The sequence below is a fragment of the Ischnura elegans genome, chromosome 3, assembly GCF_921293095.1.
Source record: "Ischnura elegans chromosome 3, ioIscEleg1.1, whole genome shotgun sequence".
In the NCBI taxonomy this organism is placed as follows: Eukaryota; Metazoa; Arthropoda; class Insecta; order Odonata; family Coenagrionidae; genus Ischnura; species Ischnura elegans.
Window position 1 is genome coordinate 124,625,983 of NC_060248.1, and position 204,088 is coordinate 124,830,070.

The 204,088-nt window shown below is 39.7% G+C and overlaps 4 protein-coding genes and 2 long non-coding RNA genes across 9 annotated transcripts; 4 read left to right on the forward strand and 2 right to left on the reverse strand.

Moving 5' to 3' along the window:
* Positions 1 to 3,433: 3,433 nt before the first annotated feature.
* LOC124156511 (mediator of RNA polymerase II transcription subunit 21) lies at positions 3,434 to 6,616 on the forward strand. The gene is made up of 4 exons (XM_046531092.1): positions 3,434 to 3,674; positions 3,992 to 4,106; positions 6,034 to 6,134; positions 6,219 to 6,616. The coding sequence occupies exons 1-4, from the start codon at positions 3,633 to 3,635 to the stop codon at positions 6,390 to 6,392; spliced, it is 432 nt and encodes a 143-aa protein (XP_046387048.1). The 5' UTR covers positions 3,434 to 3,632; the 3' UTR covers positions 6,393 to 6,616.
* Positions 6,617 to 18,524: 11,908 nt separating this feature from the next.
* On the reverse strand, positions 18,525 to 50,648 carry LOC124156512 (histone-lysine N-methyltransferase SETD1B-A). Of its 3 annotated transcripts, none has more exons than XM_046531093.1 (14): positions 50,359 to 50,648; positions 49,809 to 50,065; positions 49,629 to 49,721; positions 49,246 to 49,423; positions 47,078 to 49,163; positions 45,496 to 45,625; positions 41,780 to 41,980; positions 32,182 to 32,295; positions 28,663 to 28,940; positions 27,096 to 28,060; positions 22,921 to 23,042; positions 21,869 to 22,072; positions 20,632 to 20,889; positions 18,525 to 19,204 (listed from the first exon to the last, which is right to left on the reverse strand). In XM_046531093.1, the coding sequence occupies exons 2-14, from the start codon at positions 50,061 to 50,063 to the stop codon at positions 19,031 to 19,033; spliced, it is 5,058 nt and encodes a 1,685-aa protein (XP_046387049.1). In that variant the 5' UTR covers positions 50,064 to 50,065; positions 50,359 to 50,648; the 3' UTR covers positions 18,525 to 19,030. The 3 variants fall into 3 exon arrangements, with proteins under 3 accessions (XP_046387049.1, XP_046387051.1, XP_046387050.1); XM_046531095.1 differs by lacking the exon at positions 50,359 to 50,648 and adding an exon at positions 50,275 to 50,357; XM_046531094.1 differs by lacking the exon at positions 50,359 to 50,648 and adding an exon at positions 50,200 to 50,290.
* Positions 50,649 to 50,849: 201 nt separating this feature from the next.
* Positions 50,850 to 51,650, forward strand: LOC124156516. Its single transcript, XR_006864340.1, has 3 exons — positions 50,850 to 50,926; positions 51,105 to 51,185; positions 51,268 to 51,650. It is a non-coding gene; the product is annotated as an uncharacterized LOC124156516 (long non-coding RNA).
* A 464-nt stretch (positions 51,651 to 52,114) lies between these two features.
* LOC124156514 (rabankyrin-5) lies at positions 52,115 to 193,114 on the reverse strand. 2 transcript variants are annotated; one of them, XM_046531096.1, is made up of 23 exons: positions 192,891 to 193,114; positions 192,560 to 192,749; positions 192,382 to 192,491; positions 190,210 to 190,354; positions 186,738 to 186,861; positions 182,788 to 182,937; positions 80,069 to 80,234; positions 77,690 to 77,978; positions 73,614 to 73,818; positions 71,428 to 71,541; positions 70,573 to 70,777; positions 69,116 to 69,247; positions 68,849 to 68,969; positions 68,177 to 68,350; positions 67,310 to 67,423; positions 63,729 to 63,885; positions 62,784 to 62,984; positions 61,299 to 61,516; positions 57,938 to 58,135; positions 56,052 to 56,230; positions 55,593 to 55,731; positions 52,496 to 52,594; positions 52,115 to 52,399 (listed from the first exon to the last, which is right to left on the reverse strand). In XM_046531096.1, exons 1-23 carry the CDS (start codon positions 192,907 to 192,909, stop codon positions 52,270 to 52,272), a joined length of 3,579 nt encoding a protein of 1,192 aa, XP_046387052.1. In that variant the 5' UTR covers positions 192,910 to 193,114; the 3' UTR covers positions 52,115 to 52,269. The 2 variants fall into 2 exon arrangements, with proteins under 2 accessions (XP_046387052.1, XP_046387053.1); XM_046531097.1 differs by lacking the exons at positions 182,788 to 182,937; positions 186,738 to 186,861; positions 190,210 to 190,354; ... (1 more) ...; positions 192,560 to 192,749; positions 192,891 to 193,114 and adding an exon at positions 164,261 to 164,380.
* On the forward strand, positions 81,456 to 181,526 carry LOC124156515. The gene is made up of 4 exons (XM_046531098.1): positions 81,456 to 81,877; positions 173,469 to 173,645; positions 179,430 to 179,847; positions 181,211 to 181,526. Exons 1-4 carry the CDS (start codon positions 81,751 to 81,753, stop codon positions 181,227 to 181,229), a joined length of 741 nt encoding a protein of 246 aa, XP_046387054.1. The 5' UTR covers positions 81,456 to 81,750; the 3' UTR covers positions 181,230 to 181,526.
* Positions 95,508 to 98,000, forward strand: LOC124156517. Its single transcript, XR_006864341.1, has 2 exons — positions 95,508 to 95,943; positions 96,609 to 98,000. It is a non-coding gene; the product is annotated as an uncharacterized LOC124156517 (long non-coding RNA).
* Positions 193,115 to 204,088: the final 10,974 nt, after the last annotated feature.

Consider the following 204,088-nt stretch of genomic DNA (forward strand, 5'->3'; position numbering starts at 1 on the left):
TATGTACTCAACTAGGCAGAATGATCTGCTGCATGTTTCTCATGCACACACAAAGAATGCAGGTGCAGGACCATATGCTGTGCTCTTATCAACTTTACGACAACGTCTCACCTGTGCTTAGAAGTCATAAATATGGATTCATTTGAGGGTAATCTTCTGAGCTATTTGAAATCGAAAATGTTTCACTCAATTGCTAAGTACCTTGATGCTTGATGTATGGCATATGTGCTGAGTCCATTACATACCAGATATAATCTTTATGATTATAGTATTTATTTTTATTCTTATATTTTGTATCCTCAAGTTTCTTACATCAGGTGACAAATAAAAACATATACTTGGGACAAATAAAACATTATTATTATCATCCAACTAAACAGACAACAGTTTATCTAAAAGGGGCGGATGAAGAAAGCGTACCGAGCAATCTCTAGAAGACTGCCCCACAAAAAATCTCGGGAAAAATGAGAGAAAACCTAGGGCAAGTTCTACTTTTCGTTCAGAACTTGCTGACATTTCATGGGGGTATGTAATACTGAGACTTTTCACAAGGGACTCGGAAAGTTGAAAAATCAACTTAATAGGGCTAATGCAAACATGATGTGAAGACATACGGCATGTTCCAAATCACTTGTGTATGTGGAGAAGTCAAAATTGGTGAGAAAAGTCGGATGATAGAGGGTGGAATCAAAGAACATGGGAGACGTATCAGACGATAGGCAAATCCAGAAAAGTCAGCAGCACAGAATTGCATCAACTGGACCATCCAAGACCAATGATTTAAATGAGGGCCAAAAATGAGAAGTAACATATGTGAATAAGAATCATCATAAAAGTTGTATCAGTCACACATTTTCTTTTCCAAGTATATTTGACAAATAAAATCATTAAGAATTAAAAGTGGTAAATCCAAATATCATTGATCTCTAGTAGATATGATTAACCATAGATCATGACAGGACAAGGAGAATATCGCCAATCAGAAACAGCCTGAACCAAGAAATGATCCATGCAGAATCTTAACCCGGCACTCAATGCCTTTATGATGATAAGCAATTACAGTAAAGACTCTTTACATCGTAATGGAGGGGACCGAAATTTGGGCAATTTGATGTATGGAGGTTCACTATAGAGAGGTTTTAGTGATAGGCGCCATTTTTTCATATCCATCGGAAATGAAAGGCAGTACTGTCTTTTAAACCATTATATTTATGTTTAACCAAGCATGCATGCATTAGTGAACATACATTTATTATTTAATAATCCCAGAAAGGGAGCGCTATCGCATGATTTTTACCATGATTCGAGAGGAAATTATGTGATCTCTCTCAATTCAACAGTCACTTAAAATGATTAGGATAGTGGGATTCCTCTTTTCTTATTTACTCTTAGGCATGCTTTCATATTGAACAAAATGGCCACAACTAATGATTTACGTGAAAATTACAGCATTTTAAAGGTATATGTATAAGAAAAAAAATGAAACGTTTATTACTGCAAATGTCATTCCATGTGCGTAATCACGGCTGCATTAATGGTCTCTTGTTGTCTTGGTACAATTTGCTGAGGTAGTTGGGCAGTCTTGGGGGTGTCTCCTTGGTATGATAAGTGGAGGTTTTACGATATAAAGAGGTTCACTACAAAGAGGTTTGCCTATAAATTTACACGTAAATCAGACGGGACTGTAGGGGTGGTATGAAGTATGGTGGTTTACGATGTAAAGAGGTTCACTACATAGAGGTTTTACTGTAAATTTTGGCTACGGCTGAAGACCTCACCAGGTGGAATACCTGAGAGCAATGCACCAAAATAATTACAAAGTCTATCAGTCCCAGAAACATCCAGCAAAGACTTCCCCTAAGGCTTTTGATATGCCTACACAGCCATGAATGGCCATCGTTCTCTTTGTCTTTCACCCATCCATCTCCATCGCACGATTTGGCTATGCTGCACTCCTTCCATGATTTGGTTTGAAGACAAGTCTATCATGACCCAAATACCTCAGCTATTTCTTTTCTTTGAGTGTGTGAAGAACTTTAGCATAATGGCAATGAATGTATGCAATAAGGAATTCAAAGCAAAAGGCTTATTGATGTTCAATACAATAACACTTTCAATGTGACTGTTTCTCTTCATTTTGTGGTTATAGCCCTTCAGCAAAATGAGAAGTTTAGGTCATAAAACTGGGTGTGTCTTACACATTGATGTTATCTATGTGGTGCAACTGAAAGATAGGAGTGGTCTATCTTGTGCGGGGGTCACATCACGCATAATAAAACTTGCTTCACTCAAGGGGCAGAGTGTGACCCACCAGGGCTAGGATGGATGGCACCACGTGAAAAAGTTGACCATCTGCAACTCAGTCCACCACTTAAGATCAGAGCAAACCATCTGTCAGTTATTTCATATACAATGCATGCATTCAGTACATTACTCAAAAACCACTGCTGTTAACGGAGTCAAAGACCTCAATGGAGCTAGACAATTAAAGCCTCAGTTTGACGCCCAGATGGTGGCATTTAAATTACAAATAAGCTGCACCGAGACCTGTTTGCCAACGGCTATTTGTATTCCCGTTCTAAAGGCAAAGTGCTGGGAGGGCTTCGCAATTAATCAGGATAGTCCCTAGATGTAATGGGCCCAATCGATAGCTGCCCCATGTTCATCCTATTACATTCCACTAGGTATAGCTAGCGGATTAATAAGTAGAATAATATCTTCATTTGTCCAACGATCTGGCACATTAATATTATACAAGATGTAAAGCATGTCAATATTAAATACAAGTATATGATCAATTATATCTGGGTAGTGATAAAATAAAATTATGATTATGACCTCACCCATTTTTGTCCGAAGATTGCCCCTATTATGAGAGATAAGACATAAGCCCCTATTATGACGGATTTGGCACGCAACCTGAATTCCTCTAAAGGTGGCATATTCTTTAGAAATAATAATAAATAAAATTGTGTACAAACGAAAAATGTAAATTAGCATCTCGTACAATGAATTAATAAAAATTACATGTGAATTCATAGCTACATAAATTCCACCAGTTACCAGTGAAATCTACTCGTTATTACCGTTTGCACCAGTACTTAGAAAATATTAATAAAAACTCAAGACTTTTTTGAAGGTAAAATGAAAAACTTTATCATTTTGAATCATTCGGCACTGACATTAGAACCCCAAATTGCATCTTGAACATCTAGATACGGATTTCTACCCAGTATTCGTCTCACTGGTGTTGAGCATATTATCCATACCTTTGGTCCGATACCCTTTCTGAACATACAGATAACATGAGTATGTCATGATCACATGTCACCTAGAGGATTTTACCAATTGCGATATAGGATATTCCTTGTCTTGCAAGCTCCACTTCGAAAATTCCATGTCGAATTTCGCCATTACTTTCGCGGTTTTCAGTTTTTTTTAGTCCTCTTTTGTCGAAGAAATGGGTGATCATGGGATATGATAGGAAAGCGAGGATGTCAACAGAACAGACGTATTTTTTATATTGAATCATACTTTAGGACGGATTGAAGAATATTGATGTCAAATTGGAGTCGTGACTGCTATAATCTTCAGAATATTCGTCAATTGTATCTCTTTAATTGTGTACCAAGATGGCAGATCGCCTCACTCAGCTTCAAGACACTGTTAATCAGGTAGGCAGCCGAGTCCTCAGGCATCAGAATAATAACTTATAAGAGGCATGCCTACGTGTGTAGAATTTGAGAATAATTCTTGTGTTCAGATCTCTTCGTCATATTTTCTCCGTTCTTGTACGCAATTTTGTCCCTTCACCGGGAAAATGAAATGTGTACCTCAAGAATGAAGTTACATAATGACCTGTTGAAATTCCCCAATGGATGTCATAATTTCATAGAAAGCGCTAATTACGCTGAGTGCAAAGTCTTGAAAATATCGTATAAAAATAAAGAGCACGATGGTGGTCTTTCTTAATGTATTTTTTTCCCATCAGCAAGCCGAGAACTTCTGCAACAGCATTGGTATTTTGCAGCAGTATTCGTCACCGAGTAGATTTCCAGGTTTTGACAGAAGTGGCTCTCAAACGCCCTCCCAACAGCAGCAAGATGGTAAAACTATTATTTTTAACTTATGAGATGAATTATACCTCGTCACCCGCGTGTATGATAATTTATGAAGCGTGTTTCATCATACCACAATGTTAGGCCTTAATGTATATATTGATTTTGGTAAAGCCACATGCAAACCCTCCCCAACATATTTAACTAAAAGACATTTTCATTATGACTCACAGACTGAATTCACAGTCTACCTGGCACAGGAATCCTGGGATAATGTTTATGATGCTTCTGATGGTGATAGTAAATTTAATGCTTTCTATAATGTTTTTGTAATGTACTTCAATTATGCATTTCCACCCAGAAAGACTAAGCAAAGGAAAACAGACCGTACTCTAAAAATTTACTCTCCAGAGGTCATAGCTATGTCCAATCATGTTCGTACGCTTCACTCTCATAGGAAATTGAATGATCCAGCCTCACACCAAACATATCTAAAAGTAAGAAAGGAATTCAAGACCCTACTCTCTGCTACCAGAAAATCTCTCTCTGCCTCTTTTGAGCTAGTTGATAACATCTTACTTGGCCTAAATGACAAACTCCTAACTGTAGGAATTTTCTTTGACTTAACTAAGGCCTTTGACCTAATTGATCATAGTATCCTAAAAAACAAGCTCATCACTCTTGGCATCACTGGTCCTGCCTTAAAATGGATTATGTCCTACTTAAGTGACAGACAACAAGTTGTTTGTTATCCATATGGATCCTCAACTATAAAATCTGGTCCCTTGAAACTAACCAGAGGTGTACCTCAAGGATCTCTCCTTGATCCCCTGCTTTTTTTACTTTTTATTAGTGACCTACCGAATCACTTGTCACATGGTAGAACCATTTTTTATGCAGATGACATCTCCACCATTGTCACAGCCAAAAGTGCTCAACATTTGGTGGACATCACTAATTTGACCATTAAGGAAATGCATCAGTGGTGTAAAAACAACAACCTCATTATTAATGAGGATAAAACTCTCTTCATACAATTCCTCATTAAAAGCTCTAACAAGAGAGTTCGTCTCCCTCATATTAATAATATTAATCACTCCACAAATGTAACTTCAACAAAGTTCCTGGGGTTCCTAATCTCAGATGGCCTCGATTGGTCTTCTCATATTCAGGCCATAATCAATAAAATTTCTGTGGGTACTTATATGATCTGGAAATTATCTCCTATTGTGTCATTTGAAACCCTGAAAATGGTTTATTATGCCAAAGTACATGCTCATATTTCCTATGGAATATTGCTTTGGGGAAATTCAACTGCTGCCAAAAAAAGCCTTTTCTGCTCAGAAAAAGGCAATTAAGACTATGCATCAAGTTCCTATCCGCACCCCTGGCAAGCCCCTCTTTGCTGCATCAAAAATCCTAACACTCCCTTCTCTCTATATCCTGACATGTGCCAACTTTATTAAAGCAAACCTTGATAAATTTCCTTCTAATGCCACCTTCCACCATCACCACACAAGATCAAGTAATAATATACACCACAAGCAGTACTCCAGCTCCCTCTGTTTAAAGGGTCCCAGGCATTCAGCCTCTGCTATATTTAACAAAATCCCTGACGAAATAAAAGATTGCACCTCAATTTATGTATTTAAGAACAAGCTGAAACTCCTCTCTAAAAAGTGCTATTACAGCATTTCCGAATATATGGAAGATAATTTGTAAATATGATAATCTCCATGATGCTAGTTGTGACATCTTATTTTGTCCATACTATTGTATTGTACTTATTTATTTCATCAATTCTTATGTATTTAGAAAAATTATTTTTATTGTTTCCATGTAAATTGTAAATCTTGATGACACATCATCATTGTATTTTTATTTGATATTTGTATTAGCTTTTTTATGACGTAGCCATGCAATTGTACTCTTGCCAATCGGTGAAATAAATTATTATTATTATCTTCCATTCTAGATTATGCTCATCTATTTGCCACTTTGATTGCCCGGTGTGCCAAAGACATAGATGTACTGATCGAATCTCTACCGAGTGAAGATTCATCCACAGAATTGCAGGTAAGCGAGCTTTGTTTCTTTCTCTATCTGAGCTCACAACAACCAGATTTTCGTGCACATAATATATATTTTTTGTCCCAACAGATTTCTAGTCTACGCCGCCTGGAACAAGAAAACCAGGAGGCAGGCGAAAGGTTGGAGGAGGTCGTTCAGCGAGGGGAAGCACTGCTGGCCCAAGTGCAGGCTGCTTTGGCCGACATTGCGCAAAGCCAACTGGAAATGCAGAGGATGCTCGATGGTCGAGCAGTTGTGTCGTGAAAGTTACATAAAGACAACATCATAGTTGGTTCATGGGAAAAAACATTTGATGTGGATGTGCTATTGATTAATAAGTTATCAAGAGTATCTTAAGCAAGTAAGAGCTCATCCTTCTGGTCTATGAACGGACCCTAATTTTTCAAACGGTGTGGTATGAATTCCTTATTCCCACTACCTCGGCTCCATTGTGAGTAAGGATTAATTAAAGAAATTCTTCCTCATAATTACGTTATTACTTTATTTAGCCATATAAGCCACTGGTAAAATTTATGATGTGTTATTATTTTCCTAAGTTTGAAAAAGGGGTGGAGAAAGGTGGATGTTTTGGGGGGGAAGGGTTCTACTGTGAGTTGGTGGCAGGGATGCCGACTCACAAAAAATATTGGGGGGGCCCAAACCGGGGATCTTGCCCTGGGAAATTTTATAAGTAGTGAGTTTTAAGTTTTTTAGCATTTTAGAAGAGTCAATAGATTAACATTAGAACCCTGATAACTATAATCTCGATATCTGGGCACTCCGGGGAAAATCAAAAAGCCTGACATTTTTTCCTCACAACCATAATGAATTTTTGAGGGGGCTTGGGCCCCATGGAGTCGGCGCCATTGGTTGGTGGTATGCAATACCTCTCTGTGATAATGTGTCTGAAGTCTGATATTTGTTGACAAGTGGCTTTTAAACTATCACCAATTAGTTCAAACATGCTAGTGAAATAGAAACTGTAATTACGGAAGGACTGCCATAGAGATGTCCTTCTCTTTTAGGGGGGCAGGTGCCCTCTCTGCAATCCACTGGGCCTCATGAATGATTTAGCATCTGGTTTGGCTGAATATGGTTTGTTATTGGCCACATTCTATTCTTATTAACTCCCCCTCCTTCACAGGCTTCATTTTTGTTCCTATAGCAGCATTGTTACCTCCTGAGTAACACAAGGTTGCGTTACGTTGATATTCTAGTTAGATGTTTGTAAAAGACAGGAAACTTATAATTTCCCATTTTAACTCCAGTTGAGATGTAGGATGACTATAGAATCCTGGAGGAGGAGAAACGGGCACTTCAAAATCACCATCTGAAGGGGTTGACGGCCACATCATGTTGCCCAGTCTCATTTGTATTGATGGGAGAGATATTACTTGGATCATATACACAAACAGATACACCCCATGTATACACTTCTCACCTTTGAGGCAGCCGGTACTAACATTAACCCAGGTCACTGACATCACGCTGTTCATATTAGAAACAAAGGACCCCATTTATGATATGATTTTCAGCGAATCACGACGAGTTGTGCATTTGTAGCAAGACTCATGAGGCATGTGATTTAGTGGGCCAAAGCAAGCTCCTGACTCCTTGTGAAAAATTTTTAATGCTGGAAACAATATATTGCCCAATAAACATATCCATTGTTCACTATTAGGTTTAAAGTTAACAAAACATTAGCTTGAAAAATGTTGCCCTGCATGCAAATATGACTAATTCCATCTAAGATATTGTGCCTTTCTTGGTTAATTTATTGTATAATTTATATTTTTTTATTCCTTGAAATATGCCAATAATTCGTGAGATATGATTTGAGAGCATTTTTACAATCCATGGTGTGATAGAGTTGAGCTACATTTTGGTATGTATTATCAAGACTTCGGCAAGAATGCTCATCCTCTAGCGTGGAGTTTTATATGGGTGCAATATTTATCTGGCCTCCCGTTAAAATAAGAAGTATAATTTTAAACCCTTCCAGAATATTATCTTTAAAGAAGACATTACATAGTTTTAGTACTCAGTTGTTTTCGTGGAAAGCTGAGGAACAGTATTATATCCACTCCAATATTTCAAGCAACCAATCTTAGCTAATCTATTTGCTTAACTTGCTTTATGAAGCTGAATGCACACCCAAGTGGAGCAGTAAACGGGCTTAAGGAGTATCATACATGATTTGTTGCATGATGATATGACCCAAATGTGGGTCACAAACTTCCTCCTTTCGCGACAGCAAATTTAATTGTCTTTCTTCATTTTGAAGCTGTCCCCACTCAGTGAAATGAGAAGTCAGAGACATAAGACTTAGTGTCTATACTATGGTTGGTTACCTATGTGGTGTAATCAGAAGTTATGTGTTGACCCATCATTGGATAACTATTGCCCGATTGGGTGGTGCCCCACTAAATTGCTGACCATCTGCAATTTGGCCTTCCACGTATACTCTAAGAAAACCTGTCTGTGTGCAATTTTATATGAAACACTTAAATTCCATGTGTTACACACAGGGATGCCGACTTACAAAAAATATTTGGGGGGCCCAAACCTAGGATCTAGCCCCAGGAAATTTTATAAGTAGTGAGTTTTAAGTTTTTTAAGCATTTTAGAAGAGTCATATGATTAACATTAGGACCCTGATAACTCGAATATCAATATCTTGACACTCTGGGGAAAATCGACAAGCCAGTCACACTTTTTTCCTCACACCCATAACGAATTTTTGAGGGGGCTTGGGCCCCCTCACACCCCATGGAGTCGGCGCTACTGGGTACACAACCCCACTCCCTGACATCTCTTCCGAATAGGGTAGTTTCCTTCATCAAAGAAAATGAAAGGCATTGATTGCCATTTTTTACCCACCATTAGTGAATTGATAATATACAAATTATTTGGTTTTAGAAACCCCAGTTTAGGCAAATGTTAATGATCAATTTTAACCTCATTTGAAAAAGGCCAGATAGGCACCCATGTGATGCCACTCCACGCGACGTCACAGGGACCTAGTTTCTATACGAGTAGATAGGAGTTTTACATCGTCTGAGATTACCAATGAATGCATGAAGCACGGAGCTCAGGAAAACATATCTTAATAATCACCTATTAAACTTGCCTATGGTCGGAAAGTTTCCTTTGTTTGATGGGGTATTAATAATCCTTATTTAAGTCAAGCGTTACGTGCTAGTAGCCTGCATCATAACGGCACCCACAGCCTCGCACCAAGGTAGCCCCATACAGCAGCAGCAGAATGACGATAACGGGCTTTTCCCAGCATTCATACTTGGCCGTCGAGTTTTTGCACGCTTGAAATTTTTCACTTTTCATTTAATCGCAAAAAATAGATATTGTCATTAAAAAATCTAAAAGTGTGAAATGCGTCCTCAAGGAGTAATAGGACCCACCCTATTGAGTTAAAAAGGTTAAGTTAAAAAAAAAAACAGTGGTGACTCCTGTGTGTTTGGTGGCTCTATCTGACATTGGCCTCTCTCAGGTTGCGAAAGCCGAGAAATTAGCTGTGCCAAGTCCCAGCAGAGGCCCTGTGTCACATTCATGAGGCACTGCAATGGAAGGGTCTCGGAATTAAGGGCCTCTAGTGGGCTGGAGTGATGGCTGCCACATGTACATGTGCCTCCCCTTTCCCACTCCCTATTGGTGGAAGGCCTCCGAGTGCGGTGCCAACTCTGGGCAGAGGCTAGAAGAGATGAACCCACCAGTGGGGCACACTTTGCTCAATGGAATGTACCCGTGACCCACCAATGGGTCCCATTGCAATCAGAAATTGGGAAGGGAGATTCAGCTCCACAGCGAACGTGTTAATATTGATGAAATTAGATTTTGTGCAATTTTCCACTTAACACGTTGCGTACCGGTGTAAGCTAATGTTTAGAACATAAATTTACCCAATCAAACATTATGATGCATCAATTCATTATGAATAACGAACAACAAATGAAAACATACTGATAAATACGTATTGTACACTTTAAATTTGTTTAGGTTGATGTGCCTAAGTGACGAGAATCTTCGTCATCCATCCGGAACGTTCAGGAAAAAAATGACGAGAATTCTCGCCATCCATATGCAACGTGATAATCACACACTTTCTACATAAGCACCCTGAGGATTTCATATGCTCCTGGAAAAATATGAGCCTGGGGAAATCCTAAACTGCCAGAGTATTACTACTATTTCTCCAGAAATGAAAACCATGTCCTATGCATTATTTACCACAAGGAATTACATGAAATTCATATTTGAGTCCCCAGCTTGAAGGAAATGGTGATTGGCAGCATCTGTTGAAATGGGTGGAATTTCAACAGACCTCCAGCCTCAGTGCTTAATCATGAGGACAACAGGGAGCTAAATGTTTATCTTCGTATCTGTGGTAAATTGGTGATACAGCACAATGAAATGGTTCAGAATTCATTTATTACTAATAAATACTGCCACTGTGAATATCCTTAATGAGCTCAATAAAATAATCACTCAGTTTAGAAGCATTTAATATAAGAATGCTACTGATTATCATTGCCTTCAATATTATGATTCCGGGAAACCAAGGCGTGGTACTTAACATTATTATTACTACTGTTACATATGTGGTAATTAATATCCCTTTCAGCACATCACATAGTTACTTTGGAGGCTTGAGCTATTGGTGAACTCCCTAATGAGCACATGGCACATGTTCAAATGCCCGTCTGCCACTGCATGCTCCAACTGTCCAACTCCATTTGATTCTTATTGAGAGGACAGTCTTTTAAACATTTCCCAGGTCTCAGCTAGACTGACCCTAGAGAGTGCAAGCATGAGTGGGGAAATCAGATGAGGCTGAACCAACATTTCAAGTACGATAAGCATGTCACTACGATGAAATTCCGTTTTTACTCTTTCATCATGGTGGGTCGTTGAGGTTAGGAGGACAATGAGTTTTTGATAGGGGAGGAAAGTTGTGGGTGGATGATGAATTAGAAGCTGTGATGGAAAGCATGGATGGTCCCAATTATTGCATCAAATAAATAGTACTGAAAAAAAAAGGCTGGTGGGGTCTCCTCAGCTTTGGGGGTATTTCAGTCTCCTCGGAACATTGGCTCTTCTACCAATGGTCCCTAATGCAGGGCCGCGCATTAGAAATCCATGTTATCTTTCATTTATTCTTTACCACCTAAATTGCTAGAAGTAATTACATTGTTTTCCCACCAATCCACACACAAGTCTCATCTGCCATATCCTTCTACATGCCTTTTACTGATTTCTGCCAAGGAATTTGCAGCACGAAGACACTTCTGCACTGGACTTGAATGTCGGCTCTTCTGACCCCAACTCCCATCTTACACTGGACCATGGGCAGTACTGCTTCTTACTTCTAATGGCATACTTAAAGTTTGCAACTACTACAATTTTTTTTATTACAGCCTATAAAGCTCCAAAAAAAAACTCCTTAGCGTCCGTCACGATCATCAGAATTTGGCCCTTAAAACCATGATGATATCAGTATCTTAACACTCTTAACCCTTTCCATCTGACCTCAAATATTAATATGCATGAAAACAGTACTGTAGATTCCGGTTAATTGGGACATATCGGGACTTGTGCAATTTGCCCCAATTAGGCGAACTATCCTGTATATGGTCATTAACAAACGTTGAAATGATAGAAAGAAGACTAAAGAATGTTTATAATGCAACATAAGTTTATTAAACTATTAATTTGATTAATAAATCAGCGAGTTTAGTTACTTAATTATCATTTTTAAGTTTTATAACAATGTAGTTAAAAATATTTTTCACAGCCTCGGGCGACGCTGAATGAATGTCTTTTACTAATTCCTATTAAAGAGTAGTCCTATCCACTTGCGGATAGTATAAAAACAAGAGCTTTTAAAATAGGGCAAGAATAGGAACATTTGTGAAAAATAAGAGTAAATCAAAGGAGGAAAATATATAAAAATAGTATTCTGAAAACAAAAATTTTACTTCGTTGCGAAATTGAATCTATGTCGTCGATTCATGGCCCAATAAAGTGGCATGCTGTCCCAATTAAGCGGAGAATACTCTGGGATATTCCTCTATTGGGTTCTGTTTTTCAAGATCTGCCCCAATTAAGCGGCTGCCCCAAGTAACCAGTGGACCCATTAAAAGGAATGTACTGTATCTATACACTCTTTTTAGACATATCATGCAGCATTTTCAATATAAATCTCACCCGAATTTTAAGTGTCTTGAGGTATCAAGTATAAGGCAATAGGAGAAAATAAACCAGATATTTTTAGCTTATCAGAAATATACTTTTCAAAGCTGATGAATTGGAAATTATTAGCATTATTCGAAAATAGCAATGAACAGGTTTGATAACGGAAAGCTTCATAGGAAGAAAAAAAACATAAGCTAAAGATCTAAATGTAATCAGACAACTGCAACAAATATGTATGTATTTAGTAAGGCCTGTCAAAAACCTACAGCTAATCTGTGGTGCTGAGAAACCATCGATGCAACCAAAATTGCAAATCCAGACGAGGGATAAATGCTAGCTTTATTCCGTTTAGTGTGAAAATTCTAGTAATTGCCGGCCTCGGTGGCGGTGGGGTAAAGTCCTCGCCTGCCAATCCGTAGGTCGTGGGTTCGAATCCCGCCTGGGTAGTTGATCCCTAACCAGGGCATGGATGTTTGTGTTGTGCTTTGTTAATGTTGAAAACTCGTTGTAAAGGCCACAATGTGCTGTTTACGGGGAAATTGGAAATAAATAAATTGGAAATAAATAAATAAAAAAAATCAACACCTACCATTTTGTAACAGAAGAGCACCCAAAATAAGTTTAAAATCTCTGAAATTCAGTAAAAGTAAAGAATAAGAATCATATTCACAAATGAAGCTACTGCTATCTCAAAAATTACACATTCCAATTGCACATGAAGCTACTTTTGTCTACCTGTGAGCTTTCCCAAGAAATCTGAAAACCGCTGTTCCTTTGGTAGGTAATGTTAGCACACCTGTATCCTGATAATGACAAATGCATACAACAATTGGCATTTATTAATTAATCAATCGAGTGTCAACCATTTTCAATAGAAATTATTTAATTTATACTTTTGCACGATGGACGGATAATTTATTACTCGATTTTTTTCTGCCCACAGTGTAGGCTTTAACTTACATACTTCATTAGTTATTACATTTTTGTTTGAGTGTGGCAATAGAGAATTAAATTTGACTGAAAAATTCATTGTGTAGCTGCTGAGTTATCAAAACTGGTTCATACTATTTTTTTTTGATTTTGAATATAAATTCTTCTCTAATGTATTTTAGTTCTTAATTTAAATTACTTTTAAAAATTACATTTCTGATAAAAAATACAAAAGAATAAAAAAACATGATTCAAGCACATGTATTTTCATTACTGCCCATCTCTGCACATAGCAACACTACAATCTAAGGGCAGGGAATACTCGAGATGGTATATCAGTGGTAAAATATTGAGGATAGGAACATGGAGAGATAGACTGCTTAGGAACTGCAGAAGCAAGGCAAAGATTGAACCTCAACGTGCAAGGAATAAGCAAATTGGGTGGCCAGAAGAGGAAGACTTTTGGATTGGAAGTTATAGGAACACCTATACATACAGGATCTCTAAATGGTGATGCTGGAGTTGGGATGATGTTGAGGAAGATCATTGGAATGCAGGTTATAAGCCTTCTACAGTGAAACCATAACTGCTATGAAGATACGCTTGGAAAATGTTAGGAGACATTGGAAGATTTCAAACTGACAACATCTTGGTGAAGCAGCGATTTAGAAACCGGGTGAAAGACTGCAAAAGCTACCTTGGACTAGCTACTGCAACCGTAATTTAGTGGTGATGCAATGTCAACTAAAATTCAAGAAAATGAAGAAACTGCACAGAAAATATGGCAGGTAGAAAAATTGAAGGAGGCTCAACAACAGCTAGCATTTCAAAAAGCAGTACAGAATAAAATGAAAGAGGATGTTATCAAAAAAAGTGGAAGAAAGCTCTAAATACGCTAGACATGGACACACAGGAGGAGGCAAAAATTCTTGGGAGAAGAAAATCTGACAAGAAAAATCCATCGATAATGGATAAAGTCATACGACTCAAGGAAGAAAGAAAAACTTACAAGAGATAAAACTCATTGAGGGTGACTTAACTGTAAGAATATGAGGAACGAATTAAGTGACAAAAGCTAAAGAAATGTGGAAAAGTATGTGTCTATAGGATAATGAGGAACTACTTTAAGGAGCAGAGAGATATATGCAATGGCATTAAGAGTAAGGTCTTCTTAATCTAACGACTAATGTGTCAAAGGTATTAACAAGAATTATCCACAGGAGCATAGAACATAAAGCAGATGAATTCCTTGATGAAGATGTATTCAAATTTAGGAAAAACAAGGGCACCAGGGAAGGCATTTGACCCTTTGGCTGCTCATAGACAAGGGAATGGAGAAGCACAAACCTACATTCAATGCATTTGTGGACTTCGAAAAGGCCTTTAACAACCTGATTAGAATGCACTGCTCATAATCTTTAAAGAATTTAAAAAACCCAGTAGCTGAGATTAAATTTGGATCTAGTTGCAAAAATGAAAGAATAAGTATAGTGGTGAGGTAAGGGTGTGCTCTGTCCCTCATTATTTTCAACGTGTTCACTGAGAAAGCAATTAATGAAATAAAAGAGGAGTGAAAATCCACGGTGAAAATATTTCAATGCCGCTATTTGCTGATGACCTAGCAGAGACAGAGAGATGTACCTGAAGAACGTTCCATTGACTACGAATAACATAATGACTAGATATAAACTGAAAATTCAAGATTGTTTTGTAAAGACTGGATTATTATCCACGAATTATATACAAAACAAGTAGCTTTGATTCAATCTGGATCCAGCTGCGAAGAAGCAAGAATAAAAGTAAGACAAGGGTGCACTCTGCCCCCTGAAATATTCTGTGTATTCATCGAGAAAGCAAACAATGAAATAAAAGAGAAAATGTCCGGCGTGAAAATCCAAAGTGACTAAAGTGGCATGCTGCAATTTGCCCATGACAAGGCATAGACAGAGATATGAAGACAATAGGGTGGTTTCCTATTATTTTTTTATTGCCTAAATCGAAAGATTATTACACCTGGAGTACGTATTTCACGCTTTTAGATTTTAAAATGACGATATCTATTTTTCGCGATTAAATGAAAAGTGAAAATTTTCAAGCGCGCGAAAACGCGACACGTATGTATGAATGCCGGGAAATCTCTCCGTGTGACGTATTTCTGGTTCCCGCTGCCGCCCTGTGAGGTGACCTTGAGGCGAGTTGAGCGCTGATACGACGCAGGCTGCTAGCGGGTAGCTGAGTACCCTGCTGGCTGGTAGCGCTTGTCTTAAATAAGGATTATTAATACCTTATCAAATGAAGAAAACTTTCCGACCTTAGCCAGTTTTAATAAGTGATTATTAAGACATGTTTCCCTGACCTCTGCGCCTCATGCATGCATTGGTAACCTCAGACGATGTAAAACTCCTATCCACTCGTATAGAAACTAGGTCCCTGTGACGTCACGTGGAGTGGCCTGGCATGGGTGCCAATCTGGCCATTTTCTGGCTCTTTTCAAATGAGGATAAAAATGGACCATTGCCATTAGTCAAAACCGCTATTTCCAAAACCAAATAATTTTCATATTATGAATACACTAATGGTGGGTAACGAATCGCAATCAATGCTTTTCGTTTTCGTTGATGAAGGAAACTACCCTATTCTATTAATTAAGGAAAACATAATGATAAGATAAAAGCCGAATGCTGATGAAAAAAAAACAAAGGCATTGGTCTGCAGTAGAAGAGAAGGGGCGAAGATCAAACCCGAACTAGGCAACCATGAACTGAGGAGATCTGCAACTTGGGTAGCTGAGCGAACAACGGTGGATGAAGCAAGGAGAATTAACAGTCAGTAGCAGAGCCCAAGCCAATCTTAGGATGGTGAAGGATATATATAAAGCGGAAGGATTATGTAGACGTGTTATAAGATTAGCCATGAGGAGAATTGATTGCAGAGCCAATCTTCGAATTGATGACTGTTAAATGATGAACATTAACTCAATAAATGATGACTTTAATGCTTTGTAAAGAAGAAGAGCGTTTAAAAAGCTTGAGTAAGTTTTGTGTCTGTGCCCAAAATCAGTTGCTGAAAATAGAGCGAGGAAGAGAGTCATTAGAAGCGGAAAATACTAATATATTTTCTAACCACTTTTGTTATTAACTGTATGTAAAGAATATTTAATACAGTAATATTGTGTCCTGTTTTGAATTGGAAGACATTCAAATAGATTGGATGGCAAAATATTTTATTTTTGCAGCACTTTTTTTAATTGGCAACTATGAATCAGCTTGTTTATGGAGATTTAGACAGGAAATGGGTTATCATGAGAAACCACAGTCAACTAAATGTGGAATGCAATGTGTAAGAAAACCGGTCTTTCTATGATAGTCCTAAGCATTATTCAAGTTGTACTGGATGAAACATCATGGCTTGTTTTAATCTGAAGGAAATTTTCTCTTTGGACTTTTTAATTACATGACTGTGAATTCAAACTAAAGTAACATCACTCCTAAAATTGGTTATATGTTGTTAATTTTTGGCAAGTACCTATATATTTGTTACGAGCAGTGGATGAAAAAATCAGGGGCTAAAAATTAATAGCTAGTTATTTAAAATATAATACCTATATGTACATATATGTTGGAATGTTTGTTTTTAAGGGCACTTCAAGGACTACGGCCACCTTCAGATACACATTCAACATATTTCTCTTCACAATCCTTCAATGAGTCTACCATTTCAATTCATGTATGTATATTGTCTTGAATCTATTGAAACTTCCAAGCCATAATCATTGATGAAAATTTTATGCTTTAATACATTATGCCCGTATTTTTTTCCCAAAATCCCATAGTTTGAAGTTTGCCAATTTGGTTTTGTTCAGGAATTACTTTGGCAGATCAAACCAGGGCATGGCAAGTTGATCAAAGCAGAATAGCAAAAAATTAGGAAAAGACAATTCATTATTACAATATCTGTATTGATCATTGCAGTATAAAAATTTACAAACGTGAATCTATTTTCCTCTAAATTCCTTTCTCACAGATTTCAAAATTCATTGGGGATTGTATATACACACACATTAACTATCCACCTATAAGTTTAAAATAAATTGAACATCTTCCACTCAGATAATAAAAATCCTATTTTCTATTAGGAACATTGGAAACATATAACTTTCAATTTAATCAAATTGGTTTCACTGGCATACTGTACAAGAATTTGAATGACAAATATACTAGATTTCACAAAGTTGTTACTCTCTTCTCATCCACACATTTGAAGCTGACTTAAACCTAAAGAGAAGGCTTTGAAGATAATTTGATAAAATTTTATATTGCACTAGACACATCGGTTAATTTTTTATATAAAACTGCAAATTATAAGGTAGCATAGGTCAGATCCGATGTATCAGATGGCTGATATGGTGCCATTCCCAATGCCAAGACTCCAACACGAGTTCTATTCCATGTCTAAAATACTTATCACAGTGACAACAGAGGAGCATTGGAATGCCTATTTGGACACAAGATACATTAAGATACTCCCATTTAGTACTACTAGATTTCAGACTTCAGGTAAACTGTTTTTATTTAAAATATACAATGATTTCCAAAGTATGTTTCATTTAATTACTAGAATTGCAATTCCAGGGAGGCACTGCAAAAACAACAATTGATAACAATCGAAACCCTACAGTCGAGCATCCAAAGACTATTCCAATCTGTGGGGCACAGTTTTGAGTCAATCAAGGCTATGGTTCAATACGACACCTATGGCTGACATCAAGTGTAGAATTTCACAGTGAAGTCGAGGAAGAAAAGAAACGTCAGAAAAAACACTAACTTTGAAATAAATCGAACAATTGATTTAAAAATTTCAATCACAACTCACAGGAGTCATATTAAAACTAAAATTTAAAACATTTCATGGAGAACTGCAAACAATTTCTACCAAAATAACTGTTAACTAATTATTCTATATTACACTAGCAAAAATGTATGTCATACTCTGAGTTAAAGGGATAAGTTAATATTTGGAAGAATTGATTTGAATACAATATAGAGCGATGACTAGTAAACAGGAAGTCTCGGTTTGCTAAGTACAGTAACTAGTAGGGGCGACACTGAATGAGAATTTATGATGCTGTAAATTTTCATTCAAAACAAGAGTGTAAAATATATCCAATGCATATTTTTGTTCTCTATTTCTCTTCGGTAAATAAAGCCCATGAAATGCGGATTCTCAAAGGTTTTCCAACACAAAGATAAACTCAAATGTTCATCATCTTCCCTTCATTTACTGTACACTTAGGATACAATTACAAAAGAGGCAGAAACACATGCACCATTATGATCTGCAGCTCACATGCCAAGCCCAAAAGAGGCTAATGACCGACCATCCATTCACGCGTGAGTTCTTGGTGCTCACCATCACACAAAACACACTCTTTATAAACTTTAAAGCACTCGCACACAAGCACACACAATTACACTGTCACACAACACATACGCACACTTTCTCACTCTTCAAATACTACCCAAAGAGAATGTTTTGGGGCTCATTGCCAGATTTCCTAAAACTCTTTATACACCACTTACTTGACATTTATGTTTCATCCGACAGTTAAAAATGTCAATTTACATGAATATTTTCCAAGGGCAAAATGGATGAAACGATTTTTTAGAGTCAAAGACTGACACAAATGTTCATGGCTCTCCCGAGTCCATTTCGAGAGGCACAGCCTACAATACAACGCTGTCACACTCATGAACAGCAGAACATTAATTGAGAGTTCCCCTGCACTGAGGAGCTTTGCAGAGGCAGGGTATCTTCTCATCTTCCAGGGGAAATTTGTAATCGTATGTAATTTCTTCATTGACATTTATCTGCTGCTTTGAGTATATCACTATTTTCTTCTGACTCTCAATGGTTATAATCTTTGCGTAGCAATTTGGCTGAAAAGAAAAAAATGGAATTTTAAGAAACCATTAAGATGTGGCTTTATTGTTAAATTTCCTATCAATATAAAAATAGCATAAGATGACTAGAAAACCAAAGGTAACCTTTGATATAAAGACTTACTAGAGATATACTAAATAAATGAAACAACAAAAAATTCAAGTTCACAAAAATTGCCTAAATAATTCCCTTTAAGGCCTGGTAACATGATACATTAACCAGTATGAGTTGCTGGGTGATGCATGTACAAAGTCAGCCGACTGGAACAGAATACGTAGGAATTCAAAATCAAAATTACAACAGGTTCTATTTATCTGTTCATGGATTCACACAAGTTGGATGGTTACACAGTGCAATTTGCTTGACTTTTCATGCATTTACATACTCATACTAATACAAGCTAATATACCATGTGACCAAGCCTTTAGAAACTTTGCAAACATTCCTTTTTCTTTCCCACTCCTGTCACTAGGAAGGTTCCACACAAGCACAGGAGATCAGTATGGAAGAAAAACAGCAAAGGAATAGGAGTACTTTAAATTTTCTATTGGACAGGTAAGCAATGAATAGCTATGTTTGACTGTCACCTTTTTGACAGGCATCTGGAGTGGATGGGAAAAAGGGAATGAGGAGCTATCTAAACAATTTTAAAACGGCTTTGCCAGAATGCGCAGAGCACTCCTAGAATGGGCCAGAATATAAAGGGTTAAGTAAGAGATAAGAAATAAGGTGGGGGAAAATAAAGATCCTCTGGTATAAAATTAAATAAATAGGTGTTACTAATGCATTGAATCATTACTAACCATTCCAAAAATTAATAATTGTATTTTGAGAACTTTTGCAAATAATTAATAACTTCCCACAGAAATAATTAAGTTCCTATAGTACAACATATACATTGAATGCTTATAATCAATCAATAATGCAATGTCCAGGTTATCAGAAGCTCAACCATAACTTTCTCTAGTTCATGGGCCCAAAACCTAAGAACCTGGATGTTGAAGTGATGTTACTACCAAAAAATTAGTGATATTATGATCAAAATGTTTGCTTGGCATCATTTCTTCACTAATATCTCAAGTAATACTCCATACAACAACAAGTTGCCATAAACTATAGGAGTAATTTCAGTCTCTTATTTTGTAAGTTAGAATCATTTGAACTGTGAGTAACTCCGTATGGGAGTATTAGAGGGGGAATGAAAATCATTTGCATGATCATTCAAATGACCTTGCAAAAGATCATTCATCATGTGAAACAGCTGCAGCTGCTGTAAAACAGATATGGCTGCAGTTATACTGCCAATGCCAATCATTAATGCCTATCCATTATTGTTTAATTCTGCAACATTGGTGTCCTCAAACATGATACAACAACTGCCTGATGAAAGCTCTGCATTTCATACGTCACAGAATATACTTACATTGCAACTGTGGTTAATAAACCTCGCCAAATTGCCGCACTTTGTGGCATCAATAATGGTATCCGTATCAATACGGAACAGGTACGATGAGCCAATTCCAGTCGCTTCATAATGGCGCTCCCTCAAGTCAGCAACGACAGGCCTTACAACCTGCCCAACATACTCAATGACCATTTCATCGGCTGCAATGGGCTCCATGGCAAACAAGCCCCAATCGTGAATGGATGACTTTGCAAACTTGAGCTGCTTCTTCCGGAACTGTAAGAAAAAGCAGAGTTGCATGGTTTTCTAGAGTCTTCTGCCCAATATTACCTCAACCTTTAAAATGACATTTTGGGACTATATTTTACACGGCATGACCCACCAAAAGCACAGCAACACACATTCAGATGCTCACTGAAAGGGTATCAAAAATAACAGGGACATTATAGGAAATTACAATGAGATAGCTTCATCTCCTATGGCACTAGCCAGCCTGTCTATTGGCTCGAGGAGTTAGTAAGCATCATTATCCTTCTATCACTAACCACTAGGCTTCACTTCGAGAACGATCTCTCTGAATGGAAGAAGGAAGATGGGAACCAGATACACTGGAGGGCTGCTGCTGCATATTCTTTGTGAGAAAGTTTTTGTCCTGTGAGAACCTCATCCATCGATCTGTATAATAAAGCACTTTTTGATACTGTTAGGACCCATAATTAGGTTAGGAAATTTGCAACATCAAAACATTTGTTATATTGTTTGTTTTAACATGCATTTGTCCATATTAAAGGAATTCTATTGTATTGCAAATGTCTAACAAATTTGGAGCTCTGGTACAGTTATAACATTAATAGCCACTACTTAAATGGAGAGGTACATTATGGAAAAGCATTGAGCTGAGCAAATACATCTAATAACATTTTATATTTATTTATATACTGAACAAAAGAAGTTTTTGAGTAAAGCAAACACTCAACCAATGACCATAGTGGAGAAACTGGGACATATATTGTGAATTCCTGCAAGCATTTCAGCTTTGACGCCAATATGAAGTGATGAGGGTAAGGAGCCTGAATTTCGTTACTAATTTAGACCCTTGATCACCACAGCAGGGGGCTGTTTAGAAAAAAAAGCTACAAGAGACTGGTGCAGAATCATAAAGCAAGGTTTCAGTAGCATAATATGTCTTCAGGAATGTACATGGAATCACTTCGACCAGCAATCATATCATCAACAAAATCCAAAAACACCTCACCTTAAGTTGGTTAAACTTGAGAAGGTCACTGTCAGTGACTTGGCCAAACGCAGTGAGAAGGCGCCGCTGGTTACTCCTTGCCTCCCTCGAGAGAGCTTGCATCTTGCCAGAGATAACCTTTGGTGCATCACTAGCATTCCCACCCGCACCTGGAAGCCCAAGTAATTCGGAGCTGGCTTGCTGAATCGTTTGGCCATAATGATGCTGAAATTGTGAAATGATACTCTGATTATTACACCTGATTAGATGATTCATCGAGGACAACAGACAAAATAAATATAGAACAAAATTGGAAAATTATTTAACTTATTATTTAACTAGGTCCTTCTATTATAAATCGTTTTACACACTCAACTATCAAATAATGAATGATGAACACTGATTCATACAAAGTTAACTGTATTTGCAATTATTTAAATTTTTGAAATGTTACTTGTAATGTTATACTTATGCTGGAAAATGTATTTTTCTTAACTGATGTTATATCGTAATTCTAATGCATGAGCACCAAACCATTCTTGTAAGGAAAACAAAGATCCAACATGCCTAAAAAGGATGGTTTACCCCCCCTCCACCTAACATCCTTGAGGAGGCACAATATTATGAAGATGCATGTAGACTATTTACAAATAATTACAGAAAGGCAGAATAAAGTACATGGAAGAGAAAAGGACACAAGGTGCCTGCAGAATGTTGCCCTTCTTATTAATTAAAAAAAAAGCACTTTTTGCCAAAATAGGCTGAATGCCAGTTCTTTCATCATTGACTAAATAATAATTGAATTCACTGAGTACTTTTTTCCCACTGAAAGAGAGAAAACATTTCTATCTTGAGAAAAGATATGGTTAATGCTCATAAATTTGAATTACAAAAACATGTGAAATGGTGCCCTTAATCAACAGAAAGCAATCTATAACATACGATTAGGACGTGGAACCAGGACGATCAGAAAGTTTCAAAGGCGACATCCAGCACAATCAAATGTGTATGCAAATAAACAAACACAAGACACAGATTGGAAAAGTAGTAGAAGGAGAAGAATGAGTACTTGCCTTATGCTTAGCCTTCTCTTTCACATCAATTTTGTAGTAGCCCTCAGTTCGAGCACAGCCCGTGGTGTGCACTCTATGCTCTTCTCTTCTCCTTTTCTTCGAGGGAGACGCTATGTCTGTAAGTGCACAGCGGTTAAGGACCACACACACACTCAATACTCGCCAGAGTAAATTTATTTTTAACATAAATGACCACAACATGGTGTTGCAATCCTCCTTGATGACGGGAGAAAACAGTGAGAGTCAAATAATGTTAAATGACAATTCTCTTTGACGATGCGAAAATAAAGAGGAAGGGAGTCACGTAATGGAAATAGTTCATGTTCAGTCGTATGAGTTATCATTCCCGATTTTACATCCTGAATAATGATCAATTGTGTTTGGGAATTGAATTAATTTGATATGTGAGGTAATGGTACGCGTCTTCACTCCAGAATTTTCTTGAGAAATTACCTAGGGCAATGCATTTGTAATGTGATTATTTCACTAGTGAACAAAAATGAAATTTTAACGGATTTTGTGGCCAAAAATACATATTAACAGCATAGCTTAGGCAATGCAGACATACATATCTTAGGCATGAAGTTTCATAGCAAGAAACCATCTGAATCAGTCTGCTATTCGACCCATCTCTAGTTTAAATTCACAGAAGTAAATTTATTATGTATAAAACCGATAATAATTTTTGGATTCAACTTATAAGCTATATTGCTAATTTAACAGCTTTGTTAATTCTAAATTAACAGAAAAACACTTTTCTGCCCAGTCCTATCAAGAATGGAAGAAATGAAAAAAATGCCTCCAGGAATGAAAAATAATTCTTGTTTCACTTGAGTGAACAGAAATTTAAAAAAAGCTATTATGCTCGCAACAAATCTAGATTCTATTATTATTAATCATTTGGTGCCATATCCTATCTAGATTCTATTAAATTCTAGATTAGAATATTCTATGATCCAACTTTACCACTTACTCCAAAAATACTATGATAGAGCATGATGAGCCTTGAGAGTACATCCATGGGAGTCATAACTGATTTATAATTATAAGGTCCTGGAAAAAGTATTTCTCTATTAACAAACAAAACTAGAAAATACCTAAATAATTTTATCCCCCCTGGGAGTGGTCTCGCTCGTTGCCCAGAGTTCTGAAACCAGAGTTGACCAAAACAACACTGACTGAGTTATAACGGATGGAAAAATGCTCATGCACCCCCAGAAGAACATGAAAGACTTCGCCCTCTCTCCGTCTACACCTCCAACCCTCCACCTCCAAATCCCCCACGTGTTTGTCGTTACACGCCTTGCCGAGGGGAGAGTTACAATAGGGAAGTACACTAGTGTTTCAAATGCACCAAAGACATTTTTTAAATTAGAGTTCAGGATAACATAATGTCGTAAAACCACAGTTTAAACCCTAATAGTGAATACTTGATTCGAGATGACCATCCGAAATATGGAAAAATTCAAAGGCCGCTAAAACGGGTGTCTATGTTGAATATTGGCCGTGACGTCACAAGGCAGTAGCAGAAGTCAGCTTCTACGCCATTTAGTTCTACCACTATTATTGCATAGAAAAATTACCGAATTTGAGGGAATCCGTTTTTTTCTGTCATAAAATATCTTTTGAATATATATGTGGCTGCTTCTCTTTTGAGTACATGGCTTCATCATTGCGTAATATATTAATATTCATTTACGTGTCAACTTCAAGTTTGGAAAGAGTAGTGCGAATAGCACATAGAATCTTTAATAAATAGATAATGGTATTTATTTTTCGATGGGTGTATTTTGGCACAATGCCGTTTATCATGCCAAAACTTTTTTGTAAGTACTGACTCAAACTAATAAACCTATTTCAGACGTTTGCTGCAAGACTTATTCGTTGCGTATGTATTCACGCCGGCCGGAACGTTCGCCCTTCGCAACTAGAATCATGGGATGTTAGCCTTATTTCCGTGCTGGCTGGTTGTTGCAATGGTTCGCTGTCCAGGATGGGTTCAAGAAAAGTTAATCTTGGTTGGGAGAAGGAAGATTCCAATGATTTATAAATGGTATACCAAACTTTGATGCATTTACGGTCACTGAATTTTTGAAAAAGGAGGACAGGTTCAATGCTCCATAGAAATGTGAGGCGTTTAGGCTAACAAGGGGAGACCACGTACTTTGCTCCGTCTTTTTCAATTAGGACCTTTGTTAGGCTGTAATTAATTAATTTTCATGCGTTACTTTTCACAAGTCATATATATAAATTTATAATATCTTCCATAAATCGTTGGGTCAGTTGGGGTAGTGGTAGCGTGTAAAATTCCCACCCGGAGGATCAGGGATCAAGACTTCGTCGTTGCATTATATTTTTTTGTCTTCATTGTGATCATACCGCGTCAAGTTTATCATTAATTTTAATTGCAGCAATCATTGACATGAGACAATTTTTTTATCATCATAATGGCGTTTAGGTATTTTAGCAGTGTCATTACAAACGCAGAGATACGACGACTCCAAGGGTTGGTGTGCGCTAAAATGTTAATTTTTTCTTTGCTTATACTGACCAACTTCCACATTAAAAATGAAAACCACTCTTGCAAGAGCACAAGCCATTAAAGGCTCGCGGCATGCAACAATATGCGTACAGACATAATTAATGAGAACACAAAACGAATATAAAATGCCATATATCTCGAACACTTGTAATTCACATTACTCCAAAGGGAGTTTACTTACTCAATACATACCTCAGTACCTTGTACTCGAAGTACCTACCAGTTTACCTCAGGGGCAGTGCTAAAAGAACCATTCCGAAATATAATTTCAATTAACAAATAGGATGAAATAAAAGTTGATAACCCTGGACCGGACGCGCTGGCGTATTAAATACGTCAAACTTTGAAAACCAAGGATTTCAACATTGTACGTACATTCTGGGCTAGAATGGTCTCGTGTATTCCTACAATGTACTTTGACTGCCTATATGGCGAGTTTTCAAAGTTCGACGCATTGCAGCTAATTTTTTTAGATCAGCAAGATGAACCCGTCACCAGTGGAGTATAAATTACGCCGCGCGACCTGCCGTTTACCTTTATATCTGTATCACCTATGAATGTACTAATTTCAACATATAAACATTAACTTTAACAAAAGTCGTTTGTTATCATATACGCACATATCATCGGCAAAGTACGCATTTTTCCCGGTCGTGTAAAATAACAGTCGCGCCATAATTCTTTAACCAAACTACTTTCAGTTTATAAATTACGTAGGTCTAGCGGAAGATGACTCAACACACTTTCTGATGTGACTGAGGTACCTATTAAGTATATTATTATAATATAAATATCAATTTGGTTTTACAATACCTTCAAATGATCTTCAAAACAGAATATCATCGATAGGTAATAGTCAGGAGCAGCCTTGAACCATTTATTCCGTATGGCTTGTGCTTAAGGCACGGGAATGAATATCTTCTCCAGGCTTTTGTTTCGACGTCGAGATAATATTTGGAACAAAAAATCATTTATAATTCTTTTTTGAAACCATGTTTTCCGTACTAGCCGACATTTTTAGAAAGCAAACTCCACCGATTCCCGGAAACTCTCGCCGCGCTAAAGGCGACGGAATACAGCGATACTCCACTGGTGACTACTGCCTTGTGACATCACTTCTCAATCAAGATGGAAGCACTGTGTTTCAGCGCAACATGAAAATTTCCGACTTTCAAAACGTTTGAAAGTGCATATCCCAGATGCAGGAAATAAAAGTGACTATACTTGTGTTTCTTTTTTAGGCTAAACTTTCAAATTCAGCAATAAAAAAAAATTAGTGCACTTCCCTATTCCAAGACCAAATACATATCAAGTCCCCATTCTAGTACTGAGTATACATTCTGATGATTCACAGCTTTATTCCCTGCAGACTTGAAGTTGTGGTGCGGGCTAATTTTTGGAGTGCGCAGCAACCGCCTCAAACAACAATTAGTCAATTCACACGCACTGTGAGTTTAGCAACCTAAGCTTTGAAATATGTCAGATGCTTTTCTAGATGTAAGAAAGGATAGGATAGTAAATATTTTAAATAGAGAGCCAAATAGAAATAAACATGGTGCATCAGGCGTACAAATAAGATAAGCTACTTTCTCCCAGTAAAAACCACAGCTATAAACTGAATGAAAAAGGATATCAGGATGGTCGACCCAATGGGTGTCATTCAGCCAGTAGCCTTGTGAGTCGTCCGACAGCATCATCTCATAGCTTAACTTCAGGAAGCGGATGTCTTCACTGTCAATTCCCTTGGTTAGGAACTCGTAGAGGATGGCCATCTCTGACATGATGTCTCTCTCCTTGAAGTCTGGCTGCACCACTTTGGGCTTTATGGGCTCCTCCTCCTTCACGGGCCCGTACCAGTCGTTCCACGCCTTTGCCTTCTTGCCCCGTGGCGTCAGGGGAAGGGGTAGGTCCCAGTTGGACTCTTTGAGGACTGCCTTCCGCGGAGATTCTAGTTGAGCAATTGGTTTCTTTGACTCATCCACCGATGCTTGATACGTGCGATCCAAGAGTGATGAGGAGTCTTCCGTGTCGCTTCTCTCGCCATCCTCGGGCACTGCCGGCGCTCGGCAGTAGCTGTGCTCGACGGCAATTTGTGGTGCGGGGGAGCCACCTTCTTCCTCCATCTCCCACGCCTCCATTGCCTCCTCCAGCCGCTCCCTCTCCCTGCGCACCAGCTCCATCACCTTGGCGTCGCGTGCCGACACCTCCCCATTCACCACGTGGGACGAGGGCTCCGATTCCTCCGGCTCTGGTGGCTTCTCCTTTGCCACTACCTCGGCAAGCTTCTTCTTCACCTCAACTGGTGATGCCGCTGCTTCCTCACCCTTCTGCTCCACTCCCCCAAGGGCCACGAGTGCCTCCGCCGCAGAGTCCTCTGAGATCAGTTCCGTCTTGGGCAGCGGGATGTCGTCCAAGCACACCTCTGGCAACGGCAGCTGCTCCTCTGCCTCTTCAGTCTTCTTGTCGCTTTCGGGGGGCAGGGGGGGTGGGGGTTTGGGAGGCTTGCTCTCGGCAGCCTCCTCCTCATCCTCCCACATCTCTGTGTCGCTCACAGGTTCCGTTGGGATAGGAGTCATCCTTCCCTCAGGCGTGGGTGGCCTGCGCAAATGAGGAATTGAAGATTAATTTGAGCAGGGGTAGCCTTGACATCATAGTTTTCTATTTCAAGGGAGCAACTTCTTCACTGCAATGTCTTGTAAAATGTTGAATATAAATAAAATGTAAATGAATATAAATAAAAAGAGTACAAAATTTGAAAGACAAAATATGCTTTGTCAGGCAATGGAATAAAATTGGTGCTCTAACTTACAAGCCTTTCCTTGACCGTTTTAAAAATTGATGGACAACCCTGTAGCAGGAAGTTCTAATTAAAAATAAATATATATTATTTTTTGAACGCTTTTAAAAAAATTAGGACGATTAAGGAAAATTCCAAAGGACCAATGAGAAAAATAAATTTTAGCGACTCAGTGCGCATCACCTCTCAGCTAGAACTGGAAGAAAATATTTCCAGCCGTCACATGACATCAATTAGTCGATGACTTCTTTATCCAAAGTTCCTTGCACCAAAATATTAAAGAATGCAGTGAATCAAGGAACAAAGCATGGGTTTTTCTAACATACTCAGTTGAATCTGTTAAAGAGGCACTGTCCGCTCTTCCTCGAGCCACGAGAGGATGGAGGTGAATAAAGCAACTTACCTTGCTTTCCTGAGCATATCCAATTCTGAGTCAGCCAGCTCTTCTCCCACTGTCCTTCTCTTGCGCCTTCCTTCCATGTCATCATCCTCCGCCTCACTGTCTGAACTCACGCAGCTCTCAGTGGCCGAAGAGGTGGCTGATGTTGACTCAGACGATGATGTCGATGAGACAGATGTTCGCGACCTGAATGATTCTTCATCATCTTCACCATCGCTGATGGAACTCAAATCAGAGCCATGATCCAGAGGATGCCGAAATACTGGGATTCTTGTGTCCGCCTGAGAAATATTTAAAATGAAACATCATGCGAGAGAATTGTAGACGTGTAGCATAAGTTTCTAAGCTTATCCACTGATAAACTACGCAAAAAATAAGGTAAATAAGCACATAAAGAAATATTACCTTAGCTAGGTTTAAATTTATTCTCTGACACTCTCTAAATGATAGTTTTTTTCTTACATAAATTGATTCCTAAAAATGATTTATCATTCATAAACTCCGCTAGCTATGAAATGGCATTCAAAGGGCGTAATCCAGTACACGCTCCCAATGCTCCCGAGTGCTCCCGCTTCAGACGCTACAGATTCGTGGTCCACTTTCGCTCCTATCGCTCCCAGTGCTAACCTACTGGATCACGGCTGGAGCGATTGTAGCATTTGTTAGTCGTTTGTTTTACTAGTATCGTCTGCTCGGATATTAGATCGTCTGAATTAGGGATTGTTATAGCCCCTTGTACTTTACTTAGCGTGTTAGAGAGGTCAGTAATATAAATGACAAAAAGAATATGACCATGGGGTACACCACAAGAAACCTATTTAATATTAGATCTTCATTGGATACCATGATCGGGCACCACAGCAGACCGATGCTTGTCCTGAAGATTTTACCCACTGGTTTGCAAATCCTCTAACAACAAGGTGATAAACTTAAACTATAAAGAGCAGATCATACGATACATATAAAAGAAGATAAGACCGATTAAATACCTTATTAGAGAAATTTCAATGAAACCAAAAATAAGCCTAATTAACTTAACTCACCTAAAAGCCTGCGTTTAAACGATACACGTACAAGTTAATGCCTGTTTGCGTGAATTATTTTTGTGGACCGAAACGGAACATGTACGAATGTTTGAACCTAGCTAAAATAGGTTAAATTTGCCGATCATGCATTTGCACAAGTTGAGTGGTTACACGTGTAACCACTTAACGTGCAACAACGCAACCGTACGGTACATTTCGTGTTCTTTCTCGCGTTCATACATTTAGACTTGTGCGGATTTATGTAGGTGTAAAAAGGCCTTAAGTGGAGTGTCCTTTATGCGATTTATCAATTGCACTCATGACATTGTATGACAGTCTCAAAAGCAGTCCTACACTTGAACCAATCTCGTCAACAACGAGACTTAAGCATAAATGCAATGCGTGTCAACCTGACCTTAAGAAAATTACATAAGTAAAATACAACCGAACATCAATAATTGATTAAACTTCAGTTGAAGATTAGAGGAAGATATCATCATTTAACAGAGAATAAAATCTTCATGGGGAAAGCTTGAAGAAAACCTAGGTTGGCCGCCAAAAAGCAACAAACGGAATGCTTTAACTAGAAGTTCACGTACCCTAACCTAAGAAGTCATATTCTATCTCAATTTCACGCAATATCAAGTTCAAATAACTAATAATTGATCTAAATAACAAATAAATCAATATAACTTACAAAATTAACATAATTCTTATGTAACGGACGGAATGCTTCGACCGGAAAGTTCACTCACTACATGTCTTATTAATTTCGAATAGCCATTTTCTATCTCCCCTTCTCGCTAGCTCAAGCTTAAACCACTAATAATTAAATAATATTATATATAATTAATTATCACAACAAATTTTATAAGATATCTTGGTCTTGCCGCTCAATTTCTTCCCCGATCTGGCCCGTGGCGACTCTGAATTGTGAAACCATTGAGTTACAGCCATTTGCCTCACCGTAATATCCCCCGAATAGTTCTTTAACCATTTGGTTTTAGCATTTACTATCCAGGCTATCTTAGCGACTTCTTCCATCAACTCCAAATGGTCATATTATTGCCGGCCAGGTCCACAATTGTTATGAACACCATTTTCTTTTGCCTTCCTTCCTGTTCAAATTCGCGCTGAAAACCGGTTCGCTCCAGCCGCCCTACCTATTTCTTGGGAGCGTTTGTAGCGAGAGAGAAGCGAATGTAGTGACGTCATGCGTGACGTACGAGAATGCTACGGGAGCTTCTGTAGCTTCTACTGGACCACGCAAAGACTCGCTCCCAGCGCTTCGGAGCACTGGTAGCTTGTACTGGACTACGCCCAAAGTAGCATTTGCCTGTCACTTCGATGAGCGACAAAAGGGCCTGGGTGACACAATAGTTGTTTTTAGACTGGTTTGAAAAATCGTCAACTGCCGGCAATGCATTACGAACCCCTGAGATAGCAGATGTTAGCCCACCCGCACGACAGGAGGGAATTTAAAAAGCACGTAAGAATTTTTTTTAACGTGAATAAAAGTCTTCAAATGCGTGCATACTATCTTTAAAAATGTTTTAAACTATAAAAATTTATATATACAATGTTTTCTAAGGCTATTTATGGGAATATATATGTTTTAGAGGAAATTCAATACCCAAGACCTATGCTACCAGGAACGCATCCCTATCTTCCCAATGTTAAAACGCTCTCGTACAACGCAAATTCGTATAGCGCAAAGACCCCAAGGAACGCAACCCTTGCGCTATACGAGACATGGGTGTACATAAAATCAAATATTGGAAGCTTTCCCCTTAATAGTGACCATCATTCCCATCACACAAGATGCAAACACGACATAACACTACACCAATAGAAGAACAAACTTTAACACACTTGGCCCTAGGGAAATGGAGATACGACTATACAACAAACTTTCTCCTGATATAAAAAATATTAAAAAATTTAATGCATTTGAAATGCAATTAAAAAGGTTCCTTCTCCTAGGTTCCTATTATTCTTTGGAGGAATACTTATGTGAGTAAAGGAAGGGCTTGATGAAATGTTTTACAATGTGTTTTTTTATTCTTTGTTTTGAATGTTAATTATGTGATATATGTGTAGACTGATTTTATGTTTTGTTAAGTAACTTATGTTTATGACTGACATGTCTTATACGCTGATAAATGTAACTTGGTCTTTGGGCAAATAAAACATATTATTATTATTATTATAACACAATCTGCATAAAATTTGAAAACAATAAGTCAGATGAAATTCATTAATCACATACAGCATGTATCTGTATATAGTTTCCCCTTTTTTTCCAAAAGTGCCCATGGTAAAAGTTAAGTGCAGACTATATTCAAATGCATTTTTCTAACTTTCCCTAAAACTAAGGCCTCAAAATTAGGGGGGAGGGACTGTATTAGGAGAAATACGGTAATTAGCATTATTACTAACAGCAAAGACGTAACGACTCCACTTAACCACACCGATCAGATGCATAGCATTCACTCACCTGTGTGTCAGAGTCAGATGGATGCACCATATCTTGATCACTTTCATCCTCAACCAACTCCTTCCTGGAGTCATCTTCATCCAAGGGAGGAGGAGACGGGACCTTGATTTTCCTCTGAGACAAAGAAACAAGAATTACATCAATACGGGGACACAAAAGTATTATTAAAGATACCACTTTTGAAAGACTAGCAGCAAGAAAGTCTTCCACTAGGTATGGTTTATACTTTATTCAAACGGAACAATTAACTACACTAATTGGTCAACCCTATCACTCCAAACAATAGACTTAACCGAAAAGGTCACGCCAAAGGTGTAGGTCACATACACCAACTAGGCCTGTTAGGCATGCACTCATAAAATATTTAATGTCAACCTGGAACAGCCTAAATTTCACAACAAAACATTAAAAAACTAATGTCATCAATAACATAATTAGAAGTGGGCAGATTTCCCAATCGCAACAGAAAGTAGGCCATAAAATCATTTATGAAAGACACTAGAAGAAAAAGTAAAATTCCTAACTGCCTCCTTAACCTTTTTTCAAAAATATGTAATTTTTTGGAGGGACTCAAAGAATTTTGCTGATAAATTGTTCTCCAAAAGCATTATTCTATTAAAGTAAAAAAACTTTTTTACACTGGTCGTGATAGACCAAGGCTTAAATTGAACTGGTGATCATGATGTAAGATGGCAAATTTGGCATGTAGCCTAACCTGTGCGATCCGTGAAATTCTTATCGACCTCAAAGAAAATCTTTTCTTTCTTAGTTTTTGCCAATATCATCACCATAAATGCTTGATCTAAATGACCTTTACCTAAAAGCCCTAAAAGACTAAAGCAGAGTGTCTTGAAAATGTCTTTCTTACTAACAAGGAGACATCGCCAAAGTGATGTTCGGGATCTGGATGCGGATGTTGTTTTCTAAAACTATATAGGCAAGATAGAAAATGTATCACGGCTTTCTTCCACATAGGCCCGGGTTCGAGAGATATTCGCATGTAAAGATTTTGCACAGCATGACGTCCCTTGAGTAAGCGCTCCCCTTCAACTATGGCCGTGAGGTCTTTGGTGAGGGCGTTAGTCCCCTAAACTATAGTTGGTATCCCGGGTTCAAGTCCCAGTGACGGCAATATTTTTTCTCTCTTCTAATTTTTGAAATCACTGTTACCTTTTATCCCCATTCGTTTTATTTAGTTACTTCGCGAATTTTTAAATTTAATACCAATTTATGGATTTTAAACGAAACTCCGAATTATGCCTTACCACGCGAATTAGAGGATGTGTATAATGGCTTACCCACAAATTTCCGGGGAATTTGATCATCCTCGCCCTAGCCACTGCTCTCACAGCCTCTTCGTGTATTCGTAATCTCAAGTCTTTCTTCTCAACAAATAAACACCATTGCCTATCCCCACATTCAGTCAGTGACCCTAGCCAGTTTCCACTCCTACCCATCCAGTACAATGATCCTGCTTTCCAGCAGCCTACTCAAGCCGTTTTCGAGGTCTTCTTTGTTTACCTTTCGCACCCGTTTTCACACAATTGGGCCTCAGCGCCTCATTCAGGGATTATCGAGGGTCAGCTGTGTACCGAGGGTTGTTGGGAGGGTTGTTGGGACGGAAGTCTTTGAAGGACGCTAGAAGGCAGGTCATTAGGGAGGCATGGTGAGTGGAAGGACATTCTGTTGTAAAGATCGAGATTTGTTGGGAAGACTGGGTGGGCTGTGAAGAAAATCTAATAGAGGGAATGCCTAGTGGAAATGATATTTTGAATAAAAAACGTTGAAGCCGGAAAATAGCGGTGCTTCAGAAATGGAAAAAAGACATTGAAAGTGGAGGCACACGCATCAAAAACCGCAGAACGATTCATGAATAGATGTACAATCAGTTAATTGATGCGAGGCAGAGGTGTGCATCGGTGCACATGATGGGTACATTACACGGAAATTCACGTGTAAGTAATTATTTACGTCCTGTAATTCGGGTGGTAAGACACAATTCGGAGTTTCGTTTAAAATCCATAAATAGATATTAAATTTAAAAATTTGCGAAGTAACTAAATAAAATGAATGGGGATAAAATGTAACAGTGATTTGAAAAATTAGAAGAGAGAAAAAATATTGCCGACACTGGGACTCGAAGCCAAGTTACCAACTACAGTTTAGGGGACTAACGCCCTAGACCGCACCGCCACGCCAGTAGTTGAAGGGGAGCGCTTACTCAAGGGACGTCATGCTGCGCGAAATCTTTACATGCGAATATCTCTCGAACCCGGGCCTATGTGGAAGAAAGCCATGACACTTTTTCTATCTTACCTATATAGTTTCAGAAAATAACATCCGCATCCAGATCCCAAACATCACTTTGGCGATGTCTCCTTGTAAGTGACAGTTATTCATCAACCAAATATGGCTGCGGACCTTGAATCATTGATCTAAACTTAAAGTTGATAGTTCCATTGTAAAGTCTACATCACCTGAAGTAAGCTAGAATAATAACCCAAATTGTTCAATTGGAAGAAGTGGATATCCCACAAGGGGGGTGAAAGGTATTGGTGGCAATAGAAAGTCCAACAACACGACTGACAAAATTAACAACCCAGCCATCCTCTGACCTTCAAGGCAAAATTCCCCAAATAGCAGTTCTTCTATTGAAAAAAGGACACCATCCCTAAAAGTAAATGAAAATCAGAAGACCAATGAGTAGGATGGGTGTTGAGTGAAGATCACTAGGAAGACGTGTTGGTTGTGAAGACCGAGGAAAAGTTGTGATGTTGACAGGTGTGTGATTACATACCCTGAAAAATGCCTCCTCAACCACTTTCTATGGGCAGCATTCAAGTATTATGGGACTAAATTGCTAAAGACAGAGATAATGTTCTTCTTGCAATGATAAATACTAGAGATGTGCGAATAGTATCCGCGAATACTCGAATACCTCGAATATCAGAAAGTATTCGATATTCGAGGTTTCGAATAGTTATGCGAAAAGTACCGCCTCGAATACCTCGAATACAGTGGAACTTGGTTAGTACGTTCCTCCTTAGTACGTTTTCCTCCTTAGTACGACGATTTCTCTCGGTCCCGGTACCATCGGAACAAAATACAGGTAAAAGTATTTGGTTAGTACGTTTGAAAAAATTGCGCTTTCCTGGTTAGTACGCTCAATTGCTAGCCGTGACGCAACCCGCAATTCGTTCTCCAGTATATTCTTAAGGGTCGTAAAGCTCCGAATTCATGATTTAATTTATTATTACTAGCCATTAAAATTCTTGCATTCATTCCACATATCTTTCTTTGACCGTGTTTTATCCAAATGCATTTTTCAATTGTTATGACGCGATGAATAATAAAATATGGCCATTTATCAGGAATGTCTGACTATGCAAAACTGCAGCCAATGAGAAGCCCCAATATTCCCCACCCCCAGCTTCTCACCTTCTGTTGCCTCTGGAGTGCCCACTGCGCACAAATTTAACGAGTGGGCAATTGTTGCTATTGCACGAGTTATCATGATGAAGAAATGAGTCTTATCCAATTCCCTCTTTATCTAAAGCAGTACTGCACGACGTCAATGCTACGTGGTACGTGCGTATTTGACTACTGCTGTGGGAGCAGACGATGCTCTGGATCTCCACGCGAAGCTTAGCTTAAAAATACTTGATCTCGGCACGAAAGCAGACGACATCAAACAAATTTTAAAAGTACATTTCAACTGTATAATATAAAATCTTGTAATTACCTCGTAATCTAATAATCTTGCGTGTTATTATTCGATATATCGATCGCTATAACAATCGATATGGCTTTATTCCAAAAGCGCGAATGTGTACGGCTGTTGCCGTAATTTAAGGTTAATATAATTTTGTCCAACTTTTATGATGTTTAAAAACAACCCGTTCACATACTCAGGGTTGTTTTTATATTCTCCGAGTATGCTGTGACAAAAAAGAAATGACTTATCTGTACTTGTCCTCTTTCTATAAATACATATAGGATAAATCACGGGAGAAAGATGCCGTTTTCATGTAATTGTCTTCGGGATATCTATGAAACATTGTGATTTTTTATTCACATGGTATTGTTTTTCAATGTAGTGCCCATTTTCTTTATTTTAATGGTGAAAAGAGTTCAGGAAGGCGATCCTACGAGAACTACCGATAGTAATTGTAATTATGACGACTTTTCCACAGATTGCAATAACCCCGACAGCTATTTTTTACTTTCCTCGTTAGCACGTTTTCCTGGTTAGTACGTTCATTTCTTGTGGTCCCTTCAGAAACGTACTAAACAGGTTCCACTGTACTTTGAATTGCGCGTCATACACTGTCGCACCCACGTCGTTGGTAGTTGGCTCGGAAAAATGCAGAGAACCGTAGTCATTTAGTGCTCGCAGCGCCGTTTTACGCAAGTTGACGAATTACATCAAATTCGTGGATTTTAGCGGCGAAAAGAGTTCGACGAGGGGAACCGAAAATGGTCAGGTGAAAAAATCCGAAAATCCCCGATTCCCCCCACCAGGAGAACCTCAGTACCGTGGGATAGCAACCTTAGGGCATTTCCCACGATCCGCTATCCCCCTCCATTCAGCACTCGCCTCACCCACTCTGACGCTTTCCTCTTCTCCTAAATCAAACAAAAGGTCCCAGCTCGCGCAGGGATCGCATTACGAAGACCCCTGCTTCGAAAAAAATATCGAGTTACGAGAACAATAAAAACGTGTTTCACGCCCTCCCCCCTTTTCTCACCCACTGACCTTTTTCTGGCTACCTGCTTCGAAGTTCCCCATTTCTGGAGGTCAGCTGCTGTGTGAGTACCGTGGGATACTTACATTAGCGCATTTCCCAAGATCCCGTATCCCTCTCCATACAGCACTAGCCCCCCCCTCTGAGGCTTTCCTCTTCTTCGAAATAAAAAAAAGGTCACAGCTCGCGCAGGGATCATATTACGAAGACCTTAGCTTCGAAAAAATACCAAGTTACACGAGAACAATAGAAACGTGTTTCCGGCCTTTCCTTTTCTCCCCCACTGACCTTTTTTTCCTACCAGCTTCGAAGTTCCCCATTTCTGTGGAGGTCAACCGCTGCATGAGTCATCTATTAGCACAAAAGGTGTCTAAGAATGACTTTCGTCAATTGATGTTACACCTTTATTGAATTGAAATATTAGTAATGTGCGCGTAATTTCAAAAAGAATAAGACCAAACACGACGTATTTCTGAGTTTATTTAAGCATTTTACGCAAAGAAATAAATGTCAAAATACGAGGGAGACTTAGCATTCTGGCGAAACTCGATATGAGCAGCAGAGCTTCTCGGAAGTTGATGCGGTATTTTTTTCCGAAAGCATATATCAAGTTACAATTAATGAGTGGTGCTATAAATCTTTATTGTTACAGTCCCAGACAAAGGGATATTTTCTCAGAATATTTGGTTTCTCCCTGATAGCAATTCCAATTCATCTTCTTATCTCGTGAGAACTCCCAAAGATGGACTGAAAATAAATGAAGAAAATCCGGTGGAAAAGAGCTTGTATTTTGCAAAATGCCTCAGATTGTCAGCTAGCACTTGGCAGCAGAAGTGGGGGTAAAGCGATGTTAGTTGAATTAATTATATGCCCAATTGTTTCCATAAAATTAAAATATTCATTAATCAGCTAAATTCCTGTTCGAATCATTTAAAGGAAATCAAAATTACTCCCCAAAATCTTGTGTTGCCTGCTGCATAGGCAACCGAGTCAAACATTCCAGCATTCATCATTTAGTATTCGAGGTATTCGAAATTCGAGGTATTCGAATATTCGAGCAATGATTTAATATTCGAATTCGATATTCGAATTCGAGAAATCTGCTATTCGACCCATCTCTAATAAATACAAAAAGATGGTCTATACTGCAAACAACTAGAATTGAATTTTTCACTTATCATTTAGGCATTGACCAAGGCATGAAAGATGAAGCTGAATCAAATGCTTGACAATCTGTCATTAAATTATCTGACCATGGGACTACCTAGGATGGCCCCTCTCAACAAATATCCTAGCCCGCTTCCCAATCTCCGTTGCCACCTTCCCCTCCCCACACCATCAGTGTGGCCAGCAGTGATCCCCTTTCTGCTTCAAAAGAGCATCCACTTGCTAGAACTGAAGTTCTAATGCAGCAGACAAAATAAATTGTGCACCTGAAACTGTCTTGCACCTCAGGTCTCCTGCCAGTCCACTCATCAATTAAAACCAGGACTACACACCTAAGTCAACCATAACCGCTGCCTTCCACTTTATCAATAAGATAATTTGGGGACTTTCTAATAAGATATTAACCATTGGAATTTTTTTGCTTAGCCAAAAGTATTTAATACTATATATGACAATCTACTTTATTCTTAACTAATGAAAATTGGGAACAATGGCAATACCTTATCTTGGATCATGTCTTATCTTTCAAATTACAAAAAAATGCTGCAAGTAGACTTCAAGCATAAATCAAATGTTTGTGCTTTTAGGTAGAAGTGTAGAATTTTTTGCCACTAAAGAGGTAAATTTCTAACAAAATAATATCTCTAAATATTATTGTTTGACTTTGTAGTCATCTGCTTGAAAAGTGATCCTAAGGAAAACATAATTTTTTGACTGTGTAGCTCTTGCCCTCTACACAAATTATTTGGTTTTAGAAATCCAAGTTTAGACGAACGTAAATGGTCAATTTTAACCTCATTTGAAAAAGGCCAGATCGGCGCCCATGCGATTCCACTCCACGTGACGTCACAGGGACCTAGTTTCTATACGAGAGGATAGGAGTTTTACATTGTCTGAGATTACCAATGCATGCATGAGGCACTGAGCTCAGGGAAACATCTCTTAATAATCACCTATTAAAATTGCCTAAGGTCAGAAAGTTTCCTACGTTAGATAGGGTATTAATAATCCTTATTTAAGCCAAGCGCTACCTGCTAGCAGCCTGCATCGCAGCCTCGATCCTAGGTGGCCTCACACGGTGGCAACCAGAATGACATCACACATGCTTTTCCCAGCATTCATACTTAGCCGTCACATTTTTCACACGCTTGAAAATTTTCACTTTTTATTGATATCGTCATTTAAAAATCTAAAAGCGTGAAATGCCTACTCCAGGAGTAATAACCCTTCCATTTAGGCAATAAAAAAAAGAAAACCACCCTATTATCACAAAAACAAATTACAGTAAAACCTCTCTTAAACGAAACTCAAGGGACTGAAATTTTGCCGTTTCGTTGATCGGGAGTTCGTTCCCCGCAGGTGATGCGCACGTTGCATCATTCCAGGGGCTCGGAAATTGAAGCAAGTCTGCATGCGTTATCTTCATTCTACCTTCGCATACTTCAAAACAGTGCTTATTTCTTCAGCTGCAATGCAAATCGCGGGCAATAGACCACATTTAGGAAGCCTCAGTTCGTATTATTCAATCACTTTGCGTGCTTTTTCATCGGTTTTCAAAAATGTATGCAAGGTATCGGTGAGCGCGAGGCCATCCCTTTATTCTCAATATTTGAAATAGAGTACAGGTATTCGCGAAGTTTACACTGAAAAATTAAGAATTCGATAGATTTGACCATTACTAATATAAAGTTAAAGTAACAGCGCCAATTATAGCTTCATCATGAAATTAAGATCGCTCTACCATAACGGCGCGAGTGCGACTTTCGTCAACCCATTAAAGCGCAGTGGGTGGCAGCATTCCTTTATAGCAGTCGAATCCAGAATACTCCATAGCAATACTTGCGGTTGCGGGTTTCGTAAATAATTCATTGTACTAGCATCATTTCCATCGCATTCCGGATAGACAACTGCCGATAAGAAAACATCTTGAAAGGCCTTATGCAGGAGTTCTCGAAGTAAAATACGTCACGATTTTGAAAAATGAGTTTTCGAGAAATTATATTCTGCAACCCTCAGTTCGCTGGCTTCGTGGATAACGAAATTTGAGTCTATTCTAGTGAATTCATCAAACGACCCTTCAATATTCATGACTTTTGAGAGTCCCTGCCAGGATTCACGGCTTTCGTCATCACTCTCCATCGCGTGGTCGCAGTTGACTGCAAACCGGATTGACAACTCCCGATAAGAAAACAGCTTGAAAGGCCTCATGCATGAGTTCTTGAAGTAAAATAAGTCACGATAATGATGCTGTTGACAGCAAACCCGGTTTTTGCAAAATAACTAAATATGGTGACAGGTGCGACACGCTTCCAAGCTTTGCAAAGCCGCTGCATTACCTGCAAAATGGTCCTCTTCAATTTCGCCGATCCCTTACATCCATTCGACAAACCAATAACTCCACAAAAATCCGACGGTAATGCCGCCTTGCTGCAGAAATGACCCCTCGGTCGAGAGGTCGCAACTTAGCTGTTGCAGTTGGGGGGAAGAAAATAACGCGCACATTTTTTATTGTTAGTCCTATGTATGGGCCCGTGCAGCGACCGAGGAAGAAATCTACTTTCCCCATGAGTGCATCAACTCCCGTCAACCACCGCTGAATTAATCCCGCTGCCATTCATGGATTTTTGCTGCTACCACAGGGGTGAGGCATCACTCTCACCAGTGGCCCAGTCTAAACATGGCATGTTTAGACTGTGTCGTCTTCTTCATGCAACAATTGACGGCCGTCGCAAACCTTTTTCTCAGGAGAAAATCAACACTGCTTCACATCACGTTAGGACATCGCTACAATCGCCGACAGACAGAGACTGACCTTTAGTATAAAGCACTCAATTCAAGTAACGTCTAGATCAATGGGAAATGTTGGCTTTTGTCTCTTAAGTGCGAATATTTTTTATCCAAGATTGTGGCAAATGCAAAAGTTTCTCCTATTTTTTAGATGATGTTGAAATAAACAATGTGAATGAAACAAGAGTAACTACCGAGTCATATATTAAAGATAATTAAGAGAGGCAAATTTTTGCTTTCATCTTCTAGCGCGCACATTGTATCCTCTGTAATTTAGTTAAATTTTAAAGAAGTTATCCAAGATGGCGGCAAGTGAAAAAAAATGCTTCTCGGAATTTACGTGTTGTAATTCTGTAAAGTATCTTAAACAACCGTCAAAAGAATGCGATCGAAGTACATAGCTCTAGATATCATAGCTTTGAGCGTGTAAATATTGGGACATTGAGTTATTTACGAAAGTCAGCATTAACATTTTTCGCAATTCGCCGCGAGCCGCGGTCGGCGGAAACACACGACGGAAGGCTATGGTTATGGTTAATAATGACGATTCTGATTGGCTTATTCAGTAGAAGTCTCTGATTTGCCCTCCTACGCTACGAATATTAAATTATTCATATGAAAATAAAAATTTAACCGGAAAAATTGGTTATTGGGAGGTGAATTTCACTCGATCGCGCCGAAATTTCATTTCGTTGATCGGGAGTTTTCGTAAAAGAGGAGTTCGTTCATCGGGGTTTTTCACTAATGTGTTTACATAGGCAATTGGCCGGACCAATAGCATTTGTTCGTTGAACGGAGTTCTTCGTTTAGCGGGAGTTCGTTAAGGTGAGGTTTTACTGTACATAAGATTCATAATATGTGAATGGATGCGATTTAAGGTAACATATAAGGTGACTCACTCGGAATGAGGGCATTTTAGGAATGGCAGCACGCAAGCCGAGGCCAAATCCAACAGTTTCCAAGCCCAAACTCTCACGTGCGCTGTCCAGCAACAACTGCTTTTCTGATGATTCAACAGGAGCAGGTATGCCAATTGCAGGTCCTGACACACTGCCCGGAAGACCAGCATCTGCCCCCTCTACTCCATTCGATCCTTGAGACTACAGAGAAGAAAGGAAATTAACACATGAATACAACAACAAGAGGGTTGACATGTAGTAGGGTTGAAAAGCGATTTCAGCAAAGTAGGTTGTTTATCAGTAAAAAGAGGAGGATAGGATGCTTATATAACTTAATGGGGACAATTCTAGGAAATATATTAGCTTATTAAATTTTATCCTCACCCAACATAAGAGAACTATACATTACGGAAAGCCAAACCAAATACCACTAAAGGGCAGTCACAAAGACATTATAAGGGGAAGTAAGAAAACATACTGGCAATGATATATAAAAAAATTAGGACCAATAACCACTGGAACTGTTAGATATCACTTCTTGAAATCTGACACAATCATACTTAGGCAATTTTCAATAGTTTCCACATATTTATATAAATCCATCATAGAGGGTTTTCCAGTAGGCTTTCAATCTACACTACTTCAGAAGGTGGTAGGAGAGACAGTTTTAAGCATTTTTTTTGTCCTATAAGCATGGGGTCGCAACTCCTTCGTTACTAAGCTATGGCAACACAAAACTTTTGGTGGATGCACCTTGCATGCATGCACCTAGCATGAAAATGCTGAATAACGCAATGTGCAGTGATGGACGGGATCTGAAACTTGTATTGATTGTGCTTGAGATGCATATTGTTCATTCTCTGCTATCCACAAAGAGAATGCTAGCATATTTTTACAATGGACTCTTTATAATCATACACATTTCAACTTTCAAAAGTGTATTATTCACAATTAAAGCTTTATTTTCAGAATAACACAAAAATTACCATAACTAATTTTAAGAAAAGTTATTTTATGAATTGCAGTCTCTCAAAAATCATATCTCTACCATTATTGGCACGGATGATATGGAAACTTAATTGATATCATGACCGTTATGCAGCATTCCTCAGACGTGGAGAGAGTTGTAATTTTCCCCAGCTACCGAGGCAATCAGCTACAACAATGGGAGCTTGACACAGGGGTGAGAAGAAGAATGAATTCACAGCGATACTCTGATTTCATTCAATCAAGGCGTCTGTCACCGCACAGAAACAAAAGCTTTGACCAAAAGTCTTAAGCAACTACAGCAAAGGGTGTCCAGCAAATCAAGGCAGAAAAATTCATGCATATTATTCCAGATTATCAATGGGAAATTTTACAAAATTCCAGGTTAATATCACGTGATTAGTGAGATAGATATGAATTTTAAAACACCTAATATTACTTAAATGCTTTTCAATAATTTTATACTTATGCATTACTTTACGTTCCAAATTTAAAGATTTACACTCAGTAACAGAAATTTTACAATTGATTTATAAGTGTCTCACTTGGCATTTCAAGATAATTGTCAATTAAATAATTTAATGTGTAAATAAATTGTACATTAATATATTACGACAAACACATTTTAGGCCAGACAATGAGTGTTGAACTGATAACATTTATGTGAAACGAATTTGAAATAAAAGATTTTGAAATTCCAGGTTGAAGCAAAAATTTGTGAATAATTTGAGGGGGGCTAAAAATTCATGTATAATTCCAATTCCACTCCTTGTTTTCCAAGTCACCTGAACTATTTGTTTGGAAAAGGGGGTTTTTTCCTATGTTTATGGACAGAAATATTTTTAATGTAACCCATGCCGTTTGGCATGGTTCATGGGTAATTTTAAATCGGAGTTCAGAAGGGAAGGAAAGCTGACGCAATATTGTGTGAGAGTGAGTGCGTAGTGAAGCGTGAATGGCCTCAAGTGTAAAGTGGTTCCCTCCCCCTTCGTCCACGATTCCCCCACTTCCCGATTTTGGGTTTTTTCCGCGTGCGTATGTGACCAGTGAAAGCGAACGAAGGGTGATGTAATCCGCAACCCCACCCTCCACAAACTGAAAGCATGCTTTGGCAAACCCCCTCCCGATGGTGAAGACTTAAAGAAAACCCGCCTCTTTCCAGGTTTACCCCACCTGCCCCAACCCCAGAAAACCAACCCTCTCTGGGTTATAAAACCTAGGCATATTCCAGCTCAAGAGAACATATCATTTCCGGCTTTGAATTGTTGCTGAAGGCTCTGCCCATCAGCTGAGACGCATCCTACTCATTGCGCGGGGGAGAGACAGAGAAAAGAACGAAACGCAGAGGTCAGGCAAAGAGGTGAAGAGCGGCAAAGTAGAGGAAACAGGAGAACAGATGGCAGATTGCCTGCACCCAGGGGAAGAAAGTCACCTCACGACATCCGGATTTAAATATTCCCTCAGCCCACGGTGAATGCAGACGCAGCGACCCTGACCGGAGCCAACCAAGGAGGTCATCTCCATCCATCACCCAGAGCCGATTCGTAAAACTGTCACCCACATTGCCTTCCACCCCCCCCCTCCCCCCGAATTAAGAAGATTCATAAAGAGATCCCCTTCTCCCCCATTCAAGAAGAGAAGACCCGTTGCCCCATAAGCATTGTCCCTTGCATTTTTATTACTTTCCATATTAAATTTGCCCTCCCGTTTTCCCTGTGAATGTGTGAATAATTTTAGTATTTACGACAGAGTGTTTAGAATTAGTAGGCGTTTTCATTGCATTTGTTTCTGTATACACACCAGATATTCACAAGAAGTGTAGGTTCATGTTTAATTTATTTATTATTGTTTGTTTTCGGTAGATCTGATTTATTTTTATTTTTTGTTTCACTGGCCAGTAGTGTTCTTCAAAGTAAATGGTTAATTTCATGTGTTTCAGTGTATTTTTCTTCGTTGACTTTTGCATTAAACGTTTTGTCGAATATGTAATTTGTGTAGCAAGCCTTCATTCTTTCGTGCACATCAGCAATCAGCAAAGAAACCTACCCCACACCCACTTTCCCCTTTCTTGCGCCTCTTTCTCCCCTCACCTTCCCTTTCTCCCAACCCACGACCCGTTCGTCTCGGACGGACCCTCCTAAAATTGGTGCCCAACACCCCAGAGCATTATATTCGTTAATAAAACCCACAAATATTCGGCCCGTAAATTTTGCAAAAGCAAAAGTTTACGGCTGTAATATTATCAATATATGGTACAATAAAACCACGAAAAATAATAACAGATTAGTTCAGAAGAGATAAAGTGCCCGTCGAAATATTAGGTAAAATGCTGCACCATTACACAAAAGTGGGCGAAACTAATGTTTAGTTCCCATCGAAATAAGATCTATGTTTTTCTTCCCATTCCATTTCACTCTAAGTATTTTAAATTACCAAATCATTCAGATAACTTCTCAAACCACAATATATTCCACTTATATATTAATGTACCACTACCTAAAGAGACACAAAAACTGAGTGAGCAAAGCATATAATAGGGAAATTTGAATGGGAAAAAATATCCACACTAGGTGAGTGTTACACTTGGCAAATAAAATTGAAGAGAGAATTACAAATTTACAGCATTAACATAAAAACAATATTGCCAATTTTTGGAGCAATATGCCTTTTACATATAAACTACATCCAGTAAGGCACTTATTGAAGTAAATCACTAGAATAGTGCTCACCTTGGCCTTCCTTTCCTGGTCATCCCACCATGTCTCAAAAGACTTGAAAGCAGTGTTCTCAATCATTTTCTTGTTGAAGTCTCGCTTCAAGATTTGCTTCAGCTCAGTGATAACTTGGTCAACAACACCACTGTGAGAAACAAGAAACAGCATTAAATTTTGAGCACAAGAATCACAAAATATTGATTGAAATGAGTTAGGGAATGATATTGTTGAACTTCAGTATGGTAAATTATAGACATAATGCATTCAAATAAAGTTCATCCCATTAATAATAGGGTAGCGGTAAAATACTATCTAGCATAAAATTGTACACCCTTCATACTTGAAGATGCACGTAATTTCCATAATGAAAAGACAAAAAAAAAATTACACAAAAAGAGAGAAAAACCTCAGATAAAGATTCATATTTAAGCATCTTGGGAGTAGCAAAATATATATTACTACTTTTATCATCTGCTGCCACCCTAAAAAATCAATGACAATTGTTTCACCCCAACACAATATTCCTGCTGCCTCTCAATTTACCGTTACATTTTTCCAGGAATATTTAAAAAAAGATCAAGTATATTTATAGGAGAATAAAAATATATACAATAATAACAAATTCTACAGAAGAAATAATACAAAATACTCAATTCAAAAAATAAATTAATTACTTTAAACAATAGAGTACTTACAACTGGTAAAATAGCAAAATTCTAATGAATGAAGGATGAACATAACACTTTGAAAAATAAAATTGAAACAAATCCAAGAATTCACCCCACATCAAGTTATAAATTCCAAAGCCAAGAAATTATACCAATAAACTACCATATTAAAACAAATGCATTATGAATATTCCTTAAGTATAGCTCTTAAGAAATAATAAAATGAATACAAAAATATTTCAATTGAAATGGATACGGAAATTTTCAAGTTTTCCTTTGGTAAAACACATCACGAGAGGAAAGTGCCTTGGACAACTTCAAAATTTGCAGATTTATTCTTTTGAACCATGATTTTTACCATAGAATTTCAATATACAACAACAAATGAAAAGTAGGAGGGGATGCTTTGTTATGTCAATTTTTTCCTTAAAATTGAATACATTTAAGATTTTGATTTCTCAGATTTTACCACAGGCATTAACATTGTTATCTACTTATGCTTTGATATGACAGGTCTTTATCACCTTCACAATTCTTCACTTTGAAGATCATAACAAATCCATGGCATGAAAAAAGTGCATTTTTCCCCACAAAATATTTTTAAAGTTATTTGAACCAGGTCCTTGATCATGGCCCTAAGTGCAGACACCATGGTTAGTTAAGTTATTTATTATTTTGAGTGGTAAAGTTACCAGTGTCCAGAATACTTAATTTTCAGAATTGATTTAACAAATTTCTACCAAGTACAGCTTCAGACGCTTCTACGGATCATAATGAATTATAACATGAAAATGTGAGGGCATTTTATCAAACTTACACACATCAAAAAATCTCAAAACCAAAGCTTATGCTAACCTTAGAAATAAGATGAATGAATTTTAGCATCAACCGATCCAGAAAAAAAAAAAGAAATAGTAGAAAAGCTATACCTAATTGTTGGAGCCTGAGGATCATCTGCTTCAAGGGACTGAGACACACTTGGAGGGAGCCGTGAGTGGAACCCTGGATACACATAGGGGACACTCGTTCCCCCAAGCCCCAGAGCACCAGGATACTGACCAGGGTACGACACCCCCACGCCACAGCCTGGGAGGCAGACAGGGGGGTAGGGGTGAGGGGGTGGCGGGTGTGGGTAGCCTGGGACCGGAGCCCTCCACGCATACGTGGCTGGATCGGGGGGAGGGTAGAGGTGGCCTGGATACAAGGGCCTTGGTGTGCCCGTGGGCAGGTAAGCGTATGGCTGAGGGTACCCTGGGATTGGCGGTGCATACGGTGGTGGGGGGAAGGATGCCACAGTCGTGGGCAGAGGGGTGGCACCAGGGGCTGGCCCAGGGGGCCCTGGTGCGCTCGCCGGCTCCTCCACTATCATCTTCTCGTCACCCGAGCTGAGGCTGGACAGACTCATGCAGTCATCATCTCGCCTCGAAGCCACGCCACACATTGGCCCCTTCTCTGTATTCTCGTCCTGCAGTGGCGTCGACCTCCTGCTGGGGCCTCCCAACGTCCCCAACGAATCCCCACTGCCCACTGGACTGTAGAATCGCTGCCCTGGCCTCTCATCCGCAAAACCACCGTCCCCAATCTTGTGCCCCTCACCCCCCCGATCTCCCAGTGTCCGCAACGCACTCTCCACACTCTTGAGCAGACCCGTGGTGCCCTGCCTCTCCTTCTCCCTGACACTGCGCGCACGCTCCAAACCTATCCTGTGCCAAAAGAGATACTGCTCTTCCGAAACGAACGGAGATGGAGGCATGGAGAGGGGGGCGTCAGGGTCCGAGTCCACTGCCTCCTCCTCGTCTTCATCATCCAGGGGGAGCAAGTTCTCGTCGAGGGGTGGGGGTGGAGGGATTTTCAGCTCAGGAAGGGGGGGCATTGCAGAGTCTGTCCGAGAACCAGATGACGAGATGGAAGTCCTAGAGAGACTCCCACTGTGCCTTCCGCCACTCAGTTTGTGCCTCGATCGAGGGGCCAAGAAATCATCATCGTCGTCATCATCGTCATCCAGGCATTCGTCAGGCTCCGACTCGCTGCTGATACCCAGCTGCAGAAAAGATGGCGCCACACCACCAGCTGCCTTCCCTTTCAAAAGCATTTCAATTCTGGTGTCCAGGTCCAACACCTTCCTGTGCTCAGGCGAGGGGCTCCGACTTTTGCGCAACTTGCCCTTTCTCTTGCTAGAGTCTTTTGAGGAGGAATACCCTGACACAGACGTGTCGCCAGGGGCAACTGGCCATGTGGGCGTTGATCCAGCAGGGGGGAGCGTGGTGACACGAGCTGGTGCGTGCACTGTGCCGTGCCGAGAGTTTGATGATGAGGAGCGACGGGGTGGGGCATCGACCCACTGGGCACTTGGGGGCGCAGCAGACGATGACACATCCCAGCTAGGAGGCCACTGGTGTGTGGGGGGAGGCGGAGGGTGGTGTATGGGTATTGGCGGCCGGTGCATGGGCGCCAACAAGTGATGCGGGGGCAGCGGAGGGGGCGGTATGCTGTGAGGGGGCAGGGCATATGGAGGGGCAAGCGCGGGGGGAGGGACGGTGGGCGTTGGGGGCGCTGTGAAGCTGGGTGGGGGAGCAGTAAATGGCGAGGGAGCACCAGACGGTGTGGGGGGAAAGTGGTTGAACTCGTAGCCCACAGGCGTGGAGTGTGCTGTGTGGTTCACCTGATAGGGGTAGTCTTTGTAAGGACGTTCGGAACCAGGGTAACTAGCTTCACTCTGTCCCGTCCCATATCCCTCACTCGCAGCTGACCCTGGAGTTGGGTAATCATGCCGATTTATTCTAATGTCCACCTCCCCCCTGTGATTGGCCCCGACAAAATCCGTTCGCAAATCTGTCTCTTTTTTGACAATTTCATCTTTCTCTTTCCACCTCTCTTTATCCTCTGGTTCCCTGTCTGATGAAACAGCCAATGACTTGATTGCTTTGGGTTTTTTATCATCTTTTTCACAATCCTCCTCTGCATCAGGCTTTTTCTCACGTGTCTGTTCAGCAAATAATTGGCGACATTCTTCCCCTGAAATGAATTACATATACAATAACGCAATACATAATTTCAGAGGTACAAGGATTGCAAATAAAAAGCAAATACTCCTTACCAAAGGCATCCAAGAAAACTCTCAGAACCTTCCCCATCACAGATGTATTATTCAATTTTTCCACACAGGAGCGGGCTGCTTTCACACAATCAAAAACAACTCGAGCTAGTCCCAAGTGCTTGTTAGTGACAGGATGAAAATAAATAAAAAGCTCCTCCACAGCACCAAATTTCTGTACCTACACATTGGAAAATTTCACAAAAAATAACTTTTAGGAGTACAAAGTTATTATACGTAAATATATACACTCAAGCACTGTGACAAATGAAATAGTTTGCATCGTCATGGAATGGAAAACAATGTAATTGACCGATGTATACTAATTAAAAATACCTCACAAAAAGTGTAAACAAATACCAACATTTCGATAATTAAATACATACCATTTCACTCAAAAATGCCTTGTCAATATTGTCATTGAGGTTACAAATAGTAACTTCCAGGGGTGGTGGTTCGCCGACATAATTACCATCAATCTGCCAAAATAGCATAAAGATGACGTATGTTAATCATGAAACTTAGATACAAAAGAAAATTTGCTCGTGATATGGCAATATACACACCTTAAAGCGAGGTACAGGTATGTCTAAAGTTTCGAGCCTTTTCCAGATCCTAGTAAGATGGGAACGCGGATCTCTAACTTGTACCGTAGGTATCGTAGGGTCATTCGGTACATTTCCATCGTAACGATATAGCTTTGTAGCTCCTTTGACAAGAAATGGATCCACTACCAGCTTGTAATTCCTTGCTTTGTGGTGGTGATGCTGATGAGCATTTGGCCGGTTGCCTTCATGAGATTGCTCCATCATACCATTCATTCCTAAAAATAAGGTAAATAAATCATTAACTCCCAACTAGTTTATAGTACCCAGCAGAAATACATCGAAAATCTTTGAAAAACAATCATCAAAATGGAATGATGGAAGTGGCACAATTTACAACGAAAGCACTAACATTTGATTCTAGATTTAACTAAGGCTGCTGAAGAAAACATTAACAAAAAACATGAAAAATGCATAAATGAATTACGCCTTTGGATAACTCTTCATTCATAACTATGTCACATCTTGTAAACAACGGTAGACAACAACTCCACAACCCCTCGATGCTCACTTTTTATGAACACAGCAAGCGGTGGTTAAGCGAAATAGCGGTCCTTTCTGAGGAGACCAAGGGATATCTTGATCGTAGAAGCCTTCTTTCAACTCCCAGAAAGCTTTTTTTGGTCTCCTCTCTTAATTTTGCAGACTCCGGCATGATTTCATTTCTTCATTTTCCAGTTATTACAAAGACCACGAGTATCTCCATTCCACTATTTCTACGACTCTACCTACATAAATGCCCGCTGCTGGAGCTACTTGCGACGTCCACCAGAGTACGGTCGATGGGTTTTTATGGATTCATCAAAAGAGAAATCTTATTTTTCAGTGGAATATTTAAGAGTGAGAGCCTTTGATCATCACTAAAATGAAATTACTCGCAATTTCATCTTGAAGTCAATAGGAAAGAGGACCGTCACCACGATTACCACCATTACAGATGAATTTTGTAAACAGACATTCTATTGGATAATCCTATAGACCACCAACCTATGACGACAGGTTTTAGTAATTTGCCTTTTCTCTCGGCGAAGGAAGTGTTGGTCGTGCTTTTCGTATCCCTTGGAAGAATAGATAAATAGGTGAGGTATTTTTTAGAAGTTTGATTCATCGGATCAAGAACATTAAAAGTTTATGTACTAAGTTCCTTTCCATGGATACGAATTTGCGTTAGATACTGATGCCTTTACGGACTTAATTTTCCTTTCTCTTACCGCAGTTCACTTAATGCATATTTTGCAATTCTGCCTTACTTTTCAGACGATGGCCCAGAAAGCTTTTCCATCAGTTAAAGCTCAGGAGGAAGAGGAGGACTTGGTCGACCCACAACAAACTCTTCGGGTACGGTTAAGCATATTATTATGTGGTAAATTTGGCATGTTTTTTCGTGGACTGACCAATTTACGTTCATCGCTCTTTTCAGGATGAATGTGCGACCCAAAAGAAGTGCGCCAGTTTGCAAGAGAAGCTCACCGAGTGCAACGACCGGGTAAATTCTCGATCTCGCACTGCTGAAATCTGCAACGAAGAATTGTTCGATTATCTGCACTGCGTTGATGAGTGTGTTAGTAAACGATTATTCTCATTTCTTAAGTAATTCTAAATTGATATGAAGTGGGCTTAGACTAATAGAGTTGCTGATTTGTGAATGTGCTAGACCAAGTAATACGTTGGCAATGTGTTCCATCTCCTAGGAGTGAGCTATCGGTTGGATTGAAAATAATTGGTCTATGACGAGCTGTATATTATGTTAATAATGGGTATGTCACGTTAAGGTATACATAGAAATAAATTGTTTTCAAAGTCTTTGTGGTCATATTGCTGCTTTTCTAAAATCTTCCAAGTTAATCTGAGGGGCTCTTGCAAGTGCATGCCGCGAAGAACTAATTCTTGTTTGTAATGCCTTGCGTCCTCCTTGAGACATTTGGGACCTGGGACTTCGTTTTGTGGGTCTTATCCTACCCTCTAATAAAACTCAGTCAGAGGACGCCTTCAAGTGAATCCCTGGGGTGAAATATCTCATTTCACCCAAAATGGGGGACCCTGCTAGCTCTTGCAAGAATCCTGGCTATTTACATGTAGATCTCCCAAGTCCTCCACCTGGATATGCACACACACATGCTACTGTGACGATGGCTTGGTAGTTGCGATGCACCAACTCTTTATACTTTGCAAGTATGATGTATAATGTCAAAGGAATGAAAGCCAAATTTATCTGTACAGATCTTTTACTTAAGAATATACAAATACAGGTATTTTTTTTTATAAAATAATGATTGCTATTTCAGAAGCAATCACCCAATAATCATATAAAATTTGGAATGCAAAGTAACAATTCATCTCAATCAATAATCATTATTTACAATGGATAATTAACAATTTGTATTGCATGAAATACACTTATTCCTAAATAAATATCCATTAATCACGCTACTCCCAGCTGTAAAACATCAAAGCAGACTCCACACACCCGAACCGGTTTGTTCAGTCCAAACTTGAGGATTGGCACATCCCGGTCTGAACACTTGTTGCACAAGATTCGTCCACAGTGTCGGCTGGGGAAGAGATTTAAAAGAAAGCTCAATTTGATACAGCACTTCATTATTAAATAGCAAGGTAGGGGAAAGTATTTCTACTGAACTATCACTCACCAGTGATGCTTTCTGATAGTGATGCCAAACTTAGCTCCACATTCTAAACATATATCTCCTTCTTCCCAAGGTGGTTCTTGAGATAAAAGATCAAGGAGCCTGTAAAAATAAAATTAATATTTTTGAGATAAATGAGATTTTATTCAATAGACATTGAAAGTAAATATCATTGTTGCATAGGTTTTTCCAACAATTTGAATGCCGCAGGATGGCTTTTGAAACCATTGTCAATACTAAACACTTAACTCAGAAGGACCCGAAATTTCTCAATCATTATCATAAATGAAATCCTAAACTATGCTGGGTGTTCACAGCATTTTTTAAGGGGTATTGTTCAATGATGTTTTTCGTCCAGTATTCATAAATTGATATAAAACTATCATTGAGGGCAATTGTGCCCATTCTGCCGTAATTAGGGATGGACAATGATTCCCATGGTGCATTGATTACAGTCAATTAGATCATTGCATGACAACTTCTGAAGGAAATCATGGGTACGACAAGCACAAATGTGCAGTTTTTGTGTCTTGGTATATTAGTAATTCCACCATTTTTTCAGTTATTTCATTATTCATAAGCCTCATTGGTTTCACCAGCAGTCAATAAAGAGTGAATCATGAATATGTGTAAACAGATCTCAAAAAGACTCCGGAAATGCAAACAAAGTTGAATTTGGAGATCGTTTTTACGAGAGCTCAGTTAAGGGAGAAAGTTCCGTTCCCTTGGCCATCTCGTCCTTTAAGTTTTTTTGATTAAGAATGTTCAATGGCTTTCCACAAAATTTGAGCCTTTGACCCTTGAATGATTAGCCAAGCCTTCTATCCACTGCCACCATGCTCTCCAAATGAAAAAATACAAATAAACAATCATAGGTTAGAGGTGAAAGTTACTAGGTAAGAATGTGTAAGGCAATAAAAATATTTTGCTTCATATTATTTATTTTTCCATGAAATTAAATCAAAGCAGTTAATGATTTCATTTCACCATACTTTTCTGGCAGCAAAGATTCTTACCAACCAAAAAGAATCACACGCAAACGAGCCACTATCTACACAGCGGTCGCCTCCATGGTACGCAATGAAGTGATTTGCCCACAGCCCATGTTCCCCACTCCCCTGTCCCTTCTGCAAGAGATGAAACATATTACATCCCAGCTATCCACAATCAATTACAGGTTTGAAAATACATACTGGGACAATTCTAATAATTACACACAAATGGTTTTGGATTCTGCCAAGGGATAAACACAAAAATGCTGTCTGCGGATGAAAGGACAACTTCAGAAAACTTTGTTACTCGACTCAGTAAAGAAAATGGGGAGCTGTGAATACTGGCCTCTATGGCAGTGGGGTGAAGTCCTTGCTTCTCAAACGGAAGGTCGCGGGTTCGAGTCCTGACTAGGTAAGTAGCCCCTACCACGGCATGGGCATTATTGACCATCCTACATACGTAGTTTTTTGTTATATTCCTCCCACTATAAAGGCCTCGCATGCACTGTCTTCAGGGCGGTGAAGTTAAATGAAAACCCACCATTATATTTGTGAGTCAAAACGTCTCCCTCCGCGGGCTTCTCATTTTGACTGGCAGGGAATAAGGCCCTCGCTTGACACAGAGAGTGTGTTGTTCTTTGAAGAGGGAAGCGAATCAGTGTCAATGCCAATGCAGTGTCAATTTAGGACTCAGAAATTTTTCAGCTCCTGGGCAGTATCATTTTTCAGTCCAGTGCATTCTCTTTGTGAAGAAGACATGGTGGCTAGGAGAAAGTGTGAAATAAAGTGAATATGGGGAAAACTCGGTCCTCATTTTTAAGCATGAACTACTTATATTCCCTTCAGACTACAATATCTTTGTCACATTTATAAAAGTGAAAGAATTGTTAACTGATTCTTACTTTTCTTCCGTAATGCAAGGTGAATTAAAGTTATTTGTGGCCGAGAGTATTTTTCCACATGAAGGACTAATGATTAAGCTGGATTTAGAAAAAGCATGTAGAGAAGTAAGAGTATTGGATGAGAAGAGGTCTATAGATAACTTCCAATTAACCATGAGTGGATTATTCCCTTTACCGATTATCTGTGCACGAGTTAAACCTCCTCGTATATTTACCACAATCTCTATGAAAATTGAATGCAAAAACACCAGGATAATCGTATTTTAATAACAGGCAACAAGGCTTATTACTTCTATTAGAATTCACTCATAAAGCGTAATTTTATCATAAACTTGATGACTCTGAACATTTCAAGTTTACTTGAGATGCCTGCCTTAGTATAGCACAAGGCAATGAGTGGCAGGGATTATGAGGATAAATAATAATATATTGTTTGATTAACAAACATTATGATATATAAAAGTGAGATTTTGGATTATCCATGTTTTCTGTTTATTTACCCCCACCATAATTAGCCCAGATAATTAAAAGTTAACAGTAATTTTTTGATGAGGCCAAGGTTGAGAAAGTAGGGTAGATTGATGAGTTTAATTTATACCTGAAAATTTCATTCATTTAAATGAGCCATTTCCATCTAAAAACTCTTGAATCAAAAAATCAACTCTTGGAAACATTAGAGTTGAATTCACATTACATGCCTCACTTGTTTTCCTTACCCCTTCTACCACCATTTTTTTAATATGGCATGATAAAATCAAACAATATTTTTCATTCAACGAAAATGCATCAGTTCTGCCACTGTAGCTAACCATGTTAATTTACGCAGCTCAGTACAGTAAGAATTCAGTCACTCAGGGTGACAACAAAGCAATGGAAAGCTTACTGAACTGCTCAGCTAGTCTTTTCTTTGAATTTCTCCTCAGACCTCCCTCTTCAGAGATCGCCAAGATGACATTTATGAATCACATATTAAAAGCGGTCCCTGACCATCCTTCAGCTATGGAAGACCAAGGTAACCCCCACAAAAACAACTATGAATCTGGCCTTAATTCTAATCTACTAAAGAATAACCATTTGAGGAGATTTTTGCATTTGCAAATGAATTCACAAAAATCCATAGGACAAGTTAGGCCATGTACTACACAAAACTATTTCCATCACTTGATGTAATACTAGTGAGCAATAAAAAACAAAAAAGGAGTGCACCTTGATAGGAGTTGCTTAGTGGCAACCTGGTAGTTGAAAACAGTTATTCCATCCTTGTTCATGCAAGCCAATCTCGCTCCAGCCTTAACAAGAGCCCGGCATAGACTTCCATTGCCTTTCATGTATGCCAATAGGAGAGCTGGAAAGAACATAAACACAAGTATTAATCACACACATAGTATGTTTCTCTTTGAGTAATGATGAGAAAATTTCACACTTGAACCGAATATTTTACATCACTCGGCTACTGCTAATAGTAACATAACCATTGACCCCATAACAGTGAAGCTAACTCTTTGCAAATCGTTTGTTCTGATTTTTTTCTACACCTGCCTTGAGCTTGTGAGAACCTAAGGAATGGATGGTGAATCTTAGTACCTATAGATATGTGAATAAAGGTTATAAAAGGTGTACCACATAATTTTGGGAGGTTAATATGTAGTCCTGTCAAATGCGCACCTGTGTTTCCATCCAAATCTGGCTTATCCAAGGGGTATTTTGGCATGCACTCAAGGAACAAGTTCAGGATAGCTGGGGCGGCCATGCTGCCCTTGTCGTCAATACTCCCATTCCCTGGGGTTGACACGCCAGGCATTGGAGGAGCATGATGAGCCAGGAGATGCAGAGGAGTCCTGCCTCTGAAAATATAGCACCACCAAAATTGAGATAACAGAATTAAACAATGAATAATATATTTGGATTGTTTTTATAAAGAGAGTGTAAATCATTCAACAAGTTTATACATACATGCCTATGCTATACAAATTCAGGTGCATAATAACACAGCCACATGTCCAAATTATTCTGCCTTTTGCTTGATTAACAAGATCAGCTAAGAATCATATTACCTTTATGCACTGGATTAAATTTCAGCCATTCAGTTTAGTAAATTAATTAAAAATATTTTCTTGTTACAAAACAATACAGCTGAAAAAAAATACATCCAAAAAATCATACAAAAATACTGCATAGACCAAAAGGTTATTTGGACAAATTTCATAAAAGATTCAGAAATTAATATATTATAAAAAACTACAATTATTAAAATATGATACTAAAAAAGAAATCAGACAATAAACGTTATCACATTGAAAGAAGCCTTTTTGAAATTGAAAAAATTCTCTCAATTTGATGAAAGTGCATATTTTGGTATAGGGCCAATCAAAATTTTCGCTTGCATGGACATCATCTGGATCTTGAAGGAATGCCGCACAGAATAATCAAAAGTGCCATGCTTTCAATGCACCTTCTTCCTGTATTGACTTTTTTACAAAAATACAAATGTTGGTAAATAGTCAACAGAATGGTCTATAAGGATAATTACGATGCACACTCGTTACATGAACACCTCGTGCAGCATTCTTTGGCCTATTACTTCTAGTTTGTCTGAGATAAAATACTTGTTAAGCTTTAACTTCCTCTCCACTACGTCAGGCCTTTGACTAATAATGTTTTCTTAGCCAAAGGTGTTGACTATGATCTTGGGTAAGTTATATATGCTCCTAGTTACACGCTTAATGTTGGCTACTAAGGTTTTCTCCCACCTTGCAGCCTTTGACCCAATGAGAATTGAGCTCCATGATACAAATTGCAATTCCTATTTTTCAGGCATACATGTAGCTATACCCTCCTTGGTCAACCTGTCTCAATACTTTTCCTCTTCTGCAGTTTAATCTCTACAGTAGACCTTATATGTACTCTCGCCTTCGCACATCTTGCAGTATTTCCTACAATATGATTGAAAATCTCAAGGATCCTCCGGGAATACTAAACTATTTATTCAGTTTTGGCTGTTAAGTCTTTGGATCAGTTGCTCGAGTAAGTTCATACCCTTGGAGTGGTATGGTTTCGTTGAAATGAATAAGACACAAAAGACATCCTCCACAAAAGTTGCTGTAGAATCCTTTACGTAGACAGGGGAAAAACATCAAGGGAGGATACAAGGAAAATGAACTAAACGCGAGAGATAGGACAATGGAATGACCAGGCAGTATGACTTTTAGAAATCCTCTACATCATAAATTAATAATGCTTATTTATTTAAGTACATAGACTTTTTTCATTAGCAACACTTATTTTTTTTCCTGATGAAGGGCAGAATAATTAAGATGAGATTTTAATTGGCAAAACTGTAGTGTGTCTGAATACAAGATATTGGAGAGATTAATTTTTTTCAATTATAATTTGAATTTTTTCGATGAATTTAATTTTAAAACATCACTTACCCATAGGTGCGCCATTCTTCATTTACTTGCTACCTAATGAATTTCAACTTGAAATCTCATCAGAGACTAACCCAGCAATTGTTGATCAAGTTTAAACGTCAGCATGAATCCAAAACTCACCGGAGATTGGTGGCCTCTGCATTCACGCTCGATTCGACGAGAAGGGTGCGAGTCACCTCCACGTGAGCACCTCGAGCAGCCAGGTGGAGCGCATTGTTGAGATCATCATCCGTGGCATCGCAATCCGCACCATTGGTCACCAGTGCCTGGACAGCGCCAGCGTGGCCATTCATTGCAGCCACATGGAGGGCTGTCCGCCTGCAACACAATATTGTACACATGTCATCATTTGGTTTCATCTGTAAGAATGCTGATCAAATTTCAGGAGCCCAAATGAATGTGATTAAACACATATGTGAACTTTATGCAGCAAAATTTTTTAACTTGTTGGCATTACAACTATCTTCTATCACAATTAATGCCTATTTTTAGCCAAATAAAAAAAAAATTATTTCATCAAAAGGCAGTAAAACATTTTTTCAAGTACGTAATCTAAACTAATGTTAATATTTGAACACATGGGTATTCTTGTGTTTTTATATTTTTTTAGGCACACTTAATTCATGTAGTTTATATTTCAATTTTTTTTATAATGACATTGTCCATAAACCTCTTAATTAATAAATCTATTTTATTTTCAGTTACTTTCACACATTTACATCAAATAAATACAATAGAAAAATTGAGGATTTTTACAGTACAACCTGGTGAACAATCAGGAGTGCATGTTGGATATGTGCAGCGATATTGATAGATTAAGACAGACCCACACTTCATTTCTAGCATCATAACAGTGAATCAGACACAGACACCTCTCATACATGTGGAAACAGGTAAACAAATGAACATAACCTTTTATTACAATTTTCTGCAGTCACTTTTCTGAATGAATAGACCTAATATTGAAATTACCTACTTGAAACAACACTGCTTTAAAATGATATCAGCCACGGTATAACTAACCAGCCATTTTACTATTCAATCACACTACATATTCCAGAATGTATTATTTTATAAATTTTTGATCAAAATTTTGTACTTTCATTATAATATCATAATTATAAAACTATATATTGATATTTGAAAACCATCTCTTCTTAGCCATCAGCCTTCAGGAAAACCAAAATACTAGGGTAGTTTTTTTTTCAACTTCAATGTGTCACGATACAAGATACAGTGATTCATAAAAAATCATTTCATTGCTGAATAGTGAGCATACTTGTGGTTACTCTTCAGCATAATTACCTTGGTGATTAAGGCGAAAGGTGATTGCCCCACTAAACAATTTTCCTAATTGGAGTGATGAGTACGATAATATAGATGTGAAACCTTCGCTAATACCTATACAACAGTCACTTCATTTTTTTTGTCTAGCTCATCTAAATTGACATTAATTAGAAATTGTACGTTTTACATGTATTAATTAATTGCATAGACATTGACACCTCGGTTAGCGAATGCCTCTGATAACGAACCGATGTGTAGCGGCCATGTTTTGTACGGTGCTGTGCAATTCAAAATGGATACAAAGTAATACAACATCTACAATAGTAAGTCTACAAGTAATACAATTTAATACAATACATATATACCCAGTAACTTTCATGTAATAGCGAGTCAATAGTAGCTAGGAACCAATTATTCCTATTACTTTTATTTCTATTGGGGAAAATTGTTTCGAATAGCAAACATTTCGGATAACAACCAGCTTTCTGGAAGGTATTGCGGTCGTTATCCGAGGTTCTACTGTATTATTTTTGGCAAAAAACAGTCACAACTAAAGAATTCCAGCTCAGGTAATAGTCCAATGCGACATATAAAGCCAAGAAATATGCATGTGTAAAGTAATAAATCAAATAATAATAATGACAAAAACACAACCCATTGGAGGGCGTCACCAGCGGAAGGTGGGACTGTGAAAGCATGGGAGAGTAAGGGCCATGGTGGGGATGGTTAGTCTTTTCTGGGTGTCTGGGAACTCTGCCTTCCCAGCAGCGAGGCACTGGAGGGAAATACAGACGGGAGCAACGGACGAGCGTGTAAGATCATGAAGTTTTGTGGTCTTTCATCCAAGGCTGAAACGTGTGCGCTAAGTGATTTGTGCAGATTGAGTTTCCAGTCTGTCTCTTCTTATTTGGGTCTAATGCTAATAACACAGTCATGCATTTTTATGTTACTACCATGTTTTCAAGTTCCGTTGATGGAGTACCATATATTTTTGTGCGCTGAACCCGAAAACTGTCTTATTTTTACTAGATCGAGTCAGAACTTTTTTTAAACTTCGCAATCTGTCAATTTTTAATCTGCCATATACGGAAGAAAATCAAAAATATAAGAAGCACAATCCTATATGACTACTAACCAGTAAAATATAACGTAATGCGGACATCCAATTTTTCTAATTACTGCATGTAATCCTTATTACTTTCATCATTGGATATACATCAGTGGGAATTATATTATTACCATTATGCTAATTCAAGCAACATTTTGCTGTTGCCGTGAAAACTTCTCATCGCTTTTTGGGTGTGATTTAATATAGGAACTATGTAGTGTTTTGTTGATAAATCGATAAATAAAAGTGATGGAACCATGACTAACAAAGTTAAATTATGTCAGAAATGCAGCATATATGGACTCATTCTCTATTATATTTGGTGTAAATTCCTATTCTGAAATCATACGGAGGTAAAACACTAATTGCGGAAAGTTATTAGTTTCCACCAAAGAACACAGTACATATGTGACTCATGCTATTAGCGTGTTTCAAAAATCGTGGACCTGGGAGGCAGGCCGCGTGAAAAGAGGGGAGCTCGCAAGAAGGAGAGGGGGAGAAGCTATCCTAAATAAACCACTTCCCAATGTTCTCAAGTAACTTGAAACTTTTACTCAACCTCGGGGAAATTTTCTCTGACTATAGAACTCCAGGCTCTATTCATGCCGACTCCCTTTCCCATTCCACTTCCATTTATAATTTTTCACAGGGAAACTACCTCCATACTTAAAATGCTTAAAAAATGTTAAAAATACACAATGTTTGGTGCCATTTTCTTTTGAACTTTGTGCACAATACGAATATTTCAATCCGATCAAGATGCCTCATCATTTGCTGAATGTCATGGTTAGACACTTTTGGGTCCAATATGTGACTCATTTTTTTGGCCTCTAGAAACTGAGAGTTTTGAAGAAGGTTGGCTGAAAAGGGTCCATTGTTCTCTTGTAACTTGATATTTTATTTCAGAAGATTTACTGTCTTTGTAACATGAAGCCTGAGGAAGCAAAGATCTGTGGTGCCAGAGGCTTGTTGGGGGGCAATGGAGGGGAGGGAAACGTTGGAGGAGTGGACTGAGGACTGGACGGTGGAGGGTGGGGGATAGTGGATCTGTAATTGAATTTATATGGACATGAAAATGTTCCTTACCTGTGGGCATCCCTTTCATCAGGCCGTGCACCAGCGAGCAAGAGATTTCGAATGGCCAGCTCCAAGCCACGCTCAGCAGCCAAATGCAGGGGAGTGGATTGACTGGCGTCACGCACCCTCGATCCCAAATCAACACCAACAGACATTAGGAACAAGAATGCCTCCAAGTCTCCTTTCTCCAAGGCCAAGTGTAGGAAGTTGCGCCCCCTCTTGTCATACTAGTCAGCAAGAAGGGGAGATAAATTAAATTACAACACAACTCTTTAAATCCCTTCACTTTAAAAAGTAAATGAAAAAATTAAGTGATCTCAGACCAAGCATCAAGGCACTGACACAACTCCCACTATGACTGTCAAGACAATACACTTGCAATGTAACAAAGTATGATCGTATGATGACATACGCAAAAGCTAGCGTGCAGGGGAATTGTTAAGAGGTGGCTCATATAATTTGTTACAATACTCGCCTTGTCTCGGGCACCTGGACAGTTATTTTGAATTATGTAAATGCAGACTTGCAGAGACGTCGAAAACAATGTTTTAATACTCAACAGAGCAGCTTATCCTCAAGAAATAGGCTGATAACACAAAGGGCAAAATCAACATAGTCATCAGGAAAAGTATAGAGGGTGAGATAGCAAGAAAATAGTTGGAGAGTTAGATGTAGATAGGCTCTATCTCATAAATGGTCTCAACCCAAGTAGAGTGGGATGGGGTAATATCTAGCTTAGTTACACTGTGAAATAAGGTCAAGCAGCAGTAGAATAAAGTAAAATAGTGGCAAGTCTGCACTACCCTATGGCACACAGCCACGGGGGCAACAAAGCACCAACCTCACCCAGCACTAACGTACCAATGCTCTGCATATTCAACCATATTTTCATCTTTTTTCTAAACCTTTGGAGTTTGAACCTTCACCTGATTTTCCTGAATTCCAGTTCAGACTTGTATTTCCCAAACACTTCCATGACCTCTATGAATGTTGCCAGCACAAAAAAAAAAACAAAATGAAAGAACGAGGCAGAGAGCAGACCTATAAAATCACCCAAGGACCGAGAACCAAATTAAGGCACTAGGGCAGAAAGTGAGAGGGTTTACCGCTAAACTGGAGAACTGAAGTCCTTGGGCAAGAAGGTGGGTGACTTCTTCCTTGAACACTCTGTTTGGAAAAGAGGTCGCAAACTGCACGTAGCAACCAGTAAAACTTACTGGGATGGGTAGAATCAGGAAAGGAGGGGCAGAGGTGAAGGGACAACAGGTGTAGGCTGCTCTGCAAGTCCTTTGCGAGTAGCAGACGGAAGGCTCCAACAAGAATTCCCTACACTGTGTGAACTATGTGAATTAAAAATATCTATACAGACTATTCGTGAGCTGATGAAAGACCGTTACAACATGCATCCAAATATCCTCCTCTATTTTCAACCTTTTGGAACCATTTCACCATTATTCACTAATAACAGATAGCAAAATAATAGCAATGTCTTGCCTGTTCGGCTGCTGTTGGCATTTTGTCGAGAATGGCCCGGGCAGCCCGATCATTTTTGCACGCCATTGCAGCAGCAAAAGGTGTCAGTCCACTCTTGTCCCTCACCGAGAGGTCAATGCCAGGGTGGTAGAGCATCAGGGACGTGATCGAATGGTGGCCGTTCTCAATTGCAACATGCAACGGAGTCTTGCCTTCAGCATCCTGGAAGAAAAAGAGATTACCAGTTACAGCACCTTACAAATTTGTTAGCATTTATGATGACATTGATATTTACAGGTAATGCTTGAGGGTGGTTGTTTCTACTTTTAAATTGTCTATCCCATTTTCTCCAAAATTTTGCTATCTTGTGATTAAAAGTGAACATTCTGGGGTAAATAGAGAGTACAGTAGAGGACCTCAAATCCCAAGACCCGGAAAACCCGAAATCCAGAACATTTGAAGATTCCTCTGCGTAGTGTTTTGACTTGCCACCTCGTGGCACCACTCTTGTTCTGAGATGAATAGGAAGTTAACACATACTATGGACATACGCTAAGAACCTTGTCAGGGACACATAAGGATATCAAATATCAAGTACAAGAGCATGAGCACATGTATAAATTAATTAATTTACTAAATATACTATGAAGACCAGAAATCCAGAAAAAACAGAAATCCAGAAGGCCTTCGGTCCCAAGCTTTCTGGATTTGAGCTCCTCAACTGTATGTACTGACAAATATTTTTGGCAGAAAAATAGTCTGAAAGCCTTAAACAGACACAGTTTGAACCTAACTCTTCAAAGAAATTACAGGTTTTATCCCTGTGAACCTCTTTTTATATCCTGAACGTATACCAGATACCCGACTCAAGTTCAACACTAATATCATGCCACTGATTGCAAGAGCTGACTCCACTATAGCACTCTATCACAAGCATGCCCTCCTCGAAATGGGGAGATGAGAGACCTTGGCATTGATGGCCGCTCCATGCTCCACCAGGGTCCTCACAACATCTTCCAAGCCCCACTGGCAGCACAGGTGCAGGGGGCTCGCTTGGTCCCTTGCCTCGTCCCCCCCTTGGCCTCCTGGCCCCGGCCTCCGAGACGCATTCAGATCACAGCCACTGCAACACACGCACCACAATCAATTCAAAAATTCAAGGCTTCATGTGTTCAAAGCTAAACGCATAAACATGCACAAGGGAATGAAGAAGAGTAGATCGGCAAAGGATTGGGTAGGAGGATAGGGCAGTGAACAGCCACAAGTACTCTTGTGATAATAATGATAGCAATATGTATTAATTTTTCCAAGGGTCATATGAGTGCAGCACTGCATACCTATAAGACATTAAAATTTTAATAACTATAACAATAATAAAAATAAGTTATACCAACCCAGCGATCATTATAAAAATGATATAGGACAAGTCAACCAAAAAAACTAACAAAAATAAAAAAATCAACCATAAATGAATTTACTGACACTGTGGTACATTTAGTCCAGTAGAAGATGTGTAATCCTCTCCATAAAAACTGAGCCATTTCCTATGCATATTATATTATCTGGTAAGGCATTGAAAAATCTGTGACCCATAGGTATGTATCTCAATACAAATATGTATCACAATACTCCATGTTAATGATAAACAAGGAAGATTAATAATTATAAAGAAATTTAAAAAATGATATAAAGTAAAACAGAAAACACATATACAAAATTGGGGGAGCTGCTGTTTAGATGAAATTAGGAGTGTATCTCCTAAAGCCAATTAAAATAGTCGAATTAGTATCTCCGTCATTGGTGTTTTGGTTGGCCAGGCAACCATCATCAAAGAGGAGAAAGCATCTTAATCAGTCTGAGGACATGGTACAAGACTACTCTCACCACGACTAAATTTCACCCCCAAATACAGGTGTGATACAGGTTTCACAATAAATACATAGACATTAATAAAAAAGAAAGACAATTTTCCACAAAGTTTAATAATGCAAATGGTTTCAATACAGTTCAACCAACAATGGCAATTGATGACAACTGTATAGAAACAGATTATGTTATTAAACTTTGAGTGTAAAATTGCAAATATTTTTAATTAATATGCCAGATATCCACCAGATAAAGCCTGAAAACACTATACAACAAAACATATAAATTAAATTACCATTTAGATGATTCAATTATCATTTAGATATTTTATTAGGTACACAATCACAGTATGTGCTTACTCAATATAAATCCTTAAAATGCTATTATGCATATTTAATGTTTGTAAGTGATAATTATAATGACTCAAGCAGGGATTTTTTAGTCCAGTGAGGTTGAGCGAAAATTTAAAAAAAATCTTGAACCTCAAGTAAGATCCAAGCTCGAAATTCAAAATTTTGTCATTAATTAGTGGTATCATCATTACATCAATAGTTTTACTAATAAGAATTAGTTTAAAAAATTAAAGGGTATGAAATATATTTGAGTGTATCAACTTTCACGAGTACAATGTTACACGGATTACGTAATAAATTTAACTACATCCCAGACAGCACAAGATTTGTAATACAACTGCATTACCATCACAATACGATCATATTACAAAATGGAACTCTTAGTATTCAAAGTATGGATTTGTATTCCTATCATATTACAGTGTCAAATGTCCTCTAATACAATTGTATTACAGGGAAAAATACAAAACTTATACAAATTGTATTTCTCCTGTAATACCTTAGTATTACATAGAAAAAACGAAACTATTACAAATTTCTTCTGTATTATCTTCGTATTACGGAGAAAATACGAAACTTATACAAATTGTACTACTTCTGTAATACCTTCGTATTACCAAGAAAATACAAAACTATGTATTACAAATTGTATTTCTTCCGTATTATCTTTGTATTACAGAGAAAATACAAAACTTATACCAATTGTATTTATTAATTTCAACAACATTGACGATAAGAAAATCTTTTCTCTATGTCAATGATCCTTTGCATAACTTTCACTAGGGCGGAGAAAGGAACACGAAAACTAAATGAGAGGAAGGTACAGGTTTTTGCATGTCATTTTTGGGAATTCACGCAAGTGAACCAATACTTCACACACGTTGAGAAATGTCTCTTGTAGGAAAACAATCAATGTGGATAATAAGGTTTCTCTCTTTACTTCTCCGATAATGGAAGATGTTTCTCCTGTCGTTTGCTGGTTGGAACCTTGCTCCTGTCAGCATATAAGAAGAGAGACATACTATATGAACATAGCACTCCACACCCGGTATGAAGATTATGGTCCTGATGAAGAATAAAGTCTTTCATAGCAACGTCTGCAAAGATGATGGAGCACAGTAGAAGGACGGAGAACTCAAACAGAATTTACTTCAAATATTCGCCAGAAGATAATCATATCCTACGTAATTTATGATCGTAACTGAATCTCAATGAAAATAACTAATTGAAAAGATAGCACATTCAGCTGAAAATACGGAGTAACTCAAAGTATTAACTTACGAAGGTTATTTTGGAAACGGGTTAAGGCCCTCGTTATTCTTTTTTTTCTCATCACTGAGCGATAGGGGGCGACATAAATGGCGGTTAGGCCCTAAGAGTATGGTTAGGCCGGCTGCCGCTAATATTTCCGTGGTTGCTGGAAACAAATACATATCTATCTTACGCTTACTTAATAGTTTCTATTCGCTCCTAACCACAAATTGATAAAATTAAATTCTTATAATAAACTTTGAAATTCATTATTTGATTACGTTTTCTAAACTGGTCGGGAATTTCTTAAGTGATCGTTGATATTGAAGTATGTATATTGTACAAGAAATCGGAAATTTATGGTGGTATAATTATTTAACGATCTTTCACAGCATAAATCGATAATAAAAAGCCTTTTCTAAGAATTCTACCATGAATAACCACCGAAAACATTTAAATAAGGCCACTCAAGACAAAGAAGGGCAGAAGAAACAAAAGCGAACATTTTTTCGTGACTTATGAAAAAGGTTTGAAATTACGAAACTCGATTTTACGAAGTGCCAATTTCCCGGTCCCACTGACTTCGTATAATCGAGAGTTTACTGTATAATCTATCCTAGAATAGATGGATATACATCAGTGGTGTAACTAGGAATATGCTTTGAGAGGGATGAGGGGGGTAGGTAGGGGCTACACCCCCAAAAAACGGGGAAATAATTTTGAAAAATAACATGCCTGATAATGCATTTTACATTGTTTTGGCACTTCAAATTTAACATTAAGCAAATGCAGTTATTATACATCAAATCCAGAAAAGATTTTTAAATAATTTTTTGATTTCTTTGAGGCTTTGGGGGGGGGAGGGGTGTACACATCCCCTCATCCTCCCCCATTAGTTATGCCAATGATATACATAATACTAAATGGTAGGAAATTAAATATTTTAGATCCCTTGGCCAAGGGCCTTTTTTATGTTAATTATTATTTGTAAATGAAAGGTGACATGTACATGGCAGCGAGATCTTGCAAGGTGCCTGTGTTTGTCCACTAACTGAATCATTCATTCAACACTCTCACCTCTGAATCAGGAAGCAAGCCACAGACTGGTTATTTTCATCAATGGCTTTGTGCAGGAGAGTTTGATAGCATCCTTCTGGTCCCTCGCCCCAGCAATCCGTGTCCACTCCATGCCTGTGACAGATAAACGATGCTTGAAGCATTATTATACACAAACTCACCACAATCCCCATCCCGTCCCTAGTTTACATTTATTTACTCCAATGCTCAACAAGTTTAACTTGACTTCACTCCTAAAATCAGAAGTAATGCCAGAGGCAGATCCAATATTCCCCTTCCCACCACAGATTAGCATAAGACGTAGGTACGCATCAAATTGGGCATTTCCAGCTTGTGGGTGCACCTTTGATTGCACAGGTCAGGGGGGATGTAAAGGTAAGAGCCAGAAAGGAACGGAGGCCATGGCAGGCAGAATGGTCAACATAGAATTTCTGCATAGGAATAGAAAATTCTGAGCCACAAAAAGCTGTACTCGACTCCTATAGGAGCATGGATCATACGGTTTGGTCCATACTTCAAAGCTGGAGCAATTAGCTGGAGGTATTCACATTCATTGGAAGCAAAAGACTTATTTACTTACTACACAACCTCCACGGAATAAATAATATTATTCTAATTTTAAAGTTGGCCATGGTAATCATAAATAAGGCCCTGCCAAATGTATCCTTTCACTCATGACAGCCTGCTTTTAGGAAATGAATTCTTCCAGGCCGATAGATTATCGCCCAATTTGCAGCTTTCAGAACGTCTGTATGAAAATTAAGAGTCAGTGAACCCAATAGGCTCGCACAACTTCATCTCCACCCAGTGGTCAACGGTGACAGTTTTAATGAAGTAACGCTTGGCAGAGGGCATCAGAATGCTGACCTGACCAAAGTGGAGGCAATGTCTTCATCACCAGAATCGAGTGCCAACCAGAGGGGAGGATTCCCCGAGGTGTCTGGAACGGACATATCCACGCCTTTCCGGCACAGGGCCTCCACCACTTCTGCCAAACTGTTTTTGATAGATAACTGGAGGACAGTCTCATTATCCGGAGTTCTACAAAGTAATGAAGAAAATTTTGAGGCATTATTATTGACCAGCAGATTGAACATAGATGATTAAAATAGGTAACAGAAAATTTTATACGATTTAAAAAAGTAAAACATGTCTTAAATAGCCATATATAAGATCAAAACAATGCGGACACTCAAGAAGGTGGTTGCTGTAAGAAGGGGAAGATAGTTCTGATGGGAAAATGGTAAATGCATAGTAACGGGTAAAAAATTCCCACCCATGGACTTATGACTTATGAATGAATGGAGGTGGCTGTTAAGGAGAGTTTTACCATACTACATATTTTACAAGCATTTACTAGCATCAAGAATTACTTCTTTCTAAAAAAATAATCCTTATTTCAATTATGATTCATAATTCATGGATAAAATCATCAAAAAATAGTATCTTGAGCTAAGCAAGATAATTTCCTCTGGTATAGATAGTTGGACAACTAAAAAAAATAGCTAAACTTCTTATGTAATACACTAATTTTCTTACAGAGCATTCATATCAGCACCATGGTGTAGCAAAAATATAGCAGATTCAGCATCCATTTTGAGAACGGCTTGGTGTAGAAGGGTTAAACCACTTCCCGTTCGCACATTAATATCACCTCCCCCTGCAGAAAACAAATCAAATACACAATCAAACAATGTCACACGTTAAATTAGACACAGCTCTCTGACCCAAGGAAATTCATAAGCCTTACATGACCATGGACCAAAATTGAATCAAAAGATATTAAAATTCAAAGCTGGCATTTACCTTTTATGAGATCTGGGACTATTTCTTGGAAACCGCATGAGAGGGCACAAGAGAGAGGAGTCTGACCCAACGAATCTTTCAAATTCACATTCGGTGCAATCAATTTAGGATTCTCTGCCTCCTTTTCATGATCTGGAAAAAAATTCATTTAAATTTTGAATAAAAGCTAGAAAATATTTACATGCATGGACATGAAAATTAATTTCTTCAATCAATTGTGTGCTCAGCACAGATCATTTAGAAAAGGAAAGTAGATAACCATTACAACAAATCTGAAAAACCCTGGTAAATCTTTTGTTATAAAGTGAACTCTTATTCTGCTAGTTTCTATCAAAAATTGCCACTATTTCCCGTTATTATGGCAGAAAAAGCAGAAAATTTGGGTTATTTAGACATTTACATTTATCCAGATGTAAATTAACCAATATTAAATGTTTATTTAAATAATAATTATGTTAGACTAATAAGTATAGCTGATATCTAGCAAAAATTATATCACTAGTCAGTGACAAGGGTGTGAAAAAACTCAGATTTATTTGCAATGATATTGATCGATATATCAATAACAGTCAGCAACACTGAAAAAAAAAATTTCATGAAAGAACATTGAGTATTCTAAATGTATATTTACCTCCTGAATTCGGGTAGAACACTTGTATTTTCGAAAAAAGTTTTTTGTGATTGAAAATTTGTTGCATGGGACAATAAATCAGAAAATTCATTAAAATTCCAATGTCGATTCACCATCTTGGAGCATAGGCCTTGAAGTCATTTACACATTTCAAGACCAATACTTCAAGACACTGAATTAACATTAAACATAGAGATCAAGAGAAGGAAGAAATACTCAATTTATACAATTCAAATATTAACCTTAAAAAATAACCCATGCTATAGGCCGACCATGCTATAACTGATTTATACCACATAAAAAAATACACAGATTGACAAAATGATGGAGAGTTTCAAAATTATTTAGATCATGTATGAGTATGCACAAATGTCCACAGCAAAATCATATTTTAGAAATATTGTGAAAGTCTGTCATTAGTCATCAGCTTCACCCCGCAAAATATTTAGCGGTTAGCAGGCATGATCTTTGGGTCTGGGGATGCATATCAATCTCACTGAATTATTTTATAAACACAGGAAGGAATTATTTTATAAACACACAACACGGTTTTGACTGGCATATTAAGCTTTAAGCTGTGAACTAATTGACTTCAAAAGAAAGCAAAGGAAGCAAGAATCAAATAAAGCCAAGGTACACAGCTTCTCAGTTTTCTTATTAGTACGTAAAAGTGACTTAAAAAAGTTTAGTTATTAGATTTACAATGAGAGAGCCCTGAAGATTGAGTGGTGTGGGACCACAGGTCACAAGAGAAATTACAAGTTCCATTTTCTCAGGGTTTGGTGGCACCATTCTGGAGAACAAACACTGTTTTGCAAGCACTTACCCTTGAATTCAAGAATAGCTAGCACAGCAGGTTTGCACTTATTCAAGACAGCAACGTGAAGAGGAGAGAGACGATAGGGGACGAAATCTTCGGAGAGAGGAGACGTCATTGCAGTCTGAAGGTTGGCATTGGCACCACTCTTCAAGAGGGCCCTCACCAATTTATCCATTCCTTTGGCACAAGCCACATGAAGAGACGATTCACCCTGCATCAACAAATTTACATACTTTAACCTCAAATCCTGCTGCTTTCAGGGAACTCAACTACACAGGCACAGCACCATCAATCAAGCATTATGATGCTCCCTCTAGACCCATCTTTAAAACTTTGAAGATCCTCCCATTACCATGTGTCTATTTATTATCTCTGCTAATATTTATGCATAAAAATCTGGACATGTTTGAAATTAACTCCAGTTTTCATAATTATGAAACCAGAAATAGGCAAAGCCTTCACTATAATACAGTGAGGACAAATAGAACTAAATTGGGTCCAAGAGAAATGGGACTCAGAACATACATTAAATTCCTCCACCATTTAAAAAATCAATGTGAGTCATTGGTATCTTTTAAAAGGAAGTTGAAGGCATTCCTGCTTGAAAAGAACTATTATTAAGAATTATTAAGAATTACTTTATTTTTTTAGGTTTATCTGAATGAGTCAAATACACATTATAAACATAACAGTTGAAAATCTTTTGAAATGTTCGTGATAAATGAAGAAAAAAATAGACTCATTGGGTCACAAACCCGTAACCTTTTGAGAGTTTGGTATGCAAATCACTAGGCTGATTACGTAACAATGGCATGAGTAGGTTTGGATAGTAAGCACTGCATAGTAATGACCACCACTAACCTTTTGGTTCACATGATTTGGATTAGCTCCATTGGAACACAGGAAGAGGCCAGCAGCCTCTAATCCCTCTCTTATGATTAAGTGCAACAAAGAATCACCAGAACTGGTATATTGCTGAAAGAAATGTTAAAAATTATGAGAGTTATAGATGAACAAAACCCTTTGTTTCAAAAGAAACAGCATGGGCACATAAAACAAGGGAATTGCATTTTATCAAGCGTCAAAATAAAAATTATTCACATACATAGGGTGGCAATGGCTACCAACGATAGGGTCAAATGAATAGCTTAGAAAAGGATATACAAAATCAATAAAAACCCTCCGATATCACAAAACCTCCCCATATTCCAGACGCTTAGAAACTTTCCACATTTGAAATACATTAATGGCAAAATTAAGAGGCTGATTTATGACGATGAAAGTTACCTCATTATCAGGAATTATTTATTTAAGGCTCTCATTGCACAATACATATAAACAATTATTGCACAATGATGTATTGTGAGAACAATTACATTAGCAAAACTACATCAGATGAAAGTAGAAATTTTCTAATTTTCTTGAGTGACTCTATGAACAGCTGTGCAGTATATGCGATTTTTTATAAATGCATTTAGAAAATCATATAACTTTGCTGAGTTTTTTTATTACAACAGAAACTTCAAGCCTGGAAAACACTAATATTAAGCTCCTGAATCATCTATTCATGGTAATACTATCATGCAGATACTGTAACTGACGTATTACATAATATTTATTAGGTAATACATCAGTTAAAGTATCCGCATCCATTGCTTCTGCTGTTGCCCAATTTACATATGAATAATGAAGCTTTTATGTCCACATCTTGGCTGCATCTCATGATCTCAACATCACCTTTTGGACCGCATCATTACACGTAATAACTTATGTAGTCTATATAACGAAAAGCTGAAAGCTTTAGTTAAATTAATAGTTACCAATGAATGCTTGATTTCTTGGAAGTTTCAATCAATTAAAGCCGTAACATCCATTGAAATTTGTAATTTTAATAACGTGCACATTGTAAAAAGATATTTAGACCATGAGAAAGACCTCATATACCATGAACCTCAGATAGGATAATTTTTTATGACCAACATAAAAAATATGGATTTCCCTGAGGGAAATTAACAAATTATTACAACACCATTAGCTTCCAATGATGGTAATATGGACAAGCAAAAAAATTGAAACTTCACAAGCGTCAGAAAAATTTATCTGCCTTTCAGGCAGGTTGCCAGAAAGGCCAGCGTGCCCATAAGGGCACACACCCTCAAGTAAAAACTAACAAACAGAAGAGGGTAGTTTCCTTCATCAAAGAAAACGAAATGCAATGATTGCTACTCGTTACCCACCACTAGTGTATTCATAATATACAAATTAATTGGTTTTAGAAATCCCAGTTTAGACCATTGGCAATGGTCAATTTTAACCTCATTTGAAAAAGGCCACATTGGCACCCATGTGATTCCACTCCACGTGACGTCACAGGGACCTAGTTTCTACACGAGAGGATAGGAGTTTTACATTGTCTGAGATTACCAATGCATGCATGAGGCACAGAGCTCAGGGAAACATCTCTTATTAATCACCCATTAAAATTACCTAAGTTCGGAAAGTTTCCTTTGTTTGATAGGATATTAATAATCTTTATTTAAGCCAAGCGCTACCTGCTAGCAGTCTGTGTCATATCAGCGCTCAAGCCTCGCCTCAAGGTCACCTCAAAGGGTGTCAGCGGGAACCAGAAATACGTCACACAGACTTTTCTCATTATTCCTACTTAGCTGTGGCGTTTTCGTGCGATTGAAAATTTTCACTTTTCGTTTGATCGTGAAAAATAGATATCGTCATATGAAAATCTAAGAGCGTGAAATGCGTACTCCAGGAGTAATAATCTTTCGATTTAGGCAGTAAAAAAATAATAGGAAACCACCCTATTTCAAAAGCTAGTTTGTTTTCCATAGTCCTTAGGCAATAAAGGAAGACCCCTGAACAGGAAAACAAATATTAAACGCAAAAATTAACTCCACTTTTATGAAGAAAAGGAAATGTACGGTTTTCCGTATAAACTAAATATCCATGCAGGCAACCCGCATGCCACCCCAGCTCTGCCTGAAGTGAATTTCTGGCTGCACGCCAGACTGTGTGCGAACAAAATCACTCACCACATCTGTGGATGCTCCGTGGTTGATGAGGAGGGAGGCAAATCCGTCTTGGGTGGCATAGGTATCCGCTGGATGGAGCACCAGCGCAAACCACAGCGCAACATGTCCCTCATGAGTGCGCAAGTTGGGGTCAATACCTGGGGTGGCGAGCAGGAGCTTCAGCATGTCCAGGTTGCGTGCCATCACGCACAAGTGCAATGGCGTGCTGCAGGAGGAAAGATGATAAGACGCAGGCATTCAATGGACTCAGACACCCAATTTAACGTCATTGTCATTTGCGATAGAGTTTGGAAAATAAAGACTGTCAGTTTTTCAACCCACCACCTACTTCGCATTACATTTTCATTAAAAATGGACATCTTTCCCACAGATGAGTTGAAGATGTCACATGAGGAACAGGCCTATAGTCCTTGGCCTCATATGGTTGGCTATTATTTAAACTATTTTGAGCAATACCTTTCCTCAATGAGCAGTGCTCTCACGCCCAATGAACAAGTGAATGAGGTGAAACTCCACTGATGTCACAATGCTGATGCTCAAATGCTGAAAATCCAATGAGTAAGAGATGGGAAGTGGGTGGCTGGTACACTAACACATTTTTCCCTTCATTTTAAACTTTTGATAGCGTGGCTGAATGAAGAGGATTCTTTTTCATCCCAGCTTATCTTTCCCTTCCATTCACCAAATTCGTCAAACCAATTCTGCATTTCTGGGTTTGAGTAAAACATCTCATTCCAAGGGCAGGCGATATGCACACAACGGGGCAAAAACATAAAGCAAATATTATCACACTATCGGGAATGCTTGAATAAAAACATTGAAAGCATCTTAACACATTCAATGCGGATGATATTTTCGCCGTAACCTCCAATGACGGATGGGTGATTTTCCTTCATAACAGTGGTGTTGGAAGTAATACAACAGAATTTGCAATTTTTTTGTTTCTATTTCTCGCAATTTGTAAAAAACGTTAATGACATACATGTATGCCACCCGTCACCAGTAATTGACAATTCACGCAACCCGCATCACACACATGCAATTTTACTTGTATGAAGGAGTAAACTTTTCATATTTCTGTTTGGAATACTTCTTCTACCGTTAATGCCTTAGGTTAATGACGAAAATATCTTGGAATTAGTCTTTACGTGTAATTGTTTTGTTTCAAAGGCCTGTAGATTTAATTTTTTCAAGTCACAGAGGTAGAACACACAATGAACGGCAAGAAAAATATAAATTTAAGGAATAAACATTTTTTTAATCAAAGCAAAACTATGTTACCTCAGAGCTACTGCAAAATTGAAACATTTCAATAAAAATTCTTACAAATTTTTATGATATATTTGAAAGCAAGGCCTTAGACAGAGCCCGGGTTGACCTTCACATTCTGGGCAAATTGTAGTCATTGTCCTATGGATGCCTTCACGGTTAGCGGAGAAATGAAGAGCCTGCATCATACCTAAAAACCTATCACGGCACATTTTCTCCCCCATTTATTGGTACTCCCACTAACTCTGACCTCCTCCAATCGTTAGAAATCATGTTAACCCTAATTGCGCTCATGTGGAGAAGAAGGCCCAGCCAAGTTTCCAGTTATCCCTGCCCAACAGTCCAACCCATTATGCCCTTAGTGAAGGCCCTTGATGAAGCATTTCAGAAGAAAATGCTTTTTGCATTTTTCTCCGTCTACGAGAGGATTATTTCAAAGAAAATATCATTTGCAAGTTGAAATAATCCCTGAGTGTGCCGCTGGTAGAGAGGGACCCCAACCTTGAGCCTTAAAAATTATCCAGGAAAATAGTACAATTTGTGTAATGGAGTGTTGCATATGTGATTAATATGTTAGTTTTAATGAAAATTAAGACTGTATCTGTACCTAACACTAGAATGTATTAATGACCTACAAAATGAAAACACCATAATGAATAGAGGACAAGTAATTGATGTGGAGCAATGACTGAGAAATTATATCGTAAAATTAGGAAAAAAACCCAGAATATGTAAAAAAAAAATGTAATTTGCAATGATGATTTAAAAAATTATTAATAAAGTATAAAATACGACCTTGTGGACCGCATGGAAACATTTTGAAATAAAATAGTGAGTTTTGAGACGGGAATACACGTTATTAACAAAAAATAAGTCTGATCATAATTCTTGTGGTTGAACATAAGATATGAATAAATTAAAAAATAAGATAAAAATACTATTTCAAGGGAATAAATAATGGTTAAATGCCGTAATGCTTAAAATGCCACTTAGTTTATCTATTCATTTCCGCAATTTCGTTTACAAAGCTAAGGAAATAAAAACACGAGTAAAAAAATACAGACCATTACTGTACATAATGTAGTGCAGTGTTGCATACGCGATTAATATGTTATTTTTTTATGGAAAGGAAGAAAATCTGCAACTAACCCCAACACGTATGAATAACTCATAAAATGAAATAAAATCGAAATGCATACAGGATTGGTAATTGACCTGGAGAAACGAATGAGAAAATATGCCGTAAAAGTAGGAAAAAGACCCAAAAATATCACCCAGGATAAACGTAATTTGCAATAATAAAAAAAGTTCCTAGAAAACGAAATTCAAATATAACATAATTAACTGAAGCACCGCACTAAGATCATTTTTTTATAATGTAGTGAGTATGAAACGGAGATAAATATCTTTAATAAAAAGTTAGTCTAATCATAACTTTTGTGATAGCACATAAAATATGAATAAATTAAAAAGGAAGGTAAAAAAAGCAAATTTAAAAAAATAATCCATTTGTAAGACATGATGGGATATTTACGATAAGAATGATGAAAAAGAGACGAAGGAAATGAAAAGAAAAATCTCAACCTGCCAAAATTGTTCTAAAAATAGCACTAAAGTTAACAAAAAAAAACAATAAAAATGAAGGAACACGTAGAACTAGAAACGGACCCTTCCGCAATGGTGTAAGGTCACTCCCGAACTGCGGGAGGGTGAAAAAGTAACGCTAGGCGCGCTCAGAGCACCCTAGTGACCAATGGAAAAACGAACTCCCGAAGACATACATTTATGTCTTCCGCCTGAGTGGAAATGCCTTCATGGCATATATATATGTCATCTGCACTGAAAGTGTTAAGTTCTTTTCATCTTGAAATTTGCCATACATTTTTCATGGGACTCCGTTGATTCTGAAGCCCAGGGAACAGCTAATTGACCAAGGTTGGAGGTTCAGAGATTATCAGAGATCCAATTGTCTCCAACAAGTAGCCATGTACAAACATTGGCCTAAAAAAAAACACGGTATTTCTGATAAATACCCTTCATTATGAACATTAAGTTCATTGCCACTGCGACTAGACATAGCTGTCCTTGTTGGTTATACATCAAATAGAACATAAAGATTTTAAGCAAGCAACCCCACAACTAGAAAACATCCAATTGGAAAAATATTTAGCTAACTTTTACAAATTATTGTAGTATTTTTGCAATTAAACATGAACATAAAGATTACGAAATTCTGTAACATTTTCAGGAATGGAACATCCAAAAAATTATATGCATTCTTTTATGTTCACAAATAAGAATTGCATAGTTATGTATAAACCCAGGAAGCCATTTGAAAGGATCCCTGACCACTTGAGAGTGTGTGTGTTTCGAAAGGCTTTCTGACTGAGAGGCTTTGTCCGGTCACAGTCCCTTAATTGGCCCCAATCCTGCAAACCAACACATTGATTCGATTTGATCAATTGATGAGTGCTAACTGATCAATTGATGATTGGTGATCAGGACAGCGACCTTCTTCAGTGTGCATGAAGCCCTTGCAAATGGGCCATTGCAGCCCTCATGTCGTCAATAGTTATAAATATATATACCCCATGTTACATTTACACCATGTACTTTCCAGCTCAAATCAACACCCCAAAAGCCCATTTGGCAGAATTAAGACACGAGTAAGACCCACCATTAGCTTATTTTCAGATTTCACATCATAGCATCATCTACACCACCAATGTATCAACCAAAAAGTAAAATATTCAATGATGTACATCAATGTTATACAGTGGAAAATTTCAAAACTAATTTGTACTCACTAGCCCTGACTGTTCTGGATATTGGGGTCCAACCCCTTTTCTAGCAGCAACTTGCCAACGTTGGCCATTGCCTTCACCACTTCAGGTGAGTTCTGAGAAGCAGCCTTGTCTTGATTTTCCTGTCCATTGGTGGAGGGCCGATCGTCCTCAAAGAAGAGGTACTCATCAGGGGCCACTTCGTGTGGGCTGAAAGAGGCAGCCAGGTGCAGGGCTGTGTCCCCTCTCGCTGGGATCGTGGTGAACACAGAGGCTCCATTGCTCACCAGAAATGTAGCCGAGTACTCATCCCCTACGAAAGATAGCAAATTACAAAAGAAACTTCAAATGGCAACAGGCTCACAAGGGCGACATTTATCTCATACCATTTTTATATTGATATAATTCCAAACCATGACTCTCACACTTTGAGAGCCATGGAAATAATCATTGAAGGACAGGATGATTCAAAGCCTAACTTTAGTAATACATAATTATAAACCAAGTGTATTCACTCAGACAGTGGTACTTTATCCTTTTTTTTACACTGGAACTGCACTTCATAGCAAGATACCTAAATCTTGCAGGGCATAGCACACACAGTATTATTTCCTTGCTTGTGGAGCTTGACCATTTGTGATATTTTGGGTAAAAACCCTTAGTTGAGTCCATAAATACTCTATACAGGATTCTCCACTCCCAAAGTTCCACTGATTCCCACTGGTCGCAATAAATAGCAGTGCTCCAGTCATTAGGGTACATGTCAACATACGTATTAGCCCACAAGAGAGATGCTACATGGAAAATGTAATCGTTTATTGCTAAAAACTTAAGCTCAATTAATTGATACTAAGCTCAATTGCATATCTAATAGTTAAAAAATGCATTTAAAAATTTACAAGTAACATAGTCCCTTCAAAACGATAAGTAAGTACTTGTTACTGCAGTCCAGTGGTTACAATGCTGGAATACCTTACTGAAGTTTCATGTCGTATTTGGTTTCCTTTTATGTGGCAATATGATATTGTGGACTTATTCATGTCCAGTTTTTGAATCTGATTTTGTTATCAGTTAAACTTTTAACACCCTGCAGAGTAGGAAAAAACATAACCAGAAAAGCTAAATTCTTTGATGATTAAAATTGATATTTCTCTTAATGGAAAAAGCAAAATTTACCAACAAGACGCTTCTCCGGAGCCTCTTATTAAATGAGTGACCGCTCACTGAAAAGATGGTTGACCACTCCACTTATGGAGGAAGAAGCCATTTCCTCCCTGGCTCACTCTCTCCGGATTTCAGCGGTTCTTTTCCAATGATTCGAAAACTAGGCTTGAATTGCAAGTGCCCACAATACTGCATAGCAATATAAAAAGAAACCAAGTATGTATACGGGTATCTTAAAAATGCATCGCATTACGACAAGGAAATAAAATAATTCAAAAAGAAAAATTGGAAAAACATCACATGCCGCATGAGCACAGAAAAATCCTCAAACAGAAAAAGTGGAAATTTCAGTGAAAATCATGAAAATAATTGTGAAAAGCAGGCTTCTGTAAAAGGTAAAGTAGAAAGAAACATTGAAAAAAGTACTGTAGATGAGACTCTAACTTAGAACCTCAGCGTGGGAGTCAACCATGGTAGCTACTGGGCTATGACAGTATTTGTTTCTTATGGAGTTCTGAAGAGAATTCAAAGCAAAATACATTGACAGCCACCGATCCTCGTGCCACTACTGACTAAAGTTGGACTGTGAATTAATGCGAGGAAACCGGTTTCACAATAATGCGGCAACTATTACCTAGTGGAGCATCCTATATTAATATAAGCTCTACGGCTGAGTCAATTAGAGCACAAACACATTGTTGTGCACAACTAACCCAGTCAGGGATAAGGAGCTGGCTACCATACTAGGTTAATGAGATATATGGATGTGTTGTTACTGATAAAAGAGAAACTTGCATTGAAAGGACATAAGGTTAGTGTCAAGAGGGTTCCATCACATCTGAATGCATTGCATCTCACCACTCTTTTAAATAAAAATATGGGATTGATTGTTTGAGGCATAACTTTGTGAAAGCGATTCATTATTAAAATTAAAAAGAAGAACTTGTGCTTTCACCTGAATACTTATTCACACGAATATCTATTCATATATTTTGGTGTGAATGCGTGAATAAATATTCATGTGAAAGCACAAAGTTCTTCTTCTTCTTAACTTTAATAAAAATATGGGTTTAGAATCAGCATGTAAGAAGAATTAGAGAGTTGACCCATACTAGTAGAAAATTACTTACAAAAATATTTTGGAATAAACTTGCATGAATTTTTAGTAAAAAGGGTGAAGATCACAAGAAAAGTAGAGCATATCATAAGAAGATAGACCTAAGATAAATAGCTACATGCCTCTCTCCACTGCACGGTGAAGCAAAGTGAAGCCCTTATCGTCTCGAGCATTGACATCAGCACCGTGTTGCACCAGGGTTTTAGCGATGCTGCCAAGTCTTGACTTGAGGGCCAAGTCTAAGGGCAAATCACCACGAGCATCTGGTCTATCCAGTGACCTCGGGACCTTAAAAACATGGCAGAAATGGATGAAATTACTATTGGAGAGAAAATTGATAAGAAAATAACACTGGTATTTTAATGGCAACACAAGGACCCCAGCAGACAAACGGTTGACACCCAAAATGTGCCCAGAATCCAAATTAAATCTGATAATTCAGGGGCAGCAAGGAAAAATACCAAATGTAATTGGATGCGGAATACCAAAATCTATTAGCAACCACAGTTCACAGATACACTTGCATTTTATTCACTAAATAAACATCAATAACCATCACCCAAGACCATAAACTTAAGATTAACTATTACCAATTATCCATAGCATCAAGTGCAAAACATCAATGCCTTTATACTTAAGCCCATCATATTTATCTACCGGATAGTTAAATAACCAATCATATTTCAAAATTACAAATAAATGCTCTACAATTTTAGAAAACTTTCTCCCACACTTAGTAACAACTTCTTAGATAAATGCGTAGATTTCTGAACTTTAAAAATATGGCCAAGTATTTATGAACACCTTGAAGAACTTACTCATCAGCAAGTGGATGCGGGTATGAATAGAGGGTATGGAGATGGAAGACAGGGTTAAATTTGCCTTTCCAAAATCCCAGAAAATTGTGCTTTTGCTAAGGCAAGGAATTTAACAATTTGAAACCAAGCGTTACCTAATGATAATTATAGAATTCATCATCTCAACATTTTTCCAACAAGAGGCGATGCATCATAGAGGAAAAGTAAAACCGAACAAATAGAAAACAAACTTTATTATCAAGAGTTTGCACCTGAAACTCAGCACACAAAACTGAAAGAAAGAGCCAAATGCAAGAAATTGATTCGAAGGCAAGGTCGCTCTCTGTCGTAGTGTAAATTTGTCCATTGGCCGCAATACATTTGCCAAGAGTTTAACAGATTAATAAAAAAAATAACCGAGTTTTCTAGAGCTTAAAATTTTCCACATTATTCTCGCTTTAATTCCGGGTAGCCGGACACCCTGTTGTTCAAAAAGTATTGGAAATTGAACCTAGGTATCGCCCCGGAGGTCTGTTTGCTCGATAAAAGCTGGTAATTGAGCAGAGCATGCGATGCGGCGGATTTGCTTTGCGCGCCGCGCGTCGTCTCTAGTAAGGCGGATGGCGGGCAGGTGGAGGCAGCGTCGGGCGGAAGGAGGGAAGGGGAGGGGAATGGGTGAGGAGGGGGGGGGGGGAGCAGGGCGGGAAGTTCGGCTCCCAGTAGCGAAGACAAACCGCTTCGCCGACGACCTCAGCAGTAACATCCACCGCTGCACGCCACTCACTTCACGCCGGCACTCACTCACGGTGGTCAGGCGGTGCGACGACTGAACGGAAGAAAGGAGTCGAGGTGTCATGTGGATGGATGAGCAAGAGGTGGTGATAGGTGCGCGAGTGCGATGAAAGTCCCCCACAACCAAGTGCTGCTGCTGCTATCCCTCTCCTCATAGTCGAAGCAAAAGAGAAGTGTGAAGTGCATGTCCCGCAGGAGAAGAGAGGATTACATATATGCGCGCACGCACGCCTTTCTCCCTTTCAGCTGTCCAAATTAACGGGTGCATTAGGAGCAACATGACGACGACGGCGGCGATGCGAGTTTGGACATTCGTCGGGACGTTCCTCGCGTTCAACTCAGGTCAGAGCAAAACTGTTTAACTGCTGGTGGTGGGCTTTATCCCTCATGGCGCTGATCTAAACCATTCACATCCACCGCACTACACACGTGCATCACTAAACTCACCCCCAACCCTAGACTCATTAAGAATAGAATCATGATTCTCTGATGCGAGCCAACTCCATACCCTTGAATGTCTCGAGAAAATGAGTGGTGCGAGTCACGAGGGGGGTAAAAACTCCCAATCATTTGCCTTGACCTGGACTCGAATCGTGATCCTCGCCACGAGTGTTCTAAACCACTTAAGCTTATGTAGCCTGGTTCGGGAAAAAGGCCAATGACTTTTCCGCACTTAAGGAATTTCATCACTTCGGATGAATAAATAAAGGCTTATTTTTCGCAAATACAGCTTAGCGAAATAGCGCAATTGCAAACTTCACGCTTACTTTAATGCTAATAACGACCCGTGTATCGGCGGCTACGTGACATTTTCTCGGAGTAGGTTCCAGGGGAAAATGATACTGAGCTTTCGAAACCCGAGTCAATTAACGTTAAAATACGCGCGGAGTTTACAATGGTGTATCATTATGATGTTTACAAACTCCCACAAAGAAGTATCGCCAGATATGAAAACAAACGCAATGGTGGTCGGTCGTTTCTTTACAATTCTACGTGTGCTCCTTTGGCGACGGAGATGACCGGGGAATCGCCGGCGCCGATAGACGTAGCAGGTGGGCTTAGAGATCGCATTCAAAGGTTCGCGGGGCGGTCGCTCCGATGCCCCAGGCAACTGGATCGAGAATATGCGACCGGCATTCGCTCTCGCTGAGAGCACCTCACTCGAGTCACCACAGGAGAATGATTTTAAACGCCAATTCGAGCACTCATTACAAAATCAAGAATATTTCATATTGAATGAAAATTAAACTATGTTTTTCCACATAAAATATTTATTAGATCACTACCATAGCTTCAAAGCACTGCTTCATCCTCAGGCCATTGGTTGAAACTTAAAAAAAAAAAAAAAAAATTTTACGTGGAAAAACATAGTTCAACTTTCATTCAATATGAATAAATTCCACATAGTAACGCCTCCAACCATCAACTTCAAAAGAATATTTCATTTATTTGACTACTCATAGTAATACAGTACGAAAAATCGCACATACACATTTTTAAACAGCTTCCTGCACTTGATTGCTAATAAATTTCATGGCCACATCACTGACCTTAAATTCGTATTCGACGAGGAACTAGGAAATATGGGAGCAACATAAAGGGAGTAAATAACCAAGTCCAAAAAGTTAAGATAGCAGACAATTATAAATTGAAACTTATAATGCAGTTCACGACTGTGTCTAAACAGCCTAGTACAGCATCGATAGTAATGAGAAAACTTGAAGAGAGGGCGGACAAGTTCCTATCTGTTTAACAGATAGCTAATGTTTCCTCCGAGTTGAGACCATACACTTTTGGAGGAACATTCGAAGCAGGAAATGGTACGAAGAGAAGAAAGAGGGGACGAGGAGTAATGTTTTCGCGCCTCAATCTGAGGCTGATCTTGAGCGGCGGAGGCGATTGGGCGATGCGAAGTTTCTTCCGCCACGCGTCTGAGGAGTAATTACCACGAGAAAAAATCAAATGGACCAGGAATCGAACCAAATCCTTAGCATCTGTAAAATTAGCATCTAGAGGGTCTGCACCACCAGGCAAAATGATTTTGAAACGGTAAAGGTTTGCGCAATGGGCCGTCGCGGGGATGAAATTTTCACGGGTTGACCACCAGGTGAGGCGATTGACTCCTGCTAAAGTTTCGAGGTCCATCTTCACACTGACGACGAGTAAGACCTTGAAAGATCCTTCATAACGTCGGTTGACAACCAATGAAAATTCCAGCCGGTTAGTTAAGCGAGAGATTTCCATTCAATGTTGGGTGGTTTGATTCTCCGTTCAGAGAATTTCCTCTTGGAAAACGGCGAATTTCGTCGCTGTTTACGCGGCACATTAGAGATTTCAAAGTACGCTTCAAAGAAGACGGCAGAATCAGCATGTGCCAACCATGCATTAAGTCGATACTTGCCTCGTCGCGCCGGTCGCACTCATCATCAGCGACATCGCTTCCTCCGCAATGTCTGTATCGCCTTCGCATGCACACAAGACATCGCCGTTTTACACGGGGCACGTACTTGCACAATCTGACGTGTGTACGAAGGTGCAGTCAAAATTGCGTCGTGTAAAGCGGTGAATTGCGAGAACACATGCGAGAATGCGTGGACGTGTGATGGCAAAATACCCCCTGTTCTAATTTCGTTCATGCATTCGCGCAATTCCACGGAATTTTAGAAATTAATGCAGTTCTAACCTGCGCAATTCCGTGCCCCGTGTAAAACGGCCTTAAGAACCGCAGAATATTTCCAGGTCCGAGGGAAAAGATAAAGTGAGAGATATACTTGCCAACGGATGGATATAGGATTTGATTTTTCCCGCAGGCAATAAAAGCCTTATTATTTTCGAGAGTTCATTGCGACTAAAAACCAATTACTCCGGTAAGCACAGCAAGAGGGAGTTATAACGGGAAGGGTGGACCATGCAAGTGACCTTTTTCGGGGCACATTGGGTCTTAGTTAAGCCAGATGATTTTCTTTTGGCGGAAGGGGGAAGCCATGCCCCCCTCCCCCCCTCACACCGTGCCGGGTGAATGGAATCAACATCCCGTTACCGTGACCACGAAAAGTACGCCCCCATTCTGGGACGACTCTTTTCTCCATCGAAGGAGGGCGCTGCTCCACGGCTCCTCGCTCACACCGACAGACACGCCAATCGACAGCCCAGACATCCAAGAACGGAAATAGTGTTTCAATGATATACATATCACAGAATAATTGTGGAAGAAAGACTACTGGAAGTGTGCTTGAGCGCTTACGGAAGAAATACATAGCTCAATCTTTGTCAAGTTTGACTCTTACATTTTTCGTAACTTCCTTCGTAAGCCTAACCCATCCTTTATTTTTGCCTATAGAGCTATATTTTCAAATAGATATACGTTAAGCAATTTTTTATGTTCGGAGAGGGGTTATAATTAGCAGGCCTCGGATGTAATGTAATGAATAGATTATGAAAGATGCAAAGGAGGAGAAATGCGTAAATACGAAATGGTTAGCCGAGAGAATGATTAGTCGATATCAGGGGACAGGTACTCCAAACCATTCTGAGATTGTTGACGGGTTTATATTTATTTTTTTACTCATTTACGTCTTTTGACAAGAAGACGCCATTAGTGAGGGGTTGGGAGCCAGGCCTCTCCCCAAATAAGGAAAATGGAGTACAAAAATTAAGCAACGCGGTCTGAATTCGTTACAGTGAATCATGAGGGTATGTCCTCTGCTCTAAGTGATACTTCTTCAGATATGATATTATTAAGACAAAAGACAGTTTCCGGCGTAATTCGATGGAAATATTTGATATTAACATAATGAAAGCTTTTGTCGAATTCCACACTTATCTATATCAACCAACCCAGGTTTCAGCAAGTAATGCCTTGAAAATGGCATAATGTGCCGAAACCTTGGTCATTTGAAAGAACGAAGTGTGGAAATATACAAGTACTTTCATTATGTTAATTGCGTTATATAATTTTATTTGTATTATAAGGGAGTGGGCGTGAGTCCACCTCATTCCAAATGAGTATCGATACACGCCACTGTACACCATAATGGTGAGGATAAATGAGCTGTCAATACATAAATTCAGAAATCGTAGCCTTACTAATACAATATTACGAATGAAGCGAAAATCTTTTGAAGGAGTGGGCCTCAAGATCAACGACCCACTCAAGTCCCTCAGCCACGCACCTTAGGAGTGAGTCGCCCGCGGAGAAACAAAACACGGTCGACGAGGAAGGATATGGAGAGGCGAGGAGTGGGCCGAAGATAACAGTACACACACACACATCCGAATGCAGCCAGCCTCCCTCCCGGAATGGAGAAACGCCCTCCCCTCTGATGCACTCCACGACACCCACCCGAATCGACGCAAATGGATGGACGCATGCATGCACAGTATCTGCAGTGGATGCAAGCCATAGTTCCAACCAGGGGCGCAGCTAGGAATCAAGGCTGGGGGGAGGGGGGGGGGGGGAGCTTTAGGTGTAACTAACACCGGGGTGTGTAACACCGAGATTAATATATTGCGGAATTTTAAAGATAAATGGTTCAAAACTGTGAGTTTAACGGCTTTCTGATGGATATTTTATTAATCCTAACACTATTATATAAGTAATATCAATCCAATTAAGTAAAATGGATGTTAAACTTAAAAATTTCTCTGAGCTCTCTGGGGGGTTTTTAACCCCAAACACCCCCCCCCCCCCCCCCCCCCAGCTGCGCCACTGGTTCCAACAGTCTCTCCGCCTTCGAATGCACGGAGAGGAAAAGAGAGAAGTGCACGCCTACGTTATGCCCAGAGGGTGTTCGGCAGGGGGTCAGTCATCACCAGCCTAGAGTTCAATACACCAGTGGTGCAGCGAGATAAAGACTAGTGGGTTAAAGACTATAAGATTAGTGGGTTTTTGAGGGATAAAACCACCCCCCAGAGCTCAGAAGTTTTTTTTTAGTTTAATCCATTTTACTTAATTTGATTAATATTACTTAAAGAATAGTGTAAGTATTAATAAAATATCCCTCCGAAAGCCGTAACACTCACCATTTTGAACTATTTATCTTGAAATTTTTCTGGAGTGCCCCCGCACCTCCCGCTTACCCTGGCGGGTATTCCACACCCCCAGACACCCCAGTATCAGTTGTGCCTAAAACCCCCCTAAACAACAAAAACTCATATTATTATTATTATTATTATTATTATATTCAACCGGTTAAGGCAGGTTTAAGTGGAGTGCATATTTTGCCGATCACCCCGGCCTGTCTCCCCTCACAACTTGGACTTCCCTCTTCAACTCACAATAAGGTCTACTCCCATTCATTCCATCTAAACATCCTATTCTCTTCCTGCCTCTCCCTCGTTCACCCAACATTCTACTCTCCAACACTGTTCATAACATTCACTCTCTGCTCAGTACTCCATTCATCCAAATCTTCTGTCTCATCCGAATCTCATCTAGATGCTAAACTCTCATATAAAGAGCTAACACTAGTTTATGGATCATAATTAAAGCACGTTAATCAATGCAAGGTTGGTACCGAATACATGATTCAACGCGAGGACATGACGGACAAAAAATTAAAAAAAAAGCGAAAAGGCATAAAAGGAAAAACACTGAGTCAGCCCTCATGGCGGTTGCAGCCGTTCATTTAATGGTGGGGCTTTTTTTCATTCCGTCATGTCTTCCTCCAAGATTCACGATTAGACCTAATAAAACACGGATTAAAGCGCATTCAAAAAATCACTACGACACAGAGCGTTCCGAAGTTTTACGCTACTTTTGACAAAAAAATGACCAAACAAACCCCTTCGCGGTAGAGTAGTTTCCTTCATCAAAGAAAACGAAAGGCATTGATTGCGATTCGTTACCAACCATTACTGTATTCATAACATACAAATTATTTGGTTTTAGAAATCCCAATTCAGACGAATGGCAATGGTGAATTTTAACCGCATTTGAAAAAGGCCACATTGGCGCCCATGCGATGCCACTCCACGTGACGTCACAGGGACCTAAATACTATACGAGTAGATAGGAGTTTTACATCGTCTGAGATTACCAATGCATGCATGAGGCACAGACTTCAGCGAAATATCTCTTGATTATCACCTATTAAAACCGCCTAAAGTCGGAAAGTTTCCTTCGTTTGATAAGGTATTAATAATCGTTATTTAAGCCAAGCTCTACCAGCTAGCATGGTACTCAGCTACCTGCTAGCATACTGCGCCGTATCAGCGCTAAAAGCCTCGCCCCAAGGTCACCTCACTTGCGGCAGCGGGACCCAGAACGACGTCATACGGAGTTTTTCCCGGCATTCATACTTTGCCGTCGCGTTTTCGCGCGCTTGAAATTTTTCGCTTATCATTTAATAGCGAAAAATAGATATCATCACTTAAAAATCTAAAAGCGTGAAATACGTACTCTAATAATCTTTCGATTTAGGCAATAAAAAATAATAGGAAACCACCCTATTGTTCCTCCGGCGAAGAGAAGCCAAACCACTCCTCAAGACAGATTTTTAAATGCCACCAATTATAATGAAAATTGCAACAACGATAAAATAATGCAACATATGATTCCAAAGTCCCAAAAAGTACCCACACAAACGCACATAATTTTTCGATCTTTATTCTCATAATTATTAATTTTATTATCACCAAATAGAATTGACAATCGCAGAAATTTGAATCATACACTTCACGCTGGATATTTGACCGGTTAAATGACTACTAATGTTGAGTGCTATCGGGATTGACATGTTACATTACAACGTGTAATTTCAGGATCAACTGATCTTTGAAAAGGCGGTTATCCAAGCGCCTGCATAAGAAAAGTTTACTTCACTCATGTGCCCTGCTCCACTGCTGACCGTGATTGGCTCGGACGATGCAGATTCTATTTATATATCCATGTACGCCTTCCTCCTCCACCCCTCCCCCCCCCCTTGCACCCTCTCCGCGACGTCAATCTCTACGCGCCCACACTTCCTCCCTCGTTCTTTGTCCCGTTTCTTCCCTCTTGCTGGCCGCTGCAGATTCGCTCCCTTTCTTTTTTTGCCATCGGGTGGAAGTTGTGCGGACGAGCGACCCGCCGCTGCAGTCGCGCATGCATCATCCTCCTCGCCTTTCGAATAGAGTTTCGCAACATCGTGCGCGCCTCGTGAAATCACTCGCCATGTCTCATCGAGTGCGAGTGGGTGTCGTTTCCTCCCACGCACCTCATCATTCCACGAATATCGGAGCGTGTTCGTCGATACACATAAATTGCCACCACGAGAAAAAAATTCTACTCGACCGGGAATCGAACCACGAACCTTTTGTTTTTAGACTCCATCATCTCCTATTCCCTCCGCAAAGATTTAGTTATATCATCGAATCAGTAAAGTAGATATTTTTGGCAAGGGATTATAATTTAAAAACAGATAATCACAGTTACAGACGAAGTAGTGAGTCATCCGATTTCTGAAGTGTGTAGTATTAGCTAAAGCCATTCTTTCAAATATTAGATCATAGAAACGTAGACTATCTCGGCTGACTGCCATTCAGTGAAGACTTCGACCCTTCCATCAATCGGGAAACCATGAGTTGTAGTATTCACTACATACAAACAAAATTATTTAAACTCTCTGTTGTCTACAACCTTGCTGAACCAAAAAATTCAACAATCACGAAAACGATCTTGCATTAAAAATAGTATACGAAGAAAACATTTGCTGGAACTAAACTAAAAGCGATAAAATATTTATTTCCGGCCCGAAACCCTTGTGATGTTCAAATCAAAGTGTCGAGTACGAAAATTTAAACTATTATAAGTAAAAAGCTTCAGGATTGAAGAAATACATAAAATTCAGTTTCAATTAATACAGCCATCAAGAAGCATTTATCTAACCTCGGTTCCAAATTTTATGCATTGCAGAGTATTTCCAAACATAGGCATTTCTATATACAAGACGGTTCGCGGTTGGTCCGGCAATTCTCGGAAAGTATTATGCTTTGAAGGAGGAGAGCGCGGGACATTAAGGAGGGAGAAGGAAACGAAAAGGGAAGTTGTCAACGATGCAAACCAATGGCGATGCGCGGAGGAACACCATTCAGTCCGAAACCGAAGAGAACCAAAATGTTCACTCACTCAGTAGGAAAGGGACGAAGCCATTTTTCTAACGGAAAGGATCGAGGCAGCCGAAGCCTCAAGTGCTACCGTATAAGGCGCGTGAATGCCGTAGAATGGGAAAAAGAAGTCTTCCTGCGAAACATAGCATCCTCAATCATGCAAGGACGAATAGAAATATCTCTTGTTAGAAAAATAGCATGGTATGATAAGCGCAGCTTGAGAAAGTGTATAACGGTCAAAACGGACTGGATATTTAACTACGCCGTGGCTCACAGATTGTTTTTTTTTGCTAGTGGCACATATTCATGGCTGTTTGGGGAGAGAATGGAGTCGATTTAAGTCGAATGTGCAATCGCTCGGAAAACGTATATTTGTTGATGTTCGGACTAACGTCTATAAATACAGACCACAGCCATGACAAGTGCCAACGTCTCATACGACACCAAAAGTTGATTCGTTTGCGATGAGCTTCTTAAGCGACGGAATAGGATAGTTGCCTTCATCAAAGAAAACGATAACCATTGATTGCGATTCGTTACCCACCATTAGTGCATTCATAATATACAAATTATTTGGCTTTAGAAATACCTGTTTAGACGAATGGCAATGGTAAATTTTATCCTCATTTGAAACAAGCCAGATTGGCGCCCATTCCGCGATTCCACTCCACGCGACGTCACACGGACCTAGTTTCTATACGGGTAGATAGGAGTTTTACATCGTCTGAGGTTACCAATGCATGCATGAGGTACAGAGCTCAGGGAAACATGTCTTAATAGTCACCTATTAAAACTGGCCAAGGTCGGAAAGTTTTCTTCGTTTGATAAGGTATTAATAATGCTTAATTAAGCCAAGCGCTACCTGCTAGCATCCTACGTCGTATCAGCGCTCAAAGCCTCGCCCCAAGGTCACCTCACTTGCAGCAGCGGGAACCAGAAATACATCACACGGGGTTTTCCCAGCATTCATACTTAGCCGTCGCGTTTTAGCGCGCTTGAAAATTTCACTTTTCAGTTGATCGCGAAAAATAGATATCGTCATTTAAAAATCTAAAAGCGTGAAATACGTACTCCAGGAGTAATAATCTTTCGATTTAGGCAATAAAAAATAATAAGAAACCACCCTATAGTTCGACACCAAAATGTATACCACATCACCGACGATGAAACAATGAGAAAAATTTTCCGCTCGTCATTCAATTCGACGGCAGTATTAACTGGGTGGCAGGGCAATCGCGAGAAAGTACCTAACCGATTCTAAATTGGCAGCTCTCGCATCTGGCCGACCGCAGCAACCGAGGAGAGGCGTGATCTGATTGCACTATGCGCCAGCCGCTGCGACAATCGCACTCCACGAGTCGCATTCTCAACAATCCGCGGCCATAGAAACGCACACTCCCCACATATTTTAAGCGAGCGATTTTCAACATCTCCACGGTTTGCGCTAAATGAAATACCGAGGCAGCGGAAGTAAGTCTCCCCATCGTCACCAATCACGAAGATGCAGCCGAACAACGAACTCCACGGATGTTCATTTAACATTTTAAAAAATCTGTATTTTAGGATCATCATCAACAGTCCAAAATCCAAAGACAGGTTTGACTCAGCATTCCACTCTACCCTCTTATTGGTTGATGTTTTAAAACTAACAAAATTCTCCTGTTTTACGTCATTCACTTCGATCGTGTAAAGAGCAAATGCGTCACTATGGCAACATATTGGTCCCATACCGTGAAAGTGTGCATTTGTAAGAGTAAACGATGGAATCGATCCCGGTCCATTAATCTCACTTTTCTCCGCCGCTCTCCCCTTCCACGAATGTCTCCATGTCTCATGATTTGACCGACCAAGGAGTTTCGTCATCCTCTCTAGGCTTTCAAAAGAATTCTATCTTCCTCTTCTCAAGACCTCCGCACATCAAAATATCAAGTGAATTACATTCATGGAGAAAGCATTGTTTTCTACCACAAAAATCTATTACAATGTGATAGCGAAAAAATGAACATGACAAAACGACAAGAATATGACCAAGCGGATGCAAGTGATTTGAACGCCAATTTTGAAAATGCAACGACGAGGCACGTTGCTAACGAAATACTTGAATTCCTCAGACGCTAAAATAACAATCGCATCGGGAGATGAGAAGAGAGGATGTAAAGAAGATGGAGAGAGAGAGAGAAGGATGCACATATGTCGAGGAAGGGAATGCGGCAAACTGATGAATCACGCACAAAAAAAGAATGTACTAAAAAAAACATCAACAGAGTGTGATGAGTAGCTTCTTTTTCTGATCACAACGCTTCAAGTTCAAATTTTACACGCGATTCCATCCATAGGAGCCGTCGATTTCGCACCCTTAGAATGCGTGAAAAAACCTTCACAACCTTCGGAAATCGAGGGATAATAGCAATGATTCGATTCATTCAGACTGTCCACCAGAGGCTCAAATTTAATGAAAGGTCCTTTAAATTCTCCAAGTTCAGCTCTCGACGCATCCAGCATTCATCGAACGCAACGTTTTAAATTTTATAAAAAAAGCAACTTTGTTTTTTTTATTCGGGTCAAACTCATTTTGATAACTCCACATGGCACTCTCAAGTGGCGATAAAGAAAAACGGCTGGTAAGTGAATGCGAGCGCCTCTGCCGGAAGGGGCAACCCATTAAATGGCCAGTCGTACCCAAGAAATATGATTTCAAATATGAGTCCGAACACAATCGTGTTTTTCAGCGACCCCTTTCGATGTCGTCCTCACGACTTATTCAAGGCACAGCGATCACGTGATTTATGAAGTAAATATGACAGAAGAAATGCCGAAAGTAGCCAATAAATTAACCACAAGAGTAGGGTACAAAAAGTTATTTTTTAAACACGTTTTCTGAACACCACAAATTACGCAGCAAATGACAGTTTCCGGCACACAGCTGCGCTGGAATATTTCCGGATTTCACACCCGCATGACATTTCTGCCGTGGCTGTCGTTTCGAAGCACGAGTATTCCTCCACCGTGAGGGGCAATGACGGTGGACTACGGCTCGTAACATCGGTGGCAAAATATTGCAACCCGGTTGACCCCAGAATTATCTTTTATAACCGCAATATAACCTGCCACTCTTTCCGAAACATGAAGTGACGTTCATGCGAGGAAAAATAAGAAGAGTAAAAAAATCCGTTCCGTAAAGACGAGTTATTGCCGTATAAACAATATTTGAGAATTAAAAAAAAATGTTCCTCTCAAGCGGTTAAGATTTTTTAATCTAATAATGAGGCTCTAATTAATTACTGAAACTATAGGGTATTCCAACTTTTTGCATTCTATCGCCAATCAATATGAAGTGGCACGAAAGAGCAAAAGTAAAAATAATGTATTATTTGACATTCAGCAAGTTACACGCAACGGTCGTCGTCATGTGCAGTAAAAATAAATAAGAAAATAATAAAGGGAAAAATAATATCTTAGCGTGCTGTAGTGATTCGTACCTAGCTGGATGGCGTGCGGTGGCTTTAACGACGAGGAATCAGCAAACGGAGATTTTTTCAGAATAAAAATATTGAAGAAAGAACTGTACTCTGCGCATTATGTATAATGACTAGCAAATTGAAATCCTTAGACTCAGTGGCGTAACTAGGAATATGGTTTGGGGATGATGAGGGTGACTGGGGTAGCGACCCCTTTGGGCAACAGGGGATCCGGGGTATATTTTTGAAAAATGGCATGCCTGGAAAAACTTTTTACACCAATATTAAATTATCTTTAAGTTAAAGCGGATGCAGATATTATACGTCTAAACTAGGCAAATTTTTTTTTATTTCTCTGAGGCTTTGGGGGGATCTATCCCCCTCATCCCCCCCATAGTTACGCCACTGCTAAGAATGACATACAATTATTAATATATTAGAATCTTAGAATTATATCGATTGTTAATATGATGGGTATTATACTCCAGCCCCTTATATCCTCCGGAGACAATCAGGCACCAAAACAACGCCATTTGCCTCTCCCAGTGAACAGATACAAGGATTGTTCTCGGAGTGGAGACCAGTGAGTAGTGGGCAAGACGCTTGTGGGTGCAGGGAAACTGCTTTTCTTCGCACCAACCCGAGATGAATGACACGGCCGACGACGAGGACAGGGGAGGTAGTCACCCCCATCACAATGGGGGTGGATTGAGGGGATGGAGGTGGATTCACCCCCCACACCATCGTCGCCTTGACCGTGAGGGGTGCTCGCCCGGGGAAAATTAAATCACCGTGGGGGAAGGGGTGCATACTGATGCATAGAGCGTGAGCGCCACTCGCGGTGCGGGGCCGAATCATCAATCAGATCGCGTGAGGTTCTTGACCGCGTTAACAACTTCGGTACGATTGGCACTTACCGAAAAATTAGGCGCTCATTTTTTTAAAACTCGGCGATGACCGCTAAATGTCTCCTCCGCAGGAGGTTGATACATAATTCGTCATTTGATATGGCTGTCCTCCGTCATCAAGCGAACTCGAAATCAACTCCGCTTCATTATCGGCACTTTCGAAAGACCACGCATTAATTGATGCGCCGCAGGCTTGTTCCCGATGTACTGGTGAACCAGTTCACCCTAACCAGCCAGTTGACATTAGATTGGTTTTGTGCGCAATTGTTTATGTTGTTGGGGTAGTGTTCTGTTTGTGTGAGCAGAAACTTATAACTATTAAATGAGTAATTTAAAAATAACATTTTTTTCATTTAATACATTGACAAATATATTTGGGTACATATATTAATAGGCTTGGGTTACATTGAAATATGTGTTAAATTTACAATTTTGTTATAATATTAATGATAAATAAATGTATTTTTTCCCTCTTATTCATTATTAATTTCTTTGAATAATATATTTTTTGATGATTATGTACCTATATATATTTGTTATTGATTGATTTTATTTATATTTTTTTTTTGGGGTTGATATAATTTTTTATTGTCATTATTTCTTTTTTTTCATTTAGTATTTTTTCATTTACTTTCGAAAGAGCCCAAAGTATTTCTTTTGGTTAAATATTAAAAATGATCCAGATGGAGCATTGTAAACGAAAATTCTCCACCCAAAGAGAGCGAGGCGTCCTGGCGAGACGATCCTCACGAGGGAAGCGGTCATCGTCTTTCTGCTCTCATCCTCCAAATTGCGGCCAATTAAATCCTTCGCTCATCGGAGCCATTGTCGGGGGGTGGGCCTGTTCGCGGGTAACCTTCAAGCAGGCGGTCACGGCCAGCGATGCGCTCCGAAAGGCACGCGTGCAGTTCCAGTCGGAGGGAGTCGGATATCCTCATGATCAAATTCAACTCGCCTCCTTGGCGCGCGTCCACTCCGCGTGTCTCGGCGTTAGCCTCCCACCCCTCCAGTGGGCCCCAAACGAAAAAGCTGACCTTAACTAATGACGTCCTTATGCTTACCAACTTAGCAACGAAAATGGAAGTTTTCCCAAGTTTTTGATCGCCTTAATCTGATTTTCAATTTTTTTCACTACACTAACTCTTCATTTTAACACCGATCGGAGTATCTGTTCCCTCAATTTTTAGAAAATCTGTCGATAGAAGTCGCCAGGACTGACGAGGACTAGCTATAAATATGGGACTTAAAATATTATAATTTTTAGCAAACAGATAACTTAATATTGGCGCAAAGCTATGGCAGAACTAGGGGCATGCAATTGATGGGGTTCGATCCCGCGACCCTCAGCATAATCGGCGAGTTACTTATCTAGCAAGACTACTATAATTTTTGCTTCCTAGTGTTCGATGAATTCGTGGGCTGGTAAGAGAGATACTCGGTGGTGAAGGGTGAACTGAGTCGAACACGCACGCGCTTAGAAAGCCATTAAACAAATTTCGTCTCAACGGAATTCACACGGAGAAAACAACTTTGGGTGTTACAACTAAACGCTATCCAGTCCGCCCCCTCTATGGCAATTATTGGACACTCTGTCACGTAATCCGAGGTATTTTGGTAGATTGTCTAAACGCTTTGCGCTGCCCCTCTAGCTTAGTTTAGTCACATCGCCCAGAGTATCTCCAACAAATAACATGGAACGCGTCTAGTCAACCCTGTTCAGAAGTCATCACTACTCATCTTCTGTCGGTATGCTTGAAGCTCTACGTACATAGTTACCGAAGCTCTGCCAGTTAGTGCTTAATAGCAGGGCGCGTGTGGTGCGCACTTTCAACCTCAGTCTCGTTTAATTCAACTTCGTTTCTCGCAGCCGGCGGACTTCCTTCAGTAATGGACTCAGAAGTTGAAAACATTTTAAAGAAATGGGGGTTTTCTCACCTCATCGCACTTTTCAAAGGTTAGTGTAGCATTTTTCTTTAAATCATGACGTTTCTTGTGCTGTGGTTCTACTTACGTAAGATCGCACAGCGTACACGGAAAATAAGATTTGATTGAAACGAACAAACTTGTGTGATAGGGAGTATTTTTGTTAAATATACTTAAAGCTTGGAGTAAATTATTAAGCACTTGATTTATTTTATCAAACGCTTTTGATAGATTTCATCGAACTTTTTGATATTTCATAATTTAGTCAATTGTTACAGTTAACCCATATTGATAGGAAAAAGCCTGCAAATTAAGTTTTATTACGCATTACGTTTGATATTGATATATAACTACGTAATGTAACTGTGTGCATTTAGTAATCCTCTTAAACTTACAAATGGAGACTGTAGTCACATTTTATTCACATTTCAAAACAAAGATTCGTTATTTACAATAATAATATATTGCGACGTTTTTGTAAATATTTATTATGGTAACCGATTTAGACTAGTTGTTAGAGACCGTTGTTACAACGCGGGGGGGCCACGTTCAATCCTTCTTGCAGGCGTATTTTTCTCCTCTTTATTGTATTTGTTTTGCAGAAACTTACATTTAACACCTAATTTATGGTTTTAATTCAATTTTAATTTGATTTAAATTTAATTATCAAGTTTTAACCATTGTACTTCTTTGAAGGAGCAGAAATCGACAAAGTAGCCTTTCAGCTACTAGATGAGATACTCTACAAAGATTACTGACGCCAGGCCAGTTTCTGAAATTTTGCAAGGCATTCCGTGCTAACATCGACTCTGTGCGAGACGAGCCTCCTTTGAACAAGAAGACAAGGAAAGACTGTTAGTCCTAATTAGTTATGTTAGGTAATTGTCGTATTATTATTTCTTGATGATCATGAAATTGGAATTTGTTTTAGGCTCTCATAGTGGACTATACAAACTAGGAACAGTTTATCTGTATTGTCCATGTCTCCCCTCTGAATTTATGTCTAGTTTAGAGTTCTGACTATGTTTTTCCATTCTAATTACTGGAAGCCCGATAATCCTTTTTTTGATTCTTCAAGAAACCATATTATTTCTGGTAAGTTCATTGAAGGGTTAAATTTTCTTAGTTATCAAGGTATTTTTGTTGTGACAGAGCATGGAAATGTTCAAGTGTATTTTGCATTGGGATCGATTATTGGTGACAATCTTGGTTTTAATTGTATTCTTGGATTTATAGAGAGCTTTAGTGCTACTTATATCTGTCAAATTTTTAAACTTACTAAATCTGAGTCCTGCTCATGCGCTGGAGAAAAAAAGGAACTATTGAGAACTGTTGAAACCTACAATGCTGATGTTGAAGTGCGTAACTGTTCTCTTACTGGAATGATGGAAACATGTATATGGAATAAGGTAGAAGGGTTCAACGTACTAGAAGGGGGAAGCCTCGACTTGAGGCATGATATATTAGAAGTCGTCATAGTCATAGTTTTAGTTAGTTATGTTAGTCAGAGTTTGTAGCCAAATATGGCCTTATAAATATTATGCCAGACTTAATTTCCAAGAAATGTTGCACCTTAGATCAGCTTAGCTTTAGAATTATTATTTTTAAATATGGAGATACGGTTTCTAATAAACCTGTCGCTATTGCTGAAGAGGAACTATGTAGTGGGTCTATTAGAATATCAGCCAGTGAAATGATCAATTTCGTTTTGTGCGTTGCCCCTATGATAGGAAATTTAGTACCTGAAGACGACCCATCTAGGAGACTTTTCTTAATGTTACGTGATATTGTTGAAATCCTGTGTTGTACATCAATTCAAGTTGAGTTAATCGATCAGTTTCATTACCTTATTGTTCAACATCATTCTCTATACATACTATATTAGGTTATTTGGTAATTCCTTTAAACCCAAGTTTCGCTTCATGATTCATTACTGCTGTGTTCTAACTGCGGACCACTAATTCATACGTGGTGTATGCGCTTTGAAAGAAGGCATAGAATGTTACAACGAAATGCTACTGTTATTTCTAGTCGTATCGACACTCCAATGTCTATTTGTATTAAAACTTGGTTAAGTTTAGCCTACCGCTTTCTATCTCAAAAAGGATTTCATAAAAGGATAACTTTCAGTTCAAACTGCAATGTCATTCAAGCAGATAAAATGCATTGTTTTCCTATAGTTAAAAGTAAGATGCCAAATTTTTTCCAAGGTTGGTGTAGAGCATCCACAAATGTCATTTTAAACGGTATCAAATTTAAAGACAGTTCTTGTACTGTGGTGGGTGCCAATGAGTTAGGATCTCCCAATTTTGGAAATGTAAAATTAAATTATAGTCAATACTTCTAATGAAGTCTCCTTTTTTATTCTCAACTTACTACAATATCATGGAGTTATCATCTGTCATCATTTTGTGTTGATTTAACTGAAAATGTTTCATGCTTTGAATGCAAAATGTTAAGCTGTCCGTTTTCACGAATACTTGAGAATGAACAAAATATTGTTGTATATACTAAAGATATTTAATAAATAAACTTCATGCGAAAAAAAGGTCCAGTTATTGTCTATCTTATTTATGGGGAGATAAATTAATCAAAATACCAGCTTGTACGTTAACTTTTAAACCAACCGCAAGGGGGTTAAAAAAAGATAAATTAGTAAAGCATTTGACCAATTTAATTAAAAAATTTCAAACAGGCTAATTAAACAATTTAGTCAAATTAATCAAATTCTGTAAAGGCAGTGCCTATTCTTTTATTATCAAGGTGACTAAACCCTCTATCAATATCCTTGGTTTTACCCAAACTCCATCACAGATGGTAGTTGAGATTATGGATCTGGTCGTGTTTGACTAATAGCACTGACTCAATTCAGACATTATGATGAAGTTTCATTTAGTCATACTATTTAGATTGTTCCTGTGCAACAATTGCATCATTTTGTCACCCGCAGGAAAGAATTTGGTGGGAGTATCTAAACTGGTGTGACTGGACTTTTCTGTTGAATTCACTGAAAAGTTCAGTCAGCCCCATACCGATTAAAGTATTTGGTCGTGAGGGCCGAACGTTTAGGCGTACCGCCTGAACATTTTTCTCTGTGCAGAGAGGACGCTGCAGACGCATCCTCGACCGATTTTTGCCTCGCTACGCAATCATCTTGGCATTTTGAGGGCATACTGCCAACACTTGCGGGCACACATCTGCATTTGCTTCCTCGCGGCTAAGGAATCAATTTAGTTCCAAGTTTAAGGGAAGGCACCTCTACCGAAGACTACATTATTATTTTTTCCTTTTTTTCATTCTGTATTGCGTGTTCTAAAATTAAGGAATCGTCCCCACACCTCCGGGAAGTTTAGACTATACTCCTGTCAACATTTTCATGTATCTCAAGTATGGAAATAACCTAACCTAAGAGAAATACTAGAGGGGTTAAATTTGCATGCTCGAGACTTGGGCAAATGCTGACAAGAGTCTACTCGAGAAAAAAATTAAAATCAAAGATGGAATCACAAGCATTAAACTAGAAATACGGCAGCAAATTCCGATCGGGAGTGATGCGTTGGAGCTGCCAGTGCAGTCGCTGCGGGGAGAAAAGAAAAACAAAGGAACGTAGAGGAGCGAGGTCCGAACACGTGAGAGGAAATTTAGCGTGCATCGCGCGCCTGTCTTCAATTCCCTCCTTCACTTAGGCCTGAATCACACGATCATTTTCTTTCGTCGCGAAAAGTGATCGCTCTAGTGATCATTTTTCTGAATCATACGGTCACTCCCGCCGTCGGCTTTCGCATCGCTTTCGATATCACAGCTCGTTGTCATAGGACCCGCATCACGAAAATATATATAGCGTGTTTGTTTAACTATATCGTTCCCACGATTGTCAAACGTTGCGCTGCAATCGCTCCATACGGGCATGCGTTCCGATTGGCTGACATGGGGTTTTAGGGACGGTTTTAGCGACGGAAAAAGCGACGGGTGATGAAAAACAGTAATAGGAATCCTTATCGCGATTGTGATCGCGAAAAACAATTGACAGCGACGATCATTTGCGACTGATCACTCTATTGAACGCGATAGTGATCACTAGGAAATGACGGATAAAATGATCGAGTGATACACAGGAAAAGTAACACTGGTCCCTTGACACTTGTTTGTGCCAATTGACTCCCCTCCCGCGTATTCTGATGCACGACCGCTGGAGAGGATTTTTCACCGGCAGCGCCTGGACTACCCGCTTTATAAGCGCTGCAAAATTTAGGACAAAATATCATAAAATATGTAAAAACGTTAATCTTTCCATTACCAATGTGAAATCAACAATGTTCTCAATTTAGTATATAAGCTTCAGCTATCACAAACGAAACACTACACATGCAACACAAACAGATGCGCACAATAATATTGCAATGTAGGTGAACTGGCTGGTTGTGGTGAACTTGGTTTACCGGTACTGCTGAAACGCGCTAAATAATGTGAGTCTCGCAGATTGTCGTCGCCGTCGCACACGTGAGCAAGCGATTGAAAGATGGAGAGAAGCAGACGAGGGAGTGCCTAGCACATTATTCTTAGCCAGAAATCACTACACTAGTCATGAACCTGACCGACGAATGTGAGATATGGCTGGCCATGCAAAAGTCTTAGAATTAGCAAGATCACTCGTGCATAAAAAACGCAAACTTTACCGCATCTACTCAATTTTGTTGACGTCATCCGAGGGTAAATTCATTTGGAGGTTGCGCGCTAGGCCTAGATAGCTTCACCAGTTGATAATGAATATTGTTAAGGCCGTTTTACACGGGGCACGGAATTGCGCAGGTTAGAGCTGCATTAATTTCTAATATGGCGTGGAACTGCGCGAATGTATGAACGAAATTAGAACAGGGGCGATTTTGCCGTCTCGCATCCACGCATTTCGCATGTGCTCTAGCAATTCACCGCTTTACACGACGCAAATTTGATTGCGCCTTCGCACGTACGTCAGATTGCGCAATTTCGTGTACCGTGTAAAACGGCCTTTAAGAGCGACACGAAGAACATGATATTAGAACCCCACTACATACCCATGTCCGATCGACACGATAAATTAAGAGAGATGTTATGCCTAAAGGATATGTATAGGAATTCGTTTTCCCCCCGAACTATAAAGGGTTTACATAAATGCTGGGCTAGAACTTCGCCAGAGGATTTCATTTTTATGTTGTAGCGGCTGGTGTCCAAATATATGGAGGCGACTTGCGGGGTAGTACGGAAATGTAAATTACCCAGGACTCTCCTCGTCACATAGATAGGGAAAATTTGAGGCGAATTACGGAAATTTTGTCAATAGAAATATTAAGTAAAGCAGGGAGCTCGGAGGGAATGGAATTTCCCTCTTTTGGGGGGCAGTTCGGGGGCACAGACGATGGGGACTACATAGACGAGTCCGTCCCGCATAAACCCTGATTTATGCGCTTCTCACTTTGGGCGTCAGAGCAAAGGTGTCCCTTGAGGATCCATACTTCCTCTGACCTCATTTAAGTCATTCGTAAATGATCTTCCTTTCATTTCCGGCACAGAGACATTACTACACACTGACGATACCACCTTCACAGCGTTCAAACCCCCAAACAACAGCAGAGCTACTATAACGACAATATGACACATACTAATATTGGGCCGATACTTGACAATTAACTGCAAGCCCCAAGAAATGTGTTCTCGTGACATTTTTCCGCAGACATGGGCACTCCAATTGTCTGCGGAAATATAAAGATCCCGCGAGCAGAGAAGAAAACATTCATCGGCGTCATTCTAGACGAGAAATTGAGCTGGAAGCAGCACATTCACATGACGACTACAAAATCCAAAGCCCCTGCTGCGTTACTATGGCCGTTACTACGCAAGAAATACAAACTTTCTCTGAAAACAAAAGTGACGCAGAACAAATTTACGTTAAAAGCTGTTTTAAGATATGCTTCACCTGTATGGTTTATGGCAGCAAAGACTGACCTCCAAAAGATGAAAAGTTACATAATTGGAGTGAAAATTAACGCCCACGTAATTCTTCTGCTTAACGTCCTTCCAAAATCTGCTCTATGCATCTCATGCCTGACCTACATGTGCAATTCTCCCCTCCCAACTGTCCTTCAACGATAATTTACACACTAGACCATCGTGTCTCATGATTTAACCGATTGAGTCGTCCCGTCTCCCATCTTAGGTTTACAAAAATCTTCTCTCTCTCGAATTACGATAATAACGATAAAAGTTGCGACTTCCAAGAACCCGAAAAGTTCCTGCGTACGAGTACGAATAATGGAGAAATAAAAAAAGAGAAGGAAAACACCGCTAGAGGGTTTCATTGCCGTTCCATGGTCTATGAGCAGCACATATCTCAGCTCTCTCTCTCTCTCTTTCCAATCTCATGCCAAGGACTGGAAAACTTTAAAAGAGTCGTAAACGTAGGTACTCTCTCCAACCGTCATACACGTACGCAGGCAAATGAGGTCAATGCCTAAGTAATATTTAACCATAGATTGGGTATTCCAAGTGAAAAAAGCTGCTGATTATTCTCCCATGAGTGCTCCAGAAAATCAGTGACAAATAGAAAGTATTCTCGTACCAACGTACTTGTTTCTCACACAGGAGATTTTTTGGTCATTATTTTAATGGCTGGGCATTGCTAAAACCATTCACTCCCCCAAACCAGCGGCTTAATTGCAGGGTTGAGGGGGATAGAACCCGCAGAACAACAAGAATAAAAAAATCATCATATTACAGCAATCTAACCAGTTTGAAATGCAGTTATTAAGTGTTTTAGCTTTTTCAAAATGGCATCACCATATAACTAAATTAATAATTCAATAGCACAATTGACGAATCCTGGCTGTTTACTTTAATTAATGCAACCATATAGGAACTCATTCAAAACATAAGTTCTCATCTTGAAAATTTCTAGGCGTACAGAATACATCTTTCTCAATATTTTTCCGTCACTCAATTTTAAAATTCCGTCTCATAGCTTATTTATCAAAATCGATACAATATAAAGTAAATCTTGGAGATAAAATTTTTCATACCATGAAAAATATCGAGAATAGGTAGCCAGTTTGGGCGGTTAAAAAAATCATTCTTTGTCAAAGTTTTGGAATTGAATGGATTCGATCTTCGGGGCTACGTGGAAAGAATCGTAAGAGGGTACACCACCTACATCTAAGGAACAGTTTTAATCGGGATAGTTACCTTGGAATTTGTTATTCAAGTACATCGTTATTGCTACTTCGCAGGTTAAGTTAAATAAATATGACGACAGAACTTAAAAAAGCAGCATGAAGGTTCTAAGAACCACTAAAAGAGACCTCTATTAGTCTAACATGTGCTTTTGCAACATGAAAACGACATTCAATTGTTTGCATGACAACAGGGCAGCTGGATGTCGGTGTAAACAATTATAAACACATATTTAAATGCTTAAAAACATAACAAAACGTAAATATACAGAAATGTACACCCGAATGAATACATATCTACCAGTATTAGGTAATTTTAGCACTTACTTTGAGTGCTGGAGGATTAATCCAATTATGAAATAACAATGGCGATGCACGTAACAAATTCTAAGGTAACTGTTCCCCTAGGTGTTGGATTTAGTTGAATTGACAATTATATGTAAGTTTTGTACCCCATATGATTTATATGTGGCCCTGAATATGGCATTCATTAAATAAGGTAACGTTTGCAAAGAGTAATTTTTAAAATCATCCTAACTGACGACCTACTTATCATATGTTTCTACTGCATACAATTGGAGATGGTAACGAAAGTCGTAATCGATTCAAACGGAAGGAAATAAAATGCGACCGGTGGAGTTGTTCCATCCACCTCTCCTCACGGCTCTCTGTTGCCGAGGCGATCATCCACGACCAACACCCTCGCCTGTGAGTCTCACCAGTATTTCAGGGAATGGGGGTGAGAGGGTAAGGGAGAGATGGGATGACTTAAGAGAGACTAGCCAATGATATATGTAACCTCTGAAATTCAACGGAGAGGGGGAAGAGGAAACATGAAGGGATATTATTCATTTTGATTAATGTATTTTAAACACTGCCGGCATGAATGTAGTTGAAGATGGTTTTAAAATGCTTTTCAAATTGCTTTGCATTCACATTTACGCTACGGCTAATTTCAATTGTTGAAATGATGGGGGACTTGATACATTTGGATATAAAAATGCAATTATCCCCAGAATACAAAGCATTTAGAAAAAAATGAAGGAATAACGGAAATACAGTATCTATTTTCCCCGCAATTATGAGAATTTCCACTAAATATCTCGAATGGAAGTATTATCAAAATGCATACGTAAAAACCAGAGTAGAGAAATCAATGATTTTCTGTTGGGAGTCAATACTCCCTCATTAATGGATTTAAAACAACCAAAAATATTGTTTCTCGCAAAAATCCTTATTTAGTGCACCTGACACGAGGAATATATCCTGAAAATGCCATTACTGTATCTTCAGTGGTTCGGACTGTGCGTGGGTTAGTAAGTGAAATAGTCAGAACATGCTGCTTGATGCAAGAGATAAATACTATATTGGGGTGATTCAACTTCATAACCCAAACGTGTCCGCAATCGCGCTACTCGCGAAGCACTCGACTAATACGGTCCGAACGACTTCCGCCTCTCCGCAAGGGACACAAGTGATCCCTAATGAGCGTGGACGCCACAGGCGGCGTAACAAACGAATTAAATGATTATGCGCGGGGCGAATTTTGCTCGAAGAGGAGCTTGAATACACGTCATTGTTGCCGTTGCCATAGTGTCGGAGCGGAAACCTTGGCCTCGTGGCTCTCTTGTTCTCTGTGCCCTAATAACTCTCTCAAACACCTGTGACTTAGTTCGGGGTGACCTCTAGCTCTGATAATTCAGATCAACATACGGATTAGAATGTGACAAAGAAACTGGTGATTTCCCCCACATTAGTTTTCATTGAGCTTTCAAGTCGATGAAACTCATAGAAACTCGCCTAGCAAGAAAATACAAGAGAATCGATACGAGCAAAATCGCGAGGGATATTTCAGGACCCACACAAAATGAGAGTCGTACGCGTAAGTCCTCTTATTCGACTCAGAAATAATAAAACCTTGAGTTCACACACTAGTAGTTGCTCGAGAGTAAACACAGGCACACCGAGAGGAGTGGGGTCAGGACCCTGGTCCAGTCACTATCAACTGATGTAGTAATAAGCGAGAAATCAATCACGGCTTTCAACGCATCTTATCAGTACGGAACCGAATATTTTCCACCGTTTCGAGGGGTCAAGTGGGAAGTGGACGCATAAACAACCTTGATATATGTTACCATTAGTACTTCCACAATCGATTCCAATCCGACTTTGAAAATTAAAACGTTGACAAGATTAGAACTTATTTTTACTTCATCCACAGATACAACAAGGACGAGAAATAAATCAATAAATAAACAAATAAAACACTCGTAAGAATCTGGTTGCTATGAAGAAATACATACGAAACACTCAAATGTAATAATTTTGGGCTATGGTCGGGTTTTATCGATTGTTTAATTATCCACCGATCTTCACCCAATTTAGGATTAATTACTTATTTAACATTATAAACAATCTTAGCCATGGAAAAAAGCGCTAGCACAACTATTTAAATATGATAAATACGGTACATATCTTGATAAGGAAGTGGCTACTTTCAAAACATGTATTCATCAGTTAGAATAATAACGCAACTAAAGAAACTGGAAAATAAAGCAGAAAAAAACGAGAACCAATGGATGCAGGTACGGAGATAATTCCTTCGAAACGAAGAGAATGGTTTCGCTTTAAGGCTTTAAGTCCAGATAGGAGCAGCAGCCAGCCAGCCACGACACAATGGACACATGAGAGACACTTAGGACGTGAGAGCCATAAGGGCAAGGTCATCGGCTCCATGGACCACTCAACGTCTCTATAGCAACGTCAACAATGATGTCACTCACCATCGTATCGCAAGGGCGCATGAGGCCCTCGCCCAACTGTATGAGTTACGATTCGCAGAGCAATCGGAAGGGGTGGCCAAGTCAACCTCGCCACTCATTTTCCCTTAATATCCAATAGGGTGGTTTCCTATTATTTTTATTGCCTAAATCGAAAGATTACTACTCATGGAATACGTATTTCACGCTTTTAGATTTTTAAATGACGATATCTATTTTTCGCGATTAAATGAAAAGGGAAAATTTTCAAGCGCGCGAAAACGCGACGGCTAAGTATGAATGCTGTGAAAACTCCGTGTGACGTCGTTCTGGTTCCTGCTGCCGCAAGAGAGGTGACCTTGGGGCGAGGCTTCGAGCGCTGATACGACGCAGGATGCTAGCAGGTAGCAGAGTGCCCTGCTAGCAGGTAGCGCTGGGCTTAAAAAACTATTACTAATACCTTATCAAACGAAGGAAACTTTCCGCCCTTACCCAGTTTTAATAGGTGATTATTAAGGCATGTTTCCCTGAGCTCCCTACTACCCTATTCGTCTTCTCCTATCAGGAAATCCGTTTCTATTAGCAAGTTCATTTTTTTGTTAATTAACTAGACGGAAAATGCGAATAATGAGGATTAATAAGAATGAAAATCCCATCATCCGAGTGATTAATAAAATACTAAATCCACAATCATTCATGATACTACATAAAACTTTGACCGCAAACATAACATGGCGACCGGAAAACACATCAACTCACTGAAAAAAATCGTTTAGCAAAGATACAAATGATGTCGGCCTTAAAGATTTGTTTTGGTAATGGAAGCTGCTCAACAATGATAAATATACGTGCGAGAGACACTATCAAACCATATTATCATCACTCGACTAGATAAATTAGCGTAGTTAAGTACTTAATGAAAGCGACACCAAAAAAGATAAAAAAGAGAGAAAACAAATTATATCAATAAATTTCATCGGAAAAAATTTTTACTTTAAATTTTTATTTTATTTTATATTTTTCGGCACACACTCTAGGTAGGGACGAGTGAAGCCACACTTTCTAATCAATTAAGTAAGCAATGCGTTACCATAGTGTGAAAGATAAACCGTCCACAACGTGGAATGTTCTTTAGCAACTTCCATTTAATCGAAAAAAAAATGAATGCCAGTAATTGTAACAGCATTGTCAGTCAAACATCCATCCGAAATTCTCCGTTACATTTTAGGGTAATCCATTCCTTCAATCCCTAAATTCTAACTTGAAGAGGGATGGTATCGTCATTACAATTGCAACTTGGAAAGGAAGGTATGAATATTATAATGTTTCTAGGTCAATGTTTCTTTTTTTAATTAGATGAAAATTGATTGAGTACAACTAATTATGAAGCGAGAGTGAAGGCCCGCCACCTGAAGGGGACAAACATCAAAGAAGGCACACATTGCGATCACGAGAAGCACGCACGCCCTTCGACACGACGAAGACGAACACAATGGAGCGGAGCGTGCGTACGTTTCCAATCACGCGTGCGTTTAATCATCCAAGGGCGACAAACCCCTCCTCCTTTGACCATCATCACGCATCGACATGCGCGATTACTCACGCACATTGAATCGACCCAAGGCGTCCAAAACAATATCTTCGCAAGAAAGAGAACGAGAAAAATTCACTTACAAATGCTGAACGAATTAAGCCGAGGAAATTTATTATTTTATCCACAATTTTTAACGCCAGCTACGCTAAATGTGTTTAATACTATTGGCTATCATAAATTTGTGGAAAAAAAACCTTTCATAATTTCCGACAAATATATTTTCATTTTTCCACAATTTTTACAGCCACAAGAAATGCTATTAGTAAATGTGGAGCAACAACGTTCGTTGAAAAGTGTTAAAATAGCGTCAAATTTCACAATTGATATTAGACCTGAATCTGATTATTTTATGTGGCACTCTTCCGTGAGAGCTTCGCGCTAAACTTGCAAAATTTCCATAACATACACTAAGCGATTTAATTAATCTGACACAGGTCTTAATGGTAAAAATATAGAACACATGTTATGAATATAATAATTTTATAAAAAATTCTGTTTGGCACAAATGGTAACAAAAACACACCACGCAAACCTTAAACGATTATAGCAAATGCTATTTCACGGCCGATAACAAGTTAACTTAATGCATAACACAAACTTGATGCGCTCACATTAGATGAGATTTCTCTAAATATGATGGGTGAACTGCTATTTCTTAAAGCGGGTGATAAATTGCGGATTTCCTATGAGACTCCTAACAGGAGTAGGTCAAACGTAGGAAATAGACGACGTCGATCTGTTCACGCCCAAATACAGCACAAGACGAAAGCACACTTACCACATGGCCACAAAACGATAGCAACAACAACAAAAAGTGCGTGGTTTATGGTAGTTCACCTCAAAAGTCGTAAAAAAAGAGCTCTTTTTTTACGGTTGTTGAGGTGAGCGCAATTTGCTGCTAGAAGTCCATGTCGACTGCTCTGGGTTAGATTTGAAAATATTCCCGTTACGCCATCACCTTGGCCGGGCTTCGCCAACACTTAACCAGATCCCAAGAACAAAAACTTCACCCCCGAGAAAATACGTATTGTGGTTGAATTTTCATATTCGAGACACAGACAAATGATGGCAAGGTTTTTCATTGCCTCATCTGAAAATTTGATAGATGACATATCGAGCCAAATTGAAAAAAAATAATTCGTTTCGAAAGGTGTAGAGTGGGTGTGATACGTCGTCAGAGCATCGAACGCCGTCACCACCAATGCATGCACTTCGAAATGTCAGCTCCACCGCTGACAAAATACCGCAATACTGACGGAGACTATGCCTGCTGGAGGTCCAATTCGTTTACTCTAATATCTGAAAATATGGTCGAAAATGACCAGAGACAGTGCTATACAAAGGCTTTTCGTACGAGCAGCAGCAATATACGAAATGATGGTTTCAAAAGCGGTTCCGCTGAATTCCGCGTAGCAGCAGCATGGCGATCGTAGGCTTGCAGCAGCGTCTGGTGATCTTCCCATCATTCCTGCGTCCATGGTCACTCCACTTGGACCGAAGGCCTCGCTCGGAAGCGATCGACCGGCCGTGAATCGAACCCGATTCTAGTCGCGTCCTGCCGTGACGCAACAATGGGAGTAACAATGGAGGAGGAAAGTAGACGATTGTTACGAAATACGACAACCGGATCAGCCCCGAGCACTCTATAATAATGAGGATACGGAGCGCTCCACTGAGCGGGGGGGGGGGGGGCGTTCCTCCCCTAATTCCCCCACCCCCTTCCTAAACCTCCCGGGGAACTTAGAACCGCTTGCCTCCATTCATGCCAACCTCCTTTCCAACACCTTTCCAACAGGAGACTGGAATTTTTCGATAGAGCGAAGGAATACGGAACATAGGAAACGTCCTTTCAACAGTGCGGCCTTCTCTGAATGACTGAATGTCCAGGAATTTTCATCCTACCTGAAAACGCCTTGGTAAATTGTGACTGTGACTCGTCTGTTGTTAACATGTCTCATGTATATGCTGGTTGAAAATTAAAACAACCCCGAAAGAGCAACTTCAAAGCAAAATTAAAGTCATTTCACTCTTCTCTATTTAGTTTCTATAAAAGATATCGGTGCGAAACGAAGGTACTCCTCAGCCGTAGCCCTAGATGAATTTCGAGCAGAAATTTAGTTTACGATACGAAGCAAATACGGATTCGCTTGAGCCTTTATTAAACGCAATTACAGGCATAGTGCAAAAGAAAACTCGATTTTGGTAGACTCACACCGGGCACATGAAAATTTTCAAATAAAAAAATGAAATATTAAATATCCAGATCTTTGTGCCGACCGTAGTGCTTTGTTCGCTTGACTTACGTGATTTGAAGTGAATGGGGAACATGCACAATTTTTTAAATGTACTCTAATAAGAAGGTCCTTACCTCAAATGTACTCGCCGAAAATCTGGCGGATGAATAATATTTTTTAGCCAGTCTTTAAAAATTAATCTTCATCGACTGCTTGAAAACACGGCGTCATCGGAGCGTGACGTCACGGTACAGTATCCACTGATGACAGACTGAGGAAGTGGATAGAAAATCGGTCTATACAGGGTCTCAAGCGAAACTTTGGCGAAAATAATTGCTACTTTTACTTCGATATGTATATTGCATTCAAGGCTCTACGGCTCTACTCTCTTAGCGAGGTGAATGGTGTACCGTCCGATGACGTCAGAAGGCGTTTCAGGTCACGCAACTTCAAGCGATATTCTAGCACTTTTAATTAGCATTTAATGACGTTTGTGGAATACTAGGAGAGTTTTGGCTTATATATTTGGACTCGTGAGAAAATTGTCTATTCAGCGAGACTTACTAGTATGATGAACAAATTTCATACATGTTCCCCATTACTGCACTTAATTGCTAATTAATTTATACGTAGATAATACTTTCATGAGAATGCGCTTTATTTTCATGGCTTTTCTTAAGTTAATACAAAGTCGCCAGTTTTTCGTCACAATGTTTACACTCTCGTTTTAATATTTTTTTCAAATGCTGGTACCAGCATCTTTGCACGAGATTTTGTAATAATGCTGACATCAAAATACAATTTCCAGAAAATATATGATATTTCATACAAAATTTTACTCGTCAAATCAACAAATAGAGTAAGAAGTACGTATTTTGGAATTGTCACGAAATTGACAAAGTTTCTCGGCGTTAAGCTTCTCTAGCGTCACTTCATCGTGACCAGCGGCCACTTCATCGTGAATGCCTGCCTCTATCTGTGCCGAGGGCACGCAAATCCACCCACACGTACGGACCATTCTTCTCCTCGCTACGGCAATGAGTGCACGTGGCGATATTGGTGACGACGACGACGCCTCAACTGGATGACGAGGGATGGAATTGGTGGTGCTTGTCGTGAGGTCGCTCGGGTCGCGGGACAAACACATTCAGTCCTATCGCCGGGGGGGACGAGACAATATTGATTCGTGCCAAGATCAAGACCAGATTCTGGCAACTCACTCACCAACACGAAAACACCGATCCATTTGTAAGGCATCTGATCCGTCAACAATAGGTCAATACGTAAATCATTTAAGGTGGTCCCATCCCGACTGCATGATTCAAGACAAATGTTTAAGTTTCATAGTGTACCGGTTTTTTCCACACACCCCGAAAATTGTTCACAGGCATCTACAGCAACGATACCAACACTTAACAGCTGTAAAATAACGATAGAAGCCCTAGATAGAGGTAACGGGTGAGGATTTTACCCCGCCGCCACCGGGGCCTCCAACCATTCGAAGTCATTCTCGAATATAGATTTGTAGAACTTGCTTATTTACTGGATTCAATGGCATTTAAAATGAACATTATCAGATTTTTGACGTTCCATTAGCGATGAGCGGGAATGATGGGTCCTCTTTACGGAGGGCCTCTGGGAAATACCAAAAATATCACACACTCAAAAAGAGGACGTTGGAATTTTTTAAGAATCTGGGAAATATTTCTCTCAAGGCGGAATAACCGACTTTTGAAAATCCAAAACGAGGTCGATGAACTTCCCAAAAGACCAGACCAGACCCCGTTTCCACGACAACGTGTTTGCCAAGCAAGACGCGTCCTAGAACTTCCAACGCGACTCATAACGTGCAAACAAATGACTTGCGCGACCCACGGTACGTAATTCGGTACGAGGCGCTATCACCAAGTAGGTGTATACAAAAATCTTGAGTTCAGGGAGGCAAATGCGTTATTTTAGTTCGTTGCACAAGCGCAAGAGGGGAACTTGACACTGAACGTTGGCCGAGGAATGTTTACACACACACGCTGCTAGACACGAGCTCATCCAGTTGCATCACACATGCTCTCGTAAGAAATGTATACATGTTTACGAAGAGATTAGAACAACGGATGCTAGTTATACAGTGACATTTACTTTCGGTTTCACGCGTTCGTTCCCTATTACGTCGCTTTGGCCTTTAATCACTAAAAGAAATATCCTCGGAAAGTACAAAGCAAACTAATTATTAAAAATTAAAGTCTAAAATGACTTAATTGAGCGCTATAAATACTTTGAGCCAACTAAACGCGCAAACTAGATTCACACGACGATTAGACGCCAAGTTCACACTCAGACTTAATACGTAGGTGACAAGACAGACTTCGCCGACTCATACAAAAACTTTATTGAAATGACGCAGGTTTAAGTTGGAAGAGAGGTAGCAAAATTACTAGAGAGAGCTTCACATCCTTATTAACCGCGATCACCATACCCAAAAAGCATGTAAAAATTACCACACAGTTAATCACAGATTCTGGACATCCAAGAGATACATAATCCATGCTTCGGATTAAAACGTTTACCAAAATTAGAGCTATTAATTGCCTACTTCCGTGTGATTTCGAAGGCGCGACGCAGTGATGTTAGCATTGGTGCGAAAATGCAGATGGCAGCCATTTTATAATTCTCAGTTAACGCGAAAAAATACCCGCAAACTTCAAACGGGACATAAATGTCTTACTTCATGCCTAAATTATATTACCAGGAACTAAAATTTTATCCAAAGAAACTACATAAATAAACAGCAATACTTGCTGGAAAAGTAGAAAATTTTAATAAATTGTGACGAATTGAAATCGCATGAAGACGCTGCGGAGTCTCAGAGAATAATTCTGGAAAAATAAGGGGCTGAAGAGAGGAAACACTTTGTGTGAGAGGCTCCAAAAATAATGGGAATTTCCCACAACTGAATAACTGCAGCCTTATTGAATAGGATTCACCAGCGACCAAGGAATCACGTCGATGTTTTCGTGTATCATCTTCAGCTCCATCGTCAACAGATGATATGCAAAATATCGAAACCAAGGACGTGGTGAAATCCTTGAAAAAAACTTATACTGCGATGAATAGCTCCAACCTTCAACTTCCTCATCTCAATTACTTGGCATTTATTAAACTCCCTAAAGTCAGCAATGGTCACATACGAGTCTGTAAAACTTCAAGGATGTACGTTTAAAAAGTGGCAGACAATTTTGAAGTTTGTTTATTTTCATCACCATGGTAGTCAGAAAAAATACTACAAGCACGTTGCCGGCCACGGTGGGGTAAGGCCCTCGCTTGCCAAACCGAAGGTCGCGAGTTCGAGTCTCGCCTGCGTAAAGCCCATGGATGCTTTTGTTCGTCCAACGTAGTTATTCGTTAGATTTATCCCGTTGTAAAAGCCTTAACGGCGTTTTTATTTGGGAGCGGCGAAGATAAAATAGCAGACCTCGCCCATGGCTTTCACAAAGCACACTGAACCTTTATTAAAGTCCTCTCTAGTCATGAGTTGGAAAGCCAAGTCGACAACAAAAATGTTATTACGCAATCGTTTTCTTCAGTAGAGGCACCACCAATTCGGATCGCACTGTTGGGTGCGGTCAAAGAAATGGCAGTGACCTCCACACAGCCACCAAAGCAACCGTCGGCGACGCCTATCTATAATGGGAAGGCCGGCACGAAGGCCGCTCCAAAAATAAAGAGCCTGCCCTCAGGAGGCGAGGACAGAGGCGAGCCAGAAGAAATAGTCCGTGAGAGGAAGGGAATTCAAGGGACGTCTTTGAGGGATCGTAAGCGAGGAAGATCAGCCGAAAGGAGCAGCGGACGATGTTCCAATACTAACTCATTTATCTCACTTAATGGAGCACGGAGAACAAAAGACGATCGACGCGACTTGGGCGATCGACGATTCAGCATTTTCGAATACAGTTTAATGCAAACTCTTAAGGCCTGGTTACACGGTACAATAACACGTACAAGTTAATGTACGTTTGCGTGATGATTTTGGTGGACCGGAACGGAACATGTACGAATGCATGAACCAAATTAGAACATGTTCTATTTTCTATGCATACATTCGCAGGGGCGCAGCTAGTAATTAAGGCTGGTTAAGGTGCAACTGAATCCGGGGTGTGTGGGGGTACGGAATACCCACCAGGATAAGCGGTAAGTGCGAGATTAGTAAAATGCGGAATTTTAAGATAAATGGTTCAAAATGGTGAGTTTTACGGCTTTCCGAGGGATATTTTATAAATCCTTACACTATTCTATTAGAATATAAGTCAAATTAAGTAAAATGGATAAAACTTAAAAATTTCTCTGATCTCTGGGGGGGGAGGGGGGGGTTTATCCCCCAAACTCCCCCTCGCTGCGCCACTGTGCATTCGCACAAGTTGGGTGGTTACACGGTGCATTTTGGCGTTCATACATTTAGACAAAAACCCGTGCGTGTTAATTTAAAGTGCAACCAGGCCTTAAGTCCCGTGGCCATGTAAACCCAAGATAGTTTTTGAATTCGCCAACGACCCGCCTCCTCTCTTCTCTCTCTCTCTCTTCCCTCATTGCTCTAAGTCTCCTTATACCCTCTTCAGTATTTGGCCACTCCAACGCAGTCTTGGTCTGCCTTTGAGTCTACCATAGAAAACCTGTTTTATCATGCCAGTGTTGCCCCTCCTCAATATGTGGCCCAGCCATTTCAAAAGTTTGTTCTCTATTCTCTCAATTATATCCCGCTCACTTTAAATCCCTCACAGTTTTCTATTTTTGCTGATTCTTCAAGCTCCCGATTAATAAATGGGACCACATATTTTCCTTAGTACTTTGTTTTCAAGACGGTAGAGCATGAGATTCTTGAATACGCTTTGATAATCGAAGAAAATTAAAAAAAAAAGTAATATTCCATTGTCTAAGTGGATAAACTGATTCGCAAAATTTCACTTTTAGAACTTTTTGCAAACATTTTCAAGTCCGACAGGGCACGAATTATTACTGCTATTCGATATCATTACTAAAATAAAAAAGTTGTTTAAAAGAAAGGCTTTATAAATTGAGACCACGTAATAAAAATTTGATGTCCATGCACGCCTGGATCAAAAACCGAAGATCACGCTAGTGTGTGTTGCATATTCAAAAAAAAAAACAGAAAATAAAAAGCAGAAATTTTCCAAAATAGTGAATCCAAGTAATTATTATAGATACAGGAATTATTGACCCATTGAAATGAAACATTTTCATCAATTCAAAAATTAATCTGTTCATCGGTTTCCCAAAAATTTGAATGTGTCGTTAATATGTTGTAATATTTTAAAGCTACGCTCACCCAAAAAAACGACTCAAAATACGGATTTTTAATCGACTCAGAAATAATTACATTTTCCGACAACTTTTCCAATGCAAATTCAGTGCTGTGCGACGTCTTGCACAAAAGTGGAAACGCGCTACAGCAGCTGGAGCCGACTTCGGACTGAAAGAATCCGCCAGTGCGGTCGCACGGCCTTAGCTCCGAGGGTGTTGACTGGGCCGCGTGACCCAACGCCATTGGCTGCCGCGGGTGCCTCTCGGAGCGGTAAATACACACCTCGAGACACGTGGGCCAACCATCGTCCCGTATCTGTAATTGCACACCCTGTTCTATAAAAACAATCGTGCCACGCGGGTCTGACGGCGGATGAGTGTAAGCAAACAGGGAATTGGCACCTCACATCAATTTCTGCGACGGAATTGTGATGGGGAGACGATTTTCGGAATTCATACACGTACATTTGGTTGCTGAGAACGATTCCGAGGTTTTTTCAACGACATCCCTCGCTGAGACACCATTATTTCGTGAAAACATCAACAAAAATCTTGATTTTTCGAAGTCGATCGATCAATCAAGATTTATTTCATTTTTTTTCTGAAAAATATTTTAGGTGGCCATCACAAATATAAAATATCATTTTTATAGAGCAGCTAGCATGTCGTAAAAAATATTACTGCCCAGGATTCGATCGTTTAGTTTAAAAGTTGACTCGCACGAGAGCCAACATACCGAACACAATTTGTGAGCACCATTAGTCTGATATTTTTAAATGCTTACTTGAACATTAATAAAACGCTGATCTTGATTTTTCAGCATCACCACACCAAATTACACACTGGATTGACCGCGCTACATTTATAAAGAATACAAAAAGAAGTGTTGAATGACACAGGACGTATGGGTGAGACGACGGCAAACGAAGATCATCTAATATATGTATAGAATCGTATTTTGCTCTTTACATTTGCGTACAACTGCTTTAAAACTTACTCCAAAAACCTCCTAACTATATGGGTGTACGCCCGTCCCAAAATTTACCTTTACGTCAAATATGAATATTTCCCTCGGAGAAAATACGGAAGACAGATTTGCATATACGAGTCAGAGGCAAATGTAGAAAAGGGTGAATTTTAAGAGGGGATTTATAAAGGTGGTCATAAACTTCGAAACATGTAAGTAATATGAAAGAAAAAACAGCCAAGTGGGAGCGTGAGCGACGCATTTTCTAAAAAAGGCGGTTCTCGTATAGGTGGGCAGGCGAGAGATGATCGGATGAGGAATGCTCAGGAGGCCTCTCCATGCACGGAGGGGGGAGAGAAATAACGGGGAGTAGCGGTCCACGAGCACTGCCCCAAATAAACGAGCAGCTGAGAAGAGCACCACTGCCTCAAGAGCGACGGAACGGCATATGCAAGAAAGAGTTCAAAGCACTCCACCACGACCACCTCCTCTAAAGGCCGTTTTACAAGGTACACGGAATTGCGCAATCTGACGTACGTGCGAAGGCGCAATCAAAATTGCGTCGTGTAAAGCGGTGTATTGGCTAGAACACATGCGAGAATGCGTGGATGCGAGACGGCAAAATAGCCCCTGTTCTCATTTCGTTCATGCATTCGCGCAATTCCACGCCATTTTAGAAATTAATGCAGCTCTAACCTGCGCAAGTCCGTGCCCCGTGTAAAACGGCCTTAATACGTTCCAATGATAATCGTGTACCTTTTAATCAAGTAAAATTATCACCTACATCAGGGGAGGAGGAGAAGGGGCCAACTCTCCCAATGCCTCATCTACATCTGCCTATGGCAACAGAACCAATTAAGCAGGTGATAGGCGCATTACTCCAAATCGACAGGATATTTACGCCAAAGGCGGCTTGCCCATAAGGACTCTCGGACGCCGCCCATCCCAAAGATTTGAAAAAGGAAAAGAAAATAAATACACATTCAATTGTAATTATACATCTATTAACCAAGGTTTTTTTCAATCGCACACATGGAAAATGTAGGAAAAACACGCAAAAATAGCGCGAGAAGTTCGCATTTATAGCCCCAGGGCGCTGGCCAGAACTTCCCAATCCATCACCATGCAGTTATATGAAGAGTGGTAGAGGTGGGGGCTGCTGGTGCTATGACGCATCTATGCTTGTGCGGCTTGTACCTTATGGAATGGGCTTGTGTCTTGGGACGCCGCCCGAGCATGCGCAGAGCGACGTATCTAGTGAGTTGACATCGCCGCGACGCCCGGCGGCCGTATAATCTTGGTGTAGCAGTGTTGCAGAATACCTCGTTGGGTGACCAGTTGACTTATTATGTTTTTGTAATTATTAATGTAAATAGGCCTATTGTAGTTGAGTTAATCGAGTTAGTGATCGTTAGTGTTTTAGTGTTAGTGATTGTTTTGTGTATTAGTGGTCTCTAGATTGCCCGAAAAACTCACTAAAATACACAAAATAATCAAAAATGTTGACCCCCCCGGTGGAGTGTTCCCCTCCCAGCATTTGACTCACGAGCCGCCACCGGTTTGCGCGTTAGAAATTTCAGTTATCATCTCGAAATAGTCAGCGTGAGCGGAGCAGAGCCTTGTCAAAATTCACCCGCATCTCTAATATTCAAACTTTACCTGGAAGAAAATACAGAGTTCAAATCCTCTTAAAAAGTCGAATGCTGAAAAGTGTAGGTGCTCTGTAAAAATTTTGTCAATTCTTTATCGACTGACATTCACCGCATTTCTTTACTCCCCAGTCAGATCTTAGTCACGACGACACCTTCGAGGAATAGAGCGAGAATTTAGCGGAATTACACTTAATTGGACCTCACAGACCGAGCTGAGGTTGGGAAGTGTGCCAAGATTATATTTCACAAACTCATTTTCCCACGGCCTTCTCGTAATTACCTACCACGAGTAGTTAAATGTTTTAACGGCTTCCAGTGCACGAGGTCAGATAACAAGAGAGAAGAGCGAAGAACACGTCAATTCGATAGTAAGTTAAGCACGCATCAAACTAAAAACGATCATCTCGGCTGAATTCAAGTAATTACATTACGCTCGTTTCCTAACCTACCTGCCTGTGTTTACCTTCACTCCGTAATTAGACAAGGCATGATGTCAAAAACGCCACCTTGAGCACCTGATTGAATGATGACTTATAACGTGCCTGCAACCAAAAATCTTACACGATTGTGAAGAGAGAGAACACTGTTAAGGCCGTATCACACTAGCGACTGCGACCGCCGCTGCGACCGCGACTGCGGCTGCGACTACACCCCATCACACATTGCGGCCGACGCCACGATCGCGCATGCGCACGTATGAACGTTTCTGCTTGTGGCTTGTTTGTTTACGAAAGCCCAAAGAATAGATAGAGAGCAGCAATTGTTGAAAATGTTCCTAAAATATGTTAAAACGTACTTCATTTTCATTCACCTGTGTACTCGGGTGCAATATCCAATATACTGGGCTTCCATCTTCACTTTAAAAATCCGAAATTATCTCAGCGTTATCTTATAACCTTCTTGAACTTCCCTCGCTACGGTAACCAAAACAAACAAACACGTCTGCCGCAAACGCGCGAGATTGAAATGGAGCTCTCTGATTGGCTGCGACTGCGACTGCGACTCTGAAGAATAGCCGGTCGGCTATTCTTCGGAGTCGCAGTCGCAGCGTCGACTGCCTCGCTCTGATTGGCCGACGGGCCAGTCGCAGCCGCAGTCGCGGTCGCAGCGGCGGCCGCAGTCGCTAGTGTGATACGGCCTTTAGGCATGTTGCGAAACAATCTGAAGCGATCACAGCCGCGGGTGAACAATCCTGACATTGGTTCCCCGCTCTCATATTTGCTATCCCCTGGTCAAGTCGACGCAATCTCCACCCGAGCACACTTCACAATTTGCTGCATGGATCCCATAAAAGGCCATTCTTCCCTTCCACTTGCCCATGGACCATTACCTCCATCCAAAGCATCATTCCTCATGATACGACCATTGAGCTGTCCCGTCTTCTTCACACCATCATCACTGGGCAACAATAATCACATTGCCTAGACCTACACTCAATTATCTGCTGATCTCTTCACACCTGCGTACTTCTTCTCTTCCACATCCTTCTCTACCTGTTCCACATCCTTATATCTAAGGTCTCCTCGTCCCTTCTAGCCTCTATTCTTTCTTACTTGTCCCTCTCCGATTGCCTTCATCAGACCATCATGCCTGGTGTTATATAGTGGGTTAAGTTGTTCCGCCTTCTTATTGAGGTTTACACGAGGATTCTCTCGTCTCCCACTCTTGTTAGGACTCCCTCATTACTTACTTGGTCGATCCATTTTATTTTCATAATTCCTCTGCTGCACCACATTTCGAGTGCCTCCACACTTGATTTCTCCACTGCTGTCATTGTTCATGCCTCACTTCCGTGCAGATGTATACTCCAAATGTAAGTCTTGATAATTGTTTCCAATCTTGTACGATCCCTCTTCTCAGGGTTTTCGAAAGACTTCCCTCGCTGCTCACCCTCATGCTTACTAGTGGGGGGGTAAACAGTGACTTATGCTCTCGGTTATAGCGCAATCGTCCCGAGCACATCACCTGAGCAAACAAATCCTCACCCGAGTCTACTGGATACCACGGCCCTTTCACTGTTAGTGAGCGACAGACAGGAAATCGTGAATTAGGGGAGAACAGCGATCAAAGTTAACAGTCAAGAGAGGAGCAAAAAATGCTGCCAAGAAATGCAAGGTCCATCGTGAGGACGGCTTTCAGCAGAATCAGCAGCAGACCCTAAAATATTTTCCATGAAATATGAAACCTTTGCAATTCCCTTTCATTACTTATCCTCTGCCATACATCCTGTTGTTGGCTCGCAGTGAATTATGTAAATGTAGATTACACTGAACTTCAGTTCTTTTAGTAAACCACGTCATGACTGCAACAATTATATAGCGTGAAATAATATATTATTAGCAATTTTAGACAATCCTTAATTAAGAAAATTGATATACCATAGTAAATAAACATTAACTTTCATTAGTAGATTACTCCCCAAGACCAGAAAAAAGATCACCACGGAAAAATAATTTTTGAAGCATCTTTTTAAACTACAGAAGTACAAACGCATTCGTAACAAGAAAAGGAGATTTTATAAACGAATAATGATCAACGCGGATTACAGAGGAATCTGAGCTAAATGCACGAGAGAGTCACATGCGCATGCATAATTCCATTTCGCTTACCTTTTAAGCAAGAATTTATTAGTGAAGTATATATCGTTCTCTCTAAGCCAAGGCAGATGCACATCGCATTCCTCATCATTTTTAAATAAGCCAATTTCACGATCCTTTGAACAGTATAGAGCGAGGTTCATTTCCTGTTGCGGTGCAATTAGTTTCGATTTTTCGCTCAAGTTACCCCCTGCAGTTGTAATATGACACCCTGCCCTATTAATAACAGTTTATTATTTATTGGGCTACACGTATGTACAAAAAATTAATGAGAAGGAGAATTTGCTGACATGATGCCGCAGGGTGAGTATAAAATGAAAAATTGATCGCTTCTAAATAATATAAATTCCATTTATATATTTTTTCCTCGTCGAAACCGCCAGATCCCTTGAATACTTAAACGCTTAGTTTCATTCTAGCGAACGCGACAAACGACTGCATCTAGTCATTCACGGCCCACGCAAACTGCGAGATTAGGAGGGAAAAATGAAATACGCCACGCCCCCCCCCCCCCCCCTAAACGAATGCCAAGAAGAAGAAGAAAAAAACGGCCGCTGCTGTATCCAGGAAGTCTTCAGACGGCCGCGAGAAGATGATATATCAGCACTTGTCAAGGACATTAGAATTTTTCCGAAAGAAACAAAAAGGGAAATAATTCTCGTGAAGTGTGAGTCCGAGTGAGACTCCAACGTACACGATTCCTAACGGAACACTGGGATGAGTATTCAAAGAGAGAGCTTGCATTGCGTGTCCGATAAGAAACTAAACACAGTTGCAGAACCTCTGTATTTATACTCAAGTAAAATTTCAGCGGAAATCTGAAATTTTCGAACTTTTTCGTGTTAATGTTCTCAACAGTGAAAGTTTGATTTTACTCACAGATTAAGGCAACTCCATAGCAACAGATATTCTCGCCCACTGGCTTACACACATAGATTGCACTTACCTGAAAAGAGAAAATATATAAATTACTCCATGGTATTGAAATTAACAAATTCAAATTTGGTAAATCGATGATGAATATTTGAGGAGCGCATGTAATACCAAGGAGAGGGGGGTAAAGCAACGATTTTTGGAAATGTTATTATATTCTTATTTTAATTTTATAACAAGGTTGCCAATTTAAAGTGCATTCATAAAAATGAAAACAAAAGAAGCTAATAAAATTACAAGTTAAATCGAAATAATAAAATACAAACCGAAATGGTGGATTCGCCTAAATGTCGTTTGAAATAGTTTTCATAATTATTATGGCTTATAGTCGCTTCACGATATTTCCACAGCAACATTTTGAGAGAGAACAAAACCAAATTGGAAGAGGGGTTCGTGGCTCATAAGAATGGAGTGCGACAGAGTAAAAAGAGGAATATTCAATCAATTCAAACTCAACGGGATAAACCAATCGCAATGAGGACAAGGGTGCCATTAAGAAAGCGCCTTGCTTCCACCCGACCATCAACATTCCCTATTTTGCTTTGCCCAGACACGCCTTACTTACGCTTTATTTAAACGTACGCATCGCATGCAAACATGGAATCGTCAACACTTGACTCAAACATAAAAACTTCATCCATCTGTTTAAAACTTTATGCAATTAGTCTCAATTTTTCGCTTAGGGTACAGTCTGCCGATGTAATATGACACCCTGCCCTATCAGCAAAATGTTTATTATTTATTTGGCTAAATGTATGTGCAAAAATTTAATGAGAAAGATAATTTGCTGGCATGATGCCACAGGGAGAGTTTAAAATGAAAAATTGATATCTTCTAAAGAATATAAATTGCATAGATATATTTTTACCTCGTGAAAAACGCCAGTTGTATGTCATCTTCATTAAAATATGTACAAGTTTGAGGCACATATGATCAATGAAATGGGTTCATACTAAGAAAAATGCACTCGATGGCAGTGTTTAGTTTCCGACATACATCACATCGAGATAAAGTTTAATTGAAAGATTATAACAATTAAGAAGTGAAATTCATCCATATCAGAATAGTAGGGTGGTATTTCCCACAGCATAACTGCAAATTCGAACTGGGTTTCAGCTTGGAGACCTCATCGTAACGATGATGGTGTGACGATGTAGTGATGCCAATAAATAAGGGATCTAGATGAATAAACACGATGTGGTAAAACACCAAAGTGTAAAAACGCAAAAAAGACATGGCCTACAAAACCATAGTTCGCTCAATTGTAAAGAGAGAGAGTGCTGCAATGGTATGAGAGCCAAATAAGGGAGAGAAGATGCCGGGGCTAAGGAAAGCGGCGAGTTATGTGCTGAGGTCATAAAAAAGAGAGAAAACAAAGTGTGCGTGACTTAGGCACGAGGAAGGGATGGCTTAAAGCAGAAGGAGCAAACTATCGTCGGATACACATCCAATAGCCAGCGATGGGAAAGAAGTTTGGACACATAGCTAGGGAAGAAAATAATCACCAGTCCAGAATAAGGCCACATGGGACCAATATAAAATTGTATTCCCGAATTAAAAGACCAACGCTTTACTGTAACGATTCAACAGAAAAAAATCTTCGACTCATTCCCATAAAAATGAAAATTTCAAAATATCAGGGATTTATTCAGGAAATTAGTGTGTTTTTATGGCATATTTTCTGCAACTGGGCACCATCTGCCCCCCCCCCCCCTAGTAACTATGATTCAATAATAAACAGAAATCTGGTGAGAGCTTTCAGCTATTTTTGTGTGAATTACACCTTGTTATATGTTATACCTCCAATACGTGAAGAAATCAGACCGGTTGTACGGGAACGGGAAACTGTCCTTCCATGGAGAAAACAAGTGAAGCGGAAAGAGCGAAAGAAAGAATGCGGAGGGAGGGGGGGGGTGGGGCGTGATCGTAAGTACATCCCAACGCACGCGCAATGCGATCTGGAAAGCAGAGCACGCGCTTCTTGCGGAGCGAAGAAAGCACGCTGAGAAGCAACAACGCACCACGTCAAACTTACGACCGTGATACAATACACCCCGATTGCAAGGGAAATTCGCAGCATGTATGGTCACTATTCCTGGTATTTAGAGGAGGCAACTGAGAGCATAAGGTCATGTCCGTCCCGAGGGAAGGGCAGGGAAGGAATTGAATTTAATTGAATATTTCTATTAAGCTCTAGGTAAAACCTATGAGAGAAAAAAATAGAAAATACAGGAAATGTTCTACTCTTAATAAAAGGCATTTCGACAAAAATAAGGTATTATGGAGATTATTGCTAGGCTAACAAGTAGTAGATATTTATACAGTAGATTCCAGTTAATGGGGACATATGGGGACTAGTGCACTTTGCCCCAATTAAGCGGCTGCCGCAATTAGGCGAACTATCCAATATGGGCATAAACAAACGCTGAAATTATAGAAAGAAGACTAAAGAAAGTTTATTATGCAACATAAGTTTATTAAACTATTAAATTGATAAATAAAGCAGTGAGTTTAGTTAATTTATTATCATTTTTAAGAGTTATAACAAATTAGTTTACAATATTTTTCACAGCCTCCGGCGACGCTGAATGAATGTCTTTTACTGAGTCCTATTAAAGAAAAGTCCTATCCTCTTGTAGATAGTATAACAACAAGAGCTTTCAAAATAGGGCAAGAATGGGAACATTTGTGAGAAATAAGAGTGAATCATAGGAGGAAAATATAAAAAATTGTATTCTGAAAACAAAAAAAATTAATTTCGTCGCGAGTATAGAGACTATGTCGCCGACTCATGGCCCAATAAAGCGGTATGCTGTCCCAATTAAGCGGAGATTACTCTGGGATATTCCTCTATTGGGTTCTGTTCTTCTAGATCTGCCCCAATCAAGTGGCTGCCCCAAGTAACCGGTGGACCCATTAAACGAAATCTACTGTACAAAAAATGTAAAATATTCAATACTAATAACACAAAAATATAAGTTTTAACTTAGACAGTAATGAACACACACATACATATACACATTTATGCAGAGAGTTTTGATAACATCACAACTTTAAGATGATAACTCTAATGAGTTGAGGAGACTGAATTAAGCCCCGGACTTCAAATAGGAGTACAGCCCTCTTTTAAACGACTGAAGTGATTGTGACGTCTTTATATTTGGCGGAAGAGAGTTCCAGAATCTAGACGCAGTTGGATGAAAATATTTGAAATATATATTGGCGCGGGCTTGAGGAATTTGAAGGTCAGAAACACGGGTGGGTGGAGAGAAACCCGGCGTCGACATTAACATACTCTTAATGCCAAAGCGACAACGGAATCTCGCCTCATCCGACGGACGGAGTGCTGAACTAGTACAGCAATCAAGTAAGGATCGGGCATTCAGTGAAAAATCTCCTCCACCTCCAGGAATTGAACCAACGCCCCTAAAGTAAACTTACTATACTTTAAGTGGCGTTGACTGAACCCGGACCCACATGGTCGGAAACCATAACCATGCCAATCCGCTCCCCACCAACGATTCCGTCCACTAAACCTGCCATGGTAAAATGCAAAGCCTGGTTGGTAGACTCAAGGGTGTGGTAACAGGCAACACACAATGTGAAACTCCATATTTTTGAAACACGAAATTAAATCAGCTTTGATATATCCCCGAACGTATTGAATGTACGCAGCAAAGTCGAAAACCGTGAAGGTGACGAAAATGATGTTTTTCATTGCTCATTTTCCTTTAGAAGGCTTTAAATGTAAGGCCACAATTAATTCGCATTGAACGACATTCAATGATCCAGCATAGCCACCATCACAAGATCATAAAAACTGGAGCGAACTCGAGACATGGGTCGGTGTCGCCCGCGAAACGCAAATGAGTCGAGAAAAACGTACTATCAAAACATTCCCCACATTACTCATCGCAAATGTCTTCTCTCGTTACGTCTTCTTGTTTGACTGAAAATGCAACATGTGCTTTCAAGGAAATCTAATGAAAACGTTTACAATGCAACGTCGGTAGCAGTTTTCGCTAGAAGGCGAGAGAAATAGGGTGGCGGAAACGCAGGCACGCAGCCAACTGGTGACATTTGGTGAGGCGGGGCCACGCACGGGTGGTTTGCGGGTTGCTCACGCCGATATTTTGATGTCAATCCGCACGCATCGGAATACCATTAAAGTCATTCTATTATTTCTATTCATTTCATTCTATTCAACTAGCTATTTAATTCGTTCGCAGAATGCTGAAAGTCGTCAGTCATGCACATATTTCTGTACATTTAAGTTTTATTGTTATTTAAGGATTTCTATCGGTGTTTATGATTGTCTGTGCCGCCATTCAGTTAACCTTTTTTTCAAGTTCTATCATTATATTTATTTATTCTAACCTAAGAGTTGGAGGATTCATCCAAATACCAAGTAGCAACAACGATGTACTCAAATAACAAATTCTAAGGCAACCATCCCGATAAAAATTGTCCCTGGGATGTAGGTGTTGTACCCTCATACGATTCTTTCTACGAAGCCCCGAGGATGGAATTCATTCAATTCCGAAACTTTGACAAATAATGATATTTTAAACGCCCACACTGATGACCTACACTCGATATTTTCAATGGATGTAGTTAAAGTCCTCGTCGGTTGTTGACAGACGAGATTATGAAATGTAATTTGTACTCAGAGAAATGGAGTGAGAGAAAAAAGGTGCCCTTGGTCTACTGTCGTCGTCAAAATGATGTGCCGCTGTAATTTGCAAATTTATATCAGGACATCAGTGCATGCCATAATTATATGTAATACGTTATTTTACAGTAAATTTTATTCTCAATTCTTTTAAATTTTTCGTTTTATGAAAAATTCAAAAATGTAGACACGCCGGTGCAATAAATGACTCCGCGCACCATAAAATTAGCCGTTTTGTCAACTTCATGAGCTTTGTAACTCAACTTAAGGAAAACTACTACGTCTACAACATTCATCTTCTACAAAAAGTTGCAACCATTAATGTACATTAATAAAATGGCTTTTGCCCATTTTTATAACGCATATTTTGTTTCAAAAGAACGAAAATGTTTAAATACTATCTAGTCCTACAGTTTACCCCGAAAGAAAAAATAAAATTGATAGAAACACTTCTTAATTTATTTGAAAATTTTCTATGATCCATAATCTATAAAAATATTTATATTTGTAAATTTCAATAACTTTTACTAATGTCGTGTTGCCAAACGGGGCCCCGCCAGGCCATTGCTGGTTACTAGGAAGTAAAGTTTAGCGCGCAAGACGTGGCAATGCAGCATTCGTTCGCTCCTGCGTATTTTTTTAATGCCCATACCTAATCTATACTACATAAAAATCATGTATTTTCGGATCATAGAAAAATTGCAAATAAAGTCAGACGTGTTTCTATTAGTTTTGTTTTTTCTTTCGGGGCAAACTGTAGGACTAGATAATGTTTAAACATTTTCGTTATTTTACAACAAAATATGCGTTTTAAAAATACGAAAAGGCCACTTTATTAATCTACATTAATGTTTGAAACTTTTTGTGGAAGATGAATGTTGTAGACGTTGCAGTTTTCCCTAGGCAGAGTTACAAAGTTCACGAAGTTGACAAAACGGCTGATTTTACGGTGTGCGGAGTCATTTATTACACTCGCGTGTCCACATTTTTAAATTTTTCATAAAATAAAAAATAAATTAGAATTGAGAATAAAATTTCTTTTAAAGTGACATATTATTCATTAGTATAGCATGCACTGAAGTCCAGATATAAATTTGCTAAGTACAGCGGCACATCATTTTGACGCCGACAGTAGTGGTGGTCTACTCAGCAGATGTATCCCGATAACTATCTTATTCTCTTCGCCATTATTGTGCCTGGTGTGTGGGTAAAAATGGAAAGGGGACAATAACAGACCTTGAGATTGTTCGCTTCATTGGGGCGCGCGTATTACACGACCACACAGACAGGGTTTTCCATACGTGAGTTGGCGCAAAAAGGTACACGAATGCAAGACTATTACAGGGTTCATTAACATATTCCCCAAATCTCCCACTCTTTCTACGCAAATAGAAGAATTTTCTTCAGTCTTACACCACTTTGTTCACGGTAAATTCAGACTGAAATTCCTATCTTGTTTGAAATCCCGTCAAGTCCCTGTAAGCCAGGAGTAATAGCACTTAATGGATGAGCATTGACAGTGTAGAAGCAATGAGCCAAGCAGAAGGCGCTCCGTAACTCAGAGAGAGAAAACTGGCCGTGCCGATGCAATGACCAGGGATTTTCAGGGAAAACAAACGAAAATTCCCCGAGTTTCCTGGGAATTAAAATTTCACTTCCAGACTGTATTCACGTCTTCCAGGTCGCCAGAGAACAAGTATTATTTCGGAGGGCTCTTGATACCAATCAGGCATCTAGAATATAGATTTGCTATAACTATGTCAGAGAGCCAAGATCAGTGCAATTTTAGATCAAGCAATTTTAAATAAGGAAACACCATGCTATTCCATATTAAAAATGTTAGAGACGCAAAAACAGATGGCAGTACGATAATTATGATAGACGGATATGAATTACCACGATAGGCCAAAGCGGCGGGCGGTGGAAAGAAAGAAAGAAATAGGAATTTTCCTCATTTCGGAGGGGCGGGGGACAGGCATTTCTTCATCCCCCTACACACTTCCGAAGTACTATGGGTAGTTAAAAAAAAAGTTTCCCAACATATGGATTGGCGCCACTTACGCTTGACGACGATTTGCAATTTCCTCTCCTGCTGTATATTACTCCAAGGCCACCCAAAGAAAGATCGAAATTCTTATGCCACAATATCTTACACTCTTAACCGTGATCACTGACGCCAAGCGCTTAAGGACAAGCAAATTTAAACTAAAATTTAAATGAAAATTAAATAATCACCCTCAGCACCCTATGATTGGAGTGGAAAACAAAGAAATACATGTGTTACTATGTCAACGTGCAACCTAAACAAAGTTGATGAAAACCTATCGTGGGATGATCATAGGTGAGCAGGAGCGGGGACTTTGGCGGCAAACAAACGGCTTCATCCTTTCATTTCATTTAAATGAAATGGCTTCATCCTGCACGAGATTCGGCAAGTCGATTCACTAACGTGATCCTTCCGTGAAATCATTCACGCGCGTTACTGTGTCACAGTTTCGTCGTCGCAACGAGACCTAGAGAATAGAATATATGTACTGCGAGAGATGAAGATGGGCTTTCAACGAAAGCGAATGAGACGCCACTCCTTCGGCAGAGAAACTTAGAATCCATGGTACCTACTGGCTCGTCCACGCACACAAGAAACGTTTCAACCCCCAAAACTCTTTTCATCAGCTAAAAAAGAGATGCCCGCGTCATCGTGGAGTTTTTGACCCAGATACGTGCGGGGTCCATGAACTCTGTCCAGGAGGGGATTACGCTGGGCCGCTAGTGGCTGGTGGGTGGGATGGGGGAAAAATAACGTTATGTAATCGGAACCAAGGCCTCGGACATCGCCTTTCACAGAAGGTGGCAGCCCAAGGAAGAACGAGACGACGAGGCGAGAAGAGTCAAGAAAAAAAATACCACACACTCTCCGTGCGGGTGACCCGATCTGGAGACAACTCATTTGTCCGAAGCACCCTCGATACACGATGGAATCATCGGTGCGGAATATCCTCTTGCACGCAAGGGAATTCAACAACTGCCACAAAACAATTTTCATGCTTTACGTAACACTGGTAGAAGCTGGCAAGTATATATTTCTGTACACAACTTTTTAAGCATCTTCTTGCCAGTAATACATGGAAAAACACGCAAATTGGTAGACGAAATAAAACTACACACACAGACCTACAAATAGCTTCTCATTCATGGCATTCAATCTCTCATGGCTTTTCAAAAACACTCAACACAGTTCAAAAGCAAGTGGGATTATTTTTCGAATTCATAAACACTACGTTTTTAAATAAAAACCCTGTTTTAATCTACCGCACTTGCCTCATAATTACACACTTCTCATCCATAAACGGGATAATGAAGGATTTCAAATGCCTTTCTTCTAAAATAAGACTTTTTCAACAAACATCTTTACACCCTAAAATGTAAGTTGCTCACTATACCATAATTAGAAAAGTTGTGTCATCATTATCTCAGTTGTATATTGTGTTTGTACGTTGTTACTTTTTCAAAAGCGGCAATTGTTTTCTCAGAACGATCAAATCATGTACCTGTCTTGTTTTACATGGCTCGTCAAATAAAATCTATCAATCATGTATTCAAACTTTCATGGTGATCGTTGAAACGGTGTTTTAAGTCTACCGAATATCCAAGCATTTTTTAGATACGTACTTAGAAATAATAAAATTAAGTTGATCAAAGATTGTATTATAATATTCCGACAAAATGTAAAATGAAGCGTAAATTCGGTTCTAAAGTGTGGTTTTAAAAATACAAATACACCTACTGGCGAGAATCGAAGATGGTGATTTATTTACCGTTGCCATGGCTCCAAACGGTTTCCCCCTCGTCCCTACTCACCCCCGACTGAAAGCGCTGACGAAAAAAAGATCGCCTGTCGCGAGATTTCCCTCGAACCAAATTTTTGGCTTTCCCGGAAGCTTAGGGAATTTGAATGAATACTTCTTGAATTTGTCACTAATAACGGTCCTCTAACCGACAGAATAATTTCCAAACATTAGGGGGAACCCACATTGAATTTTGAACTATAAATTCTGCTTTTCTTAGGTTATAAAATAAAGGCAGGGGTGCAGTGAAATTTCAATGATGGCAATATTTATGTTTCCTGCTGCTAATAAAAGTCATATTACTTAAAATATTCAATCGAAAAAGAAATATAGCTAATTCTCGATATCAAAATATTTGTTTCAAATGTGGACCACAGGGAAAAAATGTGTTTATATTTCTGATTAGCAGATAATGATGGCTTTTTCTAACAGTAAAATATTAAAGGTAAACGCTCAATGAAACAAATAATGTTATTGAATAGATGTTGATTCTGATAAAATCCGTTAAAATGACATACAAAAGGTCCAACTTAAAAATTCGTTTAAAAAACAGGAGAGCAGTCACTCATCTCGTGAAAGACACCGTATTTCAGGGAACTGAAGCAACAAAAGAAAATTACCACAGCTAGTTGCACATGGAATGTCGATAAATAAGCTGAAAAAAATGAAAAAAATTGTCTTAATTTCGGCGTCGCCGGCGGACGCAGATCATCTTTTCGGATCACACTCCGCAGGCTTCGTTATACATGTGGTGTGACTATCTCGAGGTGAATCGGAGACCCTTTCATACAATATTAATCTTCCCCACCCCGAAAACAGCGCATTTAAGGCCTTAATGACGGGGGAATGTAACGAATCACAACGTTGGACGATCATAATCACTCATGTCCTGAACAGGGGCAACTTACTCAGGCGGGACTCGAACCCCCGACCTTCGATTTGGAGGGCGAGGACTTAACGCTATCGCCACCGAGGCCGACAATGAAATTTTATGTTATACTAAATAAACGCAAAAATATCCAAGAAAAACATTTCCATTTAGAGCCGTATCGGTTACTAACACAACACCTAAGTCGTGAAAGCAAAACGTGGGAGAATATTCATACGGCCACTTGGGCATCTTGATTTTCTAAGTCGTAAATGTTGATGAGATTAAACTGCAACAAACAATTTAATAACATTGAGAATTTTTGGTATCATAAAAAATTACAAAATGTGTAACATTAGTTTTAATGTGCTGACTTACGGACAATTCAAAATCGGAAATTTTTGCGATATTAGTTCAACTTTGAGGCCATGCATTTTGCTAAAAAAAGCAACCTATGAAAAACGTCATTCGTCAAAACATGCACTAATGTATTGACAACAACTGCAAATTTTCAACTTCCATGCTCCAAAAAAAATTGAGGTTTCGGTTCGATTTCAGAACACAGCGACGTTTCGAGACAGAAATGAAGGAAACACATCTACAGACAAACTCCTGATGCACAAACCACTACACTGGGAGAGCCTCAGGCCATACAAGCCACGGCGTAGTCGCTTTAACGAAATTGATTAAAATAAATTAGCCTAAAAAGTTCAGCGCCGAATTTTTCGTCACCTTGCGAAATATTCGTGCATTTCCTAAACCGGTCGCCTAAGTAGCCAAACGAGGAGATATGGGGAGGAGTGGCAATGGAAGCGGGCAACACTTCCGCATTTGCCCGAAGATAAAATAAGAACAGACGAGGCCCAACAGATCGAGAGGGGGAGGGTATGACGGGGGAGGGAGGAGAGCCTCATTACTAAGCACCAACGCACGCACTCGAGTATAATCGCCCTCCTCCGGAAACACTTACAAATCATACTCTTATATATACTGACCCTAAATTTAACGGATGCCTTCCAAAACTGATGGGCCTCCCACGTTCTATCTGCTTCATTAACACATTCAATGCGGGTGTCTTGAATTCAAGGCAACATTTCCAGATGCTTCTTGGTCAACCGTCTGCCGAAGTATTCGCTGCTAGATCTGGTGATTGTGCCTAATGTCTAAAAATGTCTTCAGTAGGAAGAATAGAAAGCTGCAATTTCCTTGTTGCAAATATATACTGATCCGCCCATTACCTTTTTACAAATTATCACAGATCTCATCTTTTTACTGCTCCACAAAAATATTGTCTTGTCTAATGGTTCCTTTTAAAAATAGTTTGGCTTTGACTGTGTTAATAAATTCAATTTTGCGAAATTTGGGGAAGTCGATTTGTTAGCGAGTGGCGACGTATAAATGGACCACCATTCTACAGATGAGACGACTGTTGACGCACTAAGGAACCGGGCTCTCCTGCACGCAAACATAAACAATGCATTGGGAATATGGACACGGGATTATCAGGGATTTCATCGTTTTCGTACATGCGGGAGTTTTGGAAGGTTGCTCATAAATCATACGTTTACGAGTAGTTTAATGGCTTCATTTTACGCACTTGTGCTTCTTCTTAATGAATTGAAGTGACGCACAAAACATTTTGAGAGCTGTGTATAATTTACTCACTCCAAGAATGGAGCATCAAATTATTCGAGAGACATGTCCTGCTGGGAGACATGGGCTGATGCCATTTGAGAGACATGGGCTACTAAAGCAAAGACTAAGAGATAGAGTGAAATAAAACAATCTAGCACATTTCGATTCATCAGCGAGTCAAAATGCTCTGACACTGAAAGATTTGAAATAATTAAACCCACGCATGATTAGTCTTCTAATCGTATAAATACGAGCGAATTGCTCCTCTTATTATGATATCAATTACAGCAATGATCAATTTATGGAGATTTACAAAAGGAGTCATTTTAGTTGAGTAAAAAATTTGAAAATTTTGAGGAAAACTTGATAAAAAATGAAGAAGTATTAGCTGCATATGATGCACATCAAAATTTTAATAATACTTATTTCGTTCCCAAATTTTTAAAAATAACGTTTCACTAAATTTTACACGAAAATCCGAGTTTTGTGCCTGTACGGAGATGATGACAAACATTTACACTGATGCATACATAGACTGTCCGATGAAATAGTCAAGAATACGTTGACGTCTTAATTTGCTATTTGGAATCGCTCAAGATTAACCTTTTCGGGCTTCATAAAACAGGTTTAAATAGGGAAGCCGAGATTGAAGCAGAAATTGAAGTCCGTTATGACCAACGCACGATAGAGTAAAGATGTAATTCTAACAGACACTTAATGATAAAGCTGCGGTAACGAAAGAATTGGGAGTAGCCATAGCCGATCCAATCGCAAGACACGCGTGGCGACTCTCTCTCTATCTTGGAGTAAATTGCTCGCACGCCTACGCTTCGCCTCAAGACCCAGACGAATTTACCGAAGATACACCTCAGTCCTTGACGAAATTGAAAATACGCATTTGCCGAGCAATACCTCCACTCCGGCGTGGTAGCAGTAGCCTTATCTAATGAGACTCGCTTCCGCGTCGATTAAAAAGGCGATTATAATAACAAACAGCCGAAGATAACCAAAGGCCTCCACATTCCAAGAACATATATGGCGGCAAAAAAGGCATGCTGAGGCGACTGCGACGGAGTCATCAGCAAGGCATAGAGAGTAGTAAAACTAGAGGAGTCCATCGAATATTTTTCGCAGCCATATCTCTTACGGAATATAGCTCGCCATATCTGCAATAAAATATTTGGGGAAGAGAAATTGAAATGAATAATTAAGAGATAATGCATTCATAATCTTCTACTTTGGGATAATTTTCTGAAAAAGTCTATGATTACTCATCCCGTCCAGTGGAACTGTTCGGTGGAGACAGTTCGCAAGCGAAAATTAGAATACTAAAAATACACCGATAAGAGGTATTTTTTTATTCTATTTCTTGGTAGTACACAATTAAACAATATTTTCTCATGACATCTTATTTTCCAATGACATAGCAGCAAAAACCATACTGCCTTGCATATATGTTTATTTAGGCATAGGATCGAACTGTGGAAAAATAAGGGATAACTTTAAATATTGCTAACACAAGAATGCAGCGTTTCGATTTATGCACATAAAGGAAAAACTCAATGTCTAAAATATCAAAACTCAATGAAAAAATCACATCCGAGTTTTTCACTTCAGAAAAACTGTCCAGTCTGCAAAAATGTACACATTTGAGGGTGAAATTTCAACCTTTGTCGTCAAGTGAAAAGCAGAGACTATTCTTCGGATAATGAATCCTGCTATTTGGATGCACCGGTCATAAACAATGAAATAAAGTAAAGGATATGGGCGTACTGAGTGAGTCCCACCTACCATTTATTTGAGTCCTTCATTATTCGGGGAAAAAAGTAAATCCTATACATACCCGCACGGCAAAATATCTCTCTGAATTCATCGCTTCTGTCGGACCTGAAAATATAGTGGGCTTCTATCATGATATTCCCCGTATCGCTCTGAAAAGTATCCATTCTTAATTGATCAAGCGCGCAGCCTCCGAATCTCTAACGGCTCCCATACTTATTCGTTTAGAATCCGTGTAACGCTTTCTGTACGCCCGTAGCACGTTTTATTTCACGAGCCGCACAGTCTCCCTTTGTTTTTCATTGAGTTTACGGATTAAAAGTCTTCCTGGGCTGGATACCTTTCCCTCTTTACGTATTCAAGGCGTTGACGATTACGAGAACATATTACGAAACTTTCTGTAAAATGGAATTAGCTTCATTTCTCGGTGGGACCTCGATAAGTGTCCGGGAGAAGGTTAAATAAACGCTGCAACCGGCTCGCGGATAACTCGGGATAAACCAGCCAATTTTCAGTCAGAATCAATGACGCCACGAACGCCAACTGGGTGGGGCGGATGAGGACCTTATTTCCCATTCATCGACAGGAGGAAAAGACGCGTGCGAGAGCAGGAATGAATTGCGAGAGATTGAGATATTGCGGAATGCAAAATGGACGCGTCGATAAGGAGGAGACGCCTGCCGGGAGCACTTGAACGAACGAATCAGCCAAATTAAAGAGACTATCCAACCAACCAAAGATGGCTCAAGCAACAATAAATATAAAATGGGAATGTGGTCCTCTTAACATTTTTTTATCAAGGGGAGCCCTTCAGGGATACAACACACCGGGGTCGGGAACCAAGTTAGAGACGCCCGATCACCCGGGGAGGGGCTGGAGAGGAAGGAAAAAGGAAAGACGCGCCGCACAGTGGGCTGAAATCGAAAAAAAGCTGGACAAAACCTCGAAAATGGTTTTTTTGATTATGGAAGTTGAAACTTTGCACAGTTGTTGCCAACACATTAGTGCATTTTTTGACGCAAAATTTTTTTCTTAGGCTAATTTTTTATATAAAATACATAGCCTCAAAGTTGAACAAATTTGGCGGAAATTGCCCGCTTTGAATTTTTTTCGAAATTCAGCATGTTTAAACTAATGTCACACCTTTAGTAGTAATTCAATAGCAACAAAAACATATAAATTTGTTAAACGGTTTGTTATCATCGATTACCATCAACTTTCACGACTTAGTTGTTGTATTTGTGACCAATACGATACAAAATGGCGGACCCTGTTTTTCGTCGAATTTTTGTGTTTATGTAGGATTTTAAAAAAAGGATCACCGAGTTACCTCGAGATATTTACACCACATATACAAAAAAGTATATAGATTATGATAATCGGAAGTACAGCTGCGACCACCTGCGACGCCGAAATTAAGATCGATTTTTCGAACGTGCGGCACCGCCCGGAGCTGGCTGCTGGCCACGGGAATTGCCGTACTCGACGGATGTTGGATAGTGAATCATTTTAAATAAATTTATTGAATAAAAGCTATGATATATTATTACTACATTTATTTTCCTTTTGTTGTAACCCGATTTATTTACTGTCTTGTCATATTTATCACCGATGCAGTACAAAATGGCGGACGCTAATTTCAGTAACATTTTTGCCCGTGTGTGGCTGTATAAAAAGGAGGACACCGAGTTGCTCTCAGATATTTACATCGTAATTGCATCAAGCCTTTTAGAGTCTTCATCCACGGAAATAATCTGCGACCGTTGGAAACAAACTAAATAAAATCGATGTTTTTACCGTGCCGCGCAGTCCGCGGCTGCTCCGCGTCTGCGCGGATTGTCGTGACGCAGCGTACATTATAAAGCGCTATGAATGCAAAGCCTTTGCTGAGGATGTATTTAATGTTATTATTAACTGTATAGGCTTTTAGGCTTCTTTCTCAGTCCTTCCATTTTTGATAAAAGGTTATCAATGAATATTTAAATGAACCCCATGTACATGTAATAGCATCACTCCGAGTCGGTTGATGAACTGTCGCTTTCACTTCGAGGCTACAGGATTTCTGGGTCATCGTCATTTAGTAACAGTAAATTCCTCACTTATATCGGCATTCTTCGGGATTTCTTTGTAATTAGGGGTGCGGCGTTGGATATTACTGAATCTGAGGTCAGGAGGAGCCGACGAAATAAGTCATCGTTGGTAGATATATTCTAGAGTGCTTCCTGCTAAAGCTTTCTCGATATATTCTGCTATCTTTATTGCGTGCTTCAATTGCTTCTTCACATAATATCCCTAGAGGAAGAATCATCTCTGTAGCTATACCTGCTCCGTGTATTAGGACCTTATGAACGGTTTGGGGCAACATAGAACTCCTACCTACAAATATTCCTCCGACCTAGGCTCTTGTTGCCAAACTTGATTATACTGCGAATGCCCATAACTGCCGTCGAAACCATATTTACAAATCAGAGTGCACTTCAATTCACTTCTGGCATCAGGAACAGTTGCCACGCAAGCTAGAATCGGTGAGGCAGTGTGCGACAGGTGAGTTTGTTGATTGACTTCGCACGATATTTCTATAATCTCTATGCCATCCGGGTACGTAGTATTTTTAGCAAACCTCACTCTTTCATAGTTCGGGTATAATTTATGACCATGGCTTTCAGCTATTTTCCGAAGACACTTGTAGTGGTTTTTTGTCAGGTGCATCGATATGATAACAGAAAGAGGACATCATGGAGGAACCTGAGATGGGTGTCTTCCATTTAGCTAGGACTCTCCTTGCTCTGCTTGGAATGGTCGTTGTAATGTCCTTCACTAATTTGGAGGCCGCCTCATCTCCTTCCTCTCCAATTGTCATCGATGCTGCGAATGATAAAGTTGCCGCCGAGTGAGAAGATCTAAGACTTTCAGTCTTCCTCCTCTTAGTTCTTTCGCTAACTTTGTCATTTTTTTCCGGGCGTCCACCAGATTATAATGGGATCAAAGTGAGTAAAAAATCGCCCTTAAATCCATTGAGATAATGCAACAACTCAGGTCACTTATTAATCGCATATACTTTTTTTTATTTTATTTTATTTATTTTATTTTATTCTAAAACCACCGGATACAGCTCTCATTGGCCATTTTACACCGGGGTGTTCAACATATGTAACAGTAAACGTACACAAGCAACCATGCCCTGGACCGGGGAAACCTACCCAGGCGGGACTCGAACCCGCGACCTCTTGTTTGGCAGGCGAAGACGTTACCCCGCCGCCACCGAGGCCGCCAAAGAATTAGAAGCTCTTGTCAATTCTAGAACGTTTTCTGGTACATATATAGGTGCTTTCAGCCGCTCAATATTTCTCCTCAAAAATCTTTCATTGTTTCTACTGCAGGCTTCCCATTTCCTTTGGTAGCGAATCAAAAAATATCGTGTAAGAAAGTCACTAAGGCCCTTCGTAGCTTCAATATTACCTTGCGCGTGAAATTTTTTCGTCAGATATTAGGTACATTAAAAATTCATATCTCTCTGCAAAGGATTTACATCCGGATTTGACAACCTTTTTATGAATCAATAGACGAATTACGACGAGACCAGACATTTTTAAAATGCTCCAAATTTGTTGTTCAATTCAACACTGGTTCTATTTCAGGCGAACGAGTTTCCAATACCAAGTAACATACATGAAAATTAAAGAAAGGGTCAATTCTATAGGCGTTAATGTTAAATAAAAAAAGGGAAATTGCTTATAGCACGAGGCAAATATAAAGAACTACAAATGAAAATCTCTTACCAGTTCGGATGATAGATGCCTGGTGAATGAGTGATTGACACCGCCAATGCAGTTAAAGCAGAAAACCGATGATATTCCGCGGAGTTCTCAATATCTAAAGCGCGTGTATCCAAGTGCATCAAAAATCACCACAGCAAAACTAACCTCTTTCACTGTATATTCAAAACTAAATTCATATATGAATTTCTTTCTGGAAACGGAATTTCCGAAAAAAGGTAAAAGGGACCGCACACGAGCAACGTGGGGTCATAAAAAGACCCTTTTCGCGACTACCGCATGGGGTGGACGGGAAAATACCAACCAGCTGCAGGCTGGTCGCCTGGTTGTAAAATCTATTTTGTCTTTGAGGTTAGAAGCAGGCTAATAGAGCCGTTTTACCCATCCAAGGGGTAAAATGCACGAGCGGAATTGTTAGAATTTCAAGTCAGCTAGTTTGTTTTCGGGAATTTGCTAAATAGTCACTAGTCAGTAAAAATGGATAGAGGAATGAATTCATTTACCTAAAGTGACAACAAACCAACTTGAAATGAAATGGTAATAATTATGTTGGAATAAAACATAACCACAGCAAAGATTTCATAGCGCTTTATGATGTACGCTGTGTCACGACAATCCATGAGCCCAGGGAGCAGCCGCGGACTGCGCGGCACGGTAAAAACATCGATTTTATTTAGTTTGTTTCCAACGGTCGCAGATTATTTCCGTGGATGAAGACTCTAAAAGGCTTGATGCAATTACGATGTAAATATCTGAGAGCAACTCGGTGTCCTCCTTTTTATTCAGCCACACACGGGCAAAAATGTTACTGAAATTAGCGTCCGCCATTTTGTACTGCATCGGTGATAAATATGACAAGACAGTAAATAAATCGGGTTACAACAAAAGGAAAATAAATGTAGTAATAATATATCATAGCTTTTATTCAATAAATTTATTTAAAATGATTCACTATCCAACATCCGTCGAGTACGGCAATTCCCGTGGCCAGCAGCCAGCTCCGGGCGGTGCCGCACGTTCGAAAAATCGATCTTAATTTCGGCGTCGCAGGTGGTCGCAGCTGTACTTCCGATTATCATAATCTATATACTTTTTTGTATATGTGGTGTAAATATCTCGAGGTAACTCGGTGATCCTTTTTTTAAAATCCTACATAAATACAAAAATTCGACGAAAAACAGGGTCCGCCATTTTGTATCGTATTGGTCACAAATACAACAACTAAGTCGTGAAAGTTGATGGTAATCGATGATAACAAACCGTTTAACAAATTTATATGTTTTTGTTGCTATTGAATTACTACTAAAGGTGTGACATTAGTTTAATCATGCTGAATTTCGAAAAAAATTCAAAGCGGGCAATTTCCGCCAAATTTGTTCAACTTTGAGGCTATGTATTTTATATAAAAAATTAGCCTAAGAAAAAAATTTTGCGTCAAAAAATGCACTAATGTGTTGGCAACAACTGTGCAAAGTTTCAACTTCCATAATCAAAAAAACCATTTTCGAGGTTTTGTCCAGCTTTTTTCGATTTCAGCCCACTGTGCGCCGCCGCGATTTGATCCCGTCGACGCCTCTGGGGTAGGATAGGTTCGGAAGGGATGGGACGGGGAAAAACACCTGAACGCTATAGAAGCGAGAAGGGCCCAACTAAATAGCGAAACCAGGCGAAGCCATTAATGTTCCAGCGATTTTAGAGGATTATCCCATGAGGAAGAATATAATCCAACGATCAAATCGTTAGATTTTTTTATCAGTCAAAAGCACTGAAATTACGTTTTTAAAAAGAAACCATGAGGCATGAGGCAGTGATTCTCGTTTTCCTTTAGCCCGGGTCTTCTCTTCGCCACGGCAACTCGAAGCGAGACGAAAATTTTCTCCGCGATTAAACTCGTTGTTTTCGCCCCGCCTATCACTTCAGTTAAGGCCGTTTTACACGGTACACGGAATTGCGCAATCTGACGTGCGTGCGAAGGCGCAATCAAAATTGCGTCGTTTAAAGCGGTGAATTGCTAGAACACTGCGAGAATGCGTGGCTACGAGACGGCAAAATAGCCCGTTCTAATTTCGTTCATGCATTCGCGCAGTACCATGCCATTTTAGAAATTAATGCAGCTCTAACCAGCGCAATGCCGTGCCACGTGTAAAACGGCCTTTAGGGTAACTTCGTTCTCTTGGCGAAATACTGGGATATAAGCAATGACGAATTACCCATAAGTCAATGGGCACAAGATAATTTCAGCGGTCAACGCACTGCCTCTGCAGTCCGAAACAACTGAAGAGCGCGAGGAGGAACCTTAGGAGAGACATGCTTCCACTTCACATTGCTCGTCCGCCGCAAATCGAGACGCTTGGCTCGAGGTCTCTGACCGTCAAAATTACGCCGAGGCAATTGTCCTCGAGCCGCAGGTAGAATCCCGGAAGACTAATATCCAAGGTTGTTCTCCACATCGCGTCGACGAAGAAATAGCCGATCAATTTAAAAAGGAAGAATCCCAAGGACAAAAAATTCCTCTCATTTGCATGCATATCGCCGACACTGCGGTTTAAATTACGTTACCGCCTCTGTAGCAGAGTCCCACACCAATGCGTAAACAACCTGGACTTGAGCGACAAGGTGGAGTGGTCTTAATTTACAGAACCACCTGGAAACAAGACGAAATCCAGAGAAAATAAAGGAGTGTACTCTCCTTGTTACAAGCAATGCCTTGGGTAAACACGACACTTAAGATAAATCATTGAGCCAATCAAACAAAACTCCAGTTCGGATAGCGAGAGATTCGAATCAAATTAATAACCACATTTTATCCCATTACTAATAATAATATGTAAACAAAATCGATTTTATAGCATTATTTTAAGCAATAGAGCCAATTTATTCCGTACTTTCACAGATGAAATATAAATTTCACCTTCTTGCGAAAAACGACGTCTTCACCCGTGATGACAAGTATTGCGTCCCGACTAGTAGGACGAAAAATAACGTCATAGCAATCGCCTATCCACGCCTGACGATTCACTTAGGTTAACCTTACACAAAACATAACATTTCTACATCTTCAGCAGTTAAAGGAATTCAAATAAACAATTTGGTTCGTGAGCATTTACGAGGGCACTACTTAAAATGGCATAGTTGGCCAAAAATCATGAATATCCATCATTCCACAATTAAGCTTTGGGAAAAGACGCGCACTCAATAACTACAACAACTTTGTGTACTCTCACTTATCTAGTATGATTTGTGTCACGATGTGATGGAAGTTATAAATATTTTTTAAATTATACACTGCAATATTTCCACAGAATGTATTTTCGCACGAGGCGATTGGTTGTTGCATTCTCAAGGGCATCATAAGAAATTGGCTGCACACGATTCACTTGAAAATGTTGTTTTGACTACGAAACGCGTCATGCGATAATAAATTCAGCGGCAATATTACAATTTATTTACCTAATTAATACTTTACAACTTAACTAACTTATTTAACTAATACCCTCACTTACGCTTTCGAGACAAATTTCAGAGGATCAGACTCCTTCAGAAATAGCATGGAAGGTCAAATGGATGAAGTCACGCCGTTTACTAATTACGGCATAATCGCGAACTCAGATAACAATGGATAATTCCTGCGTACGCCGAGTCTCTGTACAGGCGATGTAGCACCAATGGCGCGATGAAATTACACCTTAATCTCCACCAATTGTGAAGCTGGCCACAATTTAACGCTCCAATCCGGAAGAGTGTCCTCTTGGACTAAAATCGACATAACATCATCTGTAATCTACGCCGCAATCTACTTGGTGCTAATGTGAACAAATTTTTGGCTGAGAGCATTTCACGTTTCGTCTTCAATCTAACCTTTCTAAAAAAATCGCACGGGAGGAGAGTTGAGCAACTCAAAGAAAGGTCGAACAGGATGATACTTCCTGAAAAGTAAAGCCAAAATTCTTAAAAATTCCGTCGATAGGAGAGAAAAATAATAATTTTCTTTCTAACCGCCTTAGGTAGTCAATTCATCGGTCGGCTCACTCGATAAAGAGTTTTAATCTAAGAAACCTGACAATAGTACAAACCACATTCTCGTTAGAAAAAATGAAGCTGTTACAAATGGAACTTCGATGATTTTCAAGAAGTGGAGTATAACTTGCAGAGTCCAAGTTGATCTCGACGTTTCTCATTGAGTAAAGAAAAACACGTATAGCGAACAATTCGTCACTAACGTTAACATTACCTTATCAGCTCCTTTCCTTTTCACCTCTTCGAATTTCCTCCTAATTTATCTAATTATACTTGAAGCACCTCATTGCAACTTAACTCATACTTTCACTGCGGTCATTTGCGTTTCTTCCACATCGCAACACTTCTCCGTAATACATAAATCAATCGATTGACATAAACTTAGACATATTTTCAATGTCAAACTATTCAAAATTGTGAATACACAATATTTTTTATCAAAATTGAAATATGGATAATTCCAAAGGCGATATGTGCATTATGTATAGATTTGAAAAATATTATAAATTCATTGCGCTATAATTATAAAGAAAATCCGGAAGATTAATAAGAAGAATCAAAGAGGAAATGGAGGTGGAATAACTACTTAAAAATGGCCCATAAATGTTTTTACTGACGCGAAACATTTCACTCGGTGAATGGGTGCCAAACCACGGACCTCCTCGACACCTTAGGACTTCACTTCCTTGCTTTCACTAATATCCGAAATATCATCGAATTGACGATTGATCGATGTGACGATTTCTGACCGTGGCCGACGATTATTCGTCAAAAGGTTTCCTGGATGCACCAGCCGTCCGAATTTTAAAAAGCATTGACTGCTATTCACTAAATATCGTCACTTCCGCATTCCATTGGTTAAAAAATAAACCCCAAAAGTGGTCAACGCCGACTTATCGCAACGGAACGTTTAAAATATTTTCTGCAATCCCTATTTATGCAATTTTCTGCAAAGGCTTCAGTGGCGCTGCGACACCCATAGACTATTTCAGCGCGTCGCTTTCAGACCCCAAGGAACATCCTGAAACCGTTGTTACAACATAACGATGTGGTCCACGGCCCAGATGGGTGGATCCTGTACTCTTGTGTCATCAACGCAATGAGGAATCGATGCTGACATAGTGAGTAAACAATTCAAATTACACACAACACCTCGAACCTTATGTGAATTTTCCTCCCACCTCTCCCATCCAGTCCACACTGATCATGTCTGTTCTCCCACTCTAATGCTCCAAGACAAATGTCACTGGATATACACTAAGCCCACTGATTTTCTCCATTTTATCTTAAAAAAAAACACTATCATTAACTAACCGCCACGCAAGCCTGTTTGAGGCGGTAAGCTGTCTCGACAAGTTTTAACAATCCTATGTATTGGGGATATTGAGATTTGGTCGATTAATTAAAAATACTTGATTGTCTGATGGATTGGTTTAAACCCTCCCAAAATCTTGAGCTAATTTTACATCCATGACGGGGACAAATAAATTTTGGGAGACGTAGACTATGAAACATTTGTTTTACTTTAAATCTGAGAGTCAAGAACATCGCCACCTTGGATTATGTTTTCGAGACAAAACTGAGACGTTCCACAGCAAATTGCTCTGCTAAGCATGGAAGTGAAATTGAAGAGCCAATATAATAAAGAACTGCAAAGAACATTGATATTAAAATGAATGGAAGCGAGCGATACAGGGAGTTGCTGCTTCAAAACTGCAGTTTTAGCATCAGAATCACGCACCTTTATCATACTTCAGCGATATATCTCTTACTAAGTAATAACGGATTTAGAATTTTCGAATGCAAACTTTTGCAATTGTTATAACTGCGAAAGCGGAAATGGCCGCGAGGGCCCACGTCCTCGAGACCCATACCATGCATATACCTCACTAAGAAGACAAAGAATGTAGCAACATCTTCCTAGATGCTGATTTTTGCATTTTTCTCTTATCTTAGGCGGCAATATTAAGACGAACTTAAAGCATAATTCCTGATAAAGCGGAGAGATATAAAAATATCTCTTCAATCATCATACACTTAAGATAGAAAACTACCTGTAGGTAACTTTAATATCATTCGCGCATTTAAGTACGGACGAGGAGACGCTAGTACCAGAAAAGAAACAAATGGCAGCCAAGACCCGCGGCATCGCAGCGCCAAAATGCGAGAAATTCACACGCTCGTAGCTCAATCAGTGGCGGATACAGAAAAAACTCAAGGGGGGGGGCGCAACATATCTTGAGTTGTCTTTACTTTTATCGTAATAAAAGATGATCAAGTCAAAGGCAAAGTATATGAAAATTTTATTTAAAGTGATTATAAACATGTAAAAGACAATGCCATCTTATGATATAAAAAGTTACAGTTGTGGTTTTGCAATGTTCGGCAATACAGGCAGACCCGCAAGGGGGGGGCGCGCGCCCCCTGCGCCCCCCATCTGTATCCGCCACTGAGCTCAATACTACGAGAGATCCACTCCAATCAAATGTAAACCGAACACAGCGATGAAACACTGCTCGAGGAATTAGAGAGAGAGAGAGAGAGAACGATGGTGTTATGCTGGGGACGGGAGGACTTTCCCTTAAAATATATTTATGAATGAATTTCAGGATGAATGACACCGATTCTTCTCACGGATTTTTCCATTTCCGTGGCGTGGAGAACAGCAGAACTGGCATTTCATTTGACCCGCATTGAAGGAAATGAAAGGGCGAAAAGATCGAGAGTATTTAAAAGGAGAGTCGTGGAGGGGAGGAGAGCGGGAAAATAGATTGGAGAGAGGCCACGAGGCAGATACGCCTGCAGATATCGGAGTGCAGCGAATTGAGCGGCAAAGGGCACCTCACCTCTGAGCCCCGGGCACCCGGAACGATGAAAAGCGCGCTCATAATTCCCGAGAGGGGTCGAGCGGATTACAGATCAACACGTTGGAGATTTGATGTTTTCCGAATGCGATTTCAAAACGAGGGAAGCGAGATCAAAACAGAGTCACCACACGAAAAACAGCAGACATTTTGAGTGCGAAAGGAAAAACCAAAAACCACAAAGGGCGATGGGCTGGAACCCAGACGGCGAGAATTTCAATACGATGCGCGTGAACGGCGATTCGAAAACACCGTTTACTTGAAGACAAAAAAATCAAGGCACCATAGACACCAAATGGTAAAAGGAAAACCTCGAAACAAAATATCCATTTTCCAATACGATTCCTTGGACAAGCATGGCGTTCTGACAGAAGGGAATATTTTCCGTTCAAATGAAAGAGGATCAATTACGGAAAAGTCACTTTCAGATGTCGAATTTCTTGAGACACGCTTCTGAAAAAAAAAATAGAATCAACGTCATACGTTATGGCACAAATAATTTGGGTGTGGTGCAGTGGCTTAACTATGGGGGGGATGAGGGGATAGATATCCCCCACAAAGCATCAGAGAAATAAAGAAGTTATTTAAAAATATTGCCTAGTTTTGAAATATAAGAACTGCATCTGCTAAAATTTAAATTTAGAGTTCCAAAATTATGTAAAATGTAAATTCAGGCATGTCATTTTTCAAAAATTTTCCCGCCCCAGGCCATGTCATCCCCACACAGGCAAACTCATACCCCCCGAAAGCATATTCCTAGTTACGCCACTGGTGTGGCGCGAACACTTCAATGACCTTCGCCCTCCCTCACACAACTTCTCCGCTAGGGCTGTCTGCACGACTTCTGCTCGTGGGATTTCCATTCGCTGAAATCTACCCTACTCGTAACAACCCCCCATGCAAGGGGATTCCGGAGAGCCTTGCTCTGCATTTACATTCAGTGGTCACGATAATTTGTTATCCAACAGACTGTCATGATAATACGTTGACTGAGGACTAAAGCCTGACTCTTCTGATCGGATGGTCCTGGGATCAAATCCCGGGTAAAACCTTCAATGACCGCCAATTAATAATCCTCGAATTGCGAGGTGGTCTCGGGGAAAGGCACTGGATCCCCTACCTTGCATGTGTGATATTCACACACCTGCGGCCCAGTCTGTTGTGAGCTCTACCCTCACCTACCTAAACCAACCTTCGGGCTGAACCACTGAGAGAGTGTTTATGACTGAACTCAAAATAAGGAATCACTGAACGGAAAATCAGAAACTGGTGAATCGAGAAAATTGGAAAATCGATAGGCTATTTTACCATGGATTTATAGTGACGTGAAATAGATGATAAAAGGATGTTATGTGAGCATAGCTTTGATATATGTATATTAATCTCCATTTGATAAAATTCTATGATTATTTATGGAACAAAGGTATGATGCCCTTGGTGCTTACCGAGTGAAAAATAGAGATGAGGCCTGAAATGATAACAAGTAGTACAGAGTACATAATCCCAATCGACTTTTCTTTAACTTCGTAAATCGACCGCTAATCATACAAAACACAATTAATGACGGCCAAACGACTATACAATCTCAATTAGGAGCACAAAATCCGTAATTAATTGGCTGCAAGAACACTTGCCCAACGATGAAATTATTATTAATAGGGGATTCCACAATAGCATTAATAAATCAGAACAAATATTGAAAAATAGAAGACAGAATTAAAAACAACATATCAATAAGTACAGCAAAGAAAAAAACTTAATGGTGAGAATGGAGAAAGGGAAAAAAGAGGAAAAAACATAAATAAATAACAATCGAGGCTTTAAAGAACATAATCAAGGGAGAAATTTCAAGAAAAAGAAATAAGACAATGCGGCGGAGAAACTGGAACGGCACTCTCGTTGTTGTTGTTGTTGTCGGTGAATAAACTAAACTGCCACTGCCACGAAAGACTGCCACGAACAGAATAAAGTGGCAGAGAAGAGAAAGGGAGAAGAGCTTGAGAGATACCATCGATATTCGGATGCATAACACGAGGAGTCATCCAAAAATAGAAAAAGCAGCAAATAAACAGGAGAAGTGATGAAGAAACTTAGCACAACATTGCGCATAAGCAGAACTTTGACTAATGAGGGGGAATGTTTTCTGCTCAGCTGGAAACACTGCTCAGTAATAAAGAAACCAATTAGACGCGGGTCGAACTGAAATAAGGGCTTGGACTTTGGCAACTCAGCAGTGAAGTGAACTACCAGAGTTCGCGGGCTGTGTAATCAATTACAGATAACATTACAAACTTAAAATGTATCAGAAAACCTTTTCAAAATCATTTTCATTATTATTGCCAAAATAAACATTTCACTCATCGAATAAATTCTTCTCAATCTTTTTCCGCATGGTTAAGACGGTGTGGATATGACCCGAGACCCGAAGAAATTCCGCACATCCCAGAGTAAAGGAGCACAACCTCAAAAAGATGGCCACTAATCAAAACAATGAAGATCCTCGGATAATATTTTGAGCACGTAACAAGGTGGCGGGATGTTCCAAGAAACCAATGCCATAATTAGGGGTGGGCATCCATAACCTGCATCATTACAAAAATTGAGTAGGTACTCGCAAGAAACTTGGACGGCGCGAGAAAAAAGCAAGAGCTCCTTTCAACTGGCGCCAAACTATTACAATTTAGTGGATTTTAATTTTTCAAAGCAACGTCGATCCCAAAAGTACCTTAATTATTTATAAAAAATTTAAAATCGATTGTTTTATCAATAAGTTTGATGGTAAAACAAATATTTGGGGTGAAAACTTTACTGATCATTGGACATTTAATTTACAAAAGGTTAAAAATATAAATGCTACGAATTTCCACCATGAAATTTCTGTTGATGGTCAGTGGGGATATAATCTAATAAATTGAGAGAAAAGCACCTGCCATTCAGAGCCATTCCGATTCCTGCTAGGGATTTTTTATTCGACGTATGCGCAAAATTTGGCCACATTAACTCGCTCTGTTTGCGATGGGTCGGCCGAGGACCAGGATATATCGGCTCAAGCGAGGGCTGAAATAGAATTAAGGATCATAACCGCTCGCAGCATCTCATAACCTATTATCGGCGTCCACCTGGTCGCAATCCTATCAAGCAGATTGTGGAGGCACGGCGCGGCGTGACGAACGTCCTGGACAAAGCGATTCCACCTGTTGTTTGACATGCGGTCGCCAGGCGCCTGCTCCTTGGATGGACATCCACGAAAAATAGTGGCTGACCTTGCGGTGACCCGTTTCGAAGAGAAAGACACACGCCCCGAGAACAAGAGTGGGCACCAGCAGGGAAAGAGGTCACACAGCGACGACACGTAACATATTCAATATTTCCACATTTCAGTAAGGAAAGCCATAAAAAAAATACAGATTTAGCCGGCTGCATTCTTGGACGTTACAAAATCAAATCTAAACCGCATGGCATGATGATTATTAAATCAATCCGCGTCTCAATTAACACTTTTTAAATCCAATTGAGTCGAATGCGATACCATTTTCAGGCAAAGAACGTATTTTAACAACAATTTCAACAATGATTTGCAAGTATCTCAGAGATGAGTGTCCCGAGGGGAATAAAATTAATCATTATAACGATTGGTGAATAACTATCCATCAGTTATTGACAAAATGAAATATATTCTTTGGTTGCATCGAAATCATTTTATCTCTCACAGGCTAGCATAGAAACAAGACTTAGTGCAAGTACCATAGTACGGAAAATATAGATTTTTTAAATAAATAGGTTGAGCTGAAAGATGAGAAGTATACTAATTGAAAATTTTATTTACTGTTTTTAAATTATTTTAAATTTACTGTTATTTTGTTAAATCTGTTAGTCTATTTTCAAGCGTAGATGATATTGAAATAAATCGCTGACAGAGCTAAAGGCTATCCAAAAGATCGAGTTTGAGAATTGTTTCGAGGATTGGAAGAAGCACCGGCACAAGTGCACAAGATTCTAATTGGGAATATTTTAAAGGCGACACTTTTAATGCAGACGGATAAATAAATATTTTTATTCAAAGAACTAAAACTCCACTTCACCCTCTCAGCAATTTTCGTCGAAATAACCAACTCAAACTTAATTTTGAAAACAATAAATATAAACACGTAAAACGTACCTTAAGTGCTTAGCATTTTGTTAGCAGCTACGGGCACTTGCACCTCGAAGGAAGGGTACAGAGAAATCCGGATTCGGTATTAACACACTCTTAATGAAAGGTGCCAAGGATACCACGGCTCCACAGCTCATCCGACGGACGGAGTGCTGTATTTCAATTATCCTCCACACCAGGGTCGCAGCCAGGAATTAAGGCTGGGGGGGTTTAGGTGCAACTAATACCGGGGTGTGTGGGGGTATAGTATACCCACCAGGATAAGCGGTAGGTGCGAGATTAATAAATTGCGGAATTTTAAGATAAACTGTTCAAAATGGTGAGTTTCACGGCTTTCTGAGGGAGATTTTATTTAACCTTACACTATTCTATTAGTAATATCACTGCAATGTAAGTAAAATGGATTTAACTTAAATATTTCCCTGAGCTCTGGGGGGGGGGGGGGGTTTAACCCTCCCCCCCCCTCGCTGCGCCACTGCTCCACACAACACTGAAGCAGAGATTGCGTGACATCTGAAAATTCTGTCACATCTGAGATTTGAACCGGGGCTAAATGCTTGCACAAAAAAGCAATTATTTCATAATGCAAACCTCAAAAATTCCATCTTAATGAGGAGATTGCTAGAAAAAATGTCACGGGCACAATTTAGCGAACAAGTAAACCCGTCAAATCTGAAAACGTGGCCCGTTTTTGGCGGGAAGAGGCAAAGTTCTCCTCAGCATCCAATGATGAAGAAAGCGCGATGGTGAGAGACTTTCGAGGCTCAGTGTAGAGGGGGGGGGGGGGGAGGGGGCGAGAACGGCAATTGCCTCGCAACAGTGGAAATCGCACGCACACCTTTCCCGCCCCGGCGTGCCCTTTTCCCGACTCATGCAGAGGGCGCCGCCGTCGCTCCCGATCGGAGAGCCGTCGACCGTGACCCATAATGCAATGTGGCAGAGAGAAGGGGGTGACCCGCATGCAGGCCCCTGATACCCACGCACACATCACACAAGGAGCCTCCTCCCTCGCAAGAGTTTCATATGCCTCAAGTGGGCTGCACATCGCCTGGCGGTCATATCTATATTCAAAGCCCCACATAAAAAAAATATGGACAATCAACCAATTTAGGATCAAGTTCAACCGATTCCGAATGATACCGATCCAGGCTTTGAATGAGTTGCAGTAATTACGAAGGCCCATGATGTAACTTCTCCAGCACCAATGAAATCTGGGAAGGCGTCATAAAAAAATCACTAAAATTAACGAAGTTGACTAATTTTCATTTTTCATTTGTTTAACATTTTCTCATCTTATTTTCTTTTTCCATTGGCTTGACTTATTTTTTGATTTTTCACTGACTTACAACAGTATCTATGTAAGGGGAGGGTCAAAACATAAAATTATAACAGCTGTTATATACCTCCCACATCCCGTAACATAGCATTGGAAGTATATTACATCGCAACCAAACGTTAACAATTCAGCAATACAGCGCCAATCACCACAAATTAAAAAAAAAAACTAATTAATTGCTTATAATATAGAACCATAAAATTCAAAGAAAAAACTTCAAAATTCTCCACTTTCTGTGGAGGACAACGTAATGCCGGAGACAGCGTCACCATACAAAATATGGCGCATGAACTGCTTTACGTACAATAATTCACTCATAATCGAAAAGGTCTAGATACTACAGTCACCCTCAGAGCAATCGTAGGTGAAAGCGACAGTATTCTGCCATTGCTTCTTTCCAAAGGGAATCACGCCCACTGATGACCACAGGCAGAGCAGAGCCACGAAATCTTTGCACAACCGTTCCCGAGAAATGACGAGAAACGATGGAATAATTATTTTCAATGAGGTATCCCACGACAAAAAATGTCTTAATTTGCAAAAAAAATAATCGCTTCATTTTCCATTAGAATTCTGAATTTCAAATGATCTTGATGCTTGCAAATGCACGAAAAAATCTAGGATATAATCGTCTGCACATATCCTGTTTTTTCCGGATTCGTGGGATCGACTGATAGCAAAGAAACATCTCCCATCATTAAGAGCGCAATTAATCCTCCTGAATCCCAAAATGAATCGACGAAAAAAAAATCAATTGTGTACAGCCTCTGACGGAGCGCATTGAACTACTTGACACACTATCAAGCACTCAGCGGAATGCAACATGAGGAGAAGACAAATGCATATCGTTGAGAATAGTAATAGCTAATGCGCGTCTACTTCACTCTGAATCGATCCGCCATGACCGGAGAGCCCGAAGACGAATCGCTGGCCTCTTTGCCAATCGATCGACCAATCGATAGGTCGATCCCAAGAGATTGAGATGGAAGAGGGGACAGCGAAGAGACAGCGACCGAGTAGTGGTAGTAGTATTTTGTTTTTAGGGTGCCTCGACAACTAAGGTCATTTGTACCACCGACAAATCTATAAAATCAAAATTTTAAAAGATGCATTAAAAAGGTATTTAAACATTCATAAAAATAAAAAGGGGTGGTCAGATGATAAAAAGGTTGGAATTTAGACACTATTAATTAGCCCGGTCTCTATTAAAAACTTGATGACTCGGCTGATACTATCAGGGTCGTCTCCTAGGATGTGCCCTAGGTCTCCTCCGATGTTCAGCCGATGGCGCACAGTACGGTATTTCTCACACACTGTCAGGTGATGTCTCACAGTAACGGGAGAGTCGCAAACATCATATAGGGGTGGAATTCTCTCTTCAGTGAAGAGGTACGAGTGGGTGAGAGCGCAGTGCCCAATTCTCAATCGTGCGATTGCGACCGTGTTGGCACGAGAGGGCCCGGGTTCGACAGCCGGGAGGGTCACCGTTTCTCGGGAGAACTGAGTACCTACATCGTCTATATTTGCATCTCCATTGGCACCCCCTCGACTGCTTCTCGTGTCGCATGTATAACCATATGATTCCACATCCTAAAGTATCGCGTTCAATATTTGAAAGACAGCTTTTACTTCAGTAACTGGATACCACGTAAACGTTTTTAATCAGCACAACAAGAAGTAGAATCAGTACGGCAAGAGTACTCATGATGGATGAAAATTGAACTTTGTTTTTCCAAATAAATATTTATTTAATCACGACCGCGGTTTCGCAGCACTGCGTCATCCTCAGGCGAGGAGTACAATGAAAGATCGTCTTAAATACCTGACCATATAAACCAGAAGTAGAGGGGGGGAATCAAGAGGTAGGGGGAGGTTGGGAGGGAGGAGGGGGAGGGGTTAGGTTAGGTCAGATTATATGGTCAGGTATTTAAGACGATCTTTCATTGTACTCCTCGCCTGATGATGACGCAGTGCGTCGAAACCGCGGTCGTGATTAAATAAATATTTATGTGGAAAAACAAAGTTCATTTTCATTCATCATGAGTAAATTCCACAAAGTGACGCCTCAAACAACCAACTTCAAGAGTACACACGATCAACCTAACCATTTTTGAGATGAAGTATCGTTCGAAGGAGAGGGATTATCGACGAGCTAGAAATTCCTCAAACGTATCAATGAACTATAATTCAGAGTTTCAACAGCTAAACTCAAATATTCAACTCTCCATAATTTTACCTGACGATTAGGGAGGTTACCTGAAGGAATGTCGACATTGTGGCAACAAAAAATACACTTAATTCCACTCCGAAGAATATCTTGGGACGCAACCGGATTCAATCATTAATGTTAAAATATTTTCAATAAATCAATTAAAATCAATTTTAAAATAAATATTTTCAACCGTAGTCTCTAAATGTTCCTTTTCCACTTCGACCATCGTATTCATCATAGGGATTCTTTCTCAATCCTGATTCAAATCGCTCAACTATGGAATACTCTTGATAATAACCAAAACTGCTTGGAATCAGTCGAGTCTAAGCTTAAAGTGTTGTGAAGTAAACCAAATATATCAATGCAGATATATTCACGATTAATCTCGCAGTGTTCAAGTCCATCGGGAGGTCGACCACGAGTTTACAGGCGAAATAAAACGATGCAAAAATTACCTGCGATAAAATTGAAACAGAACAGCACACGAGTCGTTGTCTACCCATTAATTTAATTTCTAAAAGCCAGCTTTACTTGAGGAACGTGACGTAATGCATGCACGAACGTGCATTTCAAAACGCAACGTGTACTAATTGAACGCATTTGCAAGGGAATGAGCCCAAAGTAGCATATATCTCCCGCTCTAATTCTCAAAGGATTGTACGACCGATTGAGAAAAAAATGCATCTAGAAGATATGCAGATTGGTCGCCCGTGACAAACGGCTACACACCGCTGTCGGTGAATGGAAAAGTGATCCACGGCGAGTGATGACAATAAAAAGACGATATTATTGTGTTCGGATCGATACTGTCATTTGTTCCTTGTATGCCGCCAACCCCTGGCCTCTGAACTAGCACTTCATATTTTAGCATACTCAATTAAATCAATAATTGAAAATATTGAACACATACACGGATAAATTTAAATTACACTGAAGAACATAGAGGTAGAGAGAATAAAGAACATACGACTTACGACAACCTTCTAATGGAGCACAAAAAAAACTAATATAATGTGTCAAAAGATTTGCGGGAACAACCAAAGGATGTTTTTCGTCATATCATTATGGGAAAAAAACACAGCAGGAAAACACTCACAAGAAAAGGGGTTCTGTGAAAAACTGCGAAAACCTACCGAGAAAGGGCGAATGTGTTCGCGGATACATACAAAAAAACGAAAACACCCAGTGCCAGAAACGGAAACATTACAACAGGCGGTATTCAAGGAATACGGCCGAGATTTAAAAGTTCACGCTGTTGCGCTTCGAGAAGTGTTGTTTACAAAGAAATCACGTGTGGACGTCGCGTGATCGACGCCCTGATTCACGCCGACTTCGTGCTGCAGATAGAGGGAGATATCGGCCGGCCGGCCGTCATTAGGGGAGACGCACTCACACTCAGCGACGACGACGCATTTGGCACCATTGGCCGGATTCCATGGAAGGCAGAGGAATCGACAGAACAGCAACCACTGCATCGACCGGCACAACGGGTTTCAAGTATAAACAGCCACTCCCCTCTCGCATAAAGCCTCTTAATGCCAAATGGCCTTTTTTAAAATCGAAGAAAATTACACACGATTTATCCAACTAGCTAAAGTCACGTTTCCCTCCGGCCTTGAATAACCAGTTGACATAATCTAATAACTGGTGACAGAAAACTTCCTCCCTTCAACACTCGCGCCCCCTTAAGAGCGCCCTGCGATAAGATCCAGTCTGGAACATTTGAGAGAACATTTTAAATGTTGTACAATATCTTTTATCTCCTACTACTGATCATTGTGGTCACTCTGCATACTTTGTGGGCATTTTGTCCTTAAAACCCGTTCTCTTCCCAACATGCTTCGTCGTTCTAACACCGTTTCCAGAATCGATTAATACAGGCCTTAACACAATACTATATCCGCACATTGACTCCTCTTCATCTTCTATAACAGCTCACTCTCCTAAACCACCATATTTAGTACCGCCTCTGACCTATTACAAACTATCGAAATACTTCTGTCTATCCAATCACACCAGCCTTGTACAAGCGGTCACAGCTGCAATTATCCTTACGAGGATAGTATCCTCGGAGCGAATGAGAAGTATGAACCACCATTAAACAGGAGGAATTTTTTTTTAACTTTTACTGTGTTAATATTTTCATATGGTTTAACTTTTAAGCATAATGTTTATTAAAAAAAATTACAAACTCTTGATTAAGATTGTGGTATTCCATTTTAAGTTTTCCTGGATATCACACAATTTCTTATTCCAATTATTTTTCACATAGCGGCAAAAAATAAGTGGTATAAATAATTGTGGGATATCCAGGAAAACTTATAATGTTTATACTTTAACGTTTACGCTGTGCGACTACTGTTTAAATATTAAGCAGTAATCTACTCGCGGCGAGAAATTTAAACATATAAGGACAAAATTAATCAGAACCTACATTTGAAAGTGAGGTATGCACAATGAGAGCAGCGGTAAAATCAAGGGTGGGGGTTCTCGAAACGTAGTGCCACAGATGGATGATGAGGATCAAATGGACCGAGTGAGAAACGAGGAAGTCCTGAGAAGAGTAGCAGACCACAGAAGCCTCGTAAAAAAACTCACAATAAGAAGGCGGAACAATTTAATCGGCCATAACTTGAGGCCTAATGAAGACAATACTCGAGGGACGAGTAGGTAAGAGTAAAGACAAGAGCGTAAATGGAAGACATTGAATAAAATATGCGTAACAGGTAAAGGAGGATGTGAAAGAGAATGAATAAGTAAGTGCGAAAAGATTAGCAGATGGGAATTGGAATTAAGTGGAGGTCAAGCCAACTTTAGGATTGTTGACAGGTGATAATTGTTCAAGAACTATTTTCACGGGTGGATAACCAACATGGTTAACACGGCAGAAAAATTGAATGTTTACGTAACTTGCGCCTGATCAGATCACATAAATTAATGTCTCAAGCGCACGAAGAAGGTGTGCACGCACGTGGGGCAAGGACGGTTGGGAATCAACGTGAAAGCACTTCACGAGACAAACAATAATTATAATAATTTGTTTCTTTGCTGGGGATGAGAGGGGTTAGAGTGGGAATTCCAATCCGCAAGGACAAACTCACGACATCGGCACGGCCGCGCTCGCAGGAAGCAACTGCAGCGAACCCGTTTTCCTATTCCTGGTATTGGCCGGTGCCTCGCATTTGATGACACATCGCTCCCCACGGAATATTTTCATCGAACTCGAAGCGAGCGCCGCATACACAGATAAATGGTCCGTACTGAAAATGAGGCGATGCATTCCCTAGAATACTAGCAATACCACTAGGCATTCTAAACACTTAATCTTAGTTGTGCACTCCATAATACTTAGACTTTCAATCTTTAGTGGCTAATTGGCGCCGTGGAAACCGACGGCGCCATCGAATTATTACTAGCGGCGCGAAATCGAACACACCCCTACGACGCCAATCAAATATGAGGTAACAATGAAATATATATTGGCCAACATAGCCAACTTTCAATTATGAAATGAGTGTACTAAAAATATAAAAAAAGCAAAAAGTATTTCGTTAGTTACAGAAAAGTATCAACTTCATAAAAAATTAATTACTTGCGTTAGCTATAATTTTTATTATTATTCAATTATTCTATCGCTCAAGAAAGGTTTAAATAGAGCAATTTGCCCATCACCCTGGCCTTCCAACTTGGAGATCCCTCTTCACAATGACGACCACCCGTTCCCTTTCATTCAATCCAAAAATCCCATTATTTTCCTTCCTCTCCCTCGCTTCCCCAGCAGTCTTCCCTCCGACACCGTCTTCAACATCCCCTCCCGCTAACTGTAAGTACTCGCTCCATCCATACCGTCTGTCTCCTCCGTATCTCAACTAGAAACTACCTCTACTCATCCACAGCACTTCGTCTTTCCTCTTCCTCTCCGTCCACTTCACCTTCTTCATTCTTCTCCACACCCACATCTGTCTTTCCCCATCCTACTTCCTAAGTGTCCATGTTTCCGCACCACATCGCGCTAAACTGAAGATTAGATTCTTCAATAGCCATTTCTTAAAAATCTTTAATTTTTACATTTTAATATTAAATATCATGTCGCAATATAATTTCTCATGTTATAAAATACTGATTACTTGAGTCAGAGGGTTAGTTGCGATAATTGAGGATAGAAATCACCCAGGAAGCAGCACGAGGGCTTAGCAGAGGCGCCCAACGGCAGGTGAATGATACACATTGAGGAATTCCTTCCCCAGTGGACCCTATCGCACTCGAAGGATTTATTCCTTAATGAAAGTTATCACCGTCAAAAAATCACATCATTGAATCAAGTTCCAAAGTCCTCAGAGGAGCCAAAGAGCGAGATCCGTATATTTCACGGAGGAGGGAGATTTGATGGATTCATAGCTCACGTATTAATTCCGACAATTATAAATTATAATGACAGACGCGGAAAACTAAGGATAAGTCACAGAATATACTGAAGTCACCTAACCCTCTATGTATGCAAAGGGAGCAATTGAAATCACCTTTGGGTACATTTCAGTCAGATTTACGATTTTATCTAAAGATCTTAAACCAGATTAATTGAGGCTAACTAACTCATAGAAAGATCGATAGCGCCTTTCAAAAAGTAATTAATACGAAGTGTTTGGGAAAAAAATGATCCCAGAATTTCCTCCCAGGGAAAGTTAACACAAAATACTAATATTAGCAAAAATAACCTCATAAATAATCAATTTCCTCCCAGAGAGAGTTCACACAAAGTACTAGGATGTGAACGAGTAGGGAGCTGCGAATTATAAATAAGCAAATCTGTGATTCCACTGTAGCCGAAACAAAATTGACTCGGATAGGCAGGCATTTCCGCGTCTTCCGATTCTGGGTTCATTGATATGAGTGGAAGGCGGGAATGAGTGCAACACACGGCACTCGACGAATCGTGTTGGGATCGTGCGATTGGCACGCGTGAGCACTCGTGTCTCCGGGAGAGCGGCTTTCACCAAATCGACACCGAACGCGGTGTGAATGAGGAAATTGAATCAACAAATAATGCAACGCAATCGGTGCCCTATAAGACATACACACGATTGCAAAACGCACAAGGATGTGCCGCAGGCGACAATAGGAAGAAACAATCGTCACTTCCGCGAGCGGCACACCCATGAAATGGCAAAGGTCTAGACTCCGGATCACATTCTTCCATACAATCATCGGATACGAAAATAAACGTCTACTCACAGCGAGACATTTCAAATCATTTAAATATCAAACGATCAGGAGGCAGAATTTGCGTGGCAGGTCTGAGGCAAATAAAAAATTACAATATTTTAAGGGAAACGCGAAAAGCTAATGATCGGATCCTAGAAAAAACATAGTAGAGATCGATCCTTAAGATTCCGAAACACCTCTCATCCCTTGAAGTAATCTCTCCAGCCGGAAAAGCACCACATACGAATTCGCCATCGAAACTATGATTTGGAAACATCATGACGACGACAGAAATTCTACTAACACCCTGTGCAGCCATCCACGAATAAGCACACGACCTTCGTGAAAACGACTAAGTCATTGGTCGTGGAGCGTAGCGCAGGGCAAGGCGGTGGGGCGGATAAGACGCCGGAGGGAGGATTGCTGTTGCAGACCATTGGTGCTCCACAATCCCTATCCCAACCAAATACAAACACCACCAGACGAGTCCCTTATAGAAATGGTGCCGAAACAGCGGAAGGAGTGGTAACTAAGAACAGGGGCAGATTAAAAATACACCCAACCCCACCGTACTTCATCATTACCGAAGAAATAGAAGAAAAAAGGTAATCATAACGGTGCACCTACAACCATTGACGGTTGCTGCGTTGACGCATTTTTCTCTCACAATACAAAACTCGTAAGTTTCATCCGATTCCCCATTTTGTACACAGCCAATAGATGCTCTCTCCAAGGAAGTAACAGAACCGCAGACAACTTAAACATCCAACCCTCGGCCAAAGAAACTTAAAGATTACGACATTCAAATATTTTTTCACTGAAAAGGCGATGTATCCGCCGAAAGATTCTCCGAAACTTATACGGCACAAGATGTCATACTTAAGAATAAAACGAGGGAAAGAAAATATGCAATACTATAACTCCCACCGAATTTGGATACTTCTGGCACATTGATCGGAGCACTTGCTGAGCCCATGTCTGCGGTTTCATTCCTGATTCATTCAGCAGAATTTCCTAACTGCGAATAGCTACTTCGGGGGTCTTTCAACAATCGGCAACACGTACACAGCGCCGTGTTCCCATGGTTATTTGGATAGCGTCCCTGCGTCACTTGGAAGCGTCCCTTCGTCACCTGGGACGTCGCGCGTACAAGTCTCCACTGCTTCGCTCACTCAAGAGGAGCGAAAGTGGATTGGAGTGATTTCCAACGGAGTTATGTCCTTTGTATCCTAAATTAATGGCATATGTGCTATTAATCATTGCTAAAAACAAATTTTAAGATTTGATATTCATATCAACCTCTTCTAACTGCAGGAATCCACACTGGAAAAGAACGGCGATGACGATTATTTATTTATAAAAGAAATACGATTATAATGCCGCAGGAGATGAAATCCCTAACATGCTCAAACTTTATAAGAGGAATACGCATAAAATAAAATGACAGTAAATGAAATTCCACAAAATATACCAGCTGTTTTATACTCTTGGGCGCAAAAATATTTTACTTTAGCATTTGAAACTGACCAAAGTTAACGCTACGAAGAAAATACAAATAACCTTAACGTGATAAGACTTCCTAAAACAGAAAATTCACAACCTAATGCTAATTAAAAAAAAAACGCGTGAAAATATTCTGAAATTAAGTTGTGCAGGAGCGAGATAACGAAAAATATGTATAGTAATGTAACGGGTAGAGTAATCTGTAATAGCGCTGACGGAGATCAACTTCCATTTGAATGTTCGCAGGGAGGAGGGAAAAGAATTTCTAAACAATTCCTACGCCCTCATCAGGAAATATTTGGAATTATTATCCCCGCTACGGATGTCGGTGTGCCCAGCCTCGTTAACGAAGGATTTACATAAAATCTTTCACTGCTTACGCGAAAAATCTTTTCTCTCATTAGAAGGCACAATGTTTATGAAAAGCTTGACCGCGACAAGAGCAAACAGCTTAAACGAGGCAATTGGAAGTGTACCATTTTCGGTGGTTCCGATCTCGCGAGGCCTTGAAACGGAGGCAAATAGCATGCTGACTGCGGGCATTCTCCAAGGTCGACACCTAAATATTTTACACTCCTTTCGCGTCCAAACCACAAAACGTTCACTTTCGATTCCGACATCCAGATGGCCAACTAATCACCCAACGTGACCTTGGAGAGAGAGAGAGACGGAGAGCTAGAGAATTTTCTTCAGACCTCGCACGGCTAAACAGCGCGTCGCCTATTCCACATACCGCGACAGCCCAAAAGGGACGTAACAGAGGCCAAACATGTCTAATAACCTACGCACTCACACCGTCTAATGATTCGCCCACATTCGCCAAATATTTTTTAATTACTCTGTCTCTCTCTCTCTCTCAGGGTGTCAACAGAAGTTAAATCACCAAATAGAAGCAATAATTAAAGGTTTGAACATTAACATTTTCACATGCTATAATATCGCAGTATTTAAACAATCCAAAGTATTTTTTTATTTTACATTACCATGGATTAATGTAATAATCTATAAAATATAAATTAGTGATAAAACTATTTCATAAACAAGTAATTTATTTGGTATTAAATTATAGAAAGACTAAGATAAGACCTTCTTTTCTCACAATTCATTCTAATACGTGTAAATTTATCAACTAGTGACTAAGGATTATGTCTTATGGTTTTCGAAGTTCTTTCCACGCACAAAAAATTAAAACACGATTTTTTAATTTAAAGTATTGATTAAAAAAAACCGACTCTAACCCGAAATTAAGGACTAATCCGCCAAAATTTCGATATAATAAAAATATACAGATAATTCCCGATTTTAAAATGATTTTTCAATACACGGGCAATGCCAACCACACTAAAAACCGAATAAACAATATACAAGGCAATAGTGTGAAAATATGACGCCTTAGAGATTCGATGTGGCATTAAGAAATAAAGCCAAACACCGTTTGAGGAGGCTGGCCATGTATCATGTAGATGGGAAGGATCGACAAATTCACAATGGATATGGTTTGAAGATTACTTGGATATTATACAAGTCCTCGCCGTCAAATGCGCACAATAGAGAGGGTGAAATGTGTTCGGGAAGAATAGATGGTGGGAAACCGATCAGACAACAAAGTGACCATGAATGAGAGCGCCTCAGATTATAGAAGGAAATTCTCAGCCTCACTTTTAGAGCACGATCAGACTCCAAATGGAGTCATACCATACACCTCTCGGCGGCTAATATCTAGCTGAAGGAACTCAAATTTATGTAAAGCACGAATGAATGAATGAAAGTTCATTAATGCTTTGGGTATCCCCATAATAGACATAAATAATAAAATACACCCGGCACAATTCTATTTGCAACCAAAATAAATAAAAAAAATACACCGAAGCAAAATTTACGCATCCACACAGCACCACAAGCATTCGCGAGATTGAATCCACTTTGAATTGGGAGGAGAGAGGTAGACTTTAATAACGCTCGATCTCCCGTCCTCCGTAGAATATTCTCGGGGGGAAACAAAGAGGAACTGCTATCAAAAATGCCCCTGGATCGGGAATCGAACCACGGACCTTTGACTTTCCGGGCCACTGCGCAGACCACTACGCTAACCAAGTTCCTCAATTCTCATGATAATTGTACCGAGGCTCACGGTTCTCGTTATTTAAGTCCTTGCGGCCATTCGAAGATGGCAACTCGAGGGAGAAAGGACTTCCACGAAGCCACAACACGAGCAAGAAAACCAAAGGTCCGCGGTTCGATTCCAAGTCCTGGGGCGGAATTCTGTACACCGTACCGACGATTGTCGGTGTCGGTAAGCCGGTCCTACCGATAAGTCTCGGTACGAGCGATTCAGGAGACACGTTTTACCGACGATTGTCGTTATCCCACCGACAGTTGTCGGTAAACCCGTCGGTACATACCGACGATTTCAAAACGCTCGGTAGGACCTACCGACAAATTTTTAGCAACATGGCGGACTTTTGTTTACACTTTTCGGCCTAAGCTGACGATTTTAAATCATAATCTACGACGCTAGATCCGTGGAAGCACTCTAATTGTATGTTATTTATAATAAAAATGATTGATTAAACACTTGAAACGTAAAATTTACATAGTGGGAGCAGTATTTAACTTTATCAATGTTACACGTATATTACATTATGCGTTCCAATAGCGTAAGGTATTTTACATTATAAATATTCCGTAATTTTAAGTATGTAACGTATTGCTTTGCTTTTAAATTACTCACAACAAGGCACGATAGGTATCTATTGTTGATTCGTAAAGTTTGGATCCGAAATTAATTTATATTTTCAATAAAAACGAATGCCTATTGATGCACTTTCAATGAAATATATACGTGGACATTTCGTTCACTTTCATATTACCTTCAATACCCTATGTGAGCATCTGAGAATGGGGTTTATAATGAAAATAACTCTCCTACCTTCGTAAGTACTCTTGAGAGCATCATACAGCAACGACGAAATAGAAAAAGCATATTGCTACTATATTTTAGAAGAATATAAATGGCATCACTTGACTCCTCTCACTCTTTGACGTCGCGACGCGTCGTTACCGGTGCACAAAACTTCCCGTAAAATTAATGCTGAATTTACTTCACCATACTAACCAAACACCGTACGGGACTTCAAGATAGATTTTCATTATTACTATAAGAGCACTGAGTAGGTACGTACCGTGTATTCCATCGGTAGAAAGGGGCAAATAAAAAGAATGATTGCACGAAACAAGGAAACATTTAATGAATTATTCATCATAAAACTACAAAAATTTCATTTCAACACGAGAAAACCTTCATACTTTCAACGGTATATCACAAATTAACACTGATCAAGCGTATTTAGTCAAAGTCATATCAACGCAAAGTTTGAAATAACACACAAATGGTATCAAAATGCAAAAGTTAACACTTCCAAATAGATAGCGAAAAGTATGTCACTCAAGTTCACAATCACAACACTTGACGCGATGATACTGATGATACCTTCCGTGACATCCGCGGAATCTCGGTGTTTTTCTCAACGAATGTATTTTAAATAGCCCAAAATGTGAATTCAAGCGACAAAAATGTTTTCTAATTAAATAATTACCCTCGTGGAAGTATCGGACTTACGGCGAACAATGAGGCCAGCGATGTAAACAAGCCGTGGCTCAAGATGAAGGTACATTGTTACAATACTAATAAAAATAATTTCGTCACTGCTAATCGCAAGAATACGATTATGATAAGCGTAGGTGAACAATTACGTAGCAGACAAAGTCCTCTTCAAGACAATTATACTTGAAAATTCCAATACATTGAGCACCTAATGTTGCCGGTGTTCTTCTATCAACGACCGTTGAATCCTTGAATATAAAGGCTTTTTTACTTGGGCTAGAAAAAATCCGATGGTAAATACAGCAAAATCTCGGAATACAAGCCACATCGCACCAACGGGAGTAAGAAATTGTGTTCGCAGAGTGATTAAACATCGTAAATATCTCACAAAGCAGTGATCAACTCTTTTTAACTTCTTCGCGGGCTGACGAATAACAAATGGCGTTTTCGGAGCCTCATTTGTTTAATGCAAATAAAGGAGAAATATGATTGGTCGAGGCGCCTAGCCTCGCGTGCGGGTGCCACTTTCGTACCGACAAAAGCAATACGTCACGAATTTGTCGGTTGCACCGACAATCTGTCGGTAGCGGCGCTTTGTGAATCACATTTCTATCGGTGCTACCGACGATCGTCGGTAGCTACCGACACCGACGATCGTCGGTATCCGTGTACAGAATTCCGCCCCAGGAGAAGTTTTCCTCATGGCGATTCATGCGAATTTCTCCGCTGTTCACGCGGAGGGATTGAAATATTACACAAAAGAGGTGACCTTATGGAAAGCAAAATCCTACAGTTTCCGGCAGCTTATTGAGGACATCCAACTGTTTATGGGCCCTCATGGGCCATTCCAGAGGGCCCATTTCGGGTGATTCAAAAGGCATTCGCAATTCGCGCAAGGTGAACACGCACTTTCCTTTTCGTCCGAGCGAATTTCCCCGCAGTAGCATTTTTAAGCGAAAACATGAGGCCCGTGACTCAACTCGGTCAAACGGAAAAGGCAATCACCCGGCGCTGCGCATGTGTCGTCATCAGACTCCTTATCATCACTCCTAATCGCTCCATTTCTAAAAAACCCTGATGAATAAACATGAAGAAAAGAGGGACGACTTGTGACCTAAATTGAAATACCAAAATCTGTGATGGATTTCGACAATGTTAGCTTCTGTTCAAATTTTATTTCGAAATTCATTTTTTAGGTAATTTAATTTGGCACATTAATTTATCAGGGAAAACGTAGCTTCCACTACGTACGATTTATTTCTTACGCCAATTTATAAGAAAATACCTCAAAGGACACTTCGCAGACGGCATCCACCAATGATACTCCTCCAGTTGACACAAATTGACGATACGATGAGCCTGCTTAGCATTTCCTCATTTTTTTAATTACTCCGAGAATATAGATTTATTTCTTATGTAATTCCAACAATTCCTCACTCAAAACAGTATTTAGAACATAATCACGAATATTAAATAGCGATGAAATTTTGTAAATGATACTCCGATTTTCTTGGTTTTTCCTGGTGTGATTTCAAAAGAAAAACACGGGTTCCGTCGTATCAAAATAGATTCGCATAGTTCTTTCAGAGGAAGCTCATCTCCAGACATTCTAATTAATAAAAAACACTAACTTGAGTTAAAGACGTCGTCGAGTATTCCGCCTCATTGCATCCTGTCGAGTCGTCGTTTTCTCTCGCGCGAAACACAACAGTAAAATCCCAACACTTCCGTGCCATATATTGAGAGGTCCATAAGTAAACTGTTGCTATGTCGCCCAATAATCATATAGTAACGGCTTGTTTATACTTTTGACTTTACGTGATTGTTGCGCATTTGTTGCTTTCACTAAACGAATAAAACCGTAGGTACAAATGCTTTGAGATCTACTTTTCATTTACTCTGATATCGACCACCAAATTTCACAATAGCGATTCAATGAAGACGAGATTATCTAAATAGAGTCACCAGATGTAAGGCTACGCAACATTCCCCATCTTCGGTCACAGTTACGAATTTCCACATCCATTTACGTCGTGTCAGAAATAACAGTTTCTACGAACTCTAGCCATGGCTAACTTGGGATTTCCACCCTCCCGCTCCAAAGCAAAACTGTTCCACGAAAGCGGTGAAGGGAGGAAATGATACAGGGCGGCTGACCTCTCAATCCTTGCCGGAGAATGGCCTCGCCTCCGCAGAGTTTCCTCTCCTTACGGGTATGCCACCCGTTTTGCATTAAAAGTCGGACAGTAGATAACGCAAGTATTCACATTATAAAACCTAGTTGATACTAATTCACATTCACTAAGAAAATCTAATTTATTAAAATATAAAAAGGATAAAGTCCTTCAAAAACACAATAAACTACAAACAGATAACTTTGGAAGGATAGGTATAGGCAGTCACTTATTTTTCGTCCGGTAAAGCATATGGAAAGTGCAACAGAACCTGGTAACTAATTCCCTTACATTATATATAAGCAAACAATACTCGGTTCGATGCACTTGAACACATTAGCGCATACTCTGAAATTTCCTCCTGAACACGAAATGATACAATGTCGGCTGGATTTCGTGCCTCGAATAGCAAAGAATATAATTTCTTAGTAAAGGTAAAAATGCTGACATTTAATAAGTCGTTCGAAATTTAAGATCATATTGATTGAGGAGCAAAATTCAATTAATGAGGGAACGAATAAAAATCGAAAATCACGCACAAATTCACCCATCGCCTACCGGGATCCCACGACTTTAACTCGATAACTGGTGATAATGATAAATATGATATTGTCCACAATTTATAAACCGAGTACTACACGTGTTTCAATTGTTATACAATCATCCTCAGGTACTTATAGAAACTAACTGGTGATCGCCACTGCTGATATTGCAATTTAATGCTTCAGCTGTTTCTAAGATGTTAATTGCTGTTGTTATATTTCTTATTTTACTAAATAAAGCGGAAAGCTCAATAATTGAATCGCAGTATAAGTTATTTTTTATCCTGAAGTCCATAAATTCTACAGCCACATGCAAGCCAACACCACTCCCCAATGTCAGGTTATTCGTGGAACACGCTGGGTACAATGAGGAAGATGTGCCTCGAGGAGGGTGATTTTAAATGCCCCCTTCCCTTTAAACGCCGCGCCGGGCGAGCGCGTCTTCGTCGTCATCCTTCGACCGTTATTCACACACATACACACGGCGCGCGTCGACAGCCTCTCTCGGCGGCAACGATCTCGGATCAGGTGGCGGCGAACACGCAACGGTAAAAGACTATTGCGGAGGGATTGCTACGGGAGAAGAGAGGCGCTCCTTCGAAAGGGTAGACGTCCAAGAGGAACTAAACAGAGCGGCAATCACCATGGCCACGGGTGCCAGGACATCGCGACGGCGCAACAATTGAAACGCGCGAAATGGGACATTTGATCATTCACGGATATTTGGTGCGTTGCTGAGGAACACAAAAACATTGGTTCCAGCGTCACACCCGTTTCCAGAGAAGATTTAGAGAATCTTGTACGTCATATCATATCTGACAGGTCCAGCAATCCTACATACACATGCATGAATTATTCGCGACGATACCTAGCATTCTTCCACAGGATGTTTTGGGACATTGATACTTCCATGAAATGACGCAAAGTTAGTGTGAAAATATACATAAAAACAAAGTCGTCGACTATAGAAGAAATAAAAGAGGTAGAGAGAACGCGAGACTGTGGGAGTGATCCAATCGATGGTATATCCCTGACGGGTGACTCCTCTGGAGTGACAGCATTCCGAGAGACATCTTTGAATCGCTGAACAACAAAGTGAAATTCTTTGAAGTAAGGAAATTTGCATAATTATTTACAGTCCAGAGCAACGAACTAGGAAAGCCCATAAACATGTGTGTCAACATACACACTACATTGGTTTTACAATCCCACAGAAACACGAGTCAAAGTTGAAACTATCAGGGTAGTAGAGTGACAGGCACTTCAAAGAAGAGTCAATGTCTTCCAAATGAATACGATACCTTACGCAATTACAACACAAATTCTGCGACGCTACCCTATGACAATATTGAAATTAAAAGTGACATGGGAGTAAGGGTGATGTGGTATGCCGGCAGCAGCAATTTTATCATACTTTTCCGGTAGATTAGAAGGACGGAGGGAGTACACAAGACGGAACGCCGGAAAGGCCTTTAGGAGAGGCGCCTGTGAAAGATGGAGGGCAATGGGCGTCTGTCAATGCGAGGGATGGGAAGGAGGGACAGAGAGCGACCTTGGCCGTGAATCGCACGCACGGCAGTGTCACGCAGCCCATGATGAATGAACGGTGATCAAGGAGACTCTTGTCGACGTAGGACAACATATAGGAATATCTATTTTTCATCTATCTAGAACGGTGGAGACATCACGCTGTCATCGTCGAATTTAAAAAAAATGAGCAGCGAATTTTCAATAGTGCCCATAGTTAACACTGCGAAAACCGGTAGATATATATTTCGCTGAAGGTAGCTCGCGAAAAAATAATCGTATGAGATGGTTGTACTGAGTTATCCAGTGAACTCGGACTCAACTCCAATTGACTGTCGTAAAAGGCCTAAAAGTTATGTCGCCCACCGCGCATTGCATTGCATTGGGTTTCCTGAGGCCGTCACTCGCGACGCTGATGGTAGATCGAGCCGAATTTCGTCATGGGGAAATAATTAGGACTGAGGACAGAAATTTCTATTCGAGATGATATATATAAAATTTTAAAAATAGATCAATAAAATCCGTGCCTCATCCCTCGGAAACACTCGAATACAAAAATCCTCGAAAGTGGAAACACACAAATACAACAATTTGTTCCCAATGGATCGCTCTGAACTCAACGCCACGCTGCGGACATTTTAGAAAACACAAACCCTGCGGCGAGACGCGCACACGATTGTTTTAATGCCGACATCCAGTATGTCTTCCATTCGCTCGGTGATTGCGAAGATGAAGATTGCACAGCGCATACACTTGGCACTTCAACACCGACGAGACGAGGTATTCTCTCGCAACGAAAGTAGCGAGTAGGCAAGCGAAAATAAAAATAAAGGCACACTCGCAGAATTCAAGAATTCGAAATTAAAAGTACCCGGAACCCTCAAATTTGCCTTCCCATTCTCCAGAACACATTTCCATTTTTGAAGAGTATTGAAGTTGTTGCATTCACTTTCAATAAGTTAAGTTGTCTGTGGAGTAAAAATACACAAATTAGCTGGGAAAATTGTTCCGACGCCGTCGCCCAAAACCATAGTTAACCTGAGCGAAGGCAAATCTCACGTAAAGTGAGAAGTATAAATTCTCTACAACAAGGTTCTATTCTTTTACTAAATTCTTTCTCACTAAATGCTTTTTATTGTGTCCCCATTGATTTTCGAACGAAGACATTCATTGCGCGTTTTCGAACGAGTGTCGAGGAATCGCACGCAGAATTCGAGGATTCCAAGTAGAGAACTGATGACATGCCATAAATAATGAAAATAAGTTTTGCGATCGGCACTCGAGAATTTGATACAGATTACAGAAGTCATAAATTTAAAACAAATTTTTTCTTGAGGTACCATTAGCAAATGCTGCAAACGTTATTAGCCGACATCTTCATCACGACATTCGTCGAGTGATAATGACCCCACCTCTAATTACCAGTAAGAACTACGTATCTTTTAATATCCGATTAGAAAATCTATTTGAACCAATAGAACAGGCGCTTTCAAGGCTTGACTGATCAGCAACATTCCACAAGAATGATATGGGCAATGAAGGCCATCTAAAATGGGGCATCGCCTCACCATGACATCACATCACGTCAGAGGATGAGTGCAGACGCGTTGACATTTGGAGGTGGCTGCTCACGAAGGGCAGGCGGACCCATGGGGGGATTCCACCCACAGCCACTCCAGAAACAAAAAACACACTTTTTCTTCTGTTGTCCATGTCATATCAATCCCTCTTTCATATTTTCAGTTATGCCTTCAGTTGATGATGACCTTAGAAGCATCAAATCATTTGTAACGTATAATTTTCGTTGATATATTTGATTTTGTACGGCTGAAGTCTTATCAGCAGGAGGTGGCGACGCATGTTTGATGGCTGCTAACACGATGTATGCGTAGAGGCATTTTTCAACTAGCCAAAATAATGATAGATTCCCGTTAAGGAGGTAAGAGAGGAATTGTCGAAAGAGCTCTCCATGACCACGGAAAATACTTTTTACACAGAAAATTCTATGAATGAAGGAGAAATACGTAAGATGAAAGCTATTCACGCAAAAAAGATGACGAGGCGTCAGAATGGAATTCAAGCGTTGTATATTCGTCATTCGCATGCAATAGTTGGAGATGGAGGAGAGAGCCTCAACAACTAGAGGAAATCTAGTAGACTAGAAGGCTGCATGAATTGAATAAATACATGAGATCTTCTCCACCACAAGCTGAATGACACTATGAATACAACACGAGTCTAGGTATTTCGCGACTAAAATCACTCGAGATACCCAGCAACAGCCCCAAGCCATCGACCAGTACGTTCAAGTTCATGACCTCTGTAAACGGCGAGAGAGATGGAGAGGTCGGTGGAAGCACGACGCCAGAGAGCATCATCCGAGTGATAGCCGAGGAGAGGAGGGGGACGGTGCATCATATTGCAGGCGAGAGGGAGGAGGATGCTTGGCAACGTGGTCCACAGCGGGGAAGCTGAGAGAGAGAGAGAAGCGGAGGAGATGGAGACTTCAACGCTCGAAGAGCACACGACGGAGACTTAAACGCCCGCTCGAGGGGAGATTCCGCAATTAACCAACCACTCCACTCGACACTAAGGAATGCCGGTCGCTGCGCACGGGAGCAGTCGAAGCCAGGCTGAAGCGTACCGAACATAGCCGAATCCCATGCATTGTTATAGATGGGAAAATGTGAAATGATCCTTAGAAAGGATAGAGCATTTACAGGTGGAAATATTATCGTCTACGGTCCAAGTAATTTATCTTTCAAATCGCAACCTCATCTGAATCATATGATCAAAGGAAAAAAAGGTTAACTTTGCGCGATTTTCCAAATATCTGAAAGGAGCGCAATTCTAGGGGCCCTGCTCGAGAAGGCTGGCTAGGGAGCTACACAGAATTCAGTGCAATAAAAATGAGCGCTTGATCCATGCTTGAGCAATTAAAGAAATCAGAGAGCAACTAGTGGAATTAGAATAACACATGTTGAAGTGGAAATTTAAAAGGATGGCAAACGAGCGTTTTCCCGAAACCCACAGAATTTGAGAAATAATGGAATCAGAACAAAATCAGATTGAGAGAATAAAATAAAAGCAAAGAGGAGGGTACGTACGGCCATATCCAGCATATGGATACGGAATCACGAATCCTTCGACGGTTCCCAGTCGCGTATGAGAAATGAGGAGGGTGTAGGAATAGATGGAAAGGTCATTCATCATCTTAAACAGTCATCGAACCTAAAATTGGTTTTCCGCAACTCTCCACTCAACTCTACCGAAAGCTGATCTTTATAAACCTACATCATCCTATCGCATGAAATACTCCGTCACATTTTCTTGGTGCCTATGAAGAAGAAAAGCTTCAAAGACAGTAGAGGGAATGACCGCGAACAGGGGAATTTGGGGATTCGAAAACTTCATGGAGCATTCAAAAACTCATAATGATGATGAAAATTCTGATGAAATATTCACAGTAAATAATCCACCGATACGACTCCAACAATGCCACTGATGGAATCAGATAAATCAAATGTCACCAAAGGTTGGCTGGGTGGGATGGTGTTCACGGATGCTATTGATCGCGTGGGCAGAATCGCTCGTTCCTTCTAATTACAACCCCGCAATACCCACGGCCGAGTCGGGGCGGGAGGGAAGACTCGCGGAGAGGGCACATGCATCGGAGTGCAAGAACAGTTATATGAGTGGAGGGCGAGTGATGCTCTCGTGGCGGGCGGTCGCCCTGGGGCACATTGAGGGCAAGGCGAGCACTGGAATGTCGCGTGGAGCGCCCTCCAGATGGAAGCACGTCTCCCCAGCACATCCCACAAGTACCACCTCCCGGCGTATTGAGCTGCAGAACTCATCCGCCCACGAAAAACTTTCAACGCCGAACACAGAAACACAAATGACGATAGATTTTTACAGGATAAAAAGCACTCCATTAGCCCCTGAGTGGAATTCTGAAACTCGGAGAAAAGTGCTTCGGCTTTCTCCCAGAATTCATTTTCTGTTAACTCGTGGCGGTATTCTGTAACTCAACGGAAATTCTCTTTAATAGCTAACGCCTCAATCTCTTTCTCGTGTAATAAAGAATTCCGTCTAGAGGAAGGAGCTCCACGAAGAGCTTTTCTCCGGCGCTTTAAGTTACAGAGTACCACCCCTGAGACAAGTCCCTTCGAGCAACAAGATGGGTACGCCTCAGAGGGGAATCGAGAAAACCACATTCTAAGTTTTAGGGAATCCCTAAAAACCTTGTGACGCAGTTGCGATTTTCCAGCAATGGCCACGCTTCAATAAACTCTGATGTCTGTTACGAAGGGCATATTCTATCTATCCTCGACATTGAAGTTGCTTCAAGATAACAGTATGCGGTGCGCATCTGATCATCCGACTGCGTCGAACTGTTTCGGAATGTTTCACAGAAATCCCAAACAGACAGCTACAAATCGTTCAGGTTATTCAATATCATGTCACAAAAACCCCTATGAGAAATATGACCTATGTTGACATGTTTATAATAAAAAAGAGAAACCTCACAATTTATTTTTCTATAATATTATTATCTGTATCTTATTTGCATTTAACAGCAAAGTTGATTTCTTCATACAACTTCTATTGTGGTCTGAAAAATCCCAACATTCGATCGGAAGTCATCAACCCTAGTCACTGGTAATTCAATTCGGGGCGGCTGGTATTTTGCCGGTATGTCCTGTAGAATGCTCTCCAAATTGAAACTTCAGCTGAATGCTCAATTCAGGGTTTTGATAGCATCATATTATTAAGAAATTTAATCTTCCAGAGTGAATGTGTTCTTAATACTCCATAACGTCAGCGATAACAATTTTCAAAACGTAAAAAGATCCGAACAAGGGAAGGGAAGCTGAAGTTTCGATTTGGAGAGCATTCGGCACGACATACCGACAAAATACGAGCCGCCCTGAATTGAATCCCGCTGCACCATCCTCCCCCTCTTAAAGCCTATCACTTCTATATTACGAAGCGAGAGAGACTAATGATAGGGCGATCGCCATTTCGACGGATGCTATTCCCCGCATCCTCCCCTATCGGAGGAACACTCATGAGGGTGAGAGCCCCTTCCCCCCAAAAAAGCGCGCTGCGAACAGGAAAATGAACGGCAAGCACACAAATTGCCGGCCTCGGTGGTTAAGTATTCGCCCGCCAAACCGAGGGTCGCGGTTTCAAGTCCCACCGAGGTAGGTCTCCCCTATCCATGGCATGGATGATCGTGTGCGTTTAATTGTTAAGTAAGTTGAAAACTCGATATAAAAGATCAATGGTGCTGTTTCCGGTGGTACAGGAATAAATAAATAAATACATAAAGGACACCCTCTCAGGATCCTAAGAATTTCAAGAGTCAAGTTTTTTTTAATAAAAATTACATAAACCAGAATTTAGACATTTCTTTAAAAAGATTCCGGGGCGAAAGAATCTAATCACTAGTTTAAATGCAACTAAAAATTACCACAATGCAAATCGCCTCAAAGGGCGAGTGGCGGTGGGTGTTAGGACAACAAGAGCCGTTTACACCAATAAAACGGAAATGCTCAAACGTAGTTTTCCGCCTCGCATTTATTGAAGTAATTTATTGTTCTGGGGAAAAACTAATGCCTACATACCACATACCTATCCGTTCGGCAAAATGTCTCTCTTAATTTCTCCACCAGACCAGCTACCAGAGTGTAATTAATCCAACCACCTCTTCAGCGTGGTTAACAGTGCGTTTAAACGCACTGCGGGGACAAATGGCACAACAAATGAATACTGTTTAAGGATCAGACTAACCTTTCCTGCGTAAGAGACGGAGAAGGGTAAGACGGGCAACTAGTTAGCGTAAGTCACACTAAAATTGGAAAAACTAAACCTAACCGACGACAAAACAGTTTGATCACACAGAATCATATTTTTTCCTTTAATTTTCTAGATTATGCAGTTTTTGCTGCATTTTAAGTTGTCTTATCATTTTTTGTTCGATTTTACATTTTTTTTAACAGTTTCCTCATTTTTTTCTTCAGCAATTACATTATTGTTTTCTTTTTGGTTTTACCTTTTTTTTCCAAAAATTAGATTGTCTGCAGTGGCTGAAGGCTAGCTGCAAGGACAATAACTCAGATCATTGCATGCAAACAATAATTTTAGGAATCAAAGATAGGAAAAAAATTGGAAATACCGAATTAATATTTCTTGTGGAAGTGATGTAGCTCATGAAGTGTTGATGATGGACTACGTAATACAATAAGTTATCTTTAAAAGTGCCTTTTTTAAACCTCTAATTATACCTGTGCAGTCAAACTCTTTCTGTCCTTCTCCCTTCCCTCCGCAAAGCGGTATAAATAAAGGTTTAAAAGAGGATAATTGTACTTTGATAATGACACAAAATGTCAAAACCGGTGTAGGTCAACATTACAATTGCATGGAATTTTATTACCGTCTATCATTCTCACCCCATGAAAATTATAGTATTCTTGTGAATGTGCCGTAATCGAAGTTTAGATCAGATGCATGAGTGATTCATTGTGGATTGCCCGTTCCAGAGAACTCCTCATAGTATGGTGGCTGACTTTTCGTCTTTTGTTTTCTTACAGCGGCTAGCGGTTTGATGTGCTACAAGTGCAGCGAGATGGCGCGCCCGCCCAGCAACCGCACGGAGACGACGCCGCCCTGCTCGAGGTTCGATCCCTACGCCCCCGAGTTCCAGGTCGAGTGCGCAGACTCAACCTTCTGCATGAAGAAGACCTTTGAGCTCGTGCTGCAAAACGGACGTGAGTAACAACACTACGATAACGGCAAAGACAGAGGATGATTGTCCAGTTGGGTGGGGCGTAGTAACGAGTGCTTACGGGACTCAACAAATTGGCTCCTTAAATCTAACCTCTAATCCAAGTTTTATTTGAATTCATAACAATATCAATGAAATCGAAATTATCAATTACCAACCCCAGCTTGAAACCAACCTCCTCCTAACCCCCACATTAACAAACATAGTATATATAAACCTTCCCCCACGATACATTGTTTTGTATTTCATATTGGTGTATTAGCCGAAAGCGGTAATCAAATAGAAAAAAAATTATAAATTTGTGGAAGAAACAAAGCGTCTTTCATCATTGACAATATTGATTGTTGTAAACAGGTATTTCTCTTATTGGACCGATTTTTTTCTGTCCTTCGTAACGTGATGACAAGCCATGAATGTTACAATAAAGAGAATTCACTGATGCATTGTCACGCACTGCGTATTCAAATGGGTTTACAGCAGTCACCACTTGCGTCGCTGATAATCACAGCGATCCGAATTACTCGGGCGCACAAAGTGGCAACATAAATCAAGTTCCCTAGGGATGGACAGGATCCTCCACACAGACACCACCACAATAGTAGATTAAACGATAGGCCGCTCGTTCCCGATCATTTCGATATTTTTATTGCTCTTTGTGGTGTTCGCTTCAAGTGATCTAATAATGCATACTACTCATTTCTTTGTGGGTTGCATGAATTTAAATATTTTTTGTTAGATTTAATCGATGACTTCTCATCATTTTCCATTATTTCAATTATCAAGAATTGCCAACTGCTAAATATGTAATTATCAACTTTTCCGGGCAAAAAATGAGGAAGATTACATCATACTCGCCATTACATTACAAGTAACAGTTCAACCACATTGATCTAACTCTACCTTAACTCATACAATTACCAAGGACTATAGAGAAATTAATGCAACGGACGTCAGAAATACAATACTACAATAGTAAATTAAAAGCTAATGGAAAATTTTCTCAAATAATTCAATTTCACTTTCAATATTTAGTGGCTAGATTCAAGAAAATATTTAGCAAAGGAGGAGCTTGGATTCTCTGAAACGCTGACTTAATCCAACCTGTTCTCTAATTGGTCCAAAAATTTGTTCTACTACTGGTCTGCTAATAATATGTTACACAAGCGCCAGATTAAGCCTGAAAAAAAATCTGTAATACGATTATAACTTACTTCCGGATCAGAAGTTCATAGAAAACCCTGAGCACTGCTCAAATCCATATCTTCAAAAGGAAAAAGAAAATTCCCGAGGGTGTAGCGTAGAAAGATTTGCAGATGGAAGGTCATACGAATGTCCGAGTTAACTTCTCTCCGCTCAAGGTCTCCAATATCGACCAATTAATAATAGGGCCCAAGTAATCGAGCGACGCACCGCGACGATTAAGCAGGCAGACCAGAGGTGCATTAGAGGCTAATGGGAGGGGGGCTACTAGTTCATCATACGAAGAGAATCTAAAAATTCCACGCTTAATTCTCAGAGAGGCAAGTGTGACAGTCAATTCAGCGAGAGCCAAGAGAAGTCAATTGTGGAAGCATTCGAAATGTGGTGCTACCGAAGAATGAAGAAGATAAAATGGATCGATCGAGTAAGCCATGAGAAGTGCGAAGAAAGGTGGGAGAAAAGAGAAGCCTCCTAAAATAATTAAGGACAAGACGGGACAACTCGGCCACGTAATGAGACATGATGGCCTGATGAAAACAATCGAAGGAGGACAAGTGGAAGGGAAGAAGGGTAAGGGACGGCCCCGAAGGTGTTGCAGATTATAATGGATGTAAAAGAGAAGACATAGGTCGCTATGAAAAGGCAAGTGGATATGGCAGAGCGGAATGGAGAGCTGCGTCAAACCAATCTTAGGATTGTTGACTTATGATGATGAATTCATAGTAAAACGAAGAAACATTCGACGAGCGTACAATAGAACACGGAGGAATCGACAGAACTTGAACTAATCAAACCAAGAGGGAACGGATGGATTCCAAATATTTAGATGATGCCGTGTGGCACCTAATTAAAAATAGATGCATGACCAGGCGTTGATAGCATATCTAGCTTTTTTTGAGTTGCGTAAAATAAAGATGAATATAAGCCAATATTATCAATTATGCTCACGAGATTACGTTAAGATTTCCACTGATAAAAATATACGGTTTGTTGGCCACTTTAAACACATATATTAGCACCTAACCATACCAAATACAATGGTGACACCAATATCATTAAGCGGTTCGAAAAATTGTGTCAACACTACCAAAACCATATTTGATAGTTGTAAATTACAAGATATCTAAGTTCTCCACATTAACATTCATGACAAGGAAAAGGATCGACTCATTGCATTTATTCAACTTGCATTTTTATTAGATCATAAAAAAAATTTAAATGTATTCTACACATGATAAGAACCCTACAGCAAAGCCACTGTTGTACGCTCAACTTTCCTTCAATCTGATGTCTGTGATTAATTTAAGAAGAGTGATTTAATATGCGGAACGGGGAACCACGTTAAGGTGACGTGAGATGACGTCAAGTGACGAATGAGAGACGAGGTCGAACACAGTTTCACACAAGATCATTGAAGATATAATTAACTGATTTAAAAGTAAGAAAAAGTATTTTTTTTGCTACACCGAATGAGGCCTGTGACAAGATAAAACATCAACACGGCAAGAAAAAAAATTCACCGCGATAACGATAAAACAAGTAGCTACAAGTAAAGAGACATAATTGCGTAGCTAGACATCCGCATTTAATGTTCACATTCCAGTATTCTTCTCAGGACTTCAATGCCTTTGGAATATGTAACACATACATCTTTCTAAGAATATTTTCCCTCAAGGCAAAAAAATTATTAGCTATCACCTGTAAATAGAGTGAATTTGTTTTAATAAACGCAAAACTTATAGATAATACTTTTAAGTCCAGACTTATCGTTCGCAAAAACAGTCGCACAAAACAGTCACTCCTAAATCAATTGCTTAGACGTTGGTCTCAAAGAAAAGTTGCGAATTACCCCTCCATTATACTGAACGTCAAAATTAATAACCAACGTGAAAAACATTAGTTCCGGTGAGTTCCGGTGGAGTTCGGTAGAGAGGCTTACTGTCCGCACATAAACTATGGAGACTCAAGTTTGAACGCTTATAAAAACCAAACCCTTGAAGATATTTTTTTAATATTGGTACCATGATAATCACAGGATTTCGCTCATAAAAGCAAAAAAAAAAAACTATTGGTTGCTTACCACGAAAAAGCAAAGTAAATCGTAAATAACCACTTCTTCAGATTGATGAGGGGGGAGGCGGGTGGTGGATAACGTGACATTCTCCCCATGCTCAGAAGCCGATAGCTAGCTCTATTTCTTCTGAGCAGGGATGGCAAGTGAAACGAAACGAAAATGATTCATTTCGACCCGGAGCGAAACGAAAATACGAGGCCTAGGTTTAGTTTCGTTCACGCACGAAATTTAAATCACCAAGAAGTTTAGTTTCGACCCGGGACGAAACTTTACTCCCGGGAATTAAACTAAATTAATCGAAACTCCACTACTCATACTTATGTTTCGATCCCAGAAGTTGAGTGGAGGGGAATAACAGCGAATAGTTTCCACTCATCACGTTTGACATACGTGTAGAGTGGTAAAAACATTGGGCTTAAAAATCGAATGGCCACTTTGCGTTGACCGTTCTCCTATTTAGTGGTTAAAAATATGAGTCACCCTTGCATCTAATGGCGGTAGGCCGTACATCTACTGCATTCAACCATACTTCGTACTCGGTGTGCGGGTCGAAACTAAACTGTTCGAAGGTGAAGAACGTGGTCCCTCCGGTGCGAAATATAATCTGTGTTTCTTTTCGTCCCACAGTTTTAGTTAAGTTTCGACGTTTCGTTCAGTAGTTTTGACTTCGATTTCGTTTTGACCCTGAGGTTAACTCCCGACCGACAGTAGAGGAATTTCAACAGCTGTCAAAATTCTGGAGCAAGGGAAACGCAGACCTTAGCGCATAAGACCGGTGTCATTCATTTTACCGCAAATTCGTCCCACTAATTCAGATTTTCTTCGAATCTTGAAAAACCAAAATAAGTAACAATCCAATCAAACAAGAGCATCATAAATACACACATAAATAGATGGAAGGCGTAAAAACTCTTTCGAACGGATAGTCGAGCGACCAAGAGATAACAACGTATGCTGATATGAACAAAGCGAGCTCCATGAGTTTCCCCTTCGAATACAACTCGGAGAAACAGGGAAAATTATCGAAAAACGGGGTACTGAGTAGAGGGTTTTAAACTAATATTAACACTTTTCATAATCGAAAAAACTTTATTTATCTGAGCAATCTACTGTGAACTCATGATTTTTCATTACTATGTTTTCTTTTATGAAGGAAAGTAAATGTATTTTTATACTTGGGGGAGGGGGAGGTCCTGACCCCCTCCCGGACCTCCCACCTTTCTACGCCACTGTTAGAGGCCTTAGGTGTACCCGCTACAAATGCCCCCACTTTACATTACCGCCCTCCCCAAAAGGGGAAGCCTTTTCCTGCCTAAGGCCTTATAGTTGAATGTATAGAGGGAGAGCACAGATCAGCTCAAACTGGCTGAAACAGTTTCCCCAAAGAATAAAGACTGATTGCAAATGACAGACTAAATGCGGGAAAAAAAGGAGTAAGACACCAAGATCGGCTGGTTTTAATTGTCTCACTCTGACGAAAGAAAACAAAACAATCATGCAAACCAAATTACAAAGGCAAAAAATAAGCCATGCTACTTTTTGAGAATAATCACTGCTTCACAAACAAACCAAGTCAAAGCATTGACATCAATGAAAGAGAATGGATACATGGATGCTTCAAAATAAATGAAGATTCCTGATTGATTATTTCCTGTCCACCTCAAACAAGGCAATGCAGCAAGGCAATATGTGCAATTGCCACGAGTAAACATTAATTGTGTACAGCCAATTTTGAATTGAACTCATGAATAGCATAGTGTTACCAGTAAAAGGAAATATCTTTTGACGGTGTTTCCGCATAGAAATTTTGCCAATGCATATACAGTAGATTCGGTTTAATGGGTCCACCAGTTACCTGGGGCAGCCGCTTAATTGGGGCAGATGCTGAAGAACAGAACCCAATAGAGGAATATGCCAGAGTATTCTCCGCTTAATTGGGACAGCATGCCGCTTTATTGGGCCATGAGTAGGCGACATAGACTCTATACTCGCGACGAAATTAAAATTTTTTTGTTTTCAGAAAACTATTTTTTATATTTTCCTCCTTTGATTTACTCTTATTTTTCACAAATGTTCCTATTATTGCCCTATTTTGAAAGTTCTTGTTGTTATACTATCTGCAAGAGGATAGGACTTTTCGTAATTAGGACTCAGTAAAAGACATTCACTCAGCGTTGCCCGAGGCTGTGAAAAATATTTTAACAAAAATGCTATAATTCTTAAAAATGATAATAAATTAACTGAACTCAATGATTTATTAATTACAATAATAGTTTCATAAACTTTTGATGCATTATAAACGTTCCTTAGTCTTCTTTCTACCATTTCAAAGTTTGTTATGCCCATATACAAGAGAGTTCGCCTAATTGGGGCAAAGTGCCCAAGTCCCGATATGTCCCAATTAACCGGAATCTACTGTACTTGGATGAGCTTCACGCTTTAACTCTGCTCTCTTGCTTCCCTCCTTATGCTTCCTGCATTACTGGTATTCAGAGACCGTGAAGGGGGAGAGCCGAGGGTGTGCGCCACAGAGCTACAACTACCACTCGTATTCAGAGGGCGTGGGATGGACAGTGAAGACAGCAGTGGAGGAAACGGCCTACGAAGACGGCTGCACCCGCGACACAGCCAACCCATCGGGAGTCAAGGCACCCTCCACAGAGCACTGCTACTGCGCCCGACACCTCTGCAACTCGGCCGCATCGACGGTGGCACGGAGGGGGGGAGGCAGTGGAAGTAGCAAAGCGCAGCCGTCGAGTGGGGGAGGGGAGGGCCTGGGGGGCAGGGTGGTCGAGGCGGGGCGGAGGGCAGGGGAGGTGGTGGGGCAGACCGTGGCGGCAGCGGCACACCACACCGACGCCATGGCCGTCATCATCGTCTTCAACGCAGTCAAGTACATTCGCAGTCTACGGTGAGTTTGGCAAGAGGCCCATTTCAATGACAAGCGCTTCTTGTCTTGGCTACTTCTGACATTTGTAACATGGATGTGCTCTTAATTTTATTTTGAATAAATCAGCAATTCGTAACTTTTCAATCTCATCGTACATCTCTATGCCAGTAAAGTTAAACATCTACCGTACTCATTTACAAGAAAATACATAATTAGAGTGTTTAAATAAAAGAAAGGGAACAGACATACTGGCTGAGATAGTTTTATTTTAAAATATAATCTGCTTCAAGGCCCTTGCCTGCTTTATCATATGATTGAATAAAAGAAAAAAAAACAATAACTGAATCAAAATATAGCATTCAAAGTTAATTAAAAGGCTTCACTGGATTAAGGAGGAGATTTCTGGCCTAGAATATAACTCCAAATTAAGAATACACCATCGATTAGGCACACCAAACGATGTATAATCATGGTTTTTTTCATCTCAGAAAACCATATCTTGTCTAAATTATCATGTAATGAAGTGGGTTTTCACAATCCCTGCAATATTTTACGTTATCGATGCCAAATCAAAAGATTTTTCAATAATACCTCATTGAGCATACATATAAGGCACATATTTTCACACCGATCATAGTCATGCTGCTTCATCTTAATATACCAATCCAAAGGTTCTAGCCCCTTTTTTGACAAAAATTATCAGTTTTCACAAATTTTGAACATGTTTTTTCCAATTTTCATACGGATACGGAAGGAATAATTTTTTCTTCATTTGACCTACTTCATAAGAATCACCATGCAGAAAACATCAGAATGCATTTTTTAAATTCTTATTTGATTTTGTGGCTGAGTTTTCATGGCCTTTGGATTTAACTTTAGTTTCAATCTGAGACCTAAGTACAGAGCATCAATATTATACGCATTTAATGCAACAAGGAATAAGTTTAGAGTAACAAAAATCACCTTAAAACTGTAGTGATACTGAGCTGCCATCATCTCAGATTGAAACTTAAGTTAAACCCAACGCCATAAGAAGCTGTACCCAGCATTCATTCAGGGTAGAATGGTCAATTCATTTACCTAGGTTGCTTAGCACTTGGGAGGATTTTATTTGGGGTTGTCCATAGGCGTCACCCAGGATTTGATCCCCAGACACTATGATCAGCACCCAAGCACTCAACCAACGATGCTACCATCAATATGCAGTAATTATGAAAAACCATTACCATTCTTTGTCCCAAAGAGAATTTAGATATTTCTGGTGAAGAAACCACACACGCCACAAGAGACGACATCGTACAATACTCCATGTTTCCTCTACCATACACAATTGATTAATATAAGAACAATTGGTGAATTTAAAACAAATTCTTTTCTATTTCAGCGGAGAAGATATTTATTAACAAAGAGAAGATTAGCAATGCTTCTATGAAGAAACAGTGCCTATTTAAAGTGGAGAAGAAGTGTTACTGGTTTGAGTGACAAGACACTAAACTAAATTATATCATTTGTGATATTCCAAAACTGAATGTGTGTATGCATGATGCTGATGAAAGCAATATGAATGAATCTTTCTGCCCCACAGCTTTGTTATGAGTGGATGCACTCGCTCACCAAGCGAACCGTGTGATTGCCTCGTTGTTGCCCGAGTCATTTTTTTAAATCTAATAAAGACCAATAAAATATTTTGCCTAAAGAAATTTTTTTGTCCATTTAAAATGAAACAATGATTTTGTGATTACTGAATTAAAAATTTTTTTTCAGTTGATTTCTGAAATGCTTTTTCCCAAATTACATCCCCTGTTCTCCACACACTAAACAACCTATTAACAATTAGCAGAAGTTCAACCTCGCCAAGAAACAAGGACATTGGAGACCAACATGATTCCTAAGATTTCTCAAAACTTTCTTGTAAATTTTAATTCCTACAAACATTTTGGGGAACCATAATATTTACCACGCACTACCTGAAGTAGTAATTCTTCACCGCCAGTGTATTCAGCATATGGGTTCTCATTATTACATTACAATGATACATTTACTAAAGGGTAACTCTCAGCACACATACAAGGCAAATAGTCCGGGAGATTCTCGATCATATTCAAACAACTGTATAACTTCATGCTTCTCTGGCATATAATATGGGTGAACTTCATCTGAATTAACACCCCCACGTGAGTTGGTTCGGTAGCCAATCATGAATACCAATTACAATGCCGGTTACGAAGAGTGACCACTAAAATGTCCCACAGAGGAACAAAAATTAAACTCAGATCCCTGGAGATACAATTCTAATCAGTTTTTAACAGTGCGCTAATGAAACTTTCCCCCACCTCCATTCAATCCGCACAGAGGTAGCATAAGGTTGCGGAGTGAGACAAGGTATGCTGTTGTCACCATTGTGTAGAATTACCTACAACTTCATTAACATACTAGAAATATGACTCTCTTATTATAGGGTGATCTTGGAAACAAACAGACTGTAGAGAAAGATTTTTAATGGTTCATATGGGAGTCATTTTTTCAGGGTGACATAATAAATCAAATTTCTAAAATTCTGAACAACCTTTTTTAAATAGATACTTCTGTAGTTCAGATTTTTACATTAAAGGTCTTCAACTGTAAGTCATTTGCTGATTTAATTGTAAAAAGCTTTCATTTCATCAAATGAACAGGGTTCAAACTGGTTATCTCACCATTGTTATTTTCCGTTCAAGTTCTTGATGGCTAATACCTCGAGAATCGATGGAACCCATAACTAAAGAGCCATCCCTACATTTGATGTTAAATTTGACAAGAGCCTTTGATTTATTATTTGGGCACTTTATGTAATCGAAAAATAGATATTTTTTGCACAATGCATACAAGCATTTTTTTTATATTTCATACATTTATGTGCAGATAATAACTTTGTAGTTGGTGGCAGAAAAACAAGCATTAATGTAAAGACATTTCCCTTACCTCGGAGCTCCTCTCCACCAAGTAGAGGAAGACCACATCCTCCCTCTGAAGGCGAATGGCGGAGTGAAGAGGGTGCTTAGTCTTGGCCCGAAACATTCCAAATAGAAGCGGGGCCGACATGTGGGCAAAATCCTTGCTCGTGAAGTCATCCTGGAAGAGGATACACAAAATAATTTGAAACGTTGGGATACATTTTTGCATGTCATTCTTAGACCTTTACTCTGAGACATTCATTAAATCATTAAATAATTTAGGTCACGTAAAAGAAAATAAAATACAGGAAGAAAGGAGGGGACAATTCTAAACCTTTTTGCCTATTCTAAACACTTCAAAATGAACTTTTTTGTCCTGGGCTGAGAATATTTGAGGGAGACTATCAAAAAAAATTATTTCCTTAACCCTGGAACAGTTGAGCTGGTGCACTGAGCATGCCAACGCATACATCTTTCATTTTAACTATCTTGGGCTGAGAATATTTGAGGGAGACTATCAAAAAAAATTATTTCCTTAACCCTGGAACAGTTGAGCTGGTGCACTGAGCATGCCAACGCATACATCTTTCATTTTAACTATCTTAACATGCTCGAAACCTTTCAGTCCCTCTCAAATCTTCTCACAATTATGCTCTCAAAGAATGAACCATGTTTCACATTCAAATTATGGAGACAAAGTCAACCTTTTGAATCCACAGCTGTAATCACTCATGTATGTATCCCAACAATTAGTCTTACATGGAGTACTAAAAATACTAAACCTAGTAAAAAATGTTGATTTATCTATTCATTTACATCTTCTTACTGTGGTAAATGAAAAAAGAATTTTTATGGTGTACATGCTAGTCTCCAGTTAGCTTCAGACAAAATTTACAAATGTTTAACCCTAATTTTTTCATTAAAATATATCAAATACTTAATTCATTTACATTTTTTATACTATGAATAAGTGTTATAAGTTACGCATGAACAGAAATCAGTTGATCAGATGATATTGTTTACAACATTATCACTGACAACCAGGAGCACCGGTGCAACAACTCATATTTCACCAAGAGCTGCCCTTACTCTAGAAATAAAATTACAAGGTCAGAATCACCTGAATGAGTATCAATGATCTTCTAGCCAGAACCAAAAATAAGAAAAAGACTAAGAATTAAAAACATACTCAACAAAGGAGAACAGCTTCACATTTTCATCTACACTATGTTTACAAACTTAACTCTAACAAAAAAATACCAGCACCATATTATGCATAATTGGAGTGAGAGTTAGGGGAATAATTTTAGGCCAATTCCATCAGTCATTTCTCAACACCTCCCTAACTAAGTAGTAAAGATCCAAGATAGTACTAAATGAAAAATTCACAATGCAGTATTAAATAAAGGTTAACATTTGGTATAAAGTTTCAATGGCTTACCAGTTTTCAATCAAGGAGTTATCGAATAAAACCTTTTCCAAGCATAAAATTTTATTGACCCAAATGCACTTCCAATGGTGAGAGAAAAGTCTATGGTAGCAGAAGAAAGATGTGTCTTAGCAGGTGCAAGGTAGTGCTTAACCCTTTGGCTGTAGGACGTCATGATTGTCGTTACCAGCCTGTGGGGGAGAGAGCCTTGAAATATTCTCCCCTCTATCCTGGACGAGTGCCTCGCAAGGAGTGAACCCTTATAATCTGGGACAACCCTTCTTTCCTTCTTACTGAAGGAATGGCCTACATTTGGGCACTTGTCATAGGCAGCATGGATCGAGGAGGAACCAATGCAAAATGGGCAGTAGGATAGGAATAGCCGGGAGGCACCCCCTGCCGTGAGGGATGGCCAGGGAGAGTCAAGCTGCATTAACAATCCCTACAGTGAGGGAAAGTGCACTAGGGCTCTACCCAGGGAGCGATAATAATTTTGGGAAACTGCCGTAGGTAATCAAGCAATGTTCAAAAGTTTAAAAACATTATTCCTGCAAAGAGTGAGAGGGTTCTGGGCGAATCCTTCTGGGATACAACGCACTGGGGCCGGGAACCCAAGCCCGTGGCTTATACGCCCGATCACCCGGAGAGGGGGAGGAGAGGAAGGGAAAAGGAAAGAGGTGCCGCCAGGATGGGAGCCCGCCGATGCCTCTGGAGAAAGGATAGGAGCAGAAGGAACGGGACGGGGAAAAACACCTCAACACTACGGAAGCGAACTATAAGCGAAACCAGGCAAAGTCATTAATATTCTAACGATCTTGGAGGATCATTCTATGAGGAAGAAGGATCCAACGATCAGATCGTTAGATGACATTATGCCTGCAGTCAAAGGTTTAACACTTTGCGTGCCATGAAGGTAATATTACGCCACATAGAATCCTTCAATTTCTGCTTCAAGCGTAATATTACGCCATCCATCTTTTGAAAAATCATAGTTTGCCTTTTTTTTAACAAAGTGGTACTATACTCTAAATAAACAAGTGAAAAAAAAACAAAAGCAAAATTCCTTTTTTTTTATGATACCAAACATCTATTTCTAGCATCAAAGGTTGGGTGTTAAGAAATCACATAGAAATATTGAAAATGGCCACCAATGGGATACAGAACTACAGTTATAAGCTCAGCACGGTAAGTGTTAAGAGTGGTAAAAAACTCTAGTGAGTGTACTGAATAGTAGAGGCCTTCACGTTGTAGAAATCCATCTTACTGATTTGTGAATAAAAAACTTTGCTGTTTCTACAATTTGGAAATTTATTTTCCTGACTAGTTTCGATACACTGTATCATATTCATAGGACTAGGCTAGTCCTATGAATATGATACAGTGTATCGAAACTAGTCAGGAAAATAAATTTCCAAATTGTAGAAACAGCAAAGTTTTTTATTCACAAATCAGTCTAGTGAGTGTAGTTTCATTTCTCAAAGCATTATCATTATCCTTGTTTAGTTGGTGGAGAGAAAAAACAATTATTTATTGGCATCATAATTAGCAATGGTTGCGTCACTGAATGGGGAGGGGCCAGGATGATTAACTCAGCAGGGTCAAAAACTCAGCGTTTTAATTAGTGATTGTAAAGGTAAAAGGTAGCAAAATGATCAAAATAGCTCTCTGAATTATAGAGAAAGCCTTAAATAAAATATTTCATAAAAACTGATATCATGAATAAAATCAAAAAAAATTTGCATTTGAGAAAATTAAGGAGCTGTACTACGTAATTGGTGACTGGCCCTGATTTAGCCAGTGATTTTCACCAAGAAGACTAATTTAGTGTGATATTGAGGTGGCAAGAAGGACCACAGGCTCCTTCATACACTACATATATCCCCTCCAAGGTCTATTCACCAGGGAAAAGAACTCACATTCACGAAAATGATTTATAAATTCATACACAAAAGTAATTTATGCAAAGATGGGGCACGGATTCAAAGCTTTGGTCAAGTACATATTACCAGTTTCTGCCATTTTTGAATGTTTTTACTGAAATAAAATTTGAACTCTGGTAAATCCAAAGATTTGAGATTTGATTGAATCTGTGCATCAAATCTATCATCAATATGTATTAAATTAACTCACAGAAATATATAACCAAAAGGATTGAAGCTTCAGTATTAACTTATTTAACAAAGAAAATTGATGACAATGGCAGCATTATTTAATAAATCTAGCAATAAAATTACATTTTATGTTTATGGTGTGTAATCTGATGGTCTCTCATTTATACACAAATTTTTGCCAGCATGTCATACTTTAAATCATACTGTAGTTGTATATAATTTTTGATCTCCCATCATTACCAGAGCCATGCATTATTATACATCAATGCCTGAATTATGAAAGGTGGATTATCCAACTAACAGTCAACTGAACGATAGATAATCAAGGCTCCACAGCTTTAATACATATTAAGATGCATAATACAGGTGGTAACTTGTTTTCTAGTTAATTTACGAAAGAGCATAAGCAGACAAGGAGAAGAGGCTGCGTAAATTTACCCAATGAGCAGAGATGAGGCCGGAGCAATGATCCTTCAGCGTGTTGGCTCCAATTTCATCAGCAACGCTGTAGAATTTCACGCAATTGTGGACACCAACTGATGTCATCAAAGCTGCTTCACATCTGCAACAAAAGATACAAATTCATCAATTTAGAATACCTCAAAATAGGTAAAAACAAAAGAATTTATACAAAACTAAATACAATGGATAATGGTAAGTTTATTCTTAAGCTTATTCTACACAGGACACATCTTTTGGTGGTATCTTTTTCTCAATCAGGCATGTAATTTGATTATAATTAGTGCAAGGACTATTTTGATGCCTTGTATCTATGTGAGGAATATTTTATAGGATTTACAAGATGAATTTGGAGATGTACATGTGCATTAGGCAGTGGAATTCCCTGCTTTGTGTAAAACTTAGTTCTACTTATCAATATTAATTTCTATATGTATTTAGCACTACATGTATTGAATGACCCACTAACTTCAAATACAGCAGATGGGTAATTTGTGAATATGAGCACGTCTTAATTAATGCCTTGGCATTCAAAATTGAGGAGCTTTATTTTAATCTCCAGAGAGATGACATACACATGTACCACATGGGGGGGAACTGATTCCATAATTAGCTGTGCTAAACTGATGTGTGAGTCATCGGTAGATGATACGGTAAGATATTAATTTCAAGAATTGCCAAAGGAAAATAGGGTGGTTTCCTATAATTTTTTAATTGCCTAAATCGAAAGATTATTACTCCTGGAGTAAGTATTTCACGCTTTTAGATTTTTAAATGGCGATATCTATTTTTCGCGATTAAATGAAAAGTGAAAATTTTCAAGCGCGCGAAAACGCGACGCGTAAGTATGAATGCCGGGAAATCTCTCCGTGTGACGTATTTCTGGTTCCTGCTGCCGCCCTTTGAGGTGACCTTGAGGCGAGGCTTAGCGCTGATACGACGCAGGCTTCTAGCAGATAGCCTAGTACCCTGCTGGCTGATAGAGCTTGGCTTAAATAAGGATTATTAATACCTTATCAAACGAAGAAAACTTTCCGACCTTAGCCAGTTTTAATAGGTGATTATTAAGACATGTTTCCCTGAGCTCTGCGCCTCATGCATGCATTGGTAACCTCAGACGATGTATAACTCCTATCTTCTCGTACAGAAACTAGGTCCCTGTGACGTCACGTGGAGTGGCATCGCATGGGCGCCAATCTGGCCCTTTTCAAATGAGGATAAAAATGGACCATTGCCATTCGTCTAAACCGGTATTTCTAAAACCAAATAATTTGTATATTATGAATACAGTAATGGTGGGTAACGAATCGCAATCAATGCCTATCGTTTTCTTTGATGAAGGAAACTACCCTATTGTCAATCATGTTGACAGTAAGGTAAGCCACAAGGTAAAATTTGCCCTTATATTTCATAAATTAGGTAATAAGAAAATGAAATTGAAGTAAACACACAGAGTGGAAGACTAAGGAGATTTGATACCCACAAACAACATCCACCTGACACCATCAAAATTGAGAAATAAGTTGGAGCAAAAGACCCAAATGGACTGAGGACACCTGAAGTTTACGCCATGCCTTGCTTAAGCGGCCAGCTATACATTGCAGAGACCAGCAGATACATCATATACACCTCAGATGAACATCATAGACACCTACCGATGGGACAACTTGATAAATCTGCAGTGGCTGAACACAGCATCCATAAGATCCACATGATTCACTAGGAGGACACAAAATTACTTTATCTATCTCATTGGTACTGGGATCGCATTGCAAAAGAAGCTATCCAGATTCAGCTGCATGGCCATACCCTAAACAAGAGACACTGGCTACAGAACAGGGGAAAATCTACTGAAAGTCAGAGGTAATGGCCAACTGATCAGGAGACGCTAGGAGAATACACTGCTCAAAGCTCGGAAAAAATTTGTAAAAAAACTCTAATTGTGAATGGAATGGCACTTGGATTCTTGGATCCCTGAAGTTGATGAACGTGTAACTTGTGGAGACATTGGAAGGAGAGATGGAAAACTCAACCAATGTGAAACCCTAGAGATCTTCTCAAATGTTAGTATGTCACAAATTTACCACTTAAAATCAGTACATATTTGCCAGTCAATGTGCCTTACCCACGTAAGAGATGGTGCTACAATAAAAATGGACACTTAATAATGCAATTTGAAAATTCTCCTCCCTCTTCATCATTCACTTGAAATCTTAACCAAATTTCATACCTCTCTTAAAACAATCATTAGCCACTCGAAGACTCCCTACAACTCACAGACCATTATTCTTTTAGTCCGAATTTCCACCCCATTGGGTACCCACATTCTTACATGCACCCACAACAGGTGAGAATATGTAAGAATGCAGTGTAATTTTCAGGATAACAAACAGCTTCCTCAAATCAATAGTGTGTAGTAGATAACAGATTTATCAATGGTAGACAACTATAATAGATAGCTTGGTACGGTCTTGCTGTTGACAAAATTCTTTCTTCAGTGATTCAAATCAGTGAATCTTCCTTCACATTCACTAAAATGGTGCATCACATTCTCTTTCACTCCCAGGAATGGATTTCCAAAACAGTAAAAAACCTACTAACTCCTCACTCAGGTACCGCAAATCGTTCGACAATATCTTTTCAGCCAAATTTGCAACCTACAGGTTAGCACTTTATTTGAAATATCCAGGCTAAACTTCACAGGGGTTCACAGGTTGTTTTAGGCAATGAAGGTTGATGCTGAGAGTAGATACAGAAGAAACGTTATCATACCACCGAGCAACCATTCATACCTTAAACGTGGTGCTCTTTGCTGTCTGCAAGTGCCACTTGGCAAAGGCAGAGTACATACACTTTATGGGATTGATACAATGGACCAAGAAAGTTCTATAGGCTTGATTACACAATACATTAACGTGTACGAGTTAATGTCTGTTTGCGTGAATGATTTTTGTGGACCAGAACGGAGCATGCGCACATGCATGAACCAAATTAGAACAGATTCTATTTTCTGTGCATGCATTTGCACTAGTTGGGTGGTTACACGGTGCATTTTGGCGTTTATTCTCGCGTTCATACATTTAGACATTAACCCGTACGTGTTAATTTACCGTGTTAGCAGGCCTTGAGACACCAGACTACCCCCTCCCAACCAGTCAATCTATCTACAGCACACATGCTACACTGGGGGATCCTGATGCAAGTGCATGTGCAATAATATGCCCCTTCAGAAATGTTAAATAAATGGAATGAATTCTGTAAATTCCTCACACTTCCCACTGGCACATTCCAATTGGCTTCAACACTTCTGTGCCACAGTCGATTAAAATATGCTCACTTCTTTGCATGCAGAAATATGCAAAAATTACCAATGGTAATAACGCAAACCAATATCTTGAGAGCATTCTAGAGAATCAACTGCAGCAATTAAATACGATAACAATTAACTCACTTGGACACAAGCTCCATCAATTTGAATCTGCTGGCTGCCCTCATGAGATCCAAGGTAAAATCTTCTCCATCATTGAACACAATCCTGTCGCTGTATGTCCATTCAATCAGCTTCAAGCCCACATCCACCTTTAGATCTGTCCAATCTAGGGCGACAATGGAGGGAGAGAACAACTCAATAGATAAACACACATTAGGGACCGAACGATTTTCTTGAAGCTGGAAGATTTTAAGGCCAACCAGGGGAGATAAGGGAATGGAATACCCAACGGAGCATTACCATGAGGGAATGGAGGAGGAAGCCTTCCCACACGCACCCTCGTGCCCCATTCAAGCAAATAATGCTTCCTCTCCATTAGAAATGTATTATTGTTGGCATTTAAATCAGAGGATGAAAGGATGGCTTAGTTAATGAAAAAAGTAAGTGTGCATGATTACAGTACTTAATCATTACAAGCACAATTTCTTTCCATTAAAAGTGATGGCTTAAAGTATATTGCATTGGAAACTTTCCCCAAATAGAATCATGAATATATACTCTTCCAGTGCATATGTTACAATTGACTTAAATTCTCTAATTTTGATGGCTTCTCTGTATTTGGTATATGTATTAAGTAGTGAACTTCTATACCTAACTCCTTTTTCTTCAAATTACCCATCATTTACAATAACAATTCTTAACTACTTGCATTTAAGTTTTTTAATAATGGCAGGGAAATTCTCTAACACCATTTTCAACGCTTTCATTCACTCCCTTGCATCAGAACTTGCAACTATCAGCGAAATCCTTTGAATCAACAATCAGCAGATTCCATTGATTTCCTCCACAACTGTAAAGGACAATCAATAACTACCTCATAAGGAGTAAACGAAAATGAATGACTGTACTCGTAAAAACCATGGATGGCAAAGCAAGGGGCGCAAGAGAGGATAGAAAGCTTAGGAATGCAGACATGAAGGAGGTTGTTGAAAATAGAGAGATCAGATACGGCTAGTGATGATAAGGAACTAAGCAGTAAAGGAATCGATTCAAATTATTATGACCATTGAATAACGGAGAACAACACATTTTCGATCACCACAAATTCACATCCACACATGTCACCATAAGCAAACATACAAACATAAATAGAAATAAATGATGAAATGTACATGCGTGTACCCCTTCTACTCAGTTATGTAATAAAGTGGATTAAGGGAAGACCTGGCGGCTATTTCAGGTTGTGGGCCCAACTTAACTGCAGTGCCTCTGTTATCTGTGGGAAATCTGAAATGAAGGCTGGTGACATAGTATAAATACCTAAGTTCTACGGCATTTATGATTTGCAGAAGTTTTGAGTCGACTATTATACCTTAAGCGAAAGTATGTCTGCCCATATTATAAATTGCTCCTGGAGGGGAAAAGGAGGCAACAAAGGAAGAAATTGAGATAAAAACAATGCCCAAGTTTGACAAGACAAGCATGCAACTTGTATCATAGTGCTATCCGCAGTCCGCAATACTTCATGCTCATGAAGTATTGCGGACAGTCATCTGGAGTACCCTTGAGGATGGTTAATGCATAATAAATCAGGAAAAACCTAGATAACACCTTTTAGCATGTTTCATTACAAATTAGGATGCACCACAAACTGATAGCAACGGGCAATGACAAAAATTTAATTTTATCAAACCTGGAAAAAAATTTCAAAGAATTGGATGAGGATTTTATGTTTTTACGTCATTACCTTTCCACTTTAAAGAAGTTACTTTTTCTTGCCAAGGATGAATATTATTGCATATTGAATGAAATGAATAGAGCCGTTTGCAAGCCACAACGCGGCTGTGAATCAATACAACTTGGGCACACAGTAAACTAATTTGAAGACAGGGTACAGGAGGAGAACAATCATATCACTCAATTTGCTAAACTTCGTTAAGTAATAACCAATACTGTGACTGTAGATAAGAATTGCAGCATTTAGAAAATGAAGAGTACAGACTAAAGACACTATTTAGATCCAGTGAATGTTTACTAATATGTTATTACCCACTGATAGCATTATGAAAATCATTCAGTAATGGTACCCTGAGCAGTGTTTCTGATTAAAGCAATAAATAAAGTAACTTGGCCAACTGTTATCATTAAAAGGCGAATTTTAAAAAATGTTAACTAAACATAGAAGGCAATTACCTAGCGAATCTACATCTTCCAGTGATCCAACTCCCCAAGTGGTGTTCCTGGAGGCAAGGACAAACTTGTGCCCGTATACATCACGTCCTTTAAGTTGTATTTTCAAGTCACTGAAAATAAATATTAATATTATGACGAGCCATAAATTTACCACGAAAATTCGCAACAGAAATCTCACCTGTACTGCTCCTTGTCAAACAAGTTCGCAACAACCTGCACTAGCTTGGAAACAAAGCTATTCCCATCAGTATTTCCCCCAGAAGCAGATGCCAGGGCGTATTTCTTCTCGAGCTCATTGCAATAGGACTGTAATTTTACATACTCCTCTTTTAATAATGTCAAATGCTGCTGCAGCTTCACAGCTTCAGCTAATAGCAGGGCGAAAGAGCAAATGCCGGGAAAATGTTTTGTTATTCACTTCATTCTATATTTAACAATTTAACATCACTCAAACAGGAAATGACAATTTATTTTTGAAATATTTACGACCGACGTTTGAAATTACTCACTGTTCACCGGATGAGCCATTAGAAAATACTTCGGATTAACGGCAATACAAGCGATGGTCAAATTCTATTCCACCTTAGAAAATCTAGATAACATACTAAGAGTAACTGAAGACTGATACATGAAGCCTAATCGGTGAGATTCTCAAACTATCGCTCTCTTAAGACACTTGCCATCACACAAAACCATATTCTAACAAGACTTCTGACAGCATCTTCCCCTTCTGTTTTCGCTACTCATTTTACGGTCACGTGACATGTAAGCGGTATTTACAAAATCGTTGCAAGCCGCATCACGATGTTTTTAGCATTCAGATAATAGATATTCGGTTGATATCTTTATATTTTTTTATAAATTTAAAATTGGTATCTGGGCATATAAGTAAATAAAACATCAAAAATAACAAGAGCTGATGGTTTTGCTCCAACTTGCACTTTTCCCGCTGCTACATGAAAGACGACTTAATTCATAAACTTTTCGTACGGAGATTTAAATTATAATCATTGGTATCAGAATGATTAATCGAAAATAGGCGATTATTATGATAGTTAAGACTTGAGCCTCGTTTGCTGGAACGGTTGTCAAAAGGGAGCATTTATTAAATAGAATAAGAAGAAACGTCAAAGAGAATTTCGCCATCACCAGTGGCTATTATTCCATTTAAATTTTCCAGAGAGGCAGACCTAAGGTTTTTTGGTAAGGGATAAATGAAGGAAAGCGACTTTTTGCGATACAGCAATAACAATCAAGGGTGAGAGAACTTCCAATTTAGTCGCTCGTAGTCACGCGTGTGGGGCACTTTACCCTCCTCGCTTCAAGCATCTTGGGCCCGCCATATGTCGCAAATACCCTGGAACATGATAATGATGAGGACAAAAAGGGAGGCCTAGGTGTCTACAGAATGGACACTGTACGGCGCGACCCCTGAATTCCTCACCGCCCACAGCGGAGATCCTGAGCCTGTTGACACTACTATAGCACTCTCAGGCCTGCTCATCGCCAAGATATCTAAATTCTCACCACACTTTTCCCGTGGGAAATGATGACCAAGCTTTCTTTCGGTAAAAGTGATTTTTCCAATAGACTAATGGAACCCATCTTTAAAGACAAACTATTTCTCGTGGGCGACATTATCTTGATCAGGCAGGGTCTGCAGAGTTTTTCAGAGTCATCCGTTCCGAACGGATCGGAATACAATTGGATCGGATTCTACTTCGCTTACCATTGACAGGACAATCCGTGCGTTTCAGACTGTTTCTTATTTGTTTCAAGGAAGGTTTCCGACCGGAAAGTAGTCGATCGGGTCAGAGGTCTCGGAAAATCATTCCAAATGCGTAGACTGGTTCTTCATGAGGTTTTTGATGTTAATCATTTGAATATAAGAAAAATAATACCACTCTACATCATCAGTGATTTATGTGGATTTTCTGCTGAAGTAATATGTGTGTAAGTGAATTTAATTATCGTGTAAACAAGGCAATACATGCGCATACTGTATCACCGTAGGCGTAAGTTTGTGGCATATTATTTCGGCGAGTAAGTTATTAAAAAGAAGATGAGACAAGTGGGAATGCATAGCGTAATGACTTTAAAATATCTAGGTAGCATAATTTATTGGACACTGGGGTTCATGGTAGTTTCGAGGTGGCCCCTTGCACCGCTCGACCCAGCAGCCGCTCGAGCGCGACCCTTTTCCGAACCCTTTCTCGTATACCAGAGATAATCCGGGTCCTCGGGAGACGGCTGTCACAGCATGAGGTAACCTCTCCTATTATTGCCTGTCGTACAGTGGCGGCTTGCCCATAAGGACTCTCGGACGCCGCCCCTCCCAAATATTTGAAAAAGTGAAAAAAATAAATATCCATTAATTTATAATTAAACATCTAATTAATCAAAGTGTTTTTTCAGTCCCATACATCGAAAGTATTGGAAAAACACGAAAAGAAATGGCGCGAGAAGTTCGTATTTGTAGCCGTGGGGCGCTGGCCAGAACGTCCCAATCCATCCCCATGCAGTTATATGGAGAGTGGTAGTGGTGGGGGCCGCTGGTGCTATGACGCGTCTAACGTTGTGTCTTATGGAGGTCTTGGGACGTCGTCCGAGAATGCGCAGAGCGACGTGTGAGTTGACATCGCTGCGCAGGCCGGCGGGCGTATAAACTGGCGTCTACTTGGTGCTGCCACAGAAAAGGGACGTACGGAATCAGAATGGTCACTGTACTGGGTGTAGTTATACGATTTTAATTTTTAATTACTGGTAGATATTGCTACAGAAAATAAATTATCTCATTATGCTTGCGTTTTTGGGTGTTCATAAACTCAAACCAGTTAAAGGCCGTATTGACGTAGGAAAACTATTCTCGAGTATTTGCCACAGTTCTGTTATGATTACGAATTTCAAGGACCTTGGGGAAACTAATGTTATAATGTTTAGGCCTGAACAATGTATTCATATCTTCCCGATGATTAGAAATGCGGTACCTATTTTTCAGATAAATTTATCAAAAGACCTGCAGTATTAGGAAAAATCAGTTAACATTCCCCACTGATTTATAATTTAAGAAATAGGTGCGTGCGTGATAGTGTGAAGGATTAAACATGATTTAACCCGTAAACGTGACTTTAAATGGAGTCATTCAATGAATGTCAAGAAGTTTCGCGTACAATGCACCTTTTGTGTGTAGGTTCATCATTTTTCTAGCCGTCCTTGTTGTATTAGTTCATGTTCACCTAATTCCTCCGTGGCAGAGCGGTAGCTGTCTGACGGAAAATGTCCACTTGGGTCTGATTTACGTGGCTTCGAAGAGTTCATATCAGTGCGGAGATCCTTACAGCTCCTATTTGTGGTTCAGAGCCGTCTTCTTTTACGATCTAGAATTTATTTTCTATTATATCATGGCAATGATTTCGAAGACATGGTTATTCCAAGTGCGACCCGTTGGCGTTCCGTGTGTTTGCCACATATGAATCTTAGACTCAAGGAAATGGTGCGTGACGTCTTTTGTTTGCTTGAGTGCCTTTGCTGACCTTAAATTCGTCCCTCAGCTGAATCATCATTTGTGGACCACGACTTCTATCTCCCTTGAGTCTTCCTTATAGTAACGCAAGACTCTCCTTAAGAACGGAGTGAAATGAGTTCAGACATCATTTTTGAGGAGTTAACTGTGCTTAATTGCCGATTAAGAAGTTTCTTAGTGCTAAGTGTACATTCAAGAAGACAATTTTGAATTAATCAACAGTGCTCGTTTTTGTTTTAGGGAAATATAGGGAAAAATTGTCCCCAAATCTGTGTCCTGGCACCTTGTTCTTTTTGGTCGTATTTTTTGTCGGCTCATTTTGTGTCGTCCCTTGTTTATTTATAGACTAGTGCCCTTGCTATGTGTTCAATCGGAAAGAAATTGTTGTCCGGCGCCGATTTCAACGAACGTGTAATTGATCACTTTGCTGGACGAAAGGAAAGAAGGATGGACTTGTGCAATATAACTAAAGGCATGTGAGTATTTCAGATTTTGTTAAAAATGTGTGAGAAATATTTAATTATTGATTTTAAATCATACTGTATTCAAGAAGCAACGCGAACACCGCAATCAAAGTTTACATCTACAATAGCAAAGCGCGCGCATTCTATAGTAGTGTTTGTTGCCTAGTGGAAGTCAGTGACACTCCCCTCCCTCCTCAGGTGTTACAAGTGTCATTTCTACCTAAATCTTTGCAAATGTCGAATAGATTTGACAAATAACGCATTATGATTGCAAAACGAACAACATAAGTGTATTGCGGGCATATCCGCACGAAGAATGTAGGCGCTAAAACCTAAAGTTACGTATTTTCGTTTGTATTTGCAAAATATCGAAGCAATTATATTTTTATTCTTCAAGATCATTGATCAGTATAATCGAGAGTCCGGACTAAGCGGATCCGCATGAACGAGAGTCTACCGCATTTAGTATTTATTAATCAAGCTTTATTAGGAAAACTAGGTATTTTTGTTGAAAAAAACCGAACATATGGCATTACTAAATTTTATTCCTAGATTGCCGTAAAAACTTAATAAAATACACGAAATATTAAAAAAGTGGAGTGGTGCCCGGTGGAGTGCGCCCCCCCAGGCATTTGACTCACGAGCCGCCACTGCTGTCGTAGTGCATTTTTTTACTTTACTAATTCAAATACTTATTGTTAGAAGTAAATAAATACACAAAAGTTGCATAAGGTATAATGGCCTGAGGAAAACAATCGTAAAAAGACAGGAGGAAGGGAAAAAGGGCAAGGGACGGCCCCGAAGGAGTTAGATAGGACAGGTTATAAAGGATGTAAAAGAGAAGAAATACGTCGCATGAAAAGGCTTCCGGATAGGAGAGAGAAATGGAGCAGTGGCGCAGCGAGGGGGGGGGGGGGGTTTGGGGGATAAACCCCCCCTCGCCCCCCGAGCTCAGAGAATTTTTTAAGTTTAATCCATTTAACTTAATCGGATTGATATTACTTATAGAATAGTGTAAGTATTAATAAAATATCCCTCATAAGACCTTAAAGCCCACCATTTTGAATCATTTATCTGAAAAATTTTCTAGTGGAGGACCCCCGCACCTCCCGCTTACCCTGGCGGGTTTTCACACCCTCAGACACCCCAGTGTTTTGCGCCTGAAACCCCCTCCCCCCTAGCCTTAATTCCTAGCTGCGCCCCTGGAATGGAGAGCTGCATCAAACCAATCTTAGGATTTTCAAATTATGACGACATATGCATCCAGGAGCAAGCTAGCTAGGGGAGTACCAGGGTCTCTTTTTTCAGGGCATATAAACGAGACCCTGTTAACATTTATATTCAGCACCTAGGATATGAAAACTTCTCCTCAATATTTTTTCTGGTGTGAAACATTCACTTTGGGAAAATGTTGAGTAACGACGCGTCAAAAACGTACGCCATCATGTTGAAATATTTCTGGTCATTAGGCCATCGTCGCGACGATGGCCTAATGACCAACTCTTCGCATTCCCCAAATATTTCAACATGATGGCGTACGTTTTTGAAAATTCATTTCAAAAAATGATAAAATACGACCTGTGGAGCGGGAATGAATGTATAAAGTCTTTTATAGAACCCAGGTCAATGGAATTTATGCCTTCAAAAAATAATACAATGGAGAGCGAACTCTCCCATAAATTATATCTTGGGTTCAGAAGTGATTAACACAAATTGCACACAACAAAAAAGTGGCTCAAATATAACGGTTAGATATTAAAATAATAACAGATTTATTAATAACAATGGAGATGAAATTTGTTCAAAAATCAATTACCGATTATATTCAGTCGGATTGAGGTGGGTTGGCCGGGGAAACGAATGTTTACATTCTTCATCACCTGGCACTGCCGTAAGGGTATATGATCGTTGTTACCAAATCCCACCTGCATTGCACTCTACATGAATATCCCAAACGCGATATTTAAAATTCATTTTGAAACAGGCTCCCTCATAGAAGTGGCTATCTATCAAGTGACCTCGCCTCCCAGCCCTACATTTGTCATGCAATCATTTTTTGTGTATGTACGAGTAATTTGTAACAAGCGATGCACGCTAACTAATGCCTCACAGAACATTTTTGGTTTTGATGGATGTTCTGCGTTGAGAGAGGTGTGTCAACCATCCACACAGGCCGCTTATTTGGGATATCTACTCTTTTTCTCTCGCTTTTTTATTAATTGCATCGTTTTGAGTTATTAATGACCTATGTACAATAATTTTCTTATGGACCATTGGCTCATCAAAATTGACTACTTCATGATAGTAATAATTTTAGAGGCCGTAAAGTCATATAAAGATGCTTAAAAATGAATGCTTGACATCGATGCATTACTTCACTCTCTAATCATATCGTCATTAAACCTTGCGACGAACATTACATTTGACCTCCGATTTCAGTTAATTTGCGAGGGAAGGATTTCACCAGAAGCTCATTACACGTAATTCCGCAGATTAAAAAAATAAAGCCGGCGCATACGGACGGAAAATGGCAATCAGCTGCCGCATAGCATAGTTCCGGAACATGTTTTTGAACTCATGCTGACCCGTCTTTGCTCAAATTACATTTTGCAAGAGTATGCGGTCACATGTATAAATATGTAAGCTCAGCTACGAATGTACCAGAACACTTGAGAGGACAGAGTGCAGCCATGAACGGCCTTCTCCTCGTTTGCCTCATGATCGTCGCTGCGGTGTCCGTAAGTAATTCTCTCCCTTCTCCTAATTTTACACACCAACAGAGCCTCTTTGGGAAAGTCAGTGATACTTCGGTGATAGTTTGGATATTTGCCTACCGATTAAGTTTCCATTTCATCTCTACGGCTGGTCCTTTTATCATAACAGACGCACTAAAGTATAGATGACTCTTTTTTTACCTTTTCCGTGCATTATTTCACACGATAATTTTCTAAGGAGAATTTAGGCAACATAATCCTGAATGGAGTGGGTACTGGATGAGAAGTTTTTAGAGGGGAATTTTATGCTAAATACGCATGTCAAACGGAACGAACAAAAACCCATATATATTCTCAGGCTGGACATAAAATCATGAATTATGCACATCTCCGATGAAAATAGTCGCCAATTTTGTCACCGAAGTAAGACTTGAGTCCCATTGGGATGAAAGACCAGAGAGGAGGGGGCGCACGGGGAAACAATATTGACGAATTGATACCCGACATAATGGCAGAAAAAACGTTTGCATGGTCACAGAATTTTATTTACCGATACAGGTTTCGAAAAATTATTTCATTTTCAAGATAGAACAACATAAGTCAAGAGTGGTTTATTTTTACAGGTATAACATTTACATAGAATATCTTACAACAGTAACAATGAAATAAATAATAAAAATTATCCCTGAAATAAGTTTAGGCTTGCGCCAGAATAGCAACTTCAGCATACTACATAGAACTACATATGATGCGATCTAATTTAGACCATCGTTTTGGAGATTAGAAATCGGGGGGGGGGGTCCAGTAAGAGGAGTTTTAGACTTCTTTCTCAGTAAAAAAACAGCTGACGAGTTCGGCTTGAAATCGATGAGGCACGAAAGTAGAGGTGGAGAATGGGAATGGTGCAAAAAAGTCATTTACCAGGCATACATTTTTGTTTTAACATGCCACAGAATTTAGAACTGCTCTAAAACGTCGGAGATGAAATTTTTTTGAAGAATTGAATTTTTCATGTCATAGAATTATAATGGGCCCTCCATCGCATTATGATGAATCAAAAGCGGAAAGGACAAATTGTATCAGTAAGCGGTGAATTTTGGAGAGTTATTTTGTACCACAAACATAGTTAAAACGTGTAATAAAGGCTAGTTAGTGCAAGGACTCCAAGTATACATTGTGACTCACATCCAAGTTTACGTTTCGGTTCACGAGTCTCTCTCCATCTTCAGGACAACAAGAACGTTAAAATTTTTCGTTATTTTGTAACTCTCCAGAGAAAAATTTGATGTTTCACACAAAATAATCCTCAAGATATAAAGACTCCTTTAATTCGCAAAACACACACAGAAAAGTCTCGTGAGTCATGAGTTAAATCTTGGATTACAATGGCGAAGCAAAAGTCCCTAAATTCTGAGGACAAAGACATTCATGAGTTGATGCTTTCCAAATCGCAAGTATTGGCGGTCGGTAAAGCCAAAAATTGATCGCGGGGTTTGTACGGAAAGGAGGTGGCGTTCTTAAACTCGAATCCGCATCACTCGCTTTCCCGCCTGAATCCATGGAAATCGCAAACTAACGACTCGCATTCCACGACACTATTGAAATTTCACAAGCAGCAAAGAAATGTTATTTAAATCGCCCGCTGCCCAGTAAATTAACGAGATGTTACAGCCAACAGCACGAGACCCCTTCGCTTTCATTTCATCAATACTCCTTCCATTCATATCCAAAGTCTCTCCGTATAAAAATCACTGAATCATTATCCTCTTAGTCTGATGGCCTACCATTCCCTTCGGTAGGTACTGCAAATTCGGTTTCGCTGGTGGTAGGGGGGGGGCCTCACTTCATCGCTTCCTTCCATCCTTACCTTGCCCTCAGAGGGGACTGGCGGGATCCTTCCCTTTCTCCTCTTGGCAGTAATCTTGGCGATGACTCCAGGGATGGAAATTTTCAATCTCTCGGCACGTCCTTTTTTTCCGTCGCTGTAACCGCTGTAACCATCGCTGGCACCGTCTTTCAGCCAATCAGAACGAAGGGCTGTTATGGGCGATTGCAACGCCTCGCATGGCAATTGAATGGCAGCTGTATATACGGAAAGTGACGGAAAGAGTGATGGAAAAAGGGAGCGAGGGAACGACCGCGTGATTCAGAAAATGATAGGTCGAGCAATCACTCTTTTGCTCCCTGAAAACATATCGTTGGAGATATCACCCTGAGGGACGGAAAAATGATGGTGAAACTCGGGCTTTAACACCCAGAGGGGGTGGGAGGGATCCTTCCATTCCTCCTCCCAGGCGCGCAGCTAGGAATAGGGTGGTTTCCTATTGTTTTCTTATTGCCTAAATCGAACGATTATTACTCCTGGAGTACGTATTTCACACTTTTAGATTTTTAAATGACGATATCTATTTTTCGCGATAAAATGAAAAGTGAAAATTTTCAAGCGCGCGAAAACGCGACGGCTAAGTATGAATGCTGGGAAAATCCCGTGTGACATCTTGCTGCTGCTGTGTAAGGCCACCTTGGTGCGAGGCTATGAACGCCGCTACTATGCAGGCTGCTTGCTGCCGAGTACGGCGGTAGCGTAGAATACCCTACTGGAAGTTAGCGTTCGGCTTAAATAAGGATTATTAATACCCTATCAAACGAAGGAAACTTTCCGACCTTACTGGGCAATTTTAATAAGTGATTGTTAAGAGATGTTTCCCTGAGCTCAGTGCCTCATGCATGCATTGGTAATCTCACTTTTTCAAATGAGGTTAAAATTGACCATTAACATTCGTCTAAACTGGGATTTCTAAAATCAAATAATTTGTATATTATGAATACACTAATGTTGGGTAGCGAATCGTAATAAATGCATTTCGTTTTCTTTGATGAAGGAAACTACCCTATTAAGGCTAGGGGGGGGGGGGGTTTAGGAGCAAATAATACTGGGGGTATAGAATACAGGAGGTGCGGTTACCTTACCCTCCCCCAGAAAATTTTTAAGATAAATGGTTCATGTATAAGGTTATTAAGATAAATGGTTCACGGCTTTCTGAGGTATATTTCATTAATCCTTACACTATTATATAAGTAATATTTATCCAATAAAGTAAAATGGATTAAATTTTAAAATTTCTCCGAGTTCTGGTGGGGGGGGTTATCCCCCAACCGCGTCCCCCCCTCGCTGCGACACTGACTCCTCCTATATCTGTAAGTTATGAGTGGGTGCATCCGTTTGGGTTTCCGTGCTCTTCCAGTGCCTATGGACGGCATAGCGCATCGTGTTGTCTTTGCTGCGTTGGCTTGTGGGTGGGTCTCCGTCACTTGCATTGTGTTCTCATTTGGTCCACTTCCCTGCATCATCCCCAAGACGCTCATGGCGCATATCCCATTCCCTCGGCGATTCAACACAAAGGCTGGTTTGGATAGGATGAGTATTTCACTCCAAATACACGTATGCTTTAAAATATTCTAATTTTTAATGTTGCATTCTTCAATGATAATTTTGGGTTCAAAAGTCGTATGTGTGTTAATAAATTGAAGCTACCTTCGTCAGTGGCTACTGGAGCCTTTATTGCAAATCAGGGATGCTGACTTACAAAAAAATATTGGGGGTGCCCAAACCGGGGATCTTGCCCCGGGAAATTTTATAAGTAGTGAGTTTTTAAGTTTTGTAAGCATTTTAGAAGAGTCATATGATCAACATTCGAACCCTGATAACTCGAATCTCTATACCTGGACACTCCGGGGAAAATCAACAAGTCTGACACATGTTTTTCTCACACCCATAACGAATTTTTGAGGGGGTTCGGGCCCCCTCAAGCCCAATGGAGTCGGCGCCACTGTTTCAAATCTAATCACTGCTTATATCCACTTATGTCACCCTAACTTTCCATTGCAATTGTTTGAAAAAAACTGATTTTATGAACGAATTTCAATGTCAAAAAGAAAATTTCAGAGGCACAGGACGCAAATTAGAAAGTATACTGGCTCAAATAAATAACTTTAACAAAATTTTCAGATAAACAGAGCACAATATTCATTTTGTAAACCTATTTTCATTACTATCATGGCTTTGATTTTCCTATATTAAAAAAGTGGCAACGAGAGTTATTACACTTCTTACCATGCACATTTTGCCGTGACGTGCCATACTTCGATCTATCACACATTCCTGCTTTCGTACCTTTGTTCGCTTGTTTCCATTGAAAGGATATAATAGTACCTCTCTCTTGACGAAATACCTCCTAGAAGTGTAACATTCCCGTGATTTTGACCCGTAGATCGTTCACGAGGAGAGGAAAGGCCGAAGACTGGACACTCTTGATAAGTTTCTTTGATGAAGGAACTAACATTCCTGGACCACTCTCATACCATCCCATTTCCCAAGTATACTGGCCGATTACACATGCCTTCATTCCCCAAAACCTTCCCCTTCCATTCCCAAGTCATCCTAACTGTATAAATGCAGTTCCTGCTTCCAGCAGGATCACATTGTACTTGAAAATGACGTGGCGGTCGAAAAGTTCCCTATATTATTAAATAAATTTGTGGAAAATTGCCATCTCTCTTTTCCATTAAATCAGAATGTAATATTTTTCCCACAAATTTTTTTGTTTGTTGTATTTTATAAATGCAGGTATTTACAGTTTAAGTGGCTTTCACTACAGTGTTTTCTAAATTCACCTTATGATACACCCCTGAGGTTTGTTGGATAGGTGAAGACAGACCTCACTCCGACTATCCCAATGGCGCGTGAAGATGGCACGCTCAGGGCATGAGGGACCAGTGGCGCAGCGAGGGGGGGATTCTGGGGATTAACCCCCCCCCCCCCCCCCCCCCCCCCCCAGAGCTCAGAGAAATTTTTAAGTTTAATCTATTTTACTTAATTGGATTGATATTACTAATAGAATAGTTTAAGGATTAATGAAATATCCCTCAGAAAGCCGTAAAACTCACCATTTTGAACCATTTATCTTAAAATTCCGCAATTTACAAATCTCGCACCTACCGCATAT

Excerpts from the sequence above, each read along its gene's own strand:
- LOC124156512 (XM_046531093.1), bottom strand. The coding sequence starts at position 50,063 with ATGAATGGTATGATGGAGCAATCTCATGAAGGCAACCGGCCAAATGCT. Across the intron at positions 22,073-22,920 it reads AAGAGAAGGCTAAGCATAAG|CATCATTATGGCCAAACGAT; the intron begins GCAAGTACTCAT and ends TCACAATTTCAG. Across the intron at positions 19,205-20,631 it reads TTATTAACCACAGTTGCAAT|CCAAATTGCTACGCAAAGAT; the intron begins GTAAGTATATTC and ends TTTTCTTTTCAG.
- LOC124156514 (XM_046531096.1), bottom strand. Across the intron at positions 63,886-67,309 it reads GCTTGCTTCCTGATTCAGAG|TGGCTGTGATCTGAATGCGT; the intron begins GTGAGAGTGTTG and ends CGTGTGTTGCAG. Across the intron at positions 56,231-57,937 it reads GCAGAGGCCACCAATCTCCG|AGGCAGGACTCCTCTGCATC; the intron begins GTGAGTTTTGGA and ends CTATATTTTCAG.
- LOC124156511 (XM_046531092.1), top strand. The coding sequence starts at position 3,633 with ATGGCAGATCGCCTCACTCAGCTTCAAGACACTGTTAATCAG. Across the intron at positions 3,675-3,991 it reads TTCAAGACACTGTTAATCAG|CAAGCCGAGAACTTCTGCAA; the intron begins GTAGGCAGCCGA and ends TTTTCCCATCAG. Across the intron at positions 4,107-6,033 it reads CTCCCAACAGCAGCAAGATG|ATTATGCTCATCTATTTGCC; the intron begins GTAAAACTATTA and ends CTTCCATTCTAG.
- LOC124156515 (XM_046531098.1), top strand. The coding sequence starts at position 81,751 with ATGCGCGCACGCACGCCTTTCTCCCTTTCAGCTGTCCAAATTAACGGG. Across the intron at positions 81,878-173,468 it reads GTTCCTCGCGTTCAACTCAG|CGGCTAGCGGTTTGATGTGC; the intron begins GTCAGAGCAAAA and ends GTTTTCTTACAG. Across the intron at positions 173,646-179,429 it reads GCTCGTGCTGCAAAACGGAC|AGACCGTGAAGGGGGAGAGC; the intron begins GTGAGTAACAAC and ends ACTGGTATTCAG.